This window comes from Pantherophis guttatus, chromosome 7 (genome assembly GCF_059756535.1).
Source record: "Pantherophis guttatus breed Tessera chromosome 7, ASM5975653v1, whole genome shotgun sequence".
Lineage (NCBI taxonomy): Eukaryota > Metazoa > Chordata > Lepidosauria > Squamata > Colubridae > Pantherophis > Pantherophis guttatus.
In genome coordinates this window covers 92,922,630-93,183,205 of record NC_142069.1, presented here as the reverse complement: position 1 = coordinate 93,183,205, position 260,576 = coordinate 92,922,630, and the positions used below count along the sequence as shown (strand labels likewise).

Below are 260,576 nucleotides of genomic sequence, written 5' to 3'. Positions count from 1 at the left end.
CTGTGTCTTTGAGAGACAGAAGGGCAAGATTTCATATAAGTTCTCAAGAACATTGTATGAGATCTCCAGGATGCATTTCATTATACATCCTTGAGGAGAGTTAGAAATAGCTTCCTAGAGTTTCTCAGCAAACTGCACTTGGCTGACCTTATCCAGATTTAGGAGCTCAGCAGGTCAAGGCTGTTTAGAAGTTAGACGGAAGATTAGCAGGGACTCTCAGGGCTGCAGGCGACTCAGGGAAGTTTAATAAAAACCCAGAAATCACAATGACAAATCACTTCCCTATTGCTGCCCAGAGGCTTATGGCCATATCAGCAGGTGCTGCATTTCAGCTGAAGGACACTTGACCTCACCTGTCATTTCAAGATAAAGTTTGAGCAAAATGAAAGGGAAAAAAACCCTCCCTATTTCCTTCAGGAGTTTGAGGCATCTTTTGAAGGAAGGTTAGATGCGTTCCATTGTGCTCAACTTTCCAGTTTCTAAAAGTAGCTTTAGTTATATCCCCCCCTCCGTTTAAGCCAAAAATCCAGTCACTGCTCAGTTCATTTGTGTGAGAGCTGATAGCATATTTCAAATATAATTAGGTTTCATCTGCTGTGTGCCAGTTCATAATTATGCAACTGATCATTTTCATGCAAAAAAATCACTTTTTTTGGCAAAAGAAAAGAAAAGAAAAGAAAAAATGCTATGATTGCCAATGTCCAATGATGGATATGGCACAAGAAGAAGAAGAAGAAGTCCATTTGTGCCAAAGATTTGGAAAAATACCAAGACAAGTCACTTGAACATTTTCCTATCAAAATCTTTTCTTCCCTTACTCGTGCATTTACCAATATGTTGTGTGGCCATTTTAGGTGTGCATGTTGTGTCTCCCAGTAACTTCCATACCTGCAATAGCAACTCCTGTTTTTATGGGGGTCCTGTTATTGTGGCCATCAGCATCTTGTCTGATTCTCTTAATCAAAATGAAAAGTGGAAGGACTCCTCTAATTCTACAAATATTCTGTGGTGGCTCAGCTGGTGAAGCTTCTTGTAGGACATGTTTTCACCCGAGCAAATCTGTTACGCAACAGAATGAAGAACACTAATAAATCCCTCTGTCACAGCCATGACACCCACCCACATTACCCATCCAGCTGTTGGAAAGAGAAGAAATGATTCTTACTCTACCCAGAACACAAGGCACCAAGGAGAAAAGAGGTTGGAGGCAAGAAGAGATTAAAAATAAGGTTCTGAAAAATTAAGAGTGTGTTTGTGATGAACATTGGGGTGACAAACACTTAACACCATACCGCACCAATAACTCCTTATTTTGCACTGGCTCAGTGTCTCACTTTATGCAAGTTTTTCAGGGAAACATCACACTAGCATAAAACAAAGCAAGCATTTACACTGATATATTATGCCTAGATGTTGGGTCGATTTGATTATTAGATAGATAGATTCTCTCAACAGGAATATCTGTTTATTTACCGTAGTATTTTTGTTGAATAAGGATGGGAGAATTCATAATTATTTGTAGATCCATTATGTAATGGGAAGAGAACCTATCAGGGTTTTTTTTTTTAATTTATTCATTTTTCAGCATCCAGCCAGTGTCCAACATAAAGATCTATTTGACATTTGACGTTAGATATAGTTGACATTCGGGGATTTTCCTCCTTTTTTTTTGTACACAAAGTTTTTTTCCCTTTTATTCTTCTTTGTTAATGTTGGATGCTTGTTCTTCTGTTCTTCTGTTTTGTATTTTATTCATGTTGATAAATGAAAATAAATACAAAAAAGAAAAAAAAAACAAGGCAAGCCTGTATGGACTAAGCAAAGCCAGGACAGAATTGGAAGTGCAGCATCATAGCATCTAAAGAGAGGTTTAGAAGCTGATCCCTGTGCAACACTTCTCACATCCTGTAAATTCCTATTTTGATCTCTTTGTCCCCTACTCCAGTTTCTCCTGCCCACTTAACTCAAGTCTTTCAGGAACCCTGGTCTATTTTTTCCCAGCTTACACAAAACGCTCTAATGTGAACTTCTATTTGGCACCAATCAGCCTGCATTACTGGGGAGTTCAAAGGATTTGGAAGGTCACCGGACAAGAGCAAACATGTCGAGACTTGTGATAAAGATCCTTAGGCAGGAGGGGATTTTGTGACGGGAGAATCAACTTTGAAGGATCAACACACTTTTCTTTGGAAGAGTGTTAAATCACTCTCCGAGAAGTCAGTTATGATAGAGTTTAATTGATTCTACGGTTTAAATGGGAAAACATTATATTGAAAATCAGTTCTATGGGTACAAATACGTTCTTAATGAAAGCAAGATCTACGCATCTTCATGTGCTGAGCCATTTTCCTAATTCTTTGCTATAATTAGACATGATCTACTGTTTGGCCTACTCCGTAAGGAGCTCTGGTTATATAAAGCACACCTTTCATTATAAGCTTGACTTGTAGTGACTACTTGGATTTGGGGTCTGGAGGCTAAAATATATGAAGAACGATTATAGGAATTGGGTGTGTCTAGTCTTGTGAAAAGAAGGACTAAGGGAGACATGATAGCAGTCTTCCAATATTTGAGGGGTTCCTACAAAGAAGGAGGGGGACAACTTATTCTCCAAAGCACCTGAAGGCAGGACAAGAAACAATGGATGGAAACTAATCAAGGAGAGAAGCAACCTGGGATTAAAGAGAAACTTCCTAACAGTGAGGACAATCAACCAGTGGAATGGAACTTGCCTCCGGAAGTTGTGGGTGCTCCAACACTGGAGGTTTTAAGAAGAGACTGGACAGTCACTTGTCTGAAATGGTATAGGGTTAGCGTTAAGGGTCTCCTGTTTGAGTAGGGGGTTGGACTAGATGATCTCCATGCTCACTTCCAGCTCTATTGTTTTTGTTTTATGGATATGTCCTTATGGAGTTTTTGGTAACAATATCAATTGACTTGTTGCATTGGGGAACAAGAAGAAATAGAATCAGTGCAACATAATGTAGCTCTGTTTTTATGACCCCATTTTTTGAATAAAACTGGAATGAGATTTTTAAAAAGAAGCATAGGGATCATTTGCTGCAGTGCCAAATGTGCGTACTAATGACAGTTCCAACTGGCTGAAATCTGATTCATTGATTCATGAGCCTGAAATCACTGACAGGTTTTTCATTAAAGTTACACATTTCAGTTTAACTTCCCTTGCTAGTTTCTGTCTGCTAAAGATGAGAGGGAATATTTGTTCCCGGATTGAATTCAGATGCCAAGTCTGAAGGGTACAAACCTATGAATATTTGTGTTGCATCTGGTATACAGCTGCTACAAAGTTTAGGTCACATTTTCTAAAGGCATGAGAAAAAAGGAAGGGAGGGAGGGAGGAAGGAAGGAAAAGAGGGATGGATGGATGGAGGGCGGGAAGAAGGAAGGAAGAAAAAGAGGGAGGGAAGGAGGGAGAGAAGAGAAAGGAAGGAAAAAGAGAGAGGGAGGGAGGGAGGAAGGAAGGAAAAAGAGGGAGGAAGGAAGGAAGGAAGGAAGGAAGGAAGGAAGGAAGGAAGGAAGGAAAAGAGGAAGGGAGGGAGGCCCTGTTGAAAGCAGCAGTGATTAGCTTAATGTGGGTTTAAAAGTTTTGGAAAAGAAACTTCCTGTGATTTTTTAAAAATTAATTTATAGTCCAAGACAAAATCAATAGACCTTAAAACCGGTACATAAATTAAATATGTGCATAAAATACGTGCATAAAAATACCTACAAATCAAAAACGTTCAAAATCTGCAACAAAGGCACAGTTCAATTTTCATAAGCTAAAGCTACAGACAGAAATTTCACCACCGCCGTAGATGCATTTAAAATTGGCTGCTTAAAAAAAAAAGCAGTGATCTCCTCACCATGAGGAAGATAACTGGGTCTCTGAAACACACTGACCTTCCTTGACCTTCCTTGACCTTCTTATTTTGTCTTAAGGCGTCTCTCCACAAAGAAGGCGTCCACGATGATGGGGAAGGGGCAGCAGCTTCATTGCTCTAGAACTTTCTCACAGCGTCTCCTGGGCACCAGGAATCCCAGCAGCTCCTGTCCTGGCAAGGGACATGATGGCCATTTAATTCTATCCATAAATAACATCAACATAAACCCAAGTTAAGTTCTTCACCTCACTGGACATTGCTGAAATACAGTTGTATTTGGGAGAGTGAGGTGAGGACCTTAATTTGGGTTTATATTATTTTATTTTCAGCATTTCTATACTGCCCTAATCCATCTGATTCAGGGTGGATTATTTGCCTGAGAAAACCTCTGACTCCACCTCTACCTCCACTTTGGTTCATCATCTGTTTCTGGAAATATTGGACAACATTTTCACTACCAGTGTATCTCCCCAAGAGAGAACATCTGCCTGGCGTTACAAAATAATCTAATCAAACTGTGGATTTTGTGGGTGTCATGATTGTTTCCGCTTCTGATAGTGCTTTGAGTGAAATAAGGGTCTTTTTTACTTTTAATGTTAGAGCTTATCCTTGGATATTTTGTCTTAAATCTTCTCCGACATCCAACTCGGTCTGTCAGTCAAGATCCCGTTGGCCGAAGATTTTTAACGTACAATTGATTTTGACTGTGGTTAACTCAGGTTACTAATGGCAGAAGAGGAGGATGCCTTTGGAAGGGCTCCACCTCGGCACCTGGGGACAAGCTACCAGGTTTCCTTAAAAACAAGGGTTGTCGGAGGCCCTTGCCCAGAAAATGTTTTTTCCATTAAGGTTTGCAGACGAAAGAAGGTCACCCTTGCAAGGGCTTTAGGCTGCTCCCACTCGTTCCTGCATACAGGAATCCCTCCAGACAGGGATTCAGGAGGGTTTCATTTAAAGCTTTCTTGTGTTGGAGACAGATGCACAAATAGGAGGCACCATTTGGCATGTTAATGCATGTCCACGTAGGAGCATAAAATCCTTATTACTGTAAGGTCCAACGAAACGGTCTCAGGTGACAAATAAGAGTTGCCAAGTGTCAGCTATTCCCTAACTCAGCAGGGTCCTTGGAAAGTTCATTTATTGAACAGCACATCCATTGTGGAAAATCAATTGGGCCTTAGGCTTGGTCAGCATTGACTTTATCCTGCATGTCAGTGTTAATCTCAGAGGTCAGTTGCAACACAGTTCCTCTAGTCCTTGTGTTCTCTACACAATACTCCCAACAACAGCACCACAATTCCTCAAGCAGGGCTGTCAGAGGTTTATAAGGCCTTTGCTGAAGCATGAAAACAAAATTGGAAACAAGGTTGAGGAGAGAGAAAGTAACAGGATCTACGTTTGTGTGTACAGAGAACTTGACGAATGTATCCTTTCTTTTATGTACACCGAGAGCCTATGCACCAAAGACAAATTCCTTGTGTGTCTAATCACACTTGGCCAATAAAGAATTCCTATTCTATTCTATTCTATTCTATTCTATTCTATTCTATTCTATTCTATTCTATTCTATTCTATTCTATTCTATTCTATTCTATTCCATTCCATTCCATTCCATTCCATTCCATTCCATTCCATTCCATTCCATTCCTTTCCTTTCCTTTCCTTTCCTTTCCCTATTCTATTCTATTCTATTCTATTCTATTCTATTCTATTCTATTCTATTCCATTCCATTCCATTCCATTCCATTCCATTCCATTCCATTCCATTCTATTCTATTCTATTCTATTCTATGCTATGCTATGCCATGCTATTCTATTCTATTCTATTCTAACTTAATAACTAACGTAAAAGCTGACTTTCACCCCAATTTTGCAAAAGGAGATGGAGGGAAAGAAGGCGGAGAAGAGAAAAGGACTCTCACTTTCACCTAATCCTATCATTTCCAGATGCCAGCCTGGAAGTGACCTTAGATGGGCAGGGCAGGGCTGTGTATGGAGCAGCCCCTTTGAAGTCCTGCTGAAGGATCATTTAACGCAGCCGGTGTCTTAAGCCTGCAAATGAATTTATGGAGTGTAAAATACAGCAATCTAAGACTCTTCCTCGCCTTCCTCTGGCCTCTCGTGCTTTCTTTTATATGTCAAAAAGTGATTTAAAGCATAATCTGAAATGCAGGAACTGCAGAGAATAGTATGTCAAGGTCTTTTTTTTTTCATTTTGCACACACACACACACACACACACACACACACACAGAGTCTCAGTGGAGAGCAGTCAATTTACACCTGTTGAAAAAAAAAACTGATGCTTTTACAATGTATTGCTTTGTGCTGGCTTTTTTAAAAAAAGAAATCTCATTTTGTGTTTTCTGACTTTGGATGTCTTGGAAGATCAAGTGTAGACACAATACCTAAACCATAGTATGAATGTGGTAATAAAAACAAGATGTACCTCATTCAGTCTGCTGATTTGCATATGAGAAAAGCCACCTTCTCAATGTCAGAAATGACATAAATCAAACTGCTTGTTAAGAGAAAGAGAATCCTGAATAGGGGGGGGGGTCTGCTTTAACCATCTTATTTAAAAAGTACATTTCATCAGAAAGACAAAGAAAAGGCAACACAGTGAACAAAACAAAAGTACTGGCACCTCATCTAAATACAGTAGAACAACAACAATAAAGGTAACAATTTAATCAAATAAAGTATTTACAAAGGTTAGTTTCACTTCTGATCATAAATGCTAATTTTATCAGAGTTGGATTGTGTAGCAGTTTGATATATGAGTATAGAAAATTGAGAACATTGGGAATTATTAATCATGATAGCCAGTAAAATTTCAATGATCTGTGAACTTTTATGAAATCCTCACACATCCTCATTCATTCATTCATTCACTCACTCACTCATTCATTCTTTTTTTCACTCATTTATTTATCTGTCACATTTATATTTATTTATTTATTTATTTATTTTTATTACATTTCTATACCGCCCTTCTCCCGAAGGACTCAGGGCGGTGTACAGCCATATTAAAACACACCCATCACAAAAATTAAAAACTGTTAAAATAATTAAAGCAATTTGGCCGTTATTAAAACCCTTAGCTAAATAGAGTCTTCAGAGCATGACGGAAGGCGCGGAGGTCAGGGATCCTTCTTATATCCGGGGGCAGCTCATTCCATAGGGCAGGAGCCCCCACAGAGAAGGCTCTCCCTCTGGGGGTCGCCAGCCAACATTGCTTGGCCGACGGCACCCTGAGGAGGCCCTCTCTGTGAAAGCGTATCGGACGGTGGAAGGCATTCGGTGGTAGAAGGTGGTCCTGTAGGTATCCCGGTCCTAAGCCATGGAGCACTTTGAAGATGGCGACAAGCACCTTGAAACACACCCAGAAGACCACTGGGAGCCCGTGCAGCTTGCGCAAGAGAGGTGTTACCTGGGAGCGACGAGTCGCTCCCATAACCACTCGTGCGGCCACATTCTGGACCAGTTGGAGCCTCCGGGTGCTCCTCAAGGGGAACCCCATGTAGAGAGTGTTACAGTAGTCCAGACGGGAAGTGACAAGGGCATGAGTGAACGTGCGTAAGGCGTCCCGATCCAGAAAGGGACGCAACTGGGAAATCAGGCGAACATGATAGAAAGCCCCCCTGGCCACGGCCGTCATATGATCATCTAAAGACAGCCGCATATCCAGGAGGATGCGGACCCTCTCTGAAGGGGACAAGATCTCCTCCCCAATAGCAGCGATGGTATCAGTTGGCTATATTGGGGCGCCGGAAACCACAGCCACTTGGTCTTGGAGGGGTTGAGTCTGAGCCTGTTCCTCCCCATCCAGATCCGCACAGCCTCCAGGCAATGGGACATCACGTCAAGGGCATCATTGGGGTGGTCTGGGGTAGAAATGTACAGCTGCGTGTCATCTGCATACAGTTGACACTCCACCCCAAAACCACGGATGATCTCACCCAGCGGCTTCACATAAATGTTGAACAGGAGGGGCGAGAGGACTGACCCTTGCAGCACCCCACAAGTAAGGTGCCTCGAGGTCGACCTCTGTCCCCCCGTCAACACAGACTGTGTACGGTCAGAGAGGAAGGAGGAGAACCACCACATCACAGTGCCTCCCACTCCCAGTCCCCCCAACTGATGCAGCATGATACCATGATCGATGGTATCAAAAGCCACTGAGAGGTCTAATAGGACCAGGACAGAGGAACAACCCCTGTGCCGAGCCCTCCAGAGACCATCGACCAATGCGATCAATGCCGTTTCCGTGCTGTATCCCGCCCTGAAGCCCGACTGGCACGGATCTAGATAGATATATGGCCACATCTCTCACAAAAACATGACTCTGGGTGGTGACCACAGTGAATAAAAAGGAAAGAGCATTAAATACATAAAGGTAGTCATAGTTAAAAACTATATAAATGCCATTGGCTGGAAACACCTCATCCCTTGTTGCTAATCCTTGTATACAACCCAGAGCTCAGTGCCTAACCAAATAGGCCCTCAGGATGCCACACAAAACCCAGTTTGCCTCTTCGGCTGTTTGAAGTGGCTTCTGTTTGCTGCAAAGAAAGGAACAGGCATTCAGCCAAAGCTTTGCCTCCAATTTTAATCAAGCTTCCTTGCAATATTTTGGATAGCAATGAGTTCCTTGACGCCTAAGGCTGCAGAGCCAAAAGAACTGCAGATGGACTCCGAAAATTATAGTCTAGATTGTAAAATGCAAAAAAAAAAAAAAAAAGTCTTTCAACTGAAGGACTCCAACAGATGACCTCTGGGAAAGAAGCTTGTCTCTTACTCTACAATTACTCTGTCAACACCATTCATTTCAATGAGCCAATGTCATACACTCCATGATAATCAGATACAGAGCTTGGCAGCATCCTTCTCCCGTTTCATTTCCACGGATCAGATAGATATGCAAGTGACATTTCCCTCTGCTGGGATCTCTCGGTGATGTTCCCTCGTGTCAAACTGGTTTTCTGTCCCTTCTTTTCCAGAGCATCTTTCAAATAAGGAGTGATAAAATGGCTGGTGGAATTTCTTTCTTTGCCACCTGAAAACCAGACCTGTGCGTTGGACTAAAGAAAAGGAAAATACGCTAAACAGAGCTGGGGAGAAACTCTCCCAGAGGTTCACCGATCTGTTTCTCTCTAGTTTATTAAGGAGCCAAACAATGATGTGCAAGATTGCAGAGTAGACTTTTGTTTACATGACATCTGTTTATACAACGCATACACCAGGGCTCTGGCCATTGCCAAGAGAAACTAGGTAATTTAAGGCGTAATATTCTCTTTTGAGCTCTTTGGTTGCTTCCTTTTCCTCCAATATAACTATTCCAATTCCCATCTTTTAAATTCTGGTCCAGATTATCAGATGATGAAAAAAAGACATAGGAGGGATTTTTTTTTTTAAAAAAAAGCTTACATTCCTAACAGTGCAAAATCAAACAGAGGGGAAATAGTAACATCTACTGCCAAAATATGCAAAACTCGGTATTGTTCTAAAGGAAGAAGGATAGCAATACCAGACACATAAGTGTAACTCATAAGAATGCGGTCAGGAGTGTATTTTGCTTTTCTAGACATTGTAGGAGGAGATCCATGTTAGTGGCAAAAACTTATAAGCAATCTTTTCCAGTAAATGAATTGTATTAAAAAGCATAAGCTTTGATTTATGGCACTCAATACTGTAGGCTCTTGATAGTTGCTGTAAGACAGCTAAATTTCAATGAGGCCATGAAGGCTTTTGTTCAGAATTGGGAAGGTATTTGGGAGTGAGAAGAGGAGCAGTTTCCTTCTCACCTCTCATTTCCTCTATTCAAACCCTCAAAAAACACAGTTTTTTAAAAAATTGCACACATCCCTTCCGTTGAGGTCATCTCACACCCGAATGGCCTCCTGTAGCCTCCCATCGACTGAGAGGCCTGGGCTGAAGCCTTTGAGCCTGTAGATGTGCCTCAGCCTGATTCAAAGTTGCTGAGCACATATATAAATGGGCTGTTGACTCACCTCCCAGTTCCCTGTAATTCCAACAAAACCACTCTATTGCAAGCAACGTTGCTCTTTTCTTCCCTTTTGCAGAGAAACAGGTTTCTTTGGTGGCCCCAGTTGGCCTGGAGAGCTTGTCAAACAGACAGGAAAGTAAAATCTACCCTTTCTTCCAGTCTGACCATCATCTGTGCAAAACTACGTCATTCTCTTGATTTCCTTGCTTATTCCCTGCTTGTCTCTCTTCCTAGCCCCTCTTGCTGAAACGGAGATGGCAAAGCTACCGGAGGCAGGGTTGGTGTGTACTACCCCAAATCTATATTGTTATTGATAGTCACCTGTTGATTCACCTTGGGCGCATTATTTCCCCTTTAAATTTTCTGGTGTTTGCAGAAAATAGCAAATTGCTGCTGTGCAATCTGTAAAATTGTAATAGCAAAGTCAGAGGCTCTCTCAAATGATCTGGCTCAGTGACTCAGAACCTGGGAGGACAATCTGCTAGGGCTGCCCTAAATGAGAGAGAGGAGAATAACCTTTAAGAACAATTCCTCTCTTTCTCCGCCTAATCCACCTCACGGACTCTTGTTGTTCTGGGGAAAATAAGGGGAGGGAGCAGGAACGGAACGGAATAGAACAGAGCAGAATAGTAATAGAAGCTGGAAGGGACCTTGAAGGTCTTCTAGTCCAGCCCCCTGCTTAAGTAGGAGTCCCTCTACCATTCCAGACAAGTGGCTGTCCAGTCTCTTCTTAAAAACCTCCAGTGATGGAGCCCCCCACAATTTCCGAATGCAAGTTGTTTCACTGGTTGATTGTTCTCACTGTTAGGAAGTTTCTCCTTAGTTCAGGGTTGCTTCTCTCCTTGAATTAAGGAGAAACTTAATTCAATTAGTTATGTTTGCTGAATTGTTTATGAAAACAATAAATAAATAAAGTAAATAACTAAAATACAAAGGCATGTAAGAATATAATAACTGAGAGGTCAGAGTGTTTGATGGCACTTTAATCCCTGCTTTACAGAAGAACTTGGCCATAGTCTTAGTAATCTTTGGCTTTGCTTAGGAAACACATTTGATGCATGCCGATTGTGCTAACCTGAAGGGCAGGTTCCTTGCTGAGAACTACCTGCACACCTGGCCTATGGACTTTGTGCAGCGTGGACCTCAGGTCTGCCGAGACCGGCACACCAGTCACCTCCCTTTTCAACTTAGTAACGTCTGTTCTTATTTACCAAAAAAGACATGACTAAACAACCTAGTAGCAGGCACCTCTGTTGGGAGGCAGACACTAACACTGCACAGCTGCCTGGTGTCTGCCTGGCACTCTGCCCTTGGCCTTCAGTTGACGGTAGCCTTCCAGAAGAGAAAATCAAATACGCCGATTCGACAGTTCCTTGAATTGTCAAGGAAGCCTTACAACTGGCATCCTTCGTCCATTCCTTGCCAGTTCCTGAGAAGATGCCAGTCCTTTTATGACTGGTGTGGTGTGTCCAGATGGGGGGATTTAAGAGAGAGGCTCAGCCTTTCTCCAGAACATCAGGAGACCAGGAGAGCTGATAATGATGAATAGATCCAGGTAGAAGACTAATTAAAAAAACAGGGCAGAAGAAACTGCTGTTTCCCAGACTGATAAAAGCCAGAATACAGTAAGTGATTCCAAAAGAAAGATGAAAGAGATGGGAGGGGACTTGGAGAGTTTTAACTCATTCTCTCCCTCCTAACATCCTGACAAAATTTCCCTTCCCAAACTTCCATTTGCATTTCAAGAGAAACCAGTCCGGGCCTTGCCTTGAAATGCAAATCGCGTCTTCTGAGAAGTGATTTATATGGAGACGGTGGTAGAAAGAAAAGCAGCCTTTGGAAGCCCAGCACCAAGCGACAATCGGGAGTTTCATTAATTCCCCACCACCCAGAACATAAATTACTTCCTCGGGAGCTGCCACTTCCATTTCAAGAGAAGCCTCCATTGAGACTAATGTCAAACCCAGGACAGGAAGGGAAAGGCTTCTCCTCCACCACACTGCGTGGACAGGCTCCAAAAGACGGCGATTTGCATAGTGAAAAAACAGGGACCCAATTATGCCTCATATGTGTTAGTTGTGTTTACACATTCACACAATTAATGCCAATGCTGGTTTGATCTTCAGCCTGCTGAATGCCTGGAAGGCCATAGAGAGGTCTTTAAAACTTTGAAGAAAACCTGGACAAATGAACAGCTGGTGGGTCAAGACTTTAAACTGGAAGCCAAAGAGACTGAAGTGAGTCACACCTTCCCTTTTTTCCCCCAACTCCTCCCCTCAGTGAGGAGGACAACTTCACCAGTGAAGGTGTGCAATGGCTGCTGGGATTGGCAATAAACCTCTCACCATTCAAAATGGATGCAAGAGCTGGAAGAAGGAGAGAAGGAAGGTCAAATCATCTGCTGCCCATAGAAATTGCCCGGTAACTTGGTTAGAATTGGACACCCCTCCCTCAACAGAGGGTGAGGAATCAGACACCACCGATCTCTAGTCTACAACTGCAGCCCTTGCAGCCCTTCCAAGAAGGTTCCACAACCGTTTGCATCCTGATTCAGGTGACTCTGAGGGCACAGATAAACCTCCCAAGTGGCCTCAATGGCTCTCAGAGAGAGTGCTAAGCACTGGGTAACTGCAAAGAAATACAAGCCTTCCATCTCACCTGCCATCCTATCAGAACCTGTTCTTCCATCCAGTCTCAACTGTCAGGACCTATCCTTCTATCCCCCATCCCCGCCATCAGAACTGATGAAGCTTCTTGGATGAGTACCAAAACAACTGGCCCAAAGAATTATCAAGAGAGTTGGACACGACTGAATGGGCTTCTTCTTCTTCCTCTTCCTCTTCTTCTTCTCTTCTTCTTCTTCTTCTTCTTCTTCTTCTTCTTCTTCTTCTTCTTCTTCTCCTTCTCCTTCTCCTTCTCCTCCTCCTCCTCCTCCTCCTCCTCCTCCTCCTCCTCCTCCTCCTCCTCCTCCTCCTCCTCCTGAAAAAAAAAGCACCTTTGAGACAACTATGACCTGGATGGTTGAGAATCTCCACAAATTGCCTGGTAATTTTTATTTGCCCTCAAACCTTTACAGTGTTGCCAGAAACAACCTAACTCTTCATAACGTCATCATCATCTTCATCATCACCACCACCATTATCTTATATATAAGTGTGCTAATGCAGCATAGAAAATACAAAGATGTAACTGTAAAACAAGCAGCAGCCTCACAACACCACACCATCCTAAAGCTAAGATAACTAGAAGAACTAGATGGATGCACAGCAGAAGAATTATACAGAGCATCCCGCAATGGTGCAGAGGAAATTTATTCCATTTTTTAAGCCGCATTCATGGTGGGGACAGAGTGGGAGGGGGCCCTATTGACTTAAGCTGCATTGGGCTGTCATAAAGAGTCACCATCTATTCTTTCTACCCGCATCCCATTTTGATAGGCAATAACTGAGCTTCCCACCTGGGTATCAAACCTGCCAAGTGGAAATTCCTGGTGTGTTGAGACTCGGGGGCTCCTTACATTCCAGTCTCTTTCGTTTGTTCCTTCGATGCTCTGTGGTTTTCAATCGCCATTCTGTGGACGCAGAATGGCTTCAAAGGCCCTCGGTGTGTTCCACGGCCTAATAAAGAGAAAAGAGGAAGGGGGAAAGTTGCATTTGTCTTCAGCCACCTCTAAGTGAAATTTATTTGTCTTACTCAGAAGCGCCAGGAAAAATCAATGGGACATAATAAGCCAGAAGGACAAGCTGCTCCAATTGTCTCTCGTGACAAACTGCATTAGGAGATTATCTCAGCAAAGCCATTTGAGGGAGCAGTTGACTCTAATAAACCAGACTCAACGAGACTGAAAACCTGAGCCAATCCTTGCGGGGGGGGGGGAGGTTTCCTTGTGATTCTGTTCAGTCCCAGCGTTGGCTTTGCAGCCGATCAGTCCTGGAGCAGAGCCTGGCCTGTTGGCTTGACTTTTCCCAAGGCAAAATGTGTGACATGCATGACCTAATGAGAAAACCCGAATCCTGATGAGGCATTCCTCAAGAGGGGGCCTGGGTGATTGGAAGTGACTGCAGGGGCCTGGAGGGGGCAATCAGAAATTTCAAGATGGAGGTCCACCCTGCAATCAGAGACTCCCTCCTTTGTTGCAGGCGTCACATGCACACACTAACTAAAAGGGCCTGAGCTTTAGCTTTCCAGCTGCAGCCGCAGGTAGGCATTTTGCCCCTCTGCCTCCGCCTCTCTCTCCCGCCCTCCGATCATGAGTCTTAAGGATGGCTACTCAAGGTTTGGATTAGCAGTGATGCCAACTCATGATGGTTATAGGCAATTTACCATGGAGGAGAGAGTTTCTACGTTCCAGCTGGACTACCTTGGATTCCTTCTCATTTTCTCTGGCCTGATGAGCTGAGCTGAGGAACACCATTCAATGCATCCCTCCACAGCACCCAAAAGCTACTTCCATCCTGTGCTGCTTGCCAGATGGATTTAAAATGGTTTAAGAAAATTCTTTCCAGATTGGGATGACTTGGCAATGACTTCTCACAACTCCAGTCAACCATCTAGCCATCCATCCATCCATCCATCTATTTATCCTCTTTCTCTCTCTCTCTCTCTCTCTCTCTCTCTCTCTCTCTCTTTCTCTTTCTCTCTCTCTCTCTCTCTCACACACACACATACACACACACACACACACTCATCCATCTGTCTGTCTGAATATCTATCTATCTATCTATCTATCTATCTATCTATCTATCATCTATCTATCTATCTATCATCTATCTATCTATCTATCTATCTATCTATCTATCTATCTATCATCATCTATCTATCTATCTATCTATCTATCTATCTATCTATCATCTATCTATCTATCTATCTATCTATCTATCTATCTATCTATCTAGTTTTATTGTTTTATGTTTGTTTGTTTGTTTTATTAAATTTATATACCACCCTACTCCCGAAGGACTCAGGGCGGTGAACAGGCACAGAATAAAATAGAACAAAATAGAACAGAACAAAAGTTAGAAACATAATTAAAACCAAATTAAATAATTTAGCCCAAGACAATTAAAAATCCCAATAATTTAAAACAAATTAAAATTCCAATTTAAAAATTTAAAAGAAAGAGGAGAAAATTAGGTCAGGCCGGCTTGCTGGAATAGGAGGGTCTTAAGAGCACGGCGGAAAGTGCGCAGATCCGGGATCCTCCGTATCTCCGTGGGATCTATCTATCTGTCTGTCTATCTATCTATCTATCTATCTATCTATCTATCTATCTATCGTAATCTAATCTAATCTAATCTAATCTAATCTAATCTAATCTAATCTAATCTAATATAACATATAATTTATATAACTGCCCAGCTCGCATGCAACAAGGTGGTTGTTGCAACAGCTGCAATTCAGTGGAAGAAGGCAATTAGACAAATGGGTATTTTTCAGGTTCCCTTTCCAAACTGGCTGCTGCTTTCTATTCCCTTCTCTGTTTGTTCGTTGGCTGAAGTTTCATATTTATTTTCAGCCCTTCACCCTCCCACTCCAAATGGCTGAATTCCAAGAAAGGCCCACCCACCGGAGGAAGGGGATTGGCAATCGCTCGGCTGGCACAGCAGGGGCAAATTGTCCAGCCGTGAAGTCACAAGGGATTTTGGTGATCCTGCTGTTGCTTTTTGTGCTGTTTTGCAGTATAACACAGACTGTTTTTGAGGTCCCTCCAATTTCAACAAGGCGTCTTTAGAAATAAATGGGAATATGCTTGTTTGGTTAATGGAGGTCTTGCAGAGGTCTTTGGGTTTTAACCCACAAAGAGATAGCACCCCACTAGCAGAGATGCCGTACATATAAAGTCAAGGACAGACTAGCAAAATGCACTCATACATCTCTATATGTAGCTAAGCAATAGTATACAAAGCACAGAAAAAAGAATTAAAAAGCAAAAGAACTGAAGAGAGGGAATGAAGCAAAAGACAGGAAATCAAAATCTAGTTTGGGTCATTACACATAAAGCCATGAATATCAACATTAATGCCCATCGTGGCTTTGGTCAACTGAGGCATCCATCTAAAGCCTTTGAGTAAGATAAAGAATGAGTAGACCAAGTTTCTGGCCTCACTTGTTCCTGCCCTGCATGTAGCAATCCAGGCTAGTAGTGAGGTCAGCATGGATCGGGTTTAATTTTGGACAGTATATCACAAATGCTATTGAATCCCAGTTTTACCCTAAGGATGCTGTCTCTCTTCCAGGTAAACTTAGATGTCTAATTTAGTGGCTACCTTGCAAACCCTCATGTTTTTCCCCAGAGGTAGAAGAAGGAATGGACACATTTGATTGGCAAAGTCAATCACTTTATCAGACCAGAGGAACAAAAAGGGATTTTACAACACTTTGAAGGCCTATAAGGAATTGTCTTGGTGAGTTTAAATATGAACATCCCCATCACTGTTATGTAAAGAGCCCTGATGATCCCAGTGGCCGGAATGCAGCATTGCAGGCTGACTCTGTAATCCCACTGCCAGTAGTTCGATCCTCAAGGTTGACTCAGCCTTCCGTCCTTCTGAGGTGGGTAAAATGAGGACCCGGCCTCTTGGGGCCAATAGGCTGACTCTGTAAACCGCTTAGAGACGGCTGTAAAAGCACTGTGATATAAGTGCTATTTAAGTCTAAGTGCTATAGAGCTACTGTATTTCATCGGAAGCTCCGTTGAATTCATTGAAGTGAAGTATGGAATTCACTCTGACCTAAAGATACATAAGAACCGATGGCCTCAATAACCTGAACTCAGTGAAAGATGTCAAATCTCTGCACTACACGTTGATAATTCAGTGCTTAATTTTTGTGAGTCTGTTGACTTAACAATAGTTTTCCTAATGTTTTGAGAGGAAACAGTTATTTTACATTCTTTACATGATTTTAAAAAAAGAAATGAATGGTTGGATTACATTTTGCTCACACGGGAAAGCAAGCAACATGGCATGAGTTAGGACCCCCTTCAGCCAATTGTGATCTCACTCTCATGGGTCCCACCAGATTGTTGTGATGCTCAATTGCAGCCCTGAAGTCCACAAAGGGCTATAATTTAATAAAGAAAGAATTAATTTACTAATGATACAAAGAATGTTGAAGATTGATACTCAATTGAAAGCAGAATTTCTTTTCTTTTCTTTTGTTGGGGCTAATGGATAGAAATTAGGAAGGAGTTAAGGAGAATTTTTTTGCATAGGGTAACGGCTGAGAGATTATTAATGGAAAGACTCTGAAATAGCCGTTCTCAGAGGAATGGCTGGTGAAGAGGACAGAATTAGAATGAGTAGAGATAGCAAAATTAACTTGCTTGCTGAAAGAAAGATCAATGACTGTGTTGATTACTGACTAGAAATCCCTGATGAACCTTTTCCTGGAAAAAAAGTGAACTTATTATTTATGGGTTTGATTATTAGAAAGAGTGGACTATAGAAAAAAGGAAATTATGTTGTAAAATATATAGGTACTTGTAACTGCTACTAAATTAAGAAGCTCTTCCCTTCCCTTCCCTTCCCTTCCCTTCCCTTCCCTTCCCTTCTCTCCTCTCCTCTCCTCTCCTCTCCTCTCCTCTCCTCTCCTCTCCTCTCCTCTCCTCTCCTCTCCTCTCCCCTCCCCTGTCTTTTTTCACTTATCGCTTTATGTTAGTTCCCTAGAAAATTGCTTTACATGTGTCCATGTGGATGGCATGATAATTTTTTTTTAAATGTTGTGACCTAACCTTAATAATAGGTAAGTACTGGAGAAATGGGATACAAATTAGTATATAAATAAACAAATTCTCCAACCGTTTGCTTTAAACCCCATCCCATCAACCCAAGAATCAAATAAAGGGCCTGCCTTATATTGTGATAACCAAGGGAAGAGGTATCACTAATAAAATCCCAATCTTTGTTTGATCTCACAGAATTTGTAATGGATCCTTCTTGATAGGAAGTCTGACAATTGGTGATTTCAAGAAAGGTATATTTTTGTTGCTCTTGTTTGTTATCTTTCAAATGGATTCGGGATCATCTGTCGGCCCCTGGAGGGGAAATAATCAACAGTGATCAAGTGATCCTTCCATTTATCTCCTGTCCCTGGAAGGAATCAATCCATTAAGTTTGGGCCCTTCTGTATTCCATTAAAGACTTCTTTTAAATTAGTGCAAAACACCTGTTTAGCTAAGCTGCGCTAAAAGAAACGGCAGGATGGGAAAGAGAGGTAGGCTTATAAATCTTATCACAGCCTTCCCTGCTACTGTTCTCATGAGCGTTTGCTACCTAGCAATAACTGGGTTTGATTTATTTAGTCTACTATACAAGGGGAATATTCCAGATTTATATCGGAGACTGCTTTCCCCCCCCCCTCTCCCCAGAGTCTGCTCCAAAGTGGCCTAGCCCGTGTTGTTGATTTAGATTAAGCCTATGCATTTGTCAGCCCTGAGTGACTCTCTGAGTGTTTGCCAAACGTGTAGCTTTTCATAGTATGCGCTCAAATGTAACTTCCTTTTGTGGGACGCCTGAGCTTTGCAAATCACATGCCCCGCAGATCGTTTTAGAGTTTGCATGGATTTGGTTACAGGTGCTGCTGTGACCTCTAAAGTCACCCAATGGGTCCTTGAAAACCGGGACACTTGTCGCCTCCAGTGGCATTTTCCCCCGGGCATTCAGATGGCCTTGTCCATGCTGGGTCTGAAGGGACCTTTTACCAGACCCTGGGGAGAAGCGTGATGGGTTTGGTGTTGTTTTGTGTTATCAAGCCTTCTTGTTTTGTGGCTTTTATTACTTTTATCAGACCATGTCGCTGTGATGGCTTTTCTTGTAAGCCCCCCAGGGTTGATTGAGTTGGGCGGCTCTACAAATTTAAACGAATGCATGAATATATTTACATGTTTGATTCTGTTGGGATGGTCCTAGCTGATGAGTCTGGATGTAATTTAGGAATGGTGTTTAAAATTGGACTTGCTGTGAAAAAGAAATCTGATACTTTAATTTGTTTAACACTTCAGGATAAAAAGATGCTTGGCATTTCAATTTAACTCTTGTTGCTTTTTGCAAATGGTTTTCTATAGCAAGGATGACTGGCAAATGCATCCCACAGGCAATCTGTTTGAAGTCTATTGTAGAAATATTTCTGAAAAAACTACACTTAAGAGGGACTGTGTTCAATTGAGTCAGTGCTAGTCCTGCAGTGATAAAAGATGGTTGCAAAATAGAAAGTTGATAGAGTTCATAAGCTTGGCCTTATTAATTGAGCAGAATTGAGCCTGCTTAGTACTCAATACTGTTGGACTTGAAATATAAAATATATTCCATAAGAAGTTGAAAGGAGGGAAAAAACACATCTATCTCTAAGATAACTTTGTGACTGTGTCCATAAGGCCACCAGGAGATGAACTCAACTTGGAGGAGATTTTATTTTCATCACTTGCCAGAAGGAAAACGTGGCTTCCTTGGAATTATATTTTGTTTTTATTGCTTAATTTTTTGATAAGGTCAGGCATGTTGGAACATCCTGCTGTTCTGGAGCTCCCTCATCCTGGGTCTAAACTAGCCATGTTCCTTACAACAGATGCTCCTCTACAAGATGTCACAGGCGGAGGGACAATGGCCACTTTCTTCACCATAATAGATGAAATTCACATTTAGTGGTCAGCATCTGGAGCTTTGGACCAGGCCTTCTCCCTCGGCCCTCAGGATTGCTGTTATGGGGAAAATAGAAGGATTTGTATGTGTTTGTTGCCTTGAGCTATTTACAAAAATAATAAAGGTATATAAATATTGTAAATAAATAAATAAATAAATAAATAAATAAATAAATAAATAAATAAATAAAAAGACTATATTTATCAAATTACAAAGCACTCTAATATGGTGAATTGAACATGTGTAAACGTGTATATTTATGACTGATATACCCCTAGAATGGATCCTGACATTTAGAAATTCCAAATAAGGGATAGAATTTTTAAGTTCAGAATATTTTTCTCAACCCCAACTCATATTGCTAAGGTTTAGCCCATGGAGAAGTCTGAATCCATGGTGTTTTCCAGTATATGATTTCTCCAATGTTTTCAGTGAGACCGGTCCATCAGGGCAACCTGGTCTACCCAGTTATGGGACGGAGCATAACTGCTTCCACTTTTGCCTTTCAGCCCCAATCCAGGGGCCTTCGCAGGCAGTCACTTGCACGACAAACTATTTTTTGTGTTGAATTCATAAATATATAATATAAATTCAACATTATTTCTTAAGCATCCTGAACTCTATGGCAGGTACCTCAAGCTGTTTTGATGACTGATGAGACAAGGGACGAAGCTTCCTCATAATCCTATCCTGCTAATTAACCTGCAAGGGCAAATGATGCTGAAGTTGAACAAATACGCGGAGTCTTTCAAACAGGGGGCTGATGTAAACCTTGCTGGCATTTTGTCACTTGGCCATGGCAAGTCTGAGCGGAGCCACGGATGGATGGACGGGCGCTATTCCTGGAGAGGCAGATCATGGCAGCTGCCAGCCACTCAGCCCGGGTCACCCTGACGCTGATTAACAGCTGAACGAACTATGAAAGGCAGCTCCATGAAGCCCCATTGAGATTCCAGGGGAATAGAGATGTAGGCATATGTCAAGCTAATGAGATGTCAGCCGAATGGGAACCAGTGTCTCACCCAGGAGTTATTGCAATTCCGGCCTAATCAGAATCCGTGCTAATATTAGTGTGAGCTGAAGTATGAAATGCTACAGCAAAAGCTCAAAGGAAATCAAAGTCACAGTCATGCCCTCTCTCCCCGATTCTACATTTCAAACAGTGACCTGGGCTTCTGTTTCATGCCCTTACCTGATAGCGTAAATTAAGATGAGTTATCCAGGGAATATTTCTGCCCAGAATCCTGGATGGGAACATGACAGATTTGGGATGGCACAATCCATTAAAAGCGGGAAATTACAGCTCAGAAGCAACCTGTTTCCATTGCTTGCAACCCTCCAGGGTCAAAGTGAATCTAATAGCTTGTTGGAATGACCTTGGGAGGCAGGGCAGAGAGATTCTACTAAGGGATGGACAGGTGAAGGGCAGCTGAGCCCCCAGGAGGAAGAAGGATGGGTCAAGAAGCTCAGAGGAGAACCTCCCCTCCCTAGTTTTTTGGGCTGTAAAGGTGGTGGGGCAGGCAGAGGTGTAATTTCAGACTTGCAAGATTCTGTTAATGGGGCTTTATAAAAAAAGCACAATGAACAGAATAATAGAATATCGGACTTCGAAGGGACTTTGGAGGTCTTCTAGTGTAACCCCCTGTTGTGACCTAGGCTTACTGTGTCATTACAATACACAATTAGTCCCAAAAAAACCTATTTTATTGTAACAGCTGAGAATTACGTTCATTCCCAGCTGAATCCCAATTAGTTGCAAAACAAGTCCTTCGGAAGAAGTCCTTGGGATAATCACCAATCTTTATATTCTTTGACACCCTGCCAAAGGTTTTACTTGGCAAAGCCCCATGAAGTTCAGAAACAAACAAGAGATGCCGACTAGAAACTGAGTTAGCAATGTTGCTTTCCTGCAAAAGGCCCCAAATGCCTTTGTTTCTCTTTTAAGCCTTTTGGGAGGGGCCAATCATCTCCTGGCCTTACTCCCGAGTTGTCCCTTTTGCTTTAGCTGCTCTTGCCTTCTGGCAGCTCTGCACATGCATGCAGTAGGAACAGGCTCCTCCTGTTCCTCTGCCTCTCTGCTGTCTCATGGGAGCTCCGGAGTCCACGCATCACTCCCAGATGGCCCTGGCCCCATCTCTGCCTCTCACACAGAGCCCTCATCTGAGCCTTCCCCAGACTCCAGGACTGGCCCATGTTCCTCCCCAGCCTCCTCACTGCCAGCTCCGTGGGCTGTTGGTGGACCACAACACCCCCTGCTCAGGCATCCTCTACCATTCTGGACAAATGGCTGGACAAATTAGTTCAATCTAGTCATGTTTCCTATCTGGTCTACCTTGCAGGGCTCAAAATATTTAAATTCCACATTCTACTTTTGGCCACTAAATCATAAGATAAATAAAGCAGAATATTTGGAGTTGCCTCTCTGGGTGACATCATCACAGCCTCCTGTAGGCCCAGCTGAGGATCAGATATTGCTTCATTCCCGCCACAGACTCTGCATTCAAAAACTGTGGCCCAAAACCACCTCGTTTAATGGATTCTTTCCAGAGATTATATTTCCCATCAGATCCAATTCTCCTCAGAGGAGAGGAATTTGGTTCAGCTGGACGGGATGCTTAAAAAACATTGTGTGCAGACTTTCGAAAGAAAAAAAAATGCCTTGCACCGTTGTCCATTTTAATCATCGATGTCAGAGCAATGTCTTAATTCTTGTGGTTGGTGACAGTGATTGTCATCCAAAAGCTCCCCGGAGAAATGTTTCCATCTGAAGCTCTGTTCTTAGTCAAACCCTCTGGGCATCTTCCCTAAAGCCTTCCACCTCCTGACCAGGAGACACCTGCTAACGCTTCTCCTTCCGAGGCTGAAGATGTGAAGATAATGCCCTTCGTATGACCCGTTGCCATATTTCAGGGGTTGGAAAAGGACCTTAAGCACATTTTATTCAACAGGACTTCATTTCAAGGAGGCCCCTTCTGAACTGTACGGAAGATTTTCAGGTGAAAATAGCGTAGCTTTCATCCTGTATAATTGGCCATACGGGCACCCTCACTCGTGCCTAAAAAGTGTAACTTGTAACTTGCATATCACAGTGATTTCAAAACAAAGAAAAAAAAAAGCCAAACTCTAAATAGGTATTTCTTATCAAAACGCGGAAAGAAGGATCAAAGCAATCCTAGGCAATCTCTATATGACTTCATTCCTAAAGTTTTATCCTGTTGTTAATATATTTTCAATTGTTTGAATCCTATGCGTTTTACCCTTTTAACTTGTGGAATGTGTTGGAATTGCCACTTTTCATTTGTCTAACCCTTAAATGGTTCCATTTGGCTTTTGCCTCACTTTGTGAAATTTCATTTAAAAAAAACCCCCAGTGCTTCTTTCTATGTTTTACTGAATGCATTTTATCCGACTTCTGGTCATCTGTCATCCAACTATCTGTTTTTCTACCTAGTTCCTCTTGCATAGCAAGTATTTGTGCACCGTTTCCCTTTATACGCTACATGATTGTGCTGGCAGCAATTGTGCCTGTGGCTGGGGGCAGATGGGAGATGGCAATGTGATCAAAGCCCCTGCGCGCCCCCTCCCCCATCATTTTGATGCGTAAACACATAATTCTCCTCATTTTAAGAACTGGATCTGTAGTCATACGGCTATCTTCTTCCTCTTGGCCAATACCTGGAATCCATTGGCAAATTGATGAACCCCTACCTTACGAGGTCCTATGGATACCATCATGTCCTAACCTAGCAGAGTCTGACATTGAACAGGAAAAGCATCTTGGTTGCTGAAATTTAATCCAAGCCTTTTTGTAATTCCAGGGGAGTCAATTAACTGCTAACTAGCTTTTTACCTCAGAAGTGCTGCTTAGGTCAAACCGAGTGTCTCCTCCGGATGAGGAAGGATGGGAGAGAATATCTCTGGCCTTCCTCCTCTTTCGTTTGATTGTCATGCTTGCATCCTGGCTCTTCCCTTTCCATGGCTGGCCAGGAAGTTTCAGAGGAAACAAGAGGCCTTCTCCTTTCCAAGAGAAACAAAGGCAGCCCTGCTGAAGGAGAGGAGTTGCATCCTTCAGACCTTGAATGGCCTTCAAAACACGGAGCCTCCCTCCCCAGAGTTACCTCTGCTCATTGTGGCTTAGTAGGGCTTGCCCCACCGAACAAAGCGGGAGCTGTGTTCACACGGCACTCTCGACCAGCTCAGGACAGCAGCCATAGCCTATTTAGTAGGGCCTATTTCGTTAGCCTTCATAATTGTTAGTTTTGTCAGGGAAAATATTATACACAAACCTCAGCTATTTCATGGCCTAGTGCATTGTGTGAATCCAGAAAACAACTTAATTTAGCAGCCAAACTAAATGTGTTGTCTGAATATGATTTGAGCTCTGGAGAAGAATTCACATTTTGTTGGAAAGTTTCCCAAAGCAAGACAAAAAGTATGAAAGTAAAAAGTTAAACTATGTTAAGGGGCCAGGATTAAACACAGAGTGCTCAGGGGGAAAAATATGTATATATACAGACGAAGAGAGTTTGCCAGCATTTTAAATGAAGCCAAGTAAGAGATGAGGTTGGAGATGGATGAAAAAGAGAAGATGTTCCACTGTTATCCGGCTTGGAAGACAAAAATGCAACACTAATGACTGTATGACTCAGTCAATCAACATTGGATCTCAATCACCAGATTATATAAAAACATATATTTTTACAGAACCCCTGTGTTTAGACTTGCATTTGCTATTCGTTGCAAGCCTACAAAATTCAGCTACCAGACACTGTATATAATAGTTTCATTGTTGAGAGAAGTTTACGTGCCTTGACATAAGAGATATTACTCTAATGACATGTTATCTTTTGCATTTTGTTTTTATGTTGTACCTTTTCACTTATTTTTAAGCAGTTAGGTATTTTTTTTAAATTATGTAGGTATTTTTGTGTTTGTTCCTTTTAAATGTTTTCTGTTGTTATTTTAAAAGCAAATTTATTTTAAAAAAATATTTTTAAAATGGCCATATTGAAGGATATTTTTGAACAATGGAGGCAGAAGTTATTTTTGTCTGCCTCTAAAAATAGACTAAAAGATGTGATAGAATCGGCAGAAGTTCTGACAAGATCGAGACTGAACTGAATGTGGTGCCACAATTCAGAAGGAATCGTGACTTTTGGGAGGAAGTTCAGGAGGGCAGGTAGGACGAAGAGTCTGATGACCGAGCCTTGAAAGGAATCTGGATAGGTTTGGTTTAAAGAAAAGATGATCAAATGGAGAAGAAAGAATGGACTTCTTTTCTAGTGGGCAGAACCAGAACTTTTGAGCTAAAATAACAAGGAAGGAGATTCAGGCTTGACATCAGGATAAATTCAATTCTATGGGGTAAATGGCAGATAAAGGAGAATATTTGTAGCTCAGAGTTGAACTGTGGTGTCTTTGGTGATCTCTGAGTTTGTTTCCTTGCAGATGTTTCATTACCAAACTAGGGAATATCATCAGTGCTAGAAAGGAAGGGGGTTTGCTCTCCGTTTATATTCTGGTGGCTTGCCCCATCAGTGTTGGGGGGGGTTTGGCCTTAGAGCTTCTTTGGTTGGGCTGTTGACAGTGAGCTTGTTTGGGCAGTAAATAGCAGAGCCTTTCAGATGTTCTTCAGACCAGCAGTTTACCAAGGAGCGGGAGGGTTAACATCAAAAACAGCTTCACCCCACTTGAACAGGCTACAGGATCCTCTCCAGGTTTTCAGTCCAACCAACTATTCCCAGTAGCCATTGGCTTTCTCATTTGGAAAATTTCTATTAAGCTGGCAGATGGAACAAAGAAAGGTTAGAAGTCTATGGATAATATGACAATTAAACTAATAATAATAATTCCACAAATAAATAGAGACTTGAAATATATCAGACACAACACAAAGTGATGCTACTTCTGAATTATCCCCATTTCCGCCCCCCCCCATATTTTATTTTGCCATAAACATTCTCTTGTAGTACTCGAAGGGCTTGTTCTAAATGGTGAAATGTTGTGAATGCATCTGGAGCCAATAAGGCTCCCCCTCCCATGAAGGGTTCACGTTCTTTGTAGTTGAGGCATTGTTTGGTCCTGAATGGGTGTTTGTTTTTACATACTTTGTATGTTTTTGCACAAGGATCCCATCCAAAACAAACACCGAAGCAAGTAAACTAGAGGAAAAGGTTGGAAGGTTCCTGCTGAACAGCAACAAGGAAGCACCATGTTAGAGTTAATGTTTTGCCTTCGGGCATATTGTCAGAAGAAGAAAAATGAAATGTATTGGAAGGGCACCAAGAAAACCCAGAAGTTGAGGCTGAGCTGGAGAATTGGGAGAGCTGATTTTGCTGCTCTTCTATTCCCCTTCAATCCTTGTGATAGTTGAATAACACATATTGTTGCATGCAGAGTGAGTTGGTGTACTACACGCTTTACACGCAAAAGATCCCAGGTTCAATATGCAGCCTATGGCAAGAAACAAGCCCCATTCCGAATTCCCCATAATGGTTTATAGGGCAAAGAAGTCAGCTGCTTTTGACCAGTGGACCTTCTCTCTCTGGAGCAGAATCAGGTGTTCATTTGACTCCCTGTTACTTTCAGAGGCCAAATAACAAAGGGGAGCAAACAGTTTAACTCATGGAAGCAGGACTTCCATTCAGCTCTCTTGGGCCCAGCGGCTGGAAGGGAGAACGCATTGGGGGGGGCACCAAAGCAAGGCTTAACCCCCCCATTGCACAATCCCTCCTCCTGTTTCCCTTCCAGCAGGATAAATGCCAGCTGCCACGTATTTGTTACATTTGAACCGGGGCAAAACTGAGTATGCCAATGACAATCAATCTCGACCTCAATAAAGTCTGCCAGTTTTTGTCGCTAATGAACAACGAATTGTCACGGACTCAAAACTGATAGATAAGTTGTTTTACCGTAGAAAGGAAAGAAGTCCTACATTTGCCAATTTGCCTACGGTGTGTCAGCCTCAGGGTTTCAATCCCAGGCCTTCCTGTTGATGGACCTTTGGCCATTCTTTTTCCTGGCTCTGAGTCTCTGAGCAGTTTGGACCATCTTTAGATCCTGATGATTTCTGTTCGGCCTAAGAATTGTTCCTCCCTGCATCCCCATGCCAGGACTTTACTTTTACTTTACTTTACTTTTATTAGATTTCTATCCCGCCCTTCTCCCGAAGGACTCAGGGCGATGTACAGCCATATTAAAACACATAAAATTTACAAAATTTAAAAACCATTAAAATCAAATATACAAAAATTTGGCCCACAAATTAAAAAACTTACTTATACCCATTAAAATTCATATTCATGTACATTCATGTACAGGACTTAACAATCTAGTACAAGGATCCTGCAAATAGAAGTCTGAGAAGATCCACTTGATCAGGAGTGCTATAAAAACAGGTCTACACCATGGTGCAATATCCCAATATATGGTTAAAAATGGTACACCCAATGAGATGATCAAAGGTCCGCCTGATTTTTATGTGAGTTGTGTTGTATATAAGAAATAGGTAGAACTTTAGTTGTGCAATTGTAACCACATTCTTGACTTTTTTAATCATAACTTGTGGAACATTCTGGATACACTGATAACATTGCCAACAGGAGGATAAATGTGTAAGCGAGCAAAAAACAAAAAACACCTTATTAAGGATGCAATATTTTTTTGGGGTGTGGATCTGGGGGTGCAGTATATTTTTATTGAATCCAGTCAGACTTACTTTTGAATTTGGGCCTGTGATTACACCCAGACAAGATAATCTGATGATGTGTGGGGTCCGTTTGAAAGGAACCAGACTGGAAAACCTAATTGTAAGAAGACTGAAAAATATTATGAAGATATTGCCCTGTGCTGCAAATTATCTTTCCTATTCACATAATATTTTGTTCTTTCTCCTTATGCCTTTTGCTTTCATATAAGGATTTGTACAAGATGTTGCAGCGTTTGAAGGATGTTGATGTCTGCTTTTAATACAGATTCGAGATATAGATACAGTAAAAAAAAAAACGAAGGGAAAGAAGAGAATAGAGAACTTTCTGAATTAATTGCAGCCCTGAAGAGAGACAGGATATGTGCCCTGCATTTCTTCAATCAAATAAATGGAATATATTAAATCTGTGTGATGATATTTTTATTAAGATTGACTCCTGGCTACTACATGGATTTGTCAACAATAAATATGAAACTGGCTTGCCATTGCCTTACTCCAGAGTATCCTCCCCCCCACACACACACACCCTGATTCTAGTTTACAACTCAGTGTGTCCCAGAAGGTTTCCTTGTAAGGTCCCACTAATCTTTTTGGAATAAGTCAAGGAGAGCCACGTACTGCCACCTACTGAAAGGTGGAATGCACGGGGCCCTTGCGAATGTGAACATCTGTACTGAGGACCAAACTCACCAATGAAGACACTTGCATGACTTTAGCTAAGTTTTAGGATGCCTTTTAGAAGAACTGGAAGGCAAGCTTGGGAGGGACCAGCGTACAGCTTGAGTTACATCCTCCTTATATAAAAGCTCTACTGATTCAAGAGCTTCCTGGGTTCATGTACGCCCATTTTATTGTTAACAATTAGTGAATATTTAACATTAAATTCCAACCCATCATTGGAATTTAACTGAGGCTGTAGCTGAGTCAGGGCATACAGAGGTGCGCAATCATTAGAAGGGAACATGGATTTCTTGAAAAAAAGGTAAGTAAATGCACCCATGCACCAAAGAGATAAAGGATTCTTGCTTGAGGGACAGTCTAGAAATGTTCAGAAATATGCAAACGTGTATTACCTAACAATAGACTGTGACAGAGAGACTATCAATTCAACGTGTCTCCTGCTCTTGACCAATTCAATCTTTCAGCATTTTTAGACAAATGACCTTATGTGGGCCTTTCAGACTAATGCAGAGCACAGAGTTTTTAGGCTGCTAGCAGACTTTGCAATTTGTTGAAAGTTGTGATGCTGCTTTCAGCAGATTGGAAGTAGCTCGTTTTTACTATTATAAAATGAATAATGGCTGCCTCAAGATGTGCTCAAGTCTTGGTGATCACAAGCCCATCACCATGACACTCCCTTGGCAGCTGTACACAAATTGTTTGCTGTTTCCTTCTCTGAATTTTTTTTATTTTTTTTTCAAGTTTTCTGCCTTATCTACCTGTCTGGTGTTCCCTGGTGGGTCTCCCAGTCATTTGGCTTCTGCCAAGCCTATGGCACAGTTTATTATTTTCTGTGACCAGAAGCTAGAATTACTCCTGATCCAGAACGACTTTCTCATGATGTTTCTCATGCAACGGAACTCTTTATTTGAAGCACTTTACTAATTTTCCTCCAAAGATAACATTTTACATCATATTTGTAAGCTGTACGCTAAATATTTAATGGCATCCAATTCTCTGTATTATGGGTCTTTCATCTGGCAGAGATATTTTATTTATAGGAAGAAGTTCCATGAAATCATGAATAATGTCTCTTCATACCAAACAAAATCTTCCTTAAATCATTGTTGCTTCAAAACACACACCCACTCAACCAAAAAAAAAAGGGGGGGGAAGAATTCAAGCTGGCATACCTGATTCTGCGGGAAGCTGTGGTCATGTCCATGATTTGGGTATTGTGATTTTGGATAGGAATCAAGAGCAGTGTTTCTTTAGTTCAACCCCAGACCAAGAACTAGAAGCATGAAGAACTAGAAGCAAACTTTTATGATCAGCCTAAACCTCACTTACCCTATTATGCTCATTTACTTCAAATGACAATTAGCTTGGCTTTAATAACCTTTTGCTTTCATTTATCTTTGAATATCTTTTTTAAAAGTTAGCAATCTAGACCTGTCAGATAACAGTACCCAGGTAACCTTGGTTGATCTCAAGAATCGGAGCTGAGTTGGCCCTCACTAGCAGTTGGAGGGGAAGACCATCAAGGAATCTCAGACTTCCGTGCTAGACTGGGAAGCTGAAGGTTTTGTCCTGGAAGACATCTATGGAAAACTACTTTGGAAGTGTTGCCAGGAATGTGACATGGTTGTGTTCATAAAGTCACCACAAACTGGGAAATACTATATTATAGATGAAGTCCAAGCACAACAAAGGAGTTGTTGAAGGTTGCTAAACTTAAGTTTCTAATAAGAGATTTGCTACTGGTAATTGTCTAGTATAGGTGGACAATAGTCAACCAGTTGAGAATAATGATATGCACTTTTTGAAAGACAGGACTATGGAGCTTTAGTGCTTCAAGCTGAAGGACCTGTAGTAGTACCAAATGTCTTTTCCCAGCTGTGACTGAATGCCAACCGTAATCTGTCCTAGAAAGTCATCCATTTATCCATGGCTAGTTATCTGTGCTCTGGTAACCTTCGGTTTCGATTGTGGAAAGGAGTTATATGCGAGGTTACCTTTGAAGTTGTTAATGCAAATCACAGCTGGCAGAATTCTTACTGCTATTTTAAATGCATCTTGTTGGTTTTCAAGGAGTTTCAGTACAATAACTTTAAGAAAAGTTAAACACGAACTCAAGTTAAATTCAACTCTTGAGCTGGAATTCAACTCAAGTTAAATTCAACTCATGGACAAAAAGCAGAGGTTTTTAATAATAATAACCTTTATTGTCACTGCACAACATATGTACAATGAGATTGGTGGAGCTCCCTCCACCCTTGTTGTTATTATTGGAATGTTGTGGTTTTTTTTTTCTTTTTTGACAATTTGGAAATGGCTTGACATTACGTTCTTCCAGTTGGAATTTTTTTAAACTTCCCTTGATCAAGCCTACCCATTCAAGTATTAACTACATTTCTGAGCTGAAATCAGGCCAGGGACCCTTGAATGCTTAAGTATGAAGCCATAATTGAATTGAGAGCAAATACTACGGTAAGTATCTCTTTCCCTAACAAGCAGTGGTGGGTTTCTCCCGGTTCGGCCCGGTTCGGCCGAGCCAGTAGCGGTGACAATATAACGTCACCGAACCGGTTCTTTTTGTTCAGGAGCTGGCCCCCCCCGCCCCCCCATGTTATTCTTACCTTTTATTTGGCCCCGCCCCCAATCTATTCGCTGCCTCCCGAGTCCCAGGTGATCGGCTAGAAGGAAAAAACCTGTTTAAACTCTTGCCGTAGGGCTTCAAAGGGCCGCCCTACAGCTGATCAGTGTTAAAAGGCAGTGTGGTGGTAGACTGGTGCCTCTAAAAACAAATGGGTAGACCGGTGCCTCAAAAAACAAATGAGTAGACCAGTGCCTCCAAAAACAAATGCGTAGACCGGTGCCTCCAAAAAGCCTGGTAGACCAGTACCTCTGCTAAATCCTAAAGAATTGTCACATGACCATCAAACCATTCCCACAAAATAAGCCACGTCCACAGAACCAGTAGTAAAAATTTTTAGAATCTACCCCTGCTAACAAGGTGCTTTAACTTTAAGTAATCCAGGAAAGGTGTTTTCCAAGTGGCTCTCTACGATTCAGAGCTGGAGCATCCCTGGCTTAAGGTTACCGGCTGTAAAAATCTGGATGACTACTAGATTTAAAAAAAGAGAGACTGAGATGGGGAATGTTGTAATTCAGGTACGGATGCCTTAGGCTCCTGTTAGACCTCAAGGGAAATGAATCATCCTCTCATGAAGTTCTAAGTAGGGTCTCATCTTTTCATAGATTGATAGACAACTTCTACCCCATTTCAGGACCCACAGATTTGGAAGGAGATTGGGCCTGACCCCAAAACATTTTTAAATGTTGAGGAAAAGAAAAAATATCTGGAAGGTAAAGCTTTCATACAGAAAATTCAGAGAAAGTTTTTTTTAAAAAAATGTTCTAATGCAATAGATTTAGTAGTGAATTTACCTACAATAAATAAAATTCTTTTCACTGAAATGTCCAGTGTGTGTCTTGTCAAAATTATTTTTGTGCCTTTGAAACTCCCTCTCCCTCCCCCCATGCAATGCACATAAAGCTCATGGACTTTCAATGGTGTCACCTTGATCTATTTTTCTTAAAGAAACCCTAGAGAGATTCTGGATCTGCACCTGGGTCTAAAATGTGTGATAATTTCATCTTTTAATAGATGCGTTTAACCTCTCCGTGACTGTAAGGGAGATCTGAGTGTTACTTAGTGTGGGAAGTTTGCCAAGTATAACAAATTGCACTTGAATATGGAATTATAAATTGGAAAGGAAGCTGATAAAAGGAAATTCAAGTAATACTACAAAGTGGTCATTAATGTTATATATGCAGCACAACTTACGGTGTAGGTGAGCTTATGTGTGATGGAATTATTACATGACAAGAAAGGGAAAACAGTTGGAAATCTGCAGATATTCATCACTTTAGCAAAGTGTTCTCAGAAGATTTTGATTTCCAAAGTATGTCTACTATTACCTAATCCTGGGACCACAGTGGATACACTTAATCAGAATGTGTTTGGCTGACTCTGTATTTTGTTTAGTGCTCCAATCACAGCATACTTACTTCTGCCTCACTTTAGCTTTACAAGGTAACATAAAAGAAAATGTTGCTCCAATAAGCCAAAACTGCTCTGGTAAAGCTTTACTGCCAAGTTAATTTATTAGAGAATTACTCTGCTCTGCATTTGCACAAGCTCAGCTGGTCAGGGAAACCGAGGCCTTATCAAAATCAGATTGAGAAGTAAAAAAAAAAAGAACAAAAATCAAAAATCCCTAATGGAATACTAAGCACACTTCAAACAGGGAACCATATGGACTTTGTTACCAGGCAGGAATAAACCATAAACTCAAGGAAACAGATTGCAGAAGTCTTAGGCCTACAAAAATGGCTCTTGGCAAATGAGGCTGCATTAAGAATACATGTATCTTGTCAAAAAGTGAATTGCTGTATTACTACCTGGGCCAGCTCTTTGAAAAAGCTTCTTTCCTCGTCTATAAAGCACACCTTACATATCTATTTAGGAACGCTTGGGAGGAACTGCCCAATTCGGAGAACACGGAGCTCCACGGCAAAAATCTTTTACAATCAAGACCTTGCCAGCAAACAGCCAATCTCCAGATGAGCATCGTGCAACTTTAATGGTTTTCTTTTATTAAAGGACATGAAAGTTTATAGAACATTTGGAACGATTAGGAAACCATCTTTCATGTAGCCTTGTAAACCAGAACTTCTACAGCACGATTGTTAATCTTAGTGGTTGCAAAACGTCGTGCAACTGTCATGTGGACAATCAGAGTCCTGAGTTGTTCCTAGGTCCAGCAAGCACAGCTAGGGTAGATTCCTTGCAGCCATCTTGCATTATGAAAAGCTCTGAACAGGCTAAAGAACTTTGGGGTGTCAAAGCACAACAAGTGTTCCCCCAAACCTAACAGCAGAGACCAAAGAGATGCCTTCCTCTTCCCACCTATTTTATGTCTAGTAGTTGTGGTGCTGATTATTTTATGCACATTAGAGTGGATTACTTAATTCATCCTCATCCAGCTCCCCGTATTACATCAGGCTCAGATGCGAGTAAAGCTAATAGAAGGAAAGTTAATGAGGAATAAATGGAAAGACCACGATACCATCTTCAGTTCTGACATACGATTTAATATACGTGATTAATGGTTTAATTATTCATCCCCCTGCCTGTCCTGCTCGTGGCCTAAAGCTAGCATGAAAACATTCACAAGAAGTTAATTGCATAGTCATAAATCAGTCGAGAATCTTACAGAAAAGAAATAGTTTCAGTCAAAGACAGGGGAAGGGAGTTCAGGCTTCAAGCAAATGGACAGCACACACTGTAGGAAGGACGTGATGTATGGCCAGGCCATATAGAAATTGTATGGCTTATTAAAGAATCGAAATACAAGAGTTTATGACAAGCTGGATCAATCAGCTAGTGAGGATGAAGTACTTCCCTCTTCAGCGTATGGACCCTTCTTATTTCCTTCTAGTCTAAAGGTCATCAGCCTTCATTGCTCAATCCTCCTCTTCCTCCGATGCATTTCACTTCATCAGCCTTCCTCCACCTTCCTGGTCTTCAGGGGTTTTGTCTGATACATCAGCCAGAACTGCAGACCAAATCATTGGAAGAGGCTCTCTGTCCTCAACAGTTTGGATTTGGAAGCAATAACCTTATTAGTAGGAGTATTTAAAGGTTTATTCCAAGACATTATAACAAAATGACATACCAATAGAACACCAGACAGCAATCAAAAGTCATCCAATCACATAGAGGAGTGGGGGGCGGGGGGAGAGAAAAGAAAGACCTTTCAGCCCGTCTCCGAATCAGAATGAAGATGACAATGATTAATATCTGGCATCTTCATGATTACGTCTGCACCCAAGTTCCATTCCGTGGATCCTTTGCTAATATAGCTTATACAGCTATATACAGTTTACACCATGATTCATCATACCTGTTTCCAATGATTATCTTCTGGATTCCTGGCAGTTAGGAAAACAGTGGGAAATTTATTACAAAGCTTAAGGGTTAACACAGATTGATTTTTGAGTCATGGCATCATAGAACATCGAATAATAGAATTGGAAGGGACCTCGGAGGTCTTCTAGTCCAACCCCCTACTCAAGCAGGAGACCCTCTACCATTTCAGACAAATGGTTGTCCTCTCTCTTCTTGAAAGCCTCCAGTGATGGAGCACTCACAACTTCTGAAGGTAAGCCGTTCCACTGATTGATTGTCCTCACGGTTAGGAAGTTTCTCCCTCGTTCTAGGTTGCTTCTCTCCTTGATGAGTTTTCATCCACTGTTTCTTGTTGTGCCTTTTGGTGCTTTGGAAAACAGTTTGACCTCCTCTTCTCTATGGCAGCCCCTCAAATATTGGAACACTGCTATTCTGTCTTCCCTAGTCCTTCCTTTCATTAGACTAGACATACCCAATTCCTGTAACCATTTTTCATATGTTTTAACCTTCAGCCCCCTAATCACTCTTGTTGCTCTTCTCTGCACTCTTTCTAGAGTCTCAACATCTTTTTTATATTGTAATGACCAGAACTGGATGCAATATTCCAAGTGTGGTCTTACTAAGGCTCATGATTAAGAAAGATTTACTGACTGGCATCAGAAGCAGTTTTACTTCTGGTCATAAGGTGATGAAGACTTGTAGCCTGATGGCAAATGTTGGGTACCCACGAGAACTTGGCATTGTTCAACAATGCATCACTGTATGAATTTTTCTCCTAACATGGGCTGGGGACATCTAGCTTGTTTTTTTTTTGTTTTTTTTTTTTTAATGTTTGAGTCTCAAATGCTTTTGTATTACTAACTACTTTCTCTAACCTGCTTCATCGGCATTCTTTCCCAAACCATAAATTTATGACCAGGTCAGCTTCCATTAACAATTTCAAGTTTCTCTAGACTGAATTCTTTTTTTGCCCCATTAGAAAACCAAGATTGGATTATAAACTAACCTCCTTCACAGCTGAGAAATGAAGTTAGAAAATGTGATGATTAAATGCCTACATTATTTGCACGTTTGTCAAAAAGCCAGCCTCGGAGGTGTTACAACGGATGCAGAAATCTATATTCATATTTAATTAAAAACTTAATTGCTCTTTACATATCTGATGGTGTGACAACAGCTGGTTGGTGTGACAGATATTGATGAATAAACAACAAACTGGAAGCAACCAAGATGGGAAGAAAAATAGGGGAGGGGAAAAGTTTTTTGTTTGTTTGTTTTTTAACAGCATCCTGAAAAGCCATTGGGAATTTATGTGATAGAGAACGAAACATGGCATGGCAAGGATTTAAGTCTCGCCAGGTCTGGTGGAAAGATGTGCACCGATCTATTCTAAGCAGTGGTGAAATCCAAATGTTTTTACTACCGATTCTGTGGGTGTGGCTTGGTGGGCATGGCAGGGGAAGGATACTGCAAAATCTCCATTCCCACCCCACTCTATGGGAAGGATACTACAAAATCCCCATTCTCTCCCCCCTCCTGGGGGAAGGATATTGCAAAATCCTCATTCCCACCCCACTCTGGGGCCCGCCAGATGTGATATCTCCTGGTTCTCTGTGGTTCTCTGAACTACTCAAAATTTCTGCTACCAGTTTTCCGAACTGCTCAAAATTTCCGCTACCAGTTCTCCAGAACCTGCTGGATTTCACCCCTGATTCTAAGTCCTTTGCTTCTGAATCGAGGGAAAATCCATAGATTACTTTTCTCTTAAGGCAGACTTCAGTTGAAAGCAATGGATTGAGATCACAGATACGACACCAATGGAAATGAAAATGCTAAGTACTGAAAGTATAAACAAACTAATATAGAGTAGTAAATATGAGAAAGAATTTACGTAATTATCCACTAGAATTGTCTCTTCACAAAATCAAAAGAGATATACCAGTGTTGGTGATCTCCAAATCTTACTCTAATTTTGACATCCACAAAAAAATGAATTCCTCAGATAAATCAGAATTTTTACAAAATTAATTTCATGTTGCAACCCACATTCTGAAATACATATTCTCTTGCCATGTGGCTTTCAGAGTCAAATATCTTGCCAATCTAAACGGCACAGGCAGTTATACCTTCTTATCCAGATTTAGATAATTTACTTTTGTAGGATAGTAAATTTCTTTCCCGCTATTCAATTACCCACCGAATGCTTCGTGACTGGTTATGGGCTAAGCCATGTTCTCTTCTGCAGCACTGTTAGAACCGTTATTTGTGGAATGTCAGAGAACTGGAACTAAAGATGATGGATTATGTAGCAAATAGTTTGTTGGAAGAAAATGAACATTTCTGTACTTTGGTCACACTTAGTAGTGGTCACACTACTAAGAAATGCAATAAAACTTTATATAATTTTCCAAAGATATTATGTGAAAAGCAGTAGTTGACATTTTGTTTAGAATAACCTCCAAAGAGCATTTGGGATATATTTGGTCAATATTGTGTGATATTTTATTGTGATTCATTCATTGTTGTGATGACCAGTGCCTCGGGGCAAGAGTAAAATCATGAACTAGCCATGATTGTTCATGGTTTGGGCTAATTTTAGCCGGACAGTTCTAAACCCAGGTTATATTCAGCGAGAGGAGTCCTTTCTGCTAAAGACCATAGATCTCCAACCGAGCAGGAATTGTTTCTTGGTTGATATATTGCATGCCAAGCTTGGCAGCTGCGCTTGAGGACTTCCATTGTTAGATTAGGAAATGGCGATGGGTTATGCCAATGAATTTGCTTCCACCGCAGCCCCGAGGATTGCAACTTCTTTCAGCCTGAAACTTTCAGAGCTACCTCGGGAATAAATCCTCTCATAAGGATGCATGGTTTGCTTCAACATGTTTGTGGTTTGGAAATAAAACTGGGAAGATGAAGTTTGACAGCTTCATGCCTTGCCTTGTATGGAACCCATTACTGGTCAAATAGCCCATTGTAATCAAAGGGAACTGTGGTCAGAGCTGCCATATGCAGAGGTTTGACTGGATAAACCCTTAGTATTAAAATAAATTACTTTGGCTTTTCAAGTTGAAACACCATTATGTGCTGGTATCAATCAGATCTTCTCCAATGGGTAATGTTCACTTTATATTAGCCACTTGGTGATTTTCACTTTGTGTTGAGGAATGCTGTGGAGTAGACTCAAGTGTTATTTCCCTAGGGTTGCCCAAGTGCTTCTGCTGACCAGCTGCATTTGTGGGCTTAACGTCTATGGAGATTCTCAGTCACCCAGGTCACGGTTGCCCCAAAGGGGCTTTTTCAAGAGGCAACTGGATTTTCTCGTTTTTCTTTGAAGACGTTTTGCTTCTCATCCAAGAAGCTTCTTCAGCTCTGACTGGATGGTGGGGATTGGAAGGATTTATATTCCTTGCAGACAGTTGGTCATTTGCATTCTTTTTAGTGAGTCATTAAGGCCACCTGGATGTTTATCTGTGTCCTCAGGGTCAGCTGAGTGGGGCAAATGGGAGTGGAGTCTTCTTAGAACTGCTGAAAGGACCGTGTTGTAGACTGGAGATGACTGGAGAGAGATGGTGTCATATCCCCCCCCCCGTCTGTTGAGATAGAGCTGTTCCATTTTGACATAGATGGCCTCTTTGACCCCTCTTTCAAACCAGTGGCCCTCTCTGTCCAAAATGCGGACTTTGCTGTCTTCAACAGAGTGGCCTTTGTCTTTTAAGTGCAGATGGACTGCTGAATCCAGTCCTGATAGGTTAGTCCAGTCCTATGTTGTGCTTATTATGGGCTTGACCTTACCTCAACTGTCCATCACTCTTTCCGACTCATTCAGAGGAAGGAATGCAGTTCTCCAGGGATGAGTTCTGTCTCCAGATGAGTTCTTTCTCCTGTCCATCTTATTTTTCATGGTTATATAACAGTTTCCATTAAAAATCCTCCATGCGCTTTGCAATCAAAGTCACAGCCAGAGTGGTGGGAGAAGCTGCTCACAGGTTTATCCTTGGCAGTGATATTAGGTGAAGGAATTTTAAATCTGAATTTGGAGAGGTAGGGATGGGACGTTGGCGATTCCCCATAAGGCTGTGGGAAATAAGGCCAGTTAAAAAGCATCCATTCATTATTGCATATAATGCTACTAGCCAACCACTCAGGCTCCTGCCCAGTAAGACATTACATTCTATCCAGGGTTACTAAACCAGGCTTGCAATTCTTATGGTCTATTTTCTCAACTAAACACTCCACTCAAAAACACATCCCTACACGTATCTCTCCAATTCAAAGTCCAGAGAAAGTGAGGCGGGATTCTTCATTAGGCTCAAAATGTGCACATTTCCCATTCATTTATTAATTTCTGGCAAGTCTTGCTTTGAGTTCCTCTCATGCTTCCTGATGTTTTTTCCATATGAATGTCTTCATCTCTACCAGTTCACATGGGAACCCTCTCTTATCTTCAGAACGATTTCTGCTGTATCTTCTTAGAAATAATCATCTTTAATCACTGGTGGCAAAATTTAAGAAGTGTGTTTTTGCTTGCATGGTGCCATGCACTTCCATTGGCTGTTCTGCACGGCAAATATAAAAAGACACCACTGATTGAAAGATTCCGTCCTCGTGGCTCTGGAGAGATGAGACCATTGGACAGACAGAGACTCCTTCGATGCTCTTTTTATAGAGATATTCAGGAACCCTTTTTTCCCAATAATCGATAGGCATCCTGGCTGTCCCAGCACTGCTTATCTCCAGTGGCTACTTAAGGACAAACAGATTGTGATCGCAGCACAGGTGGCTGGATTCGGCACGGCAGCCCTGGGGATTCATCGGACGCACATGATTAACCCATCGTAGCTATTTTACACAATGAATGCAGCAAAACCTTTTGCATTTTCACTCTCTCACTCTCTAGTATTTAGTGACTAGATTAAGGATTGATATTATATTATAGTTAGGTCATGCTGTGTTTGGTTTGTATGTAATTGACAGATTGGATGCCAAACTGTGATTTCAATATAGATTTTATTTCTTATTTGATTTTAACATAGAATTTTTAGCTGGATATTCCTGGAGTGTTTTTAATTTGCTCCGGTTTTTGTAATAAACATTGACTTGACTTGAAGAAGTGCTGTATTTCTATAAACCAAGAGACAGTTAAAATGGGATAATAGGAAACTCTAAAGAAAGTAAGTTCTGTGAAGGGTAGTATGCTCTAGATAATTGTCCAGCATATGGAATCATTGCTCCTATTATAAAAACAAAACCTTTTTTTCAGACATTGCCACAAAAGACAAGAATTATCAAGACAAACAGTGATTATAAATGTTTATTTTAAGCCTTTGCTCTAAAGTTGGAATTAATTTATTTGAATGTAAAAGGGAACAATATTTGCATTTATACTCTTGTGGTACATAATTTAAATGCTAAATGACATGGTGCCAGAATAAACACTCTTTCTCCAAGACATAACATTCTATTATATACATTTAATTTAAATCTACAGAATTCAAATCATTAGTTTTCTTTTCTGCATTTTGTTAGAAATGAACTGTTGGCTAAATCTGAACATGATTTTTAATTATTTGACAATATATTTAAAATGTTCTGTTAGTCTTTATAAAGAGACACCGTATTTTCAGGTAGAGTCTTCATTTGGGCACCTAACCAATAAAAGCTACCAGTTGCCTATTCTGGCTAAGAAAATGCTTGAAATTCTTTCGCCTGGGTGAAAAAAGACCCAGATGGCTAAAAAGGATGAATTCATGCTTTAAATAGGAGAGGATTTTAACTCTCCTTTAGAAATTAACAAAAATACAAATAACTATAAGGGGAAAAAATCAGGTGGAACCAGCTATTAGGTAAATAAAATGCTTTCCTGGGGTGGAAAATCTGGGAACTCAGAACACATGTGGAGATACCACAGATATTCCAGCAGATTTATTTCTGGGAGATCTGGAAGAACACGCACATAAAGGCCAGAATGGTATTGTCTTGAAGAAGAGAACATTCCAGAATTCCTTGGAGCATTTGGTTTCTGGAATGTGTTTTCTGCAGAAAACTAATCCATGTTGCATTTCACCCCAAAGGGGAAAATGGTAACTGTGGAAGGTGAATGGATTTCAGATGGAAGCAAAGAAAATTTTATGAAGCCGTGTGGAATTTGATGAACGAATAAGGAGATGAATGTTTCTTTTCCTCTAAATGAGATGGAATATGGTTATAGGCAGATACGCCCCCTTTTCTGAATGTTCCAATACAATTTGCACCCAACACATTTATAGATTGAAAAAAAAAACATCTGGTGCATATTCAGAGTCGAACCAGAACCATTTCTGCTAAAATCGAAATGGGGTTGAACTATGTTGCTGTTTCAGACACCTGTCCTTCAAATGTTACCTTTATGCAATGGATCATCATCTTCTGAACCTCCGAAGACAGGATTTTGTTGAGTATTTTACTCTTCCTGGAGACGCTCGTGGTAGCCAAGACCATCATCTCCCACTGTCACTGCTTCCTGCACCCCTGGAAGGATCGCATCCATTTATTCTAATGGTTAAAAGGGAGATTAAACCCTGACTCTCTGACTTTAGTGTCATTTCCTTCTAGAAGCTTCCATTCATGACTTCCCTGCCTAATGAAAATTAATTGCCAACTCACCTTGACAATTCAGTTGTGTTCGATCGTGTTTCGTGGAGCTGCAAGGGTCACTCGATGCATTCCTTAAGCAGCCCCTTCAATCTGCAGCGAAGGGTAACCTTTTTCTGCAGTCTATACCAAGAAATGCTAACGATGATGCTAAATGTCATTGTTTATTCAAGAATCAATACATCAAACTGCCCCCTTTTTATGAACCCTGTTCAAATGCGTTCTCTCCTTAATGACAAGAAAACACCTCTGCAGCCTATCCATGTTCCTTTTCAAAAGCCAGAAGGCCTTCATGCAGGGCAGTGAGTAGCTTCATTCCTGACTGGGGTCGCTGTGAGTGGACACTGACCTTGTCACTGATGGTCAAAGTACTGAAATGATCTCAAGGAGTTTCAGTAATGGATAATTTTGCTTTAGCAAAAAGTCTGTAGAGATTCTCAGTCATCCTGGTCAGGGTTGTCCCAAAGGTGCTTTTTCTGGAGGCAACTGGACTTTCTTTTTGAAGACCTTTCACTTCTCATCCCAGAAGCTTCTTCAGCTCTGACTGGATTAAGGGAAGGATTTATACTCCTTGCAGACAGCTGGTTGTTTGCCTCCTTTTACAGGGTCATTGAGGCCACTTGGAGGTTTATCTGTTTTCCTTGGGGTCACTTCCTTGGAGTAGTGCAAATGGTTCCTGTAGTCTGCAATTTTTCCTCTGGAAATCCATTCCTACTCCCACCCCATTCAAAGGGTGTTCATCCCAAATTGTATAGCTTAGGTTTGCTTTAGCAACTTTAAAAAAAACCCTATTATCAGACACCTTACTTCAGATCTTACTGGGTGTTCTACTAAGATTATGTCTTAAATCCAAAGATCAGTTCAATGAGGTATGGAAGCAACACAATTTGCTTCATTAAAGCTCTTCACTTTGCTGCAAAACAGTGACAGACACTTACAATTGCCAAGTGATGATCCTGCACATACATTTTCCACGAAACCTCTTGTTGCACCCTTCCTAAAAATAATAGCTGAGACTCAAATCCACCTTCATAAGGAAGGTGATATCTAAAGCAGCTTTTCCTCTGGAAATTCAGCAGAGACAGAAATAAAAAGAAGAAAACTGTGGAGGAGACGTGGTTGCGTTCATGAGTCTGGAAACTAAATTGTTCTCACTGTATCTATAAACCCATTTCGTTATTTTTCTGTATGCATTCTTAAATGAGAAGTCAATTAATTCCTTGGAGCTGTTATGGATGTGACAACATTTTGAGCAGACCCCATCATAACCCTTGAACGAGAGGTATAGTATTTCATAACTTTAAAAGTATGAAGACCCAGGGAAGCAATCTTCAGATGAGGTAACTAATAAGAAATTCAAACTGTTCATAATTTCCAACTTTAATGAAATCTACCAAAATCCAACAAAATGGAGATGAAAGTATGGAAGGACAAATCACCAGGAGTGAACGCACCCTTTATGAAATATTCCTTTGTGAAATTTTGAGCCTTGATTTATTTACTGAACCAGGAATATCTAAAATAAGAACCAGCAGCTTAGGCCACATACTGTATCATACTGAGCCTCAGTGCAGTCTGCTTACTTTAGTCTTGTGAGAGATAAATGAACAAATCACAGTTTTAGAAATCCAGTTTCTAAAGCGTACAATGGTTTGATTACAATTCGAGATCTCTTTGCGGAGTTCAGATCTAGCAAATGGCGACTTGTTTATGTTTTCTGCTTAACTGTTATGCTTCCTATGTCCATTCTCCAAGGCTCTTTTCTTTCATCAGTAAACAAATGCTTTTTGAGATTGGTCTCCTTTTATGGGAATGGCAATCTTCTTTTTTCCAAATAAATATTTCTCTTCATTAGCATAAGAAAATAAATCATGTTTTTTCTGCTTAATAAAGACCATTTTCTTTCATTGGAAATCAATGGATTTAGAGTTTGAGCCTAAACTAAATATTTTTGAGTTCCCAAATTACGCTAAACAATGGTTCATTTTATTATGACTCATTAGATAAAACACACCTGGTGTGGTTCAAACAAAATGCCATGTCACAGATTGTGGTTTATAAATGATCATGGTTGGATGTTTACAATATTCTAAGACAGCACCAAGCAAACTTTACTACCAACCAGTGGAAATGTTGTTCCACTGTAGCTCATTCAGAGCTTTTGTGTCTTCTTTAATTATGTATCATTAAGTCAGGATCAACTGTTAATGACCAACCACACAGACCAGGGGTTTTCCAACCTTGGCAACTTTAAGACTTCAACTCCCAGAATTCCTCAGCCAGCCATGGAATTTTGGGAGTTAAAGTCCACAAGTCTTAAAGTTGCCAAAGTTGGAAATCCCTGATATAGACTTTCTCCAGGATAGTCTGCCCCAACTCCCAATGGTGCCCTCATTGCGATTGTCCATCAACCTTTCTGCTGGTTGTCCTCTTCCCTTCCACCCTTCCCAGCATTATGCACCTCTCAAGAGACCAGTTATCTTTATGAGGTTTTATTCAGACAACCGTGCATCACAACTTAAAAACAATTTTCAGAGTTCCCTGATGCCTATTAAATACTTTTAATGACTTACTGGAAACAAAGCTGTCAAAGAGACTTTCAGGAGATTGACAGGTGCAATGGAGCCCATTTGTCCTATGAGTCATACTGGTTTAAATTTGAAGCAGGGCGGCTGAAATCCATCAGCTGACAATGTAATCCACCATGAACTGTCAACTAACTCACATCAGATGGTGGCTCACAGGCTGGAAAGTACCTGAATTCCAAATGGGTTACCATTTCAGCCTCCAGTTTTTTGTTTTTTGTTTTCTCACATCCCTGGAATCTGATCAGGGGATTAAAAAATTACTTCTTAAACAGGCAACATTCCTACTTTGATGGTTGTGATAGAATAAAGTATCACACTATTTGAACAATCTTCGCTCAGTCTGCAGTAGACAGCCTTGCTCAGAGTTGAATTTGGAAGTCGTCCATGTCTATTTGTTTAGATATACACGCATGCCCCAAAATACAAAGCACCAAGAATGAACCACTGTTGCTTGGTCTTTCACAGTCCGGCCAGGCTGTTCTTTGTGTTCAGTAACTGGATTGGGAGGAGGTCTGCAGCAGCCTTTGAAGTCCAGTCGGATGGTGCCAATCCATGCACAGAACCAACCACATCAAACAAGGCACCGTGGATTGTTCAAACAGCAGACTCAAGAAACTCAAGAAACAAGAACCACTGAGATTTTTGAGGAGATTGTTGTTGCCAGTATTATACAGTAATATAACAACATCTTGAAAGTCTACTAAAGGGATTCTCCTGCACATCTCACTTTATACCTAGTAGAATCAAACTGGAGTTACTCTGAGTTTCTTTCTGTCCCACACTTCCTCATTCCCCTGGATTCAAGAAACTTTTATGTAACAATCTTGTTGCTGTCTCCTCTGGTTTACCATCACAGTTTGTTATACATACAACTTTTTAACAGTGGGACAATTAAAATGGACTTCAGCTGCCTCCTACATGGGATGAGAGTGAGGTGGAGGTGACATCATGAGGACATGTCTATTAAAAGCAGTTTGCTTGGCATTTTCATGCCTGCAGATGTGCGAGGATATGTTGCCAATTCACTTTGTGACCGAGACACTACATTTGACCTACAATTGCTAACTTAAGCTTGCTTACTTAAGACGATCACTGGAGGTCACAACACTTGTATGTTGTGGTCAGAAATGGAGCTTAATCACCACTTCTATGAAACGCCAGGAATGCCTTTTGTATTTATAGCGCAATATAGATGTTCCTCATTTTCCCTTTGAACTTGTCAGATGCTGGTGGTGTTGATGGACTTTGACCTAATGCCCCAGACAGACCTGACCACAAGTCCAAGGACAGAAGGCAGCCGCTGGCCATTTAATGACCTGCTGGCATTTAACTTTGCTTTAAATGGATCTGCATTGTCGTACTTACTAAGACTGCAATTTACCATTAGTCATTTTCATTTGAACATTGCCACAGAGGGAAAATAATCCAAACAAAGTTGAGCAACCATTGTGTTGATTTTGTTTTTCCGAAAAGTAGATCTCATTTCATCCCATCCCATATTTATTTAGAAGTAAGGAAGGATACTTAAGTACGTGCTTAAGGAAGACGGAACGTGCCTTACATTTTTCAGAAGAACAATTTTATGGATTCAAGCTAGCTCGGATAAAACCATTTTAAATATTCAAGTTGTTCTTTGGTTTTCTCTGATACTAATAAGATATTTTTAAATTAAAATTTCTGAACATCCATGGAGTTGCATTAATGGGTTTGCAGAGTTTTGCCCACAATGAAGGATCCATTAACTTGGATTAGTAGATACAGCAAAGATGTACAGAAAATGATCTCAGCTGCCCTTCCATGATCATCTGGATTGTCGTGAGAACTCTCTTCACCTCCATTTTGGTTTAGGCTGCAATTCAGACCAGACATTTGTATGGTGCAGAGTCATCCATGGGAATCCTCTTCTCTCTCTCTCTCTTCCCAGCTTTTCTCTTTGCTATAGAATGATTGTTCTCCCAATGGGTCTATGTGAAACCAATTTTCCATTTGACCTTGGAAGGACATAGGAAGGACCTGGGAGGCAGACGGAGTGAGAGGGAACTCAGTTGAAGTGCACCATCTCAACTTAGTATTGTATTAATTGCTATTGTAATCCTACACTGTGTGGGTGCGCTCATCGTTCGTTCAGGCTGACTGGTGAGAGGGCATCTGAAGCCCTCCACCCCATTCCTTCACGTGCCATGTTGAGGGATTGGGGCTATTTTTGAACTGAAATGAAAAGAAGGCTCAGATTCCTGCATTAAGACTTGAAGAACAGCCTCTTAGCCATGGGGGCCCCACAATTTATGTTGCCGACTCAAGGATGGGAGCCTTGCGGTTTAATGTGGCCACAAGAAAGTCCCCCTTTTCCTGTTTGGCTCAGCAGCTAAACAGGCCCATCAATTCTGGTAAATATTTGGATTCGAGACCTCAAGGGTCGATAGGATAGACTGAGGAGTTGAAATAACATCCTGAAAGAACGTAATGGTGGACCTCCTGTACAGCTGCTAACAAAATGATCTGGACGAGTCTGCAATATCACCAGTAATCAAGTGGGTGACCACTCTGGGCCTAATCAAGGCAGAGAAAGAGGGAGGAAAAATACCCGGGAAGAGCACTGCAGATCACTTCCCTCCATTGTTGTCAAGACAACAAGAAGCCAATTTTTCCTTCTGACAAAGTCAACGTTGACGTTTCTCTTTATTGAGGCATAACAAGAACACCAAAGAGTTTAGGATAAAGCTTTTTATTACAAATACATTATTTGGATTTGGGACTCTGTTATAAATTGCTGTGATATGTTTAGCATAGAAAGCTTATCTTTTTTAAAACTATAGATAGCACTCTTGAATTTTTCCAAATAATTTTTGGGTTATTTAAAACATTTAAAAAGATTTTTTAATTCCGCCTTTTTATTTTTATAAATAATTCAAGGCGGTGAACAGACCTAATGCTTCTTTCTCTTCCCGTTTTCTCTACAATGACAACCCTGTGAGGTAGGCTGGGCTGAGAGAGAATGACCGGCCCAAAGTCACCCAGTGAGTTTTTCATGGCTAAAATGAGACTAGAACTCACCATCTCCTGGTTGTTAGCCTGGTGCCTTAACCTCTAGACCAACTGGCCGTTATTAGGCACGAAAGCAAAATAACTGCTTGTTGCATTGCTACAGCAGGTTTGATGCCATGAACTATTTAAGGAGCAACCTGGAACAAAAATATTTGCTTATTTGTTTATGACATTTACAGTTCTGTAGCCGGCCCTTCACTGTAGGCTCTGGCAGGTATGAAATAGAGTGATAATTATACAAACGGGGGAAAAGCATTCCTGAAATTGTAATAGAAAATACACCGGGCTAGCTGACGTGACACAAAACCGCTCATATTCAAGGCGTGATAGAACAGAATTGATTTAATCACCTTTCAAAATGTTGGAAAGGAAGGCGCCTTAATTTTTAAATATTCCCTGTGCTTTTCCCCCATTTGCATTTGCATTTCCTTGCATACGGTCTGTGGACTTGATAGAGAGACGAGGATCATTCTAAACATGGCAGCATCTGGAGAGAAGAATTACTTTGTGCACCTGCCTCTCTGAATGAGGGATACGAGCCTTTTCCCACAGCAGACTAAATCTAAAATCCCTCTTCTTTCACTAATTGAATAAGGACATAAACCATTCGTACCAAGTAAATCCACATTAATTTATTACAAAATTTCACCCTGTTCTATTGGGTATTCGTTATTAAATTACCTCCGCATGTACGAAATCTGATACGTGGGTGTAGGCGCTTTCTTGTCATATCCATTCTTCAAAAACTAGGGATTCAGACCATCACAACAATGCTGGAACTAATGAGGAATCAACTGCACACAGCAGGTATTCTTCTGTGGTCTCCACTAAATGTCATTGTTCTTGTATCCTGCCATTGTTTATAGGTCTCCAAGCATAAGTGACATTATTCATCATGCTTTTTAATACATTGAGATCATCCCAAAGTTCTGTTTTCCAGTTAATTAAGAACACCGTCCTCATTCTCATTGTGAAATTATAGACAAAATCAGAAGCAATGAGAGAAAAGCTACTTGAATGGAGGAGGGCTTGGAATCTGGATCCATCTGCCTGGAATCATCAGGACTTAAGCCATGAAACCCAGGCTGTACGTCAGACATTAAGCGGCAAATAGTTTATTAGGAACCAAGTACAAGAGTGTCAGGCCCTCCTTTAAGTAGCTTGAAGAGCATAGCAAATCTGAACGATGCTTTTGGAGAAGGACAAAAGAGAAAGAGAGAAATGAAGAAAAAGGATGACCTTCTCAGTCATGACAGGTGTCAACTAGAAAAACAAATGCTGCAAAAGCTTTGGGAGCGCTCCAGTGACTGAAGTTAAGAATCCAACTTTCACCTGGACATTCCCGGCCAGTGTGTGATTGTTTTTATAAGTGGATTCCCTGTAGAAAATTGGTGGATAAAAGACGCACCTGGCAGACTTATGAGGCATACATAGCATTAAAAGTGAGTTATACCTTTCAACCTCTTAGAATCGTTAAACGTAAGATGCTTTGAATGGCATGTAAACCTGATTTTTACGGTTTCAGAAATTGCCAGTAAGCATTAGTTCTGGTGCATTAGAAAGATTTTTCTTTCTCTTCTCTTTGAGAAAATCAGAGAGACACCAATTTCTGCTAACATCAGTTTAAAGGTCAGGCAATCCACACATTGATTTCTCTACCAACCGTATCTTGTTATGAGTTTCGTAATAAAGCAGTGAACATTTGCCAATTCTTGGAGGAAAAAGAGTTGATTCTGAGTGCCGAGACTTAAGTCACATGTTCAAATTAATTACACGGATAACTTTGAGTAGAACCCAGCTACCTAGATTTTCTTTGACACAATCTCAGCAGTGATTAAGCAATGAGAACAGAAATGATTTCTTTCTTAGTCTGTCTTACATCTGTATCTAATTTGTGTATAAAAGGTTGGTTGGTTGCTTTAGATCTTAATGTCTTTGTACTCTTTTTCTGGAGAAATGCATAATAGTTTTGACTTAGATGCAGTGTATATCATAATTCGTTCAATTCCAACTGTTTCTGCTCCCTCTATATATCCTTGAATTCCATTTTGATTCAACCGACCTCTCAGTGAATGGAGACTTCTATCATCCTAGCATAGAGCAGTATCAAGCAATATGTTAGGATTCACCAGGCACATAGAACAATGGGCCATGTAGATCATCCTGCAATGTATGGTGGCATAGAGGAGAAGGTGCCAGATGGCTACTTCCCTCGCATAGGTACCATGAGTAGGTATTGATTAAGGCATTGTTTCACCCGGTTAGTAAACAAAAATAAGAAAGCCCACAGTATTAGAGGTGAAGTGGATTCCTTGCCAAACAAGCTTAGAATTCTTAGTTTTTATTGTATGAAATTTGCCTGTTGGGTTTCCTGTTCAGGATTTTTTTTTTAAAGTAACTTGCATTTGCTCTTATGTTGTTTTACATTTTGATACCAATATTATCATAAGTGGAAATGATATTTTGCTGCAAATAAAGGATCACAGGATGAAAGGTACCTGCTTACCATTTTTTTAAAAAAAGAAATTTGGTAGATTTATTCTTTTAGCTCCGTCTATACCAGGGTTGCGATGGCTCAGTGGCTAAGATGATGAGCTTGTCGATCGAAAGGTCAGCAGTTCAACGGTTTGAATCCCTAGTGCCGCATAATGGGGTGAGCTCCCGTTACTTGTCCCAGCTTCTGCCAGCCTAGCAATTTGAAAGCATGTAAAAAATGCAAGTAGAAAAATAAGGACCACCTTTGGTGGGAAGGGAACAGCGTTCACTGCGCCTTTGGCGTTGAATCATGCCAGCCACATGACCACAGAGACGTCTTCAGACAGTGCTGGCTCTTCGGCTTTGAAACGGAGATGAGCACTGCCCCCTAGAGTCAGGAATGACTAGCACATATGTGCGAGGGGAACCTTTACCTTGACCTTTTATACCAGAGAAGTGCAGATGGAGAAAATTCTAGCCACAGAATTCAGTATTTTGGCATAGGAAAAATAGTAAAGACAAATCACAATCCTGTTTTTCTTTGACATGAGTGTAGATTTCAATTTAAACAATGAAACCAGCAGAACAATGTCATTGCTAATGACAAAGTGTTATCTGTGGAATAGCTTGCCTCCTGGAGATTTTCAAAAGTCGACTGGAGAACCATTTGACTGGATGGCATGAAGGCTCCTGACTTGAGCAGGGGGTTAAGACCAGGAGACCTCTCAGGTCCCTTTCAGTCCTATGATTTTATGTCCAGTTTTGCAGTCAAGAGCACCTGGGGAGAGTCAATCCCCATATTTGTTATAACCAGAGGAACAATCTGGAGTATTTAGTTCTAAAGCCCGACACGACGAGGCCAAAACTGCAGCTACTGCAGACTGAAGCAACATTTGTTTGGCTGCTTTTGCACCTGAAAAAAAAAAGCCCACATCATCAAGAGACTGGGGTGAATTATTTGTTCTGGCCTTGCCCATAAAATCCAGCAAGTTGTGCCAAGAAGGTGAATTATGAGGCAAAAGGGGGAAACCAAACAGGTTTCTAGTAATGAAGTGTCACCCCTGCAAAAAAAGGTGGAAGGAAGAATGATGGAAAGCTGGAGTTCTCTGAAGCCAGGCAGAACGTTCACCTTCCCAGATTTACAACGGCAACAGCGCAGAGCCAGTCCAAAAACCACGAATTCTTCTTTCTGCCTTTGCAAAATAAAACCACAGAAAAAAAGAAAGTGTCAGTCTCCCTAAGAAGAGGTGTTTTGTTTCATACGGGCCTTATTTTTTTCTTTTTGTATTCCCATTAATCATTATTTTAACTCCCGGTGATGCAATATAATGTTTCACTTGATGAAAGAGTAGCTTAACTCTAAAGGCACCGAGGCTTTCATCGTGGTTCTACGACAGACCCCTGGAAAAGTGCAGTCAGGGGGTGGCCTTTCACCAGGAAAGGGGTATTTCTGTGTCTTCATAACTATGTAATTTGGTTTATTCCTACATTAGCAAGATTACCTTCCCATAAAAGTAGAATGAGCTTTGATGTCTCCTCTCAAACTCTGCTGGAACACATTGCCCGAATACATTGTCAAAATATTCCGATGTGCTCAGAAGAATCCTGTTACGGGCAAACCCCCTCCCAAATATGATCTTCCCAGTGAATTAATCAATACATAATTCAATGTATGAGTACACTGGGACCCCAAGCCTTCCATCGGTTTCTCCCCATTTATGCTATGGTCCTGCTATCCAGGTTAGTGGATATTATCCCTGTGAGGTAGTCGGGCTAAAAAGGACAACTCTATCTTTATTGTTTAATGATAATAAGATAATTCACATAACATTGCAAGTCTGGAATCATTTCTTCCTTCCTTTCCTTCCAATTTCAGGGAAACTAGGAAGGGTCCCTTCTGAAAATATTTTCCATGCTCTTCTACTTTCTGTGGGGAAAATATCTTTTGCACCTTAGTTGTCCATTACTGGGACAATTTCCAATTTAGCTTGTACCCGGCACATTCCCAGTTAATCCCAGTATCCAGATCAGAGCAGGAATAGACTGTATACCAGTCAGTTCAGCTCGTAAAAAAACAAAGCTTGTTTTTCTTTTTTTACTGATTAAACCTCAGCAAACCTCACCCAAACTGATAAAGGAGGATGAGGCACACAAAAGCAGGAAGAAAAAAAGACACAAAGAAGAGGCAACCATTTACATTATCTATATCTTCCTAGTTATATTAAAAAGCCCAGAACGTTCCATGAGATCCTGGATGAAACTGATTGCAAACTGATTGCACGCTAAATAAGAGCCACCTGTGAGTTACGATTGCATAGAAAGCATGTGCAATTTTAGGCTGAATTAACAAATGTATCTTAAGAAGAAAAAATTCCAAGTGGATTGTGTCAGCCCTCCGTCTTGCGTACTAGGGCCGGTTCTGGGAGCTACACTTTGTAAAGAAGATTCAGAGGAACCAGAACAGCTTCAGGAATGGAAAAACCACTAACTAGGTACTACATTCTGGGATAAGTTTTAAAAGAACTGAATTTGCTGAGTGAAGACAACATGGAGGGAGATTACAGTCTTCCAATATTTATTTATTTGATTTCTATATCGCCCTACTCCCGAAGGACTCAGGGCGGTGAACAGCCAACAATAAAATCCATACATACAAAATTTAAAAGCAGAATTAAAATCAAATTAAATAGTTTTGGCCCAGACAAATTAAAACCCCAATCAATTTAAAACCAGTTTTAAAATTTGAATATATAAAATACTAAAAAATATTAAAAATTAAAAATTCTTTTATAAAAGAGGGAGAAAATTAGGCCAGGCCCGCCTGGTAAAATAAAAAGGTCTTTAGAGCGTGGCGGAAGGTGCACAGATCCGGGTTCCTCCGTATCTCCGGGGGGGAGCTCGTTCCAGATCGTAGGTGCCCCCACAGAGAAGGCTCTCCCCCTGGGGGCCGCCAGTCGGCATTGTTTGGCCGACGGCACCCGGAGGAGCCCCTCTCTATGGGACCATACCGGCCGGTGGGAGGCTATTGGTGGTAGTAGGCGGTCCCGCAATATGTGGTTGGAAGGTGATCCATATAACAAGGTTGTTCATTCAAGATATGGAAGAATGCATTTAAGCTACGGGAAAGTTGATTCTGATCAAATCCAAGAAATAATTTTTCCAATGAGTCAAAACGGTTCAGCAAAGGAACCAACTAACCAGGGAGAACCTGCCCATCTCTTCCACCTGATTCTCTTTAGCTGCCCGTCTGCCTTAATTCTGAGAGTTGGACTTTTAGCCGAAGGGTTTCATACACAGAATTCCCATAGCTTAATTGCTCCACAGCCTTTAGTATTCAGAAGGATGAAGTTTTATCCAATTCAACATTTAATATATCATTGATATTAAATCATTGACCGTTAACAAATGGTCATCAGGATGCAACTTCAAACTGTAAATTTGAATTAATTGTATTAATATGTCACTAATTGTATATTTTGTGTTAAGTATGTACCCAAGTTATCTATTCATTAAAATAGATATAAATCTCCATGTTTGCTCCTTTGCTTGCAACAAATAATGTTCAACATGGTGAACAGAAAAAAATGAACAGGAGCAAAATCTGGTTCTCTTTAACACCATCTGTTTTAGTGATAATGTTTTTACTTCTTCTTCTTCTTTTTTTTTTTTTACTTTTTCTCCAAAGTTCATAATTATTCTGATGATATTCTCTATTTCACTAAATTTCCAGTTTATGCAGTCACTAAAAACTGCTAATAATAGTCATTCCTATAATTTTGTGCGCCATCACTCATTGAAAATGTTTCCAAAAATCTCATTCCGAAAGGGTCCCTTTCTCCAAATAACCAGTTTATTCCGGTTTCCACTTCCCAGAATGACACAGGCAAAGGCTGTGCTTACAAATAGGGCATGCCTCGTAACTTTGATTTCTTTTCTTTCTAACAATGAATGAAATGTACAGATGGCCTCCTGGTTCCTACTCCCTGGAGTTGCGGTTTATTAAAACTGCAACTGTTTTTTCCCTTCCCATTTCACTGGTTTCCATCTAAAGTTCATCCTCCTTCACTTTATAAGAAACATGCTATTCATGAAATGGTGTTATTGGAAACATAAATCATGACATAAACCCAGCTTACATACACCCTATTGTAACTCTTGTGGATTTCATTGGAGGTGGGGCAGAGGGGGTGGGAATTATTTCCTGGGCAGTTAGTTGCCTTCGGAATTGCTAAAGAAAAGTTTCCTTCAGGTTCAGCACAATCCTTGTGAGTTGGTTGGTTTTATTTTTTTTTCATCTTCTGCCTCTCACCAGCCTTTTCAGCCAAGGCAAGGATGGGTGAATTCAGAATAAATAAAAAGGCATTTGATTCCTTTTTGATCTCTACAGAGTTGTTGCAATTGTTGTGTCTTTTACTTACAGCAAATTAAATTGCACTAAAGGTTTCAGGAAAAGCACAAAGTTAGAAAGGGTTGCCATCTTGAAGGTGGGGTCCCTAGACTTCAACCTCTCGGTCAAATGCTCTGTTTTTAGACCAGCTGCAACTTAAATCTTTAAATAGAAATGTTCCTCAGCTCCATGTATTGAGAAAGGTATAGTTTTATTAGAAGTTAAGTGTAGTAATGCAAAGTCAGAATTGAAAATAATGTGCCAAAATCCCCAAATTAAACTTTTTCATTCCTTAACTATTTCCCATCACTCACTCACACACACACCATGACCAATCAGGTTCAAGTCAAATGTTTTCCGAACGGTCACTTCAAGCATAGATTGGTAGGTAGCTGCCTTCTTTTCCTAGCCGGGTGACCTTGAAGCAGTGTCTAAGAGAGAGACAGTACTTTCGCTTTCCCTCAAGCATCCCATAGCATAGCACACAAGCAAGCATAAAGGTGGCAACTGAGGCTCTACCATACTTGATAATTTTCTTCCAAGAAGAAGTGGACTTATAAAGGAGAAGAAAGGAAGTGGACTTCTCTGTGAGAATCAAAGGTGCAAGTGTGTCTTTCGTACCATTAATTCCAGATAATATGACCACTGGCGATTTCACACGTCTGCCTTTGGGGAAGGAAGAGCAGTTTCTATGCATATTTGGAACCCTGCGAGGGATGTGAGGCGTAATCTGGTTTCACTTTGGTTAATATAAATCTTGTGCATAATAAAAGGGTACAGAATGCTTTAAAAGTCAGCATGACACTGATACGGTCCCATTTTGCGCCCCTTTCTCACTCGCTCTATTTATCTTGAGTCTTTTCTTTAAGTTAGTTCTTTGGAAAGGAGATTGAAACAGGAAGGAAAAGCCCAGGAAGGCAACGTGCTACAATCTTTCAATGCTTTACTTCTTGGCATCGGGAGAAAGAAAAACAGGATTTTAGGCTCTCCAAAACTACCACAAAACCTCACGTTACGCATTTGCTACATGATCATAGGAACCATCATTGTCAAATTCTGGCCTTGAAGGAGAGCAGTGGTTTCTGTTGGTGGCAACTATTGTCCTCCCCTCTACAGCTCCTTCTGAAGGCTACTCAAAGACGTCTTGGAGCTTACAGTGAAGCTTTTCCTCTGCTCCAGTTATTGGGCACTGGTTGAACGTGGCTGGAAGAGGAAATCAGCCCTGCAGAGTAACAAGATAACTGGGACCCTTTGTCGAGTTCTTTGCAAGCGGAGAAGTTTAATGTGGCTGAATAACTGAATAACAGAGTTGGAAGGGACCTTGGAGGTCTTCTAGTCCAACCCCCTGCTCAAGCAGGAGACCCTGTGCCATTCCAGACAAATGTCTGTCCAGAGTCTTTAAAAACCTCCAGTGATGGAGCACCCACAACTTCTGGAGGCAAATTATTCCACTGATTAATTGATCTCGGATTATAGAATAACCGAATAACAGAGTTGGAAGGGACCCTGGAGGTCTTCTAGTCCAACCCCCTGCTCAAGCAGGAGACCCTTTGCCATTTCACACTGGTGAAATGGTGGCTGTCCAGTCTTTTCTTAAAAACCTCCAGTGATGAAGCATCCACAACTTCTGGAGGCAAGCTGTTCCACGGATTAGTTGTTCTGTGTTAGGAAGTTTCTCTTTGATTCCAGGTTGCCTCTGTCCTTGATGAGTTTCCATCCGTTGCTTCTTGTTTTTTGCCTTCAGGTGCTTTGGAGAATAGGTGGACTCCCCCTTCTTTGTGGCAGCCCCTCAAATACTGGAATCCTGCTATCATGTCATCCCTAGACTGGATAGAATTAGAGGAACTATTTATGGACAGCAAAGGGAATCCACTGGAGGTTTTCATTCCCTAATTTGGTGGAAAACGAGTGTGGGGTGCATTTGTCCTTCCTTCCTTGCACGTTCAAATTACATATTTTTGCAACATCTGAAAGTTGGACTATGTGTGTTGTGTGTGTAATTATACTGGTAAATATCTTGGTAATTGCATTTAGCAAGCATTCCCTGTACCAAAATCACCTTCTATAGCTCAGATCAAAGAAAAGTTTAAAACCATCAGAAATAGCCCATCTACTGTAAGTAAATTGGCCCATTCCCAGGGGAGGTGCCATCCATTGTTAGAAACTGTCTGGAGCTATGAAACATCAAACATTTCAAACTTTCTCCACACAGGCCCCAGATTTTTCTCCTTAAATCTAATATCTCTCTTATTCCCTTAACGTTTCAGAAGAGGACTGTTATAGATTAAGGGCCATTTTAAAGGCCATGTTGCCAGCTGAAATAAATGTTAATAATTTTTGAGAATGGAAGAATGACACTAAATGAACTCTGTAGGATACACAAACTATTATCTGTCTTTATAGCCCCTTTGAGTTGTAGCTTTTAACATCTGAGACATTTTCTAGGCCAGGGAAAGGAGATGGAAGGAGAGCTTTGGTCCTGATCAACTACAGATGCTACGGCTTAATCTCATTGGAAAAGCAGCTCAAACAACTGCCTTCCAGGCCATTAAGTGAAGAAAGTCGAGCTTTCTTCCCAATTATTCATTTGTGTTCCCTCTCTTCTTTTGGGAACTGACACTTTCCTGAGGGCATCTAAAAATGGGAATGTGACTGATAATCCCCCATGAACTAGAGGCCTCTCACTCCCAGGGCCCTGCTCTCAAACATGGTCTTCTCATCCTGGAGGAAGAGCTTTCTGCTTGTGGGGGGATGCAGGTCTCAGGGAATAACCGTGTTGGTTGGGGCCATCAGAAGAGGAATCACTGGTTTCATGAACGCTTTCCATGTGGTGGGAAGATGGGAGGAGAAACGGAAGTCTTCCTGTTGTTTTTACTGGCAGGGTAAAGAAGAGGAATAGGAAAGGTTAAGAATTAGGTGGTTGAAGGAAAAGGGAGGATGAGAGGCAGAAGGAGAGGAAAGGGAAAATAGGAACAGAAAACGGAAGAAGAAAAAGGAAGGAAAATAGCAACAAGAAGAAAAAAGAAAGAAGAGAGTTTTAGAAAATGAAGACTGTCAGAGGAGGAGGAGGGATGAAAAGAGAGCAAGGGGCCTTGATCACATGATCAAAGACCCACCCCTTTCTATGTTCATTGACACACATGGAAAAGGGGCGGAGCCTTCATCAGGCAGTCATAGTTGCCATCTTGATTTTTTGGGGGCCCACATCCCTGCTACGAACACCCCTGTCTTATACTGGGTTTTCCTTCTACTGAAGGGAGACAATTCCCTTCACCCCCAACTCTCTCATCAGCTCCTCTCAAACACAGTCTTCCCCCACCCCAACTGCGAAGGTCAGAAGCAACTTTGCGGTGGGGTCCCTGTGCCTGCACATGTTGCTGTGACATAACAATGGAAGGTGGATTTCTGACCCAGTTGTATCAATAGTGAAATCCTGAGTTCTACTTATGGGGGATTTTAGGAGGTTATGGAACTAAAAAGTTGGAAACTCTTTCCTTTAGGGACTTTTCCTTGGAGGGGTGTGTGTGTGTGTGTGTGTGTGTGTGTGTACTGGGCAAGAGGACAAACACACATTCTATGTGTCCCATACACACCCTTGTCAAATACTCAGGAGGCTTCCCATTTGGGAAGGGGGTGTGCGCATCTGTTAAAGTTGATACTTGCTGGCAAAGCCACAGAAGAATACATTCGGTCCGCAGCCCAGACAGCATTAGCGTGATGATAAATATTTCTACTAAGACAGACCACCGGGCCGTTTGCCCTCCATCCAAATCTGAGAGGAGAGAGAGAGTAAAAATAATAATAATAAATCCTTCAGGAATAATGATAAGTTGATCCTCGGCTATATTGTATGTCGCTGTCAACTCTCAGTTTACTAAAATATTACAGAAGCTCTTACTCCTAAAGTCTAGAAAAATAGGACTCTCTAGCACTGTTATCCAGAGGCAGATTTATTCTTGCTGCCTGTCTGCACAAACCTGAATGGTTTTTTTGTTGCTGTCATAACTTTTTAAAGTTCAAAAGCTTGCATTAGCTTTTCATAGGAGCATAATTATTTTCTGTCTCAATGTGGGTCTCCTGCAGAAGAGTCCTTCCCAGAAAATTCCCCGGATGCTAGAAATAACTGGGGCTAAAAATCAGAGGTAGAGGCAAAAATCCAGATGAAAGCATTGCAATCAAGTCCTGTCCCTTTTCACATCTTTAATTGCATTAATTGCCACTACCATTTTGTGTCCCCCGCCCCACATTTCCTTCCATCCTTCCTTCCCTCCCAGACTGCAGCTGCCCCTTGGTGAGTCTAGAACAGTCTTGGAGTGAACTGTTGCAGGACCGAGAAAAGTAGCACAGCTGCTCTCAGCACAAGAGACACAAACGCCATAGAAACCATGGATGGATTTGATCCAGAATTACCATTAATTCTTTACTCATTTATTTTTTTAACTGAGCTATACCCTCATCTTTCTGGAGAGAACTCAAGGCATCTAAGAAAAATTAAAAATAAAAGCAGAATTTTAAAAAAGTAATATTTTGACCTATATAGATAAACACTATAATCAATATTACCACCATTTAATAATTAACAGCTTGGCAAAAGTTATTAATTTTGTCAATGGAGGCCTGCAGGAATTGGCTTTGAAATCATCATCATCATCATCCTGGACCATGGGGTTTGTGGGTTGCTTAAGAAATCTGTGAATGACACTCACTGGGAATAAGAGCAATGTTAAATATTAGCATCCCTTCGTTCTTCTGGAACATCTTCAGGGGTATCAGGACTGAAAATCAGAGAACTACCAACTCATTTTTATCTAACCCAAGGATTCTTAAATACACTGATTAACTTCTGGACTGGGTCTCCAGATTTTATTATGTACTTGATTTGATTTATGCCCCACCTTTCTGCTTTAGGGAAAGTAGTTCACAAATTGGTAAAAAAGATAGAATACAAAAATGAAAATAAAAACAGAAACAACACACCCACACACCCTCGTGCGTTCACCTAAAACTAGTGGCTGTTTTCAATATCACAAATAAAATCACCCATTTTTGCCAGTCTAGGTGAAAAAAACAACGAGAAAAATCCATCTTTCCCAGAATTCCATTCACTCCCCTCTAAACTGGAGTATGAACGTAAAGGTGGGATGGAAACAAGGAAAGCGTTCTGTTTCAAGGAATAAGATTGTTAAATGAGAAAGGAGGCCTTTGCTTTTAGAGAACAGGGGGAAAAATTGCCTATTGTTCACATCAGTGTCTTTAATGCAAAAACCAACACAATTCTGCCCATATAAACATTTCTAGTGTTACAAAGTAATCCAGCTCTTACTATGTTCTTTGATGGATCTGTTGAACATCTTCATTATAAAGGAAGGAGCCAGATTACTCAAAGACAGCCTTTCCACAAAACGGCACGATGGGCTCAGCTCTGTTTGATGGCCGCTCAGCAGGCAAGCCTTGAAGGACCAAATTAGCCTTTGCCTGACAAGCCGGTTCTTGCTTTGCAAACCTTGTTCTCTGCAGTGTGCAGAATGGGACTAATGGACTGTGGGCTTCATGTCTTCTCAGCCATTCCACCACCTTCGGTGGATTCAGGAGGCCTCTTCACAGCTGCAATAAACTTCTCACAGAGCAAAGAATTCCTGTTCTCCCTGTCTTGCAGGACATAACAATCATAGTACACATGGTCACTTGCAGAGGGGAAACATTTCCAAAATGTTAGGCTATCAGGACCAGTACACTGAAACCCCAAGAATTAAGCCCTACTTAATTACTTAATTAATTAATTACTACAGTACATACAGTGGTTTGCACTTTAGACAGGGGATGCTATTAATTTCTGTACCTTAGAAAATATCCCTTCTCCCATAAACGCAATTCCAACAGCCCCTGTGTGCATTATAAGAATGGAAAGCCAGAAATACTTCAACTGCCTTCCACGATGGAGTTGCCAGGACAAATCCCAATGCAACGGTGCCATCTATTCAACCACAACCTGATTCCCTGGCCTGGTTTCTGTTGAGAGTCTCTGAATTCTGTTTCCAGCTGCGTCTCTCTGTCTCCCTTCCACATTCATTAAACCATCTGTGTCTCACATTTCACTCCAAAGGAATTGCCCAGCAGCTGAACTGAAGAAGTTGCAAGTACTTGAGAGACCCACTTCTCTTAGGCCTGAAAAGAATGCATGTTATTGTATGGAATGCATGTAAACGCTGTTTTCTTAAGCATTAGGAACAACTCTGGAGATGCAGGTAGGTGTGTACATAAGATAAAATATGGATTATGATGCTTGAATTTTCAAGAGTCTACCTATAGTTCTGTCAGTCTTCCATCCTTCTTAATAGTATTCTGGCTACAGATAAAAAAAGAAACTGCTTGTACAGAAATCTGTTCTGACATGTTTTCTCTTTCTTTACATTATTTTTTTTTGAAACTTTCTACATGCTGTATAGCACAATTTATACTCTGCATTTTTATCTTGAAAGATATGGTGAGGAAGGTTCATAGACAACTTAAAGACTCTAACCATCCCATGGGGAGACGCTGATGTACCTTCCCCGAACCAAAAACACTGCAGATCCCTTGCTGCCCCATGAGCTACAAAGCATGGGAGGGTCTAAGGCTAATGTTAATGCTAATTTTTATCTCAATCATGATTGATTCAATCATATGATTAACTTATTCATATTGGTGACTTTCCATTTTTTAACAAAACGAAATTCTCTTTTCTCTTTCCTTGTCTATTCTAAACTTTAGTTCCCTTTTTCACTTGCATAACGATGATCATCTAAGATTTCATTTCCCTTCTCAGAGAAGACAGATGCAAAGTAAGGATGCCTTCACGCCATCACTCATCCGCAATTTCCTTTCTCCTCTTGGCAGAGCTACAGAAGATCCCTTTCCTCGTTGCTTTTGGTCTTTCTCAAAGGCTTCAGCTCCTTTTGAGGTTGAGTTTTTCTGATACAATTTCTACAGTTCCTCAATACTAACTTATGGTCTCCTTTGGTCTACAGATAAGAACTGATGTCACCCCAAAAGGAGGATCTCAAGACCTTTCAAGGGATGGAAGGAGATTGTTGAACAACCTTCCTCATCCTGGTGCAATCAGGAGTCCTTACTTTAACTGAATGGCCATAAAAGGGGATTGCAGAATCTTATGGTGGCTACATATGTTTTAGTGATTTAGCTGGTAGTGCTGGAGAAGCACAAGAGTATTCAACACTGAGAAAAGCTTTTCAAGTTGTAGAATGTAAAACCGATGCCAAAGTCCATAAACACCGGGTCTTGCTTCTGGGCTGAAACAATGCCGCTGTTTATACAAAGTACGATTAGAGAGTGGTACCATATACTGCAATATAAACAATTTAATAAATACTGGCTGTATTATGAGGATTTTAAAAAAGACCATATGCAGATCAGATGGATTCCTGTATTTGGAGAAAGCAAACATCTAAGACAAAATTTGCTGATGTGTTTTGGTTAAAATGTTTACAAATTCAGTACGGGAAAAGTGTAGATAGATTTTTTTCCCCAAGCTCCAGAAACAAAATGACAGTCTTTCTCAGTGCATTTTTAAAAAATTAACCTTACAGCAGGAATTTTAAGTATAAAATAATCTCCCACGTGGTCATATATATAAAATCCTTGTCATCAGCAGCACCATGTTTCAGTTAATATTGTTGGACCAACTTTATGCTGTTTGTGAAAGACTGGGAAAAAAACCCCAAATTCTTAGCCCGTGTGGGAAGATTTCTATGGAAGGCTTCCTTGCCTGTTAGTCATTGGATTTTGAGCGGAGATAAATTGAGCTCTGAATAATTTTGCATGATGGTTATTTATCCACATAAACAGAATTCAGTCAGGAATGGCACTAGCTAACCAGGGACAAATCCAATGTGAGATTTTGATGGACTATTTGAATCTTTATGGGTGGTATTTTTTAAAACTTCTCTATGCAACAAAATCACTGATTTCCATCAAGCGCTGTAGGAAGTTAGCACCCACCCCTTTCCTGGAAGAGTGAAATATTTTAGAAAATATGAAAAAGGCAGAAATATGAGAAGCATATTTTACAGACAAAGCAGCTCCCACCTTCCTGCCCCCCACCCTTTGTCAATGGGCCATTAAGGCTTGGGCCAGTCTACTCTACATAACAAAGATCTGCCTCCTTCAGGCAGAGCCATAGTAGGAATTGCCAAAGATAGGATTAGCCCTCTACACAATAGCAACAGAAACTCACCACATGTGACCTGGGAAGCACATGTGACCATCAGCCAGCAAGGCCCCCGCCCCCTGGGAGTTTGACAACCAATCAGGATACTCTTTCGGGGCCCCAAGAAATGCAGAGCCAGAGAGAGCATAAAAACCCGGGGATTTACTGTATCTGCCCTTTTCTGTTCAGGAACTCAAGCCATGTGATCCTGTCCACCATTAAACCATCTTTCCAAGCAGTCTCCATGTTTCCAGTGTCTGTTTCCCCACTTGGAGCAGAACCTAGAAGGATGTTTCTTCCAACAGCGCTAAGCTTGTTTCCAAAATAGCCTCGTTTCCTTTGCAGCAAATAATCTTAGCAATCTTCATGAGAATTGATACCGAAGCAGGAAGAATGAGTTCTAATTTGTTGCTGAAGACTCTCCATGGAGGAAGAGTTTGTCCAATCACTCAGATTAAACAATTTCCTGGACAGTATTTCCAGTATGGCTGATAATTATCATACTCACAGTATAGAATCTGAGGTTTGCAAATAAAAGAACAATCTACATATATTTAAAATAAAATATAAAAAAAGCTTCCTGAAACTCTGCTCACATAAACCTGCAATTTGGCACAGCCTGGATTAAACTTTTATTTCTGCTCGATCTGAACTTCCGCTGTTATCATTTTGAGTGTTTTGAGCCCCAGGTGTTTTGAGATTCAGGTTTCTTGAGTTTCCTTTTCAACTTCAACAGAATGGCAGAGTTGGAAGGGACCTTGGAGGTCTTCTAGTCCAACCCCCTGCTCAGGCATTTCAAACAAATGGTTGTCCAATCTCTTCTTAAAAACGTCTTTGTTTTATCCATTTCTTTAGTTCTAAATAAGATTTCCTAGTTCTTTGAGAAACTCAGGAGAATGATAACGAGGGCTCCAAACTCACCACAAGGCTCGATTACCTCATTTCAAAGTAAATACATATTACGATCTAAAGATCTGAGGAGTGAGAAGATCATTAATTCCAGAACTAAGTTTTTCTAACTACATTGCTATTCCAGACAATGCTCACTTACATATACAGTTAATTTGAAAGAAATAAGAACAATATGTTGGCAACCACACAAATGTTTATAAAACAAAGAAAGTTAAGTTTAGCTTTACTTATTCATTTTCATGTACGAAACACTGAATTCCTCTGATTCAAGAAACTTATTTACTGATCAATCATGGTGGGGAACAAAGAGCAATAGATCTTTCTGCATTTCTCAAGCAAGCAAGCAAGCAATTTTTCTTGTTTTAAAAGTCTCCCTTCTCTGTAATGTTGAAAGGTGCAGTCAACCGAAAAACTGCCTTCCACACCCTCCTCTTGCTTAGCTGGAGAAATTATAGTCTGATGTCTTTCCTGATGCACAATGTTAACCTTTATCAAGTGTATTCTACAGTAATTAAAAGCAGGCCCAGATCCTTTACCGATCAAGTCATTAAAAGATATTGTAGAAGACGGATGCTACTCCGAGCTAAGATGAAAGCTTTGCAATGTATGTTCTCAAAGGTTCTATCAGCAGAATTAAACACAAGAAATTTTTCTTAAGCAAAATTGTTTGAAAAGAGAAAACTTGCTCTCTGCTTGCAATTAGTAGGTGAAAAGCCAGCCGAAAGAGCACACCAGTATCTGTGTCTTTGAGAAGGAAAAAACCTTCAGCTGCCCATGAATTGCTGGAACATCCAACGAGGACAAGGAAGAGCAGCCACTGAACAACCATTGTTATTTCTCCAGGGATCAAATCCCTCTTAAACACAATTGAAACACTGAAGGAGAGATAGGAAGCAGCAGTCAGAAATCTAGGTTGCAGAGAGAAAAACAAACAAACAATTCAGATTACATGACCTTTTAATTCAAACCAAAAATAAAGGAAGGATACAAGACTATGTTCCACCTACAGAATGCAATAAAAACAAACTTTGGGGAAAGGATTCCATCAAACAGAATGTTCTCTAAGTAGGGGTGAAAACCTATTTTGATGCTAAAATGTTTAACGAACCAATTTATTTGCTATGTGCAATAATTTAAAAATTATTGGTTATTATTCTTACTATGTTGTGGACATATTGTGAGACGGCTAGAACAAAGCCCAGTTTCACCCCCCGACAGAAAGTTCATGATATTCTTTTAAACCTGTCCTTGAGTATTGGGGCTTTGGAGCCCTTTCTTCCTGTGTATGAAAATATCCTATGCAAAGACTATTAGGCTCTCTTAATGACGCTGGCATCCCTCTGCCATTGGGCTGCTCAACCACAAAACTGTGAAGAAACATTGCAGGAACCAGTCAATAGAGAGCGTGAGGGCTGGGGAATCCTGGGAGTTGAAGTCCACACATCTTAAAATTGCTGAGGTTGAGAAACTCTGGTTTAATCTGTTCTAGCTGACAAATGTCTTAATCTTAAGAAGGTGCTAAGAATAGCACTTCTCTTGCCAGCTCTTATAATGCTAGCCTTCGGGGATAACATGACTGATTTTATTTAAAAGAAGCGCAGTAAGAAAATATGCTTCAGTAAAATGAAATGCCATTTATTGCAGCCCAATACACAGTAACAGAAATGAACCATGGTTTTTTTTTGTGACTGATGTAGACATTCTTCTACGTTATTTCACTGAAATAATTACAATAATATGTAATCATTATTTTAATCATGATTAACAGGCTACCCGTAGGGGTCATTTCACTGGGAATAATCATACTGTAAATTGTGTTCCACGAAACTTAAGCTATGCAACAGTGCATTAAAGATGGTGATTAAACTCTTCCATTCAGATTAAGAACCAAATGACAATCTGTAGTTGAGTTGTGAAGAACTGTACTTGGTTTTCCTTAACAGGGATTTTTTTCCTTTAGATCATAGTCTTCTATATCTTTCAAGCCAGATCCTTGTGAAATCGCCCTCTTTCAAATGGAGCCATGCTTTGTTAATGGAAGTCTCCTTTATACTTCGGGGAGCTTGCAAATGTCTGAATTAAACTCTTCTTATTTTTTTTAAAGTTAAAATCCTCCCCCCCCTTTCATTTCACCATAAGCCTTTGATTATAAAAATCTATCAAGGGCCTTCTTTATCCATCTACCATTCTCCCCCCATGGATCAATCTAGACACCTCAGATTTCAGGGTGTCACAAACTTTGGGAAAGTAGTTTGAGATCAAATAGCTTCGGAGAACTCACCCTGGTGGCTATTATCCTAATGTCCAAGGCCCACATCACTTAACAGCCCTTACTTGACAGCTCCCCCTTGTGAGGGATAGAAGAGTCATTATCTCCATTTTTCCAAACAGCCGAAGTCATAAGTGGTTTTGCAAAAGGTCATTCAAGAAGATTGCTAGCAACACGGATAATTTGAAATTTGTTCCCCATCTCCCCAGGCTGAAAACTTAGCTATTAGTCTTTTCCTTTACCTGTCAGCTTACTCTACTGTAGGGTTGGATGAAACCTAGGCCTTCATTTCCACAGACACGTGTTGACAAGAAATATTTGGGATACCAAAGGGGCGAAACCATAGTCAAACACTATTTTAAATATCTATGCAGGTCCAACCGATTGTGGAATTTCTTCTCCTACAAATAAAATACTTTGATTATTTGAACAAATATTTTTTTAAAAAGCTGATTTAAATCATATCTGATCATGAATCCTGCTTGTATTGGTAGATTTTCTTTGAGTATGTGTGAAAAGTATATTCTTATTCTATTGCATGGTTTCATGTGTGATTGCTTAGAAGTGGTTGAGGCCAAAAATACAGTGACAAGGGAAGTATCAACAAAGATGATCAAATGACCAAAGCAGCTCCAAAATTATCCAGATGGCTCTCTCTGGATCCCATGCCTATCTCAGGTTGGGTCCTACATAGATTTAGGGCTTAATCCATGTGTAATATTGTTTATGTATAACATTGAGTGCAGAATTACAAATAGATTGTAAAGAGACACAGATTTGACTACCTCCAAAGAGAAATTCCTACACAAATCTTTCTCGCTCAAAGTGGGTTTGGTTACTTCCTCCGTCTCCACCCATAAAATTTTAAAAGAATGCTAAAAATGTAAGAATAAAATAGTAGAATATAAGAAACAGCAGGATGGGGATGGCATCAACTGCATTGAGTTTAGCACAACACTTCTTGTTTACCTGAAAAAATAAAGAAGATTATTTGACTCTCCCTCTCTCCCCTCTCTTGTTGACAGCGAATGAAATGTGTGCATAATTCCAAATAACTCTGCCTGGAGACAATTGATTCTCCCCCCCTCCTTTCTTTCATGCACACACAAATGCTTGACCTAGGCATCACACTCAGACACCGAGGGGAGCCAATGTGCCACAGCGAAATTCGTGTGTAAGAGTCTTGTTTGTCAGAAGGAGAAGGGAAAAAGAAAGAAAGAAAAACCAACCCAAAGGAAGAAATTTAGCTAGGAAACCTCTCACTGCTTTTACAAGGCTTCAGGTGTGCACAACAGCTGCTCGAGCAAGATAAAATGCTGCTTTAATGACCTATGAAGACAACTTTAATGGAAATGGGATATAAACACGTTTCAGATCATTTGGGCACACTTAAAACTCGAGTGTGAAATCTGCTAAGGAGTACACACTCTAATGGCTTTTATCTGCTATTACCAGACTCTCACGGAAGTTCTTCTCTGACAGCTGTTCTTATTGTCTCTGGTAAACAATCAGTCAAGTCAAAAGACTAGAAAGGATGGTGTAAAATTTCTAATACATCGCGCATGGAATAAGCTCTAGTACTATTACATGCACACTGACAGGAACACAACCATCAGTCAATGCTTTGTGTTCAAGCCGTATTTTGATTTGCTCACCTGACACAAGCCCCTTGGAACCTCACATGTCCAGATCAGGATTTAAGGTGTGGGCTAACCACGAATCATGGGCTGCTTTTCACCTTAGGAATTTTACAATCTCTTTTCCTGTCGCCAGAAAATACGATAATTTGGATTTTTATTCCTCTGACCAAGATTGGAGCTCTGTTTGGTTCCAACAGTAATTGACTATGTATGTTTCGGTGATTCTACAGTGCCCATAATTCTATTGTTCCAATTCTCTAATAATTACAGTATCTATAATAATTATAATTCTATAATTTCTATAATTGAATCCTATTGTTGTCATCCTATTTCTGAGCTTGCTTAGGACGTGAACAGGAACCTCTCAGAGAATAGTCCGGTGGCATTTTCTTAGTGCTGCCAAGAAAATGACATGCATTTTCCATCAAGACACCAAGGTCAGTTTACCTTTGCCATTATTTTTACAATTACGGCTATTAACCCTCATTATTGTCTTCATCATTATTTCTCTTATCACGGCTGCAGGAACTCTTTTACTTGCAATACTGTAATTTTCACCATGATTATGATCGCCCGCAGAATGGCGTACTATTATTATTGTAGTCATCATCATTATTGTCAGGACGAGTAAGACTCAAACTCAGGTCGGCTGGTTTCCTGACTGCCTCCCAAGCCATGGAAAATCTAAGCTCATCTTTTGGCACCCAAAATCCATGCTGCTCTAATCCGGAGAGCCTCCTTCACTGAGAAGGCTGTGAAGGTTCCTGATCGTTTGTCTTTGGAAGGGACTGTATTTGAACAGGGCTTCCTCAACACTTTTTACAGTCTCTCTTCAAACTCTCTGCTGGGGGTTTGTGCTAAAACCTGGAAGCAGGACACGTTACTAGCAATTCACATGCAGATGAATGATTAGGAAAGCCCAACAATTTCAGAAAGAATTTGGAGAACCGAGCAGACGTCTCTGGAGAACTGCTTGCCCTTGACTGAAGGAAGGATCCGTTAAAAAAAATAAAAATAAAGTGGAAGTGGAAAATTTAAAAGAGGAAAAGTACAGCAAGTGAATTGTTGAAACAAAATTTCCTCTGTTAAAAAAAAAAAGTTAAAAAAAAACATATGAAGAAAATCCAGATGGAAACTTTTCAAGTAATACTCAGTACAAATAGATTTTCCCATAATTTCCGATGTTTCAACGACGCTAATTTATGCCCTCCACACTTTTTTATGTTTCTGATATTACTGAACTTTGTAGGTTGAAATGCAATATAGGATATATGCTATTTTTAGGATCTATGCTCTTGTTTATTGCTTGTTTATTAAATCAGCACCTTAAATTATTTTCTGCTATTTTACCCAAAAGACTGAGCCCCATTGTCATCTCCTTTGCTCATTTAATTTTATGGAAAGTAATATTGTAGAGATGATAAATTGCTTCAGAATATTAGATGATTAGATGTAGATGAAGTCAGGGACCGGGGGGAAAAAAGTCATAAAAAGTGAACTACTCAAAAGGGCATTTATTTAAAATTCCTCACTGCACATCTGTTACTTTTACAATACTTTATGAAATAAAGTTTTGACAGTTTTATTATTTCTATATTATTCTACTTTTCTGCTACAAACACTTTGTTTTTTTGTTTTTTTTACTGTATACTGCCATGAGTTTATATGGGGCATGGAAGTATGAGAAAGTAAGGAAGAAATAAATTAAAAACTACATGGTGGAAAATTGTATCATCAAGGTATGATGGTGATCATCCATGCAGAAGACTTGGGGAAGGAATTAAGCACAAAATAGATTGGCTGTGTAGTATCTTCAGGGTCGGAGATGACAAATTTCCGCTCACCATTGAGGAGTGAAGTTTTGGTGTTTCTGCTCAAACTCTTCTCTAGGAAGCTTTACTCCATCTAGGCTCCCTGAGCTTAGTAGCTCCCTCTTTCATTTGAAACCACTTCTTCAGCTCCACCTGGTTTAATTCGAACCATGCATCTTTCTGTCATCTGAAGCAGAAATGACATCTGATGAACCATTTCATTTGAGAAGAGTAGATTTCATCATCTCATCAGTGAGAGGCTCCATGTTTCTTCCACTCATCATCATTAGTTGAATGGATCATTACGCTAATTCTGGGCAGTCTTGAGAAAATGAGAGGCCGAGGGGGTTTCTGAGAGCTTTGTGGGAGGCAGATATGATAGGTACAGTACAGGATCAAATGAGCAGTTGGGGATTGGCCTCCTTATTAAATGATCCTGTGTCCTCAATCACAACAGAACAAATTGATATTCAAATGCTCTTACTGAGATCTGTATGATTGTGTGTGTCACTGCGTTATTTTATTTGCCAGCTGAACTCATCATTTCTGGACTGTCAGACTCTCCGTAGCTTTGCCAACTTCTTATCAGTAAGCTACGTGTTTCCGTATCCACCCACATTCCTTCACACTTTTTCCTTTGTTCTCTTGCCACGGGTGCCGGTTGCTGAAAGGCAGCTGGCCCAAATTACTTCCAAAATGTAACAATTAACTTTTCTTAGTTAGTGAGGTGTTTTATTTTTCTTTATAACAAATAAATGAGTTTTATTAGAAACCTTCCTTCGCGTTTCTTTTTCGGAATATTTCAAACTTGGAATAAGCCACGACCCATCTAATCTAAACCAGGGTAATTAGTCCCAGAGCCAAACATGGGATTAATAAATGCCCTGACATCTGGTAGCAGAGGATATTTTGGGGAATACCATGCTTTCTGATTAATCAGGAATTGACTTTTTGATCTAATTTTCCTTCCCTTCAACACAGCTAATAATACAACTGTCATATAAATCCTTGGCATCAGTGGTCGGTTGCTACGGATTGGGAGAACTGGTAGCGGCGGTGGTGGGAGGCTCCGCCCACCTGCCCGGACGCTTCTGCACATGCAGAAGTGACGGGTTTTGAGACCTGCCCCTGCTTGGCATGATGAGTGAACTACAAGAACGTACCATAAATTTTTGGCGAACCTTTAAGTTAGAAGCAATAAATGGTTTTTTGCTGCATTATTGAAGCCAGGTTACATTTTTTTTACATCTATCGCTGACATTATTTTATTCAGTTTGTATGGGTGATCTCAATGGATGGCCTTGTATCCTGAGTCCTCTGTAATTTTATCAGAACTTTGCGTTTTCCAAGCAGCTCTTGCAGATCGTGAGATCAGACTTATGTTTCTCATGTACTAATCAAAAAAACGTCTTGCACAGATATTCATGCCATCCTATACAGCTAAAGCCAATCCCATAACGATAAGGAAAACAATGGGAAATCAGACGTACCGGCTAGAAGGCGTAGGTCATGCTTCTAAACCATCCTCCAGTTGAGACGCTTTGCAATATAAAAAGAAAAGCAACGGCTTTAGTAGGTCGTATTGTATGGATGGAGAAGGTATTGATTTTATTTGCTTATTATTCAATTCCAAATTCCCCCGGTTAAGTTTCAATTCATTGATATTGGGGGGGAAATCAATATATACAAAATCCATGAGTCTTCCAAAGAAAAATATAATATTTGAAATACTGTCTGTCCAAAATGGAAAATTCTGTCACAAGAAGCCTGCTGTGTTGAAGAAGAGGACGACTTGAAGAAGCCTTGTGAGACAGAGACCCTGTCCTTCCTGCTTCCAGCAAGGTGATCCAGCCCCAAATCCAGCAGAGAAACTGAGTTTACGACTATGAGGGAAATCTGGGAATATCGCAACAATAAACACCATTTGCAAGACCAGGAAAGCACTTGAGCATTTCATAGGCATCAGCTTTACAGATGTTAACAGCCAGATGACATTCTCAGCTAGTTTATTGGTGATCTCATCAAATCAGCAAAACCACTTGAATAAGAAACCAATCAACATTTATATGAAAATTCTTAGGATTGGGTGTGTTAATATACTTTATTCATTAACCATAAGGCATATCAGAATACAAAATACAGAACAACCATTATGTAACAAAATAAAGTAAAAGAACTAAAAAGAGCTACACATTATATTTATCTACTGTACAATTTACCCCAATCAGATCCACTTGGGCTCCCCCACCCCAAATAAAAGCCCGTGTTATATGTCATATTTGGGTTCTGACTGCACTTGTTTTAATGCATGGATCCCAATAGGCTGTTGGTCTAATTGTAATCCAAGATATTGATCTCTCTCTTATGTGGTAGGGGAGATACCGTGACCATGATTGGGTTATCATGTTTGTTTTTAGGGCCTGAAATCCACTAATCAAATGTACATAGGTTGTGTACATCTTTGGAAATTGAGAGAGATCTATATCCCTTGGTTGCCACTCCTCAGATCCTCCCACCGGGTCCTGAAAATTCTGTGTTAATGCTGGAAGATGTTTGACTGTTGTAGCCACAACTCTCCAAAGCAATGTTTGAAAAAGCAACCATGTTTTGTGGCTCACAAAGATTGCTTATCACTCCAAAAGGCTTCCTCACCAACCATTTCGCCTGCAAGGTCCTACTGAAATTCTTCCAGTGATGAAAACGGAGAAAAAGGCAAATAAAAGCCCTCACACCTGCATTGCTGAGGGGAGCCTTCTTTTGTGAAGACAAAGGGGAGGGCAGACAGCAGCTCTAAAGCTGGATGCTTTCCCTTCAATTACACAATAAATTAAGGGAAATGACACAAAGGGGAGGGGACCAAACACAATTCAGGAGGTGCATTTAAGACAAGATGATTTGGGAATAAAGACATCTAAAAGAGAGGGAGGAGTTAACACCTAGTGAGAGGGAAGGAAGTTTCCCCCCCAATTCATTCCACCCACTTTTCTTGTTCCTTCAAATTGCAAGGTTGGAATTTAAAGGCGTTTCCTTTAGTTCATCTCAGAGGGGGGAGGCCGCAATTACAGAAGCCGAAGAACTGATAAAGGGAGCATCAGGCATAGGGACCGATGGCATTTTAAAACTGCTTTTAGAAATAGAAATAAAGCTGTTATCTGACTTATACTGGATTGGGTCTAAGTCTGCCTCTTCCACTGTAGCACTCCTTAAATGCTTGTAATGTTTGGAGATGGCGTGACTAGAGAGCCATGTATGCACTTTTATTTTTCAAACAATAAACTTCTCAGACGGATACTAGAAATGTCGCATGGCTCCCTCAGACAAGAAGAGACTGGACAGACATTCTGGACAGATTAGAATAGGTTCTCTTGCTTGAACAGGGGATTGGACTAGAAGACCTCCAAGGTCCCCTCCAACTCTCTTATTCTCTCAAGTGTCCTTAAACCCATTCCAAGAAACTAGTTGGAAGAAACATCTCAGACAGGCCTCTCCCCTAGCTCACAGTAAGATGAAGTGAAGGAGGGATAAACATATCTGAACATGCAAGTTCCTGTTACTAAACCTTTACCATAAGAGTAGCCTAACCTCCATGACATTGTTTCTTAATCTCTTATAACAGACTAACATATTTGGAAGGGACCTTGGAGGTCTTCTAGTCTAACCCCCTGCTCAAACAGGAAACCCTAGACCAGGGACCTACAAGTCTTAAAGCTGCCAAGTTTGAAGACCCTTGCCCTAGACCATTCCAGACAAAATGGTTGTCCAATCTCTTCTTAAAAACCTCCAGTGATGGAGCACCCAAAACTTCTGGAGGCAAGTTGTACTCACTCTCAGGAAATTTCTCCTTAGTTCTAGGTTCTTATTTCTATGGACTAGGTGGAGGGAGTGGGGGGCCATTCCCAGCAATGAGTATTTACAGGAGCTGCTTCTGGTTTATACAAACCATTGAGAACTTGCTCCTCCTGAACAGGTCCACTCACTTCCACAAACATCCAGTCGGCTGCCTTATTGGTTTTATTTAGTAAGAAAACAATTGTTTCTGCTGGTTCCTGCATTTCCCCACGTTTAGCACTGAGCTGAAGTTGGATAATTCCATATGGTATTTATTGTTTATGCACATGGTAAGTGGAGGCTCTGGTTCGAATTGGGACTCCTGCTCCCCACGCAGTAGCAGGGCAACCCAGTCCCCATATAATCGCTTCAATGAGACATGAAGTGGGTTTTGTTGGAACTTAAATGGGGCTCAGGGTAAGGATCAAGTTGGAAATTGAATAGCAGGGGTGCTGGCTAAGTCACCATGTGGTACATATTTGAATGGTGGACTTGCCATTAATTATTCAATTGCTAAGAGGCTTCTGGGAATTAAAAAATCAAACATCAGAAATGCTGTATAATTTATGGGCAGACCCCACCAGGAAGTAGAACAATTGGAAAATTAAAAAATGCCCGGATTTTCTAATGATTCTGCTGAACTTTACTATTTTCTTCCACAGAAGTGCAGTGGAATGAAGCATGACCAATGCCGTCTATTTATAAAAAATGTATTTGGAATAGACGAAAGAAAGAGATACTCCCCAAGGGAGGTTCAACAACTCCCAGTCACAACCCAGCACGTACCATTTACTCAATTCAGAAGCCAAACCAAATAAATCAGAAGTCAAATTGTTATAAATCTGTAATGGCTTAATCCCATGTTAATGTTGCTCTTGATAGTTAAATTCTTCTTTTTAAAAAAATTTCTATTCATAGATAGTTCCATTCTTCCTTGCAAACCTTCTGAGCATTTCAGTTCCTGGCAACACAGATGTTGTGTCAGAGCCCCTCATAAACATGTATAAATTGAGTTTAACTAGCCATAGTTTAATTTAGATTCTGGAAGTTATTGATATTTTCTTACTATTTTGTGCTATTATCTTACTTGCGTTTTAATCTAGTTTTCCAAGAAAAGTGATTGTTTTCCTACTTCTGAGCGAAACAAACTACTGTGTTGTAATCCTTGACCCTTCCTGCAAGATCAGTCCACCTATGGATCTATTTGAGGCATTTACCGTTAAAGTCTACATTCTTCTAACACAAAGGGAATATTATCACAACAAAAACCACCATCAGAATATTCAGCCATGTTATAATTAATTGCAATTAGTATCATTATAATAAATGGTTGCATCATTTCCCTGTGCACCCGGGTTTCTTAACTTAGGCAGATTCCAGATGTGCGGACTTAAGCTTCCCAGAATTCTCCCAGGGTTCTCATGGCTGGCAAAGGAATTCTGGGAATTGGAGACCACACATCTGGAAGTTGCTTAGTTTAGGAAGCATTCCCCTCTGCCGTCAAATTGTCCTTGAAATGAGGAAGTTTCTTTAAAATTAATATTTATCTGCACTCAATTGTTCCATTTTTTTTTAAAAAAGTCCTTATTTATCCTAATACACTGAACTGTGCTAGGATTGCAGGATTGCCTAGGCCGTAGGGTGATGGGTCATGGATTTTGGACCCATTCTGTTAGTTAATTCATTTGAGCTACGTTGATTCAAAACGTGTGACCATATGATGCACTATTTTTACATTTTCTTTAAAACTCATCATTGCATTTTAATATCCAAACTCCTTCTAAAACAAAAATTAGGCAAGGTCAAAGGACGCTGGAGGGAATTGCCCTGATTTGTGATTAATTTCGCCAAGGTTTCTCAAGGGCTTCGTATTTACTGAACACCGAATGAGCTCGTCGAGATCACCTCATTAATTTTAATGTCAGGACTGGATTTTTTCCAGGTGATTCATCATGTACAGTCAGAGGTTTTGTTTTGTTTAACGGATTACCTGAGAAAGAAAAGGAGATACGACCATCGAAAGGCACAAGGGGGCATCTCATCGGCCACTTCACCTTCCTGGTAGAGGTCTGGGTCAGATATGAAACTATTGCAGTGGAAAAAAAAGGGGGGTTCCTCCCTTCAACACCGCCCACCCCCCCCGGAGAGGCTTTTTATCAGCAGTTTAAAGTAAAAAGGCCAAATATGTCCATGACGTCAGTGACACGAATTCTATTCTTACTGCTTTCTCTCCTGCCTTGCCTCTCAATGTATTTCCACTGTAGGGTATGTCATAAATAAGAAAAACTAAAAGGCAGCTGAAGTGTCAACCACCTACTGTAATAACCTATAAAGGCCATAAATAAATTAGAGCTCAACCAACTGCCAATTGTTTTTTGGGGGGGGCATTTTGATTTTAATATATTTTTTAAATTGCAAGCTTCTCAGAATCATTGACTGAGATGGAGGCTCTTTCCTCTTGATGAACATATATTTTCTTCTATGTACACTGAGAGTGTATGCACCAAGACAAATTCCTTGTGTGTCCAATCACACTTGGCTAATACAAAATTCTATTCTATTCTATTCTCTTTAGTTCTTCGAAATTCACCCATAATGTCCAACATTGTGTGGCCAGGAAGATAAAGGCTCTGTCCATTGGAGCTCAACTCCCAGCATTTGCATGGATAGGGAAATGTTGTTTTCTAGGGTCTGGAATCTCCCTTGTCACCCATTTTGGTTACTTCACGAAATCCTTCCCTCTCTTTCCTCCCTCCACCAAAGGCTGAAACTCCCTGCAATTCTCAGAAAAAGAAATTAAATGTATGTTTCAGATAGCTAAGAAGGTTGCCCATTCTTCAGTCAATGGCTGCAAATGATTTTTACCAAGGAGGCCAAAGCACCATAGGGTTGAAAATTGACTTCACTAAACTTTTCATTATTATTATTATTATTATTATTAATTATTATTATTATTATTATTATTATTATTATTATTATTATTATTATTATTATTATTATATAGGTAGCTCTTTATTCTTCTCACATGGACAGTGGATTGCCAGGAGTGACGTTATGCTGCCTGTATCACCTCTAATAATAACAATTGCAGAGAGTGGAGCATAATCTCTCAAATCCACCATACAGTGGCTGTCCAAACATGATAGGTATCTCTTACTTTTATTAACAAAAAACAGGTGATGAATTAAGTGTTTCTGATAAATGACACTCTCTTCGAGTTCTGAAAAAATGAGAGAGAGAGAGAGAGAGAGAGAGAGAGAGAGAGAGAGAAATTTCAAGCAGACATATGTTTTGAATAAAATAAAGACTCTTTCATAAAGACATCCCTAACTTGGATTTTATATTGCTAATGATTTAGAGCATATGAGAAAAAATTAGTAACTTAGGGCCACATTTCTAGGACTGTCTTCATATTTTATCACTCACCGACTCTTCAGTCTCTGCCTTGACAATGAGAGAGGTGAGATAGGAGTGTTGCAATTATGACTTACAGGCTTTATTTTTTGCCATGTGGAGAATAAACTATTTATTGTACAAACCTGGACAAAGTAACTGAAACGGTATTCTTCAGAGCACCCAGGAAATGGTTGTGATGTAGGAACACCAGACCAATACAGGATGATGTGTCTGGATAAGCATATGATGAAGGCCACAAATCAGTGTAGCAATACTAGGATCTCTATCAGTGTTTCTCAACCTTCATAACTTTAAGAAATGTGGACTTCAATTCCTAAAATTCCTCAGACAGCAAACCTCTTCTACACTATTGCTCAGAAAATTACATAGAGTGTCCACAAAGCCAGCCACTACTGAATTCAACTCAAAGGCACCCATAGAATCCAACTTTAAGTGACTTGCTTCATGCTTTGGTTTGTTTAGATGGAAGCTTCTAGTTTCCACCACAGTTGACCAGCTCCTACTGCATACCTCTCCCATTCTTCAATTATACACCAGGAGCAAAGATGTTAAAATAGTTATGGACTAATTACCAAAATTTAGTGTCTGGTAAGTGCCTAAATTAGCAGATGATGAAGTGAAATTGTATCCGCACATGAATAATGTCTGAGTCTCAGGTGGAAGTTTAAGGCAGCCACAAATCTTTGTCCCTCCTCAATTGGGGGAAAGATGCAGCTCTGCGTTTCACACACTCTGCACCTGTCCAATAAACGTGTCACAATGTATTTTGCATGGTGATTTTCCCAAGAAAAAGAGACGATGCTGGGGTTCTTGTTGCTATCAAAATATGTTTCCCAGACAGCAACATACATTCTTTCGCAAATGTGAATGACAGATGTAAAAAAGTATTTTCCTATTCCTGAGGGACAGGTTAGGGTTGAAATTCCTTTTTTTAATCAGGTGTAAGATCGCAAAAATAATTCTGTTTGCCAGATTTTGGAAACCGCATCCTTAAAGTGAAGTCATCAGTTCCATAGCCGGAATAAAACCTGAACACAAGGCTTAATCCTCATTTCAGAAACTGCAGGAAACATTTGCCATCTGGTCAGGATGGGCTGCTGGCGATTGCCTGGACAAATCCCTGCATTTTTTTGTCAAGATTTCAGAAGTGACTTGCCATTGCCTGCTTCCTAAGGTTGAGAGAGAATGACTGGCTCAAGGTTACCCAGCTGGGTTCGTGCCTAAGGTGGGGCTTGGACTCATGGCCTCCTGGTGCCTTCACCACTGCACCAAACTGGCTTTGTAGGGGAGGATGCAGACTGATGTTATTTGTACGGTTGGCTTTATATTCTTTATATTTATATTCAGCTGGTGTCAACCAGGTGCTCCTTCATCCTACCTATAAGGAACAGCCTTACAGACAGGAGACCCTACCTGAAATTCAGAATGAGAGAGTTCCTGCAAATCTTGAGGAACAGAGACCTCTGGGGCTCCTGCTACCCATGTGTCTCTCCAAATCCCACAGGGTGGCCTTCAGACTGGGACCAGGTTTTAATTGGGTTATTTTAATTACTGGGCCGAAATTATTTAATTGTTTTTAAACTGTTTTTTAAATTTTATATGTTATGTTTTATCTCGGCTGTGCACCGCCCTGAGTCCCACAGGAGAAGGGCGGTATAGAAATATAATAAAATAAAAAAATAAATAAATAAGGAAAACCAAAGGTTTTTGAGGAAGCTGTGATAAAACTGTCATGTAAACTCTGAGTAGGCACCTCACCATCCCAAACTGGATGGCGTTCAAAGGGCTCCATCTCCCCCTTTTCAACCATCAGCCCTTCCAAAAGAATCAAGTGGATTCCCTTGCTCAACCCAAGCGTGTCTCCTCTGCTGTTCAAGAAGAGTTTGGGAGACCTAACTAGCCAGCGGGTCCTCTTGTAAACAGAGGCAGGGACCAACCGGAGGGGGGGGGAAGCAAAAGGGTATCGGAGCAGTGAGGCTCTTGGCTGGCTCTGTGCAGCATCTGGCACCCAAGTACCTCCCAAGTCGCTTTGGCTCTGGAAGTGAAAGAATCGGGAAATACACTCAGGACCTCTGCGGTGTAAATCTCTTGTTCATTTGTACTAAGGCAACTAATCCTTTTATAATCATAAATGTCCCTTTGTGTTTAAGTGTTGCTCATTTTGCTTCATTTGGTCGGAAGCCCAGAAGGTCTGTTCTTTATTTGATTTTGGCGTTGGGTTGCCGTTTCCTAGTGGCTGCAGAGAGGATAACGCCGAGAGACCAAGAACTTGGCAGGCAGCAGGACTTTCTGTGAAAGGATTTATTTCAGATCTCCAAGATTTGGCTTTCCTGATTTTCTTTAAGCCTATATTTTAAGACTCCGTCCATCAGTAAGAAGGCCCGGTCTGCATTGGGGATAATTTGTTAATAAGTTCATTTCAAGCAATACTTCGAGCGATCTGTACATCAAGGATAGAAATTGGGAGAAGGTGCAACCTTAACCAAAACTTTACTCTGAGTCCAAGACAGGGCTCGTTTTCTGAAAGAAGGATTGGATATTAGTAACAGGCAGCTGAATTTTCCCCACAGATTCTACAACCACTAAATGCTAAAGGATTATCTCTAATGTAAGTGTTTATTTTTCAAAGTTTTGAGGGGTGGTGGTGGGGGGAATGAACTAAAATCACCCGGCCAGGTGACTCCGTTTGTGAGCGCCAACTTTGTTTTTACTCACTGCAGTGATTCTGTTCACAGCCCCAGCTGACTTCCAGATCAGAAGTTTTCCTGGCAGCCAGGATCTCATCCCATTTGAAGGCCTGAACAAGGGCACATGGGAAACGGTGCAGCTGAGCGAACCTGGATTTCCTACATCTAAGCCCCTTTGAGAGCCATCAAAAATCACACAATGGGGAAACCTCGATTTCTTTGGCATGAGGTTTCATAGAAGGGGAGAGTCTCCAAAAGTTCATTGGCCTGTTTGAAAAGGGCATATAATCCTCATGATTTTATCATTGCACCAAGTTACAAAGGTTTTAAATAACCTTTATAGCTAATAGAACAATGTTTGATGGTTGGGAATGGCACACAGTGGTGAGTGCGTTGGACTATGGATATCAAAGCTCAAATGTTAACAGTGGCATGAAACTCACTCTTCTTAGTCATTATCCTTCAGGCCAGTCTCCTCACAAGACCTCCTTCCGGTCTTCTTCTGCAGGTAAAAATCAAGGTGGTTCAGTTATACCTTTCAAGCTAAGTAGTGTCCAAATGGCCTGCGGTTCACGAATTCTTGAAGTCTGTGTCCTTTGGAAAGTGGCATGCAGAAATAAGACATTTTATGTTTATTAGCATGTATTCAATCCATATCCTGATTTTTTTTTAATCCAGAGAACATTTCTCTTTGGAAGAAACGCTTACAAAATGCTCATACTTGAAAATAGCCTGAGTGGCACAGCAGACTAATGCTACTGTTAAAAGTAGTATTTAGCTTCCAGCTGCCTGCAATTACTGCAAGTTCAATTCTCACCAGGCTCAAGGTTGACTCAGCCTTCCATCCTTTCTAAGGTAGGTAAAATGAGGACCCGGTTTGTGGGGGCAATAAACTGACTTTGTATAAAATATACATATAAATAAAAAAAAAAGTATGCTTATTTGTAATACTTACCGAAATGCCTATATTAGAAAAAACATGGTGCATTATGTAAGGAAAATGCATATAAATACTCAGGGTGCACAGGACAATTTTTTACCACCCTGTTGTTCTCAGGTACCACTAACCCTGTCACAACATGTAGCTTTTGCCAGTTTTCATGCAACCGCATTCAAAATACACCAGAAGATGACTTATGACACTATGACTTCTAATGAGCATTTACATTATAGACTGCTATGTACAATGACTTGGTTTACGCTCTTTTAATTACCATTCATTGCTTTTTAAAAGACTTAAAATATGTTTAGATGTTGTTTTATCTTTTTATGTCATTTTTATTTTTGTATTTTTCATTTTTTTGTTAAACCTCATTCCTTATTGTGGTCATTGACTGAAGCAAAGGTTGATTAATTGATTGAATGTTTGGAAACATTTAATATATTTAAAGAACTGTTTACCAAATTGTATAAGGGAGAGTATATGGGAATGAAAAAAAAAAGTGGACACATTTGCATTTCACCCCCTAAATTATAGAGTGATCAGATTGCGTGAGATAACAAGTTACTTCTCATTAAGTATCGTGCCCTGCCATGCCATGATCATAGATCAGATAAAAACTGAGCCATATCCTCTCTTATTAGAAGACAGGGTTACACCAAGTTGGGATGAAGTCTTCCTTCAGGGGAGTGTGAGGGATGGTGTTTTTAAGCAGGCCACATAAACCTGAAGTAGGTATCTGAGGCAGTCCAGATGATTCATGGATTGTTAGGAGAGAGGTTATAAGTCTACCTCTGGGGCAGCTTTGAAAATGCAGAGTTCTGATAACATTAGCTACGCAAAGAGGCTCCAGCAAATCTAGATTACAGGTACAAACTCTTTCAAAAGACGAACGATTATAAAGCACATTCTTAAGCCTCTGTTTAAATTCTTCTGTCAGGAGACATGGGTAATGGATGCCAGGGGAAGAGAGGACTGAGCAGAGATCTCTTCAAAAGGGTTTCACTTTAAAGTTACCTTTAAGCTATTTTGTTTGGTTCATGCACGGTGGGGGATGAGGAGTGAATTACAAGGATAACTGATGGGTTGGGTATGATCAGCCACTCCTCTTCCAAAGTAAACCAGTCAATGTAGATAATAAAGTTAAATCTTTTTGTCAGCTTTCCTTCTTTTTAAGGCACATCCACTCTTGAGAGAGCCAAATAGATCTAGTGGTGATTGGGCTTGGATCCAGACTAAGTTTGACACATTTTATTTCCTTGAGTTTCCTTGGAAAAAGGGTCATCATCATTAAGCTGTCATGTTTGATTCTCAATATGATGATAGGATGACTAATTTAATTTGCCTTCAGTTCTTTCTCTTTCTTTGCTTTCCTCGAGGAGGGATTCTCCAGCATTTTGTCTGATGTGCCAAATGGAAAAAAGCTTTAGGCCTTTGTGGGATTTTTATAGTTGACGGGAGATTCAAAGATTCTGATTTCCAAACTGAGATTTTGATTCGGTCCCATGTAGAATCACAGAAAATTTCTGAATTTGCATTTTCTCCTATTAATCAAAATACTGTATATCCATCCTCAAGGTACTATCTCCTTGAGGTTATCTGGATAAATATTAGAAAGTAAGAAAAGCTATTAGAGTTCAGGAACATTTGTTATTGCTTCAGAAAATCTGAACACTGTTATTATGCCTTATAGCAATAAAGTAGAATTCCAGACCTTCATGGAGTGTCTGTTTCTGGTCTACCTTGAAGGACTTACACAAACACACACATCGATTCTTCTTTTATGTTTAAAACATCCCTCTTCGAAAGGCCTTGTCCTTTCTTGAAGCACACCTCATCATTTTGTGCTATCTAGAAAGATGGAATTCCACATGTTCAGACTTACATTTAAACACTTTCACATTCATCAAGTTGTAAACCTTTTAGGTGACTTTGTTATTTTCATCAGCGCCGGTACTGCTGAATGTGTGGTTCTGTTTCCTGAACCCCCGAGCGTGCCAGCTGGCAGGCCAAAAGGCATCAATAAAATTATGAAATTGCTATTAAACCCCGTAAATGGATCTCTTCCATCCATCTTTCTGCACCAATCCATCTAGGTTTAGGGATGGGTGCAGTTTCAGCACGCTGAACCAGCTCTCCTTCCGTCTCTTTCCCTGCTCTCAGAAGGAATGACAAGCAACGTGCCTCTGCTTTTCATTGGCAGCCAACAGCTACCTTGTGGGAAAGTAATGAAAACCTTGTTGTAAATAATAAAATATGCTACAGAGGAGCTTCTTATTCTTTGGCTTTCTCTCTGTTTCTAGATGCCAGCAGGAGGCGTTGACGAAGAGAAAACAATGACCCATAAACCCATCTGCCAGTGTGAACTCGAGGGCACAATAATTTTCCTCCTTTCCACGGAAGACTCCCAAAATACACACTTTGTGCCAAAGGAACACCCCTTCTTTTTTGGGGGAAGGATCTCCCTCAGACTTCCAATGTAAAAGCGGTTGAAACCAGATTTCACAGACTTCGATTCCCACAGCCTTTTGATTGTCCCCATAAAGCTTGGCATGCTAGCCAGGCGATGTGTGTGGGTTTTCCTTTAAAGACCCTCCTTTATTTTGCTCTGTTTAACTTAGACAGAAAAGATATATTTTTTTCTTCCAAGAAGGTGTAACAGTGCAACTTTCAGATCAGTTCTCAATCATATCACAAAAGGCCTTCCTTCCTTCCTTCCTTCCTCCCTCCCTCCCTCCCTTTCTTTCTTTCCTTCCTTCCTTCCTCCCTCCCTCTTTCTTTCCTTCCTTCCTTCCTTCCTTCCTTCCTTCCTTCCTTCCTTCCTCCCTCCCTCCCTCCCTCCCCCTCCCTCTTTCTTTCCTTCCTTCCTCCCTCCCTCCCTCCTCCCTCCCTCCCTCTTTCTTTCTTTCCTTCCTTCCTTCCTTCCTCCCTCCCTCCCTCTTTCTTTCCTTTCTTCCTCCTTTCCTCCCTCCCTCCCTCCCTCCCCCCTCCCTCCCTCCCTCCCTCCCTCCTTCCTTCCTTCCTTCCTTCCTTCTCCATAATTTTTACATCCCAACTTCTATTTGACAAGATGTTTAAAAAAAGAAATAGAACAGCATGTTCTAAGCATGAGTTGAATCTGCCACAGTGATGAAAGCAGAAGTGGGCTTGTAAATTATACGTTCATTTATATGAGAAATAAGGATCTCGGAGCCATCAAAGCTAGATCAAGTTAAACATTTAATCCAAATACATTTTTCTCCCAGATGAAATTGGCACCATCTAAAAGCAACGTGAACTTTGCAGAGTGGGAGGTCTCATCCTTTGGTTGAAATCCATCAAGCTAATTGGTTTTCGGCTTGCAATGCTGGTAGTGACCGAAATTGTTCCTGCAAATTGACTATGATGGGATATTGAGATGCATCATTAAATGCTGGTTGTTGGTTGCTTTTCTGTAATGAACTTATTCTTAGGAATTCAAGTCAGTGTACACGGAAACTGCCCCTTTTCTCTGCCTAGCAGGAGGTCAGGTCCAGAATCACCCCAAAAGTTTTGTGCCCCAGAAGGGTTTGGAACTTTGCTCTCCTGATGCATTTTCAGAAGTTTAACTGGGACTTCACATGTGGACCTGGCCTTTTGCACCTGACAACTGGAGAACCTTTTGTCTGTATATATATTTTTAATTTTCTCTGGATGGGGGAGAGGGTTGACTCTTCTTCCCTCCTCATGACATGATCTTTGGGGGGTTTTTTTGTTGGACTTTTGTCTGTTTTCATATGTTAAGCCACCCGAGTCACAGCCCAGCCTAGAGATGGATTTCCTGTCCTTTGTAGGGGAAAGCGAGTGAAAACAATCGCATAACCCAGTGTTGAAGCTTAACATTGTCCCCACCCTAGCTGGAAATCTAACACCTAAAAGAAACCTTTGGAAATTCCCACCCTGCCCACCTTAGTGTTATCGACATAGCAAATCTGACTAAAACAAATATAATTATGAGGTCCTGGGTAAAAAGACAACCTGTCCACAGTGATGAGAGAGACTCATTTAAACTGAACGAACTATTTCGGCCTTCCCAACAGATACCTGACGCTCGGATCCTTGAATGTTCAGCTATGGCCACAATGCTGGGGGGAATTCTGGGCGGTTACGCTCAGAATCAAGAGGGTGGCTGGGTTGGATCATTAGCACAGAATTGTATGTTTTAAAAAGGACTGAAGAGGCCCAAGGAACAGGCTTTTCCCCCTGTCCATTTTGGATCATACTGGGTACATTGTTGAACCCTGTTTTTACAGCTACTATGGCTATAACTGAGTAATACACGGAATTAATGCTCATTTAGTGCTGAGGGAGAGGCTTGGAGAGCGAAGCAGATTTCAGAGAAAAATAGCTGCTCTACTGAATACGTCATCTGTGGTTTGCAACCAACTCCTACTCTAGTCTGGGGGCAACAATCATGTTCAAAGAGTAGTCTCAGGGTGGCAGCTTCTGGTCAGTTGGAGGATCAATGAACTGGGACACCAGTTCAGAGGCTGTAGAAGATGCAGGCAAGAAGCACTAGAAAGAAATGCAGCTGTGGACAATACCAGGAGAAATCAGAGGGGAAACTTAAGTCTCCTGAAACTGAGGACCTCCATCAAGGGCTGCCTCCTTATTCTGCTGGAAGAAATCCTGGCTTCTCAGATCCATTATCAGCTGTGCTTTCTGAGACTCTGGTGGTAGAGACTGATTGCTTTTCTCCTGCCTTCTTATCTTTCAGATAATGCTTTGCACAGGTCCGTCCTTCCTTCCTTCCTTCCTTCCTTCCTTCCTTCCTTCCTTCCTTCCTTCCTTCCTTCCTTCCTTCCTTCCTTCCTTCCTGTCTTCTCTCTCTCTCTCTTTCTTAATTTTGCTTCCCACCCTCTTTCCCTCCCTCTCCGCCTTCCTGCTTTCTGAAAAGAAAAGGAAAATCTATCTTTTACATTGATTTGTCAATGAATTCACTACTATGTGAACAATGTGAGATGCTATTGTAAGATATCATAGAAACTATGGTGGAGATTGCTGTATCCTTTGATTAGTAGAAAATATTGTCTGGTCAGTCAGCTCTTACGTTTCTTACACCTACAGCATTAAAAAAAAACAAACTGTTGTCCATACTTTCACATACATTCTTTGGTGAAATACAATTTTTGCTGAATTAACCTTAATCTCAAATCTATGGCTACCTCCATGCGCAAGTTCTTTCCCTACAGCTGGCCAGGCTGCTAAGCTCTGGGCATCAAGGCTTCCTGGTTAGAAGGGCCAAAGCAATATGTGCATCTCACCTCTACGTCACCCACAGTGTCTTCTCCAGGGAATGTGATGGATGAGCTCTCAAACCCAAAAGCTTTGGAAAAACTGCAGAGAACTGAGATCAAACCTCACCGAGCATAAATCAAACACAGACCCTCCGACTTCTTTTCTCCCCCTTTATTTTGAGAAGCAGCAGCAAGGATTTCTTGGCATCCAGTTTGGTTGACTGATATATTAACTTTCCATCCTGATGGAAAGATAATTCCAGAGGGGAAAAGAGATACTTTCCCCAATTTATTAAAGGGCTGGCCGAAGACCGTTAAAGCCGTTTGCCAAGCGGGTTTGGTGATGTTCAATATATATTTATCTTACATTCCTATCAAAATGCACACTTGAAAAATTCAGCCCAAACTCAATTTCTAGTCATTATTATAACTTACCCTCTAATATGGGCTTATTGTAGTCTACATACATCTCATGCACACTTCTCAAAATAAATTCATCTTCAATGCCATTATCCAGATGTTCAGATATCCTGGAATGGGGCTTCTATATTATCTGTCTCTTTTCACAGACTTTGAGGTACATAAAGAATGTTTTGCAATGTATTTCTGTAAAAAGACACGGTGCAAATATTTTTAATCAACACAGGTGTGACTGTGGAGCAGGAAAGTGTTGCTTATTGTTCCAGAACTTCAGCAACTTCAAAGGCTGTCTGGAAAAAAGGACTTCCAGTAATCTTGATTGGTTATCCTCAGATGAAATGAATAAGGTAGAAAATATCATCTGGAAGGATTCACCTACCCATCCTGCTTGGCTGAGCATGAAGATGACCCACCAATCATTGGTTAAGAACATCAACGTCCATCATTCTCAACCTGCCCCAGGATCAATGTCTTCCCTTATTTTGTTTCTAAAACATGTCTAAAATGACATTTTTCAACTTTGGCCTGCCCAGGCTGTGCTAAGTGTCCACTTCGAGGCAAGTTTTTCAAAGGAAGCTTATTGGGCAGTCCCTGTGTTGTTGTGTTCGGCTACCTACCACATATCCTTGGACCTTGGCCAGTGGTCTCCAGGGCTGTAGTGGTTGATAGGCTGATTCTAACATGTCCACCATGTTGTGTAGGTGGGAAGAACTGTACACGCGTCTCTCTCTCTCTCCCTCCAAAATTCCTCTCCCTCCACCAGTCTTCTAGGGGAAGCGTCTCAGACCGAAGTCTTTTTCTTTTAACACCCGGGTGTCTCTTGTTGTGAATCCCTCCCCTTCTTTCACAGGAGTTGGATCAAAAGTACAATATATGCTTTCCAAATCAAAGTAACCAGAAATAAGAAGAAGGAAATACAAATTGTCCCTTTCATTGTTAAGCACGTGGATGCTAAACCAATTACAGGTAGCTGAAAGAAAGACTACAGTGCCGATAAAGTCATAAACACCCTCTTAAAAATCAATCTCCAATAAAATACTATTCAGGATACTGAAGAGCAACTGATAGTGGTTTGGACGTGTAGCTGAAAGAGCCAAGGTGGAACAAAGGCACAAGAACCGAGTAGGCATCAAGTACAATAAACTCCCGATACAAAACACCAGAAACAATGACCAGAGACGCATTCCAGCTATCAGCATTGATCGAGTAGATTAAAGCACGCATCTTTAAAAAGATCAAGGACCTGACTGCAAAATGCTTTATTCTTTAGCAACAAAGGATTCTCCCAGCATGCTTTTTCCCGTTTGCTTCTCCGGGGCTCCAGTATCTGGTGTGGACATTGATTGGTTCATCTTTAACTGTGGGTTAATTTGTGTGATTGAAACCACGATGAGTTTCATTTAACTTTTGATGGGTTCAGAAGATTTCTGTGAAAGGAAAAGCGGGCCTGAGTTAATTAAGGTTAAAGGAACAGCTTCCTGTTTCAGTCTAATTTCACACTACAATGAACAATGTCGAGGTGTCAACTTCTTTGTTAAAAGTGTCTTGCGTTGCACTGGCAAACTGCTCAATGGTGTATAATTTGGCAAAAATTCAGGAGATCCTGTCAACTGATATTTTCTGATTTATTTATTTAATGCATCTGGGAAATGAATTGTGAATAGCACAATGTACTAAAAAGTGAACAAAAGTATGAATAAAGAGAAAAGCTAGACTTGTTTGTGCCTCTTAAATTTCATGAGTGAAAGGTTGACATTCTTCTAGTCAGATCCGCTCTTGATATTCAGTTGCTCACTTGGATCTCTTTTATAATTTCAAGAGGACCATGACTCCCCATCCCCTGGTCTCCCTTTCACGTACATCTTGCAAGCCATCTCCAAATCATCATTTGCTTCCTTTACCTATTAGTTAGATGGATACCCTACTTTTTAGTCAGGAACTCAGGGCAATGTGAGCAGAATTCTCTCTTCCCGTTTTGCACCCTAACCACAAACCCTGTCAGATGGGTGAATTTTGAGACAGGCCCAAAGTCATCTAAAGCGCTCTTGCTGCTGCAGAGGATTTGAACTTATGTCTTGTCCTATCCTTCCACTCCCCTCCCCCCATCAGAACTGTTGAAGCTTCTTGGGTGAGAAGATGTTTGTGGTTGTGGTCCCAGAACAGATATAAATCTCCCGGCGGAAGGAATTAATTTCATTCTGTACTATAATTCTCTCCTTCCTAAATGTCAGTGAATTCATTCAATCTTAAATAAGAGAAGCAGAGAAAAGGACAGGCCTGGAGCAGCAGAACAGATAACAAATTTGGAGGACCTGAGGATGAACTCCTTGTTCCCTCCTGTCAGGCTGTGAACAATCATCCCAAATAATGACTTGGCATCCACCAGGAAAGGGCGAAGAGCCCGTCACACTTAGAGCCTTCAAATTATTTAAACAGGTGCCCAATAGAGCAGGACAGGGTCCCATGTTTAGGGGGATGGAGGAAAACAAATAAGAACCAAGAGCTAAGCAAAAGTTGCAGAAACAAAACAGCTATTAAATTATTTGGCTTTGCTCTTCTCTGGCTGGATGAAACTTGCCTACAGATTGCTGATAGCATTGCAATTTTTTTCGTCATGAGTTTCCCCCCCCCCTCTGGTACACAAAGAGAAAAGTATATTTGTGACAACCCTGTGATAGTGCTTCCATCTAGATGAAGTTCTTTGTGATATGTGATGGTACATACCATGGGTATCTGCAGGGAAGGTTCAAAAAAAATCAAGATGGTGGCCATGGCCATGTAATCAATGACCCATTCATTTGATGTGCTGTACCCCTCCCTGTGAACCCTTCTGAGATACGTAGAATTGGTCTACATTCTTTCTTCTCTCATTTCCCCCCCTCCCCCATCGTCTTCTAAACCCTCTGAGAACATTTGGACAGTTTCATGTTTAATCAGGATTTGAATCTAAGAGCCCAGGACTTAAGGCTAAGGTAGGTTATCTGTGATCCCTCAAATTGGAATCCTCACTTGGGATACAAAAGAAGTCATTTATGGATCTTCCTTACTTCTGAAGATTTAACATCCACACCCATTCAAGACTGTTTCTCTCCACCAGCATCAGTTGACCCTGGATGACCCTGCTGATCTCAAGTCATCTCAAGAAGAGACTTTGAGGGTCTCCACTCCAAGTGAGGAGAAATAGGCCTGAAAAGGCTCGAACTATGGAGCACGTTTCTTCTCAGATATGAGAGATACCATCTTAGCTGCCTTTTGCGAAGCGGTATTGATCCTTCTATTCAGGAATGGTTTTCTGGTGGATGATGGACCTGAGCAGTGGTTATTTTATTAATTAAAAAGAGCCTTGGTAGTACAGTGGACTAAAGCACTGTTATTAACATCTGCTGCTTGCAATTACTGCAAGTTCGAATCTCACCAGGCTCAAGGTTGACTCAGCCTTCCATCCTTTCCAAGGTAGGTAAAATGAGGACCCAGATTGTGGGGGCAATAAGCTGACTTTGTATAAAAATATACAAAAGTATGAAGGCTATTGCTTAACGCATTGTAAGCCGCCCTGAGTCTCCGGAGAAGGGCAGCATATAAATTAAAGCAAAAAAATAAAATAAAATTGTTTTGTGTTCTTTTCTTTCAGTTTTAACCAGCACGAGTCTTTGTAAGCAAGGCAGATATAGAAACATCTATATAAATCAAATACATCAAACAATTTAAAAAAATGCATGAAAAGGGCTAAGGATTAAGTAGCCCTGTTCCCAACTAACTCAGCACCAAGAAAGGTCTGTGAAAAAGCAACCACAATTTCAGATTCCATCAAGAAGTCTATATTTTCTACATATCGAAAATAATTGTTCCACTTAATTCTATATTGGTCAGGCTTCACCTCAAACACCAAAGCCTTTTGTGGCCTCACACTTCAAAAGAATTCTCAGAGAAACTGGAAGAGTTTATTTTTAATGGTTCTGTACATCATTTTATAAAAGTTCCCTTTATAACAGGGTGAATTTCAACCTTTTAACCACATATTTTCCCATCCTTCCATCTGTATATTATAACCAAAGTTTTTAGCTCACTTTATCATTTGTTCTTCCGCTCGTTCGTCTTCTGTTTTATATTTCAATAAAAGCTTATACTTTAGCAATCACATGTGCATCGTTTGTCTATAGTGCTGTTTCAAATTCAGTCTTAAATGGTTCAAAACCATAAAATCTTTTATCTACTTTCAGATAACTGTAAACAGTAAAACATAGATATTCATCCCTATAAAGACGGGTTGAAGGAATAGGATATTTTTAGCTTTGAAGGAAGAAAAAGACTGATGGGAACCTAATAGCATTTTTCAAAGTCTTGCAAGTTCATCAGACAATCTCATCTTATTCCAGCTTGCAAAAACATGGAATTATGGATTAATGTTACAGGAAGTTACAGTTTCCTGCTCTGAAAGCCATGATTTTAGGAATTCTGGTTTATTTATGGAGCTTAACTCTTGGTTTTTATTTTACATATTTATTTTATAAACAGTTCATTTCCTAATGATGTAATTCCACTCCCCTTTAACTAGAAATAACTTTTGCAGAAAGCATAAATATGCTCTGCTTAAAGCTCTACTCTTTTGGTGCAGAAACTAAAACAAATATTTGTCATTTGTGATAGAGATTCAGACTGGATTTGGAATTCTAATACTAGAACATTATTGGGAATTAGAATGTTCTAATATTCTCTTTTCTATAATAGAGAATATTATATATTATAAAATATTATCATTAGAGATTAGGATATTATTTTTTTTTAGCGATTTGGACTGGATTTGGTGTTCAAAATAGTAATTCTAACATTTTGACGTTCTAATGTTTATGGGTAGTTATAATTCCAACCAGAACTGAACTGGAATCATTTGACTTTCTTCCTCTTCCTCCCCTCAACTTCAAGGGGGAAAATCCTCGCCACAGACCCAAGCTTTGAAGGATATAACTCAATGTCCTCATATCCCACATGTTCACCCCGAGGATGTGATCTAACCCAGTGACAGTTGGATATAATCTTTATTAGTTTTACCTTTGGAAAGGTTAAACGTGTGAATGAAACCCGCATGAGAAGGCTTAACTCCGATGCTGCTGGGGGATCAGAAGAGGGTGGCAGAAGGAATGTTCCAGAAGTGAAGAAGGGGCCCTCCTGTGATCCGAGGCCTGATGTGATTTAACACAGAAGCACAGAGGCCTTTCAAGATCGCACTTCTGTTTTCCTAAGGAGCCGCTGCCGAAGATACGCACACAAATTATGATAATACAGAACAGTTGGCAAAAAAGACCAGCAATGATATCTAATAATAATAAAAAAAAAGAATATTCTGTAGGCCACAAGGCTCTTTTGTTATCACAAACCATCTGTTTCTACAAGACGTCTGAACCTCATTGGCATCTTGTAGCTGGGCTTTGTGGAGGGGAAGGAGAGGGAAAAAATATCTTCAAACCTTCCTTCCCATGCTTAGAATTTTCTTTTATTAACAAATCTGTTAATAAGCCACATTTTGGACTATCACCTGTTATTAACCTGGATCTGTAGATGTGCTAAATGCATAGTATCTGCTTTGGAATTGGTCCAATATGTTGGCCCTTGAAAAAAAGAAACACAATTTCCATCAGTTTCTAATTGTCTTTTTCTAAGGTTAAAACCAGAAGAAATTTAGAATGGCTTGGTCTAAAATGAGGGATTTAAAGTAGAAACACCTGGGGAAAATATTTGAAGGCTCAACTTGTCTTTGATTGGCAGATGGAAGGATTGGGTCATTCCATGCCACAAACTAGAGGAAAGACACGAGTCACACTTGTGAATATATCTGGGAGAGGGGCTTGCTGGTCTTCCAGCTGTGAAAGAAATGTGAGGAACCCAAATTAAGAGTTTAAAAGTTAATGTTTGAACAGGGTGATTTTTTTAAATTATTATTTTTAATTTGATTTATATGCCGCCCTTCTCCGGAGACTCAGGGCGGCTTACATACAATGTGTTAAGCAATAGCCTTCATACTTTTGTATATTTTTATACAAAGTCAGCTTATTGCCCCCACAATCTGGGTCCTCATTTTACCTACCTTAGAAAGGATGGAAGGCTGAGTCAACCTTGAGCCTGGCGAGATTCGAACTTACAGTAATTGCAGGCAGCTGATGTTAATAACTGTTAATAACAGTGCTTTAGTCTGCCGCGCCACCAGGCCCATTAGATTTAGGCTGTAAAAATCCAACTGCTCACTGGATTCTGATGTACTGTCATTCATCTCTCTCTCTCTCTCTCATCTCTCATCTCTAATCTCTCTGTCCATCTTCCATCCATCCATCCACCCATCCCTATCTATCTATCTATCTATCTATCTATCTATCTATCATCTATCTATCTATCTATCTATCTATCATCTATCTATCTATCTATCTATCTATCTATCTATCTATCTATCATCTATCTATCTATCTATCATCTATCTATCTATCTATCTATCTATCTATCATCTATCTATCTATCTATCTATCTATCTATCTATCTATCATCTATCTATCTATCTATCTATCTATCTATCTATCATCTATCTATCTATCTATCTATCTATCATCTATCTATCTATCTATCTATCTATCTATCTATCATCTATCTATCTATCTCTCTCTCTATCTATCTATCTATCTATCTATCTATCTATCTATCTATCTATCTGCATGATCTCAAATATCACTTGAAAATGGCTTTTGCAACTGGGGACACTCTGGTAAAGCCCCCAAGTCCCCTACCTCTTGCCCTTTCTTCCTTTCTGATATCACAATTTGTGAAGGGAAGTAACTTTTTTCATAATAATTTATGACTGCTTCCTTTTACCCAATATGATAAATGTCATAAATCAAACATTTTAATTTGAATAACTTATTCAACTGTCAGAAACTTAATTTTGTTGCCACAAATGTGTTTCCTCTTTTCCAATACTTTGCTTTTAGGCGAACTGTCTCTGCATTTCTGGACTGCAGGCAAAGAGCAAAGATTTCCATTACAAGGAATCTAAAGAAAAAGATCCTCTTTTGGGGCAGCTGGTTACTATATAGCAGTTGAAAATAATCCTACAAACAACAGGGAACCAGATATTGATGTAATTTGCCATATATAGGATTTCTTTCTGTCTCTCTCTCTCTCTCTCTCTCTCTCTCTCTCTCTCTCTGTTTGTATGTGTAAGACCATATGCACAATAAAAAAAACCCACTGTGTGTAACTTAATATCAATAGACTATATATTTGAGAAACACCTTTGAAGTGCCAAATCTGATGATCCAAAACATACGTCTATGGTAAAGATATTTATTCTCTCCGCTGCTGGACTGGTAGCCTTTAGGCAATTCAGGGGGGGTTTGTTTTATAATCTGACAAAACAGATATCAAGTTCTCTAATATTTTGAACTGGGGGCATCGATACCATGACTATATTTTAAAGATCTGGGTGTGTTTTTTTCCACGAAATGCTTTTTTTTCCTTTTCACTTAATTTCTGTGATTTTCATTACTGCTCCTGAAAGTTATAATTTTTTTTTGTTACACTTTTCTTGTCCAAGGTTTATCTGATTGCTGAAAGCTCGTAGCCTTGTGAGAATCAGTCTAATTATTTCCACATCCTTTCCTTTTCAGATAAAACATCAGTCACACCCTTAGAGTGTACTTCAATGTTGCTTTTAAAACTCCATTCCAGTCTGTAAAAGTGTGAAGTTTGCAGAATAGTATAAACATTTTCCTATTATTATTTTTTTTAAATGACAGCAGGTGGACAGAAGCATGGCATTTCCCTTCTTTGTGCAGTTGTGTTGATCTGGACTTGTATTTCAGCTAAAAGTTTGACTGAATTTATTTTATTTATTTATTTTATTTATTTATTTGTCAAGAACCTATTTGGTAATAAGTATAAGCATGGATTGGATACATAAAATAGATACAAATAGAGGAAACATTAGGACAGGGACGGAAGGCACGCTGGTGATCTTATGCACGCCCCTTACAGACCTCTTAGGAATGGGGTGAGGTCAACAGTAGATAGTCTTAGGTTAAAATTTTGGGGGGTTTGGGGAAGAAACCACAGAGTCAGGTAGGGCATTCCAGGCATTGACCATTCTGTGGCTGAAGTCATATTTTCTGTAATCGAGTTTGGAGCAGTTCACTTTAAGTTTGTATCTATTGTGCGCTTGTGTATTGCTGTGATAGAAGGTGAAGTAGTCATTGACAAGTCGGACATTGTGGCAAATAATTTTATGAGCTACGCTTAGGTCAGACCGAAGGCGACGTAGTTCTAAATTTTCTAAGCCCAGAATTTCAAGTCTGGTGACATAAGGTATTTTGTTGCGAACAGAGGAGTGGAGGACTCTTCTCCTGAAATATCTCTGGACTCTCTCAATTGTATTAATGTCCGATATGCAGTGCGGGTTCCAGACAGATGAGCTGTATTTGAGAATTGGTCTAGCAAATATTTTGTATGCTCTGGTTAGTAGTGTGATATTACCAGAGAAGAAGTTACACAAGATGAGGTTTACAACTCTTAATGCTTTTTTGGCAATGCTGTTGCAGTGAGCTCCAGCACTTAGATCATTAGATATGAGAACATAGAGTACTCCAAGGTCCTTGACAGAGTGAGGGTCATCTACAAGGTCGTGTCCACTCAGCTTGTATTTTGTGTTCTTTTATTTATTTATTTATTCTTAGATATTTATTATTTATTTATATTTATTTATATATTATTAAATATTTATTATTATGTATTTTGTGTTTTTAGCAGCTCCAAGATAAACACTAAGCCCCCCCATTACATTGTGCACTTATAAAATGCAACAAGGCAGAAAAATAACCAGCGAAAAATTACCCGTGTTTGTGCCAAGGCTATTTTTATGCTGTCATATTGTTGTATACATTTAATAACTAAATCACCTGGCTTTAGTAACAATCACCCTTCCTCTCACCTAAAGCAGAAGGAGAATGCCAGTCTCCCTTATTGCTTATCCTTGCCCATAATTCCATTTAAAAAAAAAAGAGAGAGAGAGAGAGAGAGAGAAAACCCTATATTTTTCGTGCCAAATTAAACACCCCCATACATTCCGCATTATTGCTCTCGAGCTGCACTCTTGGATAATGGCGGATAATTACAGCCCAGCCAAGCGCCTCAGTTCCCTGTCAGGAAGAACCGGCTCCTTGCTGGGCTGCTTCCTTTCCCGCCTGGCTCCCCCACTGGCAGGTTGTGATGGCAGAGGCTCCTTTGCTTCCTCTGAAGCGGAGGACACCCCTGGCAATGCTGGGGTTTCCCCCCCTGCTGTTGACTTGATCCCAATGCTGGCTTTGGTGGGAAGGCCGGCTCCATTGCCTCTGACTCCTTAGCACCTCCTGGCCCACTGACAAAGGGGAGGCTGTGGGGTGCAGCTAGAGAGCTCAGTATTTCTTCTGGTTTTCCCTCGCTTTTCATCTTGCTTAGTTGCCAAGTTGTGTCTGACTCTTTGTAATCCCATGGACCAGAGCCTGTCAGCCCCCGCCCCCCCATCCTCCATGGTCTCTGGGAGTTTGCCCCAATTCACGTCCATTGTGTCAATGACCCTATCTAACCATCTCCTCCTCTGCTGTCCCCTGCTCCTTTGGTCGTCCCTCTTTCCCAACATCGGGGTCTAAGAGATGGCAAATCTGAAGTCTCTTCCTTTGGCTCTTCTACCTAAGCTTAGAGTAGATGCTTTTGAGCATTTCTTCTGGTTGGGTGTACTATAGATGGCTGGCTATTTTGCTCATTCTCACAATGTATTTCAAGAAATAAGCCTCATTTCTGTTGTAGTTGTAAAACCTGATTGGCTAATGATTGCTTGGGTAAGATTCCTGAGTTCAGGAATTCCAAAACGTACACCACCAACAGATTTAATTGTGGTAGTGATTATATTTTGTAAGCTACTTTGGGAGGAGAGTATGGGAGTATGGGAGGCAGCCGTTGGATCTTTGAAACTGGGTCATAAGTAGCTCTTGGGAAGTCTGTCATAACATTGAACAGTTGCTAAGCAACTGGTTGTAAATTAAGGACTACCTGTAAACAAACTGTAGTCAGAAGGCAAAGGAAGATTTATTATATATTAGAATATGGTATACCATCTGAATTAACAGCAGCTGTGAAGCCTCATAAAATCTGGAGGCCAATTCATCATCAGCTGACCAAGGACATAGTTGTGAGTCCAGGGGATGGAATTCTCTTGTCTTGCCTTTTTCTGGGAACAACTGGGTTTTTTTTACCCTGCATTCTTTTTTTTCCCTTTTCTTTTCCCCCCTATTTTTTCCAGTGCTGCTGTTTAAGTTTCTTGTGTTCCCAAATCCAAGCCAGGGATACAGTCAACTTTACAGGATTTTCTTAATATAGGAGAATTCATTTAGTTCTGCAGAAAGGTTGATAATTAGAAACAACCCGGAGCATCAGATATTTCACTAACTGTCTATAATGTTTGACCCCTTTAAACCTTTCGTGACAGAATGAAAAATTTCAGCTTAATTGGCTCCCCCCTCAGTGTATGTTTGTGAAACATATTGCAAAACTGGTGCCAGAAAGCAATTTGAAATCTCTCTGTTTATTTCTCTTAGATATTTTTTTCCTTTCTCTCCAGTTTTTCGTTTTTCAAAGTTCATGCCTTCCAGATTCAGCTGGTGAAACTTAGGGAAGCTAGTGAAGCAATAGGAAAGTTTTTTTGGATGATTGTTTGCAAAATTAGTTGTTTTTAAGACAGGATTGTGGCTTCATGAAGTCTTTGATTCATTCCAAAATTATTCTTGTTTGCATTCAACAGTTTTTGGCCTGTCTGCTGCAGAATCCACCTGCAGCTTCAAGGCTGAATCTTGCATTCTTCAGTTTCTCAACAAAACTTTTATTACTCTTTGTCCTTAACAGAATACCAGAGTTGGAAGGGACCTTGGAGGTCTTCTTGTCCAACCCTCTGCTCAGTCAGGAATCCCGATATCATTCCAGACTAATGGTTATCCAACATCTTCTTAAAAACCTCCAGTGATGGAGCATTTACAACTTCTGGAGGGAAGTTCTTCCACTGATTAATTGTTCTCAGTGCCAGGGAATTTCTCTTTAGTTCTAGGTTGCTTCACTCCTTGATTGGTTTCCCTCCGTTGCTTCTCCACTCCCAAAGTTACAACTTGGTGAAGGCTACGTTTTGCATTCATGGGCCAATTATCATTCTTGTCCATCTATAAAGGATCAGAAGCAGTTGGCTGAGCCTGAACCTTTTTTTAAATCTTCGTCTCCATGGAACATCTGACCCAGGTATAACTGGGCTTACTGGGAATTTTTCTATAAATAACGGTGCATTTTTTCTCTCCCACTTTTAACCCGTTTTTAAAAGTGGGAGAATCTGTTTTGCTTGTTTGCTTTTCAATGACAATGCAGCTATTTTACATATTCATTTTTGCAACAATCCTTCTTCTATGTATTTTTCAATTCAGCAGTCTAGAAATCACTTTTCCCTTTTCCCAGAACAATACATTCCTTTCACCTTGTTTCAAAACAATCCTTTTTGCTTTTGTTCACTTTCCAGTCATTTCAATGGAGAATTAACTTACAAACAGGACTCATATTTTCTTTTCTTCCTTCTACTGTTCCTTTTCCTTCTTTTTTTCCTCTACATCTATTAGTTTTCTTAACTTCACTTTTGATACAAACTTTTCCCATATTCAGAACCTCCAGCATCCTTCACTAATCCTCTCCAAACATCAAACACGGTCATATCCAACACCCTTCTAGATTCCTTCCTTGCTCTGGTGTGCATATGAATACGCTCAGAGCATGTATTTGAAGCAAAACTAATGACTTGTGAACAGAAACACACCAGTCACTGTATCAATTCATTCATGGGTCTCCAAATGGTCCAATGGCTTTTTGTAGTCTCTCATTCTGAGCCCTTGTCTCCTAGCAGAATATTTTCCACCCTGGCCTGTGTTCAATCTGGCAACACATCATCTCGACACTTCCACTGTTTTATAACTTAAACTTACTTTAAAGGGTTTTTTTTTTTAAAAAAATCTTGCATCGTTTCAGCCAACAAAAATGTCCTTTGTTGTATTTTTACTTCTTTTCATGCCCGTCTAGTTGGGAGGCCCTCGCTGACTTTGGCTCCCCCCAAAGAGTTAAGCAGGTGTCCTCCTTGTAACGTAAGTATGAAAGGCCCATGAAACCATGGGCTGTGATGTCTTAAATGTGCTTTCTAATTTTGTGCTTGGGGATGGATGGAAGGACAAGGGGGATTCACAGCAGAGTTGATTTTCTGTGCAGAAAAATAGGAAGGTTTATTTGTAGGCCAGTCCAAGAGTTTTAGGAAGTGGGCTAGAAGGATCTAGTCTAAAAACCAGAGAAATTAAGCCATCCCTGTGATGTATCAATTTCATGCCCATTTTCATTGTCTTTAAAAATCCATTCTTTGTAAAATGACCCATACAATTTGGGTCCAAGAAATCCCACCTATACTGTATATACTATTAAAACCAGTTTCATCCCTCTGAAATAAAATTACACTAAGAATTTTCTTTATTCATACTACCAGGCTAAAGCAATGAAGGGAGCCTGTAATGTCCCCCAGAGTTACTTGCAGTTTTATTTTATTCATTGATGTTTTTTACCCAGTAACCTGAACCACAACATATGAACACCACTGAAATAGTTAGCCTCCACTTAATTTTTAAAATAGGAACTGCCTGAGAGTTTCACTGTGTTATGCAGAAGCCACTGAGCTATTTGGATCCACTGATTTCATCCTACCCGCCCCAAAATATTTTAATTAAATCCTTATCGGATCTCAATGCTTTTTCTCTTCTGTTTTATATAATCTCCTGTTTTACAAACAAACAAAAAATCCCCACTCTTCCAAATTGCATTGGGTTGGACAGTTGACCTTCTTGATGGAGATGTTTAGCTCCAGCAATGCTTCAAGATTAGATGCTTGAATAAATGCAAGGCCAAATGGCTCACGAGTGCATGGATTCCCCCCACCCCAAAGGTGCAGCCCTTTACCCAACTTCCAAGGCCGAATATGGCCGCATAATTATTAATAAAAAAAATTCACACACACAAATACAGGAAGTACGTAAAGAAACATCTATTTCCCCCCCAAAGCTGGGAATCAAAACCAGCCTCTGTTTTATTGAGTGCCACGCCAATTACATGGATTTCCCACAAAATTTACTCCCAAGATGAAAGAGAACGCATGAGAAATAAGAAAAACCTGCCGTTTTTGGTATCAATCAAAACCTGTAAGGAAAATGGCTAATTTGTCATTTCACACTGACAAAAGGCATGAAACAGTAGGGCGTTAGGTGAGGTAAGGGCAACGGATGGAGAATTGGCGTCAAGAAGACAATGCTTGTGCAAAAACAGCCTGAAAAATCAGCAAACTAGGCTCTCCTCCGTCTCGCTTCTGATGCTACAAACCAGCTTCTATGAAACCAGGATTGTAACTTTGGCTGGCCTGTTTCATTTGTCTGCTTGAGAGTAACAACCTGCTGAAAATAAGGCGTCCTTTTGCAAAAACGTATCAATCATTTAAGCAGCAAAAAGTTAAAAATTAAAAAAAAAAAAGAGAATATTTTACAAAATTTTTGAAGCTGCCCATCTCTTTTGTGCGCATTATTTACACATGGACTTTGTTTTCATTTTATTTTAGTAAAAATATAAAACACAATTTCCGCCAATGCGCTAAGGCTTCTAACATACCGGGGAAAAGGCTGTTTTCCCACATCTTCTCAACAATGCTGCTCCCCTCCTTTTGCCGGTAGAGTTAATCGGTCTAGATTTCATGTGAAAGAAACACCTGAAAAGCAGCAAGAGAGTTAACGTGGTAAGGCAAGAGAGACGTGGAGAAGAGGGACAAAAAAATATCTTCCAAAGAAAATGGGTGTTGCCAGAAATTCTGCGCTGGCCACCCACTTGCCTCCTGGATATGAGAAGATAGAATAATAGGGTTGGATGGGACCTTGGAGGTCTTCTAGTCCAACCTTCTGCTCAATTGTCTTCCATCTGTTGGCAGTTCCAATCTGTGTCGGTGTATTCTTTCAACAGACAGTGGTCCAACCGGTTGCCACTCATGTCCACCTTCTTTCTATGAAGCTAAGATTACACTGGTTTGATATACGAAGGCATCCCTCTTCTTCCCTAATACAAAGCCTTTCTCACCTGTCCATTCCACCCAGGACATTTGTGGGTGGACCCAAAATGTGTCTGGATGAGGATCTATGGATGGCTGGAAGAAATCTCACAGTCTGACAGCCACACCTATTTTTTAGTTTCCTTGAACTTAATAGTTCAATCATCCCACAGGCCTTTTGTTCAACCTTGGGGAAGCAGCCCCTGGATCTCCTTCATCAAGGAACTTTGCAGAGCATTGTTTTATCTCAGTTCAGAACTGAGGAACATACAAATCCCAAAGGCTTCCCCCCATTAATGGTCTATTTGTCCAAAGATCTCAAGGACCTTGGTGATTATGTGCCACCAGGTCTCTTTGAGAAGCAACATTGCTGGAGAGAAGCCCACCACAACCACAGCAAAAGTACTCTCCATGGCACAACTGTCTCTTAAATAAGACCTAGGAGCTATGTGGATGAGGGCTGGTGATGCCTCCGGTTCCGTTTCTTCTTAATCTCTTGAACATGCTTCCATTTTGGACCGCCTTTGTTACGCTGCCGTTTCTTTTCCCGGTGCCACATCTGCTCACAGTACTCGTCCAGGCTGAAGCTGGGACTGCTAAGCAGCTGGAGATAATCTTTGTATCTCAGCCGGGACTCGGCTTGGAGATCTCGCGTCCGGCTCGGTTCTTCTTCCACTCTGTGACTGTTCTCCATCTGTCCGTTCTCGATGACGTTCAAGTTTAACTTCACGATGGTGTGGACAAAGGTGTGTTCCTGCGCCTTACAGTAATACGTCCCAGTGTCCTTCTTTTGCAAGCTACGGATTAGCAGCCCGTATTCTGTCTTGAAGACCCTTTCGTCGGGTTTCAACTGTTGGGCAGAAGAAGAAGAAAACACTATCAATTTTTATTTTATATTTTATAGAAAAGCAGTATATGTTATATGAACATTGGACCCAGAAAAAGGAAGAGATTTTTTCAACAAAATCTAACACATCACCTCTTTCTGAAGCTCTTTTCTACTCAGACTTAGTCCATATTGTTTTGTAGCTTCCATGTGTTATTTGTGATTACTCCACAAACAAAGTTTGTGATTATTATGATTCTGCAGCCTGTAAAGCTTTCCCTCATCTGTCCAGTTTCAAGTTCAAGTAAGATAGATATAAACATGACATGATCCTAAAAGAACATATCTGGGTGTTCCAATATGACTCCTGTGATACAAAGTCTGCACTTATTCTCATGCTAGATAGGGAAAGAAGCAGAATTCTCAGCTGCAAAATGAAAAAGAAAATGTAATTGCTAGATACCCATAAACTGTGGATATATAAAGTAGAGAAACAATCTTCATGGTATGTTCTTGGACTATAATAGAAAGTTATTCTGGAATACATGTTCCATGTAAACTCATATAAACTTTTTTAGATTCTTTATTTCTAGATATCCCATTTCATGCATGAATGCAATTGGCCATTGTGATATTCCAGATGTTTCTGAACCCATCATCCCTCATAATTGGCCAGGTGGATTATGGCTGCTCGGAGTTGTAGGCAAGCAACATCTGGAAGATGACAGTTTTTACACTCTTACATTTCCTAAGAACAGGAATGTAACAAGATGGTTAGCATGCCTAGAACTAAAAAGGATGGGTTGAAATTAGTCAAAAAATATCGATCAATGCAGGCCATGATGCTTGGAAGCAGTAATTCCAAAACAGATGGAGTATGGTTTTGATCTAAGAAGCTTGAAAAAAATAGATGGTAGAAAATTTAGATGGCAGAAAAATTAGATGGTGGAAAACTCTGCAGTGGTAGAACTGACAAAAACATCTATTTGATTCGGTGTATGGATGAAACTCCTAGGCCATGCCAAGAGTGCCTTTGTCCAGGGGTCCCAACAGGCCAGATCAAGGAAGTTTTCAAGGAAGACCCTGTTGGTGCCACGGAGTCGAGACAACAGAAATGCTTTCTAATAATAGTGATTCTTAGAAGGGGCAGTCTATGAAGGGAGGCAGTTACTTCCAACTTCCATAGTGGCAATTCTAGGCTTTTTGTGGTCGTTCTTTTGTTAAATGCACCATTTTAAAAGCATGCTCTGGATTTATATTCAAATATTGTACAGGTCAAAATGCATTTTTTTCTTTTCTCCTGAAGAAAAACCAACGGGGTTTTCTGAGCTACTCTGGGTGTGGGCTTGTGTGGACGCCATCGAGTGGGTTGCATTCTCCAATCTGTTAGCAACTGAGTCTACATGGCATTAAAGGGTAAACCGCAGCCATCTTGTACAGATCTTGCAATCAATGTAGTACAATAAACATTTCCTGATGTTGAAGCCAGTATTGGTTTTCAGGCATTTTTACATGCAATTAATAATTATAGGATCTATTACAAATAACAACTGTTTGCATTAGTCTTTCGCTGCTGATGAAAGGAACAATGGAGCCCTGCGGTCTAATATTATCGGACAGGTTCATTTGCACGACCCAGTTCCAATCTGCAGCTCTGATCCAGGTATCTGGAAACATAATGGATGGCGTCAATCATCCCTAGCAATTTATTCCACAGTGGCTAAATAAAAACCCACGAGAAGCCTCCTTCCTTCCTTCTAAGGCAAGGCCGTTTCATGGTGGCTCATCCCTTTATTGTACAATATGAATTCCACAGTTGCCTTTTGCCTTTTTGTTTATCTTCAACCTCTTTACCTTTCAGCTTTCCTGAGTGAGTCCAATTCCAGTTTTATAAGTGAGGAAGAAAATGATTTTCCTATTTTTTTCTCTGCACTGTGCCCATTTTTGGGGGGGGGGAGCAGAGGGTAACTTTTCCATGCTTATGGCTTCATGCCATTTTATTCCTTGTGCAACTCCCATAAAATATATGCATTTCCTCTTTGCCTATTCTGGATTGAATGAGAATACCCCCCCAAAAAATGTCTTCCTCTTTGCTCAGAAGATTTCTTTCAATGCACTGAAATGACTTTACTTTAATCACTTTACTTAAAAAAAACCAAAATAAAGATTAAGGATTTAAAATGGATATTTATTCTAACTGACAACTATTCCCATGGGACAAATAAGTGTTGTTGTTTTTCTTTCATTTGTGAAGTTGAGACAACTTTATACTTTAACTTAACAGTTGGTCCAACTGTTTCCCCCAATATAAGTTTAAATTTTCTCCTCCTCTGATGAGGGCAGATGGCAAGGGTACATTCCTTTTTCTGCACTGCCTCCATCCCAGGATGTGAGAGATTGCTAATGTGGTGAGAAATATCCTGTGGAAATACTTCTGGAGCTTCTGATATTCCAGAGCAACAGTTGAAGGAAGCCCCGTCCAGCAGTTCTTACATTTCTGAAAGTAATCTTGGAACTGGACCAGAAGCGATGTGGTGATCAGCCAAAAATATAGCTACAATGAATTCAAAATGGCTGCCCCCAAATTTCCCCTCAGTAGAGCAGAACAGATCTTAATATCTGATAATCTCATCTTGAGGACATGTTTGTGTTTTCCTTAAACGTTCCAACAGGTTGCTGCATGCAATCCGCCTCAGAAGATTCATAAGTCATTCTGGCCACTGGTCACTGCACATGAAAAGCTAAGAGTGAGGTATAGACTTGTCAGACAGGACCTCCTGATCTTTGGGATCTCCCATTGGGACTTCCTGGCTCACAATTCATGCATTCAGCCATTATATCCCAGGCAGGCTTTCTAAAGCATGTTTTCACTGAAGTAGAGATAAATCTGAAAGCATTCCCTGACATGACAAAGTCACATCATGTTCTTCTACTGCCACACTGAGGCCTACAGAATGAAAAGCAGAAATGGTGGAAGGCTGAGCTTGACCAAACAGCATGTAGCACGAATAGTGGGAAATCTCAGGAATATGCTAATCATACAAAATAAATTGTCGGGTTAAAATTTAACTTTCAAAAATTCCTGGTACTGTCTTTAGCAGAATAAGAAGAGGGTTCAGATGAGTAAAGCAGAAGTAAAAATGGAACGCTGCCCACTTGATTTGTGTGCCTTTCTAGCAAACTTCGGAAGGAATAGATTTACAAAGCAAGGAGGATGACTTAATTGAATGTATTCCCAGTGGGCAGATCGTATGCTGTTCCTTTACATGAAAAATATGTGGACAAAATTCCCTCTTTCCCTCATCATTCATTCATTCTCTCACACACACATTCCCTGAAAACTGAATAGCAAGACAGATGCATGAATCTGAATCACTGATTGCATCACAGATTTTAATATAGATGTTTTAAGAAAAGGAGATTATGACCGAATACCAAGCTAGACATAAGTAGCAAGGAAAACTTCAGGATTTTGATTTCTCCTGCTTCTCATTTGTAATACGCTTTTCTACCGTGAAGTCCAGATCTATAAAACTACCAACAAATGGCCATCAATATAATCCAATCATTTAGCAAATTTGCAGAAATGAGGAGGCCCTTTTGGTGGTGACAAAGGAACTTTGAAGTTGGAACTGGAGATTTAGAAATACCTGCCATGGTCCTATTTCCTTTCCTATTCCCCCAATGAATGAGTTGCAGAAGGGTTTTGGTTCAGATTGCCATTATATTGCTAAGGATATTTTAATAAACTCTATTATTTTGTATTAATTATGTTTACGATGGATAACCATTTGTCTGAAGTGGTGGAGGGTTTCCTGCCTAAGCAGGGGGTTGGACTAGAAGACCTCCAAGGTCCCTTCCAACTCTGTTATTCTATTCTATTCTAATTATGGTTTTCTTTTCTTTTTTTTTTTTTTGACTTTTTTATGTTACTCAAAGTCACTTAGTTGGTGAGTTGGGAAGCCATATAAATACATCAACTTTAAAATAAAATAAAATAAAATAAATGGAATATTATAATTTTATGATAATTCCGTTGCATTTTAAATTTTGTTGCTTCTGGGAAAAAATGAATGACAGCTAGCCTTGGGCCATAATGAAAAGTTATTCTAGAATAAATCTCTGTATTATCAATTAGATAAACCACTTTAAAATAACCAGCTTATTTAAAATCGTGACTTCTTTTAAATTAAGGAGTCACACCTATTGCAGATATCTTGCTGGAGAAGTTCTATATTTTCCCTCCCACAGTAAGGATGATTTTATTGTTCATTATGACACAGGCATCCATTCTCTTCCAGAGAACATTTTCCCTTTTCAGCCCAATCATTCCATTCAAAGAAAGAAAACACGCCGCTGTGTTGTTATTGATTAACAGTCCTACAATTATTTGACCAAAACATATTTGACTGACAACTGCAAAGAAAAAACCATGAATGTCAAGATTAAGTAGAACTGCAGTGTTATCTCAGCCAATATTTGCAAGTACTTAGCTAAGAAAAACAGATTCAGAGATAGGATGTGGAAGGGGAAGCTCTAAAGAAGGATCTGGAGGAGAATGTCTTCTTTAAATCTGGAGCGGGGAGGCATTTGCTAAGGACCTGTAGGCTGGAAAGTGAGAAACAGCTGACACAAGGACAGAGACCATTATCCATTGAACTTTGGATTCTTTTTTCTGCATGAATTAGGTTCACTTAATAATTAGGTCCTACAGGTTGCTCCAAGCAGATTCTTCTGAATGGCTAACATTCTAATTGGCTGGTACTTTTAAGGGTTGATCTTCTGCCTTTGACCATCATTCAGTCCTGATCCTTCTTAGATCAGTATAAAAGCTCTTTTTAGACCCAGTCTAGGGGTAGATCTCCAAGTATCCATTTCAGGGATTTTGCGCAAGTAACCACGCCAATTGAAAAGTTTGATTTTGGCTTTCATCAAATTATCTCTGAACTGAATCTCCTGATTGAACTCTTGCACACTTTACATGAAAGCAAAACAGGCCAGATGAAGGTAGTAAAAATGGCTTGTTCACTGTGATTATCTCGAGCTCCGACTTCTGATTCTCTCTCGTTCTAAAATACTAATACTTTCCAGATGGACTGAGCTTCTTATCATTAATTTTCTTTTGCAGCATTAGCTGGGAATTGTGAGAATTGAGATTCATTCTGAGATAACAAGATGGTCTGTTTATCATTGTAGTGATTTTTTTTTTTTACTCCAGCACTTATTTTTCTCGTCACTGTGATAGGAATATTTCTAACTGGTAAAGCAAATACCATATTGATACAGATTATTGTATTCTGTGTTCCTTATAAGGAAACTATGAGTTGTATTCAAATTTGAGGTTTTCAGAAATACATGTCGAGAATAGAAGGGAACCTGGATTTAGTGCCTGACTATCATCTTATCATCTTCAATGACACGAAAAAAATGACGCCTCTACCTCTCTCACACTTTGAAGAGCAGTTCAATATTTTTGTCTTCTTTACTTCCTTTGGCATTTTTGTTTGCCCATAAATTTAGAATTCTTCCTTCCCTGTCCTCAGGCCTCTGGAGTTTCATAAACAGCAGGCATTTCATTTCTTGCTACCAGGTCTTCAATCTTTCATTCAGATGCTTAATTTATAACAGGTTTGGTGGATATAATAGATATACTAAAAAAAACTTTGATTAAATTCCAAACAGTGAAAAAAAAAAACACCAAGGCACACAAAGCAACTCTACAAGATGTAGATTAAACAAACATTGTGGCTGGTAGATCAGATTCAGACATAACTAGGACTGTGCAAACTTTTGAGGAGATGCAGCCTTAACAAAAGCCGTTGCTCTCACCCAAAACCTTCACCGTTAGTGAAGTAAAGCAGAGGTATTACTAACACCTCCCACAGTTCTAACAACGGCAAGAGGTCCTGTCTATGCCAAGAAATCTCTGCCAGTCTTCTGTCCGGCCAAAAGAAGCAGATGTTCAAAGCCTCTTCCAGGGGCAGAAATTCCTGGGGAAGGCTTTGAGCAATCTAATCTTCAGTCAAACTGTGCTGCGTCTTCCGTCTTTAGGCGAGAATTGCATCATTTCTGTGCATACAACGTCTCTCCAAAGCAAAGCCAAACCACTTTGTGCTGGCCCAGAAAAAGAAAGAGGACTGCAGGAGGACATTCACTTAGGAGTATCTTTATTTCATCGAGTTGTGGACTATTTTGAAGTCTGTATAATCTATGCCTAACGAATGCAGTGGTTTTGTTGAACTTGGCTCTTAAAAAGTGAACATTTAAAGCATGCTCAGGCCTGAATTTATTTATTTATTTTATTAAATTTCAGTTCTACACATGAGCCAATGTGGTAGCATGGTTAGTGTTGGATGAAGATGGGGCCGACCTAGGTCGAGGCCACCCTTAGCTATGGAAACTCACTTGGGAAACTCAGCCCAGACACTTTAAGGTACCAGACTTATGACTGAGGACAATCTTCAGAAATTATGAAGGCGAAGATGCCCATGTTTAAAATTAGAATTCTCCCCATGCAGCTGCAAGAGAAATTATCTTTTACAAAACAGAAGATCTGGGAATGAAAGTATTTTGGGTGGAGGTCACGAGAATCACGATGGAAAAGTGTCAATTGTAACAGTGATGTATCAGCTTCCTACCAATTACAGAATCCTTGGGGAATATTCCACGGAGACAAGATAATGCATTAAATAACTCCCACCATTTCTGCTGAAATAGTCTTAACTCAAACTGAAAAATGCCAGACATTTTCAGTGAGACTTAATTATAGCTATCTGCATGTGAAACAAGCTGCAGATGTCTCTCACACACTCTTACATACAGGACTGAATCCACTTCTAACTAAAACTTGATCCCACCAAAACCAATGGGGAAAAGTCAGCCATGATCTGGGGTCTCCCATTCTGGGGATGGAGTCCCATCAATAAATCAGCTCTAAAAAAAAATCCCATTTCCTGGCCTCATCCCAACCCTCTGCTTTGGCCACAGTGATATTTTGATGTTTCATCTAGGTGGCCCTTGATGAATGGAGGATAACATCGTGTCTTCTTGCCTTGAGAAATGCCCTGTGGTCTATACTGGTGCTGACACAAGCTGATCATCTCTTGACTTTAAATGCCACTGACGTCAATCAATCATCTTCAATTTCTTCATCTTCATATCAATGACATAAGGAATCTTGTATTTTCCGAGCTTGGACTCGTGTTAATGACTGGGATATCCATTTAGAGCCATTCCGTCTTTCAATACAAATCAAAGCATTATTCAAGGGGATTGGATATTAGGGAGAAAGTATTAAGAGAGTATTTAAAAAAGACAGAAAGCAGCAGATTAAAAGTGCACTAAGGGCTGCTGGCAACTTCACTTGCCTTTGCGAATTGTTTATTTAGAAAGGACTTCGGTCTTTCTACTCCCAGAACCTGGAATCTCCATATTAACTCCATTCTCTTATCTATTTTGAGGTAAAAGGCTAAAAAGGTTACATTATGTGGAAATGTCAAAACAGGATATACACGTTTCCCTTTTATTTTATTTTCTGAATTTCATAAACTGATGAAGAAGTGAGCCAGAATGAAATTATATATAAATATTTGCCCTAAGTCAAAATAACCCAAACAATAGATAAATATTTCCTTTCCTAATGATAATATAAATAGATAACATTTGTACAGCAACTTATGTAACTTAAAACATTGTTGGTTTAGGACTCAACACAGCAAAATTTCCATACCCAATCTCAAATCTCATGGGGTAACTTCTGATAACCTCAGCCTATTTTAACCATTGAGGGAGGGGGAAATACAGAAATAATACTTATGCCACTCTGTGTTCCTTGGAGGAAAAGAGAAAATAGAATCTCAGTAAGTAATGGAATGTAGTTTAGTATTATTATTAGTCCCACATTTTAAATGAAATATAGAAAGATTTAGAAATGGGGAGCTGCCAAAGGCTGCCTGGGGAGTTCCTGGCAAAAATGATACCTGAATAAGGAAGTCCTTAATTCATAGCCTGAGCTTCCAAACCATTAAGAGACCTTCCTTATTCTTCACATGAAATCTTAACTGATTACTTAGGAAACCACCCGGTGGGGAAAAAGTCATCAGAGAAGAGTAAGGAAAAACAAGAATACACAAGTTGCCATTTTAGGTGTAGGACCCATTCAATTTCTATGAAAGTATACTTTTTATTTTACTAATAAAATTTATACGGCCGCCCATCTCATGGGAAGTGGTTCTGGGCAGGATATCACAATCCAACAAAACAATAAATACAAAACAATGGTTTTATATTTATGGCAATCTTGGGGAAAATTGGACTTGGGGTTGTAACTTAATGTAATTAAATTAAGTAACTTAATGTAACTTAAACTGCATCTAATATTTCTTTAAAGTGGCAAACAGCCTTTACCAAGAAGTGGGCAGAAGTTGGTTCTCATGCTTACGTGCCTTTGTATTTCACTGCAGAAAAAAACTTTATGATGATGACTAAATCATTGGATGAGGGTCCTAGGTGTCTCAGCTGATTCCAGCTTCATGGGCGAATGATGTAAGGATGATACCCTAATTCCTTTCTCCTTCCTCTCCTCCGGGACTCTAGTACAAGCAGGAGAACAGCCTCAAAACCAAGAGACAAAACTGCTCTTTGGCTTGAGCATCCCTGAAATAAAAGTGATTCCTTCTCACTGCAGGGAGATGTCCTACACACACTCACACACACACACACAGAGAGAGAGAGAGAGAGAGAGAGAGAGAGAGAGAGAGAGAGAGAGAGAGAGAGAGAGAGAGATATGACCGAATGACATGGTGAAAGCGACCGGATCACCAGAAATCCTGTTTACTTCCACGCCCAGCTCTGCCTGGAAATGACCCTCCAAAATCTGACCTTTTGGGTGAAGGGGAGGTAAGACCCTGCAGAGCCAAAGGGCCGATCTGGAAGCTGCCCTCTCCTTCCTCTTAGGAAAGCAGATTTTGCACCCTGATGAGACACACTGAGGCCTCTATTTCTGGAGGGAGGCACGGAAGGCCTGGGAAAATGTTTCTGCACTGGAATTCCAGGAACAACTTGTCACTTGCTAAATGTGATTCACCTGGAGTTACCCAAAAGTGCTGGGATCGGGACTGGGAGTAAGAAGCAAATGGAAAAGCTACAATCCCTACTCTTTTGGAGGAAAGGGAAAAGTTGAAAAGAGACACAGAGAAAACTTTAATAAAATAAAAGAGGTTTGGCTGTGGCCAACTTATTTCTGACCAAATATGCAGCATCTATCTATTTCTATAATACAGTACATCCATAGATTGTCTGTCTGTCTGTCTGTCTGTCTGTCTGTCTGTCTGTCTGTCTGTCTATCTATCCATCTATCCACCCACCCACCCATTCATCTATTATCTATCCATCCATGATCCATCCATCCACCCATCCATTCTTCCATCCATCCATCTCTCTCTCTCTCTCTCTACCAGTGATGGGTTGCCCCCGGTTTGGACCAGTTCAATAGAACCGGTAGTAAAACTGGAGGGAGGCTCCGCCCACTGCCCCGACATCATCAGAACGCTTCTGCGCATGCACGCGGCCCCGTTGCAAACCGATAGTAAAGGTAAGTAGAACCCACCCCTGATCTCTCCCTATCTATCTATTTCATGAGCTCAATCAGTTATGCTGAATCTAATATTGACAAATTCTATCAGCCCCAGTTTTTTGACCAATGAATATGCAGTTTTCGCTTGAGGGAAAGCCAGCCTCACCTCTTCTCGGTGCTCTTCTCCAGAACGCTGAACAAACCACCTGATGGAAGCTTGCTGTGACTTTGGGACACATTCCAGAAACGTTGAGTTAAATTCAATGCCGAAAATCACCTTTTCGTCCCCGGTTTCAAGACTAAGGCCTGAAAAGCAAGCACAGGAGAGGGGATTAACCCTGCCCTGATGTCTTTAAGAACGGGGAAACACGACTGATGTGGAGCAGATGGCAGAACAGCACATAAGCTGTTAAATAAAGCAAACGGTGTGGAATGGCACGCAAACGTTCGAATTAATGTAAGCCATTTCTAACAATGCCCTTCTTCTCTGACTTAGTCACTTCCTGTCGTCTCCCTCACTGGGAAAGAAGAATTCGATCGATATTCTTTTGTTCGGAAATTGCCTTCAATGAGGCTTAAGACAAGGACGTCAAAGTGGCCCTTCCAAGTCTTTAATTCATTCTTCCTGGAATAACCTATGAACCGGAACCCAATTATTATTTCATTATTATATTTTCCAGTTCATGGAATGCACGTCACCATGATGACCCCCATACAAAAAATAAATACATTAACCAAAAAGTGTTCTGGGAAAGAAGAACACACGAGAGAGAGAAAAATATGAATTTGTGGAAAGACCTTTTGGGCTACAGAGTAACCTTTAATCGCTTGGATCTCCAGAGCATTCAGAAGTACTGGAATAATTCTGCTATGAAGGTATCTACATGAATATTTTCAAGGACAGGATAGAAACAATGGACACAATGAACGACACTTTTGTGGTTATGGGGAAAATAAAGCGAAGTTGGGTGCAACAGGAAACTTAAAAAAAATATCGTCCTGTATTTGCTGCTAGAGACAGGCTCACATGCTGGCAATTCAATTCTTTCCAAGATTTATTTTGTGTCATCTCCATCAGCCTACATCCTTGCCTCGTTGCAAGACAAATAAAATCTGTTCCTTCCGGAAATTTTCTTTTGACGTCTTCGCTGGGACATCTCTTCTCCCCACAGAACAAAAGCAGAGGAACTCTCGTTTTCATTAATGCTGACCGCACTCAAGCCCTGCACTTGGCTTTGGAATCGCACACACAACAGGATTAATATGAAAACAACTGTGCGGTAATTGAAACCCTGAATTAGATCCTCATTTCTTTTAAGGAAAAAAATACTGTTTTGCTTCAGTGGTTTCACCCTCCCCCCCAACTCCTCTAAAAAAGGAAAATAAATATTCTGAACTGAACATTTTACATTTTATGTTCTGTTGTTACAGAAATCTCAGCCTAACCACAAGGCTGACTCTAGATAATGCTTCTTGCCAGACCTGTTGCCAGGGAGCCAGCTAGTCTGGCAGGAGCATCAACAGCTACATTTGTGGGAGACAGTAAGCTCTTGTTGAAAAGGAGATGGCTTAATTAGCAGGGAAGAATTAGAAGGAATCCTGGATTGCTTGCTAATTGGAGCGAGTATTTCAGAATTTGGTCCAAGAGTCGCTGTGCAAAAATAAGTAAGAAAATGTAAGAAGAGTATTTGATGATTTTGCTTCAGGAAACTCTCCTCATTTGGCTCCCTCACTGCAAGTCTTCCCACATTCTTGTAGACACAATATTTTTCCATTTGAGTTCCAGAAGGACTTTTTTCATCTCTTGATGGCTGCTGCTGATAGCTAAAGAGTAAGTTCCAGTATTCAGAAAGAATAACAATACGCCAGCCACCTTTGGTTATGGAATATTGGCACCGATTTGTACACTTAAGCTTATGCACTAGAGACAAATTCCTTGTGCGTCCGATTACATTTGGCCCATAAAGAGTTTCTGCTCTGCTCTACTCTACCCTGAGCTAAATACCCCTTTATTCTACTCTATCCTATGGAATGGGCAACCTCATTCCATAGAGGTTGCTCTATTCATCACAGAATAACAAGAGTCAAGAATACAATTCTCAGCATCTAAAACAGACCAAGGCAGAAAGGAGCACCATGAGTTTTTCAAACAAAACAACCAAAAACCAGCCATCACTTTTGGTTGGGTTAAGGTTGCCAGCTTCTCAACTGAAATGAGAAGAACCCAATACTTACTGTCTTCAACGTCCCAGCACTGGGTAATGGGGTCTCCGTATTTCACATCTTGCCTCCTTGCACGCCTAGAAAAGGAACAAATACATTGCTTATGAACGAATTGTTGCCCAAATGGCAATTTAAGATGGAATTCTCATGTTCTTGGTTGCCAAGGCTGGTAGGTACATTATATTTCAGGAAGACAATTCATGGACTGAACCAAAGTAGGGAGATTCATTGGCCATGCATGTTGGGGACAGGAATACGATGCAAATAATGAGGCTGAAGAAGATTACAAAGTGCTTGGTACTTTAAGAAGATCTTTAAACTTGTCCCTGTTGCAACTTTCTTGACTCTTCAACTCCAGGACTGCTTTCAAGCAAAGAAAGAATTGCCAAGATATCTTGCCATGAAACCTGAGATTACATCAAATGAGTGATCAAAAACTATCCTTTCTGTCTAATTGCTAAGGTTTCTGAGATACTTTCTTCTAAATGTGAATAGGAAACTATGGACCCTGTAGAGAACTTAGTAGAGAAAATGATAGTAGACATCAATGGAGAAAGAGGGAAGGAGGAGCCTAATATGCTCCTTGGGATATGTGCCTCATCATGACCATGGTTCAAGGAAGAAGCTACCGTTGACAGCTCAGAAGGGCAGATGCCTTACCTTTTGGAAGTTGGGGTGTATCTGGAGCAGGAATTTCCATCCCAAGCACAATACGGGTCTCTGGCAAGGCAGCAATCAGCACACGCCTTCCCATATGTGTGGCATCTGTGCAAGGAAAGCTGAGCCAGCCCATCTCTGGAACCAATGTACAATTGTTGCTACAAATCAGACAAGGCAAACAAATGAGAAACAACTTCACGTTGATTTATAGCATTAAAATACTTTTTTAAAAAATCTGCTATTGTAGAAATATGTCCACCAATATTAGGGTTTATAGAGCATGGAACAGACCATTCTCTTTCCACATAGTTAAATCAATTTGCTTTAACTAGGTTCATTGGCTCACAATACACAATATTTTCTGCAACCATGTTGTTATAAAGATAAGCAGAAAACCCTGGTATTTTTCCCCCCTGAGACTTTCAAGTCTTTCTTTTGCTGCAGTTCACCTGTTTAACATCATGGCATCACTTCCAATTATTTAGATTTGGCCTCAAGTCCGCTTTGAAAATCCAAGGGCAATAACAGTAAAAAAAATACAACACTGGCAGAAATCTACAGGAGCCATATGCAGAGAAACAAACTGATTAAGTAGCAAAGCCCAGACCACTTTATCTTCTAATTAATGAACACAAGTTTCCAAAAGGGTTGAGATTTTCATGGCTCTTTAAGTCTTGAAATTGAAGGTGTATGGACTTCCTCAGCATGCTGGCTGGGGAATTCTGGGAGTTGAAGTCCATCCATCTAAAAGTTAAGAAACCCTGCTTTAAATATCTTTGAAGATGAGGTTTGAATGCACAGGGTTGGATTTGCATAACACAATTACTGATAATGATGTATCAGTGTGACAAATAGGTTCTGCATAAAAGCTGTCATCAAGGAAGAATCAAAGTAATATGTATGCCGCATCTTCTTTATTTGTTCCCTCTTTTACTGTTCTTCTGTCAATATGCAATGAATGTAGAGTGTTCATGTGGAATGTGGAAATGGATTTCAAATCAAAAGGAGTAATTTTGACAGGAAGGACCGGAAAGGGTAAGATTAGGGGGAAAAAACTTGGAGCAAATATTAAATCATAAAATATTAAGACGTGGGCTTTAAAAAAGCCACTTATCAAGGGCTAAAATTACTACTTGTGAATTACCTGCTTTGGAGACATTTCCATGGTCAAGATAGGTGATGGATGCTGCAAAGCAAATGAACAAACAAAAGTGAAGGCAGGGTCAACATTGCTTGCCTTTATCTGGAGGAAAAGATGTTATCAGGGAGTGATATATTTCTCACATGATATCACCCCAAAACACCAAGTTGTATCAAAGCCTTTTTGAGAAATCAATTATCTTCAGGTCTAACTTGGAATATCAGAATGGAATTCCGGGCTTATATAATCCTGTAAACGAAGGTTATTTGATGGGGAAAACACCCCAGGGCAGTTTTGAGTTTTTGAAGTTGCTTCCTGGATTTGAGTTTTCCATAACTAAGAACTCTTCCTGGGAGACTTCAGGAAGAACGTATTAATTGCTTCCATTCGAATTGATCAATCTTTGGGTGGTCAAATAAATCTTTTGCCTGAAGCAAGCAATGTGGGCTACAATATTCCTTGAGTGAGGAAATCCCTCTCCTCTGTCAATCACGTGTTCTTGGAAATACCTACATCAAATTAAATAACCCTCAGACGGGTTAATAAAAATATACAGAACCTACAGTGATTTTCCCCTTCTATTTTTTTTCTGTAAGAAAAAAGAAGAAGAAGAAAAGAAACGAAGTACATCAAGTAGAAGGACATCTGCTGAGCTAATAGCTCTTTTTGGTATTAAATCCGATACTACAAATATGCAACAAATTGGTACATGCTTAATAATTCCAGATTACTTGGCAGCTGACTGGCGAGTCTTGATATTTTCAACGTGATATAGTTATAATTGGTCTCTGTGGCAGCCAAAAGATGATCTAGGGAGGAGGCTTAAAAACAAGAATCATCACATCTACTTAACATCATAAAAAAAGCATACGGGGAGATTAATTTCTTTTTTTAAAAAAAGTTTTTTCCCTGTGAAATGATTATTTTGCAATAATAGCTCATCGTATCTGAACAGCCTGAAGGTGTCCATGAAGGGAACAAGGGAGCTTGCCTGGAAGAAGATTTCATTCTGAGGGGTGGTACTACTAATGCGTGTGACCATATCACAAAAAATCTTATTACATCATTGTTATTGGCAGGAGAGCTGCTTAACTGGCAGCCTCAGGATTTGGAACAGGGACACAGCAGCATAGCAAGTGAGTTTGCTAAGATGACCAGAATGATTTTCCTTCCCTTGAAGTGATTGCAGACTTTTACTCCACCAGGATTGAGCTCAAATTTCACTCTTCCTGCTTTTTCTCCCTCTTAGTACATAAAAAAAGGCATGCTATTTATGTTGCTGTTACTGAAATCTTTATAAGATATAAATATATCTTAGCTGCCCAGAGTCATTGGACAGCAAATAAATTTCATAATAAAATAAAAAGCAAATACCTTACTAATTATTCCCTTAGTGTAAAAAGATAAGTTTGCTTTTTGGAGACTTACCTTGAATACTTGTAGTTCTTCCAGGATCACCTCTTCCATGTCCCATTTTTCTTTGGTGATGCTCAAAACTTTCAGCACAGTTCCAGCATCTGAAATCGAAAACATTCAGCTGAAAAAAAAATCTATCACGAAGTTTCCCCACTCTGGAAACTCTTCTTTCGTCAACACTTTCCTGTAAACAGAAGCCTTGTACCTCCAGTCTTCTCCCCGTACTTTTTAGCTAAATCCACACCATATAAATGTCTCTTTTTATTTCTTCTGTGATCACTAGTTGCTGCTGCTGTTGAATACCAAGAGAGAACATGTTATGAGGCCAAGGGATAAAGCTAATTTGTTGCTTGTGTACGGCCACAGCCTACAGGGGTGGGTCCTCTCAAGAGAAGAGAGGAAGAGCCTCAGCCAAGGGAAAGGTGGTTGGTCTTGGGTTCAGAGACAGGATTATTTGTATTGGTTGTTGTGAGCTGCCTAATAAGACCAGGTGAGATAGGCGACCATATACCGTATTTTTCGGAGTATAAGATGCTCTGGACTATAAGACGCATCTACCTTTTTTGGTAAGGAAAACAAGAAAAAGAAATCTGCTTCTGCCTCCTGGCAATTTTGCCTTCTTGCAGCAAACAGCAAACAGCCTGTTTTACTTTCATTTTCATTTTCAGCATAGCTTGATTAGCACAAGAAAAAAAAAATCTGCTCCCAGCAATTTACCTCCTTGCAGCAAGCAGCAGAGGCCCTTGCAGCAATAGGCAAAGGCAATCCCTGCAGCCTGAAACAGCAGAGAGTAGGGAGGCCGATCCAAGGACAATCAACTTGTGTTAATTAGGCTGTGCTGAAGCTGAAATGGGCTGTTTCTTCTTGCTCCTTGCTGCAAGGAGGTAAATTGCTGGGAGGCAGAGGCCAAAGGGTGGGGGCCAGCGGGTGGGCGGGGCTACATTAAATGTATAAGACGCACCCAAATTTTCATTTTAGGGGGAAAAAAGGTGCATCTTATACTCTGAAAAATATGGTATATTATTTAAATAAATAAGGTATAAGAGATTTTAATCATGGCTGTACTCTAAACAAGTCACAGGCGGTGTCTTTGGCCTTGTGCTTCTAGGAGCAATGCCGAAGCACAAGGCCGAAGACACCAGCCTGAAGATAATGAATGAGACTTTGTTGAAACGTCGCCAAGGTACTTCCAATTTTACGCGGGAGAAAACCCGAATAAGTCGTAGGTTTTTGTGTGTATATTTTTCTTCAACCGGGTATTTCCTATGTAAACCAAGTTTCTCAATTTGCAGCCATAGCTCAGTGGATGTGATTTCACTGAGCTATGGCTGCAAGTTGAGAAACTTGGTTTACGTAGGAAATACCCGGTTGAAGAAAAATATACATACATACATACATACATACATACATACATACATACATACATCTGTCTGTCTGTCTGTTATCAGTTGAATTAGCTCTCAGCAACTCCTTTGACGTAATGTTGTGTGGGAAGGATCTTAAGAAGGGAGAGGAAGAGATGCTGCCTAGGGAAGGATCAGAGAAAATGCCGAGGAGCTCACAGCTGCTTAACAGACAAAGAAAGAAAGTTAGGAAGGACCCGGCCTAACATATCAGACTATTAAAAGTGACGGTGGGAGACTTGTATTCTCAGACTTGCAAGATTCTGATAATAAAGCCTGACAATAAGGTAGAATTAGATCATCTGGTGATGTTTCCTGTCTGGTTTAACTGGGAGGGCTGACATTTTATTACCGTTCTATTCTCCTATACATGGAAGAAATTAATAAATGATCACATATACTCCCCTAAAATGTTATATAAGGTTGTGTACTAAGCAAACTTTTCATGTGCCGCCTTCAGAGCTCATGCAGTTTTCTGCCACGGACAAGGCCTTTGAGCATGGACTCAGCACTAGAAACTTTTCCTGATCATTCAAAAAAAAAAAAAAAAAAAAGAAAAGAAAAGAAAAGAAAAGAAAAGAAAATCAGTCTGGTTCCCATGTATCCCAAAAGCCCTCCAGGTACATTGTCAGTGGATTATGCAAATAAGCAGCATGCAACAATGCCAATTCCCCTGCAATGAATTGTGAATTATTTCCTACATTTTCCCCTGGCCTGCATTGTGTGCGTGTGGAACTTTTCATATGGCAGTGATTGAACAAACAAAAGATCCTGAAATGAAATGACTGAGGACCAAAGTTGAAGGAAAGAAGCATCTTTGAACTTAACGGCAGACGTTGCTTCAAGTTTCTCCTTTGATTAAACTGACTGCCCCATATGCTAATTTCACTAAATTTAAACCTCATGATGAAGGTAATTATACCGTTAGTATTAATCTTTGTTAAGAGAAGAATGATTGAGAGATAAATAGTTTCCAGTAAACTGACCACATTCAATTTCCTACTTTGGTCAAATTCTTTCCAATGTGCTAAAATTTCGTGCAGTATCGCTTAATCTGAAGGAAAGGAGGACGACTCTTGTATGAGTAAACCAAATTCTGAAGGTTGAAAAAATAAGCTGAGTCTCATCTATTCACCACATTTTCGAGGCGAAGGGGGTGTCTGGTTACGTGCCGTCTGAGGAGGACTGAAGAGGAGCTCTTGAAACATGGCATAACTGGGAGAAATGTGGAAAGATTGGCTATCCTCAGGTCCCAAATGTAAATTGAGGGTTACCTCTACAATGTGGCTCTGAAATCAAGCATGGTGTAGTGGCACTGCAAAAGACCACTGTATTTAGAGGAGCGTAGTGACATCTCTTGACTTCTCCTTCATATCACGAAGATTCTAGAAGTGTAGAGTTCATTCTGAGTTATGATCGTGTTTAACTTGCTTGTCCCAAAGGTGCTTTTTTTTCCAGGAGGCAACTGGACTCTCTGGTTTTTCTCTGAAGACGTTTTGCTTCTCATCCAAGAAGCTTTTTCAGCTCTTGAGCTGAGCTTTTTCAGAGCTGAAGAAGCTTCTTGGATGAGAAGCAAAACATCTTCAAGAAAGTCTAGTTGCCTCTTGAAAAAGCACCTTTGGGACAACCAGGACCTGGATGGCTGAGAAGCTCCATAGATGTTTAACTTGCTTGCTTTTTTGATGCATGAAGAAAAGGAAGGAATCTTCACATAGCTCTAAGAGGTCTTCAGGATCATTTGGGTTGACATGTTTCCCAGGGTCTCATTTACATCTCAGGCTTCTGTGAGTTTGGGTGAGAAACAGATGCACCATCTAGCCAAGTTCAGGTCTTGGTGCCATAGAAACCAGTTGTGGTCCCGGCTTTTGCTAAGACCCTGGTGTTGCCCGTTGAGCTGCAAGCTTCAACCAAGACCCAGCCTTGGGTACTGTGTGACTTGGCTGTTTTGGGGTCTCTCCGTTGTTATTCCACTGGGCCTGCCAAAATCCTCATCTCACATCCAGCTTTTATGTTCTGTTTAAATCTGTCTGCTAAAATTAATAATGTGTTATTAACATGGAATATGTTAACATGGAAGAGCTCGGCCACCTCCTTCTCCTAAAATGTCTTTTAGGCTTTCCAGTCTCGGAATTTCCTCAAGGAAAAGCAGCCCGAGTGCTAACCACCTCTCAACTTGGATAGTTTTCTCTGAAATTAACCCTGATTAGCTGAGCGCTGTCATTAGAGTGAATGTGATCCGGATTGGCACACAGCTCCTCCGCTGAACTCTCCTGTTCACAAATTACAAAATCTACCTGGCTTTTCCAAGTTCTCAAATGACTCCGGCCACCCAGACTGAACACCGAATTTCTTTTTTTGGTCCCCCGAAGAAGGTTTCTTTTTCACTAGGCAGCCAATGAGCGTGAGTGTGTCCCCTGTGCTTGAGGAATGCCAGGGAAAACTTCCTAAAAGCCAGCAGAGTTTATGCTTCCACCCGGCCATTGGTCAGAGATACCACACCTTCGACTCCTGCCCAGAGCAGAGGGTGGCCGGACGTGTCAATGGCCTTCTCCGGCTTTAGCATTATATGACTCTCTCAGCCCCCCCCCTCAACCCCAGCTCCTGCCTCCCATTTCTTCCCTTCCCTGATTGTCTGACAACATCTACAAAATGTTCCCAGATTGGAAGAGATATTCATAACCGCTCACCTGTGATTTGCAATTGGCAGATAAACATTAAAGGGTATCTACTACTTCTTGAAAAAAACATATTTTTTGTGCCCATTGAGAATCTGGAAATGGATGAGAAATAAGCATCCAGTTCAAGGTTCTGATTAGCTTTTGGGGAAAATAAGTTTTTGTAAACATTATACAATTTGAATTACTAGATACAGTAACTTACAATTGATCTTCAGAATCCTCTACTTTCTCTGCCTGTTTCTAATATTTCTGTTTATCTATTAAGTTCTTATGTTTGGAGGCTTTTATTTGTCTAACAAAGAATTCAGAGTCAAATTTTCATGGCAATTTGGTGGGCGAGATTAGGCTAAAAATGGGCTCTGTGTATTCACTTTGCAAGCTTATTAATTGAGCGCTTGTTTCAGCTTTCTTTCAAAACCAACCACAAAAAACACGTTGTTCAGTCTTTCATGCTATTATGTTTAATTGCTGAGAAAACTGCCATTAGGCTGATTTAGTATGGAGCAAGTTTCTAGTTTCTTAACATGTCAGAAGAATCTTATTTTTTCATAGTCTAGATGAGTCTTCTCTGCTGAAATTCTGGACTGCCACCTACTGGCTCTTTTAAACCTGCAGGCATCTACTATAGTGAAGAGCAAAGCTGAATAACTAGAGCCAATTTAAATAGGCCTGACATTTTCCTTTGAGAAGAAATCCTGTAAGGATACTTTGCATTCCAGTGGAAGAGTGATATAAAAAATAAAACGTTGGTAAACTAGGGTCAACAAAGCTGCTTCATGTGAATCTTCCATTATATCGGAGGAGGGAAAAAACCTAGTCAGACCAGCTTATCACTTTGCAAGTTAAAAAACTAGAAGAAGCCTAACTCTCTGTGCAGTATGGAAATGCAACCTTTTGCAGTCTGCTCAGGGGCCTTTCTGGAGCGGAGAAGTAAAAATAAACCAATAAGCAAACAAGAGTGACCATCTGCTTCCATGGAGTTACAAAAACCCCTCCGTGAATATATATATATATATATATACTATGTTCTCATCAGGACCAGAATTGGATTGTACCTTTAGGTATTGAATGCTGCAACTGCTCTGCTCTAGTTATCGCATCGCTTGTTATTAAGCGATGTATCATTGGGGTAGATTGTAGGACTGACACCGAAATATAGTTTTATCATATTTTATCTATATCTTAAATTATTGTATTATATTCCATTTTCATCTTAGATTGTATTTTATTCCAATTTCATTTTAAATCGTATTTTATTCCAATTTCAGTAATAATTTGTTTCTGGAATTCTGCACTTTGATATGGTCCAAGGGCTAATCAATCAATCAATCAATCAATCCAAAAGTGATATCTCGTCTCCTTGTGTTTCAGGGCCCAGTCGATCCCAAGCAATCCTTTGGGGAAATTAGATATAAAGCTGCTTTTTAATGATTTGGAAATCACACGGGTCTCTTTGTCTGTGACTTACCTGTCCCTAGAAACAGGACGTCATACTGTCCGTCTTCGGCCGTGACTCGATCCACCACGATCTGGGTCAGCCGGTGGTCCACGTTGACCTGGGTGAAGACCGGAGCCCGGCCCACCGGCTGGACCGCTCTGTGCATCAAGGGGTGGCGCTTGATGAAACTGATGACGTCATCGGGGAAATCCCGGGTGGTCTTGACCGTGGGGTCGTAGGTTCGGCTCGGACACTGGCAGAGATGGGAGAGAAGAGGCAGCCGCATTTAGCCTGGGGAGGTGTGTGGCCCCAGTTGGCCAGAAGGAGTGAAGGGAAGAGGTTCAGATATTGTCATCAATGCTGATTTGCTCCAGGATGACAAGTAGTCCTTGGACTTACAACAGTACATTTAGCGACCTTTCAACGTCACTAAAAAAAATGACCTATGACCCTTTTCCACACTCGTTGCAGCATCCCCGTGATCACGAGTACAAAATCCGGACACTTGGCAACTGACTCGTATTTATGACGATCGCAGTGTCCCGTGATTTTGCGACCTTCTGACAGGCAAAATCAACAGAGATTCACTTAATGACTATGTTACTAACTTTACAACCACAGTGAATCACTTAACGACTGTGGCAAGAAAGGTCGTAAAATGAGAAAAAGTAACTTAACAAGTGTTTCACTGAACAACAGAAATTTGGGGGACAATTGTGGTCGTAAGTGGAGGATTACTTGTTCTGTGACCACCCTGCAGTTGTGGGGAGCCCACTCCCCAGGTTCTCAGGGCCCTCCCTTCTTTCAGAGGTCCCAGTTCCAGGGGAGGAGAGGGCAGAGAGAGGAAAGCAGAGACAGGAGGAGGAGATCTAGAGAGCAGAACAGACTACCAGGGAGTGGATCACCGGAGCAGATCTGCAGTTCAAACACATTCATTGCTAATTGTATTCAGTCCTGCTCTCCAATAATTTCAGGTTTCATTTGTTTCACACAACCTACAACTTTCTTATCTCTCTATCTCTCTCTCTATCTATCTATCTATCTACAAGTAGAAGGAAAGAAGTAACAGTATAGACATAGACATGGACACATTTCATGGACACATGAAAAAAAATGGCACAAATAAAAGGAAATAAATAAGCAAAACATAGCCATAAACACATAGAATGATTACATATAAACGGGGACAGTAGGACAGGGACGGTAGGCACACTGATGCGCTTATGCACGCCCCCTTAGGGACCCCTTAAGAAACGTGAAAGGTCCACGTAGACAGTTTAAGGTGAGAGATCTGGGGGTTAGAGAGACTAACAACAGGATCAGGTAGAACAGTGTTTCTCAACCTTGGTAGCTTGAAGATGGGTGGACTTCAACTCCCAGAATCCCCCAGCCAGCAGCTACCAAGGTTGAGAAACACTGAGGTAGAGCGTTCCAGACATTTACTACTCTATTGCAGAAGTCCTATTTCCTACAATCAAGATTAGAGCGAATTACATTGAGTTTGAATCTACTGATAGCCCTCGTGTTGTTACGGTTGGAATCAAAGGACTCATTTACAGGCAGGACCTTTTGGTAAATAATCTTATGAACTAAGCTTAGGTCAGAACGTAGACGGCGTAGTTCGAGGCTATCGAGGCCTAAAATTTCAAGCCTGGTGCTCTAGGGAACATTATTTCGAGCGGGGGATTTGAGGACTCTTCTAGTAAAATGTCTTCTGCAGTTTAACTGCCGTCATTTGGGAATCCGTCCCGGTGGTGAGAAACATTTCTCATTTAAATCTGAACAGTTAAATGGCTTTCGTTGCTATCATTACGCAAAGTATTAGAACCGTCTCTCATATCTGAAAATGCCCAGGTCTTGACGGTGGTGAGAGATACGTCTCGGCTTCGTCTCTTGAAAAGACTCCGTGTTTTACTCTCTGATCCTGTCAGGGAAAGCAAAGGAGGGCCAGAAACCAGCCGGAAAGGATTTGGAGGCTGTCGGGAGTGAAAAGCCTCGGATTAATATGGAAGTTCCTGTTCTCGTAGTCAGCACCAGAGGGATAAACAACAATGCTGATTCACCCAGGCTCCGTTTTCATGATGGCACAGCCTTAGCCAGGCACTCAAAGAGGTACTTTGGCACCGCCAACAGCCAACATTTAATTCCATGTAGTTGAAATCTAAGCTGATGGTCCAGTCGATCTGAATTTACTCAGAGCAAATGCCCAGATTTCTTCATTAACTATTTTTCATCAGTTAATCAAGATCGCCCTCTTCCGGCTGCTGCTGGAAAACCACTTGAATCCTGATGAACTGTATTCAAAAAGATTTATACGCCTAATAAGAATATTCATGTCTCAAAGCCTTACAAATGCTTTTGTTACAGCCTCCACTGCAGCTACTGGCTTGGAAAATAATACGGTATCAGAACATCTATAGACAGGTTGTCTTGAATCCTGATATTTATATTTCTGACATAACATTGATCTGTAACAGAAGCCTTGCAGAGACCATAGGACCAAACTTATAACAACAATAATAACTAAATAAATTATCCATGCTCCAGAAACAAGCAATGACACTCCTTAAAAATGGATTAAGGAAAGGTTGGTCTCCCTGGCCCTTATTCCTATTCTGGATCAAGGTTACCATACACCAGGAACTACTGATTGTCAATGGAAGGCGATTCAAGAATATTAAAAGGCAATTTATGACACAGCATTAATAGCAATGCCAACAGCACTTGGACTTATATACCACTTCACCGTGCTTTACAGCCCTCTCTAAGCGATTGACAGCATATTGCCCGCAACAATCTGGGTCCTCATTTTCCCGACCTTGGAAGGATGCAAGGTTGAATCAACCTTGAACCAATCAGGATCGAACCCCTGGCTGTGGGCAGAGTCAACCTGCAATGCTGCATTCTAACCACTGGGCCACCATGGCTCTTAATTAATCCAGTAGTTTTGTTGTGCAGTTTGGAGAGTGTGGTTGTGTGTGCCAGGTAGGAGGGATGAAAATTTTCAGTTAACATTGCTCTGGTTTTCAGAATCCTTTTACAACACTCCAACCAGAAACTCAACACCAGTGAGATGAGGACCATGACTTTTAAGGCAGTGTTTCTCAATCTTGGCAGGTTTAAGATGGGTGGACTTCAATTCCCAGAATTCCCCAGCCAAGTCCACCCATCTTTCAAGCAGACTAGAGCATCAGATGGTAGACTTGCTTATCTGTGACCCCAAAGGATATTAACCAGGGGTGAAATCCAGCAGGTTCTGACAGGTTCTGGAGAACCAGTAGCGGAAATTTTGAGTAGTTTGAAGAACCGGCAAATACCACCTCTGCCTGGCCCCAGAGTGGGGTGGGAATGGAGATTTTGCAATATCCTTCCCCAGGAGTGGGGAGGGAATGGGGATTTTGCAGTATACTTTCCCTGCCACGCCCACCAAGCCACGCCCACAGAACCGGTAGTAAAAACATTTGAATTTCACCACTGATCTTAACACTCCATTATCTTCTCCTATTAAATGGAAAATGCCCCATGTTTTCCCCCAAGGCTCCCACAATTACATAAGAGAAGCCTCTTACATGAAGCAGATGGGCAATTGATAAAAAGTTGAAGTTGGAGTTGATGGATTCGCAATTTTGACACAGATCTTTCAAGCAAGTCCAAGCTGCCATCATCAGAGCCAAACACATCATGTGGCAGGTCCATTATGCTGAAATGCAGATAGAATTGGTGGTTTCGGGACGTGCTTGAGAACTTCAGATTTGGCATCACTTAGAGAACATGATGCATGCTGAAACTATCCCAAAAACCTGGACTGAATCTTCTGAGTTGTTTGTGTCCATTTTTTTTAAACACCCCCAATTGTTGCCTAATGGTACTTAGGTAATTTTATGGCCGAGTGCCACTTGCTTAAGTCCAGGCAACGGATTTGAACTTTGGGAAGTCAGGAACATTTGTTTCTGATAGGGATTGGAAAATCAGATTAAGTTCTAACAGCTGCAACAACTGTCTTAACACAATGTTTCTCAACCTCATTGGTCTGGACTTCAACTGGCTGGAGAATTCTGGGAGTTGAAGTCCAGATGTCTTAAAGTTTCTGAGGTTGAGAGAACAACCTTATGGTTAGATTAATCTAAATGATCTCTCCCCATGACCGTTCAGGTAGAGTATTTCGTGTCTTCTGAACACCGTTTGTAAGGGGAATCACATCTCCTTCACACTTCTCTAACATGATCTGTAGGTCAGTCATCTCAACATTTGGCTCCAGGTTGGCAACACAGAAAGCCAGAGAAATTTCAGGTATCCTACCCATTTTGATTATGCCACAGCTCCCATTTAGATCCTGTCCTAGAAATATCCAGCAAATCCAGTGCTATTATTTTAAAATTGAAACTTCTGCAAACAAGCCTTCACGTCTCCCTTCCATACTCAGAGACAGGAAAGCATGCTCTACTTGGGATAACAAATACCCAGAAATCATAAAGTCCAGAAGACAGTAAGGAGAAATATGTGCACTTATAAACATTTAACTGCCCTCGAAACAAGCACCACTGCCTGAGCGCTGCTCCTTGTCATTATGTATGAATGTAAGTAGTAACCTTGTGGTAAGATGGGCGTCAATTGAATTTTATAAATAAATAAAAAGAAATGTATTGCCAAAAGCAATTTGGTTTCTTTAACAAGACAGAACAAAAGTTAAGAATTTGGTAGAGCAGAATGTTTAACCTCGCAGTGGACACGCTGAGTTTATGGCAGAATAGCTGTGAAATAAAATAAACATTTCAACAACCTTAATTAAGGTAAGTACTTGGGGGTTTGGCAGGGAAGCCACATTTTGGAAGGCTCTGGACCTGGTTCACACCCAAGGAGGCATGTATGTACTAGAGCAGAGATCTCCAACCTTAGCAACTTGAAGCCGGAGGACTTCAACCCCCAGAATTCCCCAGCCAGCTGGCTAGGGAATTCTGGGAGTTGAAGCCCTCCAGGCTTCAAGTTGCCAAGGTTGGAGACCCCTGTACTAGAGTCAAGAAAAGGTTTCTGAGAGGTTCCCTGTTTCTCATGTCCTGTTCGGAGGAGGAACCAAAGCTTTAAAAGCAGGAGAAAAAAAACCTGCATTCTTGCTTTTCATAATGATCAGCAGTAGTTGGAAAATTCCCTTCCCAATTCTACAAGGGTAGTGTGGAGAATAACCTTCTGAATTCTTACATGTGGGCCTATCTTCCAACGAAGGATCAAAAGACCATCGGCACCATCTCTGCATGGACTGCCCAGCCTCCACCGTCTTTAGACCAGAGTGGGGGTTTAATTGCGGGTGTAAATCATACTTTTGCCAAACGTTTCAACGGATCATTCAAAACCGTCCATGGGATATGGATGTTCTTCATCTCTGCCTAAGGAATCTCTCCGCTTCCTGTTCACCAAGCAGCAGCTGTTCAATATTTCCCCTCCATCCACAGGGAACAGGTAGTTCTGCCAGCTCAAACACCTCTCTGAATCACCGCCTGGGATATCCAGGGATTGTGGGAGGTTAAGCAGTGTCATGCATGCCAGTGAAAACAGCCCATCCTGATGTACTCTGAGCCCTGTTAAAACCCAGAAGGAACGTCAATTTGCCAACTCTCTGATGGGTTTTTATACGCATCACCCACTGACTGCCAACAATTCAGAGAAGAAAGGGAAGAGGTTACCGCCATTGGGATTATCTCTGTGTCTTGTCAACACCAATAGTCCTAAGAGGCCTAACAGAACCGGAAGCAAAGTCCCAATGGTTAAAGAGAGCTACGTCGACTCTGGAATTTCATTCACACCACAGTACGCAGAGTCCCCGAATTTCAAATCCTGCACCAGAGGGTGGGAGGTCTGGAATACATCTGGAGCCCGAAGCAAGTCAGCGGGCCCATCCTGAGCTGGCAGAAGATGAAACTTTTACGCCAATGAACTCAGTTTCCATCAGGGTAACGAGGGGCCCAGGGACAGGTTTCACAGCCTTTGGGCTGCCTTAGACAGTGTCAGAAGAAGAGGGGAAGGCTAATCTAATATCAGCTATGGATGGCTTAAGCCTGCTTCGTTTATCAGCATCAGGGGGACAGGATGACGGCAGTGCCAGAAGAACCGAGGCAGAAGAAGATGTCCCAGGCCATGTGCATCAGATAGGTTGGCCATCTCGAGTTCTTTGTAAAAAATGATAAAGGCAAGATAGAAATAAACATATAAATAAAGTGCAAAACAGATCAATACGGTTTGTTGAAAAAAAATTGTGTTTGATAAAAACTCCTTTAGGATTCCATGCATGTCAATCATCATTCAAAATCAAGAAGGGAGGGGCTTCCTCAGAGATGGCAGCCTGATTCCTTTTTGGCACACAGGCAAAGCTTTCATCACGCAGTTGTGATACACAACCCCTGTGCACAAGCCCCTGGGTAGAAGCAGGAAGAGACTTGTATCTGAAGAAAGCACCCGGCTCCAACACTGTCAGGCAAAACACACAACAAAGGATCTAGCGAAGCACCCACAACAGGAAGAGGGATACTCTGTCTCAAAAGCCTCCCAGACATTTTCCTCAGTCTTTCAGAGAAATAGTTGCTCAATCGTATGGCGTCTTGGCTGTAATTTGAGTTCCAAGTTGGAGCCCAAAATAAAAGAAGCTTCCAAATTCTAGCCTGGGAGTACACCTATTGTTTGGGATTATTGGAAGGATTTAGTTAAGGGTTTTTATTATGCATGGCACATTCATATAAACAATGAAAAAGTAATTTTAATACCTCAAATAGTAAATGCCTTTACCAAAAATCTCATGCAGAAAATCTCAAGGTACAGAATGACCCCAAAATGTTGTCCAATTTTGCCATGAAATAAAATACGTTACATGGATTCCTTAAAAAAAAAAAAACACCCTTCAATATTTAAAAGCTTTTTTTCCCTCCAAAGAAACCCAGGCAGAGTTTGTTTGAATTTTTACAGACTTCATGCCTACAAATTACATTTAATTCCTTCAATTTGCTAATGGACATTTGTTGATTTCCTTTTGGCACTCAACTGAGAAATATGAAACAGTGGATTTTTCTTAAGCAAGATGCCAGTTTAGTCTGCAAAGCAATCTGAATTAATTCAGATTTTTCTCTGAGGTGGGTTCTGAATCGTATCTTATCTGCTGTGCATACTTTTGCTTCTGAGTAATGCTTTATGCCTCCAGTGGCCAGTCAGACATCCACAAGGAGGCGTGGAAAAGGTCCCTTTTCCTTACTATTTGTTTCTCAGAGGAATTTCGGTTCTAATGTAGGAATTTCTATTTATACATTATTAATAGCCACTGCAGACACTCCCTATCATCACATTTTGACACAGTAAATTCCATAACTACATTATGAATTGTGTTGTACGTCTCTATGGGCCATGACTTTCACGCAAGGGGACCTGTGTCCAGTTTGACAGAGATCTCTTCTGGACATCAGCAGTGAACTATATCAGAAGCAATTCAACAAGAGCCTGGTGGCACACAGACTAAAGCACTGTTATTAACAGTTATTAAGACCAGCTGTCTGCAATTACTGCAAGTTCGAATCTCGCCAAGGCTCAAGGTTGACTCAGCCTTCCATCCTTTCTAAGGTAGGTAAATTGAGGACCCAGATTGTGGGGGCAATAAGCTGACTTTGTATAAAAATATACAAAAGGATGAAGGCTATTGCTTAACGCATTGTAAGCCGCCCTGAGTCTCCAGAGAAGGGCGGCATATAAATCAATTTTTTTTTAAAAAAAGTGAATCACTTGTTTCTTTATGAAGCAGCCTTGCAATTTCAGTCTATTGCAGTTATTAGAAATTCTGTTTATATAAAGCACCACACAGAGCAAACAAAGAGTACAGTCACCACGCGCTTTACTGCGCAGCTATTTTGCTGTAACAGAAAACAAGAAACTCTACACAGAACAAAAGAGCACAGAGGTATATACCATAGATCCAAACTTGTAAATACTGCCATCTACTGGCTGAAAACTACTGTAGTTGTTGCATAGAAATACATTCCAACAATTAATTCCAATAGCAGTCAAAGAGTTCTGGGCATCTCCGCAGACTGAAACAGCTGGTAGCTACGTCTGATGCATTGGACACATTGAAGTATACTAACCTGATTTTTTCCTTTACCCAAGACATTGCCAGGAATTAAATCATCATAATAATGATAATTTATTAAATTTTTATGCCATTCAGCTCCAAGTGACTCCAGACGGCTAAAACATTTTAAAAAACCAGAACAATACAGAACACACTAAAATGAGACAAGGGAGTCTGATGTCAGAGGAGCAAAGGAAGGAAGAAAAGGGCACCAAGGGCCAAAGTCTGGCCAAAGAGCAGGTACTCAAGGCCCTTGGAAATCCCTCTGGATTTGGATTTCGGAGGAACCCTCATTCCAGAGGGCATAAAGAAGCAGGCAGACCCTGAGAATTCTTTATTTATTCTGTTGACTTTGGGTAAACGATGTTTGCCCAAAAGAACCAAAACCTCCTATGGAAAAAGGTGGTGGGATTTTCTCTGAAATGCTACTTTTAAAATGCAAGCAGACAACAAATATTACATACTGCAGCTGGCTGGGGAAGTCTGGGAGTTGAAGTTCAGACATCCAGAAATCTTAAAGTAGCCAAGCTGGAAAAACACCGTTTTAAGGTAATGTAAGAAAGTTGAACTTCCACTAATTCACCTGATGTTTAGTTATGAAAGGACTGACATGCAAGGAAAATGGTCAGCAGGCAAGCAAGTCAAGGTAAAATCTATGTTTTTCTTTTTCCCCCAAGAAAAATATTTTTGCAAAGGAAGGCTGGGCGCTCCAGCTAATGCTTGATTCTGCATCAAATCAAACTGTTAGTTCAGGTGGCATCTGGAATCAGCTCCTACCCTGCTTAGCGTTGGCTCTGCTCTCTTAGCCTAGGGTTTCTCCTTCAACATTTAGTATCGTATTTCTCTCCAAAACATCATTTAAGCTGTTAAAATGAGGGAAAATTTGGAAAGAGGGTTTGGGTTATTTTTTTTCCTTTGGATAAATGCAAAAATTCCCCCCACACACACACACCTCCCACCCCCAAAAAGAAGAAAACAACTTTGAGTTGGCTTTGTCTGCCTAAAGAACTAGCAAAACTATGAAATACAATGAGATTTACAAGATTCAGGGAGGGGACCTATTATTTAATCAGCAATGATTCATTTGGGAGGGGAAAAAAACCCCAGAACATATTAAGGGTGGATGAAGAGAAGAAAATTTGCAGAACAAAAACAAGTGAACTTTCTCTTTTTAAAAAGCAAAAATAAAATAAAATAAATAAATCCCAACAGCCTCTAACTTGGAGATGCAGACAATCCACAATTTATCCAAGCATCAAAGCAATACTGAATGTGTGTCTCACTCTGAACGTATATTTATGTTTTAACATTCTAAAATAAGTGTGGGATGAAACACAAGGGGAAAAATGGCCGGTGCTTTTTATTTTGGTTTTTTTATTGCCTCTTTTGGCTTAAAAAGAACCAAGAGAATTATTTGGTAGAGGCAAAGAACCAGGCTAAAATATTATCCTAGGACTGCCGTCCTCCCCCCACCATAGTCCTGAAGTGGGTACATCAGATGCCCAGATGTTGCTCACATGTGGATGAGAATCAGATTCAAGCCAGTCTCTTTGCACGGCGGTTTTTCTGCCCCGTTTGTATCCCAGAAGAGAAACATGGATAAAATCAGGAAAACCCAAAGAACTGAAGATGCAACATATTGAAACTTCCCTGAGTAAATCCAAGGGTTAGAAAAAGCTCACACAAAAGTACAACAGGCATTCATGTGATTGTGCTTGTTTTTCTACTTCACCAAACTGGGAAATAAAACGACACAGATTTGCTCCTGATCTCCTGATACATCAAGTGAGAAATGTAACTTTTAATGGTTCTTTTGGAGCTGGCATCCATTCCCCTGCCTCCTCCTACACTCTGGTTTTTGAGCCAGGGTCCCCGCTGGAGTTAACAGCAGAGGGCAGTCAAGGAGCTTTCGGGAAACCGACGAAAGGAGCATCTTTTCCCATCCATTCAGGCCACACTCAGAAACAGGAGCCCCAGGAGAAAAATTTTGCTCAAAGTCTGACTGGCTCCCATAGGCTGAGTGGCCAGCTGCTCTTAGACGGAAAACACGCCAAACCCAAGATAACATCTCCTATGCTTAAAAGATGCTAAAACTGGTCCTAAATAAGTGAAGTGCTTCATTTGCAATTAGTCTTGAACGAATATGGTTCACAGCGCATTTCTTTGATACACTCAGAGTATAATCAAAATTTTAAATGACCATCTATTACTTCCCTAGATTCATGTATTTCACTAATTTCCCTGCTTTTTCTACAAACATTAATTAGAAATCAGCAAACAACGGACCTCAACAAACTAAATTAGAACAGGAAAAAAAATGAAAAGGTGAAAAAAAGAAAGAAGCGTGGCATTTGATTTCTACATACCAGGTGATTTCCCATGTTTTAATAGGAAACATGGAAAATCGTCTGATATATAGAAATCAAATGCTACCCTTCTTTCTTTTTCATTTTTTCATTTTTTTTCTATTCTAATTTAGTTCTTTGCAGTTCTTAGTATTGTTCTTAAAACTTTTAATTAAACATATTTTGAAACAAATAAATAGAACGTTCTCCTGAGAATCTTCATATATCTGGGATAGAATAGAATAGAATAGAATAGAATATTTTTTATTGGCCAAGTGTGATTGGACACACAAGGAATTTGTCTTGGTGCATATGCTCTCAGTGTACATAAAATGGTTAAGGGATTAAGGGATAAGGGATAAGAAAGGATAGGACTACCTCAAGTGACTACTACCTCAAAAGTGCTATTTATCAGGTGGGTACATAAAGGTTTTTACATAGTCCTGTATTGCCATAACTCATGCTCATTACTATATCTTTTAAAAATGCCAGCCATTATTTACTCTGCTTCTATAGCAATGCATGCCACCAAGAGGTCACATTTAGTGGCTTTATTTAAAAAAAAAAATATTGTGAAGATGAGGTAAGAACACAAGGAAATTGCAAGGGGTGAGAAATGCGTGCTTGTGTTTTAACATTTGACAAAGTAGAATATTCCCTGGATGAGATGCTGGCGGCCCTGGAGATGAGCTCCATTTATTTCCCCCAGGAAATCAGAGAAAAAGCAGAAGAGCAGAGAGACACAGTCAGGAAACAGGCAGTCTGATCAAGGCAATCTCAAAGACCGGAAGAATTTAAAACAAAAAAACAAAAAAACAGAACCAAGTTGTCAAGTTGAGCGAGGAACAAAAGCAGAATCTTAAAATATTCTGGAAGGAAATTAGCATCCATTCAAGCGAACCCAATATCGGAAGAGTTTTCAGCAAGGGGTCAATATGGGGGGGGGGAGAAATACTTACTGTGCCAGGCCTAGGATAGGGAATTCGCCCATCGTACTGAACCCAGCGGTGGTCCACACTTTCTTTGTGGGCGTAATAGCCGCTGAAGACTGCTCGGATGTCGGCCATGCTGTAGACACAAACCGCTGAGCCCTTGAACACAGAACTGGGAAGGACACAGGCGTGTCATTAATCAAGTTCAACAGAGGCCTGAAAGCCCTCCTCACTTTAAACACAGCTGACATACGATGTGTGTCATTTTTATCTTTAATTTGCTAAAAAGTCGCTCTCCTCCCTGCAAACCCACTCCGTTCTAAACTGATGATGTTACCTAGTTGGGTAATGAAACGTCTTCAAGTAAACAACCAAGCCTCACAGAGCACCAAGGATCCCCCATGTCAACCCTGAGCTACAAATATTCTCCTTTAAACCACCAATTTTCTGTCCTTCCCCTCCTTCTAGAGCTCTTGTGAAAGGTAAAAAAATATTTATTGTGATTCAATCAACAGCCTAATATTTAGCATAATCCATCAAGGGAACTTTAAAGTTTCTTATATAGATTTGGATGGAGAGTACCTGGTGGTTGTGAAAACGCCATAGACCACGGGGTTCGTTTCGTCTCTCGTGGAAAGCAAGAATATGTCTTCTGCAACAGATAACCTTATTTTAGAGCTCAGATTGTATGCACTTTATTATATATCATGCCATCTGATGTTAGTATGTCAGAAAAAAAGCAGGCAGGCACAAGACACACATATACAAGATCCATATTTTAGTTTACATGATATTGTTTATTCACAGAGTGAAACTACATCTCTGTTTAAAATCACTAGATCACTTCAGTGGTAACTACCCCAGAAATTGATAATTATCAATGCTTTGCACATGGTAAAAAAATGTTTGTCTGCCCAAACTCTAAAAGTGCTAATTTTTTTTAATGTTTAAAGATACAATAGACAAAAGTATGAAATTTCAAAGAGGTAAGATAATTTAAACTTCCAGCATTTTAACTGTTGTGCTCTGAAATGATATTTTGTCATTCATCTTTACTTTAATCTGTCTGAAACTGCCTAGCTGTTTCTAACCCTTAACATAGAAAAAAAATGAAGAGTTATGTATCATTTTTCTTCATATTCTTTTTTTCCTCTGAAAGTCTTATCTGATTTTCTACTCTTAAGTCAAATAAAACACAACACGCGTTCATAAGAAGCAATCTAAAGTATACTTTCCATTATTATTTTGCAGTACAAAGTCAAGCCTATGTTTCATTTGTCGAGATCAAGAATGTGGAAAGGAATTCAAGAATTCTTGATCGGTATTCTGTTTTAAAAATCTGTACTCTTCATCAGCAACTTTATTTTGGAAGCTACCACGGTAATAAAAATTAAAACAATTCTTGGTACTTTTCCTATTAATAAAGAAATGTTCATTGTACATTCATTTTTCGGTCCAGATAAGCAGTCCGATACTCAACTAGAAAAAGCTTTCAGGTAAGCTCTATTCAAGGAGATTATTCTATGAACTCTATGTTTCATCCTTTTCCCCCCAAAGCATGTAAATATATACATTCTCTTCCAAGGCATCGGGTTTTCCTAAATTCACACTGCTGGCATCACTGAACTCCACAACTCCATGACTGAGGAAAAGAATCAGCTACTACCAAAATTCACTTACGGAGTTCATCAAAATGTGTATCGGCTCCTTCTGGACCTGGGATGGAGCAAACCAGTCTGGCTTTCAGGAATGTTGTCCACTTGTTGATCAGGCTGCGTTGACCTCCAATGTCATTCTAAGCAATGAGAATAGCAATTTTAACTGTTGTTGTTTTTTTAAGTTGCTGGTTAATAGGAAGACTTAAGTCGTGTAAAGAGAGGAGCAAATCTGGAAATGGTTATCCAGCCCATCTAAAATTTACAGTGAAGGCGACTCCCCAGCCTCCACAGCAGTTCTCATCCTCAGAAATTTTTAGATCTGTGGATTTCAACTCCCAGAATTCCCTACGCAGGTATGCTGGGTGGGGAATTCTGGGAGTTGAAGTCCATACATCTTAATGTTGCTAAAATTGAGAAACATTGCAGTCAGTTCTACGGTTGGACCAGCTTTTCCTGATGTCCAACCAAAATCTTCCTTGGAATTTAAAGTCATCATTTCTTGCCTTATCTCCTCAACTATTCTGCCCCATCTTCTACATGTGGTGGTGTCACACTAGTTTAGCAATTTTCCAATTCCAGAAAACAAAAATCAACAAGAGATAATGATTTTATTTCTTGGCATGTTGTCCTCAAAATTCAGCAATATGATTTTTAGGGGGAATTACCCAAAAAGGATTTGGAGTTGTTATTGAAAGGCCAGTGTTCATGAGGGCTTACAAATAAACATGCCCAGTTCAGGAACTATGGATTTTTAGATGTTACTGGACTACTCAGGAACATCTGGTTATGTTGACATGAAGGTGAAACTTGGGAGCATCTGGAAAGCTCTCCACTGGTGATGCTATAATCCATATAAATCTGGGCACAGTTATTCTTGGCAACTCAGCAGCTCTTATCTCTTCACCTAGTCTTAAGAACAGCACATTAGTAATGAAGAGTCAACTGGGCTATTACATTCCCATGTTCATTTTTTCAACAACTTCCTCCCCTTTTTAAAACTGCATTCATGCTGCGGGCGGTTGATGAAAATCCAAAAGTCCTGACTGAGCCCACTAGGAATGCACGGATATCAATTGGCTGATGAAGCGATAAACTTCCTTTGTGCACCTTTCATAAAATGAAAGAAGTCATTCCTTTAGCTGAGACAGGGGAGCCCAGGATTTCTATTTACTCCCCTTCTGTAACTGGATCAATTATGACCACAATGGACTTGTTAGCCTTTTAGGCCTCAAAGTCTTGCCATCTGCTTTGCTGCATTTCTGGAACCTTCTTTTCACTACAAATAACCATTTTATTAGCGCCCACCGCTTATTAAACTCTTACCCTGTAACAGAATACTTCGCCTTGAAGTGCCTTGCCTGGCAGTACAAGGAAATAGCTATAAAATCTCTGTTTATCTTTGCACTTGGATCTTAGAAACCTACATAAAGATTGTCAAATGGGAGGTAGATCATTTACCTTGAGAGATTGTTTACAGTCAATGGATAATCATATAGAAAACTGGAGCCTTCTCTCAAACCAAGAAGAGACTAAGAGGCAACCTAGGATAATTATACCTCTGAGTCAGCTCTCCTGGTGATACATAACAAAGGCTCCTGTGGAACTTTTTAAGATTAAACAAAATTTGATGAACCAAACTCCAGGATTTTGCTGCAACAAGTAAAATGGTTATCATTCTAGATCTGTTCGGTCTTCTGTTTCAATAGAAGACCTCTCAAAAGTATTGTTCTAGAAAGACATGTAATTACATTGTGGACCACCAAGTATCAACTACATAATCTCTTTGCTTGTGTTATAAATTAGCAGAAAACAGCTGCAGGAAATCTTGCTAACTTCCTACAGAAAATATGTTTCAAGGCTCTTTTTTTATAGATTTATTTAATGTTTCGTATGCTTTATATTCACCAAAAACCTCAGTGACATCTAGAAGCAGATTCCTGTAAAAAGCACAGCTCAAGTCTGGAATCCAACATTTCTTATGCTTTATTGACAGCACTGTATTGCATGCTTTTCTTTTTTAACAAGCAATTATTTTCCCCTTTGGGAAAGTCTGAATAACAAATATATTTGTGCACAAAGAAAGAAAGGAGACATTCAAAGATAAGTCACTGCTCGTGATCGCAGGCTTTACCATTTTCCTGCTGCAGGACGATATGCTAGCAATACAAAAGCCTTCAGCTCTTTGTACCCCATCAACAGTATTACTCATTATTATTTTATTCTTTTTCATTGACCCTTTGTTATTCTTTTCCCCCTGTGCAAGTGAAAGGTGGCATACATAGGAAATTCTCACTTATTTTATCCTACAAAAAGAACCAGGTGAAGTTATTGGGTTAACTGGCACAGAGCCCAGGGCCAACGAGGGGCTGAATCGGAATCCTTCTAGAATTTAAACACTTTCCTATATTATATCAAAGAAATCACAGATCACGTGATGTGTGATTTCTTGGCTATAATGTAGTAGAGTGTTTAAATTGTAGAAGGATTCAGATTCAGCCCCTCGACTATGCAAAGGGATCTGTGCATATCTGTGCACCACAATGGAAACTGGATCCCACAGAAACATTTAACTTGATTGGAGCAGGAACCAACAGCAATGATAATGTCAGACAGATCAGCCAGTTAAAGACATTGTTTCTAGCCAAAGAGATTTACGTGACTAATTTTCCAAACTTGGGAGCCCTCTTTCAGCCTTGTCCTTTGATATTAATGGTGAACCCCTGAACTACAAATATTCTCCTTTATTGAAACCGAAGAGTGCCGTAACAATTTATAACAGTAACCATGATAAACGGGTATCATCTGAAAAAAACTCAGTTCACCTCTGACCATCTTTGGATAGGAATTTCAAGCTCTTGCTTGGAAACACTATAAACAATGATTAATTCATCAAAGCCAAAAATGTTGCTGAGGACCTATAAAAGCATTGGTGCATTTAAAGTCAACCGTTTTATATGGCTGATCAAATGAAAGCCTCTTTTTGTATTCTTTCATCGTGGACTTACCAAATCCACTCAGTATATTTCAAATACTGCAACCTATCCTTTTATGGATTTTATTTATTTTTATTGGTATCCCCGATTAAGTTAGGTATGCAGAGCAAAGTTGAGGGATATTTATGTCGCATTTTTTTTTCTTTTTCTTTTGATTTCCACTGACGTCCTGCTTCTTCTGCCTGCCAGGACCACCCTATGATTGATGTTCCTCAGATGCCTGGCCACAGGCACTAATTAATAAGCAACTTCCCCAAACTCAGCTTGTAATCTGGGCAAACTCACACAGCTGCTCAGCGTAATTACGCCTTTTAAAGTGTATTTGCATTTTGCCCCATGTCCAACCTTAACTCATGTCCAAAAGTTCTGGTTTAGGCTGCTTTTTTTCTGGATACACGTCATCTTTATTTATAGCCAGATTTAGCTTGCTGCAAGCTGCAGATGTGCTCTTAAATTTTATTTTGACATCTTTCTTTGCTTTTCCTTGTTTATGATTTGAAAAGCGGACATCCTATATTCTGCATAATACTCTTTTTGTTAAATCTAGTCAAGCAGAGTCGTTTTGTTATTGGCAGTGTTGGTGGTTTGGTTTGAGGTGGGGTTTTTTTGCCATCCTGCAAAAGTAGCGAGAATAGAAGCATTTTTCTCTTTCTGGTTATGTGCAAATGGAGACAATGCATTTCATGTGCTGGACACTTCTACCCGGGCATCTGTATCTTTTAGAAATTTGCTTAGGTCTTGCTAAAATTTCTCTACCACAAATACAAAGAAATATGGGAAATGTTCAATCAGATGAAGCATTCTTGGGAAAATCAAATATCTGTGCATCTTCTAAGCCTGCAAACACATTTCAAATACGAAGCTATCTGTTTTTCTTAGGTCTGCCACACTTTCCATGAGAAGGTCATCCACACCCATTTTCTCCTTCTTCCTCTTTCCTTCAAGAGAAACCAGATGGTTCTTGAGACCTTAGAAGGTAAAAGCACGGAGGTGATAACTGTTTGCATTCAGAAGCTCATCTCTAAATCTACAGTTGAAGGTTAGCCCGGGCCGTCAAAACACACCCCAGGAGAAGACAGTGGCAGCCACTGTTGCCAAGAACACTGCATGGACATGTCTGTGAAATCCTCAGCCTGGCTTAAAAGAAGCTTTGTGAGACCAAATGTGATGGATGCTCAGTTGATGAGTGAGCAATGAAGGCAGACATGGATAAATGAAAGGAGAGATTAAACGTGTTGTGAAACGAAGCCTACATTTCATCTAGGTAAATAACATCTTAGATCATGAAAATAAGAATGTATACATGGAGCAAAGGTATGACAGCTACATACTACTGGATATAATTCATCCGCACAATTTCTAGCCAAAAGAGCAAATGTTTTTCCCGAGTGCCCTCGAGATGAGTTTAAGGGCTGCAGTATAAATGGCATAACTCTTCCATGAGTCACAGTAGTTAATCATACATAATTCCCTTGCCAAATGAACCCAATCAGGCAAGTATCTATCAGTTTGATAAACAGCGCAAGAGCCAGAGGGACCAACAGATATGCATTTGTATCCATTGGAGCATATTATTTTTTAAATAAAAGTCTTAAATGTTCATGACATGAAAATACTAAAACTTTGTTGGAGGGTGGGGAGATAAATGAGAGAGAGGGTTGGGAGGAGTGCGAGCTAAAAAGCCAGTTTTAGTTTCAAACAGTTTATGCATCCAAGAGATGGAAATTAGGATTAGGGAAAAATGTCTACGGAGATTCTCAGTCATCCAGGTCGCGGTTGTCCCAAAGGTGCTTTTTCTCAGAGCTGAAGAAGCTTCTTGGATGAGAAGCGAAACAACTTCAAAGAAAAACCAGAAAGTACAGTTGTTTCTTGAAAAAAGCACCTTTGGGATGATTAAGGAAAAAGTGCACTGCAAAATTTTAAATAAAGTTTGGGGATATCATAGGAAAGAGGGAAGACTCTTCAAAAGCTGAGGAAATCACCTGTATTTTTTGGCCCATTGGGGTGTTCCTCAGAGTAGGGGGTCTCCTCCCCCCCTCTGGTTCATTGAAAAATTATCTTCTGTGAAACCGGTCCCTGTGCCACAAAAGGATGGGGGACTGCTGGCTGCCTCAGAGGACAACGAAGCCAATCCCGTAGTTCAGTTAGAGCAGAGGTGGGGAACTGTGGTCCCTTTATGACTTGTGGACTTCAACTCCCAGAATCCCTGAGCTGCCATGCTGGCTCTGGAATTCTGGGGGTTGAAGTCCACGGGTCATAAAAGGGCCATAGTTCCCCACCCCTGAGAGTTAGAGGAATTGCTACCCTGCTTGGAGCAGATGGCTTTCCATCTTTGAAGACCCTCAATGAAGGGTGACACAACCACTTTATCCGACACCTGCTACGTTGGTTCTAAAACTCTTTATCACCTGGATTCTACTATCTAACCTGTATCTATTTCCTTCTAACTTCGTCTTCCTTCTAGTCTTCTACTATCTAACCCAAATCTACTTCCTTTTAATATCAACCTTGATTCTTTGTTCTTTGAGATAGCACAGAGTAAGTTTATTCCCTCCTCTAAATCACAATTCTTTAGATATATGAAAATTGCCTTTCTTTCTGCCTGCTGAACACACCCGGTTCAACTGATCTTCTCCTCCAAATTGGGAACCAAACCTTTGGGAAGGAATGATTTATTATTTATTTAATTATTGTTCCTTCAAAAATCAATGCTGTCTCAGAAATCCATTGAGGAGTAGTTCAGGGCTGACCTGAGCTTGTTTCATGACCCAAACTAGATGACATCATCAATACGCGAGATATTTAGCAATGATGATATTCCCTACTTTGGGTCCTGTGCAAGAAAACCACCCAACTCAGAGAGCACCAAGGACCCCTCATTATCTCAGAAATCTACCCCCAAGCCCTTAAGGAGACTGATGATATCAGAGGAGGCCTCACAAATCAAGGCGCTCTTGAAATCTGGAGAGAATTCTTCCTGGGAATTCTGGCAGAAATAATCTCAGCACTTCTGGAGGTCACAAAAAATGAAGATAGTCAGTGAAAAGCTCAGTAAAAAAACCTAGAAATTAAGTAAGAATTTATCCGTGCAATATTTGAGACAAAACAAAGGCATTGTCTCGCATTGTCTGTGACTTTATTATCAAGGTCATTATCATTAGAAGGCCAGCAAAAAGGACACTTCAGGGTTAGATTAAAAGGAAACAAGAACCTCAGCTCCCATTAAGGTTACTTTTATTTGTGGAAAAAAGTAGAATTTAAAATGAGAATATTTAAGCAGATTTGTTGGGTTGTTGTTGTTTTTTTATCTCAAATTTACGTAGACACTGGGCGGAATGGCCATCAGAATAATGAAACGAAAATGTGTCATGAGCTAATAATCTAATATTTAATTATTTCAGAATTAAATAGCACCTTATGATACAATGTATGCATATTTGCCATTTATATACCTGAGCCTTTTGCACAGAAAACTCCATGGGTTTTGAAATTTGCAAGCTTATATATTTAAATAAAATGCAAAAACAAAGGTTTAAACTGCATTTCACTTGATATTAGTGGGAACCTTCCAGTGTTTCCCAAGCAAAACAAAAAATGTCAGCTACTGCAGATAAACGGCTGATAAGACTACTCCTTTTTTTTTTAAAGCAAAATATCAAAAATGCCATTTGTCATGACAAATTATGCATTTCAGCCTGATTGTGAACACTGAAAGCATTTCCTCTCAATTTATAACACTCTCCCCCTGGTGATATGCCGAATGAAAAATGACGTAAACCCAATTTAGGGTTTGTGTGTAAGTGCATGGAATTTCTCTCTCTCTCTCTCTCTCTCTCTCTCTCTCTCTCTCTCTCTCTCTCTCTCTCTCTCTGTGTGTGTGTGTGTGTGTGTGTGTGTGTGAAATACACATTAAAACGGAAATAGGGAACAGTAGAAAACTTAGAAACCCGAAAGGAAGAAAAAGCAAGGAAGCACAAACAGAAATCTGGAGCCTCAGACTGGTTGGGGAGGATAAATACATTGGCAAAAGTTTTATCTGAAAGGCAGCATCCTTTGAACCCAGGACCAGGAGCAACGGATGGAAACGAATCAAAGGAGACTCTCTGCAGCTCAGTGGCTGGTCATTAAACTGGCTGCTATTTAATTTCATTATCAGCTACGAAAATACTTCAGGGCCCCAAATACAACCAGGCTTATCACACTAAGAGTGCAGGACCAGCTGGAGGGATTCTAGACCTTATTATTAACCCATAGGATGATGTGTAGGCTAGACGCCACTTAAGGGGAAATTATCCCCTCCCTGGGGGCGATTTATTGAAGAAACAGCAGGATGGGTTTATTTTACAAAATCCGCATTGCTCACCTGACAGACGCGGCCGACGTAGGAAAGAATGGCTCTCTCGGAGGTGCTGCTCTCTTGGGAAACTTCTCGGAAAAAGAAATAGATTTTGTCATCGTCTGGATTATAGGTGTCTGGGATAGGAAAGATTCCAATGAACTTTGCTCCTAAGAGAAATTAAAAAACAATAGGAACAAGGGTAATACCATTTCATTGTATTTTCTCATGCTTTAAGCCCATCGAGACGTTGGCAAAAGAGTTTCTTCACTTCCTCTTCTTCCTAACGGATTTTTTTCTCTAGAATTTAGCACTCATAAGGTAGTCGACTTACAAACATTTGTTTAGCCACCATTTGAAGTTACATCGGTAGTGAAAAAAGGGACTGATGACCGGCCTCCATACCTATGACCATTGCATAACCTACAGTCATGTGATCAAAATCTGAGCAACCTTACTTTCATGTCTTACTTTAAGATTATATATGAGCAACAGCAATAGCACTTAGACTTATCTACTGCTTCACAGTGCTCTCTCTGAACGGTTTACGGAGTCGGCCTCTCGCCTCCAACAATCTGGGTCCTCCTTTTACCGACCTCGGAAGGACGGAAGGCTGAGTCAACCTTGAGCCAGTCAGGATCGAACTGCTGGCAGTTGGCAGCGAGTCAGCCTGCAATACTGCATTCTCACCACTCAACCACCATAGTTCTAAAACATTATTTTAATATTGAAAATCAGGTATGATTCCCAGTACTGCCAGCCTAACAAAATGGCAGGAATCCGAGGATGACAGGGACATAGAATTATTTGTCCTACAAATAATTCGTTATAGCTTTGCTCAATGTCTATGGAGATTCTCAGTCATCCAGGTCATGGTTGTCCCAAACTATTTACTAAGACTGTCTTACTATTACTCTTCTCATCCTTCCTATTACCTATATCCCTTTCTACTTATGACTATAAATTCATCGCTTGTATCTTTATTATTTACATTGTTTTATTTAGTTTCCTAGTATGATTTTGATTGCTTATTTAGTATCCTATGACTATCACTAAGTGTTGTATCTTATGGTTCTTGATGAATGTATTTTTTTGTGTACACTGAGAGTTTATGCACCGAAGAGAAATCCCTTGTGTGTCCAATCACATTTGGCCAATAAAGAATTCTTATTCTATTCTACTTAATTCTTATTCAAAGGTGCTTTTTTCAAGAGGCAACTGGACTTTCAGGTTTTTCGTTTGAAGACATTTCGCTTCTCATCCAAGGAGCTTCTTCAGCTCCTTGGTGGGGAATGGAAGGATTTATAATCCTTGCAGACAGCTGGACATTTGCATCCTTTTAGAGGGTCGTTAAGGTCACCTGGAGACTTTGCTCATTCCCTCTACTTCCCCTAAATGAATACACAACCTAAAATAAATCTAAACCTGAGATTCTACTGGTGCTGCTACACATATATGTCTTAACATGCAGCTGTAGGTGCTCTTAACGTGCAACTGAACGGGCTCTGAACATTGGGATCTGCCAAGATATCTGCAGAAACCGTCTTGAATATTGCACGAAGAGTCCTCTGTCTACAGATCTGTTCCTGACCCCATCAAGTAAAACGTGTCCTGAAGCAACAGGCTCCACAGCCCCCTGTGAAGCCTCTTACCGTTCAACCAGTAGTGTTCGGACATATCCGTCCTGATGCAGTGCTGGTCTTGCGATGCGCCCAGAGATCGGGTGAGCGCCGTGTCCTTGCCAAGGAAGTCGGAGGCTGTTCCAGAGTAAAGGTAGCCATCTGCAAACAGGAGGCAGATAGGGAAAACAATATTATTTAAGACCACAGAGCAGAGATACCGGCCTTGAAACCTGTTTTCCCAGAGGAGCCCATCTTGGTCCTTAATTGTCAATCGCGGAAGTGTTTTGTGCTTTTCCAAAACAACCGGCCTTCTCGCTATTTCCCCAGGGAGATGGGAATTTGCTTTCTTTTCAGAGAAAAATCACATTGTGTGGGGTTTTTTCCCCCTAAGCAATTAATCATTTACTGTACTTAGTATTTTGCTCAATAAATAGTTTCTGTGCTGCTCACTTCATAACTTTGTCGCTGGGATAGTGCAGCCTTTTTATAGTGTTATATACATGGTAACCTAACATTCTTCGTTCATGAATAATGATCAATACAGCTCAAAAGATACATAAAACTTTTGATTCATGAACACTGGAAAAACTGTTCCAGCATTTGGGATTCAGAAAACGCAGCCCAGCCAACTGTCTCCGGAAAGTTCACAGCCTGCCTCTTAAGGTTTCAGAAGTAGAACAGCTCCATATTTGGAATTTTTATCGGCTACTTTCAGTCAATATGAAGAAAAGGGCCATCCAGAGGTGTCAGATTCTCAGTCATTCTGTTTGTGGTTGTCCCAAAGGTGCTTTTTCCAAAGGCAACTGGACTTTATTTTTCCCTGAAGACGTTTTGCTTCTCCTCCAAGAAGCTTCTTCAGTTCTGAATGTTCAGAAGTATTCAGTTCTTCTTCATTCAGAACTGAAGAAGCTTCTTGGAGGAGAAGCAAAACGTCTTCAAGAAAAAAAAGAAACCCCAGTTTCCTTTGGAAAAAGCACCTTTGGGACATCCAGAGGTGTAGATAAAGTAGGATTAAGATTGTGCCTATGATCACACAACCACATCATGGTTAAAGCATCAGACTAGAAATCAGGCGACTGTGAGTTCTAGTCCTGCCTTAGGCACAAAGCCAGACAGGTAACCTTGGGCCAGTCACTTTCTCTCAGACCTAGGAAGGAGGCAAGGGCAAACCACTTCGGAAAAAAACTTGCCAAAAAACCTGCAGGGACTTGTCACCAGGAGTCAGTTGTGCACGCAGACACAAACGCACTAAAAAGAGCAAAATGGCAGAAATGTCTCTCCCCAATACTATAAAAGATGACTGGGTGCTTGGAAGCCCCATTAAAAGAGGCTTCTTTTTGATCTTGGAGTCCAGACAGAGTGAGGAAGGCCCTCCTTCAGATACCCCTTCCTCAGTTCTATACCTATTGAAATATCATACGCATGCAACGATTTTGTCCATCTGCTCTTCTGCAGTCATCTAATGGTAAAACAAGCCATTTTTATCCAGGATAAATTTCCAAAATTAATGCCATAATGATTCAGTCTGAGTAAATAAGTTAAGAGGAAGAGAAACTGCGCTTGGAGGGAGTAACCAAGAACCTCAGTGAGAGAGAGGTGGAAAATTTACAAACAAAAATGCACAAAAGCCTTCCCAGAAAGGAGAGAAGGAAGGAATATTTGCAACAAAAGAAGTGATAGAGAGATAGAGTCCACACTGTGGAGGTAAACTAGACCTGGGTTTATTTTCCTTGTCTCCTGTTTTTATTTCTCCCCACTTATTACTTCCTGCTCTTTTTTCCCCCTCTGCTTCTTGCATATTGTTGCTTACCCTAAAGAAACACCACAATGGGTATGGACGTCTTCACGTGCCTTGTGGATGCTATGGTATCAACCTTCTCCAAACTGATCTCCTGCAGATTTTGGGATGACAGTTTGGAGAGCAACCAAAATATGTGGAGGGCATCAGATCAGGCTGGGTGTTCAGAGGCATTCGTGCAACTTATGTTTTGAAGCATCAAGTGGGAGTTTTAGTTTCTCAGACTTTCTTAACATGCTTTATCTTTTTTCTATTGGTGGCTGTGGATGATAGGAAGGAAGAAGAAAGGTAGAACATCAGGATCCAGAAGAAGCTACTTTATTATTTTCTTTCTTTTTCTTTCTTTCTTTCTTTCTTTTTCTTTCTTTCTTTCTTTCTTTTTCTGTCTCTCTCTTCTCTCTCTCTTTTCTCCCTTTCTCTTTTCCCCTCTCTTCTCTCTTTCTCTCTCTCTTTCTTGCAATAACCAAAAAGACATTCTGACAGGTAAAAATCCGTAATGAAGAATGAATAATCTAATGAAAGTCTGCCTATTGACAGGCAGACTAAATGACGGATAAGTCAAAGGGCTAAAAGGAGCAACCCTCCCCTGCTTTAGCCTTTGATGACAAGGTCCTTTCAACACCAGCCTTCTTCTTTGTTCTCCTGCAGGTCTGTTATTCTGCGTAGACCCCTTGGGAAAAGCTGGTGATTAAAAAGTAAACGTCAAATAGGGAAAAAGCCTCCAAAGTGCTGCATGTGACATGTAAGAGTCAGCTTTTAAAAAAACAGAATCGGCTGAAGGGAGGATTCATAGGATATGGTTTAATTTGGCATCATTCAATTATTGTTTGTGCCTTTTCAAGAGTCGCTCTCACAGCAAACTTCCACATGGGAAGAAATTGTGAAAGTTCCCCAGAAAAGTGAAAAGTTTTTGAAAGAGGGATTTGTTTTTTTTTCCTCTGACACTTCTGTGGTCTGTCTGTCCACATATAAAAAACGGAAGATTAAAGGCTTGGTTTATATTTGACCAGGGCTGCACGGAGTCTACTTTAAGCTGCACCAGCTCTGACTGTGGTGGAAAGTTCCCCTCAGCTTTGGTGGAAAGCATGAGAGGTTCCCAAGCCAGATGTTTGTGGTGATGTACCAAAAGCTTCGCAGGCCACAAGAGGAACAGCCTACCGTCTTAAAAACAGCTCATTATAGGACCGAGTGTGGAGGCCTTTAATTTGTGTTGGCCCCGGATAAGGTGTGTCGAGGTCAAGCTAAAGTCACAAACAACCTATATCTGCATTACAATATAGAATGGGCATTATCCAGTCCAGATCTCCACGGCTTCTTGAATTAAAACCGGAGTTTTCAATTGAGTTAGAAAGGAGCTCTGAATTGGAGAGGCATAGTGAGAAGACATTGATTTCCTTGTAAGCTGCTTCTTCTTCTTCTTCTTCTTCTTCTTCTTCTTCTTCTTCTTCTTCTTCTTCTTCTTCTTCTTCTTCTTCTTCTTCTTCTTCTTCTCCTTCTCCTTCTCCTTCTCCTTCTCCTTCTCCTTCTCCTTCTCCTTCTCCTCCTCCTCCTCCTCCTCCTCCTCCTAACAATTCAGGTTCTTGCTCTTCTGGTGGCTTCAACCACTGTTAATTGATATTGTTATAGTGATCTAATTAGATCTGTACTGATGTAATGCACTGCCACAAATTCAGATTCCTTGTTTTGGCCAGGCAATCCATAAGTGCCAACTGTGTCCCAAATATGGAAAAAGAGGCTAATGTTACATCTACAGCCCATTCTGAAGAGGAATTTGGGGTCCTTTCAGAGGGCGAGTATAAAAACCAGGATCTATTGATTATGATTTGCAAATCATCAGTATTGTGGCCAGCGTCAACGAGAAGCTAGAGCCCAATGGCTAGTAACCTAAGGGGCAAATTGTGTCTCTCTAACAGACACGGTGTCCTAACTACAAAATCATCAGCCTTTAGAGTCCTCATAAAATCCTTAATGCTTCCTTAAACGGTTATCTAAGTATCCGGTTGGCTAGCATTGAATTAATGATATCTATAGCTAGGCCTCCACAATGCAAATTAAATTGCAATATATAAATAGATCTGGTTGCTTCTGACAAGCTTTTTATGTGATTTTGCTTACCAAATGCTGCTATAATCTGTTCTGCTGTGAGGAAATATATTACTATATGACCATCTGGGGTGCAGCTTGCAAGATACGATAAGAATTCAATTCCATCCCGTGAAGCATCAATTTCCTCTGCTTTCTCCATGCATGATTTAGTTTTGAAGCTTTATTAGTGGATTTCTAACAGTTTTGAGAGCAGGGAAAAGTGATTAGGCTTAATTGGCCAAGACTCATTCTCAGATAAGGGGATTTTCAGTTCAGTTTTCCAAATCTCTAGTATTAGACGCCTACTTTAGGAAGTAAGTGAATCAGAATTCAACTTTAGAGATTCAGCCTTGGTTATCTTAAGCGCCTAGTAATTCAACTCTTAAAAATGTCATCTGCCCTGTGACATTTCCAAGGAGGACTAGATATGTTGAGAAATTTACTATCCACTGAAATCTCCGTCTTCAAGAAAAGAAGACTAGAGATTCTCCCAATAACCATTAAAAAAAATCTTTTACTACCACTTTGAAAATGTAAAGCGTTTCAAGACAGACAATCCCTACTGTTTTGGGTTCTTTATTTTTTATTTTTTAAATAATGGATGACTTAGACCTTAACAAGGTCAGGACTCGGGATTATCCACCTCATTATCTGAGAATAAAGAACGAATATTTATCATATTCTCTTTTTGAACTGTGACCAATCCTTCAAAGAAACAGACTATAACATCTCTTCTGCCATATATTAAACAGGGGGAAAAAAAAAAGGTCAGGTACATTCTTCTTATCTTACAACAAGACATTATAACTTGATGGACAAGTTAAATGAAACCGGGCCAAAAAAAAAGTAGAAAAGAGGCAGCGTGTCAAAGGAAATTCTCGGTCGTGTTGAAGTGAAGAGATTAGTCTAGCATTCCAGGATGGCAGTTACCTGACTCCACCAAATATGATTCTGGGACAGGAAGAAGACAGAGTGATATTGTATTTTGACAGGGTGCTTTAGGCTAGGATTTTAGCAATACAATAAGGGCAGGATTTTCTTCCACATGAAATGCACTTAGCACGGAGAACTCGGAGGTCACTTGGGAAGCCATGTACAAATACAGCCTACATCAAAGCTAGGATTTGGCCAAAGAGACCCCAGACTTGCATTTTTTCCCCCTGCAAACTTCTCTGATTTGCATGGGGATATCTGCATTTCTCTGAATTTTGCGGTGTAGTTCTCTGATTAAAAAAAACAAACACACCGACATTCATACATGGGGGAAGAGCCCAGACAAAAATGCCTAGATTGGAAAATGTAGACAAATTGGTGTTGAAACCCAAGCCATAGTAGATATTCAGACAGGCTTTTAAGAAGTTAAAACAGACACACAAAAAGGAGGCAAAACTAACACTCCATGGGAAATGGAAAGATTCAGCCATTCCTAATGGAAGGGTTGGGTAAATTCATCTCGTATTATTTAAGCCCAATGAATTTGCAAGCAGATCTCCGAATGTTGATTCTTTCCAAATCTTATAGTCTAAGATCCCTTTCCCTGGAGTTGCTCAGAAGCTCACCTACAACCCTGTGGTTGAAAAAGCTTTGCTTCATCATTGATCAACGACGGTGTTCTTCAGAAAGTGACTTTAAGGCTAGAATGAAGGCCAGTTTTAGTATTTATGCCCTCACAATCCAATTCTTTATATTAAATTCTTGTAGAACAAAATGCATCAATTTCACTTCTGTTGCTCTGTTTAAGCAACAGATTTATGACACTTCAATTGTGCTCATCTCTGAACTTGAATGCTGCCCTTTTCCTAGGCCTACAGAAGGTTTGTGCACATGAATAATCTTACTCAACCGTTTATAACAATCTCCTTAAAATAGAGTTTATTTTAAAACAATATTTGTTTATATGCAATCTAGAGTGTCAGGTGGAAATATAATTTAAACATCTTATCCTTTGCAGCAGAAGCTAAGAGCTCCTCTTTCTCTCCTCCAAGTCCTTAGAGATAAGCACAAATTGTTTCCTGCTTTCTGTTCTATGCCTGGTTATTGGTTTGTTAATTGGTGAGGTTTATGCCCTGATTTTTTAGGGGCTCAAGATGGCTTCAGTGATAGAAATTGGCAGGCAGAGCATAGCGAGATGTATCTTCCAAGAGAATCTAAGAGATCAGCCAAGCAGGTGTTTTTGCAAGCTGCCCTACAAACCAGAAAAATCTACTGAGCTTGCAAATGTTTTTTAGCTATGAAAAGCATCTGTTCTTCTGATTATTTTTATATGCAGTGCAATGCAGTACAATGAGTTTGCTGGACAAAGCTTCTCAGGAATATGAATTACAAAACACATCTGTGTGGCTGTACCAGGAAACCCTGGCCCTACGCCAAAGTTTTCACTTAATCATAACTAAATATGATTTTACTGCAGTGAAATGATATTGATGTTTTATTGATTACAATCTGTAGATCCACTTTAGTTCCAGTTTTGCAATGCTTCCAGAACCTTCCTTGCCCCTCTGCCCACTAATACATTTCCAGGGAAGACACCCTGCTCCAGCTGCCATGATTAACAATCCTCAATCTGAGCAGACAAGAATCTTGGCGTAAAGGATGAACCTCTAGAGAGAGTGGACCTCTGCTCCAGGACTTGCCTTCCTTCTTCCTAGGAAGCTGGTATGCTGACCGGTTTAGCAAAGACTGATGGTGACCAGTCCATCTAGTTGTCCCAAAGGTGCTTTTTCAAGAGGCAACTGGACTTTCTGGTTTTTTCCTTGAAGACATCTTGCTCCCCATCCCAGAAGCTTCAGAACTGAAGAAGCTTCTTCAATGAGAAGAGAAGGGTCTTCAAGGAAAAAACAAAGAAAGTCCAGTTGCCTCTTGAAAAACCAGGACTTGGGTGACTGAGAATCTCACAGGCATCCAATCTAGTTATTAACAGATCCGCCAGAAAGGTATCTTTAAAAATCATCACATTTTAAAAGAAAAGAAAAACTGGAAGGAAAAACTCAAAAATGTATCCGTCTTAGCCAAGTGCCTGAAAAATCACCTCTGGGAAGAGGAGTTCTTACCTGCCATGACCGATGCAAAAGGCTGCTGGGGGTCAAAGGGACATTTCAGCCTGCCAGATTCCAGGTGGTGAGTATTAAATCTGAACATGACATCCTGCACAGAAAGGAGATGCACCCATTAGTTCAATGCTTCAGATGGGAGGAAGTCTGGATTTAAAGAGAGTCAGTTGTTATACTGTTGAACTAGGACTGAGGAGACCCAGGAGACACCTCAGCCATGGAGATCCTGGGAGCTGGTTTGGGCCAGACACTCAATCCCAGCCCTACCTTTTTCCTCTGTTGGGAGAGAATATTGGAGGAAAGGGTGTCATGTACTTCCTCTTGGAGTTAAAACAAGGTAAAGAAGTAAAGGAGAGGAAGTAGAGTAGATTATGAGCTTCAATCTGCTCTACAGATGTCTATAACTAATGAATGGCTTGCATGTAGGTGTCTATTTCCAGAAGCCCAACTCTAAGGGCCCTTGTTCAAAGGCTCTTCACCCTTCCCTGGCTAGACACAAAGCTCTACAGATGCCACATTGGCTGTTAAAGGAATGTTCTCTTTTAACCCTGGTACAGCTGAGGATGGGCCAGGAAAGAGCCGAATGCAATATTCTAGCAAGGGGGCTGAAAAAAAAAATTGCCAATTGGGTGCAAGTGGAGACATGATTAATTAGGTTTGCGTGCACATCCACTGACTACACTGATATACTGTAATTATAACCAAATACAGAATTATATGTATTTTAGACCGAAGCTAGGCTCGTTAGCACTTCCCCTGCCCATTTTCTGGCTATATCAAGAGAGCCTCAAACACAACCTACCTGCCCAGCAGTGACAGAGTAAAAGAAATACTGCAAAAGAAAACTGGCTTTTAAACGCTTCCCAGAAAAAGTATTTTTCAGTTTTTAGAAAGGAGGGAGGGTGCCAGAGCAATTCAGTTACGCTTCATGCAGAACAGAGCCAAGTTACACAACCTAACAACCTCCAGCAATGTTGGAGCTGTGATCCTTCCAGTTTCCAATTGGCCCAACTCATTTATAAGGCATTCGGTCCAAATTAATCATTTTAAACGGTGCCCTTCCCAGGTCAGAGCATAAAAAGGGTTACAGAGGGGAAAGTATCAAGGACCACGAACGGCGTTGGAATCTCCAAGATGGCATCTCTTTACTGCTGCTCAGAACAAAGACCAGAGAAGGATCTTCAGGCTTGGATGGCTAAAACTCTCGCAGAATTATGCCCTCTTAGAGAGCCATCCGCTGGCCAGATTTCTCTGGGAAACTTAACAGACTGAACAGGACGGTGACAGCTTCCAACCCTTCGGCTCTTACCTCAATGTGTTTATTATAGGTATGGCCAAGAGACTTCTATGGAATTTAGATTAAATTTGGCATGAACTTTAGTGGCAGCCAGCCTAGACTCGTAATCTCGTTGTGTAAAAATATGCAAACTTCTTGGAAAAGGATCTAGAAAGCTTAAAATCAGGTCAAAAGGAATCTGCTCTCTAGCCAGACATTTATTTTTCCTAGGGAACGTTATTGGCAGGTTATCCCCAAGGCTGACCGGCATCTACAGAGGGAAGGACCCACAGCCCTGAGATTAGAGTCTAGACACCACCAAGGAATTGTGGTCATATTTCTCGATAATTAACAAAATTAATATAGCAGTTATCTGGCCTTTCTGAGATACAGAACAAAATAGGAAAAAAAAATGATGCTACTGTAGATTTCTTTATGCAGAGAGAAAAAGTTTTAAGATAAAATATTTCTACTTTGCTTTCCTTTTTGGTTTAGTGGGATGATGACCACGTTTCAATTTCAGAGCAAATATTTGGTAACATAATCCTCCTCCTCCTCCTCCTCCTCCTCCTCCTCCTCCTCCTCCTCCTCCTCCTCCTCCTCCTCCTCCTCCTCCTCCTCCATTGAATATGAACTTTGTAATTCTAATTTCACCTCTCATCCATAATGCTGAGAGATGGACAAAATTCACAGAGAGGCTTCAAGGGGAATCTTGGCTCAGCAGGCACCAGAAGGAGAATGATGAAGCTTCAGAGGGAAGGCTCTGCCCACGGCCTATTCAAAAGGATTCGGGGGGGGGGGTTTCCTTTCATTTACTGCCACCCCCTGCTAGTAAAAGGCATCTTATGGGCTAAAATGTGCTCTTGAGACCATTAATCACCTGATAAAAGCAAGTCTGTACCCAACCACATTAATCACCTCATCTGAGGTTTGCCAACAGACCAATATTCAAAAATGTGAGGACATAAATTCTTACACGATTTGGTAAAAACCCTCAACCTGCCTGGTTGACAGCAGTGGCTGTCAGATCGTTTTTATAAGGCCATAGACTCACTCTCTCTCTTTAAAAAAGAAAAAAAGAGAGAGAGAGAGATTTCCATGGAAATGATGGATGCTAGGAAAAGTCACGGTCCATTTGGGGAAGGATTAAATTACCTCTTTGTGTGTTCCGAGATCGATGTAGCCACAGACCGGATGAAAAGCTCCCGTACCGCAGACATAAACGTGAGTCTTGTTGTAAGGCTGAAGGACCCTGATAAAGTTGGCACAATCTGTCTATAGTGAAAAGAAGGACAGGCGGCATCAGCTGCTATTAACATCCAGAGGGCAGTTCAAGATGCTACCCAACACTCAGGGAGAACCTGAGCCATTGCATTTCTCTTGTAAGATTGCCAGTTTGTGAACAGGGTTCATTATATTTGAAAAACAAGCCCTGGCTTTCATTCTTTGCTTGGAGGTTTTGTGTTGCCTGAATCAATAAAGCATTGCCGTTCTCCCAAGAAAGGAGGCTTACAAGGGGATGGGGAAGGGTAAGGAAAACGGATGCATCTCTTGGAACATCCACGTGCTTATGGTACCCACGAAAGCTCAAACCACGGGCTCGCTTGTGAATTAGAACAAGGTCAAACTGAACCGGCAGAATGCCTCCCGTCAGCCATTGTGTGAGGAAGGGGGCCACGTGCAGCAAGAAAGGGACAGACAATGGCAGGGAAAAAAGGGCATTGAGCAGCTTTATCTCAAAAGGGTTACAAAAATATCACTCATCAGATTGGCTTTAATGTTTGGGGTTTCTTTCATTGCCCACCTTCTTGAATTAAAAAGGGGTCTAGGGTAGGTTTCCTCTTCAGAGCCGCGCTCTTTAAATCAGCCATGCAGGACTGCAAAAATTGCTGGCGTATCAATCTGGAAGTCTTCTCTTGCTAGTGTCCTGTGCTCAGGTCTTGCTCAATTTCCACAGAAATCAAGAAAAAGAGTGGAAGAACAGACTGTGCCTGGGTCAGTCCCAACCCCTGTTGACTTCAGAGGACGGATGGTGGAAACTGGGAATCTGCTTACTGCACTCCGTAATAAAGGCTGCCTTTCCCCCTCTAAGCCAAGGGTTTGTCACGCTCCGGCATCTGAGCGTTTCTGCCTGATTCTGGTCCTCCTCACGTGGCCTCCCCAAGGTCTGCTGGGTCACAGCCCTGATTAAAGGGGAATAAAAGGGAAGCCTGCCTTATCTGAGGTTTCGCTCCTAGACATTAATCTCACGGGGGGCATTTCCAGGCATGGCAGCTTACATTCGCCTACCATCCTTTAGTTTTTCTTTTAATAACTTTCATTTGAATGTTGGATGTATTTCGCAGCCTGCTGTGCAGCAAATCCCTTATTCTGCAAGAAATATGGATAGAGATACTAGGATATTTTATTATTATAATTATAATTATTTATTATAATTATTTATTATAATTATTTATTATAATTATAATTATAATTATTATTATTATTATAATTATTATTATTATTATTATTATTATTATTATTATTATTATTATTATTATTATTATTATTTTGAAAAGCAAAGTTCTTCTTCGTGGCCAAAACTCTTTGGCTTGACCATCCTCAGATACTTTCCCTTCTCTTTTCCCCCAAAACAGACCAAGTTGGTCAGAAATGGCAGAAATGGCAAAAGCACCAGGAAGCTGCCCAAATTCATTAGGCTGCCCATTTTATCCACATTCCTCCTGGAGTGGCCCACAACAGGAAGCATCTATGAGAACTTTGCATCTATGTGTCGCTGGTGTCCATAGAAATGAAAAGCCTGACTTTAACGAGCCAAAGCTGCAAAAGGCCCTTTGTAAAAGCTGGGCCCATGGAGACTTGGAAGAAAAGTCCAGGCAGATGGATCCATGTAGGAGGTGGTGGGTGGTTGGGTCGTGTTTGACCAGCCAGACAAAATCCCCCTGATTAGCTGAGCAGGGTGGGTCACATCAGCATGGCTTCATAGCCGAGGAAGTCTCTGTGAAACCCAGATGGCTCTTTGGCCGGCCGCCTGCTCGTTCCAAAGGATGTGGTCTAGAAAAGGGCTGCTGGGTCTACAAGGGTGAACTAAAACAAGGTCCCTGCAGGGGAGTGGGGAGGGGAGGGGAGGGGAGGGGAGGCTTGCTCCACCACCATTCTTGGGCCTTGAGATGATCTGAAGTTTCCTGCAGTCTAGGAATCAAGTGGCACCTGCAGATGTCAGGGGAAGTTCATCTCGACCATCTGCCATGAGAAGGGATGGAGAGAAAGAGAGAGAAGGAAACAAGAGAGAAGAGGTGGACGTAGTTCAGACAGAACAGGAAGAGAGCAGCATTCGGGAGCTGCATCAAACAAATACATCACAATGAAAATTTGTCTACAATGTATTCTCGACAGCTCGATTGCCCTCAAAGGAGGGACAACTGGCTGGAAAAACAATTTAAGTCATTTATGGTGTGGGAGTCTGGGAGAAGACCTGCGGTTGATATTACTGAAGAAGTTTCAATATTGACTTTGAAGAGGGACAACATAAGCTGGAAAAAAGGGGAAAAAACATGTCCAGGTGATGTATGAGAAGAAGCAGGTTGCTATATATTCAATTCCATTTTCTTTTCTCTCTTCCTGACCATCCTAAAGTGGCCTCTTGCAGCAAATTACATCTTCATAACATTTCCAGTACAACATTCCACATATTGTAATGTCATTAGGGGAATAATGATGAAAGGAGGGTTTCTTTAAGCAAAAAGAAACAAATATTCAGAATACCAGATGGAAACATAAAAGAGAAAGGAGAGTGAAATCAAAGAATTGAAGTTAAAAAAAAAGCATTGTGATTCCTCTTCGTTATGCATTGGTCATGCTGCACCCAAAACTTTGTGTCTAATTATGGGCATCACATTTTAGGAATGTGATGAACTGCAGCTTGACCAGAGATTTCTTTCCAAAGAATGAGAGGGTTGAATGTACTGTAATTGAGCTGCAAAGAAGAGAAGCCTACAAGATGCCATGATAACTTTCTCAAGAGTCATGGAGACTCTTTTTATTCCGATTTTTATTCCAATTTTTTTTTCCAGAAGACAAAAGAACAATACGGGTTTAAACCAGAGATGTCCAACCTCGGCCACTTTTAAAAACTGTGGACTTCAACTCCCAGAAATCCCCAGCCAGTCTTGCTATCTGGGAATTATGGGAATTGAAATCCTCAAGTCTTAAGGTTGCCAAGGTTGGACATCCCTGGTTTAAACCATTAGATTCTGGTTAGATATCAAGAAAAAAGTCCTACGATAAAAGCTGTTCAACAATAGATTCCCTCAGCAGGTTTTGGCCTCTTATTGGAGCACAAGGAGAGGTCGGATAGTTATTTTTGTATCTCCTGGACTAGATGATCTCTGAGACCCTTTTCAAGTTATCTACTCTGATTCTGTGAAATAATAAATCTTGGAGAGAACAAAGAATATATTCAAGTGGGCTTTCCATGACCAATGGCAATAATGCTTTTTTCCTTCTTCTTCTTCTTCTTCTTCTTCTTCTTCTTCTTCTTCTTCTTCTTCTTCTTCTTCTTCTTCTTCTTCTTCTTCTTCTTCTTCTATCTTTTGCATGATTGAGCTGCCATGAGATGACAGACGGAGTGGACTAACCACTCTTGGCCAAACCAACATCTTGAATGCAACATCTTTTTATAGGCCCCGTGGGTGTCAGGAGCAAAGAGATTCAGAAACACTGAAAAATGCAGAGGAAATCTTCAGCGGAGCATGAATCCCAACAAAAATGGCTCCTGCTTTGACAGTGGCAACACTTTTGACTAATCGTTTTATTTATTGCTGCAGGAGAAAGTAAGGAGCCTCTCTTTGTGGTGAAGGACACACAGCCAGCGAGCCCCTTCTGTCTCAGGGCTGGTGCAAACCAGGCTGAGTAAGCCATGAGTCAGATATAACCCCCGGAGACAGCGCTATGCCAGCACCACCACCAGCTCAACGGCCGAGGCTTTGCTAGAGATCAAATCAAAGAGACGTGAACAACCGCCTGCATTTCAGGTCCCCAGGTTCCCCCAATGGACAGATTGCAATCGTAAGGCCAAGGGGAAAGAAAAAGAAATATACTTACATGGGCGTCTTTCCCAGCTAGTTTACATAAATCCACTTTTTCCTTTGCTGCGGGCCAAAATATCTGCAATTCATTTAGAAATGGGTCTTAGGATCAGATGATTTTGTTATTCTTGACTTAAATTATATTTATACGTTCGCTTCTCTATTACATCAGCATCCGAGAACCTCAATGCAAGAGTGAGGCAGTCTATGACTAAGCCTCAGCCACCCTCTGTGCCGTTCCAGACCTACAGTGAGGAAGGAGCTGGCATTAAACAGGGATGGGACCCCCGTTTCCCCTCCCCTCCCAGGCTGAAAGGTGTCATTTGCCCCCCCTCCCCCCCCTCAGCAATCCCATGAAGAAATAACAATTTTGCAATAATTTCAGATCTGGACAAGAACTGCATGGACGATGCGTTCGTTTTTTCAAACACTGATCATCACCTTTCGAAGAACAAGATTTTCCTGGCTCTCAATATACTAAAATCTGATGTGAAAATATTTAACAAGCACATTCAGTAAAATAAAATATGCAATCAGCAGCTACATTTAAAATTACAATTCAGAAACATTAAAAGTCCTGATAGCATTAAAAATGTTTTTGCATCCTGGAGAAGCATCCATTAGTTGGGTGTACGATCTATATCTCAAAACATATATAATTGTGGGTAAATAAAATGCATGAATGCCTTTAAAAAATTACATTTTGTCTTCTACTTCTTCAATGTCCTCCTCGCATTCCCCACCCGACTGCCTGAGATTATTATTCCCCCCACTTTTCTTATTTTTGGTTTTATTTCATTTATAGGGTAGTTTCATATAGGGCTCTGTTTTCAAGGAAGATGAGGTCTTAGCATACGGTTCACACGTTACATTTGCATTTAGATTTTATGCCTGCATATGAGCATGCCTCAATAATTAACGATTGCAAAGATAAAGGTAAAAAACACTTAGAATAAACTTTGAGATCTGTTATTGACAATCACTTATATCAATACTTATTTGTAAATATAGACAACTTTAGAGTGTTCTCCCTATTCAGGCCTACTCAGAGTATGAATGGGGTTTGTTCTCTAAGCATGTACATTTTGCTATTTCTAGAAAAGTTGTGCAAGTTTATAACTGTCTTTCAATGACATGAATTTTAAATGTTGGCTTTGATTTCAACTGCATCGTTTTATTGTTATTATTTATGTTCTTTTTTTAATTGTTGCAAACTACCTTCAAAGCTGGTGTAAACAAAAAGGAGGGGTATAATTGAGCGCACATATTCTGGAGAGAGAGAGAGGGAGGGAGGGAAAGAGAGGGGGAGGGAGGGGGAGGGAGGGAGGGAGGGAGGGAGAGAGAGAGAGAGAGAGAGAGAGAGATGGAGCAGTTCCTTGAGGATGGGCTCCAGCATGCATCCAAAAGTTTGGAAGAATAAACCTTCAGTCCCGGGGACCGACTAGGAATGGATCCTGAGTTGGTTCAGCCTTTAGAAACTAAGTCAACTAAGTCATCATCCTTTTTGAAATGGTTGAAAGCACGTCAGACAGAATCAGATAAGGCTGGTTCTCTCTTGTTCGCGATTGCAGGACAGGGAATAACCAGCTTTTGGGAGACAGATTCTGGTTGACTCTTGGGGGAGAGAGAGGGAGCCTTTCTAATTGTACGAGCAGTCCAAAAGGATGGTGGCTTTCTTCACCAAGTGGAAAGAAGGTGATCATTAAGTCTGAACTCAACAACTCCTTCCGATTCTGTGACTCTAGGAGATGAAGCAGTGGCTCCTCCCACTCATGTTTCACAGCTCGTGGCCTTTGACACCAGGATCAATAGGTAGCTCAGCCCTCCTGGTGACCCATGGCCGTCGATAAGCTTTTCCTCGGTGGGACTCCCCTGCAGGAGGACCAGAATCCTCCAGATGGAAGGGAAAACACCAGGCGTCCCATAAATCTGGAGCTAATGAGCCACACGTGATGGGAGCAGGGAATATTTTCATGGGGTTGATTTACGAGTCCTTTTCAAAAGCAAAGCGGAGAAAGTGAAGGATGGCTCAGAAGGTTCCTGTTGTATTAAAAAAAAAAATAGTCGCTGCTTTAATACTGAGATTGCAACTCCACTTAGAAAGGAGGCAGCAACTCACAATATGTAGAGTGACATGTTTTCCACACGGAAAATGGGTAGCTCACCTAGTGATGGATTTACCACGGTCCACATGGGTGGAATGAAAGTGTCAGATGGCTAAGGAAGAGGAGAATGGAAATCAGATGTGGGTTTTGTGTGTGTGTGTTTGGCTTCAGAGAGCAAGGCATGACTCAGAGAGCAGGCGTGATTCTCTCTCCTAAGTGCTGAGATTCTCCAGCTATCTGTACAGGGGCTGAAATGTGCTTGAAAAATTAGGTTCTTGTGTCGCGTGTATGGCTCACTCGTCTTTATTCCTTTTGGCAGGGAATTTCTAGGGGAATAGCTTTTTTTTTTCCCAAGACCAATTCTAAGCCATGTTAGTCTATGTGTCAGCCAGAAATGAGAAGGCATCTGGCCAGTACTTTTACTGACTGACAAATTTTATTAAGAGGCATAAGGGTTCATGAGTTCAGCTCACCAAAGGATTTACTAAACCCTTTCAGTAAAATTGCTAGTTGCTCAGATTCCTCCTGAATCTTCATAAGAGGCCTTCATGGCTCATGGAAAATATTGCATTAAATATATTTATTTATTTATTTATTTATTTATTTGGTTTATATGGCCACCCATATTTCAAAAGTGACTCTGGGTAGCGTACAACAATCAAGTAAAACAAATATATAAAAACAATCACTATAAAAATATCAAGGATCATTATTTACATTGAAATAGGCAAACCACAAGGAACAGCACAGAGTGAATAGCGCTAGCAATAGCCCTTAGACTTATATACTGCTTCACAGTGCTTTTACAGCCCTCCCTAAGCAGTTTACAGAATCAGCCTCTTGCCCCCAACAATCTGAGTCCTCATTTTACGGAACTCGGAAGGATGGAAGGCTGAGTCAACCTTGAGCCGGTCAGGATTGAACTCCTGACTATGGGCAGAGTTTGCCTGAAATACTGCATTTTAACCACTGTGCCACCAGAGCTCCAAATTGTCTATTGAGTCATGGAGCTGTTTTAGAATGCCACCGGTGCCCTGGAGCCCCAGGCCCGGATGACAAAGCCTTCTCTTGAGTGGCTTCCTAGGCATTGACAAGGATGGAGCTAACCTCACTTCAGGGAAGTGGAGCCAATGTCCCATAAGGCAGAGAAAGTCCAATGCCTTGAATCTGTCAAGCAGAGGTGGCACCAGCAGCATTTAGCCTTCTCTAAGAGAGCTTGCTCAAAATAAGAGAGCTCCATCTATTTATCTCTTTGCCCAGATGTCCGTCAACTACATCTAACCTTCACAGGCCTTTAGTGTTGGCAGCTTGTCAACATTTTGTTGTTCTTCGATAGCAACACATCCCAGCAGAAACGGGGTGAATGTCCATGTCAACTCCATTGTGTTTGGTGTGCTGAATCCCTATTTACATTCCTGAGTAACAAAACATCTTAAAAAACACGCAACAAACACGTCAAGATAAATAAATATTTTAAATGAGTCTTCCACACTGTATTTAGGGAGGACTTTTACTGAATTATCCTCTGTCATTGTGGTGAAATCACTGAGCTGGAGAGTTGGATTCTACAGACAAAGTGGAAACTATGAAAACTCTATCGGGGGCACATTGTTGTAACCAGATCTCTGCCCTGATGCTCAGAAGAGGCAATTAAAGCTCCAAGTCTCAGCACTGCATCATTTCGCTGGGTTTCCCCAGGGAATCGCTCAGGCTGACTGGTTCCTTTTGGAGTGAGCATCTATTTTCTGGAGATTTATAAGGTACAACATCATTTATTTATGGGGGAAATGTATGCAGACGCATTCCTAACTAATAAAAAAAAAAAAATGACCGTATTTATTCCACGGTCCCAAATCTCCCACTAGAGCACTCCATCTTCTCCTGTTATGTTAAAGGCCAGGATTTTTCTCTGTTCTTGCTCTGCATTCATCCTTCCTCCTATCATTGCAGGAAGAGCACTTCGTACAGCCTTCTAATTTATGGGGTTTCCCCCGACGGAGGGGATTTTGTCCGATGATGCAATTTCAAGGCACGTGAAGGGCCGACTTCTCCCAACGGATGCCGTTTCCTCACCTACAGGAAGCTCTGAAGCAACCGGGTGGCACCTGGCCAACACAAACCTGACTGTATGAACACAGCACAACACAAACATTACCTTCCGATACTCATCTGCTACCAGGAAGCATCTCTCCAGCCTGGTCCCTCTCACGTGGCTTTGACGGACATAAAAATTGTGCTTGGAGGGACAAACTAGAAAGAGATGTTGATGGGCGGGGGAGGAGGGCCTTGTCCTGAAAACTAGAAGCATAAATCTATACAGAGGTCTATTAAAAGGCAGGCTGGTTGCCAAAAGACCAGAGCACCTACAGGTCTCTCTGAGGCCACTATTTAGGGAAAATAATTTAGAACAGGAGCTCACCTTTAAAATATGCTGCTGTGTGCTACTGGCTGACGACAAAGGTCAGGGAGAAACTTATCAGAAACAGACCGGCCCAGCTGCAAAACTGTAAACAGAAGCCCAGGAGGCAGCCTGACTAACCACATCCAAGGAAAAGCAGGACCTACAGAAGAAAAGGCCGCAAACCTTTCGGCAGTCTGAAAACCCCCAGGAAGGAAATGTTGGTGCTCCTCAACAAGGGTTGAACTATGAAGCAGATAATAGCTTCTGTGTTTCAACTGGAGTAGAGATTCTACATAGGATGAACCAAGATTCTCTCACCAGGCGTTCTTCAGATGTATTGGGGACTATAATTCTCGGACTTCCTAGCCATCCAGGATGGCTGAGAGTTGCATTTCCATCACATCTTGAGGTCCAGCCTAAAAGCTCTAGGAGAAGAAGGCTGACATGTATCTCGCAGCATCTGCCTGAAGCGGTTCCAGTCCACCCAGACTGATTTACTGAGGTGGAACACCTGGCTTCTTGGCTACAGAAAAGAGCCATGTTATCTTCATGATATGAAAGGCTTCCTTGAAGTGGATCTCCCTCACTTCATTACGGTCTAATGCTATATTTCCCAATCTTGGCAACTTTAAGATAAGTGGCCTCATCAACTCCCAGAATTCCTCAGCCAACATGGCTGGGTTAAATGCCTCAAGAGAAGAGTCACTGATTATGTTACCTACTTGGGTAATGAAATGCCTGCAAGCAGAGAACCAGACTCAGAGAGCATCAAGGACTCCGCAGTCCAATGTCTCTATGATTTTGCCTTGTTGGACCATATTGGAGACATTGTTCCCTCTGCTACAATAGATTGAGGGTACCATCTAATAGAACTGCTGGAAAAGATGACAAACAACATGTTCGCTAAGAATTGCACCATAACATGCACATGTTCGCTAAGAATTAAACCATAAGAAACAATCAGCAGGCCAAGAAAAAAGTGATTGTGCTCCAAAATGGGTGATTGCATCTTAAATGAGTTTCTTTGAAAGTCTAATCCGAGGATGATTTCCCTCTTTGAAATACGCAATTTGATATAGCCAGCCAAAAAAAAAAAAAAAAATCCTCGTGTTTTTCTTCTTAAATGTATCGATACCTATCCTTCCATGAAATCTCAAACAAGTATTTGATTATAGTAAAGTCACTTTGAATTATACCAAATGCATATTAACATTTCATAGGAAGGGCTTATCGCTCAGCGCATCTGCTTCCCATCTAACATCCTTGGAACTCCTGACAGCAAAGCCCTTTTTACCAGAACAAATAAAGACTATAGCAATAAACTTCCAGTTAGGCATCTGCGTTTCTGTGCTGTTTTTTAAAAGAACATCCGAGCAAAGAACGAGTTCTAGAAAGGAACTAGAATCAGTTCTGGAACAAAAGAAGAAGTAAGCTAAATCAAACGTGATGCCTCCCTCCCCTATGAATTCTAAGGGCCCCATTGTGTTTTCGATGACTTCTAACAATAAGGATCGTCCTTTCTCTTGAAGTGAAGTGAAATATGAGTGTTTCTGCATGAAGACTGACCCTGTTTGCATGTAGCTGTCATAATACACGGGGAAAGGCAGAGAGAGATGTTACAACTGTTTACACTCTAGCTCCATGGAGGGCAAACGTCCAGCTGATATTTATGCTATTATATTGCTTTCCTACTCTGAGAGCTCCGCAGGCTGACAAACTCAGTTTATTAAAAGCAAGCTACGTAACCATGGGTGGTTAGTTTATTAAACCCACAGGATGGCCCAGGACAGATGATCCGGGATTTTCACGAAATCAGGGAGAGGAAGCAGATCGATTAGGAGGCAGACCTATTGATTTTGCCCAACGATCAACTGACCTTGTTTCCATTTTTGTTTAAGTCGACTAAGCTGAGCAGGAATATGTGGTCCTTAGCGCCGAGCAGGAGATGACCCCTTTCTTCATCAAGCAGCAGGGTCCGAAAATCCAGTCCTTCCGCCGAGCCCAGGAACGGGATGCAGCTGTTCGAAAGCAGCAAGTCTGTGAGAGAACGAAGAAAATCCTTGGAACCGAGAATGTATAAACATGGATCACGGGTGTCTTCTATAAATATAGGCACCCAGAAGGATCTTGGTTAAGATAACTCAGTTGAGTTAGCAAAGATCTCTTCCTAGAGAACACAGGACAGAGGAAGGCTAGCACAGCAGATGTTTTTTTTTTTTTCATAAGCTCCACATTTATCCTAACTGAGGTTATAGTCACCTCTGTAAGTATTTGGAACTTTCTAGTTTGGAAAAAAAAATGTTCACAATTCTAATATAAGATACATAACTTCCCACCTCCAGGCTACTCAGGTCTTTGGCTAGATAGTCAGTTTGGCTATTATGATAGAACGCTTTGAACCAAAAAGTAGAGAATTGTGGACTTGAAGGAGACTATAAGAAAATCTAATCCACGGGTGTCAAACTGGTGGCCCATGGGCTGGAGCCATCATGCACAGGCCACGCCCAGCCCAGCTCCACAAAGGAAAAAAAAACATTGCAATATGTCACGTGATGGCAACACGATGCCACGGGTTTGACACTCATGATCTAGGCCAATGTTTCTCAACCTTGGCAACTTTAAGACGAGTGGACTTCAACTCCCAGAATTCCCCAGCAATTAAAGTTCCCATGGGTGGGAAACACTAATTTAGTCTGATTCTTTACACTGTACAGAACTTATGAAGCCATCTTCAGAGGTAGCTGCCCAGTTCTACTTGCAAATCTCCAGAGATGGAGAACCCACAACCTGTGTAAGTGACCCTGTTTCACTCTTGTATAGATCCTGTGTAGAAGAGTGTAGGTATAAGGAAATAACTTGTTTTGGGGGGGGGAAAGGGGAGGGGAATGAAAGGTCCAAATATCGAAAGGAGCTTGACATATAAACAGAGTTTGAAAAGCTGAACATCAGCCAATTGTGTAGGGAAGCTGCTAAAAGGGAAAAATATTTTTTTCAGTACATCAATAGAAGCATAATATATACATAATTGAAACAAATTGTCCCATTCTCCTCTGCCCTGTTCATATTATTATGCCCAATTCTGGGCACTGCAACCTAAAATGACCACCAATAAACTGTAGGAAGTTCAGAAGAAGATCTGAAAAATGAATCCTTGAAGAAATGGCTCAAGGAACGGGCAATCCTTGGCCTGCAGAAGAGAAGAGAGGAGACCAAAAGGAGAAAGGAGGGACTTGCTCTCGGTTGGACCAGCAACAACAGGAAGCAGAATCAGATATTAGATAGCAGGAAGAATTCCCTGCTAGCTAGTAAGAGAGGTCAACTAATAGAAAAGGTTGCCTTGGAAAGTGATGCTACCCTTCACTGGAACTTTTTCAATTCGCCCAAAGTGCTTTAGAGATCCCGTATTCCAGCTTGATATTTGATTCCAGAAAGTTGCCTCCAAGCATCATCCATGGGTTCCCTGGAAGACACCAGAGTTTTAAGGGAAGGGCTGGATGAGTGTCTCCGTTTGGTCCATTCCAGAATCACATCTGAAGCCCTGTAACTGAGAAGCCCTCTCCAGGCAGGGAGCAGCGGCTTTGCCCTATTTATTTGGCCTCCCTCTTTTCACTACAATTGCAATAATGAGCCCTTTTGACCGAAGCCAAACAGAACCGATTTGAAGGGCTTTAGACTTCTCCCAGAAGAGAAAATCAGGCACTGCGAAAGGAGTTGCCTGACATGTGGGAAGCCCTGTGCATTGGATAAATAAATACGTTTCCTTGAAATGCCTCCTTCTCTGTCCTAGGACCAGCTTAGCCATCAACGTAATCGCGAAAGGCACCAAACAGCCCCATTAGAACTTTGAAGACATCATTGTACGTCATATTTTCAAATAAAGTTTGACGGAAGGCCCAGCTGCACAAACAGGCCTTTCAAAAATATTGTGGCTCTTATCATTATTATTACCGAGACGATGAAATGCTCTTTTGTGCCTTCAAATTGTTGGTGACAGAACAATAAGCCCGGTTCCCAGAATGTAGCCAGTCCAAATAATTAGCTTATAAACATTGTGAATGAAAATGTGTCCAATCTGAAACAGTTGTCACTACAAAGACGACCTTGGGCTGTGGGCTTGCGCAGGTTCCCTTCTTAGAACCCAGCTTATCTTACTTCTGCTGCTGCCAAGCAAAGCAACGTCATCTTGTTACTCAAGCAGTTAAAAATGTACTTTTTTTAAAAAAGGAAGAAAGAAAGAAAGAAAGAAAAAATAACATGGAAATTGTCTACATGCTTAGCTGTTGATCTGAGGCCTAGAAAAGACCCTCCATTTCCCCTAATCTTAAAATAAAAGTGAAGAAGCAAATTAACTGTTGGTACTTCTCTACTTACCCCAATGTATTAATGTCATCAAACATTGTGGGAAGGAAGGTAGCTTAGACCACTTTATGTACCTTAAAGTGAATTTTCAGAAAGTGTTAAGTGTTAAGCATGTAGCTGGGGAATTCTGGGAGATTTATTTATTCATTCATTCATTTATGAATGTATTTAGAGTATTTGTTTATTGAATTTATTTGTTGTCCATCTTGTAGCAAATGACTCAGTGGAAGCAGAGATGAAGTCCCACACACCTTAAAACTGCCGAGATTGAAAGACCCTGATCTAGATTCACAAAGGCGGGTTAACTATATAAGGACTTTCATTTTAATGGTGTGGCTGGGGTATGTTTTGAGATAGAGGCTGCACATGGTCAAGCAATATGGACTGGGGAGCCTTCCTTACTTTCCACCCTTTCAACAGCTGAAAGCTCCATGCGGTTCCAGCCCCAGTTCCATGCAGGATTGTGGCCGAGTCAGGAGCCAGAGCTCCCTGAGGATTTATTCTACAGCAAGAACAGCTTCACCAGTTACTCCACTGGGCCCACTCCCTTCTCTTTCCTTCACTCAGCAGCAGAGATGGGGAGGTGGGCATTGTCCCATAAAATCCCTTGGATTGAGGATCCCTCCTCGTTGCAATACCACCACTACGTTCTCCAGAGCCAGGTTTTGCAGAATTGTTCCTAAAGAGTACAAAATGACATTCTTGCATGCGGCATATTGTCTCATGCACCTCAGAGTTCTCGAAGAGAAGGCTGTTCAGTGAAGGAAGGTTGACTTCCCTCCAAATGGAAAGTGAATCCTACTTTATTGGACTGGAAAGAAGACTAGGGCAGTAACAGGTTTAAGGATGGTCTGATTTTACCTAGTAATCACAACGCTATCCAGAAAGTAGCACTGAGGATATTGGGGGTAGCAAGATTGCAGCTGCAGACAGTCCAAATGGCCTAGTGGGTAAAGCATCTGATAAGGACCATGTTCAACTCTATTCTCAACCACAGGGAGTTAACTAGGAGACTCTAAGCCAGTCCTAATTTCTCAGCCAACCTACCTCTCAGAATAACCAAGTACCAGAGTTGGAGGGGACCTTGGAGGTCTTCCAGTCCAACCCCCTGCTTAGGCAGGAAACCCTATTCCATTTCAGACAAATGGTTGTCCAATCTCTTCTTTAAAACTTCCAGTGTCGGAGCACCCACAAGTTTTGGAAGAAAGTTTTTCCACTGGTTAATTGTTCTCACTGTTAAGAAGTTTCTCTTTATTTTTAGGTTGCTTCTCTCCTTGATTAGTTTCCACCCATTGTTTCTTGTTCTGCCTCCACAGAGTTGTTGTTGGAATAAAATGAAGGGAGACTGCATCTAATCCACCTTGAGCTTCTGGAAGGAAGGCAGGAGGGAGACTGAACTAATAAAAGAGAGAAGCACACAAATGCTTAGAGGACTTACACTCTCATTCCATCCTTCCACAAAGCTTCCACTGGTGATTGGACAGAGATCTACTCCAATCACCCAAGCAAAGTAGCTTTGTGGGGTGAACCTTCCCAGATCAGAGCAACTGGGTGGCTTTGCTACCTAGAACTAAGGAGAAATGTCCTGACAGTGAAGGCAATTAACCAGTGGGACGGCTTGTCTCCAGAACTTATAGCTGCTCCAACACTGGAGATTTTTAAGAAGAGCCTGGACAACCATTTGTCTGAAATGATACAGGGTCTCCCACTTGAGGATGGGCTGGAGAGAAGATCTCCAAGGTCCCTTCCAGCTCTGTTATTCTGTTATTCTGCTGCAATTGTTTCTCTGGTCCTTCAGAGGGGTCTTCTGGAGCACATGCCGGAAGCCATGTGCCTGTACAAACCCTGTCCTGTACGATGCCTTGCAATGATAGAGCGCATCGGGTCTGACCCTCAGCGCATGGTGCCAAGGCTGACTGTGTGGCCATCGATGCTTGGAAGAAAGCTCTGCTTTTGTGTGGGTCTGCTGTAGAAAGAGGACAGAAGAGTTTATTGAAAGACGAGTTCATTCCAAAACACAACAGCCGTTTTCAGAGGCGTGCGCCAAGAAACAGAGAAGCCCCTTGGAGGCTGCCATTTGTGTCTCCTCATTCACTCCGAGTCGAGTCTCCCAAGGACAGAAGACAATGAGCAACCCAAGAGCCAAACGCCACCACTTGACTCCCCACTGTGCAAAAGAACAAATAAAGCAGAAAATGGCTAAATGCCCCCACATTTGGTAAACGCTGTCAAATCCAGCCACTGCTGGCCTTAAGTGGGAAGCCATTCAGGGATCTAATCCCGTCTTTGTTATCTCTCTTAACTGGAAATAAGACAAACGGATTTTAATTCGTAACAGTCACGTCAATCTCTGTTCCCCATCTTTTACAACTCTCTTAGCTTTCCAGCTTCATTGCTAAAGCGATCAGCACATTGAGCCCTTGGGGAAAATATGCAAAAGTTGATTGGAATGGACGCTCTGGGGCTGTGCTATAAAAGAAGAAATCAAACTTTTTATGCCCCTGGCAAACCTCATGGAATACTACCTGCTGGGAAGACGCTAAAGGTCTTTGGAGGTCCTTACAGTGCCATCTTAGAAATTACTGTCATGGATGATTTGCCCCACACGCCTGCATAATTCATATTCTCATTCTCTTTCTCTCAAATGCTTTTTTTAAAAAGACAAGCCTGGATTTTAGGTTTATCTGAAGACTGATCATCTTACAATTCATCAGCTGCCAGAAAAAAATGGCAGAGATGCTTAAAAGATACAGTGAGTCAGGATAATTAAATTCAAAGCTGGGCTCTTAATTAATTCTATGAATCAATCCAGAAAGGAAGGAAACTTCATCATGCTAAGGAGAAGCTAATCTGGAGGAAAATAGTAGAAACAGATCATGATGGAGTTAAGCTAACATTTGGATGTGACCTCACATTTATCTCCCAATCTGAAGGGTGTGCTTGAGTCTTGATGGCATCCAAGAGCCACATCCAGAAACAAAATTAAAAATTAAGCTTGATTTAATGTAATCTTGAACTTGATACTAAGCTGGCAGGAATAGCCAACACCCTAGAAGATAGGCTCAAGATCCAGATGGATCTTGACAGACTTGAACACTGGGCCCTATCTAACAAAATGAAATTCAATGTAGAGGAAAGTCCTACACTTAGGTAAGAAAAACCAAAAGCACACATATAAACTGGGGGAAACCAGGCTTAATAGCAGTGACTGTGAGAGGGATCTTGGCGTCTTAGTGGACAATCAGCAAAATATGAGGCAGCCGTGTGAAGCGGCAGCTAAAAATGCCAACACAATCCTAAATTGCATTAACAGATGGATACAATCAAGATCAAGCGAGGGACTAACACTACTCTATAAAGCCCTAGTAAGACCACACCTAGAGTACTGCATCCACTTTTGGTCACCACACTATAAAAAAGATGTTGAGACTCTAGAAAAAGTGTAGAGAAGAGCAACCAGGATGATGAGGGGACTGGACGCTAAAATATATGATGAACGGTTGCAGGAACTGGGCCTGGCTAGGGAAGAGAAGGACCAGGGGAGACATGATAACAGCCTTCCAATATTTGAGGGGCTGCCACAGAGAGGAGGGGGATCAAGCCATTCTCCAAAGCACCCGAAGGCCAGACAAGGAATAATGGATGGAAACTGACCAAGGAGAGATTAAAATCTAGAAATGAGGAGGAACTTTCTGACAGAACAATCAACCAATGAAACAGAAGTTGCCTTCAGAAGTTGTGGAAGCTTCATCACTTGAGACTTTCAAGAAAACATTGGGCTGCCATTTGTCAGAAATGGGGTAGGGTCTTCTGCTTGAGTGGGGGGGAGGGTTGGACTAGATGACCTATAAGGTCCCTTCCAACTCTTGTTAATCTGTTAATCTATTAAACACACTCAAAACTGAAGAAATAATAGTAGATTTTAGGAGAAACCCTCCTATATTACCACCTCTTACAATACTTAGCAATACAGTATCAGGGATAGAGACCTCCAAGTTTCTAGGTTCTATCATATCGCAAGATCTAAAATGGACAGCTAACATCAAAAATATCATCAAAAAAGCACAACAAAGAATGTTCTTTGTGCGCCAACTCAGAAAGCTCAAACTGCCCAAGGAGCTGCTGATCCAGTTCTACAGAGGAATTATTGAGTCTGTCATCTGCACCTCTATAACTCTCTGGTTTGGCTCTGCAACCCAACAAGACAGACACTTCAGAGGATAATTAGAATTGCAGAAAAAACAATTACTACCAACCTGCCTTCCATTGAGGATGTGTATACTGCACGAGTCAAAAAGAGGGCTGTGAAAATATCTACAGACCCCTCACCAGGAGTGAAATCCAGCAGGTTCTGACAGATTCTGGAGAACCGGTAGCAGGAATTTTGAGCAGTTCAGAGAACCAGTAAATACCACCTCTGGCTGGCCCCAGGAGTGGGGTGGGAATGGAGATTTTGCAGTATCCTTCCCCCAGGAGTGGGGAGGGAATGGAGATTTTGCAGTATCCTTCCCCTGCCACGCCCACCAAGCCACGCCCACCAAGCCACACCACGCCCACCAAGCCACGCCCATAGGAACTGGTAGTAAAAAAAAATGGATTTCACCACTGCTCCTCACATCCTGTTTCAACTTCTATCCTCAAAACGACGTTATTGGGCATTGCACGCCAGAACCACTAGACGCAAGGACAGTTTTTTCCCTCATGCCATCACTCTGCTTAGCAACTAATTCCCTAAGATCAACCTGGGCTTTGAGGCCTTCCTTTTGCCCTCCTGGCTGTATTCAACCTGTACCTCCAGTGGGTCTCCAAGGTGGCCTTTAGAAAGAGCCCCTCCTTCTCAGGGGAACGGAGCAAATGTGTGGGTCTAAAGTACAGCTAGCTAGTACCTCAAGCCAGGGTACATTTTGTTGTAATGGGACTTTTGACTAATCAGCTGGTTTGAAGGTTGCTACCAAGATGCCACTGCCATCTTGTTACAGAATGCAACTTACCACGTTACTATTGTGTTTGCTATTTCTCAGTTCTCCCTTTCTGTAGGATGGGAAATTCTATGCATCAGATCATATCAAACAAGTTGCTTCCTGGCCTTCCTTGCCAAGAGGTACAGGAAAGCAGTGGGTCAAGTGTAGCCAGGCAGCCCTGGTGAAAGGAAACAAAGCCTTGGGGAGAAGGAGGAGAGAAGCCACCCTTCTCGGTTCAAGCCAGCTGTTCCACTGTCTCCACCGCCTCCCTCTCTTTCTCCCGCCTATCTCATCTCCTGGGACTCAGCCAAGTCCACTGGAGAATTACGCTGCCGTATCTTGTGGAGAAGTATTTGCTTCCCCTTCCCTCCCTCCTGCTTCCAACGGAGACCCTCTTGCACTTCCAAAAAAGCAAAACCCGGACAAGTTCATAACTGTTTACACTGTCACGAAACCGAGAGGGGTCAGTTCTCAAAGGTTATTCTTAGTTCAGCTGCTGCATAAGCCACTGATGTCACTGAGGGAAGGCTGGGCTGCAGGACGGTGGAAGGGATAATTAACAGAGAGGAAACGCAGAAGACTGTTAGAAACATGGCCATCCCTATTTAGCATCTAAAACCGGGAGAAGAAGCATCACAAAAAGTACTTATTATCCACTTAGGCTGAGCCCCTCTGGCATCAGTTCTCCAAACTTGCAGCTGAGACTTCCCTTCCAGCATCTGGAAGGTGTGTTGGCGGAGACATGTTTCATCAAAACGTTTGACTTCCTTCAGAACAATTCAGATGTCTCAACCGGGGGGAGGGGGAATGCCGATGCTTCTTTGACTAGGAAGACTGCAGATTCACCCCACCATGAAAGCCAGCAACAGGTAATTATGTTGGCTGAAAACTGAAAAATGCTTTATTAATTCAGCCACGGACCTCACTGGAGAACTTCAGGAATGCATAAGGGCTGCATCCCATTCTCAAAAGAAAGCCACTATCTTGAAGTCTCCTTATTCAGGGCCAAAAGCATAAAAGGACTTCAAGAATTTGAGATCCTTTAAGATTTGAGATCCACAAGGAAGGATCTCGTATGGTTTTGTATGTTTGTGGCTTTTATATTATGCAACGTTCTATTTTCTTAGTAGTGTTGATTTTTAATGGTGCTTTATTGTGACATTATCAGTGAAGGACTCCTAAAACCAGTTTCACAAATCTTCAATTCTACTGCCAGGTATTTCTACTCGACCTAAACAAAACAAAACCAAATAAAGGTTTGTGTTGAAAAGTTTTGTTTGGCCAAGTAAATTCCATTTTCAGAAGGTCTGATGACAATTGTGTTGCCTGCTTTTATTTAATAAGATAAATTATCTTGTACATATCCTGAAAAATACCATAGGAAAGTCACTGCCACAAATCCCAACCATATTGGATCTAACGGCACTTGTATTTTACTCAATGAAACTTTGGTAGTTGACCAGCATAAAGTATATTTAAAAACATTTGTACAGCTATAAATAAATTACTAGAAGATGTAATTTTCTAGTTAGCCCTAGAATTGCCAAGAGCCGGACACAACTGAATGGATAACATCATCATCCATCAAATAAATCTGTAAGTGTAAACTTTGTAAATTAATGCAAATTGATTGATCTAACCTAATTTAAAATAACCAACCTTACCCAGTTTCAAGACAAGAAGCAATAGGTGGAAAGTAATCAAGGAGAGAAGCAACCTGGAACAAAGGAGAAACTTCCTAACAGTGAGGACAATTAACCAGCGGAACAGCTTGCCACCAGAAGTTGTGGGTGCTCCATCACTGGAGGCTTTTAAGAAGAGGCTGGACAGTTCATTTGTCTCAAATTGTATAGGGCCTCCTGCTTGTGCAGACAGTTGGACTAGAAGACCTCCAAGCTCCCTTCCAACTCTTGTTATTCTGTTATGTTCCATGAAATAAACATACATTACATTGAAAAGCCTAAGAAGATTAAAGAGGGACCATTAAAAAAAAAAACCTCTTACCTTTGTAAGAGAGTTTCAGTCTTGGAACATGGTGCTTTGATGTCCCCTCAGCAGAAAAGAGCAGAATCCCCCAAAATAGAAGTAGACATAGAAGTTGTGGCTTGGAAACGCTTGCCCTGTTCATGCCTTCACAATTATGCTTTCTCTTCATATTGCGGAAAACTTGTCTTTTCTTAGTTAATCCAACAGAGGTCTGTAAAGGGAAATAAAAGATCATCTTTTAGCAAACAGAGCTTGGAAAACACTTTAAAAGAAGTGTAAATTGTTTGATGGCTACGCATTATATTTTAAAAGCTCAAAATACTTAACTACGACCACAAATCAACGATACACCCACCACTTCACCAAGGATAAATAAATAAAAGCAGGGTTATGAGATAAATTGGTCATATTTGCACTAGTTATTGCCACATTTTCACAGACCCTGAAAAAGAAAGTTATAACCTGGTTCCAAAGTTCAGACGGCTGGAATATTAATCATCTCAGCATGCACTAACTCCCAAAATGAAGTTCAATTCCACATTGGACAATTCATAAAATATGTTAGTTGCCAGTTGACTGTTCTGGAACTACACAGTTCAACTGTACTGAAGAAATTGGGCACTTATGTTTTATGATGGTAAATGACAGATGCCTTCTATTGGCCAACACTTAATGTAAATTTGTAGATGCTACAAGTTCTTACGAAGTATAAAAGACTACTAATCACAGAGGAGGAGGTCTTGCGGATGTGCTAAATGCCTTTAAATGTGTGTGTGTTTGTGTACGTCCTCTGAAAAAAATATATCCTCTTCTTCTGAGGATATAAAATTTGGCAAAGGTTAAATTAGGAATCAAATCTTTGAATTTTGGGAAATATTTTTGCCTCCTTGCATTGCTGCAGTTATTTCCAGGGTAATTTCTCTGGAAAAGCCATGTCAGTTGAGGTGTATCTGAGCGAGAAATGTGTCCCATTTCAGAAGAACAGATACACAGGCCAGGGAATTGAGATAAATGGGAAACAGCTTAAGGAGTTTTGATTATTTTTCTGCTCAATTAGCATGGAAGACAGAGAAAGTGAGATATGATAGGGACTGGTGATGGATATAAAGCGTAGGGAGGTTGAAGGACCCTGAACATCTGGTATTTTCCAAGCAAGCTGTGACATCCTGCAGGCTTCATCAGGAATTCTTTTTTTTTCCAGATTCAGGCTTCTTGGAAGGAGAACTCATAAAGAGCTTTGAACCCTGGAACAGTCCTTCTCTCTAGATGTCCTTTCTCCATCTTCATGGAGCCAAAAGGATTGAAGAGTTTGTGCCCCCATAAACCTCCCTTCTCTCTCTCTCTCTCCCTCTCTCTCTCTCTCTCTCTCTCTTTTCCATCAGTTGGCACCTATGCCTCCCAGGAGGACAGTTTTACATACAATCTGGGATTCTCATGAAATCAGATCTCAGCTCTTCAGAAGCACAATCACTTTCAGATCCATTTAAGTACCTCCTTGGAGAAGTCCATGGACAGTAGGCCAGGATTAGCATCCCACCCCATCTTCAGCCCATTGTCAATCACTCACATACTCAGACATAGACTCAAAGAGGATTTTTGGGGGGCGGGTGGGTAAAGAGTGCTTCAAGTCAGACTTGATTCCTAATGACCCAACACATGGCATGAGATTTCAGTACTTTCCTCTGAGACCTTCCTTAGAGGTCAAGAAGATCCAAGTTCCTGAAGATTTCAGCCATCTCACACGACAGTTCATGACTTCTCATCCATGAAAAAAACCTGAGGTGACACTTATTGGCACAAAGAGAGGAAAAACTGAACCCAAAAGAACCCACGTAGCACACCCTGAATTGGGCTACAAAACAAACCGTTTCCTCTCCCTGCCAGTGACTTGGGGTTACTGGAGAGAGGTGTATTTTCTGTGTGTTTCCTTTTGTCTATTTATTCCAAAACATCGTTCAGATGGAACACAACTACAAAGGGCCCCTTTATGCCTACGGCAGCTGGACAGCCGGCCAAGTCCACCCAATACGTTTGCTTCATTCATTCAGGCCTGGCAGAAGCAGAAAGGAGCTCTTGAGCATGGCCAGGTAGCCAACGCCTCATTTTATTCTTCATGACAGGGAATAAATGTTATTAAGGTTCTTTGGTAGGAACAACCTTTCTCCTCTCCAATTCAACTTTAAAAAGAGTGTCCGCAGGTGTATCACAACGTGATACCTTGTGTGTCCAATCACACTTGGCCACATCTCTCCTTTCCTCTCCTCTCCTCCATTCCATATTTTCCATTCCATTCACATATCTATGGGCATCGTTGTGGCCACATTTTTGTAACAGCATCCCATTTCATGAGATTTCAGTCTCCTCTCCCAAGACCTTGTGAGAGGCTTCAGGTGGCCACCCCCAGTTTCATAAGAGTTCATGCTTACCAAATTCTCATGAGATTTGACAATATTAAATGTTTTCATATATTTCCTTTTTATTGGGTTATTGGCATTTTTGCACCATGTTGCATAGGAGCTTTCTATTTTTTCAAAGAATCTGCCTTATAAAATGTCCCTTTCCTCCAGAGCCATGTCTGCAATCAACCATGGTTACATTGAACAAAATTCAACAATGTCTAGGAACAGTGGAAATTGGTAGTCCAACACATCTGGATGGTACTTGGGGGGGGAGGGGAATAATAAAGGTTGTTTAGGTGTCCTTCTGCAACTTTATCAACTGATTAAATTGAGGGACCTAGTTTCCATGTAGAAAAGCACTGTGAGTATAATGTCCCCCTGTTACTCTCTCCTTTCCAAGTCAGGTAATTTACCTACATTGCCAAAAGCGCTTTCCCTTTTTCCCTATAATGTATCACCAAACAACCTGTGTGTAGTAGCCAGACTTACTTCAGAGGGTTCAGCCAGGACTCTGACTCCACAAGGCCCCGGCTGCCCTTCTTCCCCTGAGGGTCTGCTGCCTCATTCGGATGGAATTTATGATTTGCCAGGCGTGGCTCTTGAGCCTCTGCTGAGAAAACTTGGTGCCTTTTACCCTGAGACCTCAACTCCAAATATTTGGTGTAGCCCTGGATCTCGCATGAAGGTAAACTCTGCAGTCCAAATTCTCAGCACTTGGAATGCCTGCCCTTCTCCTCCCCTCCCCTCTTCAATTTGCAAATATCTGGAATTTGAACGTTTTGTCTTGACAACTTTCTGAAAAGGAAGCCCTGCACTTATTTAACAGTAGCCAGATGTCCCTGCATTACTCAGCTATAAGGCCTCCACCTTAATATGTCTGTTTCAGATTGCAGATTTACAGTAAACTGGCACTCCACATTTCCTAGGATTTTTGTTTACCAGAATTGAACAGATCTTTCTTTCTAGTACAATTTACAATAACAGCCTGTTATAATGCCTTCATTAAACTTCTAAATCAAGAGCTGGAAAAAGGGTGCCCGAAAGGAATCATGTTCAAATAGCATACAGAATCCAAAGAATGTCATTTTCAAAATGCAGCTACCTTGTAAGCAAATGAACCAAATGTTTTGTTAGTGTAAATAATGTACAACTAAACCACCGTAAAATATCACTGCAGAGCTTCTGTCCAAGGAAAACTTTTGAATAAAGTCGACAGAAAATTAAATACTTTGAAAACTTCAAAGTAATGCAAGCCAAACAATGTGTAGAAACGAGTAAATCTACAGGGTACATTTCATTCGTAGGTTAGTGCCTTCTATATAAGTCAGTTTTAATGCGCTTTGATTTCCAAATATTCATATAAAATGGTGGAAAGAAACCAATATTGGAAGCTGGAATACTTTATTCATGAATAAGTTACATTATGTCAAATGGAAAATTGTTTATTTCAAAGTTTGCAAACTGTGACATGTTATATAAATCAACATTCACCACAGTTGCAAAATTCAAACATGACAAGTTTGGAAAATAGAGGAACTACCCAAACAGAGATTTTCAAACTTTCCCATTCAAGAAACTCCTTCTACTTCACAATGTTGATGAGAAAATACCCCTGGCCTGCCCAGCAATTTTTTAATTTATAAAAAGTTCTGTACAATTCCCTAATCCAGTAGATTTTAGTCACCGATAAGCAGAGAACGAACCATTCCATTTTATGAGGGACTGCAGGGAAATTGTTCTCTTTATCTTATATGCCGAAGCCAGCTAGACTTCAACATTGCTCACAACACAAAACAGGCAATTTTTCAGTGTTGAGATCCTGTATTTTCTCAAAATCACTTAGATTGGAAGCTACAGGAAGCGAGACTATGGAAAAGTGACAACCTCAGAAGCTGACTTTGTTCCATGGTGTCTTGAAATTCAATGCTTACAAAAACTGATTGATTACAAAAGCTAATACTGTTTTTTTTTTTCTTCTTCTTCTTGGCATCTGGTCCCAAAATTCAGGAGTTGGGAACATTCTCCAATCTTCCATTATTGGTTTGTTCAGCGTTGTTTATACATGAGTTGAGAGCAATGTAGAATGCATCTGTGTTCATGGGGAACATTTCCTAACTTGATTGGGAGGATAATCATTGGAGTGGGAAAGATGATGCTGAAAATCCATTAGATTTCGACCCTCTCTAAAGCTTCATTTGGAAGAAACCAGCTCCTACTCTAAGCCTAAACTGGTTTTAAGAGATCTAGATATAAAATGACATCTTATTTCCATGTTAGACTTGCCCTTTCTCTAATCAAAACTATTTTTAAAGATGCTTTATTTATTTTTCTGCAGGATTCTCATGTTCCATTTATTATGTTCTGTGGTGAGCACTGATGGTCACATTCAACTCCCTTGTGGCTGTTATTATTTGTGGTGATTGATTCAATAGCAGTGCAACATAATCATTTCACAAAGTGGACAGAAAATTCAGGTCTTATTTGGCAATTTTTTCTTATTAATTTTGGCTTGGCTATCATCTTCCAAACAGAAGACCGCAATTCTGGAAATGAGACAGCAAAGCAATTAGAACAGTTGAGGAAAGTTTCTGATTATAGTTTCAATAATCTGGTTGTTTTAGCGCAGAAAGAAAAAGATAAACGAGCTCATTACTGAGGTAGATAGAGGGTTTTTTTTAATGATAGACTCCACTTCCTCTTGGCTTCTAGAATACTAGAATTAATGCTGTCTTCTTAAACTGGTGTCCTCCCAGTTTGGATTCCATTTCCCAGAATTCCCAGTTAGCAATGCATCCATTCTGGTAGAGACTACTTAGGAAAGCTAATATAGTCAGCAGAAATGACGCTTAAGGAGAGGTGATGAATAATTAACCTGTAATAATGGTGGGTCTGTGTTTCTTTTGGCAAAATGTTCCAGTAGAAGAGAATATTTGTAGCTCAGGGTTGAAATGAGGGATGTCCTTGGGGCTCTCTGGGCTTGGTTGTTTCCTTGCAGAGGATTCATTACCCAACTAGGTAACATCTTCAGTGATAGACGGGAGCAGAGTTAAAAAGAGGGCCAGCCCCACTCTTTCTACCATTGATGGAGTTACCTAGTTGGGTCATGAAATGTACGCAAGACAACAACAAAGCTCAGAGAGCCCCAAGGACCCACCATTTTGTTTCTCTTCATCAGAGTCCATTGGCTGGCAGAGCACATTTCCTCTCTCAAAATCTCAAAAATAAAGAGCCTCACAGCCACTTTGTAGCAAAGCTGATTGCTTCGTTATCTGTAGAGTTGCACGTGAATCTCCACAGGCTGGGAAGAAATGCTCCTATTTCAAGGCCTGGGAAATTTACGCTTTGAATTTGGAGGGAGGCTAGTATTCACACACTTGGCAAGTGCTTCATACCTCATGGGGCTGTGGACATTTTCAAATCTGGAATGTACCAGCACGCTTCGTTCCTCAGTATCATGCATGAGATGCATTAACAAAGAATATGATTTTTCCTTGGAACAAACAGAAATTAAACCGAGTCTCTTTCTCTCTCAGCCAAATATGGAGGCCTACCAGTAATTCCGTTCCATGTTTTTGCCTGGGATTTTAATAAGGGAAGGAGATTGACAGATATCCACACGTTGTACATCTTGATTGATGGCCTCTTCATGGAAGATCACAGTACAGATATCTTCATTTAGCGAATGCTTTGTTTAGCGTCCGCTTGCAGTTACAATGTGACGAAAAAGTAACTTGGTGGCCAGTCCTCCAGGGGTGGGTTGCTACCAGTTCGCACCGAATCGGGAAAACTGGTAGCGGCAGCGGCGGGAGGCTCTACTTACCCACCCAGATGCTTCTGCGCATGCACAGAAGCGTCACATGTGCGAGCATGCGTGTGCCCACGAGCAAACTGGTAGTGAGGGGTTTTGAAACCCGCCCCTGCAGTCCTCGCATATACAACCTTTGCAGAACTGCAGAGCAAAATTAAGCTGAAATGAGATCATAAGCACAGTCGCAGCTTCACTTGATGACTGCTTTTCTTAATGACCAAGTTGGAGAACCTGTAATCCCCCTTTTGTTGTGGTCATCTTGGAGAAACTGTGTGCATGTTAGGCTGGGATATTACAGAAAGTATAAAAAAACGGTGAAGAGAGAACAAGAACAACGTTGGAAGAGAAATGTAATATTAAGCCATTTTCCTCCACTGAGTTTTTATTCAGGTTATTAATAAAGACCCAGCAAGTAAGCCTCAATCTCTCTGAAAGTATTGGGAAGAACCTCATAGGCCCCTCTGTGTTTTTCTGGAACCTTGACCAAATTCCTCCCATGATAACTTTCTTTGTTTTCCTCCTGACTTGGCAGGAGGGGCCGTGGGGAAATAGGGGTCCCTGCCTGCCAGGCTTCTGCAGGGAGCGAAGAAGCAGCAACCGCCCTCTTCTTTGGGTAAACATCTCCCCTTATCTCCAGACTCTCCTTGGGTGGAAGTGGCTGTTATCTGACATGTTCTCGGTGGGGCGGGGGACTTGTTCCTAGCTGTGAAGATGCTAAATGTCTTTCGCACAAGGAAACTCCCTGGGAAGACACAAAGCCGCACTGCCAAGTCTCACAAAAGCAAAGGCCAGCCACGTGGGGGAGAGAGAGAGAGAGAGAGAGAGAGTGAGAAAACAATCAGGCCTTCAAGCTTTGAAAACGTCATCAATGCCTTTGCATGCCTGCCCTTTTTTAAAAAAGACAGGGCCAACTTGGCTTTTAAAAATACTTTTTGCTTATAATAATAAGCCTTCCTCATCCCAGCCCTTCTTTCAAGGGGACTTGATTGTCCTAGGAGGAAGGTGTTATAGTTCCCGCATCAGCCCTCTTGGCTTCAGGCAAACACTTGGCTCTTTTTCCTCCTTCTGCTCACCAGCCTCCTTCTCTCTTTTTTCTTAGGGCTTGAAAGAAAGAAAGAAAATGGTGGGTGCTCCATCACTGGAAGTTTTCAAGAAAGAGACTGGAGAGCCACTTGTCTGAAAGGGCATAAGCTCTCCTGCTTGATCAGGGGGTTGGACTAGAAGACCTCCAAGGTCCCTTCCAACTCTGTTATTCAACTCTTTTGTTCACACTTTATTGCAAATAACCTGGGTTCATAATTTTCCAACTAATACTTGAACTGAAATGAGTTGATCCTTCAGTGCCCACAGTCCTCTGCATTGCATTGCATTCCTAAACTTGGCGCAGGACAAACAGACGGTTAAAAACGTTGGCAGTAAAAGAAATGATTCATGTATTTTTAAAAAATTAGAACCCTCGTATGAAGAGAATACTGGAGCACAATTGTACTTTTTTGGGGAGAGGAAACCCAAATTATCGACAACCCAGCATTGAAGATTTAAACATCTCCAAGCACCGGTCCCAAAGAACTCAGAAAGATCAGGTTCCAGGAATAGATATGTGACATTTCACTTCCCACTTTCCATAACTGGGATCCAAAAGCTACGCTGATCGAAGGATATTTAAATTGATTGCAATCACACTCTCTGGCTTTTTCAATCACACGTTCACACCCTGAATTCCATCTCATCAAGCGACACAACAGAACCCTGAAATAGTTTCATGCAGATGGCGTGATTGCGGTATTGTTAGATATGAAACAAAATCAAATGGTCCCAAGCAGAACAAAAAGTGGCTTCCTGTCATCTGGGACAGTCTTGTTCCCTTTTTGTCGGTCTGTTTTACAGATGGAATATTTGAAAAATGCAGCCCTTCACCTGCAAATGCAAATAAACTGAATTGGAAGAAAAGCCGCTCCAACAGAAGAGAATAGCTGCACCTCTTTTCTCTTTCTTTTCTCTGAAGCCTCGTAGAAATGTAAGAAAACATTGGTCTGAGCTGACAACAGGAAAAAAAGAGAAGCAGAAGAGACTCAAAATGTAAGACATCCCTATTGCTTTCTCCGTCTCCCATAGATCACCCCACTTTTCTCTGTTAGATAAATTAAAACTCGACTTACTTAGGCAAGGAAGCCAAGCATGGATGAATCCCAATAGAATCAGGAAGTCCTTTATGGCAGTAGATCATATATTACTGAAATTCAGTGAAAACAGGAATATAACAAGCCAAAGGCCTAAGTACTCTACTCCGAGTAGCAAAATTGGAATGATACTCATGAAACCTGTTCTCTCTGTTGTTTCCAAAAAATGTAATGGGTGGCATGGCTGCTTCCCATCCCAAAATGATGTGGCCAGAATGGATACCATCACTGATAGACCAACTTTAAAGAATTTAGTTGTCTTTTAAGGGCAATTGAATTGAAATGTTTTAAATTATGGGCCAAACTTTATTTAATTATTTTAAATCTATTTTAACTTTTGTGTACAAATGTTTTACTTTGGCTGTTCACCGCCCTGAGTCCAAAAGGAGAAGGGCGGTATAGAAATCTGAAAAAATAAATAAATAAATAAATAATAAAGCCAGTGACCTTTTTAATTTGAAAAAAGAGCCAAGGTGGTGCAGTGGTTAGGGTGCAGTACTGCAGCTACTTCAGCTGACTGCTAGTTCAGCAGATCAGCGGATCAAATTTCACTGGCTCAAGGTTGACTCAGCCTTCCATCCTTCCGAGGTGGGTAAAATGAGGACCCAGATTGTTGGGGGCAATATGCTATTTAGTATACTGTCTTTGGTGTAAGCCACCCAAAGTCCTTGGAGAGTGGGCGGCATAGAAATATGAGTAATAAATAAATAAATAATTTGGAAGTGGATGCTTCCATATTTTAACAACAGATAAATTGTGTGCCAATACCTTCTGGAAACAAATCAAAGGAGAGGAGCAACCTAGCACTAAGGAGAAATTTCCTGACAGTGAGAAAAATTAATTACTACTATGGCTTCCCTCCAGAGGTGGTGGGGGCTCCAACACTGGAGGCTTTTAAGAAGAGATTGGACAGCCATTTGTCTCCAATGGCCTAGGGTTTCCTGCTTGAACAGGGGGATGGAGAAGAAGACCTCCAAGGTCTCTTCCAACTTTGTTCTTCAGTTCTTCTGTTGTTTTGTGTTGTGTTTTCTTTTCTTTTCTTTTGTTTTGTTTTTGCTTGCTTCTTACTCTTGCCTATAACCTACCATCCAGGGACTAGCCTGGTCCAACCTCCTTATCTTTTTATGGTCAATAACATTAGATTAGGTATCACAAAAGAGGAGAAATAATGATAATTGTAATATTGGCAGAAGCCTATAAAATTGAAGAGGTACTATTTAGGGAAAAAATATCATTGACCATCTCGAGTACCCCTTCAGAAAGCCTCTGAAGAATTTCCAAAATCTCCCGTTTTGTGTGGAAAGGTCACCCCGAGGCTAAAACCCGTTGTGGACTATCATTCCACCTAATGAGTTCTCATAACCTCAGGATGTGGTGACAGGTCTTTAAACCCACTTCAGCTGGCAGGTGGCCCCCCGCCAACAAAGACCCCTCGGCCGACCTTTCATCTCCACGTTGGGCCTACATCAACCGAGGCTGCCACTGCTCAAGATGGAGCCCATCATTCGAAGTTATTTGGACAAAGAGGACAACTCGATTGTGGGCTGCTGCCGTTGGGCCCAGCGCATCACAAAGGAAATTGGCGCAGGCCGATCTGTATCTGGCTTGAGATGTGATAAACTGATTATTTTTTTAACCTTTCACTTCTAGGTTCCCATTTATCATGCCTTTAAACTTTAAAAGTTTTTAAAAGAGGGCCTCAAGGAATTTAGGCTGGTGCAGGGAAGCACTGTTACTGTCCAGCTTTTATTTATGATGGCATCAGGGGGGCTGAAGTTATGTCTGTTCGCTCGCATTCTGGAAAAATCTTCATCCTCACTTCCCATGGCCTGTCCAGGAAATCCCTCTACACAGAAGGTCAGAAACACACACGTTTTCTTCTTCTTTCCTTTCAAAATACTCGGAGGTAGAGCCTTCCTTCTTCCCTCGGCTACAAACTTCATACTGTCAAAAATACATTAATTATCACTAATTATTATTATTGACTAATAATCAATATAGGAAATATTCAATCTGGAGGAACGTCTCCCAAGTTTCCTTTGACATTTTGTTATTATTTAAAAATGTTTTTTTTTAAATCCCAATGGTAGCCATTTTCATGGACCACGCTGCATACAAATTGATTTCAAACTGACTTTATTCTGTTCCAGGACTGCTCTTTTATTCTATTCATATTCTTTATCACTTGTTATGTTAAACTTTCATCTCCTATTAAATTCAATACAATCTAATAAACCATCTACACACTTTTTGTAAGTTTCCAAGGAGTTCAACTTCTGGGGAGGCACCATAACTGGGGAATGTAACCGTATCTTTTAGTGATAAAGGAGAATATTTGTAGAAATGAGGGGTCCTTGGTGCTCTCTGAGCTTGTTTTCTTGCAGACGTTTCATGACCCAACTAGGTAACATCATCAGTGCTCCAGTGTCCTTTCTATCCCATAGTGCTTGCTACTTTCCTGGCTTACTCTTCAAATTTTCTTGAAAACAAATTAATGAAATTTTGTATAATGAAGACTGCAAAAAAAAAAAAAACCACGTTTGGATGGTTCAGTTACAGACTGAACTCATCTGAAGAAGGAAGAAGGATTTTTATACCCTTCTGAATTGTCTTCCTTATCAGAAATATTTGGGAGTGTTTGGTGTAACACTACCAGTATGATAGATTCAGGAATCTGACAGCTTTCAGCAGAACAGCTGTCATAACTTGGTTACATTTGGAATTTATACAGAGAAAGTACACTATTCCAAAGACCGACTGGCAATGCCATGTCCAAGGAATATGTTTCCTACTACTGTGGTTTTTACAAAGAAGCCAGCAGAGATTATTCAGCAATAATGTCTTGTTGAAGAGATTCTATTGTTGAACTCACATTTTGTTGGTGACTTTTCTTCCAACAATTGATCAATTACAGATAGGCAACTGTCCTTCCCTATTTCGTAAGACGAAAAGATTAAAGCAGGAATATTGCTCACAATTCTTTAGAATTGTCCCAGTCTGTCAAACCCAATAAATTCTGATGAAATAAATAAAAAAAAAGAAATATATAGCCTAAAATTCAGAAGTAAATTTCCAAGTTCTGATATATAATAATAAACAATTGTTCATTAACCATTGGGGCACCAAATATAAAGATTAAGACAAAATAGCCAGAAGAAATAGACACATACTTCAGATATCTAATTTAAAAACTTTCTTTCTTCTTTCTTTCTTTCTTTCTTTCTTTCTTTCTTTCTTTCTTTCTTTCTTTCTTTCTCTTTCTTTCTTTCTTTCTTTCTTTCTTTTTTCTGTGTGTCTTTCTTTCTTTCTTTCTTTCTTTCTCTTTCTCCTTTCCTTTCTTTTCCTTTCCTTTCCTTTCCTTTTTCCTTCCCTTCCCTTCTCCTCCCCTCCCCTCCCCTCCATTTCCTTCTTTTTTCCTTTCCTTTCCTTTCCTTTTCCTTCCCTTCCCTTTTTTCCTTCCCTTCCCTTCCCTCTTCTACCATCAAATATCACTACCACACAGCATGCTTGAAGATATAAATACTCTTGCCAGTAATCCAAATAACTGACCTAATCGTGGTTAATCCTCCCCGACTCATTCAGGCAAAAAACCAAAATAAGTGTGCATGATAATATGACTTGTTTGGATGGGGATTCTGTAATGCTCAACTCTGAAAACATAGCCTGTTAAAGAAAGATATTTCCTCAGATTTAGTGCTTGGAAACAAGATGGAATGGAAAAATTATCAACACTGTGAAGAGCACCAAATATGAAAAAGGCAAAGGAAATAAACCAACCACTGCTATCAACAGATTTTTCACCAGACAGTCAGCAATAATAACTTTTCTTCCCTAGAAAGTAAGATATAATTTGACATAAAGAAAATCTGAGTTATTTACCCAGACCAACTATATTATTCATACTGGAAAAAGGGAGCTAACAATTACACAATTTACCCCAGCAAGTGAAAAGTTATATTGAACAATATTGGTGATTAATGCTGTATCGTTCAGCTCCAAGATGATATCAGTCAAACACTGAACAAATAGAACCACAGGACAAAACAGTGAATTCTTTAAAAGAAAAGGAGGAAGACTGGATATAAATCACAAGCTAAAAAGAAAGTACAGAATGCTATTGTTGCTATTATCACCGGTACAAACAACCATTAGTGCTGCGTATTGCAGTACAGATGAGAATAATCCCACTGCATAGCTAGCTAACATCTGGCAGGCCTGCTTGGAAATGCATCCACTGGGTTGAGTGGGGCTGACTTCCAGCGCTCTGAATACAGGAGTGCGGCTTAAATGACTTTCTCAGATTCCACCTGCCTGGAAAATCTGTAGAAAAACCCAACAACATCAACAACAAAAAAGGCCATAAAAATTGCTACCTCCGATTTGGCTGCATGGGAAACCCCTTTGCTGTTGTTAAGCATCCATCTTGGACCACTTCCAAAACCAACTCTGATAAAACCCTAGTCATCGTATCAAAACAGAAGCTTTCGCTCTCAAATTTCAGCCCATCCCCGGAATACTTCCTCCTGTTCTGCACACAGATTCCTTTCCCTGCCTCCTCACTCTTGGTCCCAAATATGCAAAGAATGACATCGGCTGCAACTTCGCAGCTTCAAGAGCTGGTGAGAACACAAAATCTCAAACAACAGCGAGGAGCCTTGCTTGAAATCAGAACATGCTTCCCAGCTGTCCTCTTCCAACTGTCTCCAACCGGAAGTTCATGGCCCAAAGGGATGGCCTGAACTTCTCTGATCATTTTTTGATATTCCAGGATCGATAATCAAAGACAAGAAAAGCCCCGACTCTTCCTGACCGACTTTCTCTTTTAACAAACACAGAAGTAGACAGTCAAGATTTATTTTATTTATTTATTTATTTATTTATTTATTTATTTATTTATTTAATTAATTAATTAATTAATTAATTAGATTTTTATACCGCCCTTCTCCCACAGGACTCAGGGCGGTGAACAGCCAAGAATAAAAACATCACATACAAAATTTAATTTTTTTTAAAAAAAAAAGAATTAAACTAATTTTGGCCCAATAAATTTAAAACACCCCAACTAAAATCAATTAACAATTAAAAATATCTAAGGTGGGGGGGGGTTAAGCCAGCCCAGCTTGATGAAATAAAAAAGTTTTAAGGGCACGGCAAAAAGCACGGAGATCTGGGATCCTACGTATCTCCGGTCGTTCCAGAGGACAGGTGCTGCCCCAGAGAAGGCCCTCCCCCTGGGGGTCGCCAGCCGACATTTCTTGGTTTTCTATTTAAGTGGGCAGTCAATCTGAATTAAATTGTGTCCTTTATCATTATCCTGCATGCATTTTGGAAAAGGCAAATATAAATAAAGGAACACTGACAATATATTACTTACTGGAAACAATAAGTGTTCAATGAAAACTGTATTTATCATTATCTGGTTTATCTCGCCCAAAATGATAAAGAGTTGACGTAACCATTCTTGACTTAGCGCTCTTCAGAGGTATTGGACTTCAAAACCCATAATTTGTAACCAGCATCTGGGAACCATGAGATTTGTAGTCCAGCATACCCAGCAGGCACCAGTTTAAGGATCAGAAGTGATTTGAGTAGCAGTACATACTATATTCTTCTCCTTATACCTCAATCTTTTGTTTGTATAAATACTCAAAGAGGCTTGGGATAATTTTAAAAATGCCAAGTAGAAAATTGCACTTAACAATAAATTGCACTTAAAATTAAAAAATAAAAAACAATAGTATCAGCATTACTTAACAATACTACGTCTCCTGTCCGCCTTTTTCTAAAAACTGGCCCTTCTATAACAGAATAATTCTTCACTGTATTATATTTCACCAAATGTATTCTTAGAGTATTTTCCAAGTATTGGGCATGCTGTTTTCTTCTCATAAACACCTGCAGTTCTATGCACCTGGGAATAAGTCAAACTGAACTTAATAACATTTATCTCTGAGGGTATTGGAATATAACTTCTCAGCAAGTGATCCAAATAGACTTCAATATACAGATACTTCTTGCTTAACAGGAAATATCTTTGTTCAAGTATTCAGCATAGACTCTCCGTACTTTAATTGTTCCCATACATACATTTGTTTTAAGATCCACTAATATACCAAGTCTCTTTGCATCTTCTTTCTATTTCAGTCAAAAATGTGCATCTATTTAAGCACACTTCTCAGAAAGGGATTTTCACCCCAATTCCAACTAGCTCAAGCCTTACTAACTTGGCCTAGCTACTCCCAAGGAAACTATCTAGGTAATGTTCGAACATCTGGACAATGCAAAGAGGAATTAAGATTTCTTCTATTAGGCTGAGTTCACAGTAAAAATGCATGCAATTTGGCTGATAGCCTTAATATAAAACAAATCTCCCCTCGTAACGCATTAAATGGCATGAACATTTGCCAATAAAATCATTTCTCCCTTCAGCATTCCTTCGGTCATGTCAAATGGAAAATGTGCGTTTAACTTAAAGCAGGATAGATCCACCTGTCTGGAAAGAGTCTTTGGGACGGACCTCATGCGCTCCAGGAGGAACTTGTCACCATCGACTTCAGGAAGTTCCACAAAGATCACAGAGGTAGCTACAAGACTTGTGGGGCGGGTGAAAATCCCATTTGTGCTTCAGTCAGTCAATCATCTCAACCACCAGCCAATCCAACTGACCACAGACAACTATTGTTTTCAAAACATTTGGGCCATCTTCAGTGTTTGTCTTTCAAGAAATGAAGAAGCTCAAGACAGATACTGTAGCTCAGTCACAAGGTATAAAACCCAACATTGGGGTGTAGAGGATTAAGGATTAAGTTTGTGGGAAACACATTTCATTCAGGGCATGAGTTGGCCAGCTTTTCAATGGCGGACACTGCTACATGATGGCTCTGACTCTAGAAAGATTTCCTTGAAACCTTTTGATCAGCTCTTTGTACAATAAAGGCCGAAAGTCAATAGATTCACAAGACTTGAATCCTGGGTTACTTCTGAGACAACCACTCCAAGTGCCCAGATGCTGCCTACTGAAGCAGTGGAAATGGAGACAACGGAAGGTCTTCTGATTCCAAGCCTTTAACCCATCTCTATTCCTCTGTCGCTTCAGTCTCTCGTACCCGTTGCAAGACCACAACCATCCTTGAACACCAACTGGCAGTCAGAAGACACAATGAAAATTCTTTAATGTCACAACATATAGACAGATTTAACCATGGTTTCAATTGGGAAAATGTGATCATTCTAGACCAGGGAATTTCTAGAAGCCTGGCACTCTGACATATCAGCCATCAACAGACACATAGACATAAACAACATCTACAGACTATGCAAAAAGAGACAACTGACCAGCCCAAAGGAGAACAAAAAGACTCCAGCCCCTCTCCACCAGGAATCAGCACCCAGGTGAACATAGATTAACTCCAAGGTTAACTTCAGACCAACAATCAAGTAAGCAACACCCCAATCAAGAAACTGCCAAAGAGCCATCAATAAACAGCCCAACCAAAGAATGTCTAAGCCCACAACCCACCCACCCACCCACCCACACAGAAAGGCAAGACACCAGAATATAAACGGACAGCAAACAGCACTCCTTACTAGCACTGATGATGTTACCTAGTTGGGTCATGAAATGTCTGCAAGAAAACCACCAAGCTCAGAGAGCACCCAGGACCCCTCATGTCAACCCTGAGCTACAAATATTCTCCTTTATTCACCCTTTAACCTTCAACCAAACCTCCCCAGGAAGCCTTTTCAACAAGGGCTGCAGAATTCTCAAATTCTATTCCAATGTGAACAATTGCTAAGAATTCCTTGGCCAAAACGATTTGATGCTTATCCTGATGGCCCTTTTGCCAACTGCTCCATTTTATTTGCTCCCAGGGCAGCCCAGAATATCTTGGCACCCAGTTTATCTTGTGTGGCTGATAAGAACAATTCCTTGCAATTAAATCGCAGTATCTGAAAATGGCGTTAACGAAACCTGTGTGTTTCCACAGCTGCAGACTTCACCTCGACGACAAAGATGTCAGCCAGGAAGCAGGCGGTGTTGTTTTGTTCCGCGTGTGAGATTTCTACATTAAGAATTGACGATCCCATCTGGGTAAACTGGAACACTCGATCCATGCAACAGATGGTATGTTCAGCATATGTGCAGAATGATTTTCACTGGATATTTTGAAAAGAGGGAGGGCCTCTTCCCACATCACAGTTCAACACACACAATAGAATTGTGGAACTGTTTTGTTTATATCGTAATTTTCCAGAACTTCTTCCTCTTCTCATTTCTTTTGTTCCCTTTTAATCTGTCTTGAAGCTGCTTGATAGTTAATGTTGCAACCTGGGTACTTTTGTCAATAGGTTTAAACATAATAAGGAGAGTATGAGCCCTGTTTGGCACAGTGGTGAGAATGCAGTATTGCAGGCTAACTCTGCCCATTGCCAGGAATTCAATCCTGACTGGCTCAAGGTTGACTCAGCCTTCCAGCCTTCTGAGGTCGGTAAAACGAGGACCCAGATGGTTGGGGGCAACACACTGGCCTTGGAAACTGCTTAGAGAGAGCCGGAAAGCACTATTAAGTGGAATATAAGCCTAAGTGCTATTGCTATTGCTAAAAAAATAAAGTGTATATAAAACCTGAAACATATATTGAGCAATTGTAATAACTGAGTTTTATTTGTATGCACCCACCAGAAAAGCAGGTGTCACTTTCCTTCCTTTCAAACAAACACTTAATGGCAAATTTAGGTTTATTACTGTTTAAAAATAGACATTTCAAACTCTTTTTTTAAAAAAATCCCCAAACTTGGAATTTTGAAAGTACGGCTTAAATAGATTAGCAAAGCGTAAGACAAATGGCAAAGTTGTTTATAAGCATGGCCAACACAGGTAATAAGTCTACACAATCTTGGCACTTCTTAATAATACAGTAAATACAGGGCTGGTCTTGAGTCCAGCTGGAGCAAATCAATCACACAAGTATTTTTGCTCAATTCACATTTTGAGCAAACTGAATTGAGCTCCCAGCATGAATACAAGCAACCAGCAAGAACACAAAAACTGTCCCCATTGCATTGCTGATGTCGAGTTAACATGCAGGAGATTTACACTAATTTTGTAAACACCAAGTGACTAACACAGAGTAATCCATTTATTCCAGATTAATATAATTAAGAGATACTCCACAATAGTTCAAAGCTGATTGTTCAAATCAGCACTAATAATATTCAAGAGATTTCCACTAATTTTGTAAATTCCAAGACATTCAAACAGGGTAATGTTTTTATACCAGGTTAATATAAAGAAAAGGTATCCATAACAGTTAAAATTTGATCATTCCAATCAATATTAATACATAAAAATAGGTGTCTGGTTTAGTGGCACCCATTGTTCAGACTGCAGAAATTATTATCAAGTAGTATCTCCCTTTTTATTCTTTCCAAGAATATTGACGTGTTACTGTATCAGAGAAGATAATTCTAACACCACCTCTCTAATTGACCAACCCTACGGATAACAAATTGTAGGGAGGAAGGGAAGGAAACTCACACACTCACCCAAATGTAAAACATCAGAATGGAGACACCAAACAAATCTGGAAAAGAGGTTTTCAATATAATATCTAAATAATAACAATAATAATAATATATCTAAATACTGCTTAACTTTGGGAAGTTTCTCATTCCATCCCATGGTCACCATATAATCTTCAACTGAAACATCCAAAGCACCAGGTCTCCAATCCATATCCTTCACTTGTCTACAGTTATTACAAGGGCTCAGCTCGTAATCGTTGTAGAGAAGAGTAAAGGACCATTCCTTCATTCAGGCTTAGACATAAGACCTGTTCAGACAATACCTTCAACAGTTCAATCCAACAATGGAGAAAAAAAGGACCAGCCCAGTTCATGGGGCACTGGAGAGATGGTCTTCTACACTTACAGTGCAATTGGAAACCTCAAGAGTGACTAAGATGGAACCCTTCACTTCACAATTCTAAATTCTGGAATAGTTCTACAAGTAGGAAGTTAGAGGTATTAAATGGGACAGTTCCTGCCTGAAATGTCCAGCTCAATGACAACTTTGGATGCAGCCTCCTATTCACGGGTAGGTGGTCCTCTGCCGAATTCCAGCTCTTCACTATCTATGGTATATGAAACTCCCGATCATTAGAAGATCAGAATAAAATTTAATCAGTAACACTGTTGACCCCCAACTCATTTTTTTGGTTTGTTTTAATCACCTTTGTCAGGGGAAGTTATGCAAGTTGTAATTCGGTCTCCAGGTGTAGTTGGAGGCTGGATGAAGATCAAGGGAGATGCACTCCTTTTGAAGGAGAAGGTGCCTAGCCTAGAGGTCTGCGTAACCTCTAGGAGCATCAGTGGAGACACAAACAGTTTCCATGGCAAGCATTGTGTTGTTCGTGCTCTGGCTGGTTCCTTGAGTTAAGGGCATTCCTGACCAGAGATAGCCCAGCCACAAGGATTCAATTGCTAATAAGCTCCAACTTCCATGACAGTTATGTGCATATCCATGTGTATACATTGCCTCTCATTTCACAGCAGTGTTCCTGGATAGGATACAACTTTTAAATAATTAAAACAAGCCAAACAATAAATGTCCAAAGTTGCCAACAGCAATTCCAGCTTATAGTAAACAAGGCCATCCGTCAGAGCTTGATTAACCTCCTGGCCCCAAAGCCTGGGGGGGAGAACCAAATCTTGAAGGCCTTGCAATTAGGACACTAATGTTTGCTTTCGTCTTTTTTGTGTGGCTAACAGAGGAACTTATTAGAAACATATTGTCCATGGTCTGCAGAAGCTGCGCTCGCCTCCAATCTGCTACTAAGCTAAGTTGATTTGAATGGTCAAATCTACACTTGGGCACTTACAAGACACCGGAAGTGGGAAAGGCCAAGAAGTCAACTTTCCACCAACTGTTACAGTAGCTACCTCATGCATAAGAAGGAAAGGATGGCATTTCATTTCTTTGTAGGACTTTTTGGGTTGCTTAGGGTTTGTTTAAATAATCTCAAAGGGAGGCATTGATTTCATAATACTTTCAGTTCTGAAATATTACAATAAAAGCTGTTTTAAAATGCGCATACTTCTCAACAAACCAGTAACAAACCCAAACACAACAGTACAAACAGTGGTGGGATTCAAGTAATTTAACAACCGGTTCTCTGCCCTAATGATTTCTTCCAACAACCACTTTCCCAAACTGCTCAGAAAGTTAACAACCGGTTCTCCCGAAGTGGTGCGAACTGGCTGAATCCCACCACTGAGTACAAAACTACCCATTGGTATATCTTTAGCTAGATCCAAAGATGTGTAACAGTCAATGCCAGCCCAATTTAGCAACGAATGAATTTCACAATTTTTACTGGAAATGCCTTCTTTAGCATTATAAACAGAGAATCTTTAGTGAATGCAGACTTGCACAATCATTAGATCTTTCTCCCTGGCTTGTACGTGATGGGGAACATGCCGTTTCACTTAGTTAAATAGTAAGTTGGTAGTTACTTGATGCACCCTTCTAAGTAGCCTAAAAACATCTTTATGCTATAAAGTTGATTCACTCCGAAAACTTAGTTATGATAAAAAATATTCATTATTGGAAAGAAGAATGCTATATGTAGGTACTATACATCAAGAAAGAGATGGAGAGGGAGGGAGGGAGGGAGGGAGGGCGGGAGGGAGGGAGGGAAGGAAGGAAGGAAGGAAGGAAGGAAGGAAGGAAGGAAACAGTTAGAAAGTCTGCTCATACACATGGTAACTCCATATGGTAGGATAAGCAGAAGAGCAAGCATAAAAACATATTGGGGGAATTAGAGGTTTTAGAAGATGGTTTGGGGATTACCACTGTAACCAAGACAACATGTTATTCATAAAAATAGTTTGCAGGGCAAAAATACTAAAAATAACAAAAAAACATTATTTTCAGTATCCAACAATTTATCTGAGAAAGCAAGTAATGGCACCACACACTGTTGGGAGTTTGGGCCAATTAGGTTCCATTCCTTTTGAGGAACAAAATGACTCCCAGGGAGAACTCAAGAGAGGGCTCTCTACCAGGTCATCCATGTTCCTCTGCATTTTTATGACGAAGCCTTCTTCTTCACTACCCATACTTTCAAAAGGGCCCGGTCCCTGCATCTGCTATGCACATGGACCTCCCAGATATTGAGAAAACTGGGCAATTCACATAAATTTCTGTCCTTTTTATTTTGTCAACAGCAACATTGAAAAAAAAGTGGTGTCCTTCATGGAATCCATGAGCCTCGCTGTCTTGCTCACATTGCTAATGAGCAGAAACCAAGCAAGGGAAAGAGTCAAGGTCAAATATAAAAGGAAAGTTGTGAAGACGGAGATATCAGAGGAAGGAACGGCTCTCCCACACTTGGATAGAGGGATCGTTTCAGAAAATGAGTTTTGTAGAGATTCCCTCACTAAGAAAACTATTTTTCAACCCATGTTCCTCCTCCTTTTTCTACTCCTTCAGAACATCTAGAACTGGACAATGACTATCCCAGTAGCAAATACGTACTGTACTCCGAAAGTAGATAGTAATGTCCAGTTTTTACATACTGGTATGCTTTGTGTATTGCACAAAACAAGCTAAGTATTAAAAAGTTTACGAACTTATCATGGAGGTTGGCAAAAAAAAACCCTGTGTCCTTGGATAAATCACCTGCTTTATAGTCTTGCTTTTCTTCCAAGTCTCTGCAGGGTAATCCTCCAAGATCAGATCCAATCAGCCTATGATCTGCATTGCAGAGAATCAGCAAATTCATCTCTTTGGATCCGAGAGGGAGAAACGCTTCCCAATCCGGTTAGGTATGGAAGTTAGGGAACTAGGAGGCTGATTCCCCTGAATGCAGGCAATCTGTAATCTGACCTGGCCGTCAGATGGAGAGTGAAAGGAGCGAGGCCAGTGCATGAGGGCTGCAAAACAAATGGGAACAAATAAAAGAGCAAACAGGATTTTACGCAGCACAGAAACAGTAGCGCTAAATAAAGTGAAGGGTAACAGAAGCGTGGAAAAGATTTAAATCTTTCAAATGCATGCAGGGTAACAGATTGAGGGCTAGTCAGCCAGCCAGCCTGCATGTCTTAATCCCTCCTGGCCCCCAAAATCCTGGTTATAAAGAATCTGCCTATTTCTAGATTGCTTTCAGATGTCTTCACCCACAATTCCACCCAGATCTTCATCATCTACATTCTTAAATGCAGAGAACAGGGAGGGGGAGGGGGGGCATTGTGTATGAATCCACCACATAGGAATATGCATTTTAAAACAATTTTTTTTCATTATTTTTTTCTCTCTTGAGCCAAGAGCTTGGTCAAAATACTTAGAAAACACAAAAGCACTCAAATGTACAATCCCCCACCAAGGGGGGAAAAAAAACCCAAATCTCAGAAAATGGATTGAAGTTTACATATTTTATCCCTTAGGTTTCTTTATCCTGACAATCTAATGGAATTTAGAAAGGTTTAGCCAAGTGATCAACCCACAAGATCTTCTATCTATACCAATCCAGGATCGATCTTCTCTGACAGCACAACCTGAGTTCCAGGTCTGAGCCTATTTTGAAATGGGTTATTAATCTTTCCTTTTTCTCTGATCTTTTCCCAGATCTAAGTTGCTTATTCATCCCAACCTTCACCATGATTTATCATATTAAATCCTCATCTTTTTATAATATTTATAATATTAGATATTAAATATTCACAATTTTTTCCTCCCTCCCTCCCACCGTTCCTTCCTATAATGGATCTTCCCATCCATTCTAACCAGCTTAACAAAGCCATCTAAAAAACAACTCCCCAAGCTCCATTAACCAAGTTAAGCTTGTGAAAGAGAGTGCGTGGGCTTCCAGAGTCAGCAAGCTGTTGCTTCCTGGGGCGGTTGTAAGCTGGCCTATCATTACAAAACGAGGCCCAGTTTAGAAAAGAGGTGCAGGTTAACTCACTCCAAAGGTCCAACTGAAGCAAGTCCAGAGTTTGTTTATTTATTTAATATATATGCCAACCTTCTCACTATCCGCAGTGACTCTACACTAATGACACGTGAAGGGTTGAGAAAAAAGTGCTCCAGAAACCATTCCAGGGTTCCAGGATGTGGCATAACAGAGCTGGGGATGAACCGTTCATTTGTGTCAGAAGCATCACAATTAAAGTAAGGCACACTATACGACATACAATTTAAAATATAAAGTACAAGATTAAAATATGGACAGATTAAACAGATCTTGCCCAGAAACTAGCAACGTTAATTGTGTTCTGTCACACTGCCATTAAGTTTTCAAGTATGCACTGATTTGGACAGAGCCTTGATAGTACAGTGGTTTAGTGCACCCTGTTATTAACACAGCTGCCTGCAATTTCTGCTGGTTCGAATCTCTCCAAGGCTCAAGGTTGACTCAGCCTTCCATCCTTTCTAAGGTAGGTAAAATGAGGACCCAGTTTGTGGGGGCAATAAACTGACTTTGTATAAATATATACAAAAGTATGAAGGCTATTTCTTAACGCATTGTAAGTCGCCCTGAGTCTCCGGAGAAGGGCGGCATATAAATCAAATTAAAAAAAAAAAAAGGAGACGTATATTTATGTGTGATTGTCCTGCAGGTCACCACAATTGGAAAGAGGAGAAGCCACCCAATTTGTTGTACCTGTGCACCGTCTATTCAAGAGTTTCTATGGCTGCACGATAGCCAGCTGCCTCTTTCCAACAGCCCCTCTTGAGTTGTCTTGAGTGCGATTGCCGCTTCCATTCTTTGCTCTTATTTCAGGCGTGTCTGTATTTCAGGCCAGCCCAGTGGGGAGGTCAGATTCAAGCCATGCTAAAGTGGTGCCAAACATTTTGTGGTCAAACTGTCCCAACCTGAGAACAAGCTGTTTCGGCTTCATCCGGAGGTTCTGGTGTCCTTCCAGAAGACATCAAACCTGCAAGTGAGACATCCTGATCTCCTCTTGCACTGGGACCTCTTTCAATCAAAGTCAGAACTGCTCCTCCTCACCACGGAACATTTCCAGAGGAACTGAACTGGGATTTTTTGGGGGGTGGAAGGTCAGAACAGTCAGCCCTCACCAAGTTTTGCACATCTTAGAAATTAAACACTGCCAGTCCAGGTTAGAATTGCATTAGAGAATTACCTGGGCATTTTAAGGCTGCTGACTAGGAAAGGAAATAAATGAGCAAAAAATAAATACGCTCCCATTAGAAGACAATAGGAAACTATTTCCAGAATATTACCAGGAAAACTGCATGGATGCAACTATCAAGAAGCAAACTCCTATTTTTTTTTTTTAAAAAAGCTATACTATGATATTGATATTTTGAACTGTAACAGCCACCCAGAGTTGCTTATCCAAGATGGGAAACCACATAAATTAAATCAGTAAGAAAAAAACTTAAGAAGTTTATCTTTTTCACACAACACATTGCTATTTTTTTTTAAAAAAAAATTGCAATGCATTCAAGTTCTTTTGAAGGTGCCCGTTACGTGCTATGAGTCATGGTGAGGATTTGTACGAATATGCTGTAAAATTTCTGAAAATTCAGTTCATCCCAAACTGAACACAATGTTCTACATTATAAGTCCTCCATAAATGAGCAAATTGTTCTGCAACCAACTCTGGGAAACGTGCACGAAAGTTCTTCAAAAGTGAGGCAGCGTATACACACATATATATACATACTCCAATTTGCAGGAGGTAAATTTAGGATGGCTGTTTAAATTTGATCAACGTGAGCACACAATAACGCTGTTCTGTTTAAAATTAACTTTTCAGCAACCCCCTTTGGGTTTCCAGGGGAACCTTTATTATTCTTTATTTCACTTTATTACAATAGTCGCAACAGAGGTAATGATGACAGCCTCTAAGCAACAGGGGGCCCCGGCAGATAAAGATTTCAGCAAAGGTTTTGTGAACCTTTCCTGGCAGGAGAAAGGACGGAGGATAACATAAAACAGGCATATTAATCCTAGGAAGAGTGTTAACAAAGCTATTTCCATTGTTCATTGTTCACGTGCCAAAAAACTCCCACAGACCAGGCCTTGTTCCCTCTCAAAGCCACAGGCAGCATTGCAGCTGATTATTCTGGCAGCTTTTCTTTTCTACTTTCCTCCCTTTTTCTGGTCCTTCATTCCTTCTCTCCCATGTGTTATTCACCGGGAGATGAAAGTCCGCTCACTGAGACACAAATGGTTCTGATTTTCTTGGGGTGTTTTCCGAGAGAGATTAAGCTGAATCAAAACAGATCCAACAAGACTCTCCATTAGTATGGCCCAAATGAGAAAGACACCTGCTTATGACATCATCATCATCATCATCATCATCATCATCTTCCTCCCATGGGTTCTCTCTATCTTCTTAACCTAGAACTCAGCTCTCTCTCCTTTGCTTAGCAAAGAAAATGTCCCAAATTCAATTTTTTCCCCCAAAATTACTGAAAAATCAACCCAGGCAAGCCAGGATAACTACAATTAAAACCCAGACAGTGCTTTAAAAAAACTGGCCCTGAATTAAAACAAGCAAACAAGTTGGCAACCTCATGAGCTATTCCATCAGATGCAGCTTCATTGCAACCTGAACTTGGACAGGTCCTGCTTTAGAGCTGGGTCATGAATTCAGGAGAACATGCGACATGAGGAAAAGAAAGAAAGTTCTCCTATTGGCAGGACCTTCCCATGTGTGAATGTGACATCACAAACACAGCTTGTGCTTTCAAACAGATAAATCCTCAGCTTAACAGTAACAGAGTTGGAAGGGACCTTGGAGGTCATCTAGTCCAACCCCCTGCTCACGCAGAAGAACTTGTACTAGGGATTCGAACTGCCGAACTGCTGACCTTTCTGATGGACAAGCTCAGCGTGTTAGCCACTGAGCCACCTAGCCAGGCTAGCTTCCCACCCCTGCCTTTCAAACAAGCCGATTACTCCATAGAAGATGGCCAACCTGACCTGGGCTGATCTCAGGAAGATAAAGAAGGCACGACTGGCAAAGCCTTGGATGGGAGACCAAGAGGAAATCCCAATGCTGTAGGCTACACTGGGGAATAGGGAGAAACGTCTTCAAAGAAATCCACAACTCCTGAATTCACCAGGAATTTGAGCTCCGTTTCAAGGGAATACTCACTGTTTCTTCACGTTCGCTCCCTCCAGAGTTGCTGTGGGCTCCTTACGGCAGATGGCAGCCCACAGTGGGCCCTGGCTGATCCTGAGAAGGGATCAGAACTCGTCCCTGGCTTGGACGGAAGGCCAACGGGGAAGGTCAGGGCTGGGGACTGGAAGTTAGAAACCATGAAACAGCAGTGACCAAGCGCTTCCCTGTAGCTCTGTCATCGGGAAGCCACGGGAGATTCCGTGAAATCCCACTCAGCCAAATTCAATTTTGCTTTTTTTTTTTACCGCCTCTTGCCATCAGCCATCGACGGATGCAAATGAAAAGCGGGATATGTGGGAGCGTAAAATAGTGAAAAGCGTGAAAGGTTTCCATTCCACAGAGTGGCCTCTTCTCCATTCATTTATATACATTTATCAGCACGAGTTTGTGGTAATGGCTGAGGAATGTTATTCAGGGACAGAGTAAAACCATATTGCTTATGTCCTTTCAGCTACAATCTTTCCCACCCCCCCACTTTCCTTTTCTTTACTTGATGCAATCAATATACAGTTTGCACAATCTGAAACAACAACAGAACAGTGGACTTAAAATATCCAGGGAAATCCAACAACCCCCCCCCCGCCCCTTTGGAATAAATCACAACCCCTCCATTCTCCTCCACCATCAGCAAAAGAAACGTAAATAAATCTTCTAAAATCCTGGTCAGTTTTGGCAAAACAGCTGCTTCCTGAACTCACCCGCCTGTATTTACCAAGAGACTGGGAAACCCTCCTACTGCTTGTGATTTTAAACCCTAGAAATACAGGCTTTAGCTGTGGAATTCGGCATTTGAAACTCAAATTCAGATTTCTTGAAGGGGAATTTGCCCGCCAAACACCCACAGCATGGATTGTTGCAAGGGAGTTTTTGAGATTATTTTAGGATGCACCCTTAGTGCACTTGAAGAGATGCATTTTGACAAAGAGGCGTTTTTCAGAGTAGCAAATGTGCTTTGCTCAGCACTCTAGTTGATGCAAAAAAAAAAAAAAAAAGACTTCCTGCAGGTGGAAAGCCTCAAATCCACGAAGGAAAGGTTTCTAGAGCAGCAGCACTAAAAAGCAGAATTGTGTGGCTCAATTACTGCATAGCTCTGGAGCCAGAAATGCCAGCCTGTGAAATGGAAGGACTTTGGGCTTCCAAAACAGCATCCCGAATGGTGGGGGAGTTGAGGGAAGGTTGGGAATTGAAAGGAGGCGGATCCATTTTTGGAAACAGAAGATGCATTGAGAGTGTACAAGGGTTGCTTTGCTTCGAATGACAAGGATGGCGAGGCTCCTGGAGGCTAAGTCCTAGGAAGAATGGTTAAAGGAAACAGCTATGCTTTGGCTAAAGAAGAAGGGGCTGTGGAGAGCCCTGACCGAAGTCTTTTGATGTTGAAGAGCTGTCACATGGAAGAGGGGGTGGATTCCTTCTCCATAATGGTCCAGGGCAGGACAAGAAGCAGCGGGCAGAAGCATCTACTGGGGGAGATCCAGGCTCAACTTTTCCTCTCTCCAAGAGCCACTGGCCAGGGTTTCTCCACCTTGACTATTTTAAGATGCGTGGACTTCAACTCCCAGCATTCGCCAGCCAGCTTTGCTTTGGCAGTTGAAGGCCACTCATCTTACCGTGGTCAAGGTTGAGAAACACCTCACTGAGCAGTGGAAGAGCCTGTCTCCTGAAGTCATGGGTCTCCATCAAGGGAGGGTTTTCCAGCAAAGGTGAGACATCCCTTTGCCTCAGGTGGTCTGAGGATCTATGCAGGGTTTGGACTTGAAGATCACCAAGATCCCTTCCAACCAACCCACCCCATGAGTCTCTTCTTCAACCTCTTACCAGACTAGGCAAAAATGGACATCCTTCAGCTCTTCTATTTCAAGGGACACTGGTTGCTTTGTTAATTCGTAATACAATCGATCTGCAGGTAGGCAAGGTAAAAAAAAAAAGCCACACCTGTCTTGTTTTCACAACTAAATCCAGCCAACCAGTCAGACTGGAACAAAACCTGAGCACTGTCAAGCTAAGCCAGCTTCTGGGAACAGGGGCATCCCTACTTTCATCCTGTAAACAGCTGTAAACCTAGATGAGATTGCAAACTCTGGTTTCACAGTAGAATCTCTGTTTCCCTGCTTATGCCTGAACAAGAGTGATGAAAGGGGCTACCAAATGTTACCTGCTCAGAAATTCAGAGGGAATGTAAAAGATATGTGCAGTCACACACACACACACACACACACAAATAAGATATTAGAATGTTACAAAAAAAAAAAAAGCCAAGAGACTCAGATGAGGAAAAAAATTATTCTGCTACTGGATTTCTTCCTAAGCCCAAATTTATCATCAAAAGTAAATTTTAATTGACCTTGAACATTCCTTTATTAGAAGAAACAAAATCTTTTATCCACGTAACTTTTTGCATGTTTTTTCCAATACCAGTTTATAGTTTTACATTCTATGTTTCAAATCCACGGGTACTTTGTCTAAAGAGAGTGAGGTTTAACATGCACTCAGAAACCTTTCTATGATAAATAAACTGGATTGTGACATCCAGAAAAGCAGAGCAATCAGAGGACGGTTGTGTTCAAATCTGGATATGAGTCCGAAGAGACGCATGCCAGGTCATTTATAAAGATTAAATTCTTCAATCATCTCCAACCAAAACAAAAATATCTGAAGAACAGAAGGTGGTCCAAGATTTTTGCTAAAACCAGGGGAGGAAGAAACCCCAACATTTTGTGTGCACAGAGAGTTTAATCCATATAATTTACAGTAGGTAGATGGATGATAGATAGACAGAGATGGATAAATGGAGAGATAGAGAGAGAGATGATAGATGAGACAAAGAACAAAATAGGAAGTAACTGCAACATGGAAAAGTTTTAAATAGCTAGCAATGAGTTACCCTTTCTTTCTAAAGCATCTTTAATCAGGAACAATGAACTAAGACGTAGGTTGCAGATTGAAGTTGCAGTGCAAAGCAGATACGACAAATAGACAGACAGAAACTTTGTCGATAAAATAAAAGTCCATTCAATAAAACAAACACAAAACTATCCCCTAACAACAAGAACTATTGGCAACCATTTGCGGGCCAAACTTACACATCATGTTGCAGAATGTTGCCACTTTTAGAGGAACAAATTTATCTCGATTGTTTAACAAATAACACAAATAAAATTTATCAGAGAGCCCAGGAAATGTAAATGAAAGAGGGGTAATCATGTCCCTGTAGAACTGGCAATGCAGCAGGCAGGCAAAAATCAGAATAAAATGAGGTTGGATGGAGGTTTACAAGTTTAAGATCACTTTCAAAGGTTGGGTTAATACCTGAAAAGCTGAAACGCAAACACAGACCAGATTGGCCTCCCAGGAAATGCTGCATTTTTATTTATTTTTTATTTTGTCATTCTGAATTTTAGGTTAAGTGGGGAAAAATGTCTATGATGCATGTACTTGGTTGGTTAGCCTACATTTTCCTGGCAGACACATTTCCAAACATAAATTCCCCCACATTGTGTCTGCACTATGCATCGTATGTTTAAGTTCTACGTTCAGATTCTTCTAATCAGAGAACTGCAAAGACTATAAAAGGGGGTTTTGCTGCCATATGTGATGGCTGGGCGGATTGTCGTAATTTCTCTCCATGGAAATCCAGGGCTGATCTGCATCCCTGCATGAAGCCAGAACTCAAGTTTGGCTTATGATCGTCATTGAAGGCCTGCTGAGGGCAGGCTGCCTTTAAGGAATCTCTGCCACCTCGGAAGACAAACCAGCTGGGGAGAAGGTTTGCTGATTAAACCAGCAAGTTGCCTGTCCACATCTTGAAGAACGAGGGATGTGCTAAAAACTGACCGAGGCATTAAAGACCCTGAGCCTGATGACAGAATCACAGAACCCCCTCAGCCTTCTCTGGATCTCCCCTGCACCACAACCAAGTTTTGGAAGTGATTTTGGCCCTTGTGACTTTCAGGATATTTTTTACACACCACACACTGAACCACAAACCAACCAGGGTTTGGGAGGCAGGGTTTGCGCAACACACACGAGCCACACATATTTTGAAAAAAGAAAAGGATGCAAGGGACAAGTGTAACTAAAGGGTACTGCTAATAAAACGTAGCCAATTCTGGAGCTGCAGTTTCTAGATTAAGCAACTGGCATAAATGCAACGAAAAGAAGACTTTTGCAAAGGTGCCTATCGGTGGAGGCTCCTGGCCCTGAAGCAACTTTTGATGCCTTAATGAATCAGCCCAAATCCCCCCTTCCGCAAGAGACGTGGCTTCAAGGACTCTCCCTGTTCAAATGCCAACAGCTGAGAATGGATTTCAAAGTGGGAGAACCTCACCAGAATCGCCAAGTGGAGCCAATAAGGGCACCGTTCAAGCAAAGATGTTGCACCCGTTGGATTTCTCACTTAAAGGCGAATGAATCTATGTACCTAAAGCCTTCGCTTTCTAAACCGTGTCTCTGTGCCACAGCATAGACGGTGACTGCCATGGTGTCATCCATGCTTTAGCCTGGTTCAAGGCGCACAAGATGGGGCTTTGATCTCATTGTTGCAGTGACTATCTTGGCTTTAGGGCCCCCATTTTTCTTTCTGTCCTCCACTGAACGTTGTTTTAGAAGTGCCTGTAAGGAGGCTGCACTTTTCCTTTTGAGGGAAAGGGATATACGGTCATATTATATTGTATGTTATAATGAATTGAATTGAATAGAATGACAGAGTTGGAAGGGACCTTGGAGGCCTTCTAGTCCAACCCCCTGGCTTAGGCAGGAAACCCTACACCACTTCAGACAAATGGTTGTCCAACCTCTTCTTAAAATCTTCCACTATAAGTTACGGAAGAAAAATAAGACTGGAAAGATTAATTGTTAATTGCAATAATCTTTCCAGTGTGAACCTTTTCCGGATACAATGGACACAATTCCCATCCAGCTATCCAGTGAGAGGCAGCGTGGCTTAGTGGTAAGAGGGCTAGACCAGGATGGAGAAAACCAGCTCCAGCTCTCTTGCAGTCATGGAGGGATCTGTCTGGGTGACTTTGGCCCAAGGAGATTTCTCCACTTACTCTTTCTTACACAAGCTTGTTCAGAGGAGATAGATAGATAGATAGATAGATAGATATAGATATACGTGTGTGTGTGTGTGTGTGTGTGTGTGTGTGTGTGTATGAACAAGCACCATTTCAAAAGAAATATTACCAAAACAGCTTTTAAAAACTATAGTGCTCAGTCCATATTTCTGTCCAATCCCAATTTTCTCATCCCACTAGTAAATTGGTTTAATAATCCAGCTTCCTAGCCCGATGCAATTTCCCATTATTCAGAAATAAATCCCACTGTGGTCAAAGGTTATTATTTCCACGACTTTACACAACATTTTTTTTAAAAAAAAAAAAATCTCCCCCATCTCTTAGTATCTTCAGCATGGAGCTGCTTCGTTCCTTCCCCCGCCACTCCTCAAAGATGTTTTTCCTTCTTCCCAACTGTGCCCACCCAAATCTTAACCCCGTTTCGTCCTTCCTTGCTTTAGGTAGAGTCCGCTGATTGCTGACACCTAGCTAGGTGTGAGATTGAGAGAACGGCTGTCCGATAATTCCACCTGAGCTGATTGCAGCTGCCCAACACACTTAGCCTTGGCCCTCAAAAGTGGGAGCAACACTGTTGGGTATGAATCAGGACCTTCCCCCTGCAGAGTTGAAGTTTTTCCCAGCTAATTTTGAGCCAGCCCTTGTGGGTCCCCTGGAGCCGGTGCCAAAAGAGGAGGAAAAACCTCCTGGTCAGTAATGCTGATACAGATAAGGAGAAGTTTAGCTCAACTTAAGATGTGAAGGCAACGTTCTGCAGATGTGAAGGCAATGTCCTGAGGACCTGCCTGGGCACATCTGGGGTCTCATCTTCCTTCCAGCATCATGGTACATCTCCCTACTTAGTGCAATCCCCACATTGTGATGTCACTGTGGAGGAGAGGACCGTGAGCTCAGGTATCCTCAAGTATAAAGGAGGAGGGCACCAGCCCTCGACCATCAGTTCAACTCGACCATCATCAAAGAGGGCAACTCTGGCACAGGCAGGCATGGGTGAGTGCATCATACGCGCTTGGCCCTGGGCTGCAAGCCCAGAAGTGAAACTCAGGGCATTCAGAGGGGCTGGATCTTAAATAAATGGATCGTTAGGGGATCCACCCAGCAGGAAATGAACCTGTTGAAAAGCTTTAGCCGGATGGGAACAAACCAGGGAGGCAGATTTCAGAGGGCAGAATCTAGGCTCTAGGTTGCATTCACACATTTCCCCCGGCAGATTCCTTACATCAAAGGATGCATTATTCACTCCTCATTTTGAAGGTCATCAACACAAGGATATTATTATTATTATTATTCAGAAGGCTTTGCCGGTCCAGTCAGAGTCACCCCAAACAAAGCTGCAGGAGGCAAAGCAGGAGGGCAAAAGGCGTGAAAGGCAGAAGACCATCTCTCCTTGAAGTTTCTCTCCCCCGTGATTCCCACGGTCTTGGCGCTGCCTCAGTTTCCCTAGGCGAGGGCCATTCCCCCGCCCCCCGGGTTCCACATCGCCCTTCTTCTTTCCCCTTCCAGAGAAGCCGAAGCCTTCCCTTGCTTCCCGCCGAAGTCGCGGGCATTTCCCCGCAAGCGAGCGTCCGCGCATCCCCTCCCCACGCCACTCTTACCCGAGCCGACTTCGGCCGCTGCTGCCCGCCGTGCGCGGAAGGGGAGAGCCAGGCGCGAAGGTGGAAGAAGCCGCCCACAACACACAGCGAGAGAGCGAGAGACAGAGGCGCCCCTTGGAGCAGGCGAGGCTCTGGCCGGGCGTCCGCTGGCCCCGAGCGCCTTTCCCTCTGGGCGGCGGGCGAGCCCGGCGGCGGCTCTTGGCAGGGGCGGGGGGCGGACCGAGGCCGGCTGGGGCGGCAGGCTCTGGCGAGCCGGGGCGGGTCCGGGACTTGGGAAAAGTGCCCCGCGCAGCGCCCGCTCCGCCCGCTCGCTCGCTCCTCTGGCCAGCCGGCCGGCAGCTGCGCCCCGGAGATGGGCGGCTCTGCTGGGCGCTCGTTCGCCCGCCCGCCGCCCCCGAGCGACCCTCCCCCGCCCGCAGCGCAGCCCGCGTGGCCCGGCGGCGGCTGCCAGCCTCGGCTTCCCCGCCGCTTCCCCGCCGCCCGAGCCCTCCCGCCCAAGCCGGCTGGGCGCAAAGTTGGCAGCGGGCAGCGCGACGGCCGTCAGGTGGGCAGCGGGGCTGTTACCTGGCGGGGTCTCCGGGTGGGTCGGAGCCGTCTGCGGAGGAGCCCCCGCCTCCCGCTTCCCCTAAAAGCTGCCCGGTGCAAAGGGGGGGCCGGAGGGGAGGGCGGGAGGGTCTCCGCCGCCGCCGCTGCTTTTCCCGGGAAGCCTCCGCTCTGCCTTGGGGGATCCCCGCCGCCGCCGCCGCTGCTCCTCCTGGAGGCGTATTCCTCGCGAGGAGGCGGCGGCCCTGAGCTCCGATTCTGGGCTTCCTCTCAAAGAGTCGGAGGTCCCTTCTCCTCCGCCCCCCCCCCCCGTGGCACAGACCCCACCCCCAGCCGGCCTGCTCCCCATCCCCCCCTCCGACCCAGCCTTAACATCTCTTAGGGGTTGCTGCCACCCTGGAAGAAATTCCGGTGTCTGGCACCGGGAGGAGGGTGGCAAGGAGTCCGCTTTCTGGCCTTGAAGGAGGAATCAAGCTGGGGGAAGGGTCTTGCACAAGGCAGACCTTAAAAGCCCATTACAACTTGTGTTTAGCTTCCTAACATGTTGGACTACAACTCCCATCATGCAGAGATTGGGAATTGTACCTTACCACAGCTTCAGAGTGCCAGTGGGCTAAGTTAGTGGGGTGCGATGGTTGGGGGGACAAACCCCTGTTAAAAAGGACCAAGTGGCCTAAATAGATGGAAAGGCCCTCCTGCAAGTACCCCAGATGACCTCCCTTCCTCCCATTTCTCTTCGGCCTGGGATGAAAGAGGAGTCCAAAGACCTTGGATGACTTCTCCCTGCCCTGGCCAGGAATCCCCAGCCCCTCCCAGCCCAGTAGCTGCCGGCCTTCTCTCCAGGACCACAGACCTCCTTTGGGGCAGCCTTCACGCTCACCGGATCCTAAAATTCTACACCCCAGAAAAGCCTCTTGGACTCCAATTGAGCCTTCAGCCCTACTTCACCAGAATGGGAGCGGGACTGTCATAAGTATTTTTGTTTCCACGGATGCTTTTATTTATTAAATTTATAGGCTGCCCATCACTGCAGTAAGATGACTCTCTTTGTTGCTTTTATTATTAAAAGAGTCACTTGCGTGAGTTGGGCAGCTACCGAAATTGAATGAATGAATAAAATCAACTTAGCTTTGCAGCTTCTCATTCTGCGGTGCGCCATCCAGAGTCCTGTGAGGCAGGGAAGGGCTACAAATACAGCTAAGTAAATAAGTAAATTCGGGAGTTGGAATATTAAGTCACCCGGTCTGGGACTGGCACAGGATTACTAACATGAAATTAGTCACTCGTATGAAAACGGCAGAGGTTTGCCTGGGCTGTATCCCCTGAATTTGTAATTTATCTAAACATCAGGAGTTGTGGACTTTTCATGCATGAAAGGGGCAAAACAAATTATTACAAGCTCTGGAAGGCATGCCCTATTTTTGATTTGCACCAGTGGGTTGCTGATTCATTTTGTTTGGCACCGTTTGAGTTACATATTTTTTTCCTACCTTAGAAACCCAGAAGAAGATTTACAAGTGATGGAAATGAAGAGGGGGAGAGAGAGAGAGAGAAAGGGGGAGAGAGAGAGAAAAGAGAAAGAGAGAAAGAGAGGGAAAAAAGAGACAGAGAGATGCTCATTCTCTCCCCCTTTGTTTGATCTAATGAAATAATAAGAAGGTAATTACTTCGCTTTATAATTAATGGATAAGAGAGAACCCAGTTTGGGATGGTGATTGTAAGTGCTGGGAAGAAACCAGGAGGCTGTGAGTTCTAGTCCTGCCAGGCGAAAGGCCACCTGGGTGACTTGGGGAAGTCCTTCTCTTTCAACCCCAGGAAGGCGGCCATGGCCAACCACTTATGAAGAAAGAGCAGGGCCACGCTGCTGTGGTTCCCAGCAATCGAGGCTGAGTCTAAGGCAATTTAGTCCAATTTGATGCCACTGGGGATGTTACAGGAGAAGGCCAGCAGCTGAAAGACAGAGGCCAGCTACCTGCCTCTGATCCTGGAGCCCTCACAATCTGGAAAGGAAATGGGATGGAGACCAGCCATGCTTCTTGGTGCGCCTTTTATCTGCCTCCGTCTTCCTCTTCTTTCTAATCTTTCTGGGCTGGGGGAAGATCAAAGCCCAAGAAGGCTCCAGGAGAGTTCAGAGGCAGACGCTGGTGCCTCAACTGGCGGCTAGGAGGGAGAGTTGGAAGCAGGGAAAGGAGATGCCAGGAGCACCAAAGAGGCCAACTTGGTAACAAGGTCTCCCTGCCAGGATCTTTGTGTGCTTGTGGTAGGTCCCTCAAACCAAATTCATCTTGTTCCTAGCACAGGTCCTGTCTCATGTTTGCTTAATTTTTGTTTTTTTATTATTAATGCAACCAGATCTAAGTTAGTCCAGATGATGCTCTCTGCAACAACGAAGCTAAGGAATAAAAAGTTCAGGCAGGTTATAATTTTAGAAAAACCGAGTTGCCAGTCTTGACTTGGAAGAAGACTAAAATTCCATGGAAGTAAGAAATTGGCAGACAAAGGAGAAGGAGGCAGCCACAGCGTTTCTCTGAGAGGTCGGTAATTCTGTACAGGGGGAAAAAAACAGTTTTTGCAGTAGAGTTTTCCAAAAGGCAGATTTTCATCTGCAGCCCTATTCTTGTACCCAGAGAAAAGAGGCAGCAAGGAACACCAATGGGTACTCGGATAGCAAGTGATACCATGGCACCGATGGGTACTTTGTGCCAAGGACGCAGGGGTCATGGCTTGCTCTATAGGTTGCATGAATCTGACCCCAGTGGGAAATTTGGAAAACCATGATTGATGGTTATTAAGCAAATCTGGCTTCCCCCATTGACTTTGCTTGTTGGAAGCCAGCTGGGAAGGTCCCAAATGGGGATCACATCAGCCCGAGGCAGGGAAACCGTCATAAATACATGCCAGTTGCCAAGTGCCTAATTTTTTCATGTGACCATGGGGATGCTGCAATGGTCATAAGTATGAAAACCGGTCATAAGTCATTCTTCAGTGTCATTGTAACTTGAAAGGGTCACTGAGTGAATGGTTGTAAGTCAAGGACTGCCAAGGATGAGAACTGGAAGAAGAGACTGGGCTTCTCTGCCTCCTCTCTTCCTCGGTCCTGAGTAGCTGGAGGGAAGTGAGGCAGGTGATCGGGTTGATCACACGGTCAGTCTCGGAGTGAAGGCGAATCAGCCGCGCAACCGTCTCTCCTGACCCTTTGGGAATGGAGGTGGGAAGAGGAGGGGTGAGCAGAGTCTTCATCCAGAATGGAAGGCCAGGAGGCAAAGCCCAGGGGACACAGCCAGGAGGAAGCCTTCCTGCTTCCACTCTCACAGTCCCATCGTCGTTCCGTTCTGGATGAAGATGAGCTAAGAGAAGATATTCTCAATTCACACAGGTCCTCTGAGGTCTTCAGACTGAGGGTCACGGGTCATACAAGCAGACAGAGAGAGAGAGAGAAGGAGAAAGGGAAAGAAGAGAGAGAGAAAGAGAAAGGGAAAGAAGAGAGAGAGAAAGAGAAAGGAGAGAAAGAGAGAGAAAGAAAGGAGAGAGGGAGATAGAAGTGAAGCTGGGAGAGCAAGAGAGAGAGAAACCTGTCTTAAGGCAGCTGCAGTGAGTCATTAGGTCGGTTTCCCAAAACCAGCAAATGGGAACTTCTGTCTCAGTGCCAAATTTCCTGCCAATGCACAGTTTGATCACCGTCTCTGAGCCGTCCACAAAAGCCCCTTCTCTGCGTCCCTCTGAAGAGGGGAGGAAACACCCAGATCCTTTTCATGGATCCAAAGACCCTCTGGTGCTGGGGAATTGTACTCCTTTACCAGAATCATCAAGCCCTCAATTCGGCAGGAAGGCTGCCAATGCTCTTGGCCTGAAGATGCCAGTCAAGGACAGCCAGGCAGGCTGGAGGCCAAAATACCTTGGTCAATCATACCAAGCTCAAATTAAGATTTAGAACATAGAGTTGGAAGGGACCTTGGAGGCCTTCTAGTCCAACCCCTGCTCAAGCAGGAGACCCTGGACTATTTCAGACAAACGGCTGTCCAGTCTCTTCTTAAACACCTCCAGTGTCTGGAATCTTCCCTGCCCTTCTACACACGCACACCAAAAAAATCCACCAACGCTCTCTCTTTCAAAGGAAATTTTTTTTTTGTAAATTGAAGGGAAAATGAGGACTTATTTTTTTTGGTTGTACAATTCCGTGCCTCTGTGTTCTTCTGTATCCATGGAGAAAAGGCTGAATTATACTTTCTCCCACATGCAAATCCACTTTATTTCATATTTAAAAAGGGATGGTAACCCGGCTCATTTCTCGCATGTGAGAACTGCTTGGCAAGAGCAGCTAATTACGTTATTAATAAGGCCGCAACTATAAGCAGCAGCAATTAATTAACGGGCTACACAATGGCTTTTTGTCTTTGGAGAAGAGGCCAAGCTGAAGATAATCAGGATTTCAGGAGAGAAGATGTTGGGGTGAAGGAAGCTTACAAAGACGGTCCAGAAATATTTCCATCCACATTATTCCTTCTCAGTCGACCATTCGTGATTTATCCTTTGTTAGCTGAGCTTTGCCTGGATAGAAGACTTCCTGCCACAGAGACCATGAAGTTCTCCTCATGGATGATCTTTGTGTCACTCAAAGTCCCACAAGCTCAACATCTGGAAGGGAGTTCTCTCTGTGTGTGTTTGAGTGTTGTGCAGCTGCAAAAAAAATTCATCCAGCTACCAACAAGGTTCTGGCAGAGAAGGCGCACGAGGCCATAAATCAAATGTTCTTACTATTAGGCTGGGTTGTACAACCATAAAGCCCTCCTTGGCTGCAACGGGGAGTGGCAAAGGGCCAAGCAGCAGCTGTGTTCAACTCAATGGGGACCGAGATTTCGGCAACCGATTCACACAGGATCCCTCTTTGGCGTTGTCTTCTGAATAAGATGGTGGCCAACGTTACTCCAACCAGGAATCTTCTCTCTGAAACAACCTTAAATGCCCAGGTATTTCACAGGGTCTACCCAGGTGTAACCGAAGCTAAGCATCTATTATTGCTAGGATATAATTGTTCTGGGCTCCACTTGACTCCCTTCTGGCTTTTCAAGAGTTTTGCACTACTCTTCCCAAGGGCTGTAGAGTCTTCCTTCATTTCTAGATTAGAGTTCTGGAATCAAGATCAGAGAATATGGCATACAGAATAAGGGTTTAAGGGACCTTGGAGGTCTTCCAGTCAGGAAACTCTATACCATTTCAGACAAGTGGCTCTCCAGTCTCTTCTTAAAAACCTCCAGTGATGGAGCACCCACAACTTCTGGAGGCAAGGAGTTCCACTGGTTAATTGATATCGCTGTCACGAAATTTCTCCTTAGTTCCAGGTTGCTTCTCTCCTTGATTAGTTTCCATCTGTTGCTTCTTGTCCTGCCTTCAGGTGCTTTGGAGAATAGCTTGATTCCCTCTTCATTATGGCAATGCCTGAGATATTTAAAAAGTGGCTTTTTTCCCCTCCCTGGATCTGAATTTGTATCGGATGTTTGTTTGTTTGTTCCATTTTTGTTTTGTTTTCTAAGGAAATGGGCAAGTCCATTTTAGAAAAATAACTAAGTTCTTCTATCCAACTTCATCTGTCAGTTTCCATTCTTTTAAGCTTTAGGTAACAATTTCTGAAGTTTTGAAGGAAGATTTCATATCTGCAGAACAATTTCTATCTTAAGTGGTTATTCAGATAGCAGAGAACTTAAGATTCCCCCAAATCTAAACTATGCTGCCAGAACTTGACAGATTCGAGAAGAAATAATTTCTCAACCTTGATATCCAGTTTTATCTTCATTATTGCTAAATAAAATAGAATAAACTCCAAAGCATGGTTGATGCTAAAATTAATCCAGGTAATTCTAGTAGAAAGAAATCCTTGGGAAAAAAATGCCCTCTGGTGGCTGGCTGTTAGAGTTTTTTGAATGAGCCATAACACTGAATAATAGCTTGTACAATTTTAGGTAGGAAGGGAAAGAAATCCACCATTTAATCAAGGTTTCTCGACTTTGACAACTTTAAAATGCGAGGACTTCAATTCCCAGAATTCCCCAGCTGACACAAGGCAATTCTGGACTCTCAAGTTTACTCAACATCTCAATTGTTAAGTGTGAAGTTGGCAATTGTTACAAGGAACTATCTGTGAGGGATGGTGGCAGTGGATGGAAGGGAATTCCGGTGGGCTACAGTGAAGCGAGAGTTTCCCAGGAAGAAGGGATAAATTCTAGAAAGGTGGAGGAGAGACCAGAGCTAAAGAGGAGGCAGAGGAAGAGAGTTTTAGGTCAGCCACTGCCTAGAATCTCCCAGGAATTCTCCATTAGGGTGAGAGTAGTAAGGCTTTAACCTGGCAAGATTCTGTCTATTGTGTGTGAGAAATAAAGAACTGAATTCTGGCAAGATTCATCTGTGTTGCTCTTGGACTAAGCCTCACATCATCATCAAATCTCAGGTGCAGCTCCTTCCCACCCACCCTTCCCTATTTCTTCAACCCAGCAGTGGAGATCAACTGTCCTAGAAAGGTAGGAGAAAGAAGTTGACGGGTTAAAGTCTGGAACATATGGAACATATAGAGCATGGGCCTTGGCTTCTGTATGCTGCAGCAGACAGTATATTTATTATTTACCCCATAAAACATCTAATCTAGCCAAGCTTTATCTGTGAGCCTCCTGCCAAGTCAATTCCTGAAATAGGAGTCAAAATTTCCTGCTGGAGGAAAGCCTGACATTAACCACTGCACCCACACTAACTGGGTTGGCTTTGATTTTTCTAACCTAGCCAACATTGGGGGCTTGGAAGATGAGGAGAAGAGGCAACGAAGTCAAGGAGTGGTCAGGAACAAGGGTAAGCGAAAGGGATTGTTTGGAAAGAAGGATTCAAGGAAGGAAGACCATAAATTCTTCCTTGCACTGCATATTAATTTAAGCGAGAGAAGAATTTGAGAGGTTGTTCCCTGCTTTGGAGAAAGGCAGGCGTACCAACAAAGCTAGATATGTGTTCTCAGTGAGATTCAGATAATGACCCATCGGCACATTTGATTTAAGGCTGCTCTCCCTGGTTTGTGGTGTTTCCCATTTCATGTAATGCTGCGGGAGAGGAGATGGTTAATTCGATGGAAACAGCAGGAGAAAGAGACAGATAATCTTACCTTCGTGCTCTCTGCCATTCTTTCCATCCAACCTGCCTCGCATCTGCTTCTATTTTCATTGTGGAAGAAAATGGAAGGAGAGACATTTTGATCTGGAAAACAATACCAGAAAAGAAAAGAAAAAGGAGCAGAACAGTTTGTCTCCTGCAGCTCTTCAAAAGTTGGCAAATAGAAGGGAGAAAATTTCTCTATCATCCAACGCAACATAAATATAGTGTGATTCCCGCAGAGTGTTGAAAAGTGACGATTACAAACATCGGCCACAGGAAATGGCTGCAGAGAGACACAAATTGTTTTTCTTCAGTCTTAAAGCAGAACTTTTCTAAAAAACAACTCTTGTTATTTCATATTAAAAATATGAAGCCATGGCTAAGTCAAAGAAACACCTGAGCAACTGGAGGAAACAGAGTGAAAAGCTTGTGGTGACTTCCAAATACACAGTACTTTGTCACCTCATTTATGACTAGTAATAAACATAATTGTAATTATTAATTTTTCAGCAGTTTCCTTTTTCATTTACAGAATATCACTACGTGAGCCTCCCATCTTGATTCACAGTTTATGTCTTCACCAGGTATATATTTATTACCTGCTGACTTTTCACTATCCGAGAAATGAGAATGCATCCATTTGAAACGCTGCATTTGGCATATGCACAAGTATGCAACTCACGAGCACAATTAGAACCAGAAGTTCTGTTGCTAAGTGAGCTGAGCTTGATTTTCTGACCTTTTTAGTTAAGCCATCCATGACAGTTCTTAAGTGAAACATGCAGTCGTTAAATAAAACCGGCTTCCCCTCCCCCACCCATTGACTTTGCTCGTCAGAAGCCAGCTGGGGAGGCTGCAAACAGAACTGCTATGACCTTGGGATGCTGCAACTGACCAAGTCCCTACCAGTTGTTAAATGCCTCAATTTTTATTTTTTATGTTTTTAGAAAAAAAAATTTTTTTTTAAACAAACAGTTCATCATTAATCAATCAATGTAACATCTGGGTGCAAAAATTTTTGTGTCATCATATTCAACATTTATTATCATTTTCTTAGTACATATATATCTTTCTTCCTACATTTAAATTCAATGTATTACAACATATTTTCCCCATATTTCTTATTTTTACATTGCCTATTGTCTATATTCAGTCTCTATTCATTGATAAAATTGCCCCCATATGTTGTAATACTCCGATTCTTCCTTCCCTCAAATTGCTAATGTTAATTACTCATTTCTGCACATTCTAATGTTTTCTTAATTAGCTCTCCCTTTGTAGGATTTTTTTTCTGCTTTCCAATTTTGTGCAAATACCATTCTTGCTGCTGTTATTACATGTATAATCAAAGATATATTTTCTTTACTAAATTTCTCCGGAAAGATACCCATGCCTGGATTTTGATCATGTGACTGTGGGGATGCTGCCACAGTTGCAAGTGGGAGAACCAGTCGCAATTTGCTTTTTTCAGTGTGGTTGTAACTTCGAAGGGTAGCTGAAGGGATGGTTGTAAGTCAACCATCCCTTCAGTACTGTAGGTACTCTTAGCAAAAGAATCTGCATTCAAATTTCAGCTTCTCACAGCAGTTGAGAAGCTCTAAAACATTTACTCTACTCTCTGAATCTATCTTCCTTCCTTCCTTCCTTCCTTCCTTCCTTCCTTCCTTCCTTCCTTCCTTCCTTCCTTCCTTCCTCACTGATCTGGTTATTAAAGAATGAAAAAAAAATAGCTGTGATTTTGTTTCTTAAAGTGCATTGAAGAATTAATTAATTTAGTAATTTTTGGTGCCTTTCAGTCAATGCTGACTAAGTAAAAAGCTACATATGACATTGTGCCACAGAGTTATGGATATTCATTTATATTGGGTTTTACACCGATCAGTCCGTCTGCCTGTGCTCTACAACTTCACTAGGTGAAAAATCTCTCACTAAGCCACGAAGGAGCATGCCGGGTATTGTAAAAGGTTGGTTTAAAAATAGAAAGTGGCAGCTATGGTTTATTGGTCTAAGGATGAGGCTGAGAGTAAGAAACTTTCCTAAAATAGCAGAGTCAGCTTATATCTGCTGGAAATTTTTAAACTGCCCTGAACTGCTACGTGGTTTAAAAAACAGATCAGTCACTCTAGTTTAAATAACCTGTCTCACAAGATGTGGGGGGAAAAATGTAGAAAAGAGCCACGCAAAAGATTGTCTGATAAATTCAATACAACCCTATTGTACTGGGAATATCCCACTCAGTTTTGGGGAGCTCTCACTCCAGAGTTACTCATGGCTCCCAGATGTTGGTTAAGATTGGGAGAAAGGGGAGAAAAGGGGAAGGAAGGGGAGGAGAAAAGAGGACAGGGGAAGGAGGAGAGAAGAGAGGAGAGGAGAGGAGAGGAAAGAAAAGAAAAGAAAATAAAGAGAGGAGAGGAGATCCATTTTCCTATCATACAACATAGGAAAAGCAGAGTCAGCCATAACTTGTGTTTATCTCCTCTTGTAGATGATCAAGTGTGCCTACTATAATGTTTGAGGGTAAAATATGATGATGTTCGCAGCGATGGCAACCCTTACAGTGGGGAACAAACAACCTGAGGACATTTTGCAGAAAGAAGAGAGGTGCTCATAAGGAATTTATCTGGGTGGCGGTTTTGAATTTACCTCTGCTGAGTGGTGGCTCGGAATGGTTGGCTTGAGTTTTGCGGTTCTGCATCTGTCACTCCCTTTTGCAGTCCTCTTGGAAGTTTCCCCTTAGGAAGTTTTCATATGGACCTTCGGGAATGATGGGAAAGCCAGAGAGAAGAAAGAAGAGATCTGAACGAGGAAAGAAAGACAGGCTCCCTCCAGACACTCTAGACACCCCTCTCTAAAGCTCCTCATTTCCATGTTGCTGAAAAGTTTCCCAAGAAAGCCTCAATATTGCTACTCCTCGGTATTTCTTGTCTCCCAACATTAACTTGGCTTTCATTAATGTCATTAATTCCCCCTTTGACTCCCCTGAAGTTCAGGTGGCTTTCCATCAGGTGGTTTTAATGCACTCCTACAGAAGCGATGGCCCTTTGGCAACCGCAGTGAAGGAGTTGCATTCACAAGGTCAACCATATTTATGGGGAAAGCATCTTCAGAGAAGTAAGAGGCATGGATTTCAGTGGGGCTTCTTCCCAGGAGGAGCTGGAGGGTTGCCAAACGCTCTTGCTGCTACATTTTACTAGATTGGAAGGTCAACATTTTCTCTTTGGCCTTTGAAGGAGAAGGATCACAATTTGCAAACAGATCTGCAATGTAACTTACCCAGTGAAACTTGTCTCATTCTGTACAGCAGAGTGCTTTGCCTAGTTGGTCAGATCCGCCATGATTAATCAGAGTGTCTTGAAAACAAACTTTCTAGGTGTCACTTACACAGAGTTACCCTCTAATGCAAAAAAAAAATAAATAAATGTTAAGACTTTAAAAAGAGGGCAGAGAAGAGCAGCAAAGATGATTAGGGGGCTGGGGGCTAAAACAAATGAAGAACGGTTGAAGGAATTGGGGATGTCTAGTGTGACGAAAAGAAGAACTAGGGGAGACATGATAGCAGTCTTCCAATATTTGAGGGGCTGCCACAAAGAAGAGGGGGTCAAGCTATTCTCCAAAGCACCTGAAGGCAGGACCAGAAGCAACGGATGGAAACTAATCAAGGAGAGAAGCAATCTAGAACTAAGGAGAAATTTCCTAACAGTGAGAACAATGAATCAACGAAACAACTTGCCTCCAGAAGTTGTGGATGCTCCAACACTGGAGGCTTTTAGAAGAGATTGGACAGCCACTTGTCCAAAATGGTACAGGGTTTCCTGCCGGAGCAGGGGGTTGGACTAGAAGACCTCCAAGGTCCCTTCCAACTCTGTTAGTCTGTTATTTTTTTAATTGCTTTTTTGCTGCACAAGGCAATTTTTAGTTGTATGCTCACTTTAATGTGATTTACTTGAGCAACATGTCCAGAATCCAGCTAATGTTTGGCTGCCTTTCAGTCTTTTGCAGTCTAGTTTAGAAACGCACAATTTATTGGGTTCAGCTTCATGGAAACCATCTGCATTCCTGTTAAACTATCCATTGGCATCCTACATTGATGGCAAGCTGAAGCTTTGGATATTGATTCAAAATCAGTATAGCTGCTCATTGTATTGTAATGGGACCAGATGAGCCAGCTGTGTTTCGTTTTGATGGGAAGAGTAGATATTGTTGGAAAACCTGGGTGTTGCAGAACTTACTTTGTTCAACCTATCACTCTGTTAATGGTACTTGGTCTACTGAAGGTCCTTTGGACTCGTTGACTATTGTCTCTAAGTGCTGAATTTTATTTTCCTGGCATGGCTGTATGTTTCAAAATTGAAAAAGAGATTACTTCTAGCAACATTATCCTGGGAGACCTGTATTTACCCTCATTTGAAATTCATGATCTTTTGAGACTTCTTTCTATAAGCCGGTCCCAGACCTGATCCATAGAGAAGTCAGGTCTTCCTACCAGCCACATTCCATTATAAAACAAATAAACCTAATTCTGAAGATGGAGAGAAGAAGTTGGAAGAAGATGCCATCCCTAAAGCTAAAACTGAGGATTTGAGCACCCTTTGAGCACACGCTCATGTTCAAGGGAAGGAAGAATATCCACGCACGGCTTGAGTCTGATTGTTGCTACTTTTAGTCAAAGCCTGGGCTGGATCTAAACTTCCTTCCCATTTATCAACTGAAGATGGAAATGAGCTCCACACCACACTTTGGATGCTTCTGCAGTGAAAGGATTAGGCAGCCATAAATTCTTGCCCAGAGGACTCTGAATGTGTGAACAGCACAAATTCTTCAGGGAGGCTCCTTTCATGTCCTCCATGCTGTCATGGAAGAAAGGCTCCTGAGGTCCACCAGCTGATGTCCACAGCTGGTGATTTGCAAGGTCAAAAACATCGATATGGTGGCCATGATGATTCCACTTGGAGCTTCACCTACATGATTGCAGCTGCCAGCTTGAATTTTTTTACTACATCCTGTAAATGCTCACGAACTCCTGACAAGAGCAACTATCTACATGATTTAGGAGAAAACCTAGGATGTTGTGGAACAATGCAAATGTTTTCCTTAACTGCGAACATAAAAAAAAAAGATTACTTGGCATTTGCCTATGATCAGATGTATTACTGATTCATATAGTATGTCTAATTTTGGGGGACTACCACTTCAGGAAGGGGTGAGAATGTAGGTCCTGATCTCAGGATTGAAATGCAGCTTGTTTGATCTGATAGAGCAGGGGTGTGAAACTCACATCATCATGCCGGTGCTATTTGACATATTGGCATCCCCTCCCCCTTTGCTAAACCAGGCGAGGGCATGGCCAGCGTGTGATGCATCTGGCCTGTGGGCCAGGAGTTTGACAGCCCTGAGATAGAGAATGCAAGGATGTCATTAGTCTTATCCTACATTTCCTTTAGAATTCCACACCTGTTTGCTTTCAGCAAGGACAAATCTCAAATTTCAACTGATTTGTCATCCTTGTGAGTTCTTGTGGAGACCCAAGTCAAGAGAAAGGAGAACTAGCACTGATGATGTTCCCTAGATGGGTCATGAAACGTCCGCAAGAAAACCACCAAGCTCGGAGAGCACCGAGGATCCCTCATGTCAACCCTGAGCTGCAAATATTCTCCTTTAAAGGAGGAATTGTCCAGGTGCCGTGCTTGGTTCCCTCTTCAGCTTGGGTGAGCTTCTCAGCAAAATTTAAAGGCGGTGTTTGCTTATGCTTGAGATGACAAAGCCTGGGGAAGAGGACTTGAGTTCACTTCTGTCGTGGTGGTAGCTGTGGTTAGATTGGATGCTGTAGAGCAATAACTATAGGAGAATTTTCCAGAAAGGTCAGTGACTGTGTTATCCTCCTCTTTTCCTTCCTTTTATTTGAAATGCAAACAATGGAATCATGCACTCCCATCTATCTCCGCACAGTATCCAGGTCTATATAACTGTTTATAGAAAGAATAATTCTGGCTTCTATGGAATTAAAGAGCTGGCACATATCTCCTTCCACATAACCCACATGGGCTCCCACCAAAGTGATTAAAGGAAGTTATCCTGGATACATGTAAAGTTTGTTAAGACCATCCATTCTGGCAATCCGGTTGTCTCAGCTGAAAACTATCTGAACACACCACTGTCCATTCTTTTTCTTTTTTAGCGAACGCACAGCTCTGCTCATTGTAACAGAATGTCAGATACCCTTTGATTCTTTTATTAGATATAGTGCAATGTCACTTATCTAAGCAAAATTATATTGATTTCTCTGGGTTTTGGCAAACCCCAGGCAATAAAATGGCTCCTTCTTGCCAAGCAGAGCTGACAGGCCTGTTGATTTATAGCTTGGCTGTTTAGAAAAACAGGAGGGATAGTATTACTTGCGAATGAGGACTGGCTGGAAGGAAAACAAAAGCCATTGTGTCTTAAGGCCCCGAAGGTTATTTAGCTTCAGCAAAGTAGCCATGCCGTAGCCATGTAGTCCAATTAGAAAAGCTGAAACCCATCCAATTCATGGCTTGGTATGGCGAGTGATCAGGGAGATAAAGAAATGTAATCCCAGCTCTCCCTCCAAAGAGAGATAAATTGAGATGGTTAGCTGAACAATGGATCAGAAGAAGGCCCACATAGCAACTATCTGGTTGCTGACTTTGCAAATGAAAGAGGAATATCAAGTATCAGTACCCCTTCTCTTCATAGTTCTCCTTCTCTCTCTCTCTCATGTCATAGACAAAAGAGAATGGATGCCTTTGAATTTTGGATGTGGAGATAGTTATGGACTGCACGAAGAACAAGTCAATCAGTTATGTACCATATGAAGGCTGACAGCTCATCTGAAGGGATTATCAACAAACAGAAGGTCATATACTTGGATGTATGGACTTGAAAAACTGTTCTGCTTGATAAGACTGAAGAACGTAGAATGAGAGGACAATACATACGATGGAGAGGCTGGATGAAAAAGGTTACTGAGGTCTCCTCAGAAGAGCTATGAGGTGGTGTTCAATTGTCCAGGCATTCAGCAGTATTCAACACGCGGAAACATTTTGGAACATGAGTATCTGGATATCAGGTATCAGGTAATCCAGATATCAGGTAATGTTTTTGCTTCTTCCTTCCTTTATCTGGTAGTCACCAACTTTTTGTCATAAAGGTTATATCTGCTTCCATATTTTTTGGACCAATCTCCAAAACTCAATGAATTTTGAAGTTTCTATCCCTTTGGGCACTTACAGTTGGAAAGCCTGAAAAATCCAGTAAATCATGTTGCAGCTGCAAAAATTAAACAACAAAACTTATGGTTGTCTAACTTCAAGCCAGATAAGAAAATATTATCTTTATAGTTTCAAGTTAGTTATATAATATGGTCTAGTTTAATAAAAAGAAGGACTAGGGGAGACATGATAGCATCTTCCAATATTTCAGGGCTGTCACAGAGAAGAGAGGGAGTCAAGCTATTCTCCAAAGCTCCTGAAGGCAGGATAAGAGGCAATGGATGGAAACTATTCAAGGAGAGAAGCAACCTAGAATGAAGGAGAAATTTCATGACAGTGAGAACAATTAATCATTGGAACGACTTGCCTCCAGAAGCTGTGGGTGCTCCAACACTGGAGGTTTTCAAGAAGAGATTGGACAGCCATTTGTCTGAAGTGGTGTAGGGTTTCTTGCCGGAGCAGGGAGTTGGACTAGAAGACCTCCAAGGTCTCTTCCAGTTCTGTTATTATTCTATTCTATATATTCTGGTTGCAAATTACAGGGTCCCTGTTTGCCTGATGACCTTATATGGTCCAGCTTTCAGAACAAACAAATAACACATTCTATAAAGAAAAGGAAAAAAAAAACAATGAAAGGTTTGGAAAGTATCCAGATGGTTTCTAGACAATTACTTCCAGAGTTTGTAGTGGTTACATATTGCAAAGTCTAAGTTTTCCTTCTGCAGAACAACACTGCAGCTTATATCTGTGGTCCAAGGCACGCTTACTCAGAAGGAAATGCCTCTCTTATTCCCTTTCTCATTCTCCTTACTGGTGGCACAGTGGTTAAAATGTGGTATTGCAGGCTAATTCTGCCAATTGCCAGCAGTTCGATCCTGACCTGCTCAAAGTTGATTTAATCTTCCATCGTTCTGAGGTCAGTAAAAGAAGGACCCAGATGGTTGGGGGCAAGAGGCTGACTCTGTAAACCGCTTAGAGAGGGCTATAAAAGCAATATGAAGTGGTATATAAGTCTAAGGGCTATTGCTATTTATTGCTATCTTAATCTAGTGTTCCAAATGCAGAGTCTTCAGCATAAACCTCTTCCCTGTTTCCTATTAAGCTATTCCCCCATACAGGTTTTGGGCGTGTGCATTTTCTGTTTTACATTGTACAGGACTATTACCCCTGAAGGATTCTGAAGCTTGGAATACATGTTCTTATTGTAGAAATACCAACAAGAACAATGCAAAAATAATCTGTTTTGGAGTATTTGAATGGAAGCTAATGTACCTTGTCTTGCTTTAGGTCAGGATTTTGGACTGGATACTAAGAGAGACTGCCATGGGAGACTGAGGCAAGGAAAAGTTTTTTTTTTTTTTAAAGTCAGCCAAATAAAATATTTTCTGCTATTGCCAAGGAAATCCATATCTTCCTATGACCTGGGATGCAACAGTCTCCCCCTCTAAGCACTGGCCCGTGGGGTGAAATGTTGAGGAAGGGTCTTCCTGGTGTTGCACTTTGGCAGCCTTCTTTTCCTGTGAGCTGAAACCACATGTGTGAGCATGCACACACCTACACGTGTTTGGGGCAATTGCCAATCACATCAAGCACACACACCCTCACCACAATCGTTGCTTGATTGCCTAAAGCAGCAATTACAAGGGATGTGGAGAGCTTGGCTCAGGTTTGGTAGCAATTTCAAAGCATTTCGAAGCCTGTCAGTCAGAGTATAGTGAACGTTTCCCAAGGAACCCTCACGCTTCCTAGCTCTGGAGCAAACGAAAACCAAACCCTGTGTAGACGAAACATCCGTGGGATATCAAAGCACAGTTGGGTGTGTTGGATAGCGATGTATTGGGTAGCCTGTTGGCTGTAGGAAAAAAAATGGAAAGAATCCCCAGGCTGGATCAGTTCTCTGAATGTCTTTATGTAGGGATGGCTCAGGAGTTTGATCTTGATGAATTTGGAAAGAAAACGGTACGGGGCAGCCTCAGGTGGATTGAAGTGCTGATTAGAGCACAGCTCTACGCTGGACTTCACACAACTCTTGATTTTTGGGCAAGGTGATCCTTGGCTTTGCAACAGCATCAAAATGCATTGTGAAGTGCAGCCTACAAAATGTTGAAATCGGTCTATCCATCCACCCTTCACCTCTGAAAGTAATCTGGCAGGAGGACAGAATAAATGCGATGCGATGGAAGTCAGGTAGATGGAAAAGGGAGATTTTTTCCCCCTCCCATTCTTAATGTAGCTGCCAAATGTCTGGAAGAGACTTGAGCTCCATCTCCAAAAGAACCAAGGGGATTCCAAAGATCCGGCAATTGGGGAAGGTGGCTGGATGTGTGAGCGTTGGGCCTTTCCACACAGCATCCCTTTGGAGTCTGCTTGTGATACCATGAGACTCCAAGACTTAAATGAAAGCTGAGCCAATTAACTGGGATGTTATCAGCTCGGCCTTCATTCCAGAGAAGAGGCTGCAAGGACCTTCAAGGCAGACTGGCTTCCCTCGGCTGCATCTCCTCCCTTCAAGGTGCCCCAGGCTGCTCTAAGTCTTCTGATTCCCCTCCCATGGAGCCTTTCCCTGGAACACCTCCTCCTCCTCCTCCTCCCCACTTTGCAGAAATGAATCAGACACTTAATGGGTCTCTTTTGCAAAGTGGTTTAGATAACGAAGGTTTTAGAGATGAGGATTATTCTTTCAATCTTCTGATACTGTTGTGGAATCCCCCAGCTAAAACCATAGCTAAAAACATGACAAATGCTCGCTGTAATAGCAATAGCAAACAGGATGGGACACGATTGTTCTTTGAATGGGAGACCATGAGGACTTTTAGGGCCATTCAGAAGATGGGGAAATTGAAAAAGGACATCACAGAAGAATCCATTGACAAACCACATCTGAATTTTGGCCAAGAGAAGCACATAGAAACATTGAAAAGATTTGAGCTTGACTTGACTGTCCTTATCCAAATCAAATGTACGGGGAATACCCAATTTATCATTCCAGAAATAACCCAATCTGATATGGATGATTTATGAGTAGTCCAGTTAAGCCCAACATCCAAAATATTTTCCAATAACTAAGGAAGAAAAACAGAGAAAGAATGAACTTTGTGAGAGGCCAGATATTGAAGATTCCAACAAATGTAACATGGTAAATAGTTACATTAAATTAAAACCGGTTTTGTACCCGTAGATTTGATTTGAAACCTTAGTGTGATGTTCGATACGTCAACAAGGGCTGTGCAGAATTCCAAACAAAGAAGATATGCAAAAGTGAAATGTGTTCAGAAATAATAACAGGGACCATTCCCGATTGTGGTGCACTTAAGGTTGTTCCTCGGATTACGTCCACTGTATAAAGATTGAGGTGGGGGGGAGTCTTTTTCGAAACAGTAAATGAATTACTTGACAAACTAACTAATAAATCCTATTACAAAAAGAAGACAAAGGAAGAAAGGCTGAAGATCCACAATAAGCCAGTGGAATTAAAAAGGCAACTTTGGTCCAATGGCAAAGTTCATTCTAGTTTTAAGGCAGACCAGTTGATGATTGAATATCATATCCCTCTGCTCTTTTCTTCTCACCAGCTTTCCACATTCTCCCACAGCTGTTGCATTGTTTCCCAGAGTGGTCCACCCAAGCTCCAGAGGTGAGTTTTGTGGAAGCTCAGAAGTGGGGTGGGCTTGGGTCACATACCCCAATGGCTCTTCTTCAGAGAATTCAAAATCAATTCTGCCTTGCTCTTCAAGGGCTCGGCCAAATACAACTCATGCCCAAACTTTGCAGTATAGCAGCAAAAGAGCATACAAACTCTTTGTAAAAACTCCTTGGATCAGGTCAGACAATGAAGAAAGATGCATCCCTTCAAATATCAGAGCTCCGCAACCCACATGCAACTTTGTGTGCTAATGCAAGCAATGAGAGCATTCTTCTTTCTACTTAGCCATATTTCATGCTCTAAGGGCAGGCAGAATATCTGCTACATAAAATATTGGACTTTCAACATGCAAAGAATGTGCTCAGCCTTTAATTTATAGTCTCAGGGGAGGGTGATAACGGCCTTGGGTTTTTGTTCTGCATGGAGCTGTGTGTGTGCTTGAGTTGCACCTGTTGCTGTGCAATATAAAATGAATAATTTTTCAGTCTATTGACTGCTAATAAACTTGGCAAACCACACTTTATTTATTTATTCCAGTTTACTCAGAATAAGCTGAGCTGGTATTGGGGGGCTGGCAGGTGGATTATTTTGCATTTATATTGAGAGACAGATTGCAAAATAGGTCATCCATTCTCCTGCAAACCAGCATCTCCAAAACCTCACGGGTTCTCAGATTATTGTAGCCTTTGGGTGACCCTGATCCAGTTCCTTACTTGGCCAACTAATCCCTGCCTCGTTCATTAAGATCAGGGTTGAAAACTCGAGAAATTCATTAAGCATCTGTACAATGGAAGCGAGACAATTTCTTGGCTTGAGTATATGCATTCTGAATTAAATCCATGCCTTAAGTTAAAAATAGAAATATTGTTGTAAATTCTATAAAATGCTGCTGCTGCTGCTGCTGTGAGAATCACTAAAACTGGTTTTGTAAAAGATTAGCAAGATTGAGGGAAGGGAAGGATGAAAGGAAAGGGAAGGGAAGGGAAGGGAAGAGGGAATTATCCTTGATGGTTGAACTGCCATATCCAGGGATATCATGACTTTGTATACTAGTGATCACGGTTTGTGAGCTTGACCTCTTCTGAAAATGAAATTCAGGTCCAGAGAAACTTTAGTTCAATCCACAGTAGCAGCTTTGGGGTTCTAAATATGGCAGTCCATTATATGCTTTCCCATTTCCAAGAAGTCATGAGATGGACTTCCAAGTTGATTGTGCTGATACCACAAAGTACGGTTGATAACAAATTGATTATGATTTAGAAGTGAATGTCACTGGATAAAGATAAAGGCAAGTTTGGGGCTGAATGAAAAGAAATGCAGACTCCAACTCACAGGCAGCAATAGTTGCATTTGATTCTGCGTTGGCCAGAATACAGGATACAACTCAACTGTTGGTTCCAGTCAAGGGCTCCATGCTTTAAGAAGAATTTAGACAAACTGGCAACAAGTTAAATGAAGGGAAATGAGAATGACCAGGAATTAACATCTTATCAAGGCAGGTTGAAAGAGACGGAAATGTTTAGCTAATAAAAGAGTGGCTGGCTGGGTGCACGATGGCATTCCTCAAATGCTTGAACTGCGGTGACAGTGAAGAATTGCACGCTCTTATCATGGCAGAGGACAAGGCACAAAATAATAGGTTTAGGTTACCGGAACCCAGATATCATCTGAATGTTAGAGAAAAGTTCTTAATAGGAAGAACAGTTCAATGCCCCAGAGAAATTCTGGTCTCTCCTTTGCTAGGGAGGTTTTTGTAAATCTGGATTCTTGCATTGGTCTTTCCTATTTTAACAATGACTCCGGCCTGATCGCTGGTAACTTTTAAACAGGCTCATGTTGTTGTTATTGTTATTGTTGTTGGTTGTTATTGGTTTTAGCAAAGTCTCTGAAGATGTGAGCCATGATCTTCTTCTGGATCTTAAAGAAACTACAACCTTTCTCCAATTTAAGATTCAGTGTATATTAAGAAAACTCCTTTATCATGATCAGATCTTAGTTCTTTGCTTTACAAAATCCTCTATGATTTTATAATTCCTTTCTGTTTCTGGTTTAAGAATACAGTCCTAGTAGCAGGTTGGGAAGCCATAATTAATTCACCTTTGCAGGAATCCCCTGCAAATATCCTATTTTCTATGTTTTGTTGCCTTTTAGCAGCTGGTTAAGCTAAGTTGCCTTCCGGAGAAAGGAAACAAAACCTCATATTTTTCATTCTTCTTCTTCCCAAGAGTTTTCTTATCTCCTGTATTTACCAGTAAACACAACATTCTGAGATTCCATTGCAAACCGACTCTCTTTAGCCTCCGGAGCTACAGAAATACGGTTTTCTTCATGACCAAACAGGAGTCAAATTAATCTTCTGGTGCATGGTAATTGCAGTCACAGAAAGAAGAAATACTGAACTGTGTCAGATAACAAAGAACATATTTTTGACACAGAAATGAATCATGATCCAACAAACCGCAACATTTTTTTAAAAAAAATAATTTGGTAAGAACCATGTGATCTTACCTTACTTGATGGACATACCTGAAAAAGACACAACATTTATGGATCCTGTGTTTATATTTTTGGTCCTTTCTGGTCCATCATTCTAATAACAGAAGCATCCGGACCTCACGAAGCTAGAAAAACCTGGGAAAATAAAGGAGGAAAACGACAGCCCAAGAGTTAATCCTATTGCAATTGCCAAAGGCCAAATTGCTAGGACCCCCTTCCCTAGAGATTCCCCTTCTCATAACTCGGGTGGCTCCATTTCTAAACCATCTTTGTATACTAACTTTGTATACATGATTTTGCTGGATTCTCCTCTCCCTTTGTGGCTCCCCTGCCCACAATTTTCAGGATGAAGAACAAGCTGGGGGAGTTTGTGGTGGCTGGGAGGGGATGAAAAGAGAGATGCAGTCAGGATTTTCTTTTCTTTTCTGGGGTGAGGTTAAACTATGTTCCTTACATGGGTGTTCTGTTTGATGCCAGGTTAATAAAGGTCTCCTTCCAGGGTCAAACCTTTCAAGAAACCAACAGCTTTCTTTCCAATCAGAATCCTGACTTCCAAAATGGAAATGAAGAACATGTTTTCAGTAGCTTACACGCACTGGAATAATGATGAAAAGCTGCCCTTTGCCAAGCTGGCATTTTCCCCAGTGTACACAATGCTGTGTTTCTCCCAAGAGGGTGCCTGGCAGGACTGGCAAAGGCTTCTGTGGAGGCAGTTGGCAACAAGAAGTTCTTGGATCAAAGTAAGCGAAGGCTTCTAACAAACAGGCCAATTGTTCTTGCTTTTCTGTCAGATATTACACGGAAATAGCTTTTAAAAAACACGAGGCTGCTTCTGCCAGAGCTCTGTGGTTGGCATTAATTAAATAGAGAGGCGGGTTAAAAAATTGAGATTTACTGGGTCTTAATTCAAGTCATAGTTGGATAACCAAGTCTGAAAGTTGAGGCAACAGACAGGACCCAATCAACAGATGGACTCTTGCTGGCAGTAAGTTTTTGGCTATTTGAATCAATCTTGTATGTTGGCATTTATGAGAAGTCTTCCAGAGAGGAGTTATAAGAGGACTGCATAAAAGAGTTTGGTTCCCTCCCTTCCAGAATTGTAGATAACCAAATATTTCAACTCCTTCAAATGAATTTTGATCAAAGGGATGGTACCGCAATGATATCTCCGTAATCCTTTGCAAGGATACTTGCAATTCATCTTGAAACTAAGACTACCCAGAAAAAATGCTGAAACTCCGGTCTTCTAATACAGTACAAGGCGCAGCATTTCAGCAAAGAAATATTAGTTGTCAGTCTAAAGAAGTTATTTTATTAAGATCTCCATTAATACTGCCAAGCGTGCTGCCTTTATATGATGACAAAGACTGTATATGAAAAGTAGAATTGCTTTTGATATATTAGCTCTGATCCCACTTTCATCTCTTACTGGAAAATCCCTAGCTCTACATTATTCTGAATAGTAATGAACAGGACTTAACTGCTCAAAATGATTTTAACATGGAGAACATTTACTCAAAGTTGTAGGGATTCCTCCCACCCCCATGAGATTGTAATTCAAGGGGCTCCAATTCTCTACAAAACATTTCCCAGCATTTAATTCCTTAAAAAGGATGACTGTTTTGTCCCTTGATTTTGCTAAGTCCAGAATTTAGATTTAACAGTCATTTACAAGTTACATATACTTTCCCTAAAGTATGCCTGTTTTAGGAAATTCACTCTGAATCATGAACTGAGTCATTGTAAAAATTTGGAACGTGTGACGTGCATGCCAACTGAGTTCACCATATGTTGTCAAATTTTGTAAAAACTGTTGGAGACAACCGAAACACATAGTGGTTCCATTGTGTGGCAGGAGGACTTCAATTCACAGGGTACTTAAATCCCAGACTTAATAGGTGGTCTTCATATGAGCCATTCTCTCTACAGGGGGATGTATTTATATTTATGTCATTGATTTTTATTCATCCTTCTACTCTCTTGCTCTGAGTTTTAATTATTCACTTAGGCGGGTGTGTTTACTGCTTCCATAGGAGATCTTCAAAAAAGCCATGTTGATTTCTCCTCAAAGCCATCGACAGTGGAGACGGACTTTGATTCTACCTTAAAACACTATGAACCCAAACCTTAAAACATTTAAAATCTTTGTTTAAAAAGAGCTTTAAATTTGGTTTTCAGGTCTTCAGGACATTCGGTTAGAACTCTGAGTCTGATCTAAATTAGGGGACTTTGTTAGAAGATTCTGGAGGAAATGTTGGCCTTGTCGCTCCATTCATTAGTGAAGTTTCATTTCGTTCTGTTGTGGCTTGTCTTACTGGAGCAAACCATCTGTTGACTTAAATTATTCCTTCCCGGCAAGCAGCTCTGATATGGCATCGCCTGTTTCCTCCACTCATGACAAAGAAGTCACCCCAAAGGTTTGAGTCGATGTGGGTGGCTGAAAGCATCTTGGCTGAGCTGAGCATCTGCCTCGGGGCCTGCAGCTGATTGCACGGAAGAGTCCCAGCTCATCTAACCCAGCCAGGAACCAGGCTCTCCAAAGCCCAACGACAACCCACTCTGAGCCACTTCCAGCCCTGCATTATTCTCCTGTCATCTTCAAGAACCCAAGGAAATAATTGCCAGAGGGAAAACTGTCCCAGGGAAAAGGCAGGGAAGACAGGTGACACCCCCTCCCCCACTTGAAATCCACTTGAACCATTAAAAAAGTTTTTAAAAATCCCCCTTGGGTTGAGCTGAACTCCTGCAGAGTTCACAGCTACTATCTGCTGAGCTTCAAGTATAAGCACAGAAAATCCACAACTTTTCCTAATCGAAATTTTCTCCCTCCATCGGTATTTATTTTTCCTCCATAAAGAAGGTATAGAGACAGCAAGAGCCTGTGTTTATAGGTTGTCATTTATAATATAAAAAAATCTTTGTTTCTTTGTTTTGCACCCTAGTCAAGAGAAAGGTCAAATCTTGGAAGCAGGACTCAAGTTCTGTGCAGTTGCCCTAAAATGAGAAAAGCCACACGTTGGCAGTTTGAAGTTGGCAGAAGCCCTGGGTGTCCAAAGGGCCAAGAGGGCAGCTTCAATTGTACAGCAGTCAAAGGGCTCATAGAGCTGGCACAGACTTCAAAATCACACAAGCAGGATCTTTTAACCTTCTCACTTATATACTTAATATGGCGTGTATATGGATGCAAATATGGCTAGTATCAAAGAGAATTATATTTCTTTGGACCCTTCCTTCCTTCCTTCCTTCCTTCCTTCCTTCCTTCCTTCCTTCCTTCCTTCCTTCCTCTCCCTATCCTCCTTTCTTCCAGTTGGTTTCTTTTCTTTTCTTCTTTTTCCTTCCCTTCCTTTCCTTTTTTTTCTTTCAATGTCTTTTGCTTCACCTTTTTTAAATTAAAAATGGTACAGACGGGATGTGAAGCCAGTGGCTGCCTCCCTGCCAGCCTTTCCAAGAGGCTGATTGGTGGGAAACCAGCCTGCGAGGGGGAGAGGGCTCTTGCTCCCCTTCTGGCTGGCATCCTGACCTTCTAGTTCCATGGAGCTTTGGATGTGGGGGACTAACTAACCCTGCGATCCAACGCTTGCAGGCAGAAAGAGCTTAGTCCCAGCACAGTGGAGGGCCTTCTCTACTTTTTCTGGCTGTGTACTTTGGAACTTTTGAGCAGGGTGGAAGTTCTCGTCCTTTCACGGAAAGGGAAAAAGGGGGGAAAGCAAACACTTGTTTTTACCTCCAAGGAAGTCACAGCAAACTGCCAGATGCCTCAAGGATTTCATGTTCTCCTGCAGGAGCCTGGAAGCAGCTGACCAAATGGCCTCTTTCCTATTCAGCTCATTTGGAAGCAAGAGACACTGACTGGCTGAAGTTGTGGGTCTTCAGGCTGAACCTCGGTGTGTGGCGTCAGATGTTTTGTTGTGCCACCCTGGCTGCTTGCTTAGAAAGCTTTGGGGGGGGGGGAAACTCTGTTTCTCTTCAGATTATACGGAGTGGTCCTAATTAACAAACCCCTCAAAGCAACAACAACAGCAACAACGGCAAAACACATGGGGAAGGATGTCCCGTCCCTTGCAAATGGAATGGAGGCTGTTCTTCTGTCAACCAGATGAGAAACACCACACAATACACACAAAAGAACCCCCAATCAACGCAGGCAAACATTGTGAGACAAAGCTGGGCCACTTCTGAGCCTCTATAAGTCATGCTGAATGCTGGCAGGACCTCCCAAATTAAACGGGTCCTCTCCAGGAAGTCCATGTCTGATTCAACCCTTCTGGAAGCAGAAAAAAGGAGGACAATTGATGGCAGGCCAACTTTTCTGTTGACCAGACAGGCAAATAGAAGGTCTCTGGTCAGAGTGTTTTGGGAGAAATTATTAACTCTCACCAGACCTGGGTGCCTTTGATGGATGTCCAAAAGAAGGTGTAGTTGTAGGCTTGGTTGAAAAGTAAACAATGAAAGAAAATCCTTCCATTGTTGTCGTCCAGCTGCCTACATGGTGGCATCTATGACCGCACCAAGAACCGGGCTTCACTTAAGGAAGTTTTTACTTTTACTTGTTTGCTCTAGCAAATAAAATTTATTTTCCTTCTATTGTCCATCAGACGTGATTGAAATCAAGAGCATCCATTGATATAACTGGTGCAACCTCCTTCTAAGAGAGAGGGCCTGAAAACTGTCTGACCCAACTATTCCTTTTCCCAGTTTTGGAAAATGTCATAACTTCCCCCCACCCTGCAACACACACACACACCCCACAGAGTCTGTTCTTTTTATGCAAGTGTCTCAGTAGGGGAAGTCCTGAACTGGATCCTCCACCCACAAGAGAGTAATTACAAATTGCTCCGTTATCCTCAGGATACGTCCAATATCCCCCTTGGAGGTAATTACCTCTGGTTTAAGAAACCTGCATCTAAGAGGTGTGCTCACTTTCATACTGGAGATAGCATTTTCTCAAAATGTCCAAATAGATCAACTGAAACATTCACAGAACATAGAGTCCTGCATCCAGTTTTGGTCACCACACTATGAAACCGATGTGGAGACTCTAGAAAGAGTGCAGAGAAGAGCAACCAGGAGGATTAGGGGACTGGAGGCTAAAACATACGATCAACGGTTGCAGGAAGAGGGCCTGGCTAGTCTAGTGAAGAGAAGGACCAGGGGAGACAGGAGAGCATCTTCCAATATTTGAGGGGCTGCCACAGAGCAGAGGGGGTCAAGCTATTCTCCAAAGCACCTAAAGGCCAGACAAGCAATAATGGATGGAAACTGAACAAGGAGAGATTCAACCTGGAAATAAGGAGATTTTTTTCTGACAGTGAGAGCAATCAACCAACAGAACAGAAGTTGCCTTTGGAAGTTGTGGGAGCTTCATCCCTGGAAGCTTTCAAGAAAGTGGGTGGGGGGTTGGACTAGATGACCTACAAGATCCCTTCCAACTCTGTTAATCTAATGATGAGGACATTCACCTTGAAGATGGGGGAATGCACCAAAATATGCCCAAGAGTATAAATCTTGCATTTGTACCCAAAGGATCTCTCTCTCCTGAGGGCTTTTTATTAGAACCCCATTAGGCGATTCAGCAAAGTCTGATTAATCCAGGGACTGTATTGCAGGATAAGTGACCACTGATTTTTTTTTCTTGATAACTAGCTGAAAAGTAAACTCTTTTTCCCAATCCAGCTTCAAAACCAGACCTATCCACAATGCTATCGTTAATGCCATCGTACCAATAGAAATGTACTAAATAAACCAAATCCAAATGTTTATCAGATAACCCAAAGAAATAAATATTATTTCAAAGCCTGACTGAAGGCGTTTTCAGACAAGGAGGGACAGGCTTTCTCAGACTTCATACTACAGGCAGCGTTTGACAGGTTTCTTACTAACCTCAGCCAATTGGGACCGATCTCCAGAATTCCTCGCAGCTGATACAGTGAAAATAGAGTTTATTGTGTCTTGATGATATGGAAGTTAAGTTTAGAAGCCCTTCAGTGCCGGAAAGGTATGCAAATCTAATGTAAACAACAAAGAAAGTGGTTAGGAGCTTAAGATTGTATAAAATGCATACATACATGATTAAAACCACAATTTTAGTATCAAACTTCTAAGGTTATCTTGCCCGTTTTGACAATTTCCTAGAAATGAAATCCCTGCTTTAAATTCAAAGTTTTCATTGTTTTTGAATGGATTTAAATAGGTGGAAAGAGAAAAAGAAAAAGGAAGAAGATAGTTGTTTTTATCTGCTTACAAGCCATACCCCAAACCTCAGGAACTCTCTTTCTTTTCTTTTCTTTCATTTTTTCCTCTTTCTTTCTTTCTTTCTTTCTTTCTTTCTTTCTTTCTTTCTTTCTCTTTCTTTCTTTCTTTCTTTCTTTCTTCTTCTTTCTTTCCTTTTGCTCCTGCAAATATATAGCATTCTGTTGAAATGTGATGACGTGTATACCTTTACTTTATTTTTCTTACTAAGCAGACATCACATCTCTCTCTTTGTATAAACACTTAAAGCCACTTACAAAAATTTAAAAAAACATCAAATGAAAGATAGAACTGTAAAAATTAATGCAATTAAAATCAAAACTGAAATCAGCAGCATTAAAATGAAAGTTGGATCAAAAATTTGACTTTTAATTTTCTCTTCCCCATTTTAGTTCATGAAAATGACTTTGTTTCATACCTGCCTTTCTGCTCTTTTGGGGGCCCTCTAGCCACAAATGAATAAAGTTAAAGTTAAGTGGGATACTTTGCATAGCCCCAAATTAGGCTCAAGTGAATCTTGCTTGCACGCCTGTTCTTTATCTTTAACCTGAGCAGTTGGAAAAACATATCCAAAGAGTTGTAAAGCCAACAGCCTTTTCCTCCATGTTTTCATAAACTCATGATGCCTTCCAAAGGCATTTAACATACCATCTGGGCTGCCCAAACTGGAGCGCTGAGAAAAAGTCAACCATATTATATGACAGACGAGGGAGTCTGAGGGAACGTTAAAAGCATTTTGGAACCTCTGGCAAAGAGCTTCATCCATGGCTGGCTGATATTTATCTCAACATTTTCTTTTCTTTCAGAGGCAGTCAAGAGAAGGTCTCCATGGGAAGCCAATCTGCCAGACTCCTTCTTTCGAACACATTGGAAACATTATTCACCAAACATTATCCATCCATCTACCCATCCATCCATCCATCCATCCATCCATCTGTCTGCCTGTCCGTCCATCCGTCCGTCTGTCCATCCATCCATCCATCCATCCATCCATCCATCCATCCATCCGTCTGCCTGTCCGCCCATCCGTCCATCTGTCTGTCTATCCACCCGTCCGTCCGTCCGTCCGTCCGTCTGTCTGTCTGTCTGTCTGTCTGTCTGTCTGTCTGTCTGTCTATATCAGGGGTGTCAAACTCACAGCCCATGGGCCGGATGCATCATGTGCTGGCCACGCCCACACCCAGGTTAGCAAAGGGAAAAAAGAGTCACAATACATCACATGATAACGCTGTGATGACCTGAGTTTGACACTCCTGATCTATATCATCCATCTATTTATCTAGCTAGCTAGCTAGCTATCATCTATCTATCTTGCACACACACACACACACACACACATACTGTATCTCCTTTAATGTATGTATATTCCAAGAAATGTTCATTCATTTTACGAATGAAATTACTTTACTGACTGAACAGCTATCTAGCTATCTATCATCTCTTTATCCATCTAGTTGGTTACACAGCAAAAGTGTAGAGGACAATGGTTCAAGGGAATTGCTTATAGAAGAGATGCGCAAGCTGCAGAATGATGCAATTGTGATGATTGGATGATAGATCTGCCAATCAAAGGTGTTGTGTATACTTGTATTTATAGGACTTAGAGACCTGGTAGAATTAAGCGAATAAAAAACTATTCATTTTTGGCTTACTGTATTTTCTAAGTCTATGGGTCATCCTGCATCTTCCTTCTCTTATTATCTTAGATATATACAGAATTTGTAAGTAGAAAAAATTTTCAAATAATAATCTAGCAAGGAAGGCACAAAATAGCAGTCCAATCTTATTTCTAGCATTCATAACACCGTACCAGAGTTTGTCTTAAGCCACTCAGAGTCGCTTAAGATGGGTGGCCATATAAATCTTTTAAATAAATAAATAAATAAAATTAAAATAAATATTAGCAAGTCAAGCCATCCCTGACCCGTTATTTTACATTTGCTCTGAGTACCAGATTCGTTCCATCACTACGTTCATTGCAACTCTACAATAGGACAGAGCCCCACTGAAACCTATGGAGCTTCCACCAGGGTTGGCATTATAATAACTGGCTATTAGTTTCACTAAGACTATATCAGGTGCTCCTGTCCCAAACAATGCCTGGAATCCAGACGATGCTTTGAATCCAGACCAATTTATATATCAACAGCTGCTCACAATGTGGCTGATTTATTCTTGGTTACTTTTTTTAAAAGGCAGAAAGAATTTGTCTGTGTTATTTTACTTTATTTGAACTTCATCAGCATTAAAAAGGACATTGCCCTGACAAATAATTATTGCATATTTATAATATTTCCTCACATAGATGCTCACTATTCATCATACAACGCAATAATGCCCTGGGCAGCCTCCTTAGGCTACAGTTTGGCAAGAATTTCCAAATTTCAGATGGAAGGGGAAAAATCCTCCAGGTTCAATAATCCTTGAATTGGGAAAGGAAGAAAATGAATAGGAGACAAATCCAATAGATGTCGATTCCTCTTTTAAGCCAGAAGGAAGAGACAGGAAATGGGTGATACATTTAGCACTCAAACATATAAGTTCCCTTTTCACTTTAGAGAAAACAAAAACAAAAAGTATTGACTCTCATTCCTATTGGATCAGGGAGTCTCCAACCTTGGCAACTTGTGAAGACTTGTGGACTTCAACTCCCAGAATTCCTCAGCCAGCTTTGCTGTGGGAGTTGAAGTCCACAAGTCTTAAAGTTGCCAAGGTTGGAGACCCTGTATTGGATGATTCTTACTCCTTCTCCCAACTTGGGGTTAAACACGACTCTTTTACAGTAACAGTGGTGTAGTAAACAGGATTCCTGACCCCCAGACCCTGAGATGCCAGGATAGTTTCTACTCACATATAAACTACCATCTATTTCAGCCCCTGAAAGGGTGATGCTTTTTCTCCTAAAGCCTGGGAAAAAATCTACCCTTTGCTCAGCATGTCTGTAAAGAAGTGACTGTGTTGTGTTTCTTTACATAAACATGTTAACTCTCTCCTTAGTCATACTTGACTTTGGGTGCCTTCACCAGACACATCCATCAAGGATGGATTGTTGCCTTCTTGGGTAAGTTTCTTTTAATTGTCTATCCTACAACTTCAACAGTTCTGGTTGTCTCCTATCCAAATATAACCTTGTTTGGACTCTGTTCAGTTTCTCCAAGATCAACTAAAGCCACCTGCAGACCACAGATATATATAAAAGAAGAAGTTGAGACTCTAGAAAAAGTGCAGAGAAGAGCAACAAAGATGATTCGGAGACTGGAAGCTAAAGCATATAAAAAACAGTTGCTGGAATTAGGTATGTCTAGTCTAGTGAAAAGAAGGACTGAGGGTGACATGATAGCAGTGTTCCAATATCTGAGGGGCTGCCCCAAAGAAGAGGGGGTCAACCTGTTCTCCAAAGCACCTGAGGGCAGGACAAGAAGCAATGGATGGAAACTAATTAAGGAGAGATGCAACCTTAGAACTAAGGAGAAATTTCCAGATGGTGAGAACAATTAACCAGTGGAACAGCTTGCCTCCAGAAGTTGTGAATGCTCCATCAATGGAGGTTTTCAAGAAGAAATTGGATGACCATTTGAGCTAAAATGGTATAAGGTTTCCCATCTGAGCAAGGGGTTGGACTAGAAGACCTCTAAGGTACCTTCCAACTCTGTTATTCTGTATCATTTAGCTGGGTTCCTTTCCATAATGCCAGGTGAGCTTAAATCCAGAACAGGCAACCAAGACAAGGGATGACAGGACTTTTCAGAAACTGTGTGCATCTTTACAGAAGCAGCTACATGAATGGCCACCATAATATTAATGCACTACATCTCATTGCAGTGGAGAAGGTGGTGTCAGTGGATTCCCCATCTGGAATCCAGCTGTTGCTAATTGTTGATGGGCTATTTCATATTCTCTCCTCCAGGATTTACTATCTTTAAGGATGCGCAGAGGAAAGATAGCCCTATGAATATCGGACTATCCACTGACAGCTCATCCAAAGGAGGGTCCTTTTTTCTCTAAAGCAAAACAGATGACACCCCCAGCACGAAGGAAAAGCTTACCAATCTTGTGCTTAAATATCTGTATTGTTTATATCTTTGCCATTATGGTAAAACCGCCTGCTGACTGCAGACCACATAACTATAAGTTTTCATTCAGAAAAGCAAAGAAGTTGGCAGAAAAGGCTCTTTAAACAAAAACAGTTACTGGTTGCAATATTTCCTCCATGAACTTTCCACTCCAAACCTTCAGCTAAATGCTAATTACTACTGGATGATTCTTACTGCTTCTCCCCATTTCGAGTTAAATATGTATCTTTGTGGGTTGGTTCCAGACCCACAGCGTTTCCACTCACCATTCCTCAAAAGCAATTTGAAAATTGGCCGGATGATTATCTTCATTTCTGCCTATTCGAAACACTGAGTGGAAGAAGCAAAGAATATTAAGCAAAGAACAATTAAAGGACTGGAGGCTAAACCATAAAGAACAGTTGCAGGAATTGAGTGTGTCTTGTTCAATGAAAAGAAGGACTAGGGGAGATGTGATAGCCGTCTTCCAGTATTTGAGGGGCTACTATGAAGAAGAGGGGGTCCACTTATTTTACAAAGCACCAGAAGGAAAGACAAAAAGCAATGGATGGAAACTCATCAAGGAGAGAAGCAACCTGGAACTAAGGAGAAACTTCCTAACAGTGAGGACAATTAATCAGTGGAATGACTTGTCTTCATAAGTTGTGGGTGCTCCATCACTGGAGGCTTTTTAAGTAGAGACTGGACAGCCACTTGTCCGAAATGGTAGGGTCTCCTGCTCAAGCAATGGGTTGGACTAGAAGATCTCCAAGGCTCCTTCCATCTCTATTATTCTATGCGTGAAGCAAGTTAAAAGAATTCACCCAATATGCATTTGGTTGTATCACCGTTTCTGTCTCTCGTATCTGCTTGGAAGCATTCCTGCTTTCTGCAAATAGCCTCACCCTGCTAGAACTTTTCTTCAATAAACTCAGCCACATATATCCACCCAAAAATGCTTTATCTGGAAAATATGAAAGGAAGCATGAAAACAAATGTTTATGTTTCCAGTGGGACTGAGTTCGTTCCCTCATCGGTCAGAGTAAAGTCAGATGAAGTGATGCTTATCTATCGTATGTAACCTGATGAAATATGGAAGAAAAAGGGAGAACTGTAATTGATGGCAACTTTCCCCAAGATTTTGTTCTTGTCCCAGATGGAGCTTAATCTTAAACTCTATCAAGTCTAAAACCTGATAAATCTGGGACCTGATAAGGAAGAAAAAAAAAAACTTGTATCCATCCTCTTTATTATTTCTGGCCTTTTTCTGTTACAGACTGAGGCCTAATCTACAAGCATTTCTTCTCTTGTTGCTATTGCTTCCGTTTCTTCTTCTTCTTCTCCACCCACCTAACAATTGGGCTTCTGTGGTCCATCTTTGATTCTGTGGAAAGTTCCTTTCTAGCTAGGCCCATCTACCAAATAAGGACACGGACTTAGCAATCGACAGGATAGATGTTTACCCTTTGCTCCAGATCACAGGGATTTGGTCTTCTTTAATTAAAACGAACAAGGCTGGCTTGTGGCTACTTCTCAAAAGAGACCGTTGCCCAGAGGTGGTAAGAAGAACCCCAGACCTTTGGCCTGTCCTGGGACAAAGAGCGACCGTTTCATCTACAAACGCAGCTGTGATAAAATAAGAAAGAAGAGCTTCAGAGTCAAAGGGCCCACTGGAGGAAAGAGCTACACAAAACTTTATTCATAGAAGAGAAGCCACATTTGGAGAACTCCTTTCTTTCTTTCATTGTGGTGAAAAACCTTGTGGGCTTTTTCCCGTGTGATTGGAGCCCTCGAATAAATAGGGACGTTTGGCCATCTGTCCAGGGTCTGTTCACCAGCCTTGAAGTCCAGTCTGGGACAGATCGAGGAAGGGTAAGATTAATCTTTGAGTCCTACCTTAACCATGGCACCACTGTGCCCCCATAACCCTTTTCTTATGCCACACCCTCATCAAACTGGGTACTTTATCTCATCCCCAGCCAAGAGCTAATACAACTTAAAGTTAGGTTAGCTCTTTTAGAATAAATGTCTCTGGAGCTTCTCAGTCTTCCAGGTCATGGTTGCCCCAAAGATTCTTTTCCAAAAGGCAACTGGACTTTCTTGGTTCTTTTTTCCTTGAAAACATTTCGCTTCTCATCCAAGAAGCTTCTCCAGTTCTAAACTGCTTCTTTTCAAAGAAAAGAAACCAAGAAAGTCCCGTTGCCTTTTGGAAAAGCACCGTTGGGACTTCCAGAGTAGGTTTTCCTTCTTTTCCCAACACATGTCTTGGCCAGGGGTTTGATCTAGCCACTTTGTTGACAATATGAATATTGATAAGGTCATGGGTGAGATGCTCGGTACTTCAGAGACCAATGAGCACACACTTCCTTTCATCTCGTCACAGGTCACGAGGCTCCATGGCAATTTTGATTTGAGCTGCAGGAGACACTAGACCTGGCTTCACCTGAGGTCTCTCTCTCTCCCTACACAAGGCCTGAGCAACACTTGTATCTTTCTTGTTCCTTTCTTTCTTGTTGGAATAGTTAAATAGAGAGGGAAAGGAGTTTGTATTAGACAGAGATTAAAAGAGAAACAAGGATTTACCATAAACAAAAAACTTTCGCATAAACTGCGAAAACTTTCTAGAGGCACATTCTCCTCTTCCCTTCCACATTTCCCCAACTGCTGACTATAAACTATTTATGCTTTACACAAACATTAAATATTATTGCTAGTATTTATTTAATCATGTTATTTTTTAATTGGTCTCAAAACTTTGTTCTGAGTTTCCAAGGCAATGTGTACTGTAGTCCATGAAGTTGGATGGAACAGCCAGGAGTTCTTCTGGGGGCTTCTTATAAACATGTTCAGCATTCTTCAAAGAGCACCAGACATTTATTTAAAAACAAGGTTAGTGCTCTTTGGGGAGAGAACTAGGCTGCACGGCAGGTTGATTTAAGCCAGAAAAAGAAACAAGTTCCGCCCGAAGGTTATGGCTTATTCTGTCCCCAGTGGGTGCATTACAGGTTTTCCACTCCTTTTTGTAGTAAGAAATGGTAGGTTGGCATCATCTTATCTCTCCATTTTTCCCCAAGTGCTTTTTTGAGCACTGAGAACCGATTTACATATTACTCCAGGAAGTGCAATTTAGATAAGTCGATATATTAAAAAAGCCACCCAAACCGGTTCTGACCACCTCCAAAGAACCAGAAAGGAACATCAAGTTCTCTTCACTTGGAATTGCAGTTTCTGAAAACAGATTCAGGGCCTTTGCACCCGGTTACAGAGCCAGGACACAGATATCCCCTAACCATCCTTATTTCCCATCCTTGTCCCACAAAGTGGTTTCTATTTCACCCTCAACCAGAGAATAAATCAAAGAATTAAGTCTTCACTCTCTGTGATAATATTTAAGCAGCATTTTCTCCCTTCTTCTGACACCACTCTCTCTGACACCAGCCCCTCTCCCCACCCAAAAATGAAAAAACTCCTAGGTTTTGTTACCCCCTGTCGGTTCCTGCAAAGACTGGGGAGGGAGGCAAGAGAGGGATCAATCATCAGGAGAGTGGATCTCATGCATGGATAGTTGTCCACTGGCTCAAGGATGGGTCTGTGGCAATTTTGTTCGGCAGCTGGAAAGGGCCCTCAGCAAACAGAGAGCAAATGGAGACTTGCTTTCTTGGAATTGCTTTAAATATTGCACTCCTTTCATTTCTACATTTCAAGAGGAGGTTCTGTCAGCTCAGCTCCCTGCCAAGTCAGCAAACTGAAACTGGCACTCGCAAGGAAAAACAGATTTAGGGCATTTGACAGCAAAGCTTTATCCTTCCATATATCCTTTGGTAGGACTAACAACTAGTTACTTCCTTGATCTCATGAACCACAAGCCCATCTGGCTTGGTCTTGCCTGACATGGCAGAAGGGATGGCAGTCATGAAACATTTAATCAGTCCCAGACGAGACCACTGAACTCAGTTTCATGGGCTGCCAAACTTAATGGTTAGAAACTATATAGAAAAAAAAATCCCATGTCCCATATTAGGGGTTATCTGGCATAATTGCACTTTATTCTGTCCTGTAGAAGTTGTTCTGGATCTTGGGCAGACGGGGATCTTTTAACTGAGATGCCAGATTATTTAGAGACATGGTTTATGAGCAAACTTGGTAGTTTTCTGGACCTCGTTCATGCAGAGATAGTATTCATGAAGAGGGCAGCCTTGAAGTCTGCTTCAAGGGACGGAATCTTCACAACTGTCTTGTAGGTCTCTCTATTACTGTAGGATATAATTTGTCTCATTCTACTCTCTCCTGGGATGGACATGAGACGAGAGAAGATCTCTAGCCCTGTGGATGTTCACTTCGAGGATCAGGAAGCTGCAATCTTCCCCACACTTCTATCTTTTCTTTACAACTTGAAAAACAAAATGGGGGATCTGTAGGCTTATGTGACCCCCAATGATCAGTGTCCAAGGCTGACATCAGCAACCTGGAACTGAGGAGAAACTTCCTCACAGTGAGGACAATTAACCAGTGGAACTGCTTGCCACCAGAAGTTGTGGCTGCTCCAACACTGGAAGTTTTTAAGAAGAGGCTGGACAGACACTTGTCTGAAATGGAATAGGTTCTCCTGCTTGAGCAGTGGGCTGGACTAGAAGACCTCCAAGGTCCCTTCCAGCTCTAGTCTGATTCATTTGGGAGCAAATTGCTAATATTTTGCAACACAACCCTTTTGTTATTTCTAACTGAAAAAGGGCCAAAGCCCTTTCAGCTTTACTCTCCTGTAGAGAATGAAAATTGTGGTGTTGTTACCCAGACAGTGAAGACTCCTCTGATTTGGACAAAAGCCCAAAGACAAGGAAGCTTTTTTTTAAAGCTATTCAGCTCAACAGAACAGCAGAAAATCTGGCAACGCAAAACCAAGATAAATTGCTGAACGCTAAGCAAGTTCCATGGTTGGTGGTGGGCTTCCTTTCATTCACCATCAGCCAACGTCCATAAATCACCGCAGATCTGCCCAGATTAGCTGTGGCAACTGATCAAAGACTTTGGGGCTGCTGTTTCCTGCGTTTGAAAGTAAGGTAAGCTCGCTGGGAGACACTCGGGTTTCTTGATGAACGGGGAGCTCTTCGAGAACAATCCATTGGCCTGGATCATTTTAAGAGCGTGTTTGGGCCAGGCTTTGTAACGCCGGAATGGTATTATGTGCCGTTCCAGAAGATGTATGCCTGTTCCCTCCACCTGACCTCCGCTGCTCTCAAGAAGAAGAAAAGAGGGGGAAGGAAAAAGGCTGAGTAATTAGATCAAAACCTGAGCCAGCTGTGCTTTGATATTCTGCAAGGCTATCAGATGAACATCTGAGGGGTGTTTCAACGACTCCTTAAAACCTTCCACCTTATGTCCGATTAAAACGTGTAAGATTTTTGCCCTGAAATTTAAACCTTTGTGGGAGGAAAGATTGCCTGGGTGTTAATACCGGACAAGTACATAATGTGTTTGTTCAAAATGTGAGTAATTCGTCCCTGCATGGGAGGAGTGGGGAGGGGGAGAGAAAGGGTGGGATTGTGGTCAAGGGAACATAATCAGGCTATTCTTGAAAAAGGGAAATGAGAAAATCCTCAGATTCATTTGGGTTTGCGTGTGGATAGGAATCCCTCCTGACCACGTACAGGTAGAAAAGAGGAACGCCTTCAAAGGAGGTTGTAATATGCGGAACCCATGCCAGTCCCATTTCCTTTGTTTTTATAAACTTTTAGAGTTTAGATAATCCTTGATTTACAACAGTTCATTTAGTGACCATTCAAAATTACAACGAAAAAAGTGACTTATGAGTTACGATGTTTGAAGCATCCCCATAACCATGTGATCAAAATTCAGATGCTTGGCAACTGGTTCATACTTATGACCGTTGCTATGTCCCAAGATCATGTGATCAACTTTGACAAGCAAAAGTTCCTGGAGAAACCAGATTCACTTAAACGACCGATTTACTAACTTATCACCTGCAGTGATTAACTTAACAACTTTGGCAAGAAAGGGGCAAAACTCAGTTAACAACTGTCTCGCTTAACAACAGAAATTTTGGGTTCCATTGTGGTCGTAAGTGAAGAAATGTCTGTATTTGACCGTATTTTGCTAAGAGTAGATCCAAAGGACTTCAGTGGGGAAGAAAGGATTTGCACCCAAGTCTCCCACTCAGTCTGGTAGGCTGGCTCTTAACCAAGACAAAATTAAACCCATGATTTCAAGCCACCCTGATTCTGTCATTCAAAGCTTATCATCATTCAACAATGTGTGTGGGATTACAACCTCCAGAATTCCAGAGCTGACTTCCAGACCCTTGGAATAATTCTTATTTATTTATTTTTTTTCAGTTTTGATGCTGCCTGATTCCAACTGATTCTGCTCCTCCTGCTTCAGCATCGACAAAAGTCTATTGAGTTGCCTGATAAACCGTTAAATCTTCCCTAAAAGTGTTCACTAATTCACTTAAGAGATAAATTCACTTAAGCCTAATAAAGATATTCCTTGCCTGGTTTTGTGTTCTTTAGTGCTTAAATATCAAAGTCAACAGGCCCTGTTAAATGACACCATCCACTGGATTGCCACTTAATCAAATTATTTACAGCTTCTCTGAAAAAGCTTTAAGGCAACCGAAAAAGGCAAGTGGGATCTGCAACTAATATTGTGGATACACTGAGCTTCTATCCAGTAGAACAATCCTCAGTTCTGGGGGTAGCTTTTCCCCCCACCCAATTCTTCTCCATTTCCTCTTGTATGGAGTTTTCTAGACACTCCATCAGAAAACAATCAGTCTGATTTTTCCCCATATTTCCCCTCCTAGTTTTCTTTCTCCTTCTCCAAACTGTACTTCTTTCCCTCCACCTTGAGAAACGAAAGAGAAATTAAGAAGAGATTTTCACAAAGACTGTTTGTTTTGCTCTTCTCATAAGCTGTTAGTAACTTCCTGTAAAATGCCTCACCCTGGTTGCCCTACAGAGCTGCATTCCTTAGCTCTTATTGCTCCGTCAGCAGGCAAATGTCACCCAAAGAGAGCAAAATTATATCTTGTTTGAAGAGCGGGATGTTACGGCTATGCATTTCGAAGGCTTTTGTGGAGGTCCGTTGGGAGGGGAGGGACGCACATGATCTAACCGAGACCCAAAGCTCATCAGGAAACTGTCTGTGGAGATAAGAGAGGGGAAGATTTTAAAAAAGGATTCTATTTCAGTGGATTGAAGGCCTTGATGAAAGCTATAAAGCCGGGGTCAGAAACCTGGTGAGAGGTGTCACATGACTAAGGAGGTAATTCCTAGTTCCCAGTTTGATCCTTTCAGTGCCCATTAAAGTGGACGTTAAGAGCACCGTGATACAATTTCAGAGTGAGGGTGTTTGCACTGACCTTTCCCCTCCCGGTGCTGCAGAAGGTCAGAGGGCACCCAGGAACAAAAGCTGGACCACATTTACAGTAAACCTGCTTTGGGGGATCTTTTAATCCTTTGCTAGCAGAGATTTCATTTCCACTATGGCTCTCCACCTCCTGAAGGCTCAGATTCACAGGTCAAGCGCTCCGAGAACTCGCTCTTTAAGTGAATTCAACGTGAAGTGAGTTTTATGGATCAGAGCGGAGTTTCTTAGGGTTCCTTGTTGACCTTCCTGATGTAGAATTCTACCTCCTTTGCACAGGTAACATCCAAAGACTTTGAAACCATCATTCACTTCCCGCTTAGCAGCACTGTTTTTGTTTCCAGGAAGGTGAAGAGTAACCTTCCCACGTCCAGTGACATTTTCTTAGCGATGCTCTGAGAATTGTTGCAAAACCCCTGAAAGCTCACCAGGAAGGCATCTTCTCAATGTTCTTAAGGCCCAGAGGTGATCTTGTCTGCCTCCAGGTGAAGGCAGCATGTAGGCAAGTGCTTACAACTGATTTGGGCAGCCCTACTCCTTTTCATCTGAGAGTCCATGCCATGGACTATTGAGTGTGATGTTCTCTCCAGGGACAGCCTCCTGTAAATCATAAACATATATACCGGTGGTGGTATTCAGCCGATTCTATCCAGTTCGGGCAAACCGGTAGTGGCAGCTGTGGGAGCTCCGCCCACCCACCTGGACATCATCATGTCCTGTTTTTGATGCTCTGATCATGCGCAGAGGTGGTTCGCAAATGTGAGTGAACCACTCACATTTGTGCTACCGGTTCGCAATTGTGAGCGCGTGCTCACATTTGCAAACCAGTAGTGAAGGTAAGTGAATAACACCCCTGATACCGCTCCAGAATTCATTGTCATCTACAACAGTAGCCTCCAATCTTTCCACCTTTGCAGACTAGTGTGTGGGGGGGAGAGGGACTCGCGCTCCCTACACTCACACAAATGGAGTTGTGTGCGTTCACTCACTGCTTTCACGGCCTGACAGTGGGGACCTCTGATCTACCACATACAGTGTAAAGACTGCAGCAGCCACAAAGAGGCAGAAGACTCACAGAGCTCGTCCACAAACACCAATTAGAATTAGAATTCTTCATTGGCCAAGTATGACTAGACACACAAGGAATTTGTCTCCGGTGCATAAGCTCTCAGTGTACATACAACAATAGTGAAAGATCAATTGTAAAAATACATTCATCATAAAACATTAGATACAACACTTAGCAATAGTCATGGATACTAAATAAGCAATCAACATAAATCATACTACGATACTAATTAAACAATTTAAATCGTAAGATACAAGCAACATGTTATAGTCATAAGAAGAGAAGGAGATACGTAATAGGGAAGATGAGAATAATGATGGTCATACTGACTTTCTAGATAGTTTGACAGTGTTGTGGGAATTAGTTGCTTAGCAGAGTGATGGCATGGGGGAAAAACTGTCTTTGTGTCTAGTTGTTCTGACGTGCAGTGCCCTATAGCGTCGTTTTGAGGGTAGAAGTCAAAACTGTTTATGTCCAGGATGTGAGGGGTCTGTAGATATTTTAGCAGTCAGAAGAGAAGATGAAAACTCCTTCATTGCAAAACTCATGGACAGACTTCACCATAGTTTCAACTGGGCAACGGTGAGCCTCCTGGACCAAGCCAAATCCCAAAAAGGCTAGAGAATTCCTGGAAGGCTGGTGCTCACACAAACTGGGCATCATCAGGCACATAGAGATAAATATACTCGGTTATATTATGTACAGTCCACAACCCCTCCTTGAGGGAGATCTAGAAAATAAATAAATAAATAAATTCTACATACCATTCAAAAGAGACAACCATCAAGAACTCTGCCATCACAACTGACCGGCAAACCATTATGTACAATAGAGAGCCAACCCCACTCCCTTCCAGCACTGATGGTAGTAGCATAGTCTAGCCTTTACTGTCATTGTACATCGTATATACAATGAAATTAGTTTAGCCTCTCTGGTGCAATCCCTAACACCGTGGTGTTACTTAGCTGGGTAATGAAATGCCTGCCAGAAAACAACTAAGCTCCGAGAGCACCAAGGAACCCACAAAATTCATTGTTCTTAGCAAAATGTGTGAAAAGCAGGCCCTGAAAATGGTTAGTGAACCATCATTTCTCCTTTTGGCTGAGGTATCTTGGTTGAATCACCCTAAGAACAATTCATCAATTCAGATCCTGAAATTGGCATCATTACTATTGACTTACATTTCACCCAATGGGCTGGCTGCAGAATGGCCATTTGCGACCACTTCAGTTACCAATCCCAAGGAGAAATTTGGGTTACGTATAGATGGTTCACTTTTTTTCAAGTACATAATTTCAAATTCTGGAGACAATTCGGCATGACATTGTATGTTTCAACAGCCTGTTGCTGTGTAAATTATTAAGTTTGAGAAACCAAATCTGGTATCTTCTGAAAATCCTAAAAGCCATTATTTCTCAAATCCATGCATTTGGATTCATTTAAAGGCTATCACATTAAAAGAGAAACCAACCGCATTCATAACCCATGAATCTATCCTAATTGCTAGTTTAGAAGGAGTCGCAGTTGAAACTTGGCATCTATGCATTATAAATATAGTGCGGAATTTTTTGATTAGGCAAATATTGTAAATTGCTCAACCCTGTGCAATACGAATATTTGCGTCTGATCTATGTTTCTGGAATTGATTTGTGGTAGTACAGAGTTTCGATCATGAATTAGGATCATTTTTAATTTAACCAGCTCATCAACCTTTTTGATTCAATTACTGCATTCAATGAATGCTCTGTTGACTCAAGATCTACAACTCTCTTGTTAATAACCATGATGTGTCTTGAGGTGCAAAAGTTGCCCATTGCAGTTGCTTTCACAATAATTCATTTCCATGTCAACCTGAAAAAATTCTACAAATTGTGAATCACTTCAAAGTGATATATTAAAAAAAGGACTTGAGTTTGTGTGTGTGTGTGTGTGTGTGTTTGTAGACGTTTCATTACCAAGTTAGGTAACACCATCAGTGCCCCAGCCTTGGGAATTCACACTTCAAGGGTTGGCTGAGGTTCATAGCTTTAGACAAACCTATTCCAAATGACTATGATACGATATGTTTAAAACTCTGAATTCTGCTCAGAATCCAGTTGGCAAAGGATTTAGGTACTCTGTGTTCAGCAAACTCACCAGATCAACTCATGATTTAGTTTTCCCACCAGCACTAAGAAAGTGGTTTGCCATTTCTTTCATCTTTTTTTTTAAAGACTTTCCAATTAGCTAACAGTCTGTGAATTCTCAGTGGACTCCATTTCCAACCTCAGAATGACCCTGCCTAATTTCCAAGCCCAGCTAAGACCAGCTAGTATTGCAACCTGCTGAAGCTCACATTCAGCAACTGGGATTGCTGAGCAATAGACTGAACTGGCAAATTGAGTATACAATATATGAATTAGTAGCTGGAATGCAACACATTTTGAGCTAAATAGGGTTCTTTGGGGTGGGGGGAGGTATGGCCAGTAAAGTCCCCGTCATGCAGATCATTGAGATTTGATACGAAATTATACCCCATAAACGCACAAGGCAGTCAAAGGAGTGTAAATATTTGCTGCCCATTTAGGCTTGAGCTAACATTTATATATTTAACGGCCTGAAACAGCCAAATGACATGCACTGGTGAAGTGCGGAAGGGTTGTTTATCTTGGCTGCTCTAATTCGGGGGTCCCGAACACTTCCGAACAGAGACTCCCTGTTTGAACTGGGCTACAAACACCTCGCTTAAGAACCACAAGCAGCCCATTGTGCCAATCTGCTCTACAACACGGCTTTGGAGCTGCACCCTGTTCAGTTCAAATGGCTTCCACATGGAGAGCAATTAGCAGAACCAGATGCGGTGATGACCGATATGGCTTAAATCTACTAATCTGTTCCCCTTTCTGCAATGGAGAAATCAGACCACCGAGTTATGGAATGGAGAAGAAAAGGAAGCATTACCCAAATTCCAAACATTTGAGTAACCTCTGAGATGGGTCACTTCTCCGCACACCACTCGTGTATGAGACTTCTGTGGGCTCTTGTTCAGCCAGCGAGGGTCATTTTTCCAAGCTTCAACTGGCCCTTTGTGTTGGCTTCCACAACTGAGCAGAGCAAAGGCAAGGGGAGACATGCACGGTTCACTCAGGAGAGCTATAAATTACGAGGTTGTGCTTTTTTTAAAAAAAGGGGGGGCTGGGAGGAAGAGGGAGAGCTTGTAAAACGTTTGCAATGCTCCCTAAAGAATTTTTTTCCGTCCATTATATCATGACGGAATGAGCAAATGACAACTCAAGGTTCTTGGGTTTTTTTTTTTTTTTTAAAAAAATTCTTGTATCCCTTCAGTAAGCTCCCTTCTTCTTGGAATATCCAATCAAAGCCCATTCAGTTTCAATTTGAGTTATTTCCTTGCTTAATCACCTACACAGAGGGATCAGCATCAGGCAGGTTCAAAAGAAAGAAAGAAAACTTATTTACTTGAAGATGCCCAAGGATACCTAATCCCTGGTAGCATCCGGCATTCTCTAACTTGGACTGGAGACTAAAACAAAGGAAGAGCTTGCAAGATTCTGTTAACGTAGCCTTACAATAAAGCAGGAATTGGGTATGGTTTGAGTTTAATGAAAAGGACCAGTGATGACGTGATAACAGTATTCCAGTATCTGAGGGGCTGCCCCAAAGAAGAGGGAGTCAACTTATTTTCCAAAGCACCTGAAGGCAAGAGAAGAAGGAATGGATGGCAACTCATCATGGAGAGAAGCAACCTGAAACTAAGGAGAAATTTCCTGACAGTGAAGAGAATAAACCAGTGAAAGGGCTTGCCTCCAGAAGTTGTGGATGCTCCATCACTGGAGCTTTGGAAGAAGAAACTGGACAGCCATTTGTCTGAAATGGTATAGGGTTTCCTCCATGAGCAGGGAGTTGGACTAGAAGACCTCAAAGATCCCTCCCAAGTCTGTTATTCTGTAATTGTTTAGTACAGCTCAGAAATTGATAATATATAATGGAATTCCATGTCACTTCTTTCTCATCTCCAAAGTTCTCTGTTTGGTCTTTAAGCCAACCCTTTCTTGTCTTCTGTATGCAGCTAAAGCTTATTCTTCTCTTTTTTTTAAAATGTGAACTTCCTGCTTTCTATCGTCTGTTCAGAGACCAAAAAAAAAAAAAAGAGGAACTTGGGTCCACAGAATGAGATATGTCGAAGCTGAAAATACCGTAGATATAAGAAAAATGTCAACACTTGCAGGTGGATAATTGACAGCATAAAATATGGATATGTTAGGGAGTATAGAACGAGCTGTTTGAAAGCGGAACTGCTGGTATTGGAAGAAGCAGTGAGAGGAGAGGAAAATAAAGAGAGCCTTATGAAAAGAGGAACCATTTTTAAATAAATAAAATAGGAAAGAAGAGTTTTCTCTGCCACATACAATGTAAGGTTTGTAACGGCCACTATGTAGAACAGACAGGGAGAAGACTAGCAGAGCATATCCATAAACACCAACCAGCAGTCAGAAAACAGTATCTCAATCTCTATCTCTCTATGTCTGTATAAACATAATGCATATATACACAGACATATATATATACACAAGAGAGAGAGATTATCTACTACAATGCAGCTATTTAAGTAGATATAAACATAATGTTTTCCTTCAAACCATAGACATATTCTACTCTTACCCTTTGTTACTCTTTAGTTCTGTGCAAATTTATGAAAAATTCAAATCTTCAGTGCTTCATTCTGGTGTATAAATACCTGTTTTTTGAGACAAAGAATGCATAGAGTTTCCTTCAAAATACCTCAAATTTTCCTGCTGCCTGCCTACTTCACATCATCTCCAGAAATTTCCTCTTTAAAATTCTGCTTTCTATTTTCGTTGTGCAAACGAATCACCTGCATCTAATATGAAAAGGATGGCAGGTCAGTAACATCGATTTGCCTATATCAATAGGAAATATTTCACTCTAATTTTCCTGCTAGCAAAGGCCTTATCCGTGAGTTGACACCACGTAAATCCTTCAAGATTTTGGTTTTACGCGACAAAAATTCCATCCTTGTCAACTTTATTTATTATGGACAAATCTTCAGAATTTCAGTCCAAAACAAAAGTTGAAAAGCTGCATTTTAGTCCAGAGCCAAAGACTCACTCCAGTTTATGTTGTTTATATACATCCAAATTGCTCAACTAGAATGGATGATTTGTTCCCTTTTTTACAGCATAAGAGTTCCAAAAGCAGGAACTAAAATCTCATGCGCATTCCCAAAGTGGTTTATTTGCTGCTCTTCACAATTGACATTCATTAAGTCATTAATTGCTGGGGGGGGGGGAATGTTCCCCCTTCAGCCCAGTAAATGCGTAGCCTACACCAATTTTTACAGGCTAAACCATAGCCTGTCCCAAACAAATCCAATATATCATTTTAATAGAGGTTTCAAAACATTTAGTCTCTTCCATGTGCTTGAGCCAAGCTTGACTTTTGATGACTTCACGGCTACACCCATGCATTGTTCCTTCGGAAACAATCATGGAAATCGTTCTCTTTTCCCAGAATTTTAACAATTCTTTCCAACCAAACCAGAGATTTGAAGGAAATTGAGGGAAAGAGCTTGGGATGCTGTCAGGCCTGATCATCAGCAGAGCGGGACCAAATTTGGTGGTGGGAAGGATGAGCCAACAAAAGAAAGAGTGGATTCAAAAATGTGCTGGATTCACTCAGGGGTTGCAAAGAAATAAACTGGAAGAAAACCCTCAATTTTCTATGGGAGGGAAAGCCGGGAAGTAATTTTGGAATTGGATTAATGATGTGCGGCAATGACCTTGGGAGACACTGCAGTTTTGAAGAAGCTTCTTGGATGAGAAGTGAAACATCTTCAGGGAAAGAAGAAAGAAAATCCAGTGGCCTTTTGAAAAAGCACCTTTGGGACAACCATGACCTCAGGTGACTGAGAACCTCCATAGACCCATAGACCTGGGGAAGGTCAGGTAAGAGGGAGCAGAGGCTGCAGTTGGATAGTGAGCGGGGTGAGAATTTCAGGAAGAGACACTTCCTAATTTCTCAGGCATAAAGGAGATAACAGATCTCCAGGATTACAAGATTCTGTTAAGGTAGCCTTACAATAAAGTAGAATGAGCTTATCTGGTTGTGTTTCCTGTCTGGTCCACCTAGTTGGACAACTCCTTCATTCTTCCTCCCCTCCTGCTCTTAGGACTCAGAGTGGAAGGAAGGCAGCCCAGCTGGCTGAAATCCATAACTGGCAGATAGGTAGTCATAAGATCAAAGCAGTTTTTTTTTAAAATTTGATTTATATGCCGCCCTTCTCCGGAGACTCAGGGCGGCTTACAATGCGTTAAGCAATAGCCTTCATTCTTTTGTATATTTATACAAAGTCAGCTTATTGCCCCCACAACTGGGTCCTCAATTTACCTACCTTAGAAAGGATGGAAGGCTGAGTCAACCTTGAGCCTTGGCGAGATTCAAACCTGCAGTAATTGCAGGCATCTGGTCTTAATAACCAGCTTAATAACAGGGTGCCTTAGACCACTGTACTACCAAGGCTCTTATCTAACGATTCAAACATTTAGGCATCATTTCCCAAGACTCTTGAAGATTACGCTTCCAATATGGCCTCTATTATTGCAGACCTTCATTTTATGATCCCAGTAGGCTCAGCTGCTATTAAATAGTTCAACCCACAATCCTCAATGCCCAACTGATATCATTCCAATATTGTATCCAATGGAAAATGAAGCCTTCTCTTTTGAGATCTCAGTTTATGAAGATCTCCTCAGGAGAACGGCCAAGATTTGGCAATCTGTGACTAAATATCAGCCTGGCTCTGACTGGGCTAATTTTCCTAATTATACAGCTTAATTTTAAATCTGTACATGGTGAGGAAATGGTGCTCAATTAGTCTGTCTCCTCTGTTTCTGCTAAATGCGGAGTTGAATAAGGCCAAGAATTCATTAGACTACTCATATAGTCAGTGGGAATAGAGAGCTATTTCTATTTATATTGAAATAGTTCATCTTTTCCAGGAACTGAATTGAGAAAAACATGGCACCCCACACCTGCAAAATATGTGTCTTATCTTCCTCACAGTTACAGATTGATCTTTTCAGGGTTTTCTTCCTGGAACATTGGATGGCAGATTCCCACAAACTCCCAGATTACAAAGGTGATCACCATCTGGATTTGCTGTGACCAAATCTAGGGAGCCTTTTATAAGATTGTATTTCTTAGCCTGACTTGAGATGGTGGCTACTCTTGACATTATCAAAGATTTCCTTGGTCACACCCAGGAACTCTCTGATGTTGACAGAAACCCTAAAGTCTCAGCTTTCTTCATTAAACAGTTATTTGACCCCTGAATTTTTGAAAAATGTTCACTTCTCCAACACTGGAACTTCTGGATCTAAAGATTTCCATTCCAAGAAGATGAAGATCTCCCTATCGCGAAATTAAGTCATGCATACACATCCCAGCTCTTTGAATAGCATCCTTGAAAAATAAAAAAGTATTATTGGGGGAAATAGGAGAGGAGAAAGCTATTCTCAAGCAAGGATAGCAACCTAGTAGATATCCTGCTACGGAAATCAAAGATCTCACCCATAAAACCTACAAGAGGTTTGGCCTATTGGATGAAATCTCTATCCATCTTAAATTCTATTTGCACAACTACTGGCCCCTCACAAAGGCACAATGAGAACAATATATACAGTAAGAATGCTGCAGTAAAGTGATAATTTTTTGCAGTTGTCAAGCCTCTCTTGATTAGTATAAAGTCAGACTATGAATGGCAGCCTTTTCTAGCATGATGCTAGATGTATCCAGTGAAAAAGCATTTGAAATTAAATATGACTAAACATCTGCATTAAAAATGCTCCTATGTCAGATTGCATTAAAGCTGTTGTTTCTGCAAAGTGATGTTTATGTTATACTTTGACTCTTCATTTAGGAAGTGGGGAAAACACATGGCCCTAGATGAGAAAACTTGAAGCCCTAGACTTTGGATGTTGCTGACATGCTTAACACAACTGCTGATATATTTTTCTTAAATACAGACCTTTCAGGGATGTACAGACCCAGGAGTCATATCTGAGCTGCAAGGAGTGATTTAGATTGACTAGGGACATTCTTTGCAAAACAGGCTTTGAATCTTCCGTTCTTTCTCCATGCAGCTGTTTTCCCATTTTTCTTTCTGATTTCTATGCACTTCTGCTTCCTTTCCAGATGTTCCACAAAGGTGAGCATCAGGGATCACACAGAGAAAACAATGATATCATCATGCAGGGTAGCCAATCAGATTAGGATTCTATCACTAAGAGAAAATGAAGGCACTTGGAAATTCTAGCTAAAGATAACAAGTCTTTTATTTCCAGAAAAATAAAATTCCCTCCCAAATTAATAATTTAAATCTTTATTGTCAGTGCACAACATCTGTACAATAAGATTGGTGGAGCTCCCTCAGTGTACCCCCCCCAACACAATACAACTCACAGTGAAGACAGAAAATCCCTAACCCAATAAATCCTATTAACGAAACACCCAGTCCTATTGCACCAGTGTGAACATGTTACACGTTGCGCCGGCCCTGCAGTCCATCATACTATGTAGTTATGATGTTATTTCTCATTCAGGAGTCTGACAGCCCATGGATTAAAAACTGTTCTTCAGCCTGTTTGTGTGGCTGGCTATACTTCTATATCTCCTTCCCAATGGTAGGAGGGTAAAGAAGTGATGAGCAGGGTGAGTTATTAAGTTTTTTTTTTTTTTCTGGGAAGAAAAAGAAAGTAGTTCTAGAGATCTCAATCCTACATATGCACCCATGGAAAAGCTACATGGTACTTAAAGCGCTGGGAATATACTGTAGCTAATGCCGGCCCATGTGTTATGAGTTTTATTGTCAGGCAAAATAATATGAATCTTCCATATCTGTGGAAATATCTTAGAAGACACTAATGTTTCATGTACAGGGTGCATAGATTGATTTTTCATGGTTAAGTTATGGAAATGATCCCACAGTTATTCTTATAACCAGATGACTTTGCAGAAAGTCTCATTAAGCTAAAGCGAGTGTGTTTATTTATGCATATTTCTATCATGGCACACAAAGCCCGTTGATTTCATATATTGAAAAGGAGAGGGAAGTGGGTAACTTTATCTGCTTTGATCATTTGCATGCTTGCTCCATGAGTCTTCTAATCTATTACAATGTGGAATTTAATTTAATAATGTCGAACTGGAGCATCTGTCGCCAGCCTTATCCTGTGCCAGTAAAATATTCTTATATTTTTCAGTCCAAAGTACTTGCCAGAATTATTGAAAGGATTTATAAATTGATCCCTTTCCTCTCACCCCAACAGTGACCTAAAATATTGCAGCTTTTGAATTACACCTAATTCTTTATCTGGCCAGCCACTTTCAAGGAACGGCTGAAAGGATTTGGCACACCGTCTCAACAAATAATTACATCTCCATTTCTAGCAGAGATCAATTTTTACAGCAATTGGTTTTGAGCTCTTCTTCTCATTTTATCTTTCTTCCTTCTCATGATTCAGAATTAATAAGACTCTGAAGAAAGAAATGCGTAGCCTCCAGTGTCACATTTTTGCTATTAAAAGAAAGAAAAGGCTAAGAATCCCAGGCATCTCATTTTTTAAAAAAACAGGTGTACATTTATTTATTTTCAGGAAAGATCCATCTGAATAGAATTTGTTCCTGCTTCCAAATGGCCATGTCTCCTTATCAGGAGGCCCAGGGGAATTTCTTTATATCCTGACTGGATGTCAAGGGTTATGAACTAGCAGGTCTGAGTGACATCATGTAAATTATCCTATGGGTTATGCTGAGCTGTGGAGGTGACCGAATCCTCTTTGTCAAACTGCCATCCCTTTGAAGCCTTGATCAGAGCTGCAGTAAGGAATTCTGCTTATGCTCAACAGAAGCCTCCACATCAGTCAGAGAAGGCTTTGGAGACAACGCTGAGTGTTGGGTTTTTGAAGTCGGCTGGCATGCTGCTTCCTGAAACAGCTTTGAAAGCTGCTTCCCTTGAAGAAGAGTTGAGAGAAAACACCTGACTGAAGCTTTGCACCCTTATTTCAGCTGCCAGCACCTGTGAATCAAACCAAGTCTCCATCACGGAATAAGGAGGGCACCCCCACCTCAGTGCATCCACATGGGCCAGATGGAAATCAATTGAAACAAATAAAATATGAATAGGGAGCATCCATACAAATGTTGGCTGTGATTACAAAGCCGATCAATGAGAGTGTTCAAACTGAGACAATTCAATTACCTTTTAACTGAACAGGAAAAATTAGTCCTATCCTTCCTTCCTTCCTTCCTTCCTTCCTTCCTTCCTTCCTTCCTTCCTTCCTTCCTTCCTTCCTTCCTTCCTTCCTTTCTTCCTTCCTTCCTTCCTCCTCCTCCTCCTCCTCCTCCTCCTCCTCCTCCTCCTCCTCCTCCTCCTCCTCCTCCTCCTCCTCCTCCTCCTTCTCCACCTGGACTACTCCCTGACATTTTTGGAAGTGGCTTGCCTTGTTTTCTTCCTAAAACCCAGGAAAGAATTACTGGCTCAGGGTTACCCAATCTAAAACAATACTAAAATTCAGAATCTCTTGGTTTTTAGCTAGTGTCTTTAACAACTGCACAATATTGGCCCTCCTAAACCTGAGTGTGCCTCTGAAGTGTGGACTACAACATTTTCAGCAAATTTCATGCTGGCTGAGCGATTCTCGAACCAAAGTTCACATGAATAGCTGGGAAGGCTGTGGCTTCATGATGCCAGGACATCAATGATATTTGCACAACATGCTAATGATCAATAGAACCGTGGATTACATACTGAAGACAGTTTTTTAAAATTCATGTGACACCCTAACCCTAACCTTAAGCTAACCATATCCTGTTCATAAAACATGCTAAACTACAACATCATTGGGTAGTTAGTAATGCAGTGTGCCATGTAACTTGGGTGTCTTGATACAAACCACAACTACGACATGTAAGACATGATGTCATTCTGGCCATGACATCATTTGCACAATGACTTTATGATATTGTGAAATTGTTGCTCTCAGCTTTACCCAGACACTCCTGCTATGAAAGCCCAACTGGAGGGTTTGGTCGAAGCACGAGAGGAGGAGGAGAGAAAGCGGAAATAATTTCTCGGAGATTTTTAAATAACATTTCTGAAAGATTTCCTATACTCATCTCACTGGAGGAAAAAAGTCCACATGGCACTCTGATGGGCAGGTTGCAGCTGCCTCTTGGACTGCAAGCAAAACAACAGCCTGATAGTGAAAGAACTGAAGAGTCCCAAGCCATGTTTTAAACACACCAAGAACATCTACCTGCAAAACATTGGCCCCTCTTTGCTTGAAGTATCTAGCTCCGAGTTAAAAGAACGAAGAACCAAAAGTTTTGAGGGAGCAACCCCTTGCTTCTACTCACTATTAGGTGCCTCAATTCGCCTCTTGGAGAGATGGGCAGTATATACATTTCATAATGAATGAAAACAAACAAGCAAACAAACAAACAGAGATCTGGGCACACTTCTCTGAAATGTGGAAGAATTGAAAAAGTCTGCCACTTACCCAGCAGGAAAAAAAATCACAACAAAGCGAAGAAGGGAGAATCACAGGCCTGTGTGAAGCCTCTCCTGGAGAAACGGTGACAGGATTTTTCTTACTTCTATCAAATTGACGTTCCAGGATTTGGGCCTATAAATAAGATGAAGAACCTAAGTAAGTAACTTGCAGTCATCTCTAGGACTATGGATTGGAGGAAGTATATTTATTATTATTATTATTTATTTATTATTTAAATTTCTATACCACCCTTTTCCTTTCGGACTCAGGGCGGTGAGCAATCAAAAATAAAACATTTGTACACAAAAGTTAAAATAGTTAACTTAGTTCCATATTTCCATATTTACGCGGTCCTTGACTTTCGACCACAATAGGGACCAGAATTTCCATGGCTAAGCAAAGCAGTTGTTGAATGATTTACACACCTGATTTTATGACTTTTTTGCCATGATTGCTAAGCAAATCTCTGCAATGAATCATGCAGTCATGAAACAAATTCAGCTTCAGAAGCCAGCTGGGAAGGTCACAAATGATCAACTGACTCCAGGACAGTGCAACCATTTTAAATCAATGTCGATTGCCAAGTAATCAACTTTTGATCACACAACCATGGGGATAGCAATAACAATAGCACTTAGACTTCACAATGGAAGGATGGAAGGCTGAGTCAACCTGGAGCCTGATGAGATTTGAACTGCCAAATTGCAGGCAACTGGCAGGCAGCAGAAGGAGCCTGCAGTACTGCACTCTAACCACTGCGCCACCAGGGATGCTTTGGATGGTCACTCAGAACTACCAGTATTATATCAGAAGGGCATCAGAATGAGATAAGTGGGAGTTGCTAATTCCCTCAACACCAGTGAAGGAGTTTTGGCAAGGAGAAGTTTTGTAACTGTAAATTCAGCCCAGCTCTGGCTGAAAACCTGAACAAAGATTGCATCAACCCTCATTCGAATCAGCCCCACTGGAAGCTCTGGGACAGGGTTGCTCCGCGGAAAACGGTGGAATTCAACGCTTGATGGAGTCTACCGACTTATCTGTTTTTCATAAAAGGCTCTGCTCAGTAACAACTGCCAGAGCTGGAAAATATTTGAGGAAGGGTGGAACTGCAAACTGTCTACACTTCTCTCTTCCCCCCCCCTCAAAGAGTGATAAAAAATAAGCAAGAATGCATCAGGGGAAAAAAATGGATCACAGTTGGTGTTACCCTTGCAATGAAAAGCAGAATTACCTTAATATTTCTACTTAATATTTCATCGTCATGACCTTGGCTTCTGGGGCAGTGAATTGCTCTTTTTCTAGCTTAAACTCTCTGCACTTAAGACACGTTCAAGATGGGTGGCTTTTTTTCCAGGAGAGGATTAAATTGGTTGGAATTTTACAAGTGGGTATTTCTGTAAAAATAGCATTTGTTTGATTACACCAGCCAGAAGGAAGGGAAACGGCAGCTGGCGCCCCTTGCAATCTGTGGCTTAATTCTCAGGTTTGTTCCGCAGCTACAAAATCTGCCAGTTCTCTTGGCATTCACCAGGGCTGACAATGATGGATCACTGACCCTTGACAAATGGCTGGGAGAGGAAGATGCAGGTGGCACGGGCGCTCCTTTCATACATTGGCAGTGGCGATGAGCAATGTGGAAAAGATAATGACCATTTGCAAATATACTGTATCATAAAGTTGGATCATTGCTAAGTAATTTGTAGCTGAAGGCAAGGAGATGGCCAGGCTGAGCCTGAGGGAGGCGTCAAATGCATCATCAGCCTCAAGACAAGAGATATTCTTCTTTATGCCCTCCTTGGAATGATCGTGTACCATTACTCAATCACCTGATCAGTTCAGGGATCCTGCAGAGTAGAAATTGCCTATGAGGAAAAGCAGGGATTTTCTGAACCAGAAGCTCTGTCTGCCTCATACACACTGAAAACTTCTGCATAAAACAGAGAAGGAAGTTTCTGTCCAGAAAAGTCATTTTCCAAAATAGCACAACTCTAACTCCGGGCTTTGTCATTTGTTTGTATAACTTTATCTCAAAGCATTTTGCTTTCTTCAAGGGAAACACCACATGAGATAGGGAAAAAAAGGTAAATGAACATGTTTTAAACCTATTTGTTATAATTAATCTTTTCATCATTCCTATCACCCATCTCCTCCCAGTTATGACTGTATGACTGTAACCTTGTTGCTGGCAGCCTTACGATTTATATTGATATTGTTTCCTGATTGCTTATTTGTACCCTATGACTATCATTAAGTGTTGTACCTTATGATTCTTGATGGATGTATCTTTTCTTTTATTTACACTGAGAGCATATGCACCAAAGACAAATTCCTTGTGTGTCCACTTGACCAATAAAGAATTCTATTCTATTCTATTCTATTCTATTCTATTCTATTCTATTCTATTCTATTCCATTCCATTCCATTCCACTCTAGTATTGTCATGTCTCTCTAAGAGACTGCAGGAGTTACCAGGAAAGGCAACCAATCCTGAAACCATCCATGGCTCTCAGAGTAAGATTGCACATCTTGAAGAACTGACTGAGCACAGAAAAGAACAGAAACCCCAAAAGAGCCAATGTTCTTCCTGATTATCAAAGCCTATCATAGATTCCGACTGTGTTTCAAGAAACAGGCACGATACAGATTTCTAAAAATATTTCCTTCTCCTTCTTTCTCCTCTTCCTTCTCCATTTTCTCTTCCTCCTTCTCTGCCTCCTCATCCATTTTTTCTTCTTCCTTCCTTTCTCCTTCTCTTTGTCTATCTTCTCCTCCTTGTCTATTTTGTCCCTTCTCTTTTTCTCTTCTTTCTTTTCTTTTTTCCTCCTCCTCCTCTTTCTCCTCCTCCTCCTATAAACAACTCATCCTGTAGTTGATGAGTAAGGGACTCAGAAACCATTGGATTACTTGAAGTTGATGAGGGCTGGAATCAGCATGTAGCATGTTTTATGGAGTATCTCACCCCTTTGGCATGAATTGAGACCTTAATAAAACAAGCTGCACTATTTCACCTGACTGAAAATAAGCAAACATTGTACATCAATCAAGTTATTGTGGACTTTCCAGATGAATAAACTACTTGGACAATCAACGGGAGGGACTCTAATTGCATCAGTCTGGTTGTGTTTTCTTCCCCTGTGTTTGCATACTGTGCAAAACAAAAACACCAAATCTGATTACAACGATAAGCTGTAAGTCTTATAGGTCAACACTATGTGCAGCCTTGTGCAAAGACTTCAGTTGTACCAATCAGATGTCCTGGGAAGTGAGGTTCACTAAATCTACTCCCCCAGTTTTCTCGGAATAGCCAAAAGTCACTACTGCTGCTTCTTGCGACTTTCCAGCAAATTTAATTTTAAAAGCAACACATTCCTCTCTAGACTCCACACATTTGTGCTCAGCTATTTGGGAGGAGTATGCAAAATATTGCAAAATAGTCTTCGCTGCACAACAAGGATAAAATAGCGACATAGCATGGGAGGTTTTACAAGGGGCCCAATTCAAAATTCTCCCCAATTTTTTTTTTCTAGATATCTGAATTGTAGGCTGGGGGATTTTTGTAAAAGAGGGAGAAATGTTTTTCAAACTTGCTCACAGCAGTCCCCTTTTAAACTTTTTTTTAAATGCAATTTTGTCCCTGAGTCAGATGTGAGTTCTTTCCTCCTTCTCTCTGGCTTTTGATTTTTGAAATAAAGGCATATTTCATCCTCCATGCAGGACACTAAATAAATAAATTCATTAGCAGAAATTCTTTGTGTATCATTCTGAGATTAACTAGGCACTTGTAAATTATCTGCCATTCTGCAAATGCAAGTTTTGATTATATATTTACTTAATTGTAAACATGCTGGTCCCATCTGGACTGAAACCACTTCACATAAGGAAGGGGAAATCTCCTTTCCTTAGCTTTCCTATTATTGTTGTTTTTAAATCACTTTCCTCTCATCCCTTTAAACTCATCCATTCATTTTTTTTTTTTTAATTTGATTTATATGCCGCCCTTCTCCGGAGACTCAGGGCGGCTTACAATGCGTTAAGCAATAGCCTTCATTCTTTTTTATATTTTATACAAAGTCAGCTTATTGCCACCACAAACTGGGTCCTCATTTCACCTACCTTAGAAAGGATGGAAGGCGGAGTCAACCTTGAGCCTTGGAGAGATTCGAACCAGCAGAAATTGCAGGCAGCTGTGTTAATGACAGGGTGCACTAAACCACTGTACTATCAAGGCTCATTCATACTGGCGAAGTTTCTTATTTTCCTTTATTCCATACCTGCGTAGGGAGAATGGTTTTATTTTTAAAGCAAAAAGCTTGGAGAAAAAAGTAGATTCTACAAAATAGATCAGGGCTGTGAGCGTTGAGAGTTAGGTAAGGAAAGATAATGGCATACCACCATGCCATTGTGTGTTGCCTTGCGGATTCATCAGCAATTTGAAATCTTCTTTCCCTGGCTCTTTTTTAATGCTTAGATAATGCAAGGAACTGCATTATTTCAACTGTATTTGTGGTCATATCCTTAGCCTCCGTCACCTTGCATTTAATCCTGGCCTTCCTCCAAAGCGTCAATCTTTGCTCTCCCTCTCTTTCTCTCTCCATCTCTTTCTTTCTTTGTCTGGACTGCCCACCTTCATTTCTTCATGGGCACCTGTTTATATCAATGATGCAGGTGGGCATTACCTTTCCCTTCTTAATATTTAAGTTTCTAATGATCCACTTTCCAGCTTTATACCCCACAAGTTCTCTTTCAATCCTTCAATCCTTTGGCTAACAAAGTGGTGCCTTCTGCATATCTGAAACTGTTAGCATTTTGACTTCTAAGTTTGATAACGGAAGTCACCTCTTTAAATATTGCTGATCTTGTTAAATACACACTGTGTAATGGAGGTTGATTGAGGGATAGCGGGGATCTTTTCTTATTCCCTTCCCTATTTTAAAGCCAATTCTGCAGATTGGACTCTCGGTTTCCCCTGCTACTAAGGATCCTATCGGTGGTGAGCTGGCAAGTGTTGGACCACACTATGATACCCCTCCCAAGTGAGACTTACAAGTGCGGTACTGCCTAGTGCAACCTCTTTGGCCCTGCTCAGCACAAACACAAGCTGGTTGTGAAATACATCTTCCCATTCATCAATATGTGGTTCAGAGTAGAAGAAAATCACCTGGGGTTCCATTTTCCATCCCTACTCTGCTGCTATTAGGCACAGAAAAGGATTGTACCATGGAGTAACGGTCCATGCATCTTCACCATAGTATTGTTTCCAGGGACTCTGAAAATGTCTGTGTCCTTTTGAGAAATACAGATGAACATATAGATTGGTGTTTTTAAAACTTGGCAACATTGAAATGATTTTTTTGAACTTCAATTCCCAGATTTGGGCCATTTATACACCAATCTCTGCTATGTTGGATTTGATGAACTGAAATCATGGCATTTTCCCCTTCTGCCATTATAACCAGCACTTCCTTCCACTTCAATCTCATGGCACAGAGTTTTTCTTTCATAAAATAAACATGACATTAGTCATCAATAGAATGTGGGCTGGATAATGCTGCTTCTATGAAATATAGTATGCTTCATAAATATTTACTATATCTGTCCTGCTGTGTTTGGTTCATAAGACTGTAGCTTGTTCCTGCCATCAAAACAAATTATTGGCATGAAATCACAATTTTCAGCCCTATGCGGTTCTCCAAAAGAGTATTATTAATGCCTTGGAACTTGAGGGGGGAAAGATTAGATTAATTCAGTGCTGAAAATGTCAGTTTAGCCTGCAATTGTAAACTTGATTCAACACCCCCCCAAAACATTTTTAATCATCTATCAACAATTTTTATTGTTTTAATAAAATTAACACACACATGTCCATAATTCAGTTCATCAGAATTATAATCCTATTATCAAGCCAGCTCTTTACTCACCAATCAGTATCAAAATCCCCACCCCCCATTTTTCTCCACTTCTTCCCTTATTGTCATATTCAAGATTAAGAACTTGAACCC

The 260,576-nt window shown here is 41.2% G+C and overlaps 2 protein-coding genes and 3 long non-coding RNA genes across 10 annotated transcripts; 2 read left to right on the top strand and 3 right to left on the bottom strand.

Moving 5' to 3' along the window:
• Nucleotides 1–85,629: 85,629 nt before the first annotated feature.
• Nucleotides 85,630–93,065, bottom strand: LOC132712648 (uncharacterized). The gene is made up of 2 exons (XR_009623309.2): nt 89,439–93,065; nt 85,630–85,816 (listed from the first exon to the last, which is right to left on the bottom strand). It is a non-coding gene; the product is annotated as an uncharacterized LOC132712648 (long non-coding RNA).
• Nucleotides 93,066–97,494: 4,429 nt separating this feature from the next.
• On the bottom strand, nt 97,495–214,278 carry SEMA3D (semaphorin 3D). 6 transcript variants are annotated; one of them, XM_034424856.3, is made up of 20 exons: nt 214,163–214,278; nt 213,533–213,643; nt 210,900–210,991; nt 171,026–171,218; nt 161,578–161,738; nt 155,212–155,274; nt 151,264–151,383; nt 148,833–148,926; nt 141,930–142,058; nt 140,305–140,447; nt 132,971–133,085; nt 131,873–131,942; nt 131,318–131,462; nt 119,943–120,165; nt 114,406–114,494; nt 112,981–113,022; nt 111,837–111,994; nt 111,189–111,253; nt 109,120–109,259; nt 97,495–99,403 (listed from the first exon to the last, which is right to left on the bottom strand). In XM_034424856.3, exons 2-20 carry the CDS (start codon nt 213,582–213,584, stop codon nt 98,999–99,001), a joined length of 2,499 nt encoding a protein of 832 aa, XP_034280747.2. In that variant the 5' UTR covers nt 213,585–213,643; nt 214,163–214,278; the 3' UTR covers nt 97,495–98,998. The 6 variants fall into 6 exon arrangements, with proteins under 6 accessions (XP_034280747.2, XP_087730489.1, XP_087730490.1 ...); XM_087874363.1 differs by lacking the exons at nt 210,900–210,991; nt 213,533–213,643; nt 214,163–214,278 and adding exons at nt 192,077–192,330; nt 203,783–204,086; XM_087874364.1 differs by lacking the exons at nt 210,900–210,991; nt 213,533–213,643; nt 214,163–214,278 and adding exons at nt 192,077–192,330; nt 203,219–203,392.
• LOC117670004 (uncharacterized) lies at nt 186,709–219,518 on the top strand. The gene is made up of 3 exons (XM_087873482.1): nt 186,709–186,786; nt 203,127–217,996; nt 219,403–219,518. The coding sequence occupies exons 1-2, from the start codon at nt 186,709–186,711 to the stop codon at nt 204,141–204,143; spliced, it is 1,095 nt and encodes a 364-aa protein (XP_087729608.1). The 3' UTR covers nt 204,144–217,996; nt 219,403–219,518.
• Nucleotides 219,519–230,485: 10,967 nt separating this feature from the next.
• On the bottom strand, nt 230,486–259,430 carry LOC148112966 (uncharacterized). The gene is made up of 3 exons (XR_015729034.1): nt 258,691–259,430; nt 254,584–254,709; nt 230,486–230,646 (listed from the first exon to the last, which is right to left on the bottom strand). It is a non-coding gene; the product is annotated as an uncharacterized LOC148112966 (long non-coding RNA).
• Nucleotides 234,429–241,063, top strand: LOC148112967 (uncharacterized). The gene is made up of 2 exons (XR_015729029.1): nt 234,429–239,612; nt 240,906–241,063. It is a non-coding gene; the product is annotated as an uncharacterized LOC148112967 (long non-coding RNA).
• Nucleotides 259,431–260,576: the final 1,146 nt, after the last annotated feature.

Bases quoted from the DNA above. Each gene is read 5' to 3' on its own strand.
- LOC117670004 (XM_087873482.1), top strand. From the start codon at position 186,709: ATGCAAAAAGAGACAACTGACCAGCCCAAAGGAGAACAAAAAGACTCC. The intron at 186,787-203,126 runs GTGAACATAGAT...TTCCCCTTCCAG, and splicing joins CACCAGGAATCAGCACCCAG to AGAAGCCGAAGCCTTCCCTT.
- SEMA3D (XM_034424856.3), bottom strand. From the start codon at position 213,584: ATGCAGAACCGCAAAACTCAAGCCAACCATTCCGAGCCACCACTCAGC. The intron at 120,166-131,317 runs GTAAGTATTTCT...CATCTCTGCCAG, and splicing joins CCTATCCTAGGCCTGGCACA to TGTCCGAGCCGAACCTACGA. The intron at 99,404-109,119 runs GTGAGGCTGGCT...TCTGCCCAACAG, and splicing joins GAGAAGAGCACCGAGAAGAG to TTGAAACCCGACGAAAGGGT.